This window comes from Somniosus microcephalus, chromosome 22 (genome assembly GCF_052327205.1).
Source record: "Somniosus microcephalus isolate GS21.2 chromosome 22, FLI_Smic_1.0, whole genome shotgun sequence".
Taxonomy (NCBI): Eukaryota; Metazoa; Chordata; class Chondrichthyes; order Squaliformes; family Somniosidae; genus Somniosus; species Somniosus microcephalus.
In genome coordinates this window covers 13,264,098-13,552,455 of record NC_141008.1, presented here as the reverse complement: position 1 = coordinate 13,552,455, position 288,358 = coordinate 13,264,098, and the positions used below count along the sequence as shown (strand labels likewise).

General features: G+C 48.6%; 2 protein-coding genes, 3 non-coding genes and 1 pseudogene across 5 annotated transcripts; 1 reads left to right on the top strand and 5 right to left on the bottom strand.

Annotated features, from left to right (window-relative positions):
- Positions 1-76,989: 76,989 nt before the first annotated feature.
- Positions 76,990-264,284, bottom strand: LOC147102040 (protein spinster homolog 1-like). The gene is made up of 12 exons (XM_085964196.1): positions 263,950-264,284; positions 244,005-244,070; positions 234,842-234,978; positions 233,553-233,704; positions 231,971-232,037; positions 229,085-229,227; positions 160,592-160,735; positions 158,959-159,148; positions 151,311-151,376; positions 133,101-133,199; positions 130,189-130,360; positions 76,990-78,437 (listed from the first exon to the last, which is right to left on the bottom strand). Exons 1-12 carry the CDS (start codon positions 264,158-264,160, stop codon positions 78,364-78,366), a joined length of 1,521 nt encoding a protein of 506 aa, XP_085820322.1. The 5' UTR covers positions 264,161-264,284; the 3' UTR covers positions 76,990-78,363.
- LOC147102044 (5S ribosomal RNA) lies at positions 182,799-182,917 on the bottom strand. The gene has a single exon (XR_015073313.1). It is a non-coding gene; the product is annotated as a 5S ribosomal RNA (ribosomal RNA).
- Positions 193,165-193,283, bottom strand: LOC147102043 (5S ribosomal RNA). Its single transcript, XR_015073307.1, has one exon. It is a non-coding gene; the product is annotated as a 5S ribosomal RNA (ribosomal RNA).
- On the bottom strand, positions 211,220-211,338 carry LOC147102042 (5S ribosomal RNA). The gene has a single exon (XR_015073304.1). It is a non-coding gene; the product is annotated as a 5S ribosomal RNA (ribosomal RNA).
- LOC147102041 (5S ribosomal RNA) lies at positions 222,779-222,897 on the bottom strand (annotated as a pseudogene).
- Positions 264,285-282,045: 17,761 nt separating the features above from the next.
- On the top strand, positions 282,046-285,573 carry LOC147102039 (protein arginine N-methyltransferase 6-like). The gene has a single exon (XM_085964195.1). It carries the CDS (start codon positions 282,228-282,230, stop codon positions 283,938-283,940), a length of 1,713 nt encoding a protein of 570 aa, XP_085820321.1. The 5' UTR covers positions 282,046-282,227; the 3' UTR covers positions 283,941-285,573.
- The last annotated feature ends 2,785 nt before the right edge of the window (positions 285,574-288,358 follow it).

Here is a 288,358-nt window from a genome sequence, read left to right as displayed (position 1 = left end):
AAGATTATGAGGGGGCTTGATCAGGTGGATGCGGGGAGGATGTTTCCACTGATGGGTGAGACTAGAACTAGGGGGCATAATCTTAGAATAAGGGGCTGCCGTTTCAAAACTGAGATGAGGAGAAACTTCTTCACTCAGAGGGTAGTAAATCTATGGAATTTGCTACCCCAGAGAGCTGTGGAAGCTGCGACATTAAATAAATTTATAACGGAGATAGACAGTTTCCTAGCTGATAAGGGAATTAAGGGTTATGGGGAGCGGGCAGGGAAGTGGACGTGAGTCTAGATTCGGATCAGCCATGATCCTATTGAATGGCGGAGCAGGCCCGAGGGGCCGTATGGCCTACTCCTGCTCCTACTTCTTATGTTCTTATGTTCTATCCAATCTTGAATGTTAATATAGTTTCTGCCTCGACCACTAACACTGGAAGTGAATTCCACAGCCTCACAACTCTGTGTGAAGAAGTTTCCCCTGCCCTCTGTTCTAAATCTCGTACAGGAAACTTTTTTTTATCCGGCACGGACGGGACCGACGTGGTGCCGGTTCATCAAAAATTCCAGATAACCGAACGCTATAGTAAAAGATAGGGAGAGCTGACAGCTCCGTATAAAGCAACAAACCCTGTAACTGTAGAACAATGGCCACAAGTTCCAAGCGTCTCTGTAGCTTAGCAACAGCTGCAGCCACACCCTTGCACAGCAACAGATGGAGCAAGGGAAATACAATATGAAGTAAAACTTACTCCTGAATTTTGCCGGTTAACCGAGATTTCCGGTTATTTAGGTGCCGGTAAATCGAATGTTTCCTGTACATTGAATCTTGTATCTATGGCCCCTTGTTCTAGACCCTCAACTATTGGAAACAGTCTGTTTCTATCTACCCTGTCCCATCTTTTCATAATTTTATGCACATCTGTCATATCACCCTGTAATCTGGGTTTTTCTAACAAAAAAGCCCAATTTTTAAGTCTTTCTTCCTATTTGTATTTCCTTATATCAGATAGCATCCCATTGAATCTTAGTAGAGCTGACTGTTTTTCTTCAAATAGCGCCATGGGATTTTTAACACCCCCTTGAACAGTTAAACAAGGCCTCAGTTTAGCATCTCATTTAGAGGATGACACCCTTGACAAAGCAGCAGTACCTCAGTCTCTCGCTGGCGTAGATTCAGAGCTCAAACCCACAACCGTCTGACGCTGAGGCAAGAGCTACCCACTGAGCCAAGCTGACACACTATCTTGGTGTGATGGTTGAGTACTACATTGGTCCTCAGTACTGTACCATACCTTATAGGGTGGGCTTTGACCTTTGGCCGGCCACCTGTTCCAGTGGTGAAGAGGCAGCTACGAGTTTGAGACCCGGCCTCAATTGAATTTGTCAGGCAAGCTACGGACACTAAACAGGGGCTCCGATGTGGCTCGCCATTCTTGGGACTCAGGACCATGTGTCCCTTAAAGTGGCAATCAGGGTCCTAGCTACATCATTAAGACCCCGATTTTGAATGGGAAAGGGGCTGACCGCTTGTTTCAGGCAGGCAGACCAGCGGTAGGCCTCTGTGCAAGTTACGTCAGGCCAATCATAGAAACATAGAAACATAGAAGATAGGAGCAGGAGTAGGCCAGTCGACCCCTCGAGTCTGTTATGCCATTTAATGAGATCATGGCTGATCATCCAAATTCAGTACCCTGTCCCTGCCTTCTCCCCATATCCTTTGATCCCATTAGCCTTAAGAAATATATCTAACTCTTTCTTGAATATATTTAATGAATTGGCCTCAACTGCCTTGTGTGGTAGAGAATTCCACAGGTTCACCACTCTCTGGGTGAAGAAATTCCTCCTCATCTCAGTCCTAAATGGCTTACCCCTTATCTTTAGACTGTGACCCCTGGATCTGGACTCCACCGCCATCGGGAACATCAGGGTTAACAGGGTGCTAAGGCGATTGACCCCATTTTTAGGCACTTACCCAGGCTTTTCCCAAGTCAAAATCAGCCCCACTGAGTCTTAGGGTCAGTACATCACTTAGATTGCATAATGTCTGTCTGTACCCTGAACCCCACCAATTCTCACAAAGGGTCATCGACCTGAAAAGTTAACTCTGTTTCTCTCTCCACAGATGCTGCCTGACCGGCTGAGTATTTCCAGCACTTTCTGTTTCTGTTTTTATTTCAATAGATTACCAGGTAGGTATCTGCTACAATAAATGGTGGCTGCATATTCTCGCAGTCACTCCAGATACGCTCTGTGGGGTGGGGGAGGTCTCCCTCTGGGAGCGGAGTTTGGGTGGGGTGGGGCTTCTGCTCGCCCCTCTATATCTGACTCCAGCCCGGCCCGTTTTCCTAGATTGGGGCATTATTACATCTTCACGCCATCAAGAGGGAGCTGGCCAGTGCAAGGGGCGGAGGCTTCAGGTTCGACTGCAGCACCAAAATATCCGGGAGGGCAGAGGTGCCCCAAAGGTTAGAGGAGGCACCCCGCTGAAGGTCCTGGCTGAGACTGGGGCCAAGAACAGGTAAGTGTTGGGAGTGGAACGGAGGGCGAGGGAGACTGTTACAAGGTACAAGGCCCTGTCCCTCGCTGGGAGTACCACTTCTCTGGGCCGACCAATGCCCTTCCCATGGCAGCCCTGAGAAGCTGCAGCTACACAAAGAAAGAAATTAAAACTTATATTTACAAGTCATAACCTCAGGATGTCCTAAAGCGCTTTACAGCCAATTAAGCACTTTTGAAGTGTTGTGAAATAGGGAAATACGGCAGCCATTTTGGAAACAGCAAAGTCCCACAAACAGCAATGACATAAATAACCAAATGTTGGTTGAGGGATAAATATTGACCAGGACACCGGGGAGAACTCCCCAGCTCTTCTTCAAATAGCACCGTGAGATTTTTTACGTCCACCTGAGAGGGCAGATGGAGCCTCAATCTAATGTCTCATCCAAAAGACGGCATCTCCGACAGTGCAGCACTCCCTCAGTACTGCACTGGAGTGTCAATCTGGATTATGTGCTCAAGTCTCTGGAGTGGGACTTGAACTCTGACTCAGAGACGAGAGTGCTACCAACTGAGACATGGCTGACAACACAAACACAGTTGGCACAAGGGAAATATACCAGCTACCGGGCCCACCCCACCCACCCCCACCCCCACCCCCACCCCCCCGTCATTTGCATGCAGCGTGCAGGGTAGGAGCAGCAGGATGGCGGGGGGGTGGGAGTTCCGGTCAGGGCGGTAAGCTGATGGTATGCCTCACTGCCCAATATTGCCCCTTTTTACTGCTGCAATCTTGTCTAATTTTGGTGGTGGAAAATTTCCCCCAAGTCTCTGGCATAAGCTGGGATGATTCCAACTGTACAAACCCCTCACACCAACGACTCCCTCAGTGACTCCTCTGTTAAGTGCCCTGTTTAGCGTGGCGCTCAAAGATGCCAGGTTTGCTCACTGGTCTGGTACTATAATTGGCCTCAGCTCTTGTGGAGCAGAGAGGAAATGTCTGTCGGGTTTCCTGCTTCCGGTGGAAGGACCCCGGCTGGAAAATGTACGTGTGTTGAGGTCAGCTCAGAACAGAGTCTGGTTCAGCTGTAATGCCAACCACCATTAAATAGCCTTCCAACACTCATGGGCGGAAGACTAATGTGTGTGCAGTTCAACCCCGGTGAGAATTACTTCTGTCAGAAGAAGACAAGAGAAATTTGGAAGGAAAAATAAAACAAACCATAAAAAGACTTAAGCAAGTTACCATATGATTAGCTCGAAGCTATCTCCCACATGAATCACACTTTCACCCAATTTCCTACTTAACTATTGCACCATTTCCTTTCCTTATTCTGCTTTTTCCTTCAATTTGTGCATGGTGCCCCTTTCCAGGTTTGCTGTCTTTCTCTATAATCCTCTTCCGACCTGGCCTTATACTCTTTTTCTCCTTCCCTCCTTATCCTTCGCCACTATGGGCCTGGTTTTGCCCATCTTTAACTCCCCTTACCATACTCCATTTAAGCCTGGTCTCATATTCTAGCTCCAAGTGTCTTTCCTGCTGTAAAATTGTAATTAAAACCCGTTGTTCTTCTCTCCTCATTTTATAGGAACAGGAGTCGGCCATTCAGCCCCTCGAGCCTCTTCTGCCATTCAATGAGATCATGGCTGATCTGCGACCTAACTCCATATACCCACCGTTGCCCCATATCCCTTAATACCTTTGGTTAACAAAAAGCTATCAATCTCAGATTTAAAATTAACAATTGATCTAGCCTCAATTGCCATTTGCAGAAGAGAGTTCCAAACTTCTACCACCCTTTGTGTGTAGAAGTGTTTCCTAATTTCACCCCTGACAGGTCTGCCTCTAATTTTTAGACTCTGCCCCCTAGTCCTAGAATCCCCAACCAGCGGAAATAGTTTCTCTCTCTACCCTATCTGTTCCCCTTAATATCCCGAAAACTTCGATCAGATCACCCCTTAACCTTCTAAATTCCAGGGAACACAACCATAATTTGTGTAATCTCTCTTCAAAATTTAACCCCTCGAGTCCAGGTAACATTCTGGTAAACCTACGCCGCACTCCCTCCAAGGCCAATATATCTTTCCTAAGGTGTGGTGCCCAGAACTGCTCACAGTGCTCCAGGTGTGGTCTAACCAGAGTTTGTATAGCTGCAGCATAACCTCTACCTCCTTGTATTCAAGTCCTCTAGATATAAAGGCCAGCATTCCATTAGCATTTTTGATTATTTTCTGTACCTGTTCATGACATTTTAATGATCTATGTACCTGGACCCCCCAAGTCTCTTTGGACCTCCACTGTTTCTAGATTTTCACCATTTAGAAAGTACTCTTCTATCCTTTTTAGGTCCAAAGTGGATGACGTCACATTTGTTTATTTTGAAACCCACTTGCCACAGTTTTGCCCATTCGCTTAATCTATTAATATCGCTGTAATTTTATGCTTCCGTCTACACTGCTTACTATGCCGCCTATCTTTGTGTAACTGGCAAACTGGGATATGTGGCTTTCTATCCCATCCTCTAAGTCATTAATAAATATGGTGAATAGTTGAGGACCCAACACAGATCCCTGTGGGACACCACTAGTCACATCCTGCCAATTAGAGTACCTGCCCATTATCCCTACTCTCTGTCTCCTGCCGCTCAGCCAATTTCCTAAACCGGGTCAATAATTTGCAGGGCGCCAACAGAGACAGAATGAAGCAATTTACAAAACCCCCACCTCTGCCCAGAAATCATGGCTTGGTGGCGGGCTTGGACAATGGGGGTGGCGGCGGAGTGTGCCTCCCACCACCAACATCATTAATATAGTAAGCAGCATTGGTCAGTCTTCATCTCCCTCCTAATAATGGCTTAGTAGCAGAACTCCCTAGAGGAGGAGCTGTCCAAGCTTGTGGGCCCCATAGGTGCACACCATCGAGCCCGTGGACCAAATACAAAATATAAATTCATATAGTCCCGTTAATTTGCATATATCTAAGCTGCTGATACAACGGATCTTGGGGGAAAAATTGGGTTGCTTTGCATCTCCCATTAGCGCCCCGAAGCGGCAGCGCAAATTAAAGGGCAGGTGCCGGGCGGCCATTATTTATAGGCTGCCTGCCAGTACCTGCCCCCTCTTGCTTCCTCCTGCGGGGTGCCGGCCGTGATCGGTCAGCCCCGCGCTCCTCTTGAGTGCCAGGCTCTTTTGCCGGCACCCCGCTCCCCGGTGGTCCAACAGGGCCCCAGTGCGCACTGCGCTAGGCTCCTCCCCTTTAATCAGGGAAGGGAGACTTGTAATACCGCGGTGCGACGTGCCGCCACGCGTGGCACTGCTGCATGTAGAGCTGCGATATTGAATGGTGGTGCCCCAAGAGGGAGGGGGAGCGCTTCCAGTAGCACCCCGCCTCCTGCTTGGGCCGCTACCATTCATTTCCGGTGCGGGGGGGGCGCTAACCTTTTCAGGGCGCTAAAAGGGGGCGTGACCCCATTTTTCCCCCCTTGTGCTTTCATAGCATTCCTTGGAGAATAGTGTGAAGGAGTGGAAGGATTCCCGGGCTGATTAACAGACTGATAGGCCACGATGTGAAGGCTCCACCCATGGCCTTAACCATCTTTATACCAGCGATAGGCGGGGAGGGGGGTTAGTCGATACGGCTCTCTCCCCATAGCCCTGTATCAATCCAAAACTAATCCCACTCCTGTGAAGCACCTTGGGATGTTTTACTACGTTAAAGGCGCTCTATAAATACAAGTTGTTGTTATTGTTATCGGCCATTTTGTGCTACGGCCCAGGACCAGTTTCACCCCTTATGACTCGAGTATCCTTTCGAGTTGGAACACCTACAGCTGGCAAGTCATCACTGCTGGGTACATGCTCTTGGTGATAGCTGCCAGCCTGTGCCAGGTGCTCTCCAGAAATGAAGGAAACTTGGTGCAGATTCTATTTTTCAGAGACCCACAGCAAGTCACGCCCATAAACTCAGCACTCAGAATTTACTCTGAAGGTCAATCTCATTCCGAGAGTTTACAGGGAGGTTCGTGCGGGGACTGAAAGGCTCACGGGGTGCAGTTAAGAGCTTCCATTTAAGGAAAGAAGTTGCACTTATATAGCTCCCTATCATATCCTCAGGACGTCCCAAAGAGCTTCACAGGCAATGAATTCCTTTTGAAGTGCAGTCACTGTTGCTTTGCAGATGTTCTGAGGTCCATCAATGTTTGCAGGTGAGATGCCTCACCGAGAAAACCAGGCCTAACTGGAAACCCTATTAATACTTTATGATCGCACTTTACTCTTGGAACTTGGAATTCTCCATTTTACGGTGAAATGCTCACTTATAACACATAAATGATTTGGATGAGAATGTAAAAGGGATGATCAGTAAGTTTGCAGATGACACGAAAATTGGTGGGGTGGTAAATTGCAAGGAGGAAAGCCTCAGGCTACAGGACGATATAGACGGGTTGGTCAGTTGGGCGCAAAAGTGGCAAATGGAATTTAACCCTGAAAAGTGCGAGGTGATGCATTTTGGACGGACAAATAAGGCAAGGGAATACACAATGAGTGGTAGGACCCTAGGAAGTACAGAGGGTCAGAGGGACCTTGGTGTACATGTACATAGATCTCTGAAGGCAGCGGAACAGGTAGATAAGGTGGTTAAAAAGGCATATGGGATACTTGCCTTCATTAGCCGAGGCATAGAATATAAGAGCAGGGAGGTTATGATGGAGCTGTACAAAACGCTGGTGAGGCCACAGCTGGAGTACTGTGTGCAGTTCTGGTCGCCTCACTATAGGAAGGATATGATTGCTTTGGAGAGGGTGCAGAGAAGATTCACCAGGATGTTACCTGGGATGGAGCGCCTCAGCTATGAAGAAAGACTAAACAGGCTGGGGTTGTTTTCCTTGGAGCAAAGAAGGCTGAGGGGGGACCTGATTGAGGTGTACAAAATGATGAGGGGCATAGATAGGGTAGACAAAGAGGAACTTTTCCCCTGAGTAGGGGGGTCAATAACAAGGGGGCATAGATTCAGGGTAAGGGGCAGGAGATTTAGAGGGGATTTGAGGAGGAACTTTTTCACCCAGAGGGTGGTTGGAATGTGGAACTCACTGCCTGAAAGGGTGGTAGAGGCAGGAACCCTCACAACATTCAAGAAGCATTTGGATGAGCACTTGAAATGCCATTGCATACAGGGCTATGGACCAAATGCTGGAAAATGGGATTAGACTGGACAGGGGTGGATGGGCGGCGCAGACACGATGGGCCGAAGGGCCTCTTTCTGTGCTGTAAAACTCTATGACTCTATGACTCTATGACATACTGGAGAGAGCACACTAACTACCTTCGGAGTGCACTGACTGTCATTATGTAGACCAACACAGCAGCCATTCTGTGTCTGTAACATTCAACACACAGCAATAAGGCAAATGACCAGGTAATCTGGGTCTGGTTGTTTTTGTATCTTCACATTCTTCCCTAGGAAAACATTGCGAAGTAGTGAAAGGATTCTCAGGCTGATTAACACTCTGACAGACCGTGATGTGAACGCTACTTGCATGGCCATAACCGTCTTTATACCAGCCGATAGGGGGTCTTAGTCCGATATGGCGGGAGGGTTTTATGGGCTCCCACAACCCATACGATGAGGCGGGGGCGAGGGCGCCCACACCCACTGGACAGGAGTTTCCCGCTGGATGTGAACAACAACAACGTGCATTTATATAGCACCTTTAATGAAGTAAAACATCCCAGTGATACCGAGCCACATAAGGAGATATTAGGACAAGTGACCCACGGCTTAGTCAAACAGGTAGGTTTTAAGGAGCGTCTTAAAGGACCCAGAGTTCGGAGCCGGAGCTGCAGTCTCTACTTTGCCAGGACTATCTGGAGTGGGGGTTTGAACTCTGCACCTTCTGACTCAGAGTGGGAAAGAGCTGCCACTAAGCCAAAGGTTGTCTCCGTCTGATTCTGGTGGTGTTGACCAAGGCACAAATGTTGACCTCCCTGCGTGTGCACCTGGAACAGGCAGAGGAGTTGGACTGGATTGTTATCTGGGAGGCTCCCACACACAACACAGGGACAGGGTGAACGGAGTGGGTGAGCCCTTTGCCCTTCCACCATGGTGGAAGGCTCCATCTAGTGGACTGGAGAAAAACTCACCAGCGTCCCCGATGGGCTATTTTCATCTCTCTACCCGCCTTCCCCCACCCCTCCCATTTGTACCTAGACGTGAGGGAAACGGAAGCACCGACATACCGTCGAGCTCCCCCCACACCGTTCTGATTTTTGGCCAGACCTCGAACCTTGGCTGGTCCCACAGGAAACAGGCAGGAGCCTCTTCAATATATGTTAATCATTGTCGGGAGACGTAGTTACAATCCTTGATGCCCGCCAGATAACCTCCAGTTCCTGCACCCGTCAAACCTGAGGGGCCGAAGTTGGAAGGCGGCTGTGCCTTCAGCCATCGAGGTCCAAAGCTCTGGAATTCCCTCCCCAAAACTTTCCACCTCTCCACCGCTCTCGCCACCTTTAAGACCCCCCTTAAAACCCACTACTTTGACCAACCTCCCAATAATATCTCCTTCTTTGGCTCAGCGCCCATTTTTGTCCATTATCTCTGTGAAGCCACTTGGGAGTTAGAACATTCTTCTACCTTGTTCTTGTTCTTGTTGACATTTTGTTCAAATTCTGCTTCAACGGACAATACAGTCTGGCTCCCTGTTGTCTAACAGTTATAACCTTTATTTCATAAAGTTCCAGCAATTGTCCTGTATAACTGCGCCCACATACTCTACGCCTGCTCTATCATCTCAATGAGCTCATTTCATTATGAAATGATTGGAGCGCTAAATCAAGCGCTGCACACCTCTCTTAGGGCACTAATGCTGGGGAGCGAAGCGCTACCTCAGAGCGCTACTGAAGCTCAGGCGGATGTCAATCACTTAGTCCTCAGGCAGACTGGCGCCTTCTAGTTCTTAAAGGGGAGGGTCCATCTTGCTGCACAGCCTCACCCTACTCATTGTAGTGTTTGACCTGCGCCTGCAAGGAGCTGCAATTCTTCACCAAAGATTATCATGGCTGCTCAGAGGCCCAGGGAGAGAGCTCGCCGCTTTAGTGACCAGACATTGGTGGCTCTGGTTGGTGCTGTGGAACAGCGATGGGCAATGCTGTTTCCAGAGACTGGCAGGAGGCCATTGCCCCGTGAGTTTACACGGGTGTGGAGGGAGGTTGCCCAGCACGGTTCATCGAGGAGCCTGGTCCAAAGGACACATACGCAGTGCTGTAAGAAGTTCAACGGCCTCACTCAGGTGGTCAGGGTGAGTAGATGCATGATATACCTCTACATCCCGCCATCTCAACCTCATTTTGTGCACAGATGGTGTAAATACCCAAATGCTCAACACTCACCCAACAACTATGCCCATCTACTAAAAGTCACATGCACGTCCCAAACAATGCACACATTAACGGCTATTCAACGATTATAGACACATCTGCCAAACACATGGCTGCACACTCACTCACACGCTCTCCTTTTTCTTGCAGGCCAAGCTTTCACATAACCGGAGGGAGCAACAATGCATGGGACGGGGTCAGGCAGAGCTGCACGCCCTCACACAGCTGGAGGAGCGAGTTCACAGACTGATTGCCAGTCATGTCGTGGGCGCTGTGACATTTGGAGAGGCCGACCCCCTTGTGGACAGCAACGGTTTCATCATCTCTGTCCTCTCTCATACCACTTCCCCCTCACAACACAAGCCCTTCCCACTTTCCATCTAACGATACTGTCTCCAGTCATTGCTCCCATCCTGCCCTCCTGCCCTCATGTTAAACCCTACCTTCCTGCTTTCAGATAGTGAGGCACCAGCTGAGCAGCCTGTCCCTCAGCTTCCCAGTGACAGCGACGCGGGAGAGGAGGAGGAAGATGAAGCCAGAGCCGCACCGCCTGTGTCTCCCGAGGGCGACACATCCGACACTGGGGCCACGTGTTCACTGGAGGGGAGCAGGGGATTTGGATCTGGTGTGGGTGAAGCTCCGGGACCCAGCAGCCTGCAGCAACGCCATGGGGGAAGGGAAGCTCGGGGGCCGTCTCCCCCGAGGGTGAGTGCGCGCACAAGTTCTGCTTCACAGGACTCGGATGAGGACCTCGATATAGCGGCCATGAATACGCAGGCGATGAGCATGCATACGGAGCTCATGGGTGCAATGGCAAGGGTGCCCGACAGCATGGATGCACTGGCTAGGAGCGTGGAGGAGTCCGCCACCAGCACAGCTGTCACCTGTGCACAAACCCTTGAACCCATCCTTGCCTCGTTGCAGAGGATGGTGGAATTACAGGGAGACCGTGGGGACCCAGAGCCCATGCCGCATGTAATGGGTCAGATGGCAGGATCTACTGCAGCACAGGCTGACGCGACGCAACGCAACGGCTTAGTGCTGCAATCGAGTCATTGGCTGGTGCCATCCAATGTCAGACTGCTCTCATGCAGCCTCAGATTGATGTCATGCAAGTGCTGACTGCTGCCATCATTGCTGGGTCACACACTGTCCACCGGGGATCTCACGGTGCTGCAGCAGGCCAGCAATCTGTGCTCGAGCAGATTGCTCCGGATGCTGAGGTTCTGCCCCGTGGGAGTGGCAGTGTGTCAGTCGAGCAGGAAGGTGCTGTCCTCTCTCTGGATGACAACATTCCTGCTCCCACCACTGTCACTCCACCATTGCACTTGCCACAGCCTGTAACCCAGCCGGCCCAGACTGCTGCCGCCCATGCAGTGTTGGTGCAGTCTGCAGCCGGGCCCTCCAGGCCCAGAGCTGGTCGAGGGCATCCTTCAAGGCCATCTCCAGTCTCTGGATCCAACATTCAGCAGCCTTCCACCAGCCTTGCTGCAGCCACTGGGGCCACATTACGGAGGAGCAGTAGGGTGGGAAGGGGAGAAGTGTGCAAGGGATGGAGATCATTCTCGAAGGGCGAATAACTAAAAATTCTCCAACAAATGGGGGGAATGTTTGTCCCAAAGTTGGATGTGTATGTAAATATATTGTTCACTCTGTTAAGACTTATTTCGATGTGGTCTTCTTATCGTGTCCACGGACAGTCTATACATAGCCCAGCCAGAACTGGGCACATTTTTGCGCCTTGTTGTTGGATTCGGCAAGATCTGCAACAGTGCAGGGTTCCTCTAATGATGGACATTGCAGGAGATGTTGCATAGTCTGTGCCTCAGTTCCACATTCACAAGCTGTCGGGCTGGTTGAATATCCCCATTTGCTTAGTGATACCTTTGAGCAACCTACACCGGTCCTAAGTCTGTTAAGGCACTTCCAGATTGCCCAGTTGCAATTAGCTCCTGGGGGAAGGCTTTCATCAGGTAAAATTTCCATCGCTGGCGGTTGTTCAAGACTGGCGAGCCGGTCTTTCCACAAGGCGATGCGGGCTTCAGATGAGGTTGATTGTAATGGAACAACACTGTTCATGAAGCTCTTCCTTGACTTTAGGCGGCTGGGTGTAGGTGTATGACAATGCAGAGGGTGCCTCTCATCTGATGTTTGACGGAGTCGCTCTTTCTTGCTGGCTACCGTTCTTCTTATATCAGGGGGAGCGATACCCGCCAGGATATATAGGCTGTTGGTGTTTGTTGGTTTTAAGCAACCTGTGATAAATCGGCAGCTTGCATTCAGAACGGCATCCATCTTCTTGGCATGAGTAGACCTTTCCCATGCAGGGCAGGCGTATTTGGCAGTGGAATAGCAAAGAGCAAGTGCAATGGTTTGCAATGTTTTCGGGCTTGCTCCCCATCTTGTGTTAGTGAGCTTATTCAGGATGTTGTTTCGTGCGCTCACTTTTGCCTTTGTCTTCTCGATGTGGTTCTTGAAGGTGAGTCATCGGTCAAGGGTGACTCCTAAGTAGATAGGGTGCTCGCAATGCGTCAGTGTTGCTCCACACCAGATTACTTTCAACTGGTGTTTGGCTTCACGGTTTCTGAATGGAATGCACAAACTTGCGTCTTTGATGGGTTTGCGCGAAGGTGGTTTTCTTCATAGTAGGACTTTAGTCCCTCCAAGGCCTCAGAAAGCGTTTTCTCCATGGTGTTAAAATCAGTGCTTTGGGCAGTGACACATAAGTCATCAGCATATATAAAACGGCGTGTGACACCGTCTATAGGTTGGTCATTCGTGTAGATGTTGTACAGCAGCGGTGCAAGCACGCTTCCCTGAGGAAGACCATTCTTCTGAATACGCCACCTGCTGCGCTTCCCACCTAGTTCAACATAGAACCGGCGATTCTGAAGCATGCTTTCTAACAGCTCTGTTAAGTGAATATCTTTAGTCATCTCTAGAATCTTGCAGAGGAAATGTCTATGGTTCACTGTATCGTATGCTGCTGACAGGTCTACAAAAACAGCACCTGTTACCATCCATTGCTCAAAACCATCTTCGATGTGTTGTGTGAGGTTGAGCAGTTGGCTTGTTGTTGATTTGCCGGGGCGGAAACCTGCTTGCTCTGGAATGATCTTCTCATCTACAGTTGGTGCTATCCTATTGAGTATCAGGTGTTCAAACAGCTTATAGATGTGGTAAGAACCAGTTTTGTTTGTTAATGAATTGTTGTGTTTGTTTGTTATTGTTTGTGCATAATAAGACACAGTTGGTCAGAAAAATAATTTTTTTTTATTGAAGCGTTACAAATTTCCTCATGTTACTCACTGGAGCTTTGCCCGGTAATCGGGGCTGCGGGGTGGCTGTAATGATGTGCATGTTGATCCCAAAAGCCATCTTCTCTGTCATTCTTCAGAAGCAGTGTCTTGTGAGGCATTCACGGACGGCTCTTGCAGAAGCAACATTGAGCGCCCCCCTCCCACGTTGGTGCTGCTCATCCTCCTCTTCAACCTCCTCCTCCGCCTCCCCCTCCTCCTCTCCCTCTACCTCCTCCTGAGGTGGTGCACCAATCCCTGGTGGCAATGGCTGGGTCCTCAGAATGGCGAGTTAGTGAAGCATAAGAACATAAGAAACAGGAGCAGGAGCAGGAGTAGGTCAATTGACCCCCCGAGCCTCAATAAGATCATGGCTGAAGTAGTGTATGTAACTTTAAGGGGAGAACTACTTTTTACAGCTCCTGTATACTGTAGTACCAGCAGTGACCACACCTGTATATAAACCCTGAGTAGGGATCTGTACTGTTAGTTTTAGAGTAACCCTCATCCAGTAAACACCTGTTGATTGTTCCTCTGCAGTCTCTGTCTATCTCTTGAAGGACACCATACATCAAGATTCACGGATTTAACATTGGCGACAAGGCGATTCAAACCTACCTGCAACTCTGCAGAGGAAGGCCGGTTCCAGAGGCACGGGCGTCAACCATCCGGCGGAGGCTCCAGCGAGGCGGGCTGGCAACAGGTACGGCGCAGACCCTTCCCGCACAGCGGCGGCTAGAGCCGACCGACGGCACAGGAAAAGGACGAGCAGCGTCGACGGGAGCAGAGAGAGACAGTAAAGCGCACAGGGCGCAGCCGGGGTTCAGGACCGAGCGGCGTCAACGAGAGAGGCGCGCAGGAAAATGTGCGGCCGGTGTTCAAGGGCTGAGCAGCGTCCGCGGGGGAAGAAAGGAAAGCGCAGGAGATGCCATTTGAGCCGCAGCGAAGAAGAAGGGAGAGCGCGGGAGACGCCATTTTTGAGCCGCAGCAGAGAAGAAGGGAGAGCGTGGGAGATGCCATTTTGAGCCACAGCGGAGAAGAAGGGAGAGCGCGGGAGACGCCATTTTTAGCCAGTCTAACCACACCCAGGGATGCCGAAGAGTGGCAGTGTCACAGCGTTCGACAATGAAGTCGAAGATTGGGCGACATATGTACAACGCATAGAAGTGTACTGCAAGGCGAATGAAGTGCCAGATGCCAGGAAAGCACTGGTATTGTTGAATTCCATGGGTGCAAAAACATATGGCTTACTGCAAAACCTAGTAACCCCAGAGAAGCCAGTGGAAAAGGATTTTGAAAGCATGGTGGCAATCCTACAGGACCACTTAAACCCCGCACCACTGCTGATAGCAGAAAGATTTAAGTTTCACAAAAGGAACCAGCATAAAGATGAAAGTAATGCTGAGTATTTAACAGAACTGCGCAAGCTATCGAAACACTGCCAGTTTGGAACGGGACTAGCAGATACTATAAGGGACAAGTTTGTGTGTGGGCTTCAAAGTGAAGGAACCCAGAAATGGCTTCTATCAGAAAAGGATCTTACGCTGGACAAGGCTTTCAGCATGGCAGTATCACACGAAGCAGCCGCACGGGGCGCTGCAGAGATACAACGGAGACCGCAAGAATATGGCACAAATGAAATGTCATATGGAGCAGTGAAGTGTTATCGCTGCGGCAGAACAACACACGACCATAAGGATTGTTGGTTCAAGGACCAAGCGTGCAGACAGTGTGGAAAAGTAGGACACACAGCAAGAGTCTGCAGGTCGGGAAAGGAAACCAGCAGCAAGAAATCTCCACAGCAGCAGTACAAAAAGGTACATAAGGTGACGGAGAGTAGTTCAGACGAACAGAAAAGTGATACAGACTCCGGAAGCAAGAAGCTGGTTTGTCTGAAACTACATAATGTAATCAATATGGAGGATCACCAAACTATCTGGGTCATGCTCAAGATAGATGGAGTCCAAGTGAAAATGGAATTGGACACAGGATCAGCCCTAACAGTCATAAACCAAAGGGACTACAAGCGGCTATTCTCACATATACACTTGAGAGATACAGAGATTGTCTTGAAGACGTACACGGGGCAAAAAGTCTACCCCAAAGGAAAATTAAGGGTGAACGTTATATATAATGGCAAGGAAACACCAAAAATGGACCTATATGTATTGCCAGATGGAGGACAACCACTACTAGGACGTGCATGGATCCGGAAGATACAGCTAGATTGGCATTCCATACAAGCACTGACTGTAGATGCCAAAAAGGATGACGACGTCACACCTGGACGACTGTCAAAAATGCTAACTGACGCACAAGAAGTGTTCCAGGAGGGACTCGGAACACTAAAAGGCATAACAGCGACGATCAAAATAGAGGAAAATGCAAGCCCAAAGTTTTTTAAGGCCAGACCGGTGCCTTATGCGATCCACCCAGCCGTCGAAGCAGAGCTGGAAGGTTTGGAATGTTCTGGAGTACTGTCCAAAGTGGACTGGAGCGAGTGGGCTACACCCATCATTCCTGTAATGAAGACGTCGTTGAGTAATACGCCTGGGGAACCAAAGAAGGTTCGCATCTGTGGGGACTTTAAGGTGACAGTGAACCCAGTCCTTCACACGGTACAATATCCGCTTCCACGGATTGAAGATATTTTCGCCACGCTATCTGGAGGAAAACGCTTCACTAAGATTGATCTGGCCCAGGCGTACCTGCAAATGGAGGTAGAAGAAGCCTCGAAACAGTACCTCACGATCAACACTCATAAAGGTCTCTACCAATACAACCGGCTGGTGTTCGGGGTAGCATCAGCTCCGGCAATTTGGCAAAGAGCAATGGATCAAGTCCTGCAGGGGATTCCAGGGACCCAGTGTTATTTGGACGACATCCTGGTCACGGGTGAAAATGACGGTGATCACCTCGCCAACCTGGAGCAGGTGCTCACTAGATTGAAGGAATATGAGCTCCGAGCTAATCGCCACAAATGCGAGTTTTTCCAGAAGCAGATCTCGTATTGTGGCCACGTTATTGATGAAAAGGGGTTACATAAGTCCCCTGAAAAGATTGAGGCAGTAGTCAAGGCTCCAGCACTGGAAAATGTGTCACAACTGAGGTCGTTCCTCGAGCTGGTGAACTACTACCATAAGTTCTTGCCGAATTTGTCTACAGTACTACACCCACTGAACACCCTACTGCAAACGGGGGTACCATGGGAGTGGAATGACGAATGTAAACGAGCTTTCCAGAAGTGCAAAGAATTGATCACATCAAAAGAGGTGTTGGCTCATTTCAACCCAGCACTACCAATTCGGTTGGCGTGTGATGCATCACCCTATGGTATTGGAGTGGTGCTGTCGCACAAATTCCCGGACGGCTCAGAGAGGCCAGTAGCCTTTGCGTCTCGGTCACTAACCTCAGCCGAGTGTAACTATGCCCAGATTGACAGGGAGGCCCTCAGCCTAGTGTGGGGAGTGAAAAAGTTCAACCACTATCTGCACGGGCAGAGGTTCACCTTGCTGACTGACCACCAACCACTTGTCTCCATCTTTAATCCAAAGAAGGGTGTTCCGGTGATGACTGCGCAACAGCTACAAAAATGGTCCCTTTTTCTAGGGGCGAACCAATATGAAATAGAGTGTAAGGGCACGAAACAGCATTGAAACGCTGATGGGCTATCACGCCTGCCACTGCCTACTGCGGAGGAAACACCAGCAGTGGACCCTGTTGAAATATTTTATTCGACTATAATTGAACGCTTGCCAGTAACTAACGCGGATATAGAGAAGGAGACCCGAAATGACCCGACACTGTCTCGGGTATATGACTTGACGGTGAAGGGATGGCCAACACATGGCGACTCACTGTTGCCAGCATTCTCATCCAGAAGGGAACAGCTGTCAGTATGCCAGGGGACCTTGATGTGTGGATCCCGAATGGTAATTCCACCCAAGTTAAGGGAGAGAGTGCTGAATGAGCTTCACGAAGGCCATCTGGGAGGGGTGAAAATGAAAAGCCTTGCTAGGGCTTATGTGTGGTGGCCGGGAATCGATCAGCAAATCGAGGACCTGACAAAGAGCTGCTCAGGATGCCAGAAGGTCCAAAATGCACCACCACATGCCCCTCTACACCCATGGGAGTGGCCCTCCTCTCCATGGCAACGGGTGCATATTGATTTTGCTGGTCCATTCATGGACTCAATGTTTTTAATAGCCGTGGATGCGCACTCGAAATGGCCTGAGGTGATCAAAATGTCCTCCACCACCACGGAGAAAACGATTGCAGTCCTACGGACCATTTTGCCAGGAACGGCTTGCCAGAGCAGATTTGCTCTGATAACGGACCACAGTTTGTGTCTGAAGATTTTTGGAAATTTATGAAAAGGAATGGGGTAAGGCATTACACATCCGCCCCGTATCAACCAGCCACAAATGGATTGGCTGAGAGGTTCGTGCAAACCTATAAAAAGGCAGTAAGGGCCATGTGCGATGACAACATTCCACTGCAGCACAAGGTGGACAACTTCCTGTTAGCCTACAGAAATGCGACACATGCAGTCACCAACCAGACCTCGGCCATGATGTTCTTTAACTGAAGGTTGAGATCTCGTCTGGATTTGCTCAGACCAAATGTACGAAGAGATGTTGAGAATAAGCAATTCCAGCACATCAATGAGAAGCTGACAAGGAGCTTCAATGTAGGGCAACCAGTCTTGGCCCGCGACTACTGAACAGAGAAATGGCAACCAGGTACGATATGCACACGGCAGGGGCCACTAATGTACACAGTGGATGTTGGGGAGAACATTGTGAGACGCCATGTCGACCAGATCCTAGAGTCACAGGAACGAGTCAACCCCATGTCTCGCATACCTGGTGATGAACCCGATATACAGGTAGCATCTACCCCAGAAACAGTAGCATCGGAAGCTGATGAACCAACCGACGACAGGGGGCCAGAATCGCCTCCGCACCAAGAGCAAGACACTCAGGAAAGGCGCTATCCAGAAAGGATCAGGAAGCCGCCCCAAGACTGAATTTATAAATGGACTATTTTCAGTTAATGTTGCATGTTAAAAGTGTTAATTGTTAAATGAATGTTATGGTACTGTTAATCTAAAAGGGGAGGAATTGTAGTGTATGTACCTTTAAGGGGAGAACTACTTTTTACAGCTCCTGTATACTGTAGTACCGGCAGTGACCACACCTGTATATAAACCCTGAGTAGGGATCTGTACTGTTAGTTTTAGAGTAACCCTCATCCAGTAAGCACCTGTTGATTGTTCCTCTGCAGTCTCTGTCTATTTCTTGAAGGACACCATACATCAAGATTCACGGATTTAACAGTTGAAGCATGCAGCACACAACAATGAAAACTGATACTCAATCAGGGGAGTACCGCAGGGCTTCTCCAGAGTGGTCAAGACACCGGAACCGTTGCTTCAAGACGCCAATTGTCTGCTCAATGTGGTTCCTGGTGGCGCTATGGCTTTCATTGTATGCGAGCTCAGCAGGAGTGTTGGGGTTACAGAGCGGTGTCATCAGCCAGGTGCAGAGTGGATAACCGTTGTCCCCGAGGAGCCAGACACAAGGTTGACGCAGTGGTTGGAAGAGGTCTGGGACACCAGTCTGGTGCAGGATGAAAGCATCGCGGTTGCTGCCAGGATAACGGGCATTGATGGCGAGGATGCGCTGTCTGTGGCCGCAAAGCAACTGGACGTTGAGAGAGTGAAAGCCTTTGCGGTTGCGGAACACCTCTGCATTTTCATGAGGTGCCCGCAATGCCACATGCGTGCAGTCAATGGTGCCCTGAACCATGGGGAAGCCCGCTAACCTTGCGAAGCCACATGCGCTTTCATGCTGTTTGTCCCGGGTCATGGGTAAAGAGATGTACTCCCTTCTCCTTTTGTAGAGAGCATTGGTAACCTCCCGGATGCAACAATGGACAGCGAACTGGAGATATTCACAATATCCCCTGTTGAAGCCTGGAAGGAGCCGCTGGCATAGAAACTGAGAGCCACTGTGACCTTATCTGCCATCAAGACGTCCTGGTCCTGAGCTGAGGCTGGAGCTCTGGCTGCAGGAGGTGGCAGAGCTCCGTGACCACTTCCTTGCTGAAGCGCAGCCTGCGCAAACACTGCTCCTCAGACAGATGGATTTATGAGAATTGCTCCCAGAACACGCTGGGAGGGTAAGGTCTCCTGTGCAGAGCCCTGTTGGCCCTCCTCCCTCTGGCCACGTTTTCCACTCTCTCTCTCTCTCCTCCTCCGCTGCCTCCGACGGTGAAGCTGGAGGGCGAGGCTCCGTGTTAGTACAGCCCCCATTAACTCTTCTAAATGTGGTAGTAATAAAGCTGACAGAAATGGGAACCTGAAAAGTCTTGCTGAGGAACAAAACTCCTTGTAGGACAGCGTTAATGTCTCCAGAAGCCTCTCTCCCTCTCTCAACCTGCGTATGCAGAATCTTTGCCGACAGGAAAAAGCAGGAAGTGCTCCCCCGTGTCCCAGCTGACTGCAAACCGTCCCCCTCTACCTGTCGTTCCTAGCGCCAGGCGCTGGGGCAGGGGGCGAGAATCAATTTCCGGTCCGGGACGCTACCGGGGGCGATGCGCACTTCGATGACGCCACGATCTCCGGGCACAGCAGAACCTGCCGGTAGTGTTTTGCGTCACCGCAAACTGACACGTCAAGTTCGCGGGCGGCGGTAAAATTGCTGCGCTCGGGCGGTAGGTCATTAGCGCCTCATTAGCGCTCCCCGGAGGCACTAACGGGAGGCGCTAACCAACCGAATTTTTCCCCCTAAAAGTAGCACTTGGAATTTTAACAGGCCTGTGTAATAAATATAGCTAAAGTGATGTGTCAGCTGTGGCTCAGTGGATAGTACTCTGCCTATCTGAGTCAGAAGGTTGTGGGTTCATAGTCCCACTCCAGAGACTTGAGCACAAAATCTAGGCTGACACTCCAGTGCAGTGCTGAGGGAGTGCTGCACTGTCGGAGGTGCCGTCTTACATATCATACGTTAAACCGAGACCCCATCTGCTCTGTCAGGTGGACGTATAAGTTCCCAAGGCATTATTTGAAGAAGATCAAGGGAGTTCTCCTGGCCAATACATATCCCACTAAAACAGATTATCTAATCATTATCTCATTGCTGTTTGTGGGAGCTTGCTGTGCACAAATTGGCTGCTGTCTTTCCTACATTACAACAGTGACTAAGCTTCAAAAGTACTTCATTGGCTGTGAAGAGCTTTGGGACATCCTGAGATCCTGAAAGGTGGTATATACAGGACGATATAAACGGGTTGGTCAGATGGGCGGAAAAGTGGCAAATGGAATTTAACCCTGAAAAGTGCGAGGTGATGCATTTTGGACGGACAAATAAGGCAAGGGAATACAAAATGAGCGGTAGGACCCTAGGAAGTACAGAGGGTCAGAGGGACCTTGGTGTACATGTACATAGATCCCTGAAGGCAGCGGAACAGGTAGATAAGGTGGTTAAAAAGGCATATGGGATACTTGCCTTCATTAGCCGAGGCATAGAATATAAGAGCAGGGAGGTTATGATGGAGCTGTACAAAACGCTGGTGAGGCCACAGCTGGAGTACTATGTGCAGTTCTGGTCGCCTCACTATAGGAAGGATGTGATTGCTTTGGAGAGGGTGCAGAGAAGATTCACCAGGATGTTACCTGGGATGGAGCGCCTCAGCTATGAAGAAAGACTAAACAGGCTGGGGTTGTTTTCCTTGGAGCAAAGAAGGCTGAGGGGGGACCTGATTGAGGTGTACAAAATGATGAGGGGCATAGACAGGGTAGATAAAGAGGAACTTTTCCCCTTAGTAGGGGGGTCAATAACAAGGGGGCATAGATTCAAGGTAAGGGGCAGGAGGTTTAGAGGGGATTTGAGAAGGAACTTTTTCACCCAGAGGGTGGTTGGAATGTGGAACTCACTGCCTGAAAGGGTGGTAGAGGCAGGAACCCTCATAACATTCAAGAAGCATTTGGATGAGCACTTGAAATGCCATTGCATACAAGGCTATGGACCAAATGCTGGAAAATGGGATGAGACTGGACAGGGATTGATGGATGGCGCAGACACGATGGGCCGAAGGGCCTCTTTCTGTGCTGTAAAACTCTATGACTCTATGACTAAGTGAGAGGCGAGATGAATTAAGGTGGGAGGAGGCTCGTGTGGAGCATAAACACCGCATCGACCTGTTGGACCGAATGGCCTGTTTCTGTGCTGTAAATCCAATGGGGGATAAATTGGACCATGAGAGGGAGTGAATTTCTTTTGGCTGCCAATGCAATTGTATGTGTTTTTGGAACTTTGCTATACTTGACTAAAGTTTGAATCGTCTACAAGGAGTGGTCAGGTAGGTGCTGAAGTACTTTTTCTGTCATTTAAGGTCTTGTGCTGAAAGATGTTGTTTCAACAACAACAACTTGTATTTATAGAGCGCCTTTAACATAGTAAATTATATAGCATCTCAAGGCACTTCACTCAAGGAGTGTTATAAGACAAAATATTGACAACGAGCCACATAAGGAGCAATTAGGGCAGGTGACCAAAAGCTTGGTCAAAGAGGTAGGTTTTAAGGAACGTCTTAAAGGAGGAAAGAGAGGTAGTGAGGCAGAGAGATTTAGGGAGGGAATTCCAGAGCGTACAGCCCAGGCAGCTGAAGGCACGGCCACCAATGGTTGAGCGATTATAATCAGGGAAGCTCAAGAGGGCAGAATTAGAGGAGCGCAGATATTTCGGGGATTGTGGGGCTGAAGGAGGTTACAGGGATAGGAAGGGGTGAGGCCATGGAGGGATTTGAAAACAAGGATGAGAATTTTGAAATTGAGGCGTTGCTTAACTGGGAGCCAGTGTAGGTCAGCGAGCACTAGGGTGGTGAGTGATGGGGGAACATGACTTGGTGCGAGTTAGGACACGGGCAGCCGAGTTTTGGATGACCTCAAGTTTACGTAGGGTAGAACGTGGGAGGCCAGCCAGGAGTGCGTTGGAATAGACAAGTCGAGAGGTAACAAAGGCGTGGATGAGGATTTCAGCAGCGGATGAGCTGAGGCAGAGGCGGAGATGGGCGATGGGAAATAGGCGGTCTTAGTTATGCCACGGATGTGTGGTCGGAAGCTCATTTCAGGGTCAAATATGACACCAAGGTTGCGAACAGTGCGGTTCAGCCTCAGACAGATGTTAGGAGAGGGATGGAGTCAGTGGCTAGGATTTGTGGCGGGGCCGAAAACAATGGCTTCGGTCTTCCCAATATTTAATTGGAGAACATTTTTGCTCATCCAGAACTGTATGTCGGACAAGCAGTCTGACAATTTAGAAACCGTGGAGGGGTCGAGAGAAGTGGTGGTGAGGTAGAGCTGTGTGTCGTTAGCGTACATGTGGAAACTGACGCTGTGTTTTCGGATGATGTTGCCTAGGGGCAATATGTAGATGAGAAATAGGAGAGGGCCAAGCGGGAAGAGAAGCCGTTGCAGGTGATTCTCTGGCTACGATTACATAGATAAGAATGGAACCAGGCGAGTGCAGTCCCACCCAGCTAAACAACGGTGGAGAGGCGTTGGAGAAGGATGGAGTGATCAACCGTGTCAAAGGCTGCAGACAAGTCAAGAAGGACGAGGAGGGATAGTTTACCCTCGTCACAGTCACAAAGGATATCATTTGTGACTTTGATGAGAGCCGTTTCAGTACTGTGGCAGGGGCGGAAACCTGATTGGAGGGATTCAAACATGGAGTTGCGGGAGAGATGGGCACGGATTTGGGAAGCGACAACACAGCAGGGACTGGAGTGGAAAGGAAGGTTGGAGATGGGGCGGTAGTTTGCAAGGACGGAGAGGTCAAGGGCTGTTTTTTTTGAGGCGAGGGTTGATGACGGCAGATTTGAGGGAGAGGGGGACAGTATCTGAGGAGAGAGAACCATTAACAATGTCAGCTAACATGGGAGCCAGAAAAGGAAGTTGGGTGGTCAGCAGTTTAGTGGGAATAGGGTCGAGGCAACAGGAGGTGGGTCTCATGGACAAGATGAGCGCGGAGAGGTCATGAGGGGAGATCGGAGAGAAACTGGAGAAAGATGTGAGTTCAGGGCTAGGGCAGGAGGGAACCTTAGAGGGAGTTTGGCCCGGTGGGCTAGGGGAAGGAAGGGAAGAGGCAAAGGCAGCTGATTGGATGGTCTCAATCATAGAGTCATAGGGGGGAAAATTCAGTTGGTAGCGCCACCCGTTAGCGTCTTAAGAGGGCGCTAAGTGGGGCGCAAAACAACTAGTGCCCGGGCGCGGCGATATCTGCGCCTCTTGCAAAATTGACCGGACATTTTGCAGCGGTGCTAAACAATACCGTCCAATCTCGTGCGCACGCAGGTCTTGGCGTCAATCGAGAGTGCAACGCCCTTGGGGCGCCCAGGACCGTAAATTGAGTGACGCCCCCCTCCTTTCCACCTGGCGCAACCAACGACAGGCTGACTGGAACGCTTTCCAGTCACTGTGGGGCTGGGGGGGGCGCTATTTAAAGGGGGCCTCTTCCTGGCTTTTGTGTGGTAGCCATTTTTGCACCACTCGTCCTGAAAGAGAGAGAGAGATTTTGAGAGAGACAAAGAGAGAAAGAGAGACTTCTGCATTGAGTCAATGCTGTCTGAGGTAGTTTTGGCTTCTGACCATAACTTTGCAGGTACTTTGCTTTTTGACCTTCATAACTTTGATTGCCTAGATACTATGGGGGCTGCAATGGATGGGAACGTCGTCCTTCTCCATCACATTCAGAAGGCACAGAGATGCAGAGAGAGAGTGGCAATCATGGCCAGACGGAGGAGGGCCAACAGGCCTCTGTACAGGAGACCTTACCCTCCCAGGGTATTTCGCCAACAATTCTCCTACATTAATTTGTCTGAGGAGCAGTGTTTGTGAAGGCTGCGCTTCAGCAAGGAGGTGGTCACTGAGCTCTGCCACCTGCTTCAGCCAGATCTGCAGCCTCAACTGAGGAGCAGGATGTCTCTGTCAGTGGCAGTGAAGATAACAGTGGCTCTCAATGTTTATGCCACCGGCTCATTTCAATCAGCTACTGGGGACATTGCCAATATCTCCCAGTTCGCGGTGCATTGCTGCATCCTTCAGGTAACAAATGCCCTCTTTAAAAGGAGATGAGAGTACATCTCTTGCCCCATGACCCCGGACAAGCAGCAAGAATGCGCAACGGGCTTTGCGATGATAGCGGGTTTCCCCATGGTGCAGGGCGCCATTGACTGCACCCATGTGGCTTTGCGGGCGCCACAAGAGAATGCCGAGGATTTCCGCAACCGAAAGGGCTTCCATTCCTTGAACGTCCAGTTGGCCTGTGACCACAGACAGCTGATACTCGCTGTCAATGCCCACTTTCCTGGCAGCAGCCACGATGCCTTCATCCTGTGCCAGACTTCTGTGGCAGACCTTTTCCAGGCACCGCATCACCCAGGAGGTTGGCTTCTCGGGGACAAGGGATATCCTCTGTGCACCTGGCTGATGACACCGCTCCGTTCGCCCAGCAGCCCTGCTGAGCTACGATACAACGAGAGCCATCTAGCTACCAGGAACATCGTTGAGCACACAATCGGCGTGCTCAAGCAATGGTTCCGCTGTCTGGACCATTCTGGAGGACCCCTACAGTACTTGCCTGAGCAAGTCTCCCACTTCATTGTTGTGTGCTGCATGCTGCATAACCTGGCAATCCTCAGGACCCAGCCAATGTCACCAGGCATTGGAGCACCAGCAGAGGAGGAGGAGGAGGAGGAGAAGGAGGAGGAGGAAAATGAGGAGGGTGATCATCAGCAGCACCAAGGCGGGAGGGAGGCACAAAGTGGAAGGGCCGTCCGTCAAAGGCTCATAGCAAGTCGCTTCTAGGCCCCCTCTGAGGAAATGGCTTCTGCCATTCAAACAACCTGAATGAAACCATCCCGCAACCCCTAAGCCGGCCAAGGCAACAATGATTGCAAAGACCAAACATGTACATTTTGAATACAGTCACTTCATTATTTCACAAACTGTGTGTGTCTCATTTCTGCATGACAAAGTAATAGAAAGAAACACAAAAAAAAGCAGTCATTCACATAACTGGCTCTCACAACCTGGAGACAATGTCCAAAACAGTAACAAAAATTTGACCACGAACCTCGGCCTTCAATAAAACAATGAAAAACATTTTGCCACATCTCCTACTTCTTGCCCTTCGAGGGTGATCTGCTTCCCTTGCGAAATTCCCCCCTTCCCACCCTGCAGCTCCTCCGCAATGGGACCCCAGTGGCTGGAGCAAGGCTGGGGGAAGGCTGCTGAGTGTCAGAAACTGAGACTGCAGATGCTCTTGAGGGACGGCCTGGACCAGCTCTGGGCCTGGAGGGCCCGGCTGCTGACTGCACCAACTCTGCATGGGCGGCAGCAGTCTGTCCTACAGGTGATGGCAACTGCAGTGGAGAAGTGCCAGTGGTGGCAGCAGGAATGCTGTCATCTTGAGAGAGGACAGCAACTCCCTGCTCGACCGACACACTGGCACTCCGATGGGGCAGCACTTCAGCATCCGGAGCAACCTGATGGAGCACAGATTGCTGGCCTGTTGCGGCGCGGTGAGAGCCCCGGGGAAATGTGCCCGATCCAGCGAGGGTGGCAGCAGTCAGTGCTCGCGTGGCCTCAATCTGCGTCTGCATGAGACCAGCCACTGACTGCACTGCAGCACTAAGCATTTGCGTGGCAGCTGCCTGTGCTACAGCGAAGTGCTCCACACTCCTTGCCAGTGATTCAATGGATTCGGGCAACCTTGCCACTGCAGCCATGAGCTCAGTGTGCCTGTGCTCCACCTGGGCGCTCATTTCAGCGAGGACCTGCTCCTCCTCTGCGTCCAGTGCAGCAGGACTCAAAGCCATACTCTCCCTCCGGGGAGAAGGCCCCCGAGCTTCCCTACCCCCATTACGTTGCCGCAGCCCGCTGGGTCCTGGAGCTTCACCCTCATCAGACCATTCCCCCCCCTGCTCCCCTCCAGGGAAGGCGTGTTCCCAGTGTGGGCATGGGCTGCCTTGGTAGAGGGTGGCACTGATGGTCTGGCTTCCTCTTCCTCCTCGCCTTCAGCTTCACTCCCACTGGCAGCTTGAGGGCCCGTCTCCTCACCTGGTGAATCACCATCTGAAAGCAGGGAGGTACAAGAGTGGCTTTAGCGTGAGGACAGGGTGGCAGCAAGGGAGGAATGAGTGCAGCGATTTAGTGATTTGGATTGAAAGTGTCAAAGGCTGGTGTTGTGAGGAACACGTGGAAGGAGAGAGGACAAAAAGGTGATGACTTTACCATTGCTGTCCAGAACGGGGTTGGCGTCTCCAGTGGCGACGGGACCAATCACCCGGCTTGCCACAATCCTGTGGACGAGCTCCTCAAGATCGTTAAGGGGTTGCAGCTGAGGCTGCCCTCCACCGGTCCGTTGCTGCTGTCTCCTATTATGAGATAGCTTGTCCTGCAAGAAAAAGGATGGCGTCTGAGTAAATATACAGACATGGTCTTGCCTGAAATGCCTCCCATGGTTGAATAGCCCTTACTGTATGCAAAGTGTGGAATGTGCGTGTGTGTTTGATGAAAGGGCCATAGGTGTTGGATGAGTGTTGGGCATTGGGGCTTTCAAGACCCTCTGGCCATAAAGTGAGGTTGAGATGGAGGGATGAAGAGGGTTTGAAAAAAAGGCACTCACCCTGACGACCCGAGTGAGGTCGTTGAACTTTTTCCTACATTGGAGATTGGTCCTAGGCACCATGCTGCTTGAGGAGACTCTCTGAGCCACCTCCCTCCACACTCTTCTGTACTCGCGTGGCAAAGGCCTCCTGCCACTCTCTGGGTACAGAATGGATCTTCTGCGCTCCACCCCACGAACCAGAGCCTCCAAACCCGCTCGCAGAGGTGCTGTGCTCACTCCCTGGCCCTCTCCACAGTGTTTGGCTGCTAGATTTAGCCACAGGTCTGCCCAGGCCGAGATTCAAAGCTCCAATAAGCAGGGTGTGGCTGCAGAGCAAGATCGACCCTCCCCTTTAAGAACTGACCGGCGCCAGTGTGTCTATGTTCAATCGCTAACTGACAGCACCTGCGCTGTGCCCGCCCTCTGAGGTAGTGCCTCGCTCCTCGGACTTAACGCCTTAAGAGAAGTGTGTAGCGCCTGATTTAGCGCTCCAGTCACCTCCAGGGGCGATAAAAGCCAAGTTTGCTGTCGGAGGCGATAATTAGCGCCAGGCGCTAAACTTTGCGCACCGCCAGTAATGGCACCCCATATGGGGCGATACCGAATTTTTTCCCCCATAGAGTCATAATGGCACAGAAGGAGGCCATTCAGCCCATCGAGTCCGCGCCGGCTCTCTGTAGAGCAATCCAGTCAGTCCCATTCCCCCGCTCTATCCCCGTAGCCCTGCAAGTTTATTTCCCTCAAGTGCCTATCCAGTCTCCCCTTGAAAACATTGATTGTCTCCACTTCCACCATTTCCGTCGGCAGCGAGTTCCAGGTCCTCGCCACTTGCTGTGTAAAAAAGTTTTCCCTCACATCCCTCATGTATCTCTTGCCCAAAACCTTAAATCTGTGTCTCCTAGTCCTTGTACCATCATAGAAACATAGAAACATAGAAGATAGGAGCAGGAGTAGGCCATTCGGCCCCTCGAGCCTGCACCGCCATTTAATGAGATCATGGCTGATCATCCAAATTCAGTACCCGGTCCCTGCCTTCTCCCCATATCCCTTGATCCCTTTAGCCTTAAGAAACATATCTAACTCCTTCTTAAATATATTTAATGAATTGGCCTTAACTGCCTTTTGTGGTAGAGAATTCCACAGGTTCACCACTCTCTGGATGAAGAAATTCCTCCTCATCTCTGTCCTAAATGGCTTACCCCTTATCAACTAGTGCGACTAGCCTTTCTCTGTCTAGCCTATCCAAATCCGTCATAATCTTGTACACCTCTATCAAATCACCCCTCAACCTCCTTTGCACTAATGAAAACAAATCCAGCTTCTCCAACCTGTCCTTGTAGCTAAGATCCCCCATCCCCGGAACCATTCTGGTAAATCTCCTCTGCACCCTCTCAAGGACTTTCAAAACATCCTTCCTAAAGTGTGGTGACCAGAACTGGACCGAATACTCCAGTTGTGGCCTAACCAGTGCTTTATAAAGGTTCAGGAGGGCCAAAGGCTGGGCAGTTGGGATTTTGTAAGTGCAGTTGTAAAAGAGAAGGGAGAGAGTTTTTTCCAGGGGCAGATACCGAAGGAAGTAGGGTGGGCAGCTTGGGGGGTGGGGGGGGGGGAGGGAGGGGGATGTGGGAGTAGAGTGATAGGAGGAAGAGGTCAGAGATGGCCTTATCTGCGATTGACACGATGGGAGTAGCGAGGCCACGAGAGATAGCAAGATCGAGGAAATGGCCATGAATATGGTTTGGGGAGTTTACATGGAGGGAAAGATTAAGGGAGGATCGGAGGCTCATGAACTCAGGAGAGAGGACATGATGAATTGAGGTGGAGGTTGAAATCACCGAGGTTGAGAAGTCACTCGGTGCAGAGGTTGAGGGAGGAAAGCAGTGAAGCTATCTCTGTAATAAAGTTTTTATGGTACTTGATATGCTTCCAGAGATCAGTAGACTGATAGGATTTCCTCTGGGAAATGAACATAACTTGGAGAATGAAGAGAGGCCACGCAGAGCCGGACAAGCCTCTAGAAAAGGGAAGAGGGGGAGAAGAGCTATCAGCAAGTGGCCGTATCCACCGAGGGTCTTTAGGGAGAAATTCTCTTACCTCAACTTCATCAAGGACCGATGCATGAGACGTCTTTGCTTCACAAAAGAGGTCATGATTGAAATCTGCCAACTGCTGCAGCACAAGTGCAACCTCATTGCAGGGCAAGGACCGCATTGCCTGTGGCTGTCAAGGTGACAATGGCGCTGAACTTTTATGTGTCTGGCCCCTTTAAGCAACATTGCACAGATTGCTGTGCACTGCTATATACGGGAGGTCACTGAGGCTCTCTATACAAAAAGGAACACTTTCATCTCATTCCTTCTTGCCAAAGACAAGCAGGCAGAGTAAGCACGAGGGTCTGTACGGATTGCAGGCTTCCCCATGGTGCAGGGTGCCATTGACTGCACGCACATTGCCTTGCGAGTGCCTCATCTGAACTCGGCCATTTTCATGAACCAAAAGGGATTCCACTCCCTCAATGTGTAGCTGGTGTGCGACCACAGGCACAGCATCATGCAGATTATCCTGGCAGTAGTCCCGAGTCTTTCATTCTGCGGCAGTCCTCTGTGCCAGCTGTATTTGAACCACCAGGGCAAGGCAAAGGCTGGCTATAGGGCGACAAGGGTTATCCACTCGTGACATGGCTCATGACTCCAGTCTGGAGCCCACGCACACGTGCAGAGCAGGCCAACAATGAGAGCCATGCTGCCACAAGGAACATTATAGAGAACACCATTGGCCTCCTCAAACAATGCTTCCGCTGCCTGGACCGCTCTGGAGGAGCCCTGCAGTCCTCAGCTTAGCAGGTATCAATATTGCGGTAGTACACTGATGCTGCACAACCTGGCCATTATGAGGGAACAGCCCTTGCCACCACCTATCGGGAGAGAAATTGAGGAGCAGGAGCATTAGGAACAGTACGAGGAGGAGGAGGAGGAAGTGAAGGAGGGAGTGCAACAGGAAGTGGAGGAACAGGGAGAGGAAGGGAGGCTACAACATATACAGCCGCTTTCTGCCCAGGCGCTATGTGATCAGATTATTCATGAGCGATACCAGTAACCTCAACCACACCTCCCCATTCACCAACAGTCCCACACTCCTTACCTTTCCTCTATCACTGACCATCACATCGGCCTCTTTCCAACAACACAAAAATAAAAACCACCAGAAAAAGATATTCAAATTCAATTTTATAAATTCACTCATTAAAATAATGCAAACAAAATTAAACTAATAACCCTTGTGCATTCTCTTAGTGCCTGTCTTCCGTGTGCCTTTGCCTCTCCTAGTGCTCCTACGCAGTACTTACCTAGTGGCTGCAACATGGGTGGTGGAAGGCTGCTGACCTTCAGTTGAGGAGACTGCAGATGGCCTTGGAGGACGACCTTGAGCAGCTCAGAGCCTAGATGGCCCGGCTTCAGACTGCACCACCTCGGCCTGGCTGAAACAGTCTGGGCTGGGTGGCCGACAGGCAATAGCAAGGGAGCCAGCAGAGTGGCACGGGTAGGAGCAGGAATACTGTCATCCTGAGAGAGGACAGCAGGTTCGTGCTCCATGGAGCCATTGCTACTCTCCCGGAGCGGCAGCTCAGTAATCCTTCTGCTCTGCTGGAGAACAGATTGATGGACTGCTGTGATGCCCTAGAAGCCCCCTTTGAACAGTGATATGCAGAGCCACGATGGCAGACAGTCTGAGCTTCCACTGCAGCTCCCAGATCTTTGATGGAAGCTGTTTGTGCTGCAATGGAAGCTGTGACAATGACCATCTGACACTGCACCATGGTGGGCTCCACAGGTGTGCTGACGGGGGTGTCCCGCCATTCCATGTTGGAAAGCATGTGTGCCAAGTTGGTGCTGGACCCCTCCATGCTCCTTGACTTTGTGCGCAGGCTTTCTGGCAGGCTTTCCAGTGTACCTAGCATTTGGCTATGTACGCCCATCAGCCTTCTTCTGTAGCCTAGCCTATCAAAGTCCTCATCTGACTCCTCTGCAGTAGAACTGGTGTGCAACCTCGTCCTCCGGTGAGCTGGCACCTGCGCTATCTTTTCCCCCTGCCCTGGCCCCTGTGCACTTGTGCCCAGCGTCTCACCACATGCAGATCCCGCCACTATTCTAGCCTTTAAAATAAGCGCAATGTCAGTCTCTGAGCTGGTGGCTGCAAGTGTAAGATCAAGCATCAGTCCCTCTTCATCTTCACTGTCTTCTTCCTTTTCCTTCCCTGACTGAGGAGGTTCCAGTCCTTGGGTAGCTGAACTGAAAAAGGGACAAGGATTGGGTTGTGGTGAGGGGAGAGGAGAAAGTAAGAAGTAATGCTTACACCATCTGCAGCTTGTGAGTCAGAAGAGATTGAGGGTTGAGGGAGAAGTGGGAAGAGAGAAGGAGGATTAGGATTGCACAGACTCTCATCATCGATCCCTCCAGAGCCGCCAGTGACCACGGCCTTAGCGATGCCCCTTCCCATGATGGCCAGCACTGTCTCCTCTACGGGGGTTAAAACAGGCAGGCGCGCTTGTCCTCCTCCAGTTCTTTCCTGCTGCCGCCTGCTATGCACCACCTTCTCCTGTAAGAATGAGGGAAGTGTGTTAGCGAGTGTCCTGCAACACTGTTGGGTGATGTGGCTGTCATGGTTGAATAGCTACCAGTGTGTGTGAGCTGTGAGTTGTGGGAGCGAGGCTTGAAAAAATGGTAAATGTGTGAGGGTGAGGTAAAGCATATGAATTAAAGGGTTGAGTACTGATTGGTAGAGATTGTTGGTAGGTGGGTGATGGCGGGGGGGGGCGGTAGTGAACTGAGCAGTGGATAAGGCTAGTGGTGCAGTTGGTAGGATATGTCATTTGAAGAGTGAATTCACTCACCTTGACAACTCGTGTCAGATCGTTAAACTTTTTCCTGCACTGGATCTATATTCTTAAAGCTACACCCCTGGCATTGACCTCCGTCACTACTTCTTCCCACTGCCTCCTCAGCATATGTCTGGAGGGCCTCCTGTCCCCCTGCGGATACAGGGCATCTCTCCTTCTCTCCATATCTTGCACTAAGACCTTGGTGCTCGCTCTCTCGCATGTTCAGCCACTCCTCAAAGTATCACAGCCCAGATTCACTTTCCAAACGACTCGCCCCATTTCTTCCAGCCACAATGCACCTCCCCACCTGCAGGCTGCCTTTAAGTAGCAATAGTTGTCATAAATCTCATCATCGAGAAACTGCCTGTGAAGTGACACTGGGCGGTCAGCTGGTGGCGCCGTCCAAGGAGTATAAATACTTGGGCGTCGGCCCCAGCTTCCAGGGATATTTTGTAAAGACAAGGAGCTAGTGAAGTACAACTAGACCTCCATGTTCTGAAACAAGTTGAACTCGGGTCCCCTCCCTCACCTCTTTTTCCGATACATTGATGACTGTATCGGTGCCGTTTCCTGCTCTCGCCCCGAACTTGACAATTTCATTCACTTTGCCTCCAATTTCCACCCTTCCCTCACCTTCACATGGTCCATCTCTGACTCTTCCCTTCCCTTCCTCGACTTCTCCGTCTCCATCTCTGGGGATAGGTTATCGACCAATATTTACTACAAGCCCACTGACTCCCACAGCTACCTGGACTACACTTCCTCCCACCCCGCTTCCTGTAAGGACTCTATTCCATTCTCCCAGTTTCTCCGCCTCCGCCGTATCTGCTCCGACGATGCCACCTTCCACACCAGTGCTTCAGACATGTCTTCCTTTTTCCGCAACCGAGGATTCCCCTCTACCGTGGTTGACACTGCCCTCGACCGTGTCAGTTCTATCTCCCGCACCTCTGCCCTCACCCCTGCCCCTCCCTCCCGGAACCACGATAGGGTTCCCCTTGTCCTCACCTTTCACCCCACCAGCCTCCACATTCAACGGATCATCCTCCGGCATTTCCGCTACCTCCAAAGTGATCCCACCACCAAACGTATCTTCCCCTCCCCTCCCCTTTCAGCATTCCGCAGGGACCGCTCTCTCCGAGACACCCTAGTCCACTCCTCTATCACCCCAAACAGCCCTTCCCCTTCGCCTGGCACCTTCCCGTGCAAGCGGAGGAGATGTAACACCTGCCCCTATACCTCCCCCCTCCCCACTGTCCAGGGCCCCAAACACCCCTTCCAGGTGAAACAGCGATTTACTTGTACTTCTCGCAATCTAGTATACTGTATTCGCTGCTCACGATGCGGTCTCCTCTACATTGGGGAGACCAAACGCAGATTGGGTGACCGCTTTGCGGAACACCTCCGTTCAGTCCGTAAGGGTGACCCCGAGCTTCCGGTCGCCTGTCATTTCAATTCACCGCTCCATTCCCACTCGGACCTCACCGTCCTTGGCCTCTTGTACTGTTCCACGGAAGCTCAACGTAAACTCGAGGAACAGCACCTCATCTTCCGATTAGGCACTCTGCAGCCTTCCGGTCTCAATATCGAGTTCAACAATTTCAGATCATAACCTCGGCCCCCATTTCATTTTCACTTATATTTTTCCACTCCTTTCCTTTCTCCCCCCCCCCTTTCCTTTTGTTTCTCTCTCACACCTGGCAGCTATCTTTTGCCCTGCCAGTACACTTTACACCTAATCCCAGCCTATTACCATCTCGTCTAGCTTCTAATCTCTTTTACTTCTTTTGGTTCTTTTATTCTTTTGTCCGATCGCAGCCCTGCCTTCGATCTAGTTCCTTTTCTCTCCAGTTTTGAAGAAGGGTCAAACCCAAAACGTCAACTCAAATTTCTCTCCACGGATGTTGCCTGACCTGCTGAGTTTTTCCAGCATTTTCTGTGATTAAAGCCTTGCTTTATGCTCAAACCAAGTGTGTAGTGAGTTTTATTACGTCACTAGTCACTCGGGATATCAGGCCTCCTGCTGATGCGAACAGCCAATGAACATCATGGGGTAGCGCAGAATGCACGCAGCAATCATCTAAGGCAGTGGGCAGCATGAATTTAACACGCTGCCTGCAACGCAATGAACGGGCGCGGGTTAATCATGTACCACGATCCCCATGCCCGTTTTCAGGGGTTATCCAATTTAACTATGTAATTCTATGCATGTTAATGCAAGTGCTTCTTTCTTTCTTCTGCTTCAAACAAATATCTTGGACACAGATTAGTGAAGCAACAGCCTGACAGGGATTGGCTAACTAACAGAAAACAGAGAGTCGGGATAAATGGGTCATTTTCCGGTTGGCAAACTGTAACTAGTGGGGTGCCGCAGGGATCAGTGCTGGGGCCTCAACTATTTACAATCTATATTAGTGACTTGGATGAAGGGACCGAGTGTACTGCAGCCAAATTTGCTGATGATACAAAGATAGGTGGGTTAGCAAGTTGTGAGGACGACAGAGTCTGCAAAGGGTTATAGAGAGGTTAAGTGAGTGGGCAAAAATTTGGCAGGTGGAGTATAATGTGGGAAAATGTGAGGTTATCCACTTTGGAAGGAAGAATGAAAAAGCAAATTATTATTTAAATGGGGTGAGACTACAAAATGCTGCAGTACAAAGGGATCTGGGGGTCCTTGTACATGAAACACAAAAAGTTAGCATGCAGGTAGAGCAAGTAATTAGGAAGGCTAATGGAATGTTGACCTTTATTGCAAGGGGTATGGAGTATAAAAGTAGGGAAGTTTTGATGCAACTTTACAGGGCGTTGGTGAGACCGCACCTGGAGTACTTGTGATGAAATATGCCTTCATCAGACCTGCTTGTATTTTACCTGCTTGTATTGTGTGAACCACACCCTTTTGTTCCTATTGTGTGTATTGGCTACGCCCCTGTCTTTTGCCATATAAAGGTCTCAGGAGCTGTATGAGTCATTCACTACCAGTCGAACCCAATGTGGGAAGACCTGCTATGCTGCTATGTTCTTAGTGATTAAAAGCCTTCAGTTGAATCCTTGTCTTTGAGTCATTGATGGCATATCAATTTTAATCACTAAAACACCAAGATGGATCGACTCCTGAAACCAGAGCACTTGGATCTGGACCCCCATGCCTCAGACGCAGCCACACAGTTCGGACACTGGTTCCAATGCTTCGAATTTTTCATTGCAAACTCATCCACTGCCATAGCCGCAGCCGAAACCGCTACCGGAGACATGAAACTGGGAATCCTGTGAAACTGGGTGAGCCATCGGGTCTCCCCTCTCATCCAAGATGCCACCAGCTACGAGGATGCCTGCACCATCCCGAAGGCCCACTACGCGCGGCCAATAAATGTGGTGTACGCCAGGCATCTTCTGACTACTCGCACGCAGCGGCATGGTGAGTCGCTAGAGGACTTTATACTAAACCTAAAAGTACTGGGCAGAGACTGTAACTGTAAGGCCGTGTCTGCCATCGTGTACACGGAGGAGCTGATTCGAGACTCCCTTATTGCGGGCCTCAGTTCAAATTATATTCGGCAGAAACTGTTTGAAAAGGAGGGACTGGACTTAAAACAGGCTATAGATATAGCGCAATCGCTGGATATGGCCCAGAGGAACTCTGAATCCTGTTCCCCAGGCCACGCGGCCCACTCTGCCTCGTGCGCGCCGTGGGGGCCGCCATCTTGGAAGCCATCTTCACCTCCCAGGTCTCAGGCCAGCCCAGCACCATCGGAGCCCCAGCCTCCACCCAAGAGCCCCACTACTGCCGCGATGCATCGGGGCCCGAAATGCTACTTCTGCGGTCAGGACAAACACTCCAGGCATCTGTGCCCAGCGAAGGGCACCACCTGTTTTAAATGCAGGAAGAAAGGACATTTCAGCAAAGTCTGCAGAGGGAACCCCGCCTCCAACTCCACCACCGCCGCGTGCGCGCCGTGGGAGTGGCCATCTTGGAAGCCATCTTGTCCACCCTCATGGAGTCCACCATCTTGCCCTGACTACACAGACCTCCAGGACCCACTGGTGGCCTCGATCACAGTGGATCAATCCAGGCCACATCCGTTGTCTAAATCGATGATGGACATAGAGGTAAACGGGAACAAGGTTAAATGCTTGATTGACTGCGGGAGCACTGAAAGCTTTATTCATCCTAGCCTGGTAAAACGACTTTCTCTAACGATAGTCCCCACACAGGGCAAAATCGCCATGGCCGATAAGACTCATACCTCAAAAATTACAGGTTTCTGCGTGGTTATGTTGTCGGTAAAAGGCAATGATTACAGAGATTTTAAACTATTGATAATGCCAGATCTCTGTGTGAGCGTGATCTTGGGTCTGGACTTCCAGTGCCACCACCAAAGTATCACGCTTACCTACGGTGGGTCCCAGCCGCCCCTCACAGTGTGCGGTCTGGCTACCCTGAAGGTCAAGCCGCCCTCTCTGTTCACCAGCCTCGCACCCAACTGTCGACCCATAGCGACCAAGAGTAGGCGGTACAGCTGGGAGGATAGACGGTTCATTGTGTCGGAAGTAGAAAGACTCAAGCGGGAGGGTATCATCGAATGCAGTACCAGCCCGTGGCGCGCCCAGGTAGTAGTAGTTAAGGGTAGCGAAAAGAAGCGGATGGTGATAGATTATAGCCAGACGGTTAATCTATACACCCAGCCAGACGCCTACCCTCTGCCCCGCATAGCGGATATGGTTAACCAAATCGCGCAATACCGGGTGTTTTCCACCATCGACCTAAAATCGGCATACCACCAGCTCCCCATTAGGCCGGAGGACCGTCCATACACCGCCTTCGAGGCGAACGGACGTCTCTACCACTTCCTCAGAGTCCCCTTTGGGGTAACGAACGGGGTCTCGGTCTTCCAGCGGGAGATGGACCGCATGGTCGATGAGAACCAGTTAACAGCCACCTACCCATACCTAGACAACGTCACCATCTGCGGCCACGACCAGCAAGACCACGACTCGAACCTCGCGAGATTTCTGAAAACCGCCCTCAGGCTCAATCTCACCTACAACGAGGATAAGTGTGTCTTTAGCACCACGCGCCTCTGTATCCTGGGCTGCATGGTGGAAAACGGGGAAATCGGTCTGGACCCCGATCGATTGCGCCCCCTACGGGAGCTACCCCTACCAAACACTCCCAAGGCCCTGAAAAGGTGCCTGGGGTTTTTCTCCTTTTACGCCCAATGGGTCCCCAATTATTCCAACAAGGCCCGTCCCCTCCTGAAATCAACGTCCTTCCCGCTCACAGCCGAGGCCCACGCCGCCTTCAACAGCATTAAACATGACATTGAGAAGGCCGCGCTGCGGGCAGTGGACGAAAACATCCCTTTCCAGGTCGAAAGCGATGCGTCCGACTTCGCTTTAGCAGCCACCCTCAACCAGGATGGGCGGCCCGTAGCCTTTTTCTCAAGAACCCTCCAAGGGCCCGAGATCAGGCACTCCTCGGTAGAGAAGGAGGCCCAGGCCATAGTGGAGGCAGTGCGGCACTGGAGGCACTACCTAGCCAGCAAACGCTTCACCCTGCTTACCGACCAGCGGTCGGTAGCCTTCATGTTTAACAACAAACAGAGGGGGAAGATCAAGAACGACAAAATTCTCAGGTGGCGGATCGAACTCTCCACGTTTGAGTACGACATAATATATAGGCCGGGGGCCCTCAACGAATCCCCCGACGCCCTATCACGAGGGATGTGTGCCAGCATCCAGGGGGATAGGCTACAGGGCCTCCACAATGGCCTCTGCCACCCGGGGGTCACCCGGCTATTCCACTTTATAAAATCCCGTAACCTGCCCTATTCCATCGAGGAGGTCCGGTCTATGACCAGGGACTGCCGCACCTGTGCGGAATGCAAGCCCCGTTTTTTCAGACCCGACCGAGCCCACCTGATCAAAGCTACATGGCCATTCGAGCGCCTGAGCTTAGATTTCAAGGGACCACTCCCCTCCACCGATCGCAATGTGTACTTTCTCAACATTGTGGATGAGTACTCCCGCTTCCCATTCGCCTACCCCTGCCCAGATATGACCAGTGCCACGGTCATCAAGTGCCTCGGCAACCTGTTTTGCACGTTCGGCATGCCTAACTACATCCACACTGACAGGGGGGCATCGTTCATGAGCGATGAACTGCGCCAATACCTGCTTTCGAAGGGGATAGCCACGAGTCGGACCACTAGTTATAACCCCCGGGGTAATGGGCAAGTGGAGAGGGAGAACGCGACAGTGTGGAAGGCGGTCACCTTAGCACTAAGGTCTAAAGGCCTCCCCACCTCCCGCTGGCAGGAGGTCCTCCCAGACGTACTCCACTCGATAAGGTCGCTACTGTGTACTGCTACTAACGCCACTCCTCACGAGAAGATGTTTGTTTTTCCCCGCAAATCAACCTCAGGAGTATCCCTACCCTCGTGGCTCTCCACCCCAGGGACAGTCCTGTTACGGAAGCATGTGAGGGGCCACAAAACGGATGCCCTCGTGGAGGCAGTACACCTACTCCACGCAAACCCACAGTACGCGTACGTCAAGCACGCCGACGGGCGTGAAGACACCGTGTCCATAAAGGACCTCGCCTCGGCAGGAAGCGACGACGACGACCCATCACCACCACCCCCAGAAGAACCTCCACCATCCCCAGAGGTATCCTCACCACCCCCAGAAGTACCTGCAACACCCCCAGCACATGGGTATCCCCAGGAGGGCACCACGGACTCCCGGTCGGAACCCGAGGTACTGTTGCGACATTCAGGAAGGACTATCACACCCCCGGACAGACTAAATCTGTAGAAGGTGAACGTGATGAAATATGCCTTCATCAGACCTGCTTGTATTTTACCTGCTTGTATTGTGTGAACCATACCCTTTTGTTCCTATTGTGTGTATTGGCTACGCCCCTGTCTTTTGCCATATAAAGGTCTCAGGAGCTGTATGAGTCATTCACTACCAGTCGAACCCGATGTGGGAAGACCTGCTATGCTGCTATGTTCTTCGTGATTAAAAGCCTTCAGTTGAATCCTTGTCTTTGAGTCACTGATGGCATATCAGTACTGCGTACAGTTTTGGTCTCCATATTTAAGGAGGGATATACTTGCATTGGAGGCAGTTCAGAGAAGGTTCACGAGGTTGATTCCTGGGATGAAGGGGTTGACGTATGACGAAAGATTAAGCAGGTTGGGCCTATACTCATTGGAGTTTAGAAGAATGAGAGGGGATCTTATTGAAACATATAAAATTCTGAGGGGGATTGACAGGGTGGATGCAGAGAGGATGTTTCCCCTAGTAAGGGTATCTAGAACTAGGGGGCATAGTTTCAGAATAAGGGGTCGTCCACTTAAGACGGAGATGAGAAGGAATTTCTTCTCTCAGAGGGTCATGAACGGAGAGCTGTGGAGGCGGAGTCATTGAATATATACAAGGCGGAGAGAGACAGACATTTGAACTACAGGGGAGTCCAGGGGTAGGGGGAGAGAGCGGGAAAGTGGAGTTGAGGCCAAGATTGGATCAGTCATGATCTTATTGAATGGCGGAGCAGGCTCGAGGAGCCGACTGTCCAACTCCTGCTCCTGTTTCTTATGTTCTTATGTACTCACAGAATCATACCTTTCAGCCAACATCCCAGACTCCTCCATCACCATTCCTGGGTATGTTCTGTCCCACCGGCAGGACAGGCCCACCAGAGGTGGTGGCACAGTGGGCTACAGTCGGGAGGGTTGACTCCAGAGCCCATGAAATCTCACGGCATCAGGTCAAACCTGGGCAAGGAAACCTCCTGCTGATTACCACCTATCTCCCTCCCTTAGCTGATGAATCAGTCCTGTAGGTGGTTTGCTTTGGTGGTTCGAATCACCCCCCCGCTACTTAGTTCTATACGACAGGAATTATGATGAACAGGATTGGGACACAGACAAGCTTTTCAGACTCAACCATACGGTGTTTAATAAGGTTAACACACACACCTGCCTCCAGTACGTAAAATGCTTGGTAGTGTAAAACAAACAGTACAACAATACAACTTGGCCCGTCGAACAGGCCCCTGTCTCGTATTAAGACACCTAAAATCACACTGCGTTGCATACAGAGTATAAAATACACACAGAACTTCCCCACTAAACCCCTCTGGCTTGGTTGGGACACACAACACCCCCTCACACAGTACCGGTGGTCTTAAGGATGCGTGGGCTTGGGCAATGCTCACCCCGATTGTCCGTTTTCTTGCTCGCTGCTCCCCTGTGTAGAACATGTCTCCTGGTTCCATATCGCCGGTGCAGTATCCAAGTCCTAGTTTCGAGGTTTGTTCCTACAGTCGAAGAGCACGACGAGGCTCTTGTCGCTCGTGGTGGTTTCGAGCAAGAGAGAGAGAGATGGCAAAGCTGCCTTCTCTATATCCTTCCAGCCCTGTGTAGCTGCAGTGATGTCTTTTTAATCACCTTTCTTTGTCTTCTTTGTCTGGTTTCCTGGCTTTTTGGGCTATCCCATCTAGGTGCTCGTCTTAATGGCAGATGATGGGCCGCACTTCTCACCTGATCCTGGGTTAAGTGGCTTCCCATTAACTTACAATGGCCCTCTTTTGTCCGTTTCCCGCCTTCGGAGCTATCGCATCTAGGTATGAGTCACCTAGCCCGGGCCCAGTGTCTTCCCAGAGAATTCTGTCCACCCAGAAATTCTCCCATAATTAGTTTGTCGGCCTGGCTGGAATCTCCAGTCCACGAACACCTGGGCCCCTCCCATCTTCTCCAAGCAGGCTGTTGGTAACAATCATTCAAAAAGTCTGAAATGAACTTGGGGTCTGCGTTCGATGCTTACAGTACTTCTCCATGTTGAACACCACTTGGAAGAAGCACTGAGGGTAACAAGGGCACAGAATGTACTCTGGGTGGGGACTTCAATGTCCATCACCAAGAGTGGCTCGGTAGCACCACTACTGACCAAGCTGGCCGAGACCTGAGGGACACAGCAGCCAGACTGGGCCTGCGGCAGGCGGTGAGAGAAACAACACGAGAGAAAAGCCTACTTGACTTCGTCCTCACCAATCGACCTGTCGCAGATCCATCTGTCCATGACAGTATTGGTAGGAATGACCACCACACAGTACTTGTGGAGATGATGTTCGCTGATAATGGCACAGTGTTTAGTTCCATTCGTAGTTCCTCAGATAATGAAGCAGTCCATGCCCGCATGCAGCAAGATCTGAACAACATCCAGGCTTGGGCTGATAAGTGGCAAATAAAATTCGTGCCACACAAGTGCCAGGCAATGCCCATCTCCAACAAGAGAGAATCTAACCATCTTCCCTTGACATTCAATGGCATTACCATCATCGAATCCCCCACAATCAACATCCTGGGGGGTCACCACATAAATACTGTGGCTGCAAGAGCAGGTCAGAGGTTGGGTATTCTGCGGTGAGTGACTCACCTCCTGACTCCCCAAAGCCTTTCCACCATCTACAAGGCACAAGTCAGGAGTGTGATGGAATACTCTCCACTTGCCTGGATGAGTGCAGCTCCAACAACACTCAAGAAGCTCGACACCATCCAGGACAAAGCAGTCCACTTGATTGGCACCCCATCCACCACCTTAAACATTCACTCCCTCCACCACACTGCGGTGTACCGTGGCTGCAGTGTGTACCATCTACAAGATGCACTGCAGCAACTCACCAAGGCTTCTTCGGCAGCACCTCCCAAACCCGCGACCTCTTCCACCTCGAAGGACAAGGGCAGCAGGTGCATGGGAAAATCATCAAGTTCCCCTCCAAGCCACACACCATCCTGACTTGGAAATATATCGCCAATCCTTCATTGTTACTGGGTCAAAGTCCTGGAACTCCCTACCTAACAGCACTGAGGCAGAGATTCTCCACCTGTAGGGACAGGTGAGGAGGAGCCGTCTGCCACAGGCCCAATTCCCGAAGGGGCGGAGCCTGAGGGGAGGGAGCCGAAGCCAGCAGCCGTGGAAGTGCCACGGGCTGTGAGGGCTAAAGTCCCACCCGAAGGTCCGCTCGCCAAGGGAGCCACGCCAAAAGTACCTCTTCGCAGGTCAGCTCGTATGCCTCAGCCGGTAAAACCTTGGCCCAATTCCCCCATTCTCAGTAAACGCCGACTTGGGAAATCCCTGACAAAACGCAGTCCCCGACTGACAGCAGAAGGCTGCGGGGAACCCAAGCCACAGGTCACTGCAGCCCCACCACAGAGAGCGGTGAGCTGCAGTCCAAACAGGGATTAGGCAAGCCGCCCGGGGACGGGCGGCACTGTACATAAGTTTTAAGTTTAAAGTTTAAGGTGCATATACATTAAAGTGTTTAGAGTCATAAGTAGTTTTGAGATCTGCTCAGTATGCGTATTCGTTTGGATCGAGGTCGAAAGACCCGATCATGCCTTCACCTAAGCCAGAATCTCTCGGGAGCCTGGCTATATCATTTAATTTTGTTACAGGACCCAGAGAGATGTGAAGGATTCTCGTCGCATTCACGGTGATCGGGTGGAGCTGGGCCTATCGGGGCCGCACCAAGGACTCCACGATCTATGGGTGCTCAGGGAGCACAGCCCCCATCGGGACTGATGGGACGGGCACCCGGGACGTTGAGGAGACAGCCACCTATTTCCACGAAGGGAGGTGGCCAGGATGGCTGGGATCAAACTCTACGGAATACTCCAGCCAGTCCGGGTTTGCGTACCGAGAGACTTCCTTGTTGTGCCCCCGAGTGAGGGTCATCGCGCCCAGAGTCAGCGTTACCGTCAGGAAGATTTGCCTGGTATGTTTTTGACATGTTCCTTTGGACCGATGGTGGTGGCTGCGCAAGTTGAGCAGAACCATGAAGAACTCTACGGTCGAGTGGGGGAGACTGGGTAACAATACCCATTGGACTATTACGGGAACTCATGGGGAGTTGAGTGTTTGTTGGGACAAATGGTGGGAACCAGATGAGGGGATCTACATCTGCATGTGGGGTTCAGAACGCTCTTGCCCCACAGGCGTCTCCATCGTTTTCCAAAGGCAGTGGCAGGATGCTGGACAAGGAATGAGGTGGGACGTCAGCACACGGGCGTGTGGAGTCCCATACTCTCAGATCCCAGTAAACGCCACTGAGCTCATCACCTGACCCCGCAAGCCCCTGCCCACAATTCTGGCAGCTAAAGCCCTCAAGGAAGGGTGCCCCACCACAACAAAGGGACCCGGGAATGGACTGGTATTGGTACACACAGGTCAGGTGCTGTACCAAGGGGTGCACTATGCGGTGGCTTCGGTGATTTTAAACCTCACCAAGGTGCGGTTGCCAGAGTGGTGCCCTAGGGAAATAGAGCAATTATACCAGGTCCTGTTAACAAACATGTTTAAACAGTTTTACGAATTCGAATTTGCCGATGTCGACAGAGCCGAATTGTACACCACACCACATGAGGTCTTGGACAGAATAGGCAGACAAAGAAGGGGTGCAGTAAATGATATCTTTACAGCCTTTAACACAGGGACTTCCGTCATTAACACTTTGGATGATGTGCAGCTGCAAACTCAAATCAATGGTTTGAAAACACAGCTAAGAAAGATACTGACTGACGAGAATAAGGTAGTGGGTTCTGAGTTACATGAGGACCAGGCCATGACACTACACTTAAAAGAAATTATTGCCTTGCGGTAGAAACACGCCAAAACGGTAAATGCTCTCATCAGGGAGGATCGGAATGCATCAGATCAGGCTGCGCAGAACGAAGCTTGTGTGCTGTACGGGGCATGGTTACTGGGCGAGGGCGGTAGTAACCTGAAGGATTTGAAACAAGGTTTAGTCCCCTCCTGGATCAGCAACAAGCACCTCGCAGCCCTCCACCCTTTGGGGAATGCATTGAGTCCGTGCCAGCTCAGACTAGCTTCAGAGGCCTACCCAGTCCCAGTGGACTGTGGACGGTCTAACTACACCATTATGGGCATAGTGGTAAGAATGCCGGTGATGGGAAAGACAGCTAAACCCGCCCCGGTATACAGGGTGGAGAACATTGGAGTCATTCAGGGGGGTGCGCACATTCGCTACACAGGGGTCCCACCTTACATCATTCGATGGGAGCATGCAATGATGGGTACCGACCTCTCGGGGTGCTGGAGCCGGGGAGCACACATCAGCCTGTGTCCCCAGCACTTGAATGCCCATTCAAAACCACAGTGCGGGTTCAGAACTGCTGGCGCGGAGCCTATAAATTGCACCATGGAGGCAATGGCACAAGGCCATGTGCCCCCACAGGTGGCATATATAGGAGGTGGGACATACTGTGTCACCACTGCAGCGCCCCACTACCAACATGGACAGCGCGGTTGGTGTCCGGTTATTGACAGCAGCTTCTGTTTCAAGCCCAGGGCAGAAGTTCAAGTGGCCCAAGAGCGAATTGTCCCCATTCCTGAACCTTCCACTGTTCACATCACTGTTAAAGAGAATTTCACCAATCAGCAGCGATTCGTTGCACATTTTGGATATATCATTCCCCCTCTCCCTGAACACCTCACCAAGATATTAAAAGCCGTTGTTGTTTCACAGAAACATTTCTATACACTGGAGCAGAAGACTTTAGAGATAGGGGCAGACATATTGGATATAGTGACCCTACCGTGGTGGGACCTGTTCACTAATATAGAAGTCCCTTCTTGGATTAGGGGAGCCTCCCACATTCTTGTAGTGTGCCAGGTTATCATTGTAGTTTATTTACTGTTTGTACACTGTAAAGGGGTCAAACATTTGCAAAAGTACGAGAATAGAGGGGAATGGAGGGAGCATTATGTGCGGGTAGAAGAGACACCCGTTTAGTTCTGCTTCTTTTGTATAAAGTTAAAGTTTTCCCTCCCTCCTCTGTATTTGGTATGTATTCATGTGCATTTAATTTTCGTATGTGTACTTTATTTTTTATTATTGAAGTTTATTAGATGTGTTGTTATTATTAAAAGATAGTGGCCTAGAAATTAGGTTTGCCTCCGCCAGGGCTTTTGCGCCCGAAATTTTGAGCCCGCGATAATTGCCGCTGCGCCCGCCAAAAATTCAGCTGCCCCGCGCCCAGACGGCTGCGGGCGCTAATGGAGGGTTTCAGCGCCTCGCTATGGGCGCTGAATGCAGGTTTGCGGCGCTAATCCCCCGCTGCGGCACCCGATGCGGTGCGGCAGGCTGGGGTACTGCAGGCCTCCTCCTTCTGTTAAGGAGGAGCTGCCTGCAGCCGACCGCTGACCGGTCGATTCGCCCGACAAATGAGCCCGGCACCTCGGAGAAGTGCCGGGCTCGCGGGCCACACGCATCAGTGCCGCGGGGGGGTGGTGGAGGAGTCCAGGGAGGGAGGTGCGGGCAGGCGGCCGCCGGGAAAGCGGCCGGCCGCCGCTCCACCTTAATGCACCGGCGCTACGTGCTGCAACATCCCGTTGAACAATCGTTGGTTGCGGCTGCCACGGGCGAGGTGGCCGCAACTGAATTTGGGCGTCCGGAAGCGTTACCACGGCAACCGGGACGCTGCGCACACCGATGACGTCATCGGTGCCGGCGCAGCGCTACCGGCTAACGCCGATGGTAGGGCCCAACGCAATTTCGATCGCGGCTATAATTCCGGCGCAAGGCCCTTTAACGCCTCTAATTGGGCGCTAACCCCACTGAATTTCTAGGCCAGTGTGTATGCACCAGGTGATGTAAGGGTATTAGGTCCACCCTCCATGCCTGGAAGTGAGTATGTCAAATTTCACATCTGAAGTATTGCCATCTATAGATGCTTAATGTACACTAGGTTTTTCTGAAATGGGAAATGCATGTGTCATGGGGTCATAGATAGGTAAATACTGGGGATGGTTTGACTATGGAAAGTCAGAAAATTTTGCTCACCCAGAATTATGATACTTCAAGCAAGTTACAGTATCATCAGGGGTGAGTGTAGGATTCGCAAAATTGAACTTTATATTATAAAGGGTCGAATGGCAGAAGAGGCCATGATTTTAAAGACTATTTTAAAAGAAGCCTCGGAAAAGGGGGCATTCAAAATGGCCTCCAGACCCCGTGACCAACTTATTGGGACACTTTAAAATGGTTCCTGCAGTCCTCAGACAGCTTTGTGGATTCAGCCCACAGTAAGTTCTGGAAGCCGTTTCTGAGAGAACGAAACCAGACACCCACATATACATATAGATTTATGTGCTAAACCATAAATGTATTTTGATGCTTTGGCAACATAAGATGTAACTTATCATGCCAATAAAGCGATTTAAATTGTAAATTGTAAATTGGATGCAGATCCAGTCAAGATCGGTCTGTAGATAAAGGCCATCTAAATGTTTACCCAGACAAACGGGAAGAGTTTCATATTCATGAGAAGAGCATCAAGGACCCGTTAAGGACATCACCAGGACATTAAAAACAATGAAGGTCATTCCAGACCAGAGATGGCCCGTTACCAGCCATCCAAGAACAGTTTAAAATATAATAACTACCCCGTTGTGCTCCCAGCCCGCCAAAATTAAAACAGAAGACTAACCTGATTTGGTGCGAGATAAGGGCTTCTGATGAGAAGTATATCTGGGAACCCAGGGGTAGAAAGAAAAGCAGCCATCGTGGTGCTACCATCGTATCGGTGGCGTCATCGCTAGAAGAAGGAGAAGAAGACGGTTCGAGCCGGTGTCCCGCCCCGAGGTAAAACATCGGGAGATCATCGACCAACCCCGGGCCGTTGACGAAACGGGAGGCCATCGACCCACTCCGGCTCGGGAGAAGAGACAATAAAAAACTACAGAAGGAAACTATGGGGGCCAATCCGAGGCTCCTCTGACCGGGGTCGAGCAGACGATCCCCGACCCCGCTGACATCCAGGCCAGCCGGTGTCCAGCCGTGCCCGACCCCCATCTCAGGAGAGAGATGTGGCGCAGCTCGCTGGGGCTCCACTAACCACGTGGAGACAGGACGCCTGAAAGGATCAAACGCAGACCTGTTTCAAAACCTTACACTTCCTAGTTGGATTGGTGAGCATGTTTCTGGCCCTTCATAATCAGATCTAGATAGGTTTAAGGGGGTGGACATTTAAGGGTATAATTAACATGAGTTGTTGCCCATCGATGTTCCGTGTGTTTCCCCATTTCATGATGATCTTTGTAGAGTGTAATATGCCTGTATTTGCCTTAGTTAGTATTGTGTCATTATGATTTGTTTGTGTTTTTCCCTCCCATGTACCCTCTTATTTGCTTGCATTTGATTTGTTTTACATTATGCAATAAAATTCCATTTTGTTTCATCAAACTTGGTCTACAAGAGTTTTCTCTACATTGCAGTTCCTGCCCCAAAGTCCAGAGAACAGAATCTAAGGGGCGAGTGGGTCGAACCACTCACGGTTTTACTGTGCAAGAGAGAGAGGCCTCTAGAGAGAGAAACCTCTGCGATCTAAAACCCCTTACAGAAAATGGCGACCATGGCAGGACTCTGGCAGCAGGATTGCAATGTACTAGATCCAAGTTTGAATGGTCGAAATGCAATGGATGAGAGGATAGCGGATTATGTCTTTGGCAAGGTAAATCTCACTAAGCAGTGGATTTCCGATCTCTTACTGGATGGGCGTCCGGCGGACGCAGCCATCAGGTGGACAGAGAGCAAAGAGCGGAGAAGGCAGTGTGGCTGATGTGTTACAAGAAGCAAGTCCAGATCTTGGACCGGGTTGTTGCAGCACAGGCAGCCAGGATCACAACCCAGGCAGCAGAGATAGAGGAAAAGGCCATGGGTGGGGAAAAACTCATCACAGCGCTTCACGCGCTGAATCAGGAACGCCAAGTGGTAGCTAGTCAACATCAGGCTAGGATAGAGTACCTGGGGTGCCAGGTTGTGGAGGCTAGGTTGGTTGAGCAGGTTTTAAGGGAGGAGAACGCTAGGTTAACAGTGAGGGCTGGCAGTTTAGAGAACCAGCTAAGGGTCTGTAAAATGGTTCATGACCAGTGCAAAATGTTTAAGCCAGGTGCAAGAGTACCAGCAACCGAAGCCAGGTCTGAGGGTAAAGATCCTCAGCTTGAGGCGTGCGATGAGTCACAGACCACACAAGCTGGAACAGCAGCCTGCTTGAGGAGAGAAACTGTCCCGCCCACCTGGGAGGTTTCCCCAATGGCCTGGGACTCGGACGAGGAGGAGCCCGAAGATCAAGGCCCTCCCCCTGATCCAAACGCTATCGGAGCCGAGGAGCCCGAACAGCTGGGCCACGCCCTTGATACGATTCTGGAGGAGGTGGAGTCGGAGGACGGAGATCCCGCCCTCGACTCAAGTTTGGGGGAGGTAGGAATTGGGGGCGGAGATCCTCCACCTGTAGGGACAGGTGAGGAGGAGTTGTCTGCCACAGACCCAAATCCCAAAGGGGTGGAGCCTGAGGGAAGGGAGCTGAAGCCGGCAGTCGTGGAGGAGCTACGGGCTGTGAGAGCCAAGGTCCCACCCAAAGGTCCACTTGCTACGGGAGCCTCACCAAAGGCACTCCCTCGCAGGTCGCCTCGGGCGCCCCAGCCAAGGAAGCCCTGGCCCGATTCCCCCACCTTCAGTAAACACAGACTTGGGAAACCCCTGGCAGAACGCAGTCCCCAGTTGACAGCAAAAGGCTGCGAGGAACCCAAGCCACAGGTCACTGCAGCCCCACCAAAGGGAGCGGCAAGCTGCAGTCCAATCAGGGATTAGGCAAGCCGCCCAGGGACGGGCGGCGCTGTACATAAGTTTATGTTTTAAGTTTAAGTTGTGTAAATATTAAAGTGAGTAGTGTTAAGTAGTTTTGGAATCTGCCCAGTATGTGTATTGTTTTGGATCGAGGTCGAAAGACCCGATCATGCCTTCACCTAAGCCAGAATCTCTCGGGAGCCTGCTATATCGTTTAATTTTGTTACAGGAACCAAAAAGATGACGAGAGGAATTCTCGTCACGGTCGTGGTAATCGGGTGGAGCTGGGCCTATCGGGGCCGCACCAAGGACTCCACAATCTATGGGTGCTCTGGCAACAGAGGCCCCATCGCGATCGACGGAAGAGACTGCTGCCTACTTCCATGAAGGAAGATGGCCAGGCTGGCTGGGGTCGAACTCTACTGAATACTCCAGCCAGACGGGGTTTGCATACAGAGAAACATCTCTGATGTGCCCCAGGGTGCGGATCATTGCACCCAGAATAAGCGCCACCGTCGGGAAGAAGATTTGCCTTGTTTGCAATGGACATGTACCTTTGAATCGCTGGTGGTGGCTGCGCAAGTTGAGCAGCACCATGAAGAACTCCACGGTCGAGTGGGAGATATTGGGTAACAATACCCATCGGACTATTACGGGGACTCATGGGGGGTTGAGTGTCTGCTGGGACAAATGGTGGGAACCAGATGAGGGGATCTACATCTGTATGTGGGGTTCAGAACACACTTGCCCCACAGGCGTCTCCATCTTTTTCTAAAGGCAGTGGCAAGATGCTGGGAGAGGAATGAGGTGGGACGTCAGCACACGGGCATGCGGAGTCCCATACTCTCAGATCCCAGTAAACGCCACTGAGCTCATCACCCGCCCCCGCAATCCCCTGCCCACGATTCATGTAGCCAAAGCCCGCAAGGAAGGGTGCCCCACCACTACCAAGGGACCCGGGAACAGATTGGTATTAGTACCCACAGGTCAGGTGCTGTACCAAGGGGTACACTACGCAGTGGCTTCGGTGATTTTAAACATCACCGAGGTGCGCTTGCCTGAGTGGTGCCCCAAGGAAAGGGAACAATTGTACCAGGTCCTGTTAACAAACATGTTTAAACAGTTTTATGAATTCGACTTTGCCGATGTTGACAGAGCCAAATTGTACACCACACCACATGAGGTCTTGGACAGGATAGGGAGGCAAAGAAGGGGTGCAGTAAATGATATTTTCACAGCTTTTAATACACGAATTTCCGTCATCAACACACTGGATGATGTGGAGCTGCAAACCCAGATCAATGGTTTGAAAACACAGTTAAGAAAGATACTGACTGACGAGAACAAGGTAGTGGGTTCTGAGTTACATGAGGACCAGGCCATGACACTACACTTAAAAGAAATTATTGCTGAGCTGGAGAAACACGCCAAAACGGTAAATGCTCTCATCAGGGAGGATCGGAATGCATCCGATCAGGCTGCGCAGAACGAAGCTTGTGTGCTGTATGGGGCGTGGTTACTGGGCGAGGGCCGCAGTAACCTGCACGATTTGAAACAAGGTTTAGTCCCCTCCTGGATCAGCAACAAGCACCTTGCAGCCCTCCACCCTTTTGAGAACGCATTGAGTCTGTGCCAGCTCAGACTAGCTTCAGAAGCCTACCCAGTCCCAGTGGACTGTGGACAGTCTAATCACACCATCATGGGTATAGTGGTAAGAATGCCGGTGATGGGAAAGACAGCTAAACCCGCCCCGGTATACAGGGTGGAGAACATTGGAGTCATTCAGGGGGGTGCGCACATTCGCTACACAGGGGTCCCACCTTACATCATTCGATGGGAGCATGCAATGATGAGTACCGACCTCTCGGGGTGCCGGAGCCGGGGAGCACACATCAGCCTGTGTCCCCAGCACTTGAATGCCCGTTCAAAACCACAGTGCGGGTTCAGAACTGCTGGCGCGGAGCCTATAAATTGCACCATGGAGGCAATGGCACAAGGCCACGTGCCCCCGCAGGTGGCATATATAAGAGGTGGGACATACTGTGTCACCACTGCAGCGCCCCACTACCAACATGGATAGCACGGTTGGTGACAGCAGTTTCTGTTTCAAGCCCAGGGCAGAAGTTCAAGTGGCCCAAGAGCGAATTGTCCCCATTCCTGAACCTTCCACTGTTCACATCACTGTTAAAGAGAATTTCACCGATTTTCAGCGATTCGTTACACATTTTGGATATATCATTCCCCCTCTCCCTGAACACCTCACCAAGATATTAAAAGCTGTTGTTGTTTCACAGAAACATTTCTATACACTGGAGCAGAAGACTTTAGAGATAGGGGCAGGCATATTGGATATAGTGACCCCACCATGATGGGACCTGTTCACCAATATAGAAGTCCCTTCTTGGATTAGGATAGCCTCCCACATTCTTGTAGTGTGCCAGGTTATCATTGTAGTTTATTTACTGTTTGTATACTGTAAAAAGGTCAAACATTTGCAAAAGTATGAGAACAGAGGGGAATGGAGGGAGCATTATGTGCGGGTAGGAGAAGAGACACCCGTTTAGATTTTTGCTGCTCTGTATAAAGTTAAAGTTTTACCTCCCTCCTCTGTATTATTTTGATATATATTCATGTGCATTTGATTTTTGTGTGTGTACTTTATTTTTATTCTTGAAGTTTTTTAGATGTGTTATTATTAAAAGATAGTGTGTATGCACCAGGTGATGTAAGGGTATTAGGCCCCCCCTCCATGCCTGGAAGTGAGTATGTCAAATTTCACATCTGAAGTGTTGCCATCTATAGATGCTTAATGTACACTAAGTTTTTCTGAAATGGGAAATGCATGTGTCGTGGGGTCATAGATAGGTAAATACTGGGGATGGTTTGATAATGGAAAGTCAGAAAATTTTGCTCACCCAGAATTATGATACTTCAAGCAAGTTACAGTATCATCAGGGGTGAGTGTAGGATTCGCAAAATTGAACTTTATATTATAAAGGGTCGAATGGCAGAAGAGGCCATGATTTTAAAGGCTGTTTTAAAAGAAGCCTAGGAAAAAGGGGCATTCAAAATGGCCACCAGACCCCGTGACCAACTTATTGGGGCACTTTAAAATGGTTCCTGCAGTCCTCAGACAGCTTTGTGGATTCAGCCCACAGTAAGTTCTGGAAGCCGTTTCTGAGAGAACAAAACCAGACACCCACATATACATATAGATTGGATGCAGATCCAGTCAAGATCGGCCTGTAGGTACAGGCCATCTAAATGTTTACCCAGACAAACGGGAAGAGTTTCATATTCATGAGAAGAGCATCAAGGACCCGTTAAGGACATCACCAGGACATTAAAAACAATGAAGGTCATTCCAGACCAGAGATGGCCCATTACCGGCCATCCAAGAACAGTTTAAAATATAATAACTACCCCGTTGTGCTCCCAGCCCGCCAAAATTAAAACAGAAGACTAACCTGATTTGGCACGAGATAAGGGCTTCTGATGAGAAGTATATCTGGGAACCCAGGGGTAGAAAGAAAAGCAGCCATCGTGGTGCTACCATCGTATCGGTGGCGTCATCGCTAGAAGAAGGAAAAGAAGATGGTTCGAGCCGGCGTCCCGCCCCGGGGTAAAACATCGGCAGATCATCAACCAACCCCGGGCCGTTGACGAAACGGGAGGCCATCGACCCACTCCGGCTCGGGAGAAGAGACAATAAAAAACTACAGAAGGAAACTATGGGGGCCAGCCCGAGGCTCCTCTGACCGGGGTTGAGCAGACGATCCCTTACCCCGCCAACATCCAGGCCAGCCGTTGTCCAGCTGTCCCCGACCCCCATCTCAGGAGAGAGGTGTGGCGCAGCTCGCTGGGGCTCCACCAACCACGTGGAGACAGGACGCCTGAAAGGATCAAACGCAGACCTGTTTCAAAACCTTACACTTCCTAGTTGGATTGGTGAGCATGTTTCTGGCCCTTCATAATCAGATCTAGATAGGTTTAAGGGGGTGGACATTTAAGGGTATAATTAACATGAGTTGGTGCCCCTCGATGTTCCGTGTGTTTCCCCATTTCATGATGATCTTTGTAGAGTGTAATATGCCTGTATTTGCCTTAGTTAGTATTGTGTCGTTATGATTTGTTTGTGTTTTTCCCTCCCATGTACCCTCTTAGTTGCTTGCATTTGATTTGTTTTACATTATGGAATAAAATTCCATTTCGTTTCATCAAACTTGGTCTCTAAGAGTTTTCTCTACATTGTAGTTCCTGCCCCAAAGTCCAGAGTACAGAATCTAAGGGGCGAGTGGGTCGAACCACTCACGGTTTTACTGTGCAAGAGAGAGAGGCCTCTAGAGAGAGAAACCTCTGCGATCTAAAACCCCTTACACGTTCACCACTACTCTCTGATCCCTGTTTCGCAACTAATTTTGTATCCATGCTGCCACTGTCCCTTTAAACCAATGGGTTTTAATTTTGATAACAAGTCTATTAAGTGACACTTTATTCAAATGCCTTTTGAAAGTCCATACACACATCAACTGCAGTACACTCATCAACTTTCTTTGTTATTTCATCGAAGAACTCAATCAAGTTAGTCAAACATGACTTGCCTTTAACAAATCTATGTTGGCTGTCATTTATTAACCCATGTTCTTCCAAGTGACAATTCATTTTGTCCTGGGTTATGATCTCTAGAAGTTTCCCCACCACCGACATTAGGCTGACTGGCCTGAAGTTACCCGGTGTATCTCTCTCCCCTTTTTTGAACAGGGGTGTAACATTTGCAACCCTCCAGTCCTCTGGCACCACTCCCATATCCAAAGACGATTGGAAGATTGTGGTCAAAACCTACGCTTTTTCCACCCTTGCTTTCCTGAGCTACCTGGGATGGATCCCACCTGGACCAGGTGACTTTTCTACATTGAGCACTGTCAACCTTTTAAGGGCCTCACCTTTATTTTTATCCTATCCAATTTCTCTAACCCCTCCTCCTTTACCGTAACATTGGCAGCCTCCTCTTCTGGTGAGACCACACCTGGAATACTGCGTACAGTTTTGGTGTCCATACTTAAGAAAAGACATACTTGCTCTCGAGTCAGTACAAAGAAGGTTCACTCGGTTAATCCCGGGGATGAGGGGATGGACGTATGAGGAGAGGTTGAGTAGATTGGGACTCTACTCATTGGAGTTCAGAAGAATGAGAGGCGATCTTATTGAAACATATAAGATTGTGAAGGGGTTGGATCGGGTGGATGCGGGGAGGATGTTCCTGATGATGGGTGAAACTAGAACTAGGGGGCATAGTCTTAGAATAAGGGGCTGCTCTTTCAAAACTGAGATGAGGAGGAACTACTTCACTCAGAGGGTGGTAGGTCCATGGAATATGCTGCCCCAAAAAGCTGTAGAAGCTACATCATTACATAAATTTAAAACAGAAATAAACAGTTTCCTGGAAGTAAAGGGAATTAAGGGTTACGGGGAGCGGGCAGGAATTTGGACATGAGTCTAGGTTCGGATCGGTCATGGCCCTGTGGGTAGCGGAGCGGGCCCAGGGGCCGTGTAGCCTGATCCTGCTCCTAGTTCGTGTGTCTAATTCTGTTAGATTCAGGAGATGGTTCTGTGATAGTGGATTGGCGGTTAGGATCAGATCAGCCATGATCTTATTGAATGGCGGAGCAGGCTTGAGGGGCCGATTGGCCTACTCCTGCTCCTATTTCTTATGTTCTTATGTCCTTATGTTCTCTGGTGAAGGCAGATGCAAAGTATTCCTTAAGTACCTCAGCCATGCCCTCTGCCTCTACAAGAAGGTCTCCTTTTAGGTCCTTAATCAGCCCCATCTTTCCTTTGACTATCCTTTTACTCTTTATATTTTATAAAAGACTTTAGGGTTCCCTTTTATGTTACCCACTAATCTTCTCTCATGCATTCTCTTTGCCCCTCTTATTTCCTTTATCAGTTCTCCTCTGCACTTTCTGTATTCAGCTTGATTCTCTCTCCTATATTAAGAACCTGACATTTATCATAAGCCTCCTTTTTCTGTTTTATTTTAATCTCAATTTCTTTAGCCATCCAGAGCTCTAGCTTTCAATGCCCTTCCTTTCCCCCTCCTGGGAATGTGACTATAGTCTGTACGTGAACTATCTCCCCCTTGAAGGCCTCTCATTGTTCATTGACTGTTTTACCCTCCAATCTGTGATTCCACCTGGGCCAGATCCTTTTTCAGCTCTCGGAAATTAGCCCTCCTCCAGTTGAGTATCTTCACCATTGATTGTTCTTTGTCCTTTTCCATAGCTACTCTAAACCTAATGTCAAGCCTGAATACAGTTGTTAAATAGGCAAAAACAGCACCTTCTCGACCACCAGCAACATCCCACAGCCAGCACTGAAAACAGATAGAGTCATAGAGTCATAGAGTTATACAGCACAGAAAGAGGCCCTTCGGCCCATCGTGTCCACACCGGCCATCAAGCCCTGTCTAATCTAATCCCATTTTCCAGCACTTGGTCCGTAGCCTTGTATGCTATGGCATTTCACGTGCTCATCTAAATGCTTCTTGAATGTTGTGAGGGTTCCTGCCTCTACCACCCTTTCAGGCAGTGAGTTCCAGATTCCAACCACCCTCTGGGTGAAAAAGTTCTTCCTCAAATCCCCTCTAAACCTCCTGCTCCTTACCTTGAATCTATGCCCCCTTGTTATTGACCCCTCTACTAAGGGAAAAGTTCCTTTCTATCTACCCTATCTATGCCCCTCATAATTTTGTACACCTCAATCAGGTCCCCCCTCAGCCTTCTCTGCTCCAAGGAAAACAACCCCAGCCTGTCCAGTCTTTCTTCATAGCTGAAACGCTCCAGCCCAAGATGACCAACTCTTTCTTCATAAAACTGGTGAGAGAGCAATATTGGGCAGGACGCTGGTTGGAGAGATGAAGCAACTCTCCATTCGCAACATCCATGCAGTCGTTCAAAACTTGCAGTAAGGACTCTGGGTTTCTGGCCACAGACTTGCCCTCATGTTGGGGAAAAACCAGTGCAATTAGGCAGTGCAAAAATTGCCATACCACCTACATCGCCCTACAGGGCAAAATGGCAGCCTGTGCCATACAGTGCTGGTGGCAGTGCCCATGGACTTGTTCCAGCACTCCTTCAACTGGGCCTCGATACCACAGTGGGTTCAAGCACTGCCTCTTTATATTACATCACTATTACAGGGTACTAGCAACCCATCATTTTATTACAACACTATTACAGGGGTTCCAGTACCCCATCATCCAGGCCCACAACCTGGCCCTTAACATCAAGAAAACCAAAGAAATCATTGTGGACTCCAGGAAGTCTAAAGGCGGAAGTCACCCCCCCATCCACATCAATGGGGCTGTGGTGGAAAGGGTGGACAGCTTTAAGTTCCTCGGAGTCCACATCACGGAAGACCTCTCCTGGTCCCTCAATACCTCCTCTCTGGTGAAGAAGGCCCAGCAGCGCCTATATTTCCTAAGGAGGCTGAAGGGATGTAACCTGTCACCCCTGATCCTCTCTAACTTTTACCGCTGCACAATAGAGAGCATCCTGACGAACTGTATCACAGTATGGTATGGCAGCTGTAGCTACTATGACCGGAAAGGCCTGCAGCGGGTAGTCAAAACTGCCCAACGCATTACCGGCACCCGGCTACCGACCATAGAGCACATATACCAGAAACGCTGTTTACGGAGGTCACGGTCCATCATCAAAGACCCTACCCACCCCAGCCACAGTCTGTTCGCCCTCCTGCCATCTGGGAGACGCTACAGCTGCATTCGCACCCGTACGACCAGATTTAGGAACAGCTTCTTTCCCAGGGCTGTCACCCTACTGAACTCTACAAATAAACACTAAAGCCTGCACATCTGCCAATGCACTTTATTATGGTTATGTTTATGTTAATGTATTACAAGCCAAATGTATGTTGAATGTTTAAATGTCTTAATCTAAATGTACACTCTCGGGAGCCGCAAGCCTACATTTTGTTGTACTGCACTTGTGCACTAACAATGGCAATAAAAAGTTGATTTGATTTGAAAAATTATATTACAGTACTATTTCAGTGTACTAGCAGCACATCATTATATTAAAACACTATAACAGGGTGCGAGCGCTGCATCATTATATTATGGACCAGTTGGCTCCACGCCTCATTACAGCATTGGTCCAAATGTAAAATTCCTGAGGTGAGGTTGCGAATAACTACCCTTGACATCAAGGCAGCATTCGACCCAGTGTGGCACCAAGGATCCCTAGTACAGTAAAACTGAAGTCGATGTGGATCAGGGGAAAAACTCTCCATTGGCTGGAATCACACCTACTACAAAGGAAGATGGTTGCAGTTGTTGGAGGCCAATCATCTCGCTGCAGGAGTTCCTCAGGGCAGTGTCCTAGGCCCAGCCATCTTCAGCTGATTCATCAATGACCTTCCCTCCATCATAAGGTCAGAAGTGGGGATGTTTGCTGATGATTGCACAATGTTCCGCTCCATTCGCAACTTCTCAGATAATGAAGCAGTCCGTGACCGCATGTGGACAACATTCAGGCTTGGGCTGATAAATGGCAAGTAACATTTGTGCTACACAAGTGCCAGGCAATGACCATCTCCAACAAGAGAGAGTCGAACCACCTCCCCTTGACAATCAATGGCATTACCATCACCGAATCCCCCACCATCAATATCCTAGAGGTCACCATTGACCAGAAATTTAACTGGACCAGCCACATAAATACTGTGGCTACAAGAGCAGGTCAGAGGCTGGTTAATGTGTGGCGAGTGTCTCACCTCCTGACTCCCCAAAGCCTTTCCACCACCTAAAAGGAACAAGTAAGGAGTGTGATGGAATACTCTCCACTTGCCTGGATGAGTGCAGCTGCAACAACACTCAAGAAGCTCGACACCATCCAGGACAAAGCAATCCACTTGATTGGCACCCCATCCATCACCTTAAACATTCACTCCCTCCACCACCGGTGTACCGTAGCTGCAGTGTGTACCATCTACAAGATGCACTGCAGCAACTCGCCAAGGCTTCTTCGGCAGCACCTCCCAAACCTGCAACCTCCACCACCTAGAAGGACAAGGGCAGCAGGTGCATGGGAACACCACCACCTCCAAGTTCCCCTCCAAGTCACACACCATCCTGACTTAGAAGTATATCGCCTTTCATTCATCGTTGCTGGGTCAAAATCCTGGAACTCCCTCCCTAACAGCACTGTGGGAGCACCTTCACCACACAGACTGCAGCGGTTTAAGAAGAAGGCTCACCACCACCTTCTCAAGGGCACTAGGGATGGGCAATAAATGCTGGCCTTGCCAGCGACACCCACATTTGAGAATGAATTTTTTTCTAAGTATTAGCACTGCATCATTATATTACAAGACTAGCCCCAGGAACACCACCACCTCCAAGTTCCCCTCCAAGTCACACACCATCCTGACTTAGAAGTATATCGCCTTTCATTCATCGTTGCTGGGTCAAAATCCTGGAACTCCCTCCCTAACAGCACTGTGGGAGCACCTTCACCACACAGACTGCAGCGGTTTAAGAAGAAGGCTCACCACCACCTTCTCAAGGGCACTAGGGATGGGCAATAAATGCTGGCCTTGCCAGCGACACCCACATTTGAGAATGAATTTTTTAAAAAGTATTAGCACTGCATCATTATATTACAAGACTAGCTCCAGGAAATTTGGCTTTGGGTTGCAGTTGTGTGCCTGAGCCTCGTGCGATATAGATGTTAGCTACTGTGAGTCCAGTGCCCTGGTCTCAAACATCCTTCCTGCAGCCCAGTCTAGCTGTTGATCACCTTCTGCGTAAGGAAATGCTTCCTGACATCTGCCCTGCCCCTGCACTTCATACCCTTTCAGCTCAGCCCCGTGTCCTGTGTCTGCACGTATTGTTTTGGGCTTACTTGCGCCGTGTTGTTAAGTATGTTATTTATACCTCAGCAAAGTTCCCCTAAGATGCTTGAAGCTTCCTGCAGAACAAGATCAAAGGCATCCAGAACGAGGATCGCTTTGTACAGACTCCACGTGTGAGGAGAGCAGACTGCAGTAAGGGGACGATTTTCAATGCCACCCCCCCCCCCTTGCCGCTGGGCAGGAATGGGCGGGATTGCATCGAAAATGACAGTGCAGCAGTTACCAGCCTGTTCCCACCGACGTATGGGTCTCCGCCATCTTGGCTGGGGTCTTGTTATGGCAGAGCCAGGCGGAAGCCTCATTAGCCCATGCGACTTGAGGTCCTACGGGCAGCAGAGCACTGATCCAATTTTGATGTACCAGTGGGAGGAGCGTTTGCCGCCGAAGCTTCGCCCGCTTGACGTGCCGTTGAGCGGCCTCACCAACGGTCCTTAAAGGGGCCGCTGCAGACTGCAGGAGCATTAATGGCCCAGGATCACCTCCCATCCTCACCCGCACAACAACAGACGGGAATTTCTGGAGTAAGCAAGTTGTTTTCTGGGACAGGGAATTGAAGGCAGATGATTCTACAAGTAATAGCCTGGAATTTTGTAATTACAGAACCTCAAATAACAACAGTGTGTCAAAGCTGGGTTATTGGCTTGTGTGCTCTATGACTCAAATGATTGATTAACCTGCGGAAAAAATGTACTTAAGCGATACGGACAGAACAGGTTGTAATAAATAATAAAATATAGAATCAGTAGGGCGCCACCTGACCTACATAAGCTGCATGGAGAGCAGTATCAGCAGAACAAATCAGTTACTTCTAGTCAATGCATTCATGTATAGAACTGTAAACGAGGAGTCCTACAACAACACATTGATCAAGGCTTGACTCTATTTTGGACTCACAAGGATAGATTGTCACACAAGTGTGTTCAAAGACTGCAGCATTCAGAATTCTATTGAAGGTCAGCAAGGCGATCTCCGCCTCCCAACCAGAAGACTGACGCCGAGTCAAAGGACTATTAGTCACTCAAAACCACCGGCCGAGATGTTTTCCGCGAAGGTTCGGGTATAAAGGGTGCGAAGCAGCGTGCTTGGCAGAAGTGGGACACTTGGCATCTCCGGAGAGGAAGATTGGTTTCCTGTTGTCATGTGGCAGTGTCGATAGTGATTGGTGGACAATTGCATCCCCTCCCCCCCATCCCACCACAGACGGGGAAGAATGGAGCGTGAAGTTCAGTGACCTTGTGTGGGAACAAAACAGAGGGGAAATTATTAGAATTAATTGAGGTGTATTTTGGCCAGTGCTGCAGCTAAACAACACGCTATGTGAATTGGATTGACCTTTTTATCTGTTTCCTGGGCAGGTTTGTGGTCATTTTTTTAAGCTATGTTTCCCTGATACCATCCATGGCCAAGAGGGTTACCGTCCAATGGGGGTTGTTCTCCTTGGAGCAGAGAAGGTTGAGAGGAGATTTGATCGAGGTGTTCAAAATCATGAGGGATCTGGACAGAGTAGATGGAGAGAAACTGTTCCCATTGGCGGAAGGGTCGAGAACCAGAAGACACAGATTTAAGGTGATTGGCAGAAGAACCAAAGGCGACATGAGGAAAAACATTTTTACTCATCAAGTGGTTAGGATCTGGAATGCACTGCCTGAAAGGGTGGTGGAGGCAGACTCAATCGTGGCTTTCAAAAGGGAATTGGATGAGTACCTGAAAGAAAAAAATTTGCAAGGCTACAGGGAAAGGGAGTGGGACTATCTCAAGTGCTCTTGCAGAGAGCCGGCATGGGCTTGACGGGCCGAATGGCCTTCTTCCGTGCTGTAACCATTCTAAAATTCTATAATTCTACCTTGTCAATGCCATTCTGAAACCATCCACTAGGAGGTGCACAAGAGCAGGCTCAAATCAACTTCTCCCCAATTCCCATCACCATATCCATTTGGGGAAGTACTTGGCTTCTGAAATCAGGAAATCGGTATGTAAAGGATCATGGGTGTAAGGCTATGTCCTACCAGCCTTGGCTCAGTGGTAGCGCTCTTGACTCTGAGTGACAAGGTTATGGGTTCAAGTCCCACTCCAGAGACTTGAGCATATAATCTAGGCTGGCACTCCAGTGCAGTGCTGAGGGAGCGCTGCATTGTCAGAGGAGCTGTCTTTTGATTGAGACGTTAAACTAAGGCCCCGTCTGCCATCTCAGGTGGGTGTAAGAGATCCTACGCACTATTTCGAAGAAAGCAGGGGAATTATCCCCGGTGTCCTGGACAATATTTATCCCTGAACAATCATTACTAAAACTATTTAATTGATCCTTATCACATTGCTGTTTGTGGGAGCTTGCTGTGCATCAATTGGCTGCCGCGTTTCCTACATTACAACAGTGACCACACTTCAAAAAGTACTTCCTTGGCTGTGAAGCACTTTGGGACGTCCTGAGGTTGTGAAAGACGCTGTAGAAATACAAGTTCTTTCCTTCTCTACCAGTGCATGCAGGGCTGCAGTGTGCTTTACCACCTCAGGTAATGGCTTTGATTATAAATGTACCGTCGGGGGGAACACGTGCTCTTCTGAATTAGAAGGAGTGTGCCGAATCCAGCATTTCAGTCACTCACTAAACGAAAGAGAATGATTTGAATTCAATTCTTTTTTACTTCTTGATACAATAGATTTTGATCTAATCCTGTCAAAGGACCAGGCAGTCAAAAGTTGCCATTGGTACCTTGGGAATTGGGCAGATAGGTGGTCGATGAAATTCAATGTAGAGAAATGCAAAGTGCTTCACATGGGGACAAAAGATCCAGGCAGGGGCCATTATTTAAATGGAAAGAGGATAATACGCACGGGAAATGAAAGAGATCTGGGGGTCCTGATTGACAATATACTGAAGCTATCGCAACAATGCCCAGCGACAGTGAGTAAAGCAAATCAGATCCTGGGGATGTAGTGAAAGGTCAATATTTGAGCTGAAATACTGAGGTATTCCTGCCATTTTATAAATCATTAGTGCGACCACACTTAGAATACTGGGCACAGTTCTGGTCACCGTTGATGTTTCCCGTAAGCCGTGCGGCTGCGCGGCTCTCCAGGGAACCCGTGCAGCTGGCTTGCCGGCTTTTCAATGTAAAAACCGCGCATGCGCGGCAATCTGATTGACCCGCGCAGCGCCTTAAAGGGACTGCGCAGAGCCAACAGAAATTACAGGGAACATTGGTCACCGCAGTACAAAAAGGATATTGCAGCTATTGAAAGGATACAGAAAAGGGCAACCGACAGGCCGAGAGATAACACCTGGTATACCATGCAGCATTCTGGGGCAATTGGGGTGAGTACATTACCCCTTTAAGAGCTACACTGTGTTGTAGACCCCACAATTAGACCAAAGGTTTACTGTTACATCTGATATTTACTTGAATTTTAAATCCAAATTTAGAAAAACATATTCATTATAAGCAATTAAATGCCGGATTGTTTTCTTTGAACTTGTTGGGAAGTTACTGGAATCTAACAGCGGAAGCAGAGGGGGGATTTTTAACATTAAAAAAACAGGTGGGTTGGGAGCGTGGAGGCTGTTAAATTATTAAAAATCGGATTCCTGACCTGAACCCGCCTCCAACCCGCCCACATCCGGATTTAACGGAAGCGGGATGGAGGCGGGCAGCCAACCCGCTGCCAGGAGGCAGGACGTCAATTTACATATTCTAATGAGGCTGGAAGCCTCTTTAACCTCCATTTTGTGTTTAACCGGATGGGTTTTACACATCTCATAAAACCCGGCAGTTACAGCAAGGCGAGGACTGCTGCATCCAGGAGGTAAGTGTCTTTATATCTACCTCCTGGATCCAGGGTCCCTGCCTAGCCCACCCTCCGCGATCAGAGACCTCCCCACGAGGCCTCCGCTCGCCTCCCGGACCCCCCACGATCATCCTGAGGCCGGCCACTATCCTCCGGTGGCTGGTCCGACCTTCCTTCCCCCCACCCCCCCACCCCACTATCAGCATCAGGCCAGCCACGATCCTCTGGCCCCGAAGTGATCAATGTCGGCGATTTTCTCTCCCACCGCTTCCCCCACCCACCCAGTCCCTCGATGTCGCCGATCTTCTCTCCTGCCGCCGCGCCACGCCCCCCCCCCCCCACCAACGCCCCGGCCTCACAGGTTTCCCGACCACTTCGGAGCCTCCCCCACCCCCAGGTCTCCAACCTGCCTTCATCCTTCAAATCCAGCCCAGAGTGACAAGCATGAGCTGATCGAGGAGAGTCAGCCTGGCCTTGTGAAGGGTAGGTCATGTCTGACTAATCTGGTTGAATTTTTTGAGGAAGTCACTAGCTTGGTGAATAGGGGAATGTCTGCTGATGTTGTCTACATGGACTTCCAGAAGGCATTTGATAAAGTGTTGCATAAGAGATTATTAGCTAAAGTAAAAGCTGACGGAATTGGAGGTAACCTTGTAACATGGGTTGGTAATTGGTTGGGAAGTAGGAGATAAAGAGTAGGGAATAAAGGGAAGGTATTCTAACTGGCAGGATGTGACCAGGGATCTGGACTGGGGCCTCAGTGTTTCACCATATATATCAATGACTTGGATGAAGGAATACTAGAGAGTTGTATCTCCAAGTTCACAGGTGACCTTTAGTTAGGGGGGACACTAAGTTGTGAGGATGGGAGCAGGAAGTTGCAAATAGACTTAGAAAAACGAGTGGGCAAAACTCTGGCCGATGGAGTTCAATGTGGGGAAGTGTGAGGTCATTCACTTTGGATCTGAACAAGGCAAATTGGAATATTTTCTTAACAGTGAGAGAATAGGAGTTGTGGAGGAGCAAAGAGATTTAGGTATCCATGGAGTCAAATCACTAAAAGCTGGTGAATAGGTACAGAAGGTCATCAAAAAGGCGAATGAAACGTTGGCCTTTATCTCAAGGGGACTGGAATATAAAAGTGAGGAATTTATACTTCAGTTGTACAGAGCCTTGGTCAGACCCCACCTGGAGCATGAGCTAATTTAAGGTAATTGGCCAAAGAACCCGAGGGCAGATGAGGAGAATTTTTTGATGCAGCGAGTTGTTGTGATCAGGAATGCGCTGCCTGAAAGGGCGGTGGAAGCAGATTCAACAGTAACTTTCCAAAGGGAATTGGGTAAATACTTGAAGGGGAAAAATTTGCAGGGCTATGGGGAAAGAGCGGGGGAGTGAGACTAATTGGAGAGCTCTTTCAATGAGCCGGCACAGGCACGATGGGCCAAATGGCCTCCTGTGCTGTATCAATCTACGATTCTGTGATTCTATGGAGTGCCGAGTTCAGTTTTTGGCAGCGAACCTCAGGAAAGATATATTGGCCTTGGTAAGGGTGCAGCGCAGATTCAACCAGAATGATACCAGGAGTTAAATTATGAAGACAGGTTGCATAAACCTGGCTTGCATTCCCCTGAGTTTAGATGATTAAGGGGTGATCCAATCGAGGTATTTAAGATGATTAAAGGATTTGATAGGGTAGACACAGAGGCCTAGAAATTGGGTATAGCCCCGCTTGGGGCGTTAGAATTGGCGCTGCGCAAATTTTATAGCCAGACGCAACTTATCGCCACCTCGCGCGATATTGGGTTGCAGCGCCCCTAAAGGTGATTGAGGCGCAAAATCAGGCATTACACGGGACTCCTAAGGCGCTAACCTGGCCGCGCTACTCAATATCGGGGCGGGCGGGCGCAGCGCAGGTGCTGTCAATTACCGATGACCACGAGACTTTCAGGCGCCGGCCAGCTCTTAAAGGGGTGGGTCAGGAAGGACCAGCAGCCACACTCTGCGCCTTGTAGGCCTCAAAATCGGAGCTGGCCATTCTGTGGCGTTACAAACTTTGAGAAGATGGAGAGGGTGAGGCAGAGAGCGGAGCGCTTTACCAATGGGGCATTGGATGAATTGGTAGGCGCAGTGGAGCGCCGGTGAGATGTGCTGTACCCCGACAATGGCAGGAGGCCTAATCAGAAGGAATACCGAAGAGCTTGGAGGGATGTTTCTCAAAAGGTCAACTCCAACAGCATGGTGACCAGGAGCCCTGTGCAGTGCAGGAAGAAATTCAACGACCTCACTCGGGTCGTGAGGGTGAGTGGTGTTTCGGCAAACTTCTTTATCCCTCCATCTGCACCTGACTTTATGGCCAGAGGGTGCGCGATGCCCCATTGGCCATCTGTCAGCAAGCACCCATGGCCCTTTCTGGGAACGCACATGCACATTAAACTCAGGGCATGATGTAAGGGCTATTCCACCATGGGGGGCATGAGATGACAACTCAGGGCATGATGTAAGGGCTATTCCACCATGGGGGGCATGAGATGAAAACTCAGGGCATGATGTAAGGGCTATTCCACCATGGGGGGCATGAGATGACAACTCAGGGCATCATGTTTCATCACTTCCCGTCCTTTCTCCTGCAGGCCAAGCTGGCGAGGAACCGCAAGGAGCAGCTTCGCACCGGAGGAGGACATCCTCAACTCCAGACTCTCACGGATCTTGAAGAGAGAGTCCACCAGATTGTTGGAGGCCGTATGGTTGGTCCTGTCACCACTGGAGCTGCCGACCCCATTGTGCACAGCGATGGTAAGGTCCTCACCTTTTTGTGCTGTCTCCTTCCACTTGTTCCCCCCACCAGCATGCTTTTTCACTCTGGACCCATGTCATAGCATTGCAGCAATCTTGCATCCCTTGCTGCCACCCTGTCCTTTCGCTAAAGCCACTCTTCAACCTCCCTGCTTTCAGATGCTGCATCACCAGCTCGGGAGCCGGGCCCTCAAGCTGCCAGGGACACTGACTCCGGAGGCGACGAGCAGGAGGAAGCCGGAACATCCGTGCCAGCCTCAGGGGAGCCAGCCCATCTGGAGACTGGGGATAGTAGTTCCCTGGAGGGGAGGGGGGGGGTCTCTGATGAGGAGCCAGTTGCAGGAACCAGTGGGCTGCAGCAACGTGAGGGGGGTAGGGAAGCTCGGGGGCCGTCTCCCCGGAGGGCGAGGCAGGCCACGATGACTGCTGCACAGAGTGCAGAGGGGGTGCGTAGCCTTTCAGAAATGAGCGCCCAGGCTCGGCTCAGGCACACTGAGCTGATGGCTGCAGTGGGGAGGATGCCTGACTCCATCGACACACTGGCAAAGAGTGTGCAGGACTTTGGGGCAGCAATGGAAAGGACTGACCAGGGCTTCGGTGCAGCAATGGAAAGGACTGTCCAGGGCTTCGGGGCAGCAATGGAAGGGACTGTCCAGGGCTTCGGGCCAGCCCTGGAAAGGTCTGTCCAGGGCTTGACCGAAGCAGTGGAAAGGGCTGTCCCGGCCTTGTCCGAAGCAGTGGAAAGGACTGTCCAGGGCTTCTCCGAAGCACTGGCACCTGCCACGCAAGTGCTCAGTGCTGCCACGCAGTCACTTGCTGGCCTCCTGCACACGCAGATTGAGGCCACGTGAACACTGACTGCTGCCACCCTAGCTGGATCAGGCAGGATTACCCGGGGCCCTTGCAGCACCACAGCAGGCCATCAATCTGTGGACCAGCCGATTGGTGCGCATGCTGCGGTGCTGCCCCGTCAGAGTGCCAGTGTGTCGGCCAACCACGGAGCAGATGTCCGCTCTCAGGATGTAAGCATTCCTGATGCCACCGCTGGCACGTCTCCACTGCAGCTGCCACCACCTGCAGGACAGACTGCTCCCAACCATGCACAGTTGGAGCAGTCAGCATCCGGGCCCTCCAAGCCCAGAGGTTGTCCAGGCCGTCCCTCAGGGGCTTCTGCGCTTTCGGACACTCAGCAGGCGTCCCCCAGCCTTGACGCAGCCACTGGGGTCCAATTACAGAGGAGCTGCAGGGAGGGAAGGGGCTGATCTCGTAAGAGAAGTAGATCTCCATCAAGGGGTAAAGAGTAGAGGGAGCTGTTGAGACGTCTCATTTGTAGAATTCAAGGCCGTCTACACCTGCTGTGAATGTTAGTCATGTTTTGGGTAGTGTCGCGGGTTTGCCAGACAGTTATGTGTTAGTTCGTTAGTTATGCTTTCTGTTGCCATTGCTTTGTCATGCTGGAAGGAAGCACTTTTTGGAAAATAAAGAAAATGTTTTATTTACACTGGAACTCTAGACTATTTACAAGCATGGTGGCCTTCATAGGCTTTGGGCGAACTGGAGGACACTGTTCCAATTACACCCAGTATTCCGTCAGAGGGGTCTAGAACCGAGTCCTTATGAGCCTCTGATGGACGGCCCTTCCAGTTTCTAGACCCCTCCTGTCTTCCTCCTGTAGTGTATGTGCTTTAAGTCAGAACTACTTTTTACAGCTCCTGTATACTGTAGTACCGGCAGTAACCACACCGGTATATAAGCTGTGCGCATGCCTCTGTACTCCAGTCTAGAGATGACCCTCCTCCAGTAAAGACCTGTTGTTTGTTTATGTACAGCATCCGTGTAATTCTTTATCCACTGAACCACGGATCTAACAGTGGCGACGAGTGTTGATGCGAATCTACCTGCAACATTAAACAAAGAAAAAAAAATGTTTTTAAATAGTCGAGTCCAGGAACACGGGCGTCGACCGCGAGCAACCGCCCAGCAGTCAGGCAGAGGTCCAACTTCGCTGGGGAGGCTGTGGAGAGCCGGGCTTGGTTCCCCAGCCACAACGAGCAGTAAGAGACTGACGACAGGTCCAGAGCAGACCCTTCCCGAGCAGCGGCGGCTGGAGCCAGCCGATGGCAGAGAGAGAGAGCCGGGCAGCGTCGACGGGGTAAGAAAGAGGGTGAAGAGAGCAGGGCGCAGCCGGGGATTGATCACCGAGTGGCGTTGAGGAAAAATACTGCAAACCGGAGAGAGAGAGGGTAAGAAACAGCCGGGTTCTAGACTGAGCGGCGTCGACAAATATCAAGAGAAGAACGCGCAGAGCACAGCCAGGGATCACGGGCTGATCAGGGTCCGCGGGGCGAAGCAAGGGGAGACGCCATTGAGCCGCGGAGAAGCAGGGAGAGCGCGGGAGGCGCCATTGAGCCGCGGAGAAGAAGGAAGAGCGCGGGAGATGCCATTTTGCGAAGCCGCAGCGGAGAAGACGGGCGAGCGCGGGAAGGAAGGAAAGTGCGGGAGACGCCATTTTGTGCCAGCGGAGAAGAAGGGGAAGCACGGGAGGCGCCATTGGGGATAGTTAACGCACAACCAAGGATGCTGAAGAGTGGCAGTATCTCTAAGTTCGACAATGAAGTCGAAGATTGGGCGACATATGCGGAACGTATTGAGGTGTACTGCAGGGCGAATGAAGTGCCAGAGGCTAATAAAGCACTGCTTCTGTTAAATTCCATGGGTGCAAAAACTTATGGGTTACTGCGAAATCTAATAACCCCAGAGAAGCCGGTAAACAAGGATTTTGGAAGCATAGTAGAAATCCTACAGGACCACTTAAGCCCCACACCGCTGCTGATAGCAGAACGATTTAAGTTCCATAAAAGGAACCAACACAAAGACAAAAGCAATGCTGAGTACCTAACGGAACTGCGCAAGCTATCGAAATACTGCCAGTTTGGAGCGGGACTAGCAGACACGTTAAGGGACAAGTTTGTGTGTGGGCTACAAAGTGAAGGAACCCAGAAATGGCTTCTATCAGAAAAGGACCTTACGCTGGACAAAGCTTTCAATATGGCAGTATCACACGAAGCAGCCGCAAGGGGCGCTGCAGAGATACAACGGAGACCGCAAGAATACGGCACCAACGAAATGACCTATGGAACAGGGAAGTGCTATCGCTGCGGCAGAACAACACATGACCAGAAAGATTGTTGGTTCAAGGACCAAGTGTGCAGACAGTGTGGGAAAGCAGGACACATAGCAAGAGTCTGCAGGTCTGGGAAGAAAACCAACAGTAAGAAATCTCCACAGGAGAAGTACAAAAAGGTACACCAGGTGATGGACAGTGGTTCAGACGAACAGAAAAGTGACACAGACTCCGGAAGCAAGGAGCTGGGTTGTCTGAAACTACATAATGTAACCGAAATAGAGGATCACCAGACTATCTGGGTTACACTCAAGATAGACGGAGTCCAAGTGGAAATGGAATTGGACACAGGGTCAGCTCTAACAGTCATAAATCAAAGAGACTACAAGCGGCTAATTTCACAAAGCTACAGAGATTGTCTTGAAGATGTATACGGGGCAAAAAGTCTACCCCAAAGGAAAGATAAGGGTGAAAGTGACATATAAAGGTCAGGAAATACCTAAAATGGATATATATGTATTGCCAAATGGAAGACCACCACTGCTAGGACGTGAGTGGATCCAGAAGATACATTTAGATTGGCATTCCATACAGGCACTGAAGGTGGAGGCCAAAAAGGATGACGACGTCACACCTGGACGACTGTCAAAAATGCTAACTGATGCAAAAGAAGTGTTCCAGGAGGGACTAGGAACACTAAAAGGAATAACAGCAACAATTAAAATAGAGGATAATGCAAGCCCAAAGTTTCTGAAGGCCAGACCAGTGCCTTATGTGATCAGACCAGCGGTTGAAGCAGAGCTGGAAGGGTTGGAATGTTCAGGAGTACTGTCCAAAGTGGACTGGAGCGAGTGGGCTACACCCATCGTCCCTGTAATGAAGAGGTCATTGAGTAATACGCCTGGGGAACCAAAGAAGGTCCGCATCTGTGGGGATTTTAAGGTGACAGTGAACCCAGTCCTTCACACGGTGCAATATCCGCTTCCACGAATTGAGGATATTTTCGCCTCGCTATCTGGTGGTAAATGCTTCACCAAAATTGATCTAGCCCAGGCGTACTTGCAAATGGAGGTAGAAGAAGCTTCGAAACATTACCTTACGATCAACACCCATAAAGGTCTCTATCAATACAACCGGCTGGTGTTTGGAGTAGCCTCGGCTCCGGCTATCTGGCAAAGGGCGATGGATCAGGCCCTGCAAGGGATTCCAGGGACCCAGTGTTATTTGGACGACATCTTGGTCACGGGCGAAAATGACGGTGATCACCTCGCTAACTTGGAGAAGGTGCTCGCCAGATTAAAGGAATATGGGCTACGAGCTAATCGCCACAAGTGCGAGTTTTTCCAGAAACAGATCTCGTATTGCGGCCACATCATCGATGAAGAGGGGTTACATAAGTCCCCTGACAAGATTGAGGCAGTAGTCAAGGCTCCAGCACCGGAAAATGTGTCACAACTGAGGTCGTTCCTCGGGCTGGTAAACTATTACCACAAGTTCTTACCAAATTTGTCTATGGTACTACACCCGCTGAACACCCTACTGCAAACAGGGGTACCATGGGAGTGGGATGACGAACGTAAACGAGCTTTCCAGAAGTGTAAAGAATTGATCACATCAAAAGAGGTGTTGGCCCATTTCAACCCAGCACTACCAATTCGTTTGGCATGTGATGCATCACCCTACGGCATTGGAGCGGTGCTGTCGCACAAATTCCCAGACGGGTTGGAGAGGCCAGTGGCCTTTGCGTCTCGGTCACTAACCTCAGCCGAGCGCAACTACGCCCAGATTGACAGGGAGGCCCTCAGCCTAGTATGGGGAGTAAAAAACATTCAACCATTATCTGCATGGGCAGAAGTTCACCTTGCTGACTGACCACTAACCACTTGTCTCCATCTTTAATCCTAAGAAGGGCGTGCCAGTAATGACTGCACAGCGGTTACAAAGCTGGTCCCTGTTTCTAGGGGCGAATCAATATGAAATAGAATATAAAGGCACGAAACAGCATGGGAACGCTGATGGGCTATCGCGCCTGCCACTGCCTACGGTGGAGGAAGCACCAGCAGTGGACCCTATCAAGATATTTTATTCATCGATAATTGAACGATTGCCAGTAACAAACGCGGATATAGAGAAGGAGACCCGCAATGATCCGACGCTGTCACGGGTATATGAATTGACGGTGAGGGGATGGCCAACACATGGCGACTCACTGTTGCCAGCATTCTCATCCAGAAGAGAACAGCTGTCAGTATGCCAGAGACAGTGATGTGTGGATCCAGAGTGGTGATTCCACCCAAGTTAAGGGAGAGAGTGCTAAAGGAGCTACATGAAGGTCATCTGGGGGGAGTGAAAATGAAAAGCCTTGCTAGGGCTTATGTGTGGTGGCCGGGAATCGATCAACAAATCGAAGACCTAACTAAGAGCTGCTTAGGATGCCAGAAGGTCCAAAATGCACCACCACATGCCCCTCTACACCCATGGGAGTGGCCCTCCTCTCCATGGCAATGGGTGCACATTGATTTCGCTGGTCCATTCATGAACTCAATGTTCTTAATAGCAGTGGATGCTCATTCAAAGTGGCCTGAGGTGATAAAGATGTCTTCAACCACTACAGAGAAAACGATTGCAGTCCTACGGACCATATTTGCCAGAAATGGTTTGCCAGAGCAGATCTGCTCTGATAATGGACCACAGTTTGTGTCCGACGAGTTCCAAAAATTCATGAAAAGGAATGGGGTAAGGCATTACACATCCGCCCCGTATCATCCAGCCACCAATGGATTGGCTGAGAGGTTCGTACAAACCTTTAAGAAGGCGATAAAGGCCATGTGCGACGAGGAAATTCCACTACAGCATAAGATGGACAATTTCTTATTAGCCTACCGAAACGCGACACATGCAGTTACCAACCAGACCCCGGCCATGATGTTCTTTAACCGAAGGTTGAGATCTCGTCTGGACTTGCTCAGACCAAATGTGCGAAGAAATGTTGAGGACAAACAATTCCAGCACATCAACAAGAAGCCGACAAGGAGCTTCAATGTAGGGCAACCAGTCTTGGCCCGTGACTATCGAACAGAGAAGTGGCAACCCGGAACGATATGTACAAGGCAGGGGCCATTAATGTACACAGTGGATGTCGGGGAGAACATTGTGAAACGCCACATCGATCAGATCTTAGCGTCACAGGAAGGCGTCAACCCCATGTCTCGAGTATCTGGGGATGAACCCGACATACCGGTAGCATTTACTTCAGACCCAGTAGCAGTGGAACCCGATGAACTACCCGATGAAAAGGGGTCAGAATCGCCTCTGCACCAAGAACAAGAACCTCCGGAGAGGCGCTATCCCGAAAGGGTCAGGAGGCCGCCCCAAAGACTGAATCTATAAATGGACTTTTTGTTATTGAATGTACATGTAAAAATGTAATTGTTATTTGAATATTAAGAGGGTATTAATCTAAAAAGGGAGGAATTGTAGTGTATGTGCTTTAAGTCAGAACTACTTTTTACAGCTCCTGTATACTGTAGTACTGGCAGTAACCACACCGGTATATAAGCTGTGCGCATGCCTCTGTACTCCAGTCTAGAGATGACCCTCCTCCAGTAAAGACCTGTTGTTTGTTTATGTACAGCATCCGTGTAATTCTTTATCCACTGAACCACGGATCTAACACATCCTCTTCCTCCTCCTCCTCTTCCTCCTCCTCCTCCTCCTCCTCCTCGTCCGCCTGCTCTGCTGGACCTTCAAGGTCGGCTGGCATTGGCTGGGTGCGTCGGATGGCCAGGTTGTGGAGCATGCAGCAGACCACGACGATGTGCGACACTTGCTCCGGCGAGTACTGCAGGGCGCCCCCCGAATGGTAGAGAGAACGGAACCGCTGCTTCAGCACACCGATTGTGTGCTCCACAATGTTCCTGGTCGCCTGATGGCTGATGTTGTAATGCTCTTCTGCCGGGGTGCTGGGCAAACGGAGCGGGGTCATGAGCCATGGGCAGAGAGGATAGCCCTTGTCACCAAGAAGCCAGCCTCGTGGGTGAGCCGGGGCCTCGAAAAGGCCAGCCACTGAGGTCTGCCGCAGGATGAACGCGTCGTGGCTGCTGCCAGGGAATTGGGCGTTGACCATGATGATCATCTGCCGGTGGTCACAGACCAGCTGCACATTGAGGGAGTGGAACCCCTTGCGGTTGCGGAACTCTTCGGGATTCTGTAATGGCGCCCGCAAAGCCACGTGTGTGCAATCAATGGCGCCCTGCACCATGGGGAAGTCCGCTATAGCCGCGAAGCCCTGTGCGCGCTCCCCTTGCTTCTCCAGGGCCAAAGGGAAGGTGATTAATTCCCGCCTCCTATATAGGGCAGCTGTAACTTGCCGGATGCAGCAATGCACCGCAAGTTGAGAAATATTTGCAATGTCCCCAGTTGCTGCCTGAAACGAGCCGCTGGCGAAAAAGTTTAGGGCAACAGTGACTTTGATGGCCACCGACAGAGAGGTCCTGCACCGTAACCGCGGCTGCAGATCTTCAGCAAGCAGGTGGCACAGCTCAGTCACCACATCCTTTCCGAATCGGAGCCTTCACATACACTGCTCCTCCGACATGGTAATGTATGACACCTGCTGCCTGAAAACCCTGGCAGCGTACGGTTGCATTTGGCGACGTCCATTGCCCCTCCTCCTTCTGGCCATTCCCAGCCCTCTCTCCCTCCGCCTCTGTGCCCTTGCCATATGTTCAGCCAGCAGGATGTTCCCCTCCAAAGCAGCTCCCATTATAATGTGAAAGAAGTAAGACGCAGTAATATCTCACCAGCAAACTGTTGTGGACTGGGCTGAAGGTCCAAAGGCACCGCTGGCTCAATGAAAAGTATGCTCTCCCACTGAAGGCCAGCAACTCTCTCCAACAACCAGCAAGATGCCCACCCAAAATGGCTGCTGCTTTTATACTAGTGCAGTCCCCTTTAAATAGTGCCCCCCTAGCCTGAGAAGGACTTGGGAACATTCCAGCAAGCTGTCACTATTAGCGCCAGGCGGAACGGAGGCGGGCGCCACTCAATTTCTGGTCCGGGGCGCCAAAAATGCGTTGCACACTGAAATGATGTCATGATCTGCCTGCGCCCGCGAGCGGGCACTAAGATTTAGCACCGGCGCTAAAACCCACTCAATCTAGCAAGAGGTGCTGGGTTCACTGTGCACGGGCGAAAATTGGCTAACGCCCCACTTCTCAGCCTCTTTAGGCGCTAACCGCTGGCGCAACCAACCGAATTTCTCCCCCAGAGAAACTATTTGCTCTTGTGGAAGTCCAGAACAAAGGGGTGCAATCTTAAATGTCTTAAATTTAGAGCCAGGCCGTTCAGGCGTGAAATCAGGAAGCAGTTTTTCACAGAAAGGTAGTCTGGATCTAGATTTTTCTCTCCCAAAATACTGTGGATGCTGGGGGTCAACGGAACTGTTCAAGGCTGAGAGCAATTGATTCTTGTTAGGTAAGGGGATCAAGGGAATATGGAGCAAAGGTGGATAAAAGAAGGTGAGTCGCTGATCAGCCATGATCTAATAGAATGGCAGAACAGGCTCGAAGGACTGATATAAAATATGCACCAGCATAACTTTAATAATATTTTATTAAATGTATACTCCAAGTTTTCATTAAATACTACATACCATGAGTAAGGGAAGTCTCCTTATTCATCCGTGTTTCATTTTTAGATGTGGCTGTGTTGGGTGCACTCTGTGTTAATCGTTTATTGGGCCTTACCCTTATTGCATCAACAAAAACAACAACTTGCCTTTATATAGCACCTTTAATGTCGTAAAACATCCCAAGGTGCTTCACAGAAGCAATACCGATCTACATAAGGAGATATTAGGACAAGTGACCAAAAGCTTGGTCAAAGAGATAGGTTTTAAGGAGCGTCTTAAAGGAGGACAGCGAGAGGTTTGGGGAGCGTATTCCAGAGCTTAGATCCAAGGCAGCTGTAGGCACGGTCACCAATGGTGGAGCGATTCAAATAGGGCTTGCGCATGAGGCCTGAATTGAAGGAGCGCAGAGATCTCGGAGGGTTATCGGGCTGGAGGAGGTTACAGAGCTAGAGAGGGGCGAGGGATTTGAAAACAAGGATGAGAATTTTAACATTGTTCAAAATGGCAGCTCCGGGAGGTGCCAGGACTTTGAGGTTGCTTGCCATGGCTCTAATTAGCAGGGAGGTGATGGCACTGCGCTGCCACGTCATGTGACTACCAAGTAGAGGGAGATGATCCAGGTGAAGGTAGAAGAGTAGGCCACACCCATTGCAAACACACCGTGTGCGAGATACGTTCGTTTTAATACATTTGCAGTGGACTTTGAAGACTACTTAACATTAATACTCTAAATAGTATTAAAGAGAGCACAGAAATTGTTAAAAAGGGATTTATTTTCTATTGGGCACATTCACTTCCATAATTTATGAATCCACTGTACATATAAATGTACTTTCATATACACGCACATATGCGCAAGGCAATTGTACATTAAAGTGTACATTTACACCTGTATTTTATATTTATATTCACACATCTATTTTATGAAGCCTTTATATACTTAAGTATACATTCACATATCCATGTTATGAAAGTGTAGATTCTTATACATATTACATGATGAAGTCATTGTGTATGTTGGTTGTACAGTGTTTGCAGTGGGACTAAAACGATATTCACAGGTCTCTTTGCCACTGCTGAAGTACAGTAAAGTTTGTGGAATGCGGGGCTGTGCTCCGAATTATGGAATATATTGCAGCAGGTTACAAAAAATATACTGCAAACATTTCGTCACATTTGATACGTTGAAAGGGTTAGAAGTCGTCGGGTGGGAGGAGGCTGGTTTGGCACAAAGACTGACACAGACCCGTTGGGCCGAATGGCCTGTTTCCGTGCTGTAAAATTCGATCTAAATCTGTTATTTAATTTGGCAAAATGAAGCTGTTTACTGGTTTTACGGTGACATTTTTTGGCGCACTCAGGAAAATAAACTCGGCGATTTTTATGATCATCTAAAAAAAGGATTTGCGGGTTTCTTTTAAAAATAATTCACCTTTTGTCGTACGTTTTGTGCTCATTAAAGTGAGTGATGTCGCTATTGGGGAAAGGCAACACGTCTGAACCTTTGGTATCCACCGTTTGTACCAAGCACTCCCAGGTCAGGTTCAGCACAGTTTAGATGTAGAAAAAACAAACTCCCTCTTCCTCTGCCCCAACACTATCCCTCAACCCAATCTCCGAAGACCAGAGCCCGCCGTACATTCTCCATTTCCCACACCAGCCTCACTCAGTGAGGTTGTGTTGAATCATGGACAGTATTGCTGTGCTCCCATGAGAGAGCAGGCTGGGACTGAGAAACTCATTTCACACACAGCCAGCAGCGAGCGGAGACACGAAACCCGTCACACTGAGCTGGATTTTAAACTCGGGTTCCAAAGTGGTGTTCGAATTAATCGCACCACCTCGTTTCCCAAGGAGCTGCTTCTTTACGAAATGCTGCAGATCCGCATTCCTGATTGGAATAATCCTGGATTTCCCTTTCCTTTGTCTGGATATACATTCCCAACACCGTTCCTTAAAATAGTTGGCAGCTGTGTTGGATATGGATTCAAACAATGGTCTGAATATTAAAATATCATAAACAACATGAATTTCACGGGAGTAAAGAGCCCCATTGAACTTGGCTACAAACAAGTGATATTAGTAACAAACCCCAAGGTGAAGGCAATTATAAAATTATGATGAAGACTTACAGGTTAACCTGAAATTGTTGAGGCAGGTATGAAATCCTACTCACTGGCACAGTGGGTAAATCCACTCCCTGGAGTCGCAATGACAGCCGCAGGTTTAATGTCTGGGGCACAGTGGGTAAATCCACTCCCTGGAGACACAATGACTGAGCTGCAGGTTTAATGTCTGGGGCACAGTGGGTAAATCCACTCCCTGGAGACACAATGACAGCCGCAGGTTTAATGTCTGGGGCACAGTGGGTAAATCCACTCCCTGGAGTCGCAATGACAGCCGCAGGTTTAATGTCTGGGGCACAGTGGGTAAATCCACTCCCTGGAGACACAATGACAGCCGCAGGTTTAATGTCTGGGGCACAGTGGGTAAATCCACTCCCTGGAGACACAATGACTGAGCCGTAGGTTTAATGTCTGGGGCACAGTGGGTAAATCCACTCCCTGGAGTCGCAATGACTGAGCCGCAGGTTTAATGCCTGGGGCACAGTGGGTAAATCCACTCCCTGGAGACACAATGACTGAGCCGCAGGTTTAATGTCTGGGGCACAGTGGGTAAATCCACTCCCTGGAGTCGCAATGACTGAGCCGCAGGTTTAATGTCTGGGGCACAGTGGGTAAATCCACTCCCTGGAGACACAATGACTGAGCCGCAGGTTTAATGTCTGGGGCACAGTGGGTAAATCCACTCCCTGGAGACACAATGACTGAGCCGCAGGTTTAATGTCTGGGGCACAGTGGGTAAATCCACTCCCTGGAGTCGCAATGACAGCCGCAGGTTTAATGTCTGGGGCACAGTGGGTAAATCCACTCCCTGGAGACACAATGACAGCCGCAGGTTTAATGTCTGGGGCACAGTGGGTAAATCCACTCCCTGGAGACACAATGACTGAGCCGTAGGTTTAATGTCTGGGGCACAGTGGGTAAATCCACTCCCTGGAGTCGCAATGACTGAGCCGCAGGTTTAATGCCTGGGGCACAGTGGGTAAATCCACTCCCTGGAGACACAATGACTGAGCCGCAGGTTTAATGTCTGGGGCACAGTGGGTAAATCCACTCCCTGGAGTCGCAATGACTGAGCCGCAGGTTTAATGTCTGGGGCACAGTGGGTAAATCCACTCCCTGGAGACACAATGACTGAGCCGCAGGTTTAATGTCTGGGGCACAGTGGGTAAATCCACTCCCTGGAGACACAATGACTGAGCCGCAGGTTTAATGTCTGGGGCACAGTGGGTAAATCCACTCCCTGGAGTCGCAATGACTGAGCCGCAGGTTTAATGTCTGGGGCACAGTGGGTAAATCCACTCCCTGGAGACACAATGACTGAGCCGCAGGTTTAATGTCTGGGGCACAGTGGGTAAATCCACTCCCTGGAGTCGCAATGACTGAGCCGCAGGTTTAATGTCTGGGGCACAGTGGGTAAATCCACTCCCTGGAGACACAATGACTGAGCCGCAGGTTTAATGTCTGGTTTGTGCAGAATTCGCTGATTTACCTGGGGGCTGCTAGAGGCAGCTTCAGGCGCCCTCAGGGCCCTTGGAGGGTTCATAAAAACCAGAGGTGGGGGTTCCTGTTTCTGATCCACTGACCCCCCTATTAGAAAGTGCAAGTGTTTGTACATCAGGCAATGGCAAGAGTTGGCTCTACTATGATGCCCACAGCGGTCAAATAGCATGCTGCTACTGACCATCCAGGTCCACACATGGAGAACGGACACTTGGGGGAGGTACTGGAATGTGGATGGTGCCTGCGAAATGTATCAGCACCTCTTGTGGAGAGGGGTGGGGGGCAGGGGGAGCTTTCAGCTTCGAGGTATTTGATTTGGCGGGGATTCAGTCAACGCTGGATGGCTAAATTCCAAAGTTAAACTACTACAGCCTGTTCTGGCCGAGACGTTAAACCGAGGCCCCGTCTGCCCTCTCAGGTGAATGTAAAAGATCCCATGGCACTATTTCGAAGAAGAGCAGGAAAGTTATCCCCGGTGTCCTGGCCAATATTTATCCCTCAACCAACATCACTAAAAATAAATTATCTGGTCATTATCACCTTGTTGTTTGTGGGAGCTTGCTGTGCGCAAATTGGCTACCGCGTTTCCTACATTACAACAGTGACTTCACTTCAAAAGTACTTCATTGGCTGTAAATGCTTTGGGACGTCCTGAGGTCATGAAAGGCGCTATATAAATGCAAGTTCTTTCTTTCCTTATGTTCATTCAGGGTAATGCTTTTTGTTAAAGGGCCTTTCTGAGTAAGGAGACAGTAAACAATCCTTTAGTGATGTCCATGGCTGAACATTTAGCACACTGTGCTGTGTTCAAAAGGCTTTTCTTCATAAGACAGCAGAAGAACTTGTTGCCATTGGAAACAACTATCAGAAGCAGAGGCAAGTGGCTGCACACTAGCCTGACTTGCGATGTGTAAAAGAAAGGTGAAGAGTGAGGAATGGAGACGTGAAGGACGCCTTCATGAAACCCCTGCGGAAGGTGTTGCTTTCTCTTGTGTAGGAAACAGCCGCTGCCAGTGTTTTTATTTAATTAGAAACTTATTGTTTGATAGTCCAGCCATTCAGACAATTGTCCCCTTCGGACCAGCAGCCAGAGTGGCTACATTAACTCAAGACTTCAGCCACAGGCACGGCAGTGGACACTTGGCCTCTCGGGACGGTGATCGTGTTTGCTGAATCTGCAAAACAGGTGACAACAATCACAGTAACGTAACAGCAACCATATCAAACACACCAGCCTGACCGTTCCGCGATACTCACTTTGCATGCCGCGCATACTTCTGAGGGGCAGGATATGTCTGCCTAAAAAAGGTCTGAGCTTCATCAGACAATTAAACTGAGGCTTTGAACATCCTGTACGCCATTTCCCGACATTCATGCTGGACGTTCTATCATAAATAATGGGTGGCGAGAGTTGCAAGCTGTGTTGAAAAACACGGTTTGTAAACTGAGTCAGTTACAAAGCCATTTCTGGGCTGCTTTTCTGTACTTTTTGGTTTTTTCTGTTGGCAAATTATTTTTTGCCCCCTGCACTATTTCTTGTACTCGGGGGTTTCCCAATGGGAATTCCCCAATGGCAGGCCTTTTGAAAAGCCAAGTATATGGCATCTACTACATTACCCTTGTCTACTCTTTCTGTTACCTCTTCCAAGAATTCTATCAGGTTAGTTAACCATGACTTAGCCTTTTGGAATCCATGCTGACTATTTGTTAATTATAACTTCTGTCTCTAGATGCTCTCCTATCACTTCTTTTAGTCTAGATTCCAGAATCTTTTCTATCAGACGCTAAGTTGACTGGTCCATAGTTCCCAGGTTTTGTTCTATCTCCATTTGTGTGCAGAGGATCAATGGCCCTCTGGTTCTACCCCCTCTTTGATGGAATTTTCGTATCTATAAACCGGTGCCTCAGCTATCTCCTCCCTAGTTTCCTTAAGTATTTGTGGGTGCATACTATCTGGACCTGGGGTTTTATCCTCTTAGTTTTGCTAGTTTGCCATTTATTTTCTCCCTTTCTACCCAAACTGTATTAATATTCTTTTAAGTTCATCCTCTAGTGGTGCCTATTTTGTTATCCTCTTTAGTAAAAACTGAGGTGAAGTAGTTATTCAATACTTCTGCCATTTCTCTGTCATTACCTGTGAGTTTATCTTGTTCATCCTTTACTGGCCCTATCCCTAATTTCATTTTCTTTTTCTTATTTATGTGTCACCTTCCACTCTCCGTAAACTTCAGCTTATCCAAAACTCTGCTGCCCATATCCTAACTCGCACCAATCCCGTTCACCCATCATCCTTTTTCTCGCTGACCTACATTGGCTCCCGGACTGGAAACACATCGATTTTGAAATTCTCATCCTCATGTTCAAATCCCTCCATGACCTCGCCCCTCCCTATCTCTGTAAACTCCTCCAGCCCTACAACCCTCCGAGATCTCTGTGCTCTGTGCTCCTCCAATTCTGGCCTCTTGCGCATCCCCGATTTTAATCGCTCTCCCGTGCTTTCAGCTGCCTGGGCCCTAAACTCGCTCCTCCTTTAAGACGCTCCTTAAAACCTCCCTCTTTGACCGAGCTTTTGGTCATCTGTCCTAATATCTCCTGATGTGGCTCAGTGTCAAATTTTATTTGATAACGCTCCTGTGAAGCACCTTGGGACATTTCACTACGTTAAAGGTGCTGTATAAATGCAAGCTGTTGTTGTAGGAGACTTTATTATTTCTTTTTATATTCCTTGATAATTTGATTTTGTAATTTCTCTTTGCCTGCCTCATGGTTTTTCTAACTTCTCTCCGAAGCTCTTCGTATTGTCCTCCTCTCCTTTAGTATCTTAGTACTTCTTATATGTCATTTCCCTTAGATTCAATTTTCCCTTTAGTTCTTTATTTATCCACGATGCCCTATAATTAGTTTGCTTGTTTTTGGCTTTTAGTGGAATAAATTTCTCTCGATTACACATAAAGATTTCTCACTGTCCCTTTGTTTTTCAAGATTTTCTCCCAGTTTACCTTAAGTTCCACCCTCGTTTCCTCATAATTTGCTCTTTTCTAATCTATTACCTAATCTTTGTCCTACTGATGTCACTCTCGATCCTAATCTTGAACCTTACTATGTTGTGATCGCTACGACTAAGATGCTCTCCTACTCTTACTTCTCCTATCTGTTCTGATTAATTACAAGATTCAGCAATGATTCTTTTCTTGTTGGACTTGTTACGTACTGATTGAGGAAGGAGTCCTGTATACACTGTAACAGCTCGATTCCCTTTTCTCCTTGCGCTACTTCTTCCTGCCAGTTTATTTGGGGGGTAGTTGAAATCTCCCATGATTATTATTCCATTCCTGCTACTCGCCTCGTAGACTCGCCTACATATTTCTTGCTCCAATTCCCTTCCACTATTTGGTGGTCTACAGTATACCCCAATAGGGTGACAGATCCATTCTTATCCTTTAATTCAATCCATTTGGATTCTGTATCTATCTTACTGCTCGTTAAATCCTTCTCCTCCTCTGCCATTATGTTTTCGTTAACTAGTGCAGCTGCACCGCCTCCCCGCCTTCCTTCCCTTTCCTTTCTAAATGTGTTATATTCTGCAATATTTAATTGCCAATCCTGTTCTCTATGTAGCCATGTTTTAGTCACCCCGACTATATCCAGATCCTCTCGACAAATTATTGCCTCCAGTTCATCCATTTTGCTTTGAATACTACGTACATTCATGTAGCAACAGTTTAAATTGTTTTTATTTATTATTCCGCTCTCTTTGCTTTTAGTAGTCATTTTACCTTTATGCGCTGTAATTTTAGACAACTTCTGGCCATTCCTGTTATCTTTATTCCTTCCTTTAGTTTATCATTTGCTCTCTTTTCCTGATTCTTCTATTGTTAGGTTTCTGTAATTTCTAGCAGTTCCCTCCCGCTATGTTAGTAGTTTAAAGTTTACTTACAGCCCTAGTTATCCTTTCCGCTAGGACCTTGCTCCCAGCCCGGTTCAAATGGAGCCCATCCCATCGGTACAGCTCCTTCCTGTCCCAGTACTGGTGCCAGTGTCCTATGACAAGAAACCCCTCTTTCCCACATCACTTCTTTAGCCACGTGTTGACTCTCCTAATCTGTTTGTCCCTATGCCAATTTGCACGTGGCTTGGGTAATAATCCTGAGATTATTAGCCGTTTGGTCCTGCTTTTCAATTTAGCTCCTAACTCCTGATACTCCCATAGCAGGACCACTTCCTTTATCTTTCCCATGTCATTGGTTCCAACATGGAGCATAACTGGATCCTCCCCCTCCTTTTCCAGATTCTTTTCCAGCGGTTTTGAGATGTTCCTTACCCATCAAGACTTTCGATCCTGACTGCAAAGAATACCATCTATTCTCCTAATTATAGAATCCCCTATAACTACAACCCTTCTACTCTGCACCTCCTGCCCTTGGGCAGCCTCCTAACTCCACAGGCATCAAACGCAAGGAGCGCACATCAACCCAAGCACCTCACCCACCCGCCCCTTCAACCACCGTCTGCCCCACCTGTGACAGAGACTGTAGGTCCCGCATTGGACTAATCAGTCACCTGCGAACTCATTTTTAATGTGGAAGCAAGTCATCCTCGGTTCCGAGGGACTGCCTAAGAAGAGAAGAGACTCCATGGTCGACATTCTGGCTGTCCTTCCCACAGTCTTTCTCCTTCTCGAGTACATAGGAGTTAAAGTAGTTAAGTGGGGGCAACCACAGAAAAGAAGTCTTGAAACAAGAAACACGAGATAAGGTAACCCTAAGTAAAACATATGAGATGGGGCCTCCTGACTAATGGTTTTGCATCAAGACTAACTAAGTGATATACTGCAGAGCTGGACAAATCTGGTTTGAGTCAGTCTACGGACAAAGCAATGGCACATGATGGTCGGGTTATATCATATCCTGTGATCAAAAGTCAGTGTGTTATAGAAAAGATATAAATGTGGAATACCATGTATCTTTAGGGGGCACTGCTGATCAAGTACTGGCCTGGATTGGTGCTGCTCTTGATCCCCGATAGATAATCTACTTGTAAGCTTGCTTGTAATCACGTATATGCTCAATAAATCTTGAAGGCTAACTTGCCTCTAGAGTCCGAACCTTTTTTAGGATGGGACTGGGAGTCCTACACAGTATCAGTTCAACACTTTCCTTTAATTGCCCCCCATCGTTTTACATTTCCCTTACAATCACTTTTCCGCCCCCAGCACTTGCGTGTTCCCTGCACTCAGCGCTATGCCTGATTGCTCTCTCAGGTGGACGTAAAAGATCCCATGGCACTATTTCGAAGAAGTGCAGGGGCGTTCTCCCCGGTGTCCTGGCCAATATTTATCCCTCAATCAATATCACTAAAACTGATTATCTGGTCATTATCACATTGCTGTTTGTGGGAGCTTGCTGTGCGCAAATTGGCTGCCACGTTTCTTACATTACAACAGTGACTACCCTTCAAAAAGTACTTCATTGGCTGTAAAGTACTTTGGGACGTCCAGTGGTCGTGAAAGGCGCTATATAAATGCAAGTCTTTCTTTCTTTATAAGATGGCTGTAGAAAATTGGGTCCCCGCTTCCATTCAAGTTAGTGCATAACCTGACCCGAATCTCCACGGGATTCTCCCGATCTCTGCTCATATCTTTGGCAGGAGATTATCAGAACCTCCTGGGGAAACAGAGTAAATGGCTGTTTGTAACTGGTTGTTCTGTGTGTCTGCGGGAATTCCAGGTGCCTTTTTCTAACCAGTCGAGTGTAAACAGCACCATATGGGAAAGTGTGGCTTCAAGTGTCAATGCTGACCTTTCCTTGCGTGACTCCAACCCACGGTTAACAGTCGTGCCTCAGAACAACGACACCTCCCTTCTGACAGCCAACAAGCGCCTACCCGGCCACCTCAGCTAGAGAGAGCCCGGGAGTTTGGCAGATCTCTATGTAGAAGGAAAATTGCTGGGAGGTATTTCTGGCTTGCAAACCATTAACTCCATCATGTAAATACACAGCTCATTTGGGAAGCAGACAGTGTTCAGGTGGTTTGGCCATTCGACGCTACTGAACGTTCTCGAAGGTGCAAGGAATAATATTTTTAAATATTTAAATAATATTCTTAAATAATATTATTAAATAACATTATTAAATAATTTAAATAATATTTAAATTATATTTTTACATGATCCTAAACCAATAGATGCAGGTACAAGAACAGAAAGTGCTGGAAACACAGAGCGGGTCGGCCAGTCTCTGGGGAGAGAACGGAAAATTTCACGTTTTGGGTGTGGACCCAGAAGGGGGAGGAGAAACCTACGTACAAAACACAGACAAACCCAGAGAGGAATCGCGAGCGGGAGAATGTAACAGATTAGCTCAGTCGAATAACGGGCAAAAATATTTAGGAGTAAAATAGGAGATGGAACACCTGGGACGGTGGGGGGGTGGGAGGGGAGGTGGTGTTGGGGGAGGCGGGGGGAGTCAGGTATGGAATTAAAAGCCTTTTGCCAGATTGGAGGTGAATTTCCTCAGGGCTTCCTCCCCCACCTCATTTCCATCGTAACTTCGGCGTAAGTGCGTCGTAAACAGGGGTGTGCGTCACACGCCCGGCGAAGTTACGAGGAAATTCATGACATTTTTGTGCAGGGACAGAGTTTTCACTGCAGACCCAGGGGATGGTGGTCTGTAACATCCGATCGCCCTGTCTCCTTTGAATAACAGGCAGAAACATTAAGGCGTTAAAGAGACAGAGCGCGTGTAAATAGCCAAGGAATTGGGAGACCAGCGGAAATGGAGAAAATGGGAGATGGAAAACCTGGAAAAGAGAGGGGGGTGGGGGGAGTCAGGCATGAGATTAAAAGCAGACTCGCCTACCCCACTTTCATTTTAAAGAACCCTGATTGGCTTGAAGGCAATTCCCCTTTAACAAACAAACCTAACCTCTTCCTTTTGCCATGCACAACCGGCACCACCACGCCTCTCCTGCTGGCTTTACCTCCTCCTGAAGCATATGACTACTTGCTTGCGTACCTGTCCAACCGCTCAGCCCTTGCCTTACCCGCTGTTCTTCAGGTGTGAGGCTAGCTGGCTATTCAACACCAGGAGGCATCACAGCTGAACCCAGTCCTCGCCGCGCTTTCTTGATAGCGGTCGAGACAGAGGGGTCCTGGCTGATTTTACCATCCTGAGCTCAGGGGCCTGATGCTAACTGTCGCCCATAGCTGTCCCAGTTGTCTCAGCACGATTTGGATGAGGTGACCAAATGTAATATATCCAAGTTTGCTGATGATACAAAGCTGGGTGGGAATGTAAGTTGTGAGGAAGATGCAAGGAGGCTTCAAGGGGATAAAGACAGGCTAAGTGAGTGGGCAAGAACATGGCAAATGGAATATAATGTGGAGAAATGTGAAGTTATCCACTTCGGTAGGAAAAATAGAAAAGCAGAGTATTTTTTAAATGGTGCGAGATTGGGAAATGTTGCTGTTCAGAGGGACCTGGGTGTCCTTGTACACGAATCACTGAAAGTTAACATGCAGGTACAGCAAGCAATTAGGAAAGAAAATGGTATGTTGGCCTTTATTACAAGAGGATTTGAGTAAAGACTACAATTATATCGGGCCCTGGTGAGATCACACCTGGAGTATTGTGTACTGTTTTGGTCTCCTTACTTAAGGAAGGATATATTTGCCATAGAGGGAGTGCAACGAAGTTTCACCAGATTGATTCCTGGGATGGAGGGATTGTCCTATGAGGAGAGATTGAGTAGACTAGGCCTATATTCGCTAGAGTTTAGAAGAATGAGAGGTGATCGCATTGAAACATACAAAATTCTAACAGGGATTGACAGGGTAGATGCAGGGAGGATGTTTCCCCTGGCTGGGGAGTCTAGAACCAGGGGTCACAGTCTCAGAATAAGGGGTCGGCCATTTAGGACCGAGATGAGGAGAACTTTCTTCACTCAGAGGGTGGTGAATCTTTGGAATTCTCTACCCCAGCGGCTGTGGCGGCTCAGTCATTGAGTATATTCAAGACAGAGAGCGATAAATTTTTGGATAGTAAGGGAATTGAGGGATAGTTCAGGGAAGTGGAGATGAGGTAGAAGATCAGCCATGACCTTACTGAATGGCGGAGCAGGATCGAAAGGCCGAATGGCCTCCTCCTGCTCCTATTTCTTATGTTCACAAACCTGGGGCCTTTTTGCTGCGTACGGCTTAGCCAGTCAAGAAATAAACTGCTGAGGCCTTGGCGATACGGCTAGAATTCTAACCGTCCGTTTCCCCCCCCACAATTGCATTCTTCAAGGCAACAGTCCAAAACGCCCCAGGAACTGAAGCAGTCCCACCCCCCCTCAAAAAACAAAACTCCAAGAGTTCTTTGTTTATACTTGAAACGTTTGCTACCTCCACTTGCTGTTTATATTAATTACACTTACATCAATTTAATTGCTCAGAAACTATGTGGCCTTAATTCTGGGTTCAGCTGGGGCCTGTGAAGGAATCAACTGAAATCAACATGGAGACTTAGACACTGCTAATAACAGGCCTCGCTGTAAATTACATGTAACCAAGTATAGCCCACAAATCAATGCTGACACAGTAGGTGCAGTGGATATTTCAGAAGCAGAGAGAGAGGGCGTTAGACAGAAGGGTAGAATGTGAGTGTTCATGGTGACGAGCAGTGTGGCACTGCTGTAGGAGTTGGTTTTGGGCAAGGTTCCCACGTCCTTAGTCTCCAGTCTCAATTGAGTTGCCATGGGGAGGTGGTGAGCAGAGGTCAGAGGCTTCACCACAAGGAGAGAGGGGGAGCGATTTGTTTCCTGGAAGTTGGTGTCAGTCGTGGCTCAGTGGGTAGCACTCTCGCCTCTGAGTCAGTAGTGGTTGTGGGTTCAAACCCCATTCCATGAGACTTGAGCACATAATCAAGGTTGAGTCTGCAGTGCAGTGCTGAGGGAGTGCTGCACTGTCGGAGGGGCCGTCTTTTGGATGAGAAATTAAATCGAGGCTCTCTCAGGTGGACATAAAAGATCCCATGACACTAGGCCTGTATTCTCTTGAATCTCATTGAAGCATACAAAATTATTACAGGGCTTGATAGGATGGATGCTGGGAGAATGTTTCCCTTGGCTGGGGAGTCTAGAACCAGGGGCCACAGCCTCGAGATAAAGGGCTGAGATGAGAAGAAATTTCTTCACACAGAGGGTGGTGAATCTTTGGAATTCTCTACCCCAGAGGGCTGTGGAGGCTCAGTCATTGGGTATATTCAAACAGAAGTCGATAGATTTTTGACTAGTAAGTGCATCAAGGGATATGGCGATAGGGCCGGTGAATGGAGTTGAGGCAGAAGATCGGCCATGATCTCATTGAATGGCGGAGCAGGCTCGAAGGGCTGAATGGCCTACTCCTGCTCCTATTTCTTATGTTCTTATTCAAAGATGAGCAGGGGAGTCCTCCCCGGTGTCCTGGCCAACATTTATCCCACAACCAACATCACTAAAACAGATTATCTGGTCATTATCACATTGCTGGTGTGTGGGAGCTTGCTGTGTGCAATTTGGCTGTCACATTTCCTACATTACAACAGTGACTACACATTAAAAAGGTACTTCATTTCAAAGGTATAGCGCTTGAGGTTCTTTCCTCCTTTTAGCCGGGCCAGTTACCTCAGGGCACCTTTACATTTGGGCTAATTTTTCTCCTTTTTTCTCTAGCAATGCGAGATGTGTGGGGTAATTCCATGAATGGATTGAGGCAGAAGATCAGCCATGACTGGCGGAGCAGGCTCGAACGGCCGACTCCTGCTCCTATCTTCTATGTTCTATATTTTCTTATATGTTCTTATGACCTTGAACTTCCACTCCAGGGAACGTAGTAGCTCCAATTCTTTATCTCGCACTTCACGTGAGATCCCGGAATTACCCAGGTTGTCCCCTTGGTGTTGGTTGCCTCCCAGTAAGTTGCCCAGGGACCTCTTTTCACCTGCGGACCTAGTCAGCACACTGGGGCTGCGGAGTGGACCAGCTTGCCCCTGAGGTAACAGCTGGTCGAAAATGCCTGCACCTTGCAAATGGAAGCCGGGATGTACGATTGTGCATCTGCTTGTTGTTGGGAATGGTGAATAAAGTGGATAATGGGCTGTCAACTCAGGTGGCAATTGTTCAATTGTAAGGGCCTGCAGCTGGAAGTCAAGTGTATAATTAAGTGAAATGGGCTGTATTTTTATGGGGGAACACAACATTTTTGTCACTGAATTTATTCTCCTCTCTATTCATTTGCAAACCCAAAAGCCGTGCCTTGGCGAGGAGGCCGTTCCTGCAGCGTTTTGCTTCACTCTGGAATGTGGTTGCCAGGCGCTGAGCGTACAGTCCGCGTCGCCCGTCCTGTTCCCCCCTCAACGGGAGACGGAGTGATCGGAGGTTACAGACAACCGCTTACGCCAATGTTACGATGGAAGTGAGGTGGGGGAGGAAGCTCCGAGTAAATTCACCCCCCACCCCCCGTCACAAAAGGCTTTTCATTGCATACTTGACTCCAATGATGTCATTGGGACCCGGCTGCTATCTTAACTCTGGCCTGAGGGGAAGCCGTTGTGACTTTCCCGCCCAATGACGACGGCAGGAAGAGGATCTGGGACCAGGAGAGGCCAAAACTGATCATTTTGTTTACTTGCCTGGTGGGCCCAAGAGGAGGAGTGATCCTCCAGACCCCACAAGGAACGTTTAGGCCTCCCCCTGCCCCGGGGCCTCCCCCTGCCCCGGGGCCCCCCCCAAATTCCCACCTGTGAGACACCTCCGCCCGCCCCACAAAAACACCCTCCCCGCGACGTACACTGTTTACTGGCAACCGTTCCTTTAGTGCCCGCCACCCAAAATTCCGCTCCCACCCGTCAACCAGCAGCTGGTCGACCTCCCATCTTCCACCCTCCGTGAGCTTCAGCTCATCCAAAACTCGTGTCCTAACTCGCACCAAGTCCCGTTCACCCATCACCCCGGTGCTCGCTGACCTACATTGGCTCCCGGTCCAGCAACGCCTCAATTTTTAAATTCTCATCCTCGTGTTCAAATCCCTCCATGGCTTCGCCCTTCCCTATCTCTGTAGCTTCCCCCAGCCCCACAACCCTCCGAGATCTCTGGGCTCCTCCAATTCTGGCCTCTTGCGCATCCCCAATTTTCAGCACTCTACCATAGGCTGTTGTGCCTTCAGCTGTCTAGGCCCCAAGCTCTGGAATTCCCTCTGGTAACCTCTTTGCCTCTCTACTTCTCGCTCCTCGTTTAAGACGCTCCTTGCTGGAGCTGAACTAACTAATCAACTTCTCATTGTTGTGAATTTTATGTTGAAATTTACAATGGCAATTTTCCTATGTAATCAGACGCCTGTCACAGTGTAGTGGCACACTTTGGACACTAGGTGGCGTGGTGGCAAGCCTCCCGATTTTACCAATTCCATCTGTCCGCCATTTTCCTTTTCACAGGTAAGTTTTTTCTTTCACTTTTATTCCTTTTATTTTTTTATTTTCTCATTTATTTTGATTTATTCCCCTGCTGTCCTGTTCTTCCTTCCCCTTCGCTCTCTCAGGTCCTCCCCTCTGGGCCCATCCTGGAGCCTGCAGCCATTTCCTTCTGCCATAATGGCCTTGCCCTATAGTCTCCCTCGAGTGGCCATGCCTGTTCCTCCCGCTCCCAGTGCATGACCTCCCTCCTCTTTTCCTCACAGCCTTGCCATTCAGTGTGTACCCCCGCCCGCCCCATTCTTTCAGCTTCGTTCCCAGTCCATGACCTCCCTCTTCTCCATGGTCTCACCTTTAACCTCTGCCTTCGACTCCAATCCCACCCCAGCCCCGCTCCATTTCGGCCGGTCCCAACAATTAGCTCCTCACCTCCCACCCCAAATAACGTCCTGCCCCTCACCCTTTCCCTCTCCCTCCTGCTGTTCCCATTCCAACCCGCATCACACATCCACCACCAGAAAATGGGTCCCGTGCCGTGGATCCATCCCGACAACTGTGCCCCGCTACCTGAAAGGTGCTCGCCGCCTGCCAGCTCAGGGTAGTAGCGAGCTCCCTTTCTTGCCCACGGCCTGGCAAACAAACCAAAATGCTGCCGACTGCGCCAATCAATTGGTCACCGTCCAATCGAAAAGACGAAAGAGAAACAGAAGCCAGAAGATGACGGGGAGGGAGTATAAAGCGATCAACAGATAATACACCAGAGGCCAAGAAATGACCAAGAACTAAGGGGTAAAGAGAGAAAAACGGAAGGTCACACAAAGAGAGGTGAAAGATGAGAGGACGTATCCCACGAGCCGCAATGCCACGGGAGATCTGCTCAGGTCTGTAGAAAGCTGCAAGGCGTTGTTTGCACTGTGCTGACATATCACGGAAACCAGTCGCTAAGCTAAAATCAACGGATTACATTTGTGGTGTACAGATGATGTCAGGGAATCTAAGCCCCAGTCATTACTTCTACATCTGTCAACACCTGTCTAGCAAACCACTGGCCTCTCAAGGTGAGTCAATAAACCATCAGCTACATGTAAATGAGGTTGGAATAGCTTTGTCGAATTTTGTTGACAAGCCTCAAATTCACTGACAAAGAAATGAATATTATCGGCTTTGCGTAAATAGGGATCTGCTGGGGTGCAGTTTGATTTGAGCTGTTTAAACAATGTCTTTCTGAATGCTTGTTCACTAATACCCTAGCTCAAATGTTCCTTTCCAGTGCTCTATAATTTTGCTCCATTTTCTCAAATTTTCCTTTCACTGTGTCCAAGTGCTGTTGCCTTGACAGCAAGGGCCCAGAATGTGCTGCAACAATCACGGTGTGTGAATGACCCATGTTATTAATGCACAAATCGAACAGCAACTTGTGGTGAGTAAGAGATACCCTGTGAACTGCGAACCGCCACAAGTTATGGCTCCACTGTTAGCCTCGTGAAAACAACATCTCACCCTCAACCTCCCAGTGAATTTCATGGAGTTGCTGCATTTGCACATTAATTGCCCATTAAACTCGCCGCAGAAAGTTAAGTCTAGTAATTAACAGCGCACGTACTTTTTTAACAACGTGTTAATTGCTAATGACTGCCAATTAATCTCTCTGGCCCAGAAAGTGAACGATTAAATATGTGGAGTCTCATTCCTTCAGATAGTGAATTGTTGTTGGAGATTTGAAAAATGTCAAATTATAAATTTTAAAAAAAATTACTTTTCCTTCTGTCTCTTTATTCTCCCTCAATCCAATCTTTGTTCTCCCTTTATCATTTTTCTTTCTGTACCTGGGCTGGAGCGCTTCAGCTATGAAGAGAGACTGGACAGGCTGGGGTTATTTTCCTTAGAGCAGAGAAGGCTGAGGGAGGACCTGATTGAGGTGTACAAAATTATGAGGGGCATAGATAGGGTAGATAGAAAGGAACTTTTCCCCTTAGTAGAGGGACCAATAACCAGGGGGCATAGTTTCAAGGTAAGGGGCAAGAGGTTTAGAGGGGATTTGAGGAGGTCTGGAACTCACTGCCTGAAAGGGTGGTAGAGGCAGGAACCCTCAACATTCAAGAAGCAGTTAGATGAGCACTTGAAACGCTTCAGCATACAAGGCTACGGACTAAGTGCTGGAAAATTGGATTAGAATAGACAGGGCTTGATGGTCGGCGCGGACACGATGGGCCGAAGGGCCTCTTTCTGTGCTGTATAACTCTCTGACTCTATGTTTATTTCTCAATCATTAAAATCTCATTGGTTAAGGAGATACACTGTTGGTGCAGTCGCTCACCAAGGTCCCAGATGCCCCGCTGTCCTCGCTGCACTATTATCAGCTCGCACTTGCAGCAACTCTGCGGGCAAAACATTTTTGTGCTGAAGGGTGCAGGAACAACTCTAACAGGGCACGCCGCGAGATTCCTCACTCCAGCAATTTCTGGGCCAAGGAAGGCAGACAGCCTGCTGCTAGGCCTCAGCCACTGTTGTGACAGCCCTCACCACTAGAAGGTGCTCCTGTGTGGCTAGGATGTTTACTTGCCCCCCTCCCCCCGCTATGGCTGGCTCCGTGGCGTGCGCTGTTGGATCATTGGGGGCGAATTTCCACAATGCCGGAGAGGCCTCAACGACATTCACCTTCTCCCCCCATTTGTGTCTTTCTTTTTTAAATGTGCGTGTCTTTTCCCCAGGACAAAGAAAGTGGAGGCCCTCTCCCCCACTTGCAGCATTGGGAGCCATTCCTTCTGCTGCCTCAGTCCTACCACAGTGGACTCAGGGAGAGGCAGGAACGTGCAGACGGGGTAGGAAATGGGCCAGGAACCTGAGTCCTGCCAACAGTAGCAGCATGGATACAAGATTGGCTAAGGGATAGATAACTGAGAGTTGTGGTGACTGGTTGTTCTTCGGACGGGAGGGGGGTTTAGAGTGGAGTTCCCCAAGGTTCAGTTGTTTTTGACATACATTAATGACTTGGACTTGGCGGTACAGGGCACAATTCCGAAATTTTCAGATGACACAAAACTTGAAGTGTAGTAAACAGTGAGGAAGATAGTAATGGACTTCAAGAGGACATAGACAGGCTGGTGGAATGGGCAGACACGTGGCAGATGAAATTCAATGCAGAAAAGTGAGAGGTGATACATTTTGGTAGGAAGATTGAGGAGAGACAACACACACTAAATGGTACAGTTTTGAAGGGGGTGCAAGAACAGAGAGACCTGGGGGTGTTTGTGTACAAATTTTTGAAGCTGGCAGGACAGGTTAGCAAAGCAGTTAATAAAGCACATGGGATCCTGGGCTTTATAAATAGAGGCATAGGGCTCGATTTTGCCAGGCCCGAGGAGGCGGGATTGGAGGCGTGTGAGGTGTTAAAATCGCAAAAACTGGTGGGCGGGCCTGATCCCGCCTCCAAGCAATTTTCCCAAATGCATGTTTTCTGACCCTGTTTCTATCCTGCCTCCAAGAGGCGGGATGGACCCTTAAGGCCCTTAACAATCAGTTAAGTGCCTCTATAATCCCATTTTGAGGGTCCTTTGTGATTTTAACAGTTATCCCACGTGCTACATGCCTCCTCTGAAACACGCCAGTGAAACCTGGTGGCAGCACAAGTGGATTGCTTACTACCAGCTGCAGCTCCACCATTAAATTTTTTTTCAACAATCTTCATTTGCAGGTGGCAGAACTTTGTTGTCTCAGGTCTGGGGTAACTTTTAGCAGGCCTACTCATTGTTGTGGAAGTTTGGAGCCTGGCACCCATCTCCAGTGTGACCTCCTGGGAAATCCCTCTCCCCACCTTGACTGACCGCTTCCTCAACTGAGGCATATACCAGAAGCATGGGAACCATTTATTTCCTTTCCTCCTGGACATCAGATTCGGACGAAGACCAGCCGCAGCAGCAGCAGAACCATGAACAACAGCAACACCAACTGCAGGAGCAACAGCAGGAGCGCCAAGCTGCTGCTCACCCACCTGAAACTGCACAGGCCAGAAGGTGCCAGCGCATGGAAGCCCGTCGGCGCAGGAGATACCCCTCAAACAGGGTCTACAGACAGAGGATCAGCTACCTCAACATGACTGAGCAGCAGTGCCAAAGGAGGCTCAGACTTTTGCGAGAGGTAGTGGGTGACATCTGCGCAATGCTGCAGCAAGACCTGGAGCCCAGAGGAGCAGGTGGACACCCCTTACCAGTGGCCGTCAAAGTCACAACCACACTCAACTTTTTTGCTTCAGGCTCATTCCAGGGATCAGCAGCAGACATCAGTGGCGTCTCCCAGGCGGCCGCACACTTGCATTACGCAGGTAACCGATGCCCTCTTTGCCATCGCGCACAATCACACCCATTTCTCCAAGGATCAAGCCAGTGTAACCACGCGTGCGGTTGGGTTTGACAATCTGGCAGGCTTTCCAAGGGTGCATGGTGTCGTTGACTGCACACATGTGGCCCTTAAGGCACCCCATCACAATCCAAGTATTTTTGTCAACTCCCTCAACGTACAGCTGCTGTGTGACTACAAGAAGGAAATTTTGCATGTTTGTGGCAATTACCCTGGCAGTTGCCATGACTCCTTCATCCGGCGGCAGTCTAGTGTGCCTCCGCTCTTCAGTCCGCCAGACCAACTTAACGGATGGCTACTTGGAGACAAGGGCTATCCCCTGAAGACGTGGCTAATGACGCCGTTGAGGAGCCCATCCAACGAAGCTGAGGAGCGCTACAACTCCAGCCACATGTCCAACAGAGCCATAATCGAGCAAACCATCGGCTTGCTGAAGATGCGCTTCAGATGCCTGGATAGATCAGGTGGAGCCCTGCAATACTCAGCAGCCAGGGTCTCCAGAATCGTCGTGGTTTGCTGTGCACTTCACAACATGGCACAGCATCGTGGCTTGTAGATTCCTGAAGACCAAGTAGCTCATCACATAGCCTCCTCAGATGAGGAGGAGGAGAGCGACCATGACCAGCTTGCAGAGGCGCATCAAGCAGCGCCAGCAGCACGCGATCACATTGCTGGCCGGGATGCAAGGCACGCACTCATCTTGGCCAGATTTGCTTAGCCTGGCCAATCAAAAACTTTTGTCTCGCACCTTCTTACCAGAGCATTGACAATGGCCAAGAACCTGCGGATTCCTATCACCCTGACCACCATACTGACAATTGCAAGTTGCCCTAAGCCCTCATTGTGGAAGTCCCATTTGCGAAATGACACAGGCCACAACTGCAAGTTTGCCATCAGAATTTTTTTATCAAAAAAAGCAACTGATGGCTTTTCAAAAATAAACACATGACACCCAAGTGAACACCCTTGTGACTACTTGTGCATTATCTTCCTCTTACACGTGCTTCTGCGTGGTGCTTCCCCTGTGGCTTCAGCAGATGTGGAGGCCCCATGCTCACTTTCTTGCTGCTCCTGTCTCGACACCTTTGGCGGCCATCCTCTGGGGTTGCGAACCTGTGAGGGCTCGGCATCAGTCTGCTACTCCTGCGGCTGTGCAGGGGTTGAGACGCCGATCTCAGTTGGGTGGGGACTCTGGTGGGGCTCTGACTGAGGACTTTGCAGTGGCATTGTCGTGTGAGTGCTTGGAGAGGAGCCCCCACTTCCTTGTTGTCTGCCACCAACATCCCTCTCATGGGTCAGCCCCACTTCAGAGCTAGCAAGTGGCTTGACAGCACCTTGCTGCACTTCAGGGGGGGCCATGAGGACCCGTTTCTGTACTGGAAGTCCTACTCCCGAGGACTTGCCTGAAGGTCTGGTTTGTTTGCTCAAGAGCTGACCATCACTCCTCAAGAGATGAAAGTCTATTCTGAACAAAGACCATGTTTTCCATACCCTGGCGACTAAGCTCCTCCATGGACGTAGCCATCCTCTCCTCTACCATAGCCAGCCTTACCATGGAGGTAGCCATCCTTTCCACGGAGGTTGCCATCCTTTCCGTGGTGATGCGTTCTTGCGCCAACGCCTCCACAAAGGCTCTGCTCATGTTCGCGATGGACTCCTCCATTCGCTCCACACTCGCAGCGACCCTGGAGACAAAACCTGCCAGAGCCTCCTGCACCTCTTCCTGGAGTTCCAACACCGCTCTTCTTCTGGATGGACCCGGAGGCAGAGGGTCGACATGCAGCTGAGCCGAGCTGGCAGGGTCCTGCGCCCTCTGACTAGGACTCTCCACTGCTGTCCGTCTCCACAATTTGCTGATGCTCACTTGTGAGCTGTGATACACCAGGTGACAACTCTACTCTATCTCGCGAAGGTACCACCGAGGTGTGAGTGTCTGCGCTGGTGCTGGGTGCGCTGAATTCTGCTGACGCTGCGCCCTCGGAGGTTGCAGCTTCCTCTGAGGAGTCTGGAGGCTCAGGCTGTTCCTCCTGGACAGTGGGGATGGGGGCTCTCGATGGTCCTGTGGGGGAGTAAAGGAAAAAGTTAGAGATGTGAGGTCAAGGTTACATGCACATTGAATATTGCAGATGATCAAAAGTCAATCTGTTAGAGCATCAGAATCATTATCAGTGACTCATGCAATGTCAATGAGAGAGATGATAAACTATTCTGTCACCAGCTTGCTCTGATGCACCTGTCTGTCCGTCCCCCACTTGCGCATCCTCCTCCACTCCCACAATCTCCAGGGCCGCCTCCTCCCAGGGGGTGAGCTGGGCTACTGAGGGTGGCCCTCCTCCTGTCCTCACTCTTTCCCTCTTATTGTGGGCTCTCTTTTCCTGCAATGAGGGAGACAAGTGGGGTTTGAGTGAGAATGAAGGAGTGAGTGTAGAGAATCCATATCATTGATGGCTAGAAGGAGACAACGATGGAGTGAGGTAGCAAGACCAAGGGCCCTCCCTGTGTGTTGTAAGTTGTTTTCATAGCATCACAGCGATAGGGAGTGTGAGGGCTGCATAGTCGAATAGTTAGGTGAATGTGACCATAGAGAGAGAGGGAATGGGTAAGGGTGCAGGGATGTCATTGTCAAGTGGGATGTGGAGGAAGAGGTTGTCAAAGCTGAGTGCTGGTGAGGAGAGGCAATGGGGATCAGATTGAGGGTGATGGGAAAGTCATACTCACTTTTCCAGTGCGCAGAAGGTCATGAAACCTCTTCCTGCACTGCAGCCAGGTTCTGCGGCACATAGGCAGCGAGTTGACCTCCTGGGCCACTTGCATCCACACAGCTTTTGTCTGCTGAGGAAGGGAAGAGCACCTCCTTATTTCCTCTTGCTCCCTCCACCAGAGCTTGCAGGGCTGCTTCATCGAATCTTGGTGCAGACTTTGGCCTACTGCTGGACATATTGGCTGAATGAATCGATCACACCACTGGCCATAAAGTTTAAAGTCTGCAGAAGAAGCAAGGCTGCTTGCAGGCCTTAAATCCAGCAGCATTGATGACGTCATCGGAGGCGACTTTCAGAATGGAAAGACTCATTGGGCCAGGGGTTCCCACACGCTGGGAATCAATTGGCCAATTAGGTGAAAATCGCATTTTTCCCCCACATCAAAGTGGAGTCGGGTGGATAACACGAAAAGCGGCTGACAAGCCCCCAGCCCGCCCCAATGGCAAAATCGAGCCCATAGAGTACAAAAGCCAGGAAGTTATGCTAAACCTTTATAAAACACTGATTAGGCCCCAGCTGGAGTATTGTGTCCAATTCTGAGTACCACACTTTAGGAAGAATGTGAAGGCTTTGGACAGGGTACAGAGGAGATTTACTAGAATGGTTCCAGGGATGGAGGATTACAGTTATGTGGAGAGACTGGTGAAGCTGGGGTTGTTCTCCTTGGAGCAGAGAAGGCTAAGAGGAGATTTGATAGAGGTGTTTAAAATCATGAAGGGTTTAGATAGAGTAAATAAAGAGAAACTGTTTCCAATGGCTGAAGGGTCAATAACCAGAGGGCACAGATTTAAGATGAGTGGCAAAGAACTAGAGGCAAAAAACTTTTTTACACAACGAGTGGTTAGGATTTGGAATGCAAGGGTGGTGGAGGCAGATTCAATATAAACTTTCAAAAGGGAATTGGATCAATACTTGAAGGAGAAAAAATTGCAGGGGGTTTGGGGAAACAGCGGGGGAGTGAGACTAACTGGATTGACCTTCGAAAGAGCCAGCGCACTCGATGGGCCGAATGGCCTTCTGTGCTGTACTACTCTGTGATTCTATGATTCATTCGCATGCAGCAGGCAGGAAAGGGGCAATCACCAGCAGTCCCTAAAGAGGCGGGGGAATGGGGAAGGGGTGGTGGGGGGAAGGGACATTCAGGTTTAGGTCAGGGGGGGGCAGCAGGAGGCCTCACTGTCCAATTTCTACCTCCATTTCGCACCATCCTGCTCGATTTCGGGCACAGCAGAGCAAATTAATTTGAGATAAAAACAAAAAATGGTGGAAACACTCAGCCGGTCAGGCAGCATGTGTGGAGAGAGAAACAGAGTTAACATTTCAGCTCGATGACCTTCCATAGACCTGAAACGTTAACTCTGTTTTGCTCTCCACAAATGCTGCCTGACCTGCCAAGTGTTTCCAGCATTTTCTGTTTTTCAGCGGCCGTAGTATTTTGCTTTTGTATAAATGAGTTTGAGCTCCACATGTAGTGGGTGCGCTTTAATGGGCCACTGGGAGTGACAACAGCTTGTCGCTGGACAGCTAAAGACTATTCAGGCTGTTTTCTGGCCAGATTTCAAAGTTTACATTCACTATTCATTCGGTTTGTCTCTTTTAAAAAAAAATCTCATCATCATGTATAAAAATACTGGCACACAACACCAGGTTACAGTCCAACAGTTTTATTTGAAATCACAAGCTTTCGCAGCGCTGCTCCTTCATCAGGTGAAGTGGAGAGATGCATAAAGACACAGCTTATATAGTTAGCGAATAATGCCAGGTGATTACAGGTAATCTTTCTAACTGCCATTTATCACACCTCGGCAGAGATAATCACAGCAATCAAAGGTGTGAATGGTATCCAAACGCGATAGACACCTACAGACGCAGAAAGACGCCCTCGTAAGAACGGGATATGACGCTCGACTCGTCGATCGACAGTTCCGACGGGCCACAGCAAAAAATCGCATAGACCTCCTCAGAAGACAAACACGGGACACAACCAACAGAGTACCCTTCGTCGTCCAGTACTTCCCCGGAGCGGAGAAACTACGCCATGTTCTTCGCAGCCTTCAACATGTCATCGATGACGATGAACACCTCGCTAAGGCCATCCCCACGCCTCCACTACTCGCCTTCAAACAGCCGCCTAACCTCAAACAGACCATCGTTCGCAGAAAATTACCCAGCTTTCAGAACAGCGACCACGACACCACACAACCCTGCCACGGCAACCTCTGCAAGACATGCCAGATCATCAACACAGATACCATCATCACACGTGAGGACACCACCCACCAGGTACATGGTACATACTCATGTGACTCTGCCAATGTTGTCTACCTCATACGTTGCAGGAGAGGATGCCCCGGAGCATGGTACATCGGCGAGACCATGCAGACACTGCGACAACGGATGAATGGACACCGCGCAACAATCGCCAGGCAGGAGTGTTCCCTCCCAGTCGGGGAACACTTCAGCAGTCAAGGACATTCAGCCTCCGATCTTTGGGTAAGCATTCTCCAAGGCGGCCTTCGAGACACACAACAACGCAAAATCATAGAGCAGAAACTGATAGCCAAGTTCCGCACTCATGAGGACGGCCTCAACCGGGATCTTGGGTTCATGTCACGCTACATGTAACCCCACCTGACGTAGGGTCATCCAGACTCGAGTCGTCATTGGCTTGTTCTCTCTACACAGATGCGGCCGGACCTGCTGTGATTTCCAGCAAAAAAAATGTTTTTTTGTCTGTTTTTTGTTTTTCATACAGACCCCAGCATCTGCAACATTTGACCCCTTGTGACCCCACCTCATTGTTCTTTGATGTAATGTTTTCCTGACTGACCTGTTTGGACACCATTCACACCTTTGATTGCTGTGATTATCTCTGCCGAGGTGTGATAAATGGCAGTTAGAAAGATTACCTGTAATCATCTGGCATTATTCTCTGACTATATAAGCTGTGTCTTTATGCATCTCTCCACTTCACCTGACGAAGGAGCAGCGCTCCGAAAGCTTGTGATTTCAAATAAAACTGTTGGACTATAACCTGGTGTTGTGTGACTTCTTACATTTGTCCACCCCAGTCCAACACCGGCATCTCCACACCAAAAATACTGGCAACATTACAAAGTGCTAAGCACGTGGAAACCTGACTGTCAGAATTCAGTTAATAGTCACCTTCTGACGATATACTAGTTTAGACAAGCTCTGTTTAAAGAGCCATGCTGGGTCCTAAAATGGCTTGTTTTGAATGCCATTCGCATCCAAGTCAGCCATTTCTAGGGGCTTATTAGTATAATTCTTTCCTCATCACTTCAACAAGGACAGAATTTTTCCCTCGGGTGCAGTGAATCACGCCATCATTTCACTCAACATCGAAGCTCTTCCAATTTACTATCATTTGTGTCTTGTGTTGCTGCGGTTTGGCAGAGCTCTCCTGATGGGTAAATGTGCAGCCTGGTTTTCCTGAGCCACCCAGATTAGCAAGGTCCCAGTTTCCTTTCCCAGGCCTGTGCTGAGTTAGTTGCTCACAGCCGAGACCGGTAATTGGGGCCTGGTTGACTGATTAGTTCGATCGAGTCTCCTGTGCCTGGTGACACATGCGGCAACCCATTTCTTCCACTGCTGTCTGTCCACAGAAAGATACTTGGCTCTGATTGGAGTGTCACCCTGCCTTACCTCCAGCATTTCACGGTTCTCCACAGTTAAAGTAAAGACTTGCATTTATATAGCGATTTTCACGACCGCAGGACATCCCAAAGCGCTTTACAGAAGTACTTTAGAAACACGGCCGCCAATTTGCGCACAGTAAGCTCGCACAAATAGCAATGAACAGATTGGCCCAGAAATTCGGGTTGGGGGCTTCCCGCGGGTGCAAGCCCCCGACCTACATTTACCTTGCGCGCCAGCAGTTGACCTCTTGGCCTGCGTGGAATTCCTCTCCGAGGCCTGTCCCAGAGGCCGGCGCGCTATGCTGGCGGGTCCCAGGGGCGTAGTTAGTGCGATGCGTCCCCTGGGATCACGTGAGCAACAGGTAGCCAATCGGAGCAGGGAATGCTCCATTCATAAGTCTTGACAGATAGACCTGTCAAAACGTATAAATGCTGAGGCTGTAAAACTGTACTTTACCTTCAAATAAATTTTTTAAAAAACATCACACTTTGTAAATAAACTATAAATGACATTAAATAACTATTTTAAACAAAAATGTAAATTTTTGAAAAAAATAATTTTATAAAAAAACAGGGCTAAAAATAAACTTACCTTGCTTTAAAGTATTTAAAAGTAAAAAACCTGTGGAAAAAATGTTTTAATTTTAAATAATTGACCACTTACCTTTCAAAATGAAGTCCTTACGGCTGCTTTTTACATTTCTAAAATGTACAGACTTACCCGCACGTTAAAACCTGTAAAAAAAAAGGAAGTTCAACGCGCACGCGCAGACTCCCGCGCGCACGCGTTGGACCTCTGAACCCCTTGTTTCAGAGGATCGGAAGTGCCGGTTTCCCGCGCATGCAAGATTCCGGCACTTCCATCGGGTCCACGCATGAGTACTCCGTCCGTACTCACGCGTTGGGACCCGAATTTCTGGGCCATTATGTTTTAGTGATGTTGGTTGAGGAATAAATATTGGCCAGGACACCGGGAAGAACTCCCCTGCTCTTTTTCGAATACTGCCACGGGATCTTTTACGTCCACCATTGTCTCATCCGAAAGGCAGCACCTCCAACAGTGCAGCACTCCCTCAGCACTGCACTGAAGTGTCAGCCTGGATTATGTGCTCCAGTCCCTGGAGCGGGACTTGAACCCACAACCTTCTGACTCAATGGGGAGCGTGCTACCCACTGAGCCACAGCTGACACAGATGTTTATGTTTCTAGTTGATGTTTATATTTGTCGGTCTGTAACAGGCTCGTCGTGCCTCTGGGTTGTTTCTGTACAAAAGGCTTTTCTACGTGGACAGGTCATTAGCCTGACTCACAAGCCCCTTGCAGGAGGGTGGTGCACGGCCTTTAGTCTGACTCCCATCTTCCAACCTGTCTGACCTTGTGTCCCTACCAAGAATTATACTCCCACCAGCATAGCTCCCCAGGTCATAGCCGCACGCAAGCCCTCCCATTACGTCTACAATCGGCCGGGGAGGGCGGAGGTCGTCCTGCATTCCTGTTGCTAAGCGTTATCCTGTCATCCCTGCCGTATGACTGGGTTTGACTGTGATGCCCCCACAGCTGTATCACCATCTAGGCTCCCACATTAAGTAAGGTTGTTTGGCAAGAAGCTGGAATGGCCACCAGCCACATCCCAGCAGAAGTACAGGACCACGAGGGCCCGAGGAGACAAAGCAAAGAAACTGGCGGGAAAAGGGCCTCTGGTGTCCAATATGACCTCACAACATTGGAGGTGGTCAGCACGACATGACATCCGCTGCAGTGCAGGACAACTGGTTCCAGAGCTGTGGGGAGATGAGGGGTACAGGTAGGGGTGTGTGATTGGGGAGGTGAGGGGTACAGGTAGGAGTGTGAGTGGGGTGGTGAGGGGTACAGGTAGGTGTGTGTGTGTGGGGAGGTGAGGGGTACAGGTAGGGGTGTGTGTGGAGAGGGGAGGGGTACAGGTAGGGGTGTGTGTGGGGAGGTGAGGGGTACAGGTAGGGGTGTGAGTGTGGGGAGGGGAGGGGTACAGGTAGGGGTGTGTGAATGGGGTGGGGAGGGGTACAGGTAGGGGTGTGTGTGGGGAGGGGAGGGGTACAGGTAGGGGTGTGTGTGGGGAGGGGAGGGGTACAGGTAGGTGTGTGTGTAGGGAGGTGAGGGGTAGAGGTAGGGGTGTGTGTGGGGAGGGGAGGGGAGGGGTACAGGTAGGGGTGTGTGTGGGGAGGTGAGGGGTACAGGTAGGGGTGTGTGTGGGGAGGTGAGGGGTACAGGTAGGGGTGTGTGTGGGGAGGGGAGGGGTACAGGTAGGTGTGTGTGTGGGGAGGTGAGGGGTAGAGGTAGGGGTGTGTGTGGGGAGGGGAGGGGAGGGGTACAGGTAGGGGTGTGTGTGGGGTGGTGAGGGGTACAGGTAGGTGTGTGTGTGTGGGGAGGTGAGGGGTACAGGTAGGGGTGTGTGTGGGGTGGGGAGGGGTACAGGTAGGGGTGTGTGTGGAGAGGGGAGGGGTACAGGTAGGGGTGTGTGTGGGGAGGTGAGGGGTACAGGTAGGGGTGTGAGTGTGGGGAGGGGAGGGGAGGGGTACAGGTAGGGGTGTGTGAATGGGGTGGGGAGGGGTACAGGTAGGGGTGTGTGTGGGGAGGGGAGGGGTACAGGTAGGGGTGTGTGTGTGGGGAGGGGAGGGGTACAGGTAGGGGTGTGTGTGGGGAGGGGAGGGGTAGAGGTAGGTGTGTGTGTGGGGAGGTGAGGGGTAGAGGTAGGGGTGTGTGTGGGGAGGGGAGGGGAGGGGTACAGGTAGGGGTGTGTGTGGGGAGGTGAGGGGTACAGGTAGGGGTGTGTGTGGGGAGGTGAGGGGTACAGGTAGGGGTGTGTGTGGGGAGGGGAGGGGTACAGGTAGGGGTGTGTGTGGGGAGGTGAGGGGCACAGGTAGGGGTGTGTGTGGGGAGGTGAGGGGTACAGGTAGGGGTGTGTGTGGGGAGGGGAGGGGTACAGGTAGGTGTGTGTGTGGGGAGGTGAGGGGTACAGGTAGGTGTGTGTGTGTGTGGGGAGGTGAGGGGTACAGGTAGGGGTGTGTGTGGGGAGGGGAGGGGTACAGGTAGGTGTGTGTGTGGGGAGGTGAGGGGTACAGGTAGGTGTGTGTGTGGGGAGGAGAGGGGTACAGGTAGGGGTGTGTGTGGGGAGGGGAGGGGAGGGGTACAGGTAGGTGTGTGTGTGGGGAGGTGAGGGGTACAGGTAGGGGTGTGTGTGGGGAGGTGAGGGGTACAGGTAGGGGTGTGTGTGGGGAGGGGTACAGGTAGGTGTGTGTGTGGGGAGGAGAGGGGTACAGGTAGGGGTGTGTGTGGGGAGGTGAGGGGTACAGGTAGGGGTGTGTGTGGGGAGGGGAGGGGTACAGGTAGGGGTGTGTGTGGGGAGGTGAGGGGTACAGGTAGGGGTGTGTGTGTGGGGAGGGGAGGGGTACAGGTAGGGGTGTGTGTGGGGAGGTGAGGGGTACAGGTAGGGGTGTGTGTGGGGAGGGGAGGGGTACAGGTAGGTGTGTGTGTGGGGAGGTGAGGGGTACAGGTAGGGGTGTGTGTGGGGAGGTGAGGGGTACAGGTAGGGGTGTGTGTGTGGGGAGGTGAGGGGTACAGGTAGGGGTGTGTGTGTGGGGAGGTGAGGGGTACAGGTAGGGGTGTGTGTGTGGGGAGGTGAGGTGTACAGGTAGGTGTGTGCGTGGGGAGGGGAGGGGTACAGGTAGGGGTGTGCGTGGGGAGGTGAGGGGTACAGGTAGGGGTGTGTGTGGGGTGGTGAGGGGTACAGGTAGGGGTGTGTGTGAGGAGGGGAGGGGTACAGGTAGGGGTGTGTGTGAGGAGGGGAGGGGTACAGGTAGGTGTGTGCGTGGGGAGGGGAGGGGTACAGGTAGGGGTGTGTGTGGGGTGGTGAGGGGTACAGGTAGGGGTGTGTGTGGGGTGGTGAGGGGTACAGGTAGGGGTGTGTGTGTGTAGGGTGGGTGAGATAATGGGGAGTTACAACTAGTTTTGCCTTTGGTTAGACGTGGACTCACTGCATTATCCTACTTTGAGACATGTATTGGCAAAAACCACTTTCAGAACCTATTGGCCAAGTTGCCTATGCAGCCACGTGTCCTGTATGTTGTGTACTGACATCTCCCTCCCTCTCTCTCTTTCAAACATCTTGCAGCTGCTGGACAGACCTAATGTCCAGGGGGACATAATCCAGGTTTTTAATGCTGAGAGATGTAGATTCTGTGAGGTAGTTGATTTGGACCCGTGAGTGCAGGACTAGTGTACAGAGGTTGAACAGGAGCAAACCTCAAGCACAGCTAAGGTGCTAGTGACAATCTCTACAGACACAGGAGCAGTGCATGTGGAGCAGGTTCCTGCTGCCAGCAGCTGAGGCTGCGTCAACTTACTCCTTCAACAGGCCTCGATAAATATTGGGCTGGGAACGGCATCACTGACTATGGACAAATGCGCCACAGAACATGATGGCCCAGTAATTCCGGGCCCAACGCGTGAGTACGGACGGGGTACTCACGCGTGGGCCCGATGGAAGTGCCGGTTTTCAGCATGCACAGCGCATGCACGGAAAACCGGCATTTCCTGTCCTCTGAACCAAGGGGTTCAGCGGACGAACGCGTGTGCGCAGGAGTCTGCGCGTGCGCGCTGAAATTCCTTTTTTTCCCCACAGGTTTGCGCGTGTGTAAGGGCCTCTCCTTGTTACGAATGTAAAAAGGAGACGTAAGGACTTCATTCTTTAAGGTAAGTGGTCTATTACTTAAAATTATAACATTTTTTCCACAGCTTTATTGTTTTTAAGGACTTTACAGTAAGGTAAGTGTAGTTTTAGACCCGATTTTTTTAAAATTATTTTTTTCAAAAATTTGATTAATTGTTTAAAATAGTTTTTTAAAGTTATTTATAGTTTATTTAATTATTGGGATGTTTTTTAAAATTTTATTTAAACTTAAACTAGTCTTTTGGGCGCCCGTACTTTTCATGAGTTTGACAGTTCTTACTATCAAACTCATGAATGAAGTTTCCCCTCCCCTGATTGGCTGCACCGTGCTCACCTGATCCCAGCCGGCACATCGCACTAACTACGCCGCTGGATCAGGCAAGCACAGTGCGCCGACATCTGAACCGGGCCAGTGACAGGAATTACAAGCAGGCCCAGGCTTCAGATGTCGGCGCGCCGGGTGAGTGCACATCGGGGGCTTGCACGCGGGGCAAGCCCCCGAACCTAATTTCAGGGCCGATGATTCTTATTCGCGGCAGAGGACAAATGTTGCCAGTGGAGTACGGCAACCAGGGTGGAATATTGGAGATGTGAAGACAGATAAATATTCACTTTATTAACTTTGGAGATCAGGGAGTATTTGGACAAACCTTTCCCTCAGGAGATTAACTGGGTGGGTAGAACCAATGATACAGTAGATTGTACATAAGAAGTAGGAGCAGGAGTAGGCCATACGGCCCCTCGGGCCTGCTCCGCCATTCAATAGGATCATGGCTGATCCGAACCTAGACTCACGTCCACTTCCCTGCCCGCTCCCCGTAACCCCTAATTCCCTTAAATGGGTGGGTAGAACCAATGATACAGTAGATTGTACCTGGGCAGCGAGTTAAATGGGTGGGTGGAGTCAATGATACAGTAGATTGTACCTGGGCAGCGAGTTAAATGGGTGGGTGGAGTCAATGATACAGTAGATTGTACCTGGGCAGCGAGTTAAATGGGTGGGTGGAGTCAATGATCGAGCAGATTGTACCTGGGCAGTGAGTTAAATGGGTGGGTGGAGTCAATGATACAGTAGATTGTATCTGGGCAGTGAGTTAAATGGGTGGGTGGAGTCAATGATACAGTAGATTGTATCTGGGCAGTGAGTTAAATGGGTGGGTGGAGTCAATGATACAGTAGATTGTACCTGGGCAGTGAGTTAAATGGGTGGGTGGAGTCAATGATAGAGCAGATTGTATCTGGGCAGAGAGTTAAATGGGTGGGTGGAGTCAATGATACAGTAGATTGTACCTGGGCAGCGAGTTAAATGGGTGGGTGGAGTCAATGATAGAGCAGATTGTATCTGGGCAGAGAGTTAAATGGGTGGGTGGAGTCAATGATACAGTAGATTGTACCTGGGTAGTGAGTTAAATGGGTGGGTGGAGTCAATGATACAGTAGATTGTACCTGGGCAGTGAGTTAAATGGGTGGGTGGAGTCAATGATAGAGCAGATTGTACCTAGACTGTGGGAGGAATGAGCTTGGTGAACTGCGAGACTTGGTCCATGTTGTAAGATTTGTAAACACTTTAAGGTTAGAGAAGTGAAATGTATTTTTTTTTACATAAATGAGCATCTACTGCATCCTCAATCCTCTGGAAAGTACCTTTTATAATTTTTGGTTATTTTTTTCCACAATGACGATGATAATACCCTATCCCAGCCACTGTAATCGGTGTCTGAGGTGACGGGTATGACCGAGTTGCTCATTAGCTGCTGGTACCCAGACTTGGGGGCTCAGGTTGGTGGGGGCCCGGGGTTGGAAGGGGGGCTGATTACCATTCTGAAGTAATGTGAATTTATTTCTTCTGTTGTAGAGCTCTATATTTTTCAAGTGATTTCCTGCCTCTTCCTCACCAATGCACTACCTGCATTGGCCACTAGAGGCTGAGGGGGCTGCTCCCAAGCCTCTCGGTGCTGCTCCAGCATTGGCCACTGGGGGCAGGACTGCAGTCCCATTCCAATGAGCAGATCTCATGTCCACTGGCAATAGCACACCCCACAAAACAGAGGGGGGGGGAAGCAAGAAAAGCGCCATTAGCACCGACCCTCAGTGCCCACACTGCCCCAAAGACCCTAGTGTCAACCATTCGAGTTTTGTGGGAACAGCTTAGCAACTCCCCAAGGTAACACAACTGAGGTCAGCCATTCAGCAGAGAGAGTTTTCTATTCCTTCTCAGGATGTTGGCATCACTGGCAAGGCCGGCATTTAGCGCCCATCCCTAGTTGTCCTGAACTGAGCGGCTTTCTAGGCCGCTTCACAGGGCAGTTGTCAACCACGTTGATATGTGACTGGAATCACATATCGGCCAGACCGGATAAGGACAGCAGGTTTGCTTCCCTAAAGGACATTATTAAGCCTAACCCCCTTCCCCCGAACCTCTCTCAGTGCAGGAACACTGTCAGAGTCAGCAATGTACATGCTCCAGCGCGGTCGCCATCGGAAAGTAATAAAGAACTTGCACTTTTATAGCGCCTCTCACGACCTCGGGGCTTCACAGCCAATGAAGTACTTCTGAAGGTTAGTCACTGTTGTAACGTAAGGAAACGCAGCAGCCAATTGTCACACAGCAAGATCCCACAAACAGCAATCAGATAATGACCAAACAATCTGTTCTGTGATGTTGGTTGAGGGATAAAAGTTGGTCAGGAAGAACTCCCTTGCTCTTCTTCAAATAGTGCCATGGAATCTTTTACGTCTGCCTGAGAGGGCAGACAGGGCTTCGGTATAACGTCTCATCTGAAAGATGGCACCTTTGATAGTGCAGCACTCCCTCGGTTATGCACTGAGATGTCATGCTGGATGATGTGCTCAAGTCTCTGGAGAGGGACCCAAACCCACAAACTTGTGGCTTCGAGGTGAGAGTGTTACCCACTGAGCCACGCCTGACACTCAGAGACAAAAAGCCCTTCGTCAAGTGAGGGTTTCATACTTTGCCTCCCAACGAAAGTGCTGCCGGCAGCAAAGCTAAGCAGGTCCAGCCAGCAGTGGTTGCCTCGTTAGTTTGGTCATGGCAACGGGTAGGCCGAACTTTCAACTGGCCAGTCTGCCAACAATGTGGGTTTAGCATGGCTGGTCTGTACGGTCCTGGGCAAAGCCAAACTCCACATTGAATCAGAGTTGCACGCGTGCCGTTGCTTTGAGGTTGTGTTTGTTACTTCCGTTATGTCTTGCGCCTGCAGAGTTTTCCTGTCGCTGGAAGCAATTTGACAATGTGAAAGGGACATTAATGGGACAATTCGCCAACTGTGAGACAAAATGTTCTTCATTTGGTCGTTTCTATCAAGTAAACGCTTCACATTCTACAGAATGTGTGAGGAATTAATTGATGCCAATGTTCCACTTAATTGAATGTGCCCATCAACCAATGTCTCTCTGTCCAGCCTGCAAAGCATTTGGATGCTCGCCTTCTACACAACAAAGAAAGATGCCGCCAAGGACCGGTCATTTGCTAAACTATTATTAGCCACGGCTGTTTAAAGCAGTTAATCAGTGCACAATACCAGATTAACAGCACCGAGCTTGTAGCTATTAATAAGTAGGGACCAGTTTCTAATGAGGAGGTGTCACAGCAGCCATCAATAATGGCAGAATCGATCAGCAAGTGTCAATGATAAATGAGATGGCAAGCGGCTCAGGTTCAGCTCAATGTTCTGTTGAATCCCTTTCGAAAGAATCAAAAGGCTGGCCAAACGCTTTTAACTTTAAAAAGAGTGTTGTGTTCATCAAGGTGAGGGATGTTAGCACATGGGGGATGTGATCCTGAGCGCCCAGTGTCAGCAGGGAAGACTCCCGACTCAGGGATCCCACGGGGTAGATCCAGATTCAAGCTTTGTCCAATCACAGTGAAAGGAACGTATAACTATAATGTTGGACTTTCATCCAACAGCTAACGGGGAGAGGGGCCTTTCATCCAACTGGTTTCAGCTGTGTGCGGATCGCAGAGGTGAATCCCTGCACCACCTATAGGGGCTTTTATACTGTCCCTTTGGGGCAGTGAAATAATCCCCTGGGCTGAGTGACAGGAGGAATATTGGATCAAAGCAGCTAGTTTCTGCATTATTTTCTGTGTTTATGCTCCCAGTGTTCAGCTTCACATGTAAGGACTGTACACCATAATATTGGGTAGGGGGTATAAAGCAGCCCACCCAGATTTCAGTCCAACAATTTTAAAGTATCTAATTCTAATGGCTCTTAGACTACAGGAGGACACATGCTCGTGGGAAGGACAGGTAGGGGACAGATGCAGTTCAATGTAGAGAAATGTGAAGTAAGAATAGGGGAAGCAAGTAGACCTTAAATGATCAGATTTTAACTGGAATAGAGGAGCAGAGGGTCCCCTTGCTGTGCAGATATACGGGTCTTTAAAAGTGACACTGCAAGTAGGCAAGGCCAGAAAAAAGACCTTTTGTACCTAGAGCTGTAGAGATAATGTTGGACTTCAAAACCTTGGTTAGGCTGCAGCTGGAGTATTGTGTGCAGGTCTGGCCATCCCATTATAGGAAGGAGATAAAAGCAATGGGAAAGGGTCAGCGTAGACTCACTGGGCCGTTACCAGGGTTGAGGGGGTTACAGTTACGAAGAGAGACTTGAGAAGTTAGGGCTTTTCACTGGAGCTGAGAAGTTAAGGGGTGACCTGATAGAGGTTTTCAAAATTGTGAAGGGTTATACTAAGGGAAATAGTGAGAGGTTATTTTCACTGGCGAGATAATATGAAAGGGCACAAATTTGATATAATCACAAAAAGAATTAAAGGGGAGATTCAGAAAAATGTATTTACAGAGTGTGGTTTGAATGTGGTGTTCTCTGCCACAAACAGCTTTCGAAACAAAGTCCACAGCCTAGATTTTCTGATTAGGTTTATTTTAATGGCAGCTCCTTTAAATGGATTAATACCACCATTAAAATACCACTGATTGGTACATCTAGGCCCATTAATTCTTTTATAAAGCCCTTGACATCAAGGCACCAAGGAGCCTGAGTAAAATTGACGTCAATGGGGATCAGAGGTAAACTCTCCACTGGCTGGAGTCATACCTAGCACAAAGGAAGATGGTTGTGGATGTTGGAGGCCAATCGTCTCAGCCCCAAGATAACATCGCTGCAGGAGTTCCTCAAGGCAGTGTCTTAGGCCCAACCATCTTCAGCTGCTTCATCAATGACCTTCCCTCCATCATAAGGTCAGAAGTGGGGATGTTCGCTGATGACTGCACAGTGTTCAGTTCCATTCACAACTCCTCAGGTAATGAACCAGTCTGTGCCCCCATGCAGCAAGACGTGGACAACATCCAGGCTTGGGCTGATAAGTGGCAAGTAACATTTGCGCCACACAAGTGCCAGGCAATGACTAACTCCAACAAGAGAGAGTCTAACCACCTCCCCTTGACATTAAACGGCATTACCATCGCCGAATCCCCCACCATCAATATCCTGGGGGTCACCATTGTCCAGAAACTTAACTGGACCAGCCACATAAATGCTGTGGCTACTAGAGCAGGTCAGAGGCTGGGTATTCTGTGGCGAGGGGCTCGCCTTCTGACTTCCACCACCTACAAGACATAAGTCAGGAGTGTGATGGAATACTCTCCACTTGCCTGGATGGATGCAGCTGCAACAACACTCAAGAAGCTCGACAGGACAAAGCAGTCAGCTTGATAGGCAACCTGTCCACTGGCTTAAACATCCACTCCCTCCATCACTGGTGCATCGTGGCTGCAGTGTGTACTATCTACAGAATGCACTGCAGAAACTCACCAAGGCTTCTTCGACAGCACCTCCCAAACCCGCGTGCATGGCAACGCCATCACCTCCAAGTCATGCACCACACCGGCTTAGACGTACATTGGCATTCCTTCATCAACAACAACAACTTGTATTTATAAAGCGCCTTTAACGTAGTAAAACATCCCAAGGCGCTTCACAGGAGTATTAAAAGACAAAAAAATTTGACACCGAGCCACATAAGGAGAAATTAGGGGCAGGTGACCAAAAGCTTGGTCAAAGAGGTCGGTTTTAAGGAGCGTCTTAAAGGAGGAAAGAGAGGTAGCGAGGCGGAGAGGTTTAGGCAGGGAATTCCAGAGCTTAGGGCCCAGGCAACAGAAGGCACGGCCACCAATGGTTGAGCGATTATAATCAGTGATGCTTGATGCGCTATTAATTACTCATAAAAGACGGGAGTTAGGAGAGTAACTAAAAGGCTTTTATTAACAAAGAACAGAGCATGCCTCTCGTGGTTGACTGGTTTCCAAGAAGGCAGGGGGCAGCAGAGCAGTCACCTTTATACCTGGGCATGTGGGTGGAGCCAGGGGCGGAGCCAGCTGAGGCATGCATAGATACAACAGTGTGCAACAACAACAACAACGGTGAACAACAATAACAGTGGTTTACCACAATGCTCAAGAGGCCAGAATTTGAGGGGCGCAGATATCTCGGGGGGTTGTGGGGCTGAAGGAGATTGCAGAGATGGGGGGGGGGGTGAGGCCATGGAGGGATTTGAAAACAAGGATGAGAATTTTGAAATCGAGGCATTGCTTAACCGGGAGCCATTGGGTTAAAATCCTGGAACTCCCTCCCCAACAGCACTGTGGGAGTACCTTTACGACATGGACTGCAGCAGTTCAAGGCGGCTCACCACCAACTTCTCAAGGGCAACTAGGGATGGGCACTAAATGTCGGCCTCACCAGCGGCACCACATCTTGAGAATAAATCCAAAAAAAATTGGATAGTTGCTTCAAAAGAGGATGGGAGAGGGCGGGAGAGTGGGTCAGACTGGAGGCTTGTGTATACCATTTAAAATGCACTTCCTTCCCCTACTCTCACTCTAAAATATATTACTTCACATTGCTCTACATTGAACTGCATTTGCCACCTATCTGCCCAGTCTATTTATGTCCTGCTGTATTCACAGTCTTTATGGGCCAAATGGCCTGTTTTGGTGTTGGCCACTTTGTGATTCAAAACACAACCTTGTAGAAACTCAGCTTTCCACCTGACCTGTCGGCATGTTACAATTTGAAACTCCCATGACCCTACTGTTTTTGATGACTGTGTGTTAGGTTATTTATGTTGACTGAACTTACCGGAAATAGAATTTTTAATTTCTCTGGAGAGGGAGAAGCATGTTTCTATATACAGTACATGTAACTCCGTATAGATGTACATCACCAGGGTATAACAGGAGTGCTTTAAAAGTATGAAATCTAGAAGCACATCTTATGCGCACTGCACATGCTGCCCATTAGAAAATTAGAATTTACTTCTTTGTTTCTACTGGCAGGAGGGTCAGTAACCAGAGGACATAGATTTCAGATAATTGGCAAAAGAACCAGAGGGGAGATGAGCAATGTTCCCTTTAAGCTGTGCACCCGTGAGCCAGCTTATAAATTGGAAAAAAACGCGCATGCACGGACTTCTGAATGAGCTGCGCGGCCCAGAAAAATTATAGGGAACACTGGAGAGGAGGAGAATTTATTTTACACAGCGAGTTATAGAGTCATAACGGCACAGAAGGAGGCCATTTGGCCCACTGAGTCCGTGCCGGCTCTCTGCAGAGCAATCCAGTCAGTCCCATTCCCCCGCTCTATCCCCGTAGCCCTGCAGGTTTATTTCCCTCAAGTGTCTATCCAGTCTCCCCTTGAAAACACTAAGTGTCTCCGCTTCCACCATTTCCGTCGGCAGAGAGTTCCAAGTCCTCACCACTTGCTGCGTAAAAAAGTTTTTCCTCACATCCTCCCTGAATCTCTTGCCCAAAACATTAAATCGGTGTCCCCTAGTCCTTGTACCATCAACTAGTGGGAACAGCCTTTCCCCAACTAGTCTATGCAAACCTGTCATAATCTCGTACACCTCTATCAAATCACCCCTCAACCTCCTTTGCTCTAATGAAAACAAATCCAGCTTCTCCAACCTGTCCTTGTAGCTAAGATCCCCATCCCCAGAACCATTCTGGTAAATCTCCTCTGCACCCTCTCAAGGGCCTTCACATCCTTCCTAAAGTGTGCTGGAATGCACCGCCTGAAAGGGCGGAGGAAGCAGATTCAATAGTAATTTTCAAAAGGGAATTGGATAAATACTTGAAAAGGAAAAATTTGCAGGGCTATGGGGAAAAAGCAGGGTGGTGCAACTAATTGGAGAGCTCCGACAAAGAGCCGGCACAGACATGTTGGGCTGAATGGCCTCCTTCTGTAGTGTAAGATTCTCTCCTACTTATCTCAGTACAGCCTCGGGCCCTCCTATACTCCACTGTGTTGGTATCTCTGAAAACAGACTGGCTCTGAAACCTCAGCGTAATCGACGCAAGTTGTTTCAAGACGGCAGCAACCTGCTTAACTGAGGCCAAGGAAAATAAACCTGAAGCCAGTGTTTCTTGCTGGTTTCTCTTCTGTTTACCCAAAAGCTAATTCTGTTATATAGGTGTCAGCCGTGGCTCAGCGGTAGCTCTCTGGCCTCCGAGTCTTTTTAAGCGCCTTTGGATATTTTACTAAATAAATGCAAGTTGTTGCTGCTGCTGTTGAATCAGAAGGCCGTGGGTTCAAGTCCCACTCCAGAGACTTGAGCACATAAATCCAGGCTGACACTCCCAGTGCAGCACTGAGGGAGCGCCGCACTGTCGGAGGTGCCGTCTTTCGGATGAGACATTAAATCGAGGCCCCGTCCGCACTCTCAGGTGGACGTAAAAGATCCCATGGGCACTATTTCGGAGAAGAGCAGGAGCGTTCTCCCCGGTGTCCTGGTCAATAACTGTCCCTCGACCGACATCACTGAAACATCTGGGTCCGGAGTTTCCGCTCGATTGTGCTCGTTTCTTTCGGCAGAATTCGCTCGATGTTGCCGTAAACAGCGCAAAAAGATCGCGGAATTTTAAGTGCAAATTGTGTTCACCGCAACTCGAGTCCCTCAATCTTTTCTGCTAGTTTTGAACATCACACTAGAAGCAGGCCCCGCCTGCAATACTGGCCACGGCCCCCAGGGTGAATTACTCACCACTGGGAGTTTCCGCGAACTGCACTCGTTTACAGACCTTCGAGGAGGCTCCAAAAATTAAGCTGGATCTTTTGGGTGCAGGGACACTAATAGGCAAGTTTTACAAGGTTTTCAATGAATTTTTTAAAAGAATTTACTAAGGAACTGACAATTGTCCCCAATCTAACTAGAAAATAGTTTTGTATATTTTCTAAAAGTCATTTTCAGTCATTTAAAAGGTGGGTTACTCTCAGGTGATGATTGACACTGATTTTAAACACTTATTTTTTGTGATTAAACCCATTTTCAGTTGTATTAGTAAAACTTTTCCCAAGTTACAACTCTTAATTAAATCAAGGAATATTTTTTAAAGCAAATGTTATTTTTTTAAAAACGATGTTGTAAAACGTTGCTCGATCGCGCCGGTTCATGGCAGATTTTTGCATTCAGCGATATGCAAATGAGTTTGAGCGGGAACTCAGGGTGGGGGGGAAACACTTTACAAAAACGGGTGCAATTTTGGGCTCAAGTTGTGCCGGAATCACCGATTGCGCCCAAAGCGGAAACGCTACCCCCTGGCCATTATCACATTGCTGTTTGTGGGAGCTTGCTGTGCATAAATTGACTGCTGCATTTCCTACATCACAACAGTGACTTCATTTCAAAAGTAGTTCATTGCTGTAAATTACTTTGGATGCTCTGAAAGGCACTGTAAGTTCTTTCTATATCAGTAAGCAAAATGCATTGCGGTATGTGCTGACATCATCACATGTCGTGATCTTATTCAATGAGTTTGGGAATGCTGGACTCTATGGGTGCTTTTGCTGGGGTTGAAAATGAACAGAGACTGTGCCAGTTTCCAGTACCAGGCGGCAGTATAACTATGATCTGTGGTGTCAACCGTCTGGCTTCATGCAGAACTGGAACTGAGGCAGCTCTGCGCTGTAGCTAGACCAGGGCTGCCCAAATCCAATTCACTGCTTTGTCGTTCCAATCTACCTACTCTTCTCTTCGCTAAATCCAGGGGGTACAGCAGCCTGTGAGGAAGAACGCAAGAGGTTGCAGGAGGATAGAGCCAGGCTGGGGGACGTTAGATGCAATTCAACGGAGAGACATATGAAATTGCAGGGAAAAGATTGGTGAAAGGAAATATACCTTAAATGGTCAGACTCAGTAGAATGGAGGAACCGAGAGATCTAGTGGAGCAGAGATATAGATCATTAAAGACGGGAGTGAAATTTGTAAAGCCCAGAAGAAGACAAATGGGTTTCTGAGATGTATACATAGTGGCATGGTATATAATAGCAAAGAAGTGATATTGAATTTGTACAAGATACTGGTTAGGCCGAGCCCAGAGAGTGAGGTGCAGTTCCAAGCACTTCATTATAAGAATATCAGAAAAAGAAAGAACTTGCATTTATATAGCGCCTTCCAGGACCTCAGGTCATCCCAAAGCACTTCACAGCCAACTAAGCACTTTTGAAGTGGAGTCACTGTTGTAATGTAGGAAACACAGCAGCCAATTTGCGCACAGCAAGCTCCCACAAATGAGATAAATGGCCAGATTATCTGTTTTTAGTGGGTGTTGTTCGAGGGATATATACTGGCCAGGACACCGGGGACAACTCCCCTGCTCTTCTTCGAATAGTGCCCCAGGATCTTTTATGTCCCCCTGAGGGGGCAGACAGGGGCCTCGGTTTAACGTCTCATCCGAAAGACGGCACCTCCAACAGTGCAGCACCCCCTCAGCGCTGCACTAGAGCGTCAGCCTGGATTTTGTGCTCGAGTTTCTGGAGTGGGTCTTGAACCCACAACCTTCTGAGGTAAGCACGCTACCAACCGAGCCACAGCTGACCCCTAAATGACATTTCATGATCAGGAATCGAAACTGGGACGCGGCAGTGAGAATGCTGAACCGAACCACTAAACCACCAGAGCAGTGGAAAGGAAAAAGGAAAGATTCAGCAGAATTATACCCCGAAGAAGAGGTTATAATCGCGTAGAATTACATAGCAATTACAACACGGGAATGGCCCGCTGCGGCCCCGCCAGTTCACGAGCAGTATCCTAATCCCATGTGCCAGGACACCGGGGATAACTCGCCTGCTCTTCTTCGAAAATTGCCACGGGATCTTTTATGTCCACCTGAGGGGGCAGACAGGGTCCTGCTGCCATATCCCTTTATCTCCATTTACTGCAACCACCTATCTAATCTACCCTTAAAGGTTGACATGGGCTTGGAAATGTAGGTCAGCGAGCACAGAGGTGATGGCTGAACAGGACTTAGTGAGAGTTAGGATATGGTCAGCAGAGTTTACAAAGAGTGCAAAGTAGGAGGCCGGCCAAGAAAGCATTGGAATAGTTGAGTCTGGAGGTGACAAAAGCATGGATGAGGGTTTCAGCAGCAGATGGACTGAGGCAAGGGCGGTGACGGGCACTATTACGGAAGTGGAAGTAGGTGGTCTTGGCGAGTTTATAAGTAAGGGGCTCAGGTCCAGAGTGCAGCCAAAATGTACATGTGCATGAACACAGGGGAAATTCAGGTTACATAGGTCTGCAAAATATAGGGATAGATATGTCCTGGTTGTAAACAGAGAGCAGGGAGTAGACAACAACAGAGAGCCCAATGTCCATGGTGGGATGAAGTTGACTTGTTGATAGGGTGGAGTCAGCTTGGCACACCGGCGAACTAATGGCCAGGTTTGCAGACAGGTATGGAGGGCGAGTGAGTCCAGGGGCTGTTTGAGGGACAGAGTATCAGTGGGTGCACTGCTAGAGGTTTACCTCTGGAAAATGGAGAGGCGAGGAGGTGTGGAGAATCGACCATGAGCCAGCATTTGGTCGATCAAGGAGTCCAGCAGAGGTGAGAGCTGGCCTCGGTGATAAGTAGTGCGCACCAACGAATCCAGTGTACCAGCAGAGGGGTGAATGGAGTCAGCGACAATGGGAAGCAGGCAGAAATTGGCAGGGCAAAGGTCAGTCGGCAGCAGTGGAGCAGAGTCCAGAGCAGTGTAGAGCGAAACATTCTCAGCAGAGGAGCAGAAAACTGAGGACGCAGCAGCAGGCCAGATACTAGAATCATAGGAACAGAGGAATTATTAGATGAATAAAGACCACGGTCCATCTAGTTCGTCTTCTACCATCCTGGTAGTTCATGATACAACATTAATGGAGTTGTTGACTAATCACAGCGATCAATCTTTATCAATGAGTCTACAGCAGACCCAGACATGAGGCGAGGAAACCCCCAGTGGGGGAGAGCTTTGGGAACCACAGGTCCAAAGTCACCCTGTTCCTCCCGAGCCTGCTACACTCACCACGTCATCAAGACGACCCAGCAGAGAATATAGAGTCTGTAGAAAACAGCGACAAAGTTGGAGGTCATTATAAGGTTCATAAAGCAGTGGAGAAATGGATTTCAGCCCAGGAGAAAGTGGATTTCTGGCCAGGACCCAGATAGCAGCAACATAAAGCTGAGAAACCAGCAGTGCACTGAAAGCCAGTCATAAGCTCAGCAAGTAACAGCAGCAGGTGTGGGGATAGGCTGTAGTCTAGGAATAGTCACTTTAAAACTGAACTGACAGGACATAGAAGGTTATTGGAAAAGAGGTTAAGGGGATCTAAGAGATTTGTACAACTATGAACAATAGTTTCTGCTGGTTAGTGAATCAGTATCACAGGGACAGACTGAGGATTGTCAATCAAATAAATGGGAGAAGAAATGTTTTCATACAGAGGGTTATTAGAACAGGGAACTCTTTACCACAAGTAGTTACTGCAGCACAGACTATAACATCACTTAAAAGGGAATTGGCTAAGGATTTGAAGAGGAAGAATATAAAATGAATTGGTGCAAAGGTAAGAAATGGGATTAGAGTGGACAGCTCCTGTTGAAGTGCTAGCACTGGCACAAACACAATGGGCCGAATGGTCTCCGTAACTACTAAGACTCAAAGCACCTCGAAGCCGATTTGTTCCCTTCTCAATATCATAAAAGGGAACAGCACTACTGTAATGTATGTACCTTTAAGGGGGAGAACTACTTTTTACAGCTCCTGTATCCTGTCGTACCGGCAGTGACCACACCTGTATATAAACCCTGAGTAGTGCTCTGTACAGTTAGTTGCAGTTTGAACCCTCATTCAGTAAACACCTGTTGATCGTTCCCTGCAGTCTTTGTCTGATTATTGAAGGACACAACATTAAGATACACGGATATAACATTGGCGACGACGCAGATTCGAACCTACCTGCAACTCTGCATCACCTCCCAGGGATTCGCTCCTGGAGGACTGTGGAAGGAGGTCGAGTCCAGAAGCACGGGCGTTGACCACGTGCAACCGCCCAGTCATCCAGCGGAGATTTGAGCATCGCAGGGGAGGCTGTCGAGAGCCAGGCTTGGCTTTCCAGTCACAGTGGTCCAGCGAAACGGGCTGGCAACAGGTACTGCGCAGACCCTTCCCGGACAGCGGTGGCTAGAGCCGACCGAGCGGCACAGAAAAAGGCCAAGCAGCGTCGACGGGGGAGAGAGAGAGGGCAGAGCGCACAGGGCGCAGCCGGTGTTCAGGACCGAGCGGCGTCAACGATGAGAGAGACGCAAGAGAGCAGAGCGCAGCCAGTGTTAAAGGGGCGAGCAGCGTCAACGGGGGAGAGAGGCGCGCAGGAAAACACGAGGCGCTGCCATTGCCACGAGGACCGCAGAGAGCGGCATTGGCAGCAGCGCAGGAGCAGCGCACGAAACCCACAGGGCGTCGCCATTTGCCACGAGGACCGCCGAGAGCGGCGTTGGTAGCAGCGCGGGAGACGCCATTTTAAGCCACAGCGGGGAAGAAAGGAAAGCGTGGGAGACGCCATTTTAAGCCAGTCTAACCACACCCAAAAATGTCAAAAAGTGGCAGTATCACGGCGTTCGACAATGAAGTCGAAGATTGGACGACATATGTCGAACGCATAGAAGTATACTGCAAGGCGAATGAAGTGCCAGATGACAAGAAAGCGCTGGTATTGTTGAATTCAATGGGTGCAAAAACGTATGGCTTACTACGAAACCTAGTAACCCCAGTGAAGCCAGTAGAAAAGGATTTTGAAAACATAGTGTCAATCCTACAGGACCACTTAAACCCCACACCGCTGCTGATAGCAGAAAGATTTAAGTTTCACAAAAGGAACCAGCACAAAGATGAAAGTAATGCTGAGTATTTAACGGAACTGCGCAAGCTATCGAAACACTGCCAGTTTGGAACGGGACTAGCAGATACTTTAAGGGACAAGTTTGTGTGTGGGCTTCAAAGTGAAGGAACCCAGAAATGGCTTCTATCAGAAAAGGATCTTACGCTGGACAAGGCTTTCAGCATTGCAGTATCACACGAAGCAGCTGCACGGGGCACTGCAGAGATACAACGGAGACCGCAAGAATATGGCACAAATGAAATGTCATACCGAACAGTGAAGTGCTATTGCTGCAGCAGAACAACACATGACCATAATGATTGCTGGTTCAAGGACAAATTGTGCAGACAGTGTGGAAAAGTAGGACACATAGCAAGAGTCTGCAGGTCGGGAAAGAAAACCAGCAGCAAGAAATCTCCACAGGAGAAGTACAAGAAGGTACATAAGGTGACGGAGAGTAGTTCAGACGAACAGAAGAGTGATACAGACTCTGGAAGCAAGGAGCTGGGTTGTCTGAAACTACATAATGTGATCAAAACGGAGGATCACCAAACTATCTGGGTCACGCTCAAGATAGCAGGAGTCCAAGTGAAAATGGAATTGGACACAGGATCAGCCCTAACAGTCATAAACCGAAGGGACTACAAGCGGCTATTCTCACATATACCCTTGAGAGATACAAAGATTGTCAGGCAGACCAGGCTGCCAAGAGAAGACAGGATATGCTCTCACTGCAGTCAGGGAGTAGTTGAGACAGAGATGCACTTCCTCACAGCCTGTGGAAAATATCAGGGCATCAGAGAGAATTTCTATCAAAAATTCTCACAAATATGCCCTGAATTCAGAAATCTGACTGACAACCAAAAACTCCCATTCCTACTGGGGGAGGAGAGAAGCTGTGTAACACTGGCGGCACACTATGTTACAGCTTGCCATGAACAGAGGGACAACCAGTAAACTAAGACAAGAGTATATATAAACAAGGCGAAAATATATTTATAAACTCAGGGATATACCTGTTTATACACTGTATGAATGGAACCGCGTTTATGTGTTCAACCATAAATGTATTTTGATGCTTTGGCAACATAAGATGTACCTTATCATGCCAATAAAGCGATTTGTATTGTATTGTATTGTATTGTCTTGAAGACGTACACGGGGCAAAAAGTCTACCCCAAAGGAAAAATAAGGGTGAACGTTATATATAACGGCAAGGAAACACCAAAAATGGACCTATCTGTATTGCCAGATGGAGGACCACCACTACTAGGACGTGAATGGATCCGGAAGATACAGCTAGATTGGCATTCCATACAAGCACTGACTGTAGATGCCAAAAAGGATGACGACGTCACACCTGGACGACTGTCAAAAATGCTAACTGACGCACAAGAAGTGTTCCAGCAAGGACTCGGAACACTAAAAGGCGTAACAGCGATAATCAAAATAGAGGAAAATGCAAGCCCAAAGTCTTTTAAGGCCAGACCGGTACCTTATGCGATCCGCCCAGCCGTCGAAGTAGAGCTGGAAGGTTTGGAACGTTCAGGAGTACTGTCCAAAGTGGACTGGAGTGAGTGGGCTACACCCATCGTTCCTGTAATGAAGAGGTCGTTGAGTAATACGCCTGGGGAACCAAAGAAGGTTCGCATCTGTGGGGACTTTAAGGTGACAGTGAACCCAGTCCTTCACACTGTACAATATCCGCTTCCGCGGATTGAAGATATTTTCGCCTCGCTATCTGGAGGGAAACGCATCACTAAGATTGATCTGGCCCAGGCGTACCTGCAAATGGACGTAGAAGAAGCCTCGAAACAGTACCTCACGATCAACACTCATAAAGGTCTCTACCAATACAACCGGCTGGTGTTCGGGGTAGCATCAGCTCCGGCTATTTGGCAAAGGGCAATGGAACAAGTCCTGCAAGGGATTCCAGGGACCTAGTGTTATTTAGACGACATCCTGGTCATGGGCGAAAATGACAGTGATCACCTCGCCAACCTGAAGCAGGTGCTCACTAGATTGAAGGAATATGGGCTCTGAGCTAATCGCCACAAATGCGAGTTTTTCCAGAAGCAGATCTCGTATTGTGGCCACGTTATTGATAAAGAGGGGTTACATAAGTCCCCTGAAAAGATTGAGGCAGCAGTCAAGGCTCCAGCACCGGAAAATGTGTCACAACTGAGGTCGTTCCTCGGGCTGGTGAACTACTACCATAAGTTCTTGCCGAATTTGTCTACCGTACTACACCCACTGAACACCCTACTGCAAACGGGGGTACCATGGAAGTGGAGTGACGAATGTAAATGAGCTTTCCAGAAGAGCAAAGCATTGATCACATCAAAAGAGGTGTTGGCTCATTTCAACCCAGCACTACCAATTCAGTTGGCGTGTGATGCATCACCCTATGGCATTGGAGCGGTGCTGTCGCACAAATTCCCGGACGGCTCGGAGAGGCCAGTAGCCTTTGCGTCTCGGTCACTAACCTCAGCCGAGCGTAACTACGCCCAGATTGACAGGGAGGCCCTCAGCCTAGTGTGGGGAGTGAAAAAGTTCAATCACTATCTGCACGGGCAGAAGTTCACCTTGCTGACTGACCACCAACCACTTGTCTCCATCTTTAATCCAAAGAAGGGCGTTCCGGTGATGACTGCGCAACGGCTACAAAGATGGTCCCTTTTTCTAGGGGCGCACCAATATGAAATCGAGTATAAGGGCACGAAACAGCATGGAAACGCTGATGGGCTATCACGCCTGCCACTGCCTACTGCGGAGGAAGCACCAGCAGTGGATCCTGTCGAAATATTTAATTCGACTATAATTGAATGCTTGCCAGTAACTAACGCTGGTATAGAGAAGGAGACCCGAAATGACCCGACACTGTCTCGGGTATATGATTTGACGGTGAAGGGATGGCCAGCACATGGCGACTCACTGTTGCCAGCATTCTCATCCAGAAGAGAACAGCTGTCAGTATGCCAGGGGACCTTGATGTGTGGATCCCGAGTGGTAACTCCACCCAAGATTGATTAAGAAAGGGAAGATAGATTATGAAAGTAAATTAGCAAAAAATATAAAAACAGATAGTAAGAGTTTTTATACTTATATAAAAAGAAAAAGGGTGCCTAAAGTAAATGTTGGTCCCTTAGAGGATGAAACCGGGAAATTAATGGTGGGAAATATGGAGATGGCAAAAACACTGAATGAATATTTTGTATCAGTCTTTACAGTAGAAGACACTAAGAATATCCCAACACTGGACAAACAGGGGGCTATGGGGGGGGGGGGAGGAGCTAAACACGATCAAAATCACTAAGGAAGTGGTACTCGGTAAAATAATGGGACTCAAGGCGGATAAATCACCTGGACCTGATGGCTTACATCCTAGGGTTTTGAGGGAAGTGGCGGTAGGGATTGTGGATGCATTGGTAATAATTTTCCAAAACTCCCTGGACTCAGCAAAGGTCCCGGCAGACTGGAAAACTGCTAATGTAACGCCCTTATTTAAAAAGGGCAGTAGACAGAAGGCTGGAAACTATAGACCAGTTAGCCTAACATCTGTGGTAGGTAAAATATTGGAGTCCATTATTAAGGAGACAGTAACAGGACATTTGGATAATCATAACTTAATAGGACAAAGTCAGCATGGTTTTATGAAGGGGAAGTCATGTTTGACAAATTTGCTGGAGTTCTTTGAGGAAGTAACATATAGGGTGGATAAAGGGGAACCAGTGGACGTAGTGTATTTAGACTTCCAAAAGGCATTTGACAAGGTGTCATACAAAAGGTTATTGCTTAAGATAAAAAATCACGGGATTGGGGGTAATATTCTGGCATGGATAGAGGATTGGCTATCTAACAGAAGGCAGAGAGTTGGGATAAATGGTTCATTCTCAGACTGGCAATCAGTAATTAGTGGTGTTCCGCAGGGGTCAGTGCTGGGTCCCCAACTCTTTACAATCTATATTAACGATTTGGAGGAGGGGACCGAGTGTAACATATCAAAGTTTGCAGATGATACTAAGATGGGAGGGAAAGTAGTGAGTGAGGAGGACATAAAAAACCTGCAAGGGGACATAGACAGGCTAAGTAAGTGGGCAGAGATTTGGCAGATGGAATACAATACTGGAAAGTGTGAGGTTATGCACTTTGGCAGGAAAAATCGTAGAGCAAGTTATTATCTTAATGGCAAGAAACTGGAAAGTACTGAAGTACAAAGGGATCTGGGGGTCCTGGTGCACGAAACTCAAAAGGTTAGTATGCAGGTGCAGCAAGTGATTAAGAAGGCCAATGGAATGTTGGCTTTCATTGCTAGGGGGTTAGAATATAAAAATAGGGAGGTATTGCTTCAGTTGTACAAGGTATTGGTGAGACTGCACCTGGAATACTGCATACAGTTTTGGTGTCCATATTTAAGAAAAGACATACTTGCTCTCGAGTCAGTACAAAGAAGGTTCACTCGGTTAATCCCGGGGATGAGGGGATGGACATATGAGGAGAGGTTGAGTAGATTGGGACTCTACTCATTGGAGTTCAGAAGAATGAGAGGCGATCTTATTGAAACATATAAGATTGTGAAGGGGTTGGATCGGGTGGATGCGGGGAGGATGTTCCCGATGATGGGTGAAACTAGAACTAGGGGGCTGAAATGAAGAGTAGATTGCCTTTCTAAAGCTAGGCTTTATTAACCTTAGAAACCAGCAGCACATCTTAAGCACCCAGTCTCAATCAAAGCTGTGGAGAACTGAATTTAAGATGGCCACCACAGATCACATGACACCAACTACCAATGAGTTTACAGCATATATCTCAAGGCAGGAAAACAGGCAACCAATTACAATGCTTCTTATAAAACAAGAATAATCACCACATTCACCCCTCCTTTTAAAATATACTTCAACCTAGGTAGCCTTTACAATTTACAATTAATTATTTATGACTAAAACAATACATGTATAATGTTTCAACAATTTTAAAATTTTACTATCAAATTATTTTAAAAGTCCATTTTTAATCGGTCAACCGGATATCTTGTTCGTGTCGACCTTCTTAACCTTGGTGAAATTCCTTGCCCTCCCACACCAGGAGACACAGAAATATCTTCTGCAGGGAGGCTATCAATATCCCGATTATCAACGGTTTCCGGATTGGAAGTCCCATTAGAAGGTAAACTGGGAGGGTCATGAACATCCATCGGGGGCAGACTAAGGGGATTGTAAGTGTCTGCAATAGGATTGGAAACATTCGTAGTATCTGTGACGCCATCAACATTATCTGAATTATGGCTATTGTTAATATCCTCAAAAGAGGGCTGGCCACCACAAGGAGCTAAGTCTTTAACTGAAACCGTACTTTCTTTCCCATCTTGGAATCGAATGTGAGCATATTGGGAATTTGCCTCCAATAGCTCCACCTCCTCCACTAAAGGATCACACTTTGACAGTCTAACATGGCGTCGGAGCAGCACAGGTCCCTGCATAGTAAGCCATGAAGGTACCGAATATCCCGTAGTGGATCTCCGCAGATAGTTGAAGAGACTTTCATGGGGAGTCACATTAGTAGCCATTGAAAGCAATGATCTAATGGAATGCAGGGCATCAGGCAATACCATTTCCCACTGTGTATTCTTAAGGTTCCGGGATGTCAGAGCCAACATAACTGCCTTCCAGATCACCCCATTGTATCGTTCGCACTGTCCATTACCCTGGGGATTATACGGGGTAGTTCTGCTAGTAGAAATTCCCCGACTCTGGAGGTATTCCTTCAACTGGGAAGACATAAAAGAACTTCCCTGATCCAAATTGATATTCGCAGGCATCCCAAAGATGACAAAAAGTTGAGTCAGACATTTGATAACTGTAGCAGCTGATACATCTGCACAAGGAAAGCCAAAAGGAAACCTTGAAAACTCATCCACAACAGTAAATATATATCGATTCTGAGTCGTTGAAGGAAGAGGCCCCTTAAAATCAACGCTCAGACGTTCAAAGGGAGAAGTAGCCTTTATAAGATGAGCTCGTTGAGGCTTAAAGAAATTCGGTTTACACCGAGCACAGACAGAGCATGACGAAGTCATCCGCTTGACGTCTTCAACTGAAAAGGGCAAATTCTTACTGCGTACGAAGTGTATCATCCTCGTAACACCAGGATGGCACAAAGCATTATGAAGATTAATAAGCGTATCTCCGTGAATCACAGAACAATAAGCCCTCGACAGTGCATCAGCGGCAACATTATCCTTCCCCGGACGATAGACTATATCAAAATGGTAGCATGCCAACTCAATCCTCCACCTCATTATTTTATCATTCTTAATCTTTCCAAAATGTTTGACATCAAACATGAAGGACACAGATTTTTGGTCAGTTACTAACGTAAAATGTCGCCCAGATAAATAATGTCTCCATTTACGCAGTGCTTCTACTATTGCGTACGCCTCTTTCTCTATTGATGAATGTCTCTTCTCACTATTGTTCAGAGTACGTGAGAAAAAGGCCACAGGTCTTCCATTTTGGTTCAGAGTAGCCCCAATTGCAAAATCGGAAGCGTCCGTCTCAATCACAAAGGGAACCTGCTCATCAATAGAATGCACAACTGCTCCAAGGATATCCTTTTTAAGATTATCAAAACACATCCTGGCCTCCCATGATAGAGGATATGTCGTAACCCGAATAAGGGGCCGGATCTTCTGCGAGAAGTTTGCAATCCAATTAAAATAATAAGAAAACAGTCCAACAACTCGTTGCAAAGCCTTAGAATTAGTAGGACAAGGTAAATCAATCAGTGGTCGCAGCCGTTCTGGATCTGGTTTAATCTTGTTTCCCGAGATAATATACCCCAGTAAATTTACCTCGGTGGTCGAAAAGATACACTTCTCTATTAAAAGTTAAGCCAACTTTTTCCGCAGCTTGAAGGAATCTTTCTAAATTAAAATCATGCTCCACCCTTGATTTGCCACACACCGTAATGTCATCTAAATATGAAAAGGTGTCACAAAGAGAGTTATCACTTATAAAAGCATCCATTGCCCGTTGAAAACAGGCGACACCGTTGGTAACACCAAATGGTACTCGGCAAAACTGATACAGCTTTCCGCCAGCCTCAAAGGCCGTATATGGTTGGTCCCTCTTAACGATAGGAATCTGATGATAAGCACTCTTTAGGTCAATAGTGCTAAAAACCTTATATTGAGATACTTTATTGATAAGCTCATCAATCTTAGGCAGGGGGTACGCATCTAATTGAGTATACCTGTTAATAGTTTGAGAGTAGTCTATCACCATTCGCTTCTTATGTCTCTCATTAGTGGTGACAACTACCTGTGCCCGCCAGGGCGAGAAACTAGGTTCAATGATTCCTTCCGATAAAAGACGTTGAACTTCAGAATTAATAAATTCTTTATCCTGACTGCTATACCTTCTTGACTTGGTAGCAATTGGCTTACAATCCGGCATCAAATTGGAAAAAAGTGATAATGGAGAAATGGATCAAGAAGTTAATCCACAAATAGACAAAGGTGGCTTAGTTCCTCCAAAAGAAAGACTGAGAGACTCATGTAATTGAAGCACATCATGACCAATCAAAATATCCGCACAGAGATTAGGCAGAACAGATAGGCGTATATCAGTATATGTATTACCTAGGAGAATTAATTTCACAAGGCAACAACCAGCTACTTGTGAGGTGAGAGTCGTCTGAGCCATACACACCTGATAAGTAACAGGCGAAATTTTCAAACGCTTCTCCCTCACAAACTGAAGACTTATAAAGCTCTCAGTACTGCCCGTATCTATAAGGGCCTTCACTTCTAACCCATTAACTTGGGCCATAACTATAGCTTTGTTTAGGCCATGGGCAAAGGCGGCAGAAACTGATGCAATAAACGTCCTATCTAAAGGCTGACTAGTCGCAGAGGAGGCAACCGATTTGCAAACACGTGCGTAATGACCTCCCTTGCCGCATTTACTACACACAGCCTCCCGGGCAGGGCACTTCAGACGGGGGTGCCGGGCGTTCCCGCAAAAATAACACTTCTGAATCCTAGAGGCAACAGCTGCCGAAGTAGAAACTGTTTTGGAATCTGGTAAACCACTCCTATTAATTCCACATAATTCCTTTTCATCCGGAACTGCCGAAACCACGGTCACAGGCCGATCAAAAAGAGCATAAGAATCCGAACTTCTCTGAGCCAAATCCAATGTAGAGGCTTGCTCAAAAGCACTCGAGATCCAAGGTTTTATTTTCTAATAACCGCTGACGAATTGATCTAGACAGTAATCCATTAATGAATGCATCCCGTACCGACTCTTTCTTATATTCTTCTGCAGACACAGCCTTATAATTACAGTTAGCACCAAGGCGCCGGAGTGCTTGTAAATAAGCATCCAAGGATTCTCCCGCCTGCTGCCTACGGGCAGATAAAAGGTGACGTGCAAATACCTCATTCTTGGGTTTAACAAAAAAAATTTCCAACGTAGAAATAGCCAGTTCATAAGTTTCACAGTCCAAAATATACTTGTACACATCCGGAGCAATATAGTTGATTAGTATATCCAACTTTAGAGATTGCTGATCCAACACACCCAAAAAAAATTTTAATGTACGATACCAATGTTTCCATTTATCATCCACTCCTGCAGAATTAGGGTCAGCATTAAATCGTTCCGGTTGAAGATATCGTTCCATTATAGCAAAAGGTTAATAAATTGAAATGAAGAGTAGATTGCCTTTCTAAAGCTAGGCTTTATTAACCTTAAAAACCAGCAGCACATCTTAAGCACCCAGTCTCAACCAAAGCTGTGGAGAACTGAATTTAAGATGGCCACCACAGATCACATGACATCAACTACCAATGAGTTTACAGCATATATCTCAAGGCAGGAAAACAGGCAACCAATTACAATGCTTTTTATAAAACAAGAATAATCACCACAGGGGCATAGTCTTAGAATAAGGGGCTGCTCTTTCAAAACTGAGATGAGGAGGAACTACTTCACTCAGAGGGTGGTAGGTCCATGGAATATGCTGCCCCAAAAAGCTGTTGAAGCTACATCATTACATCAATTTAAAACAGAAATAGACAGTTTCCTAGAAGTAAAGGGAAGAAAGGGTTATGGGGAGCGGGCAGGAATTTGGACATGAGTCTAGGTTCGGATCGATCATGACCCTGTGGGTAGCGGAGCGGGCCCAGGGACCGTGTAGCCTGATCCTGCTCCTATTTCCTGTGTCTAATTCTGTTAGATTCAGGAGATGGTTCTGTGATAGTAGATTGGCGGTTAGGATCAGATCAGCCATGATCTTATTGAATGGCGGAGCAGGCTCGAGGGCCGATTGGCCTACTCCTGCTCCTATTTCTTATGTTCTTATGTTCTTAAGGGAGAGAGTGCTCAATGAGCTTCACGACGGTCATCTGGGAGGGGTGAAAATGAAAAGCCTTGCTAGGGCTTATGTGTGGTGGCCGGGTATCGATCAGCAAATTGAGGACCTGACAAAGAGCTGCTCAGGATGCCAGAAGGTCCAAAATGCACCACCACATGCCCCTCTACACCCATGGGAGTGGCCCTCATCTCCATAGCAACGGGTGCATATTGATTTTGCTGGTCCATTCATGGACTCAATGTTTTTAATAGCCATGGATGCGCACTCGAAATGGCCTGAGGTGATCAAAATGTCCTCCACCACCACGGAGAAAACTATTGCAGTCCTACGGACCATGTTTGCCAGGAACGGCTTGCCAGAGCAGATTTGCTCTGATAACGGACCACAGTTTGTGTCCGAAGAGTTTCGAAGATTTATGAAAAGGAATGGGGTAAGGCATTACACATCCGCCCTGTATCATCCAGCCACAAATGGATTGGCTAAGAGGTTCGTACAAACCTTTAAAAAAGCAGTAAAGGCCACGTGCGATGACGACATTCCACTGCAGCATAAGGTGGACAATTTCCTGTTAGCCTACAGAAATGCGACACATGCAGTCACCAACCAGGCCCCGGCCATGATGTTCTTTAACCAAAGGTTGAGATCTTGTCTGGATTTGCTCAGACCAAATGTACGAAGAGATGTTGAGAGTAAGCAATTCCAGCACATCAATGAGAAGCTGACAAGGAGCTTCAATGTAGGGCAACCAGTCTTGGCCCACGACGACCGAACAGAGAAATGGCAACCAGGAACGATATGCACACGGCAGGGGCCACTAATATACACAGTGGATGTTGGGGAGAACATTGTGAGACACCATGCTGACCAGATCCTAGAGTCACAGAAACGAGTCAACCCCATGTCTCGGCCATACGTACCTGGTGAGGAACCCGACGTACAGGTCGCATCTACCTCAGAAACAATAGCATTTGAAGCTGATGAATCAACTGACGACAGGGTGTTAGAATCGCCTCCGCACCAAGAGCGAGACACTCGGGAAAGGCGTTATTCGGAAAGAATCAGGAAGCCTCCCCAAAGACTGAATGTATAAATAGACTATTTTCAGTTAATGTTGCATGTTAAAAGTGTTAATTGTAATTAGTTTGATATTTAATTGTTAAATGAGTGTTATGGTACTGTTAATCTAAAAGGGGAGGAATTGTAATGTATGTACCTTTAAGGGGGAGAACTACTTTTTACAGCTCCTGTATCCTGTAGTACCGGCAGTGACCACACCTGTATATAAACCCTGAGTAGTGATCTGTACAGTCAGTCGCAGTTTGAACCCTCATTCAGTAAACACCTGTTGATCGTTCCCTGCAGTCTGTTGTCTGATTATTGAAGGGCACAACATTAAGATACACGGATATAACAACTACCCCCACCCCCACCTCCATTCATAAGAACATAAGAAATAGGAGCAGGAGGAGGCCATTCGGCCCCTCGAGCCTGCTCCGCCATTCAATAAGAACATGACTGATCTTCTACCTCATCTCCACCTTCCCGCACTATCCCCATATCCTTTAATTCCCTTCGTTCCCAAAAATGCATCGCTCTCGGTCATGAATATACTCAACGACTGAGCCTCCACAGCCCTCTGGGGCAGAGAATCCCAAAGATTCACCACCTTCTGAGTGAAGAAATTTCTCCTCATCTCAGTCCTAAATGGCTGACCCCTTACTCTGGGACTGTGACCCCTGGTTCTAGACTCCTCAGCCAGGGGAAACATCTCCTTGCATCTACCCTGTCAAGCCCTGTAAGAATTTTATATGTTTCAATGGGATCACCTCTCATTCTTCTAAACTCTAGAGAATATAGGCCTAGTCGACTCAATCTCTCCTCATAGGACAATCCCCTCATCCCAGGTCCCAGGAATCAGTCTAGTAAACCTACGTTGCACTCCCTCTAAAGGCAATGGTATCCTCCCTTAGTTAAGGAGACCATGTATAAACCAGAGTAAGGATACTAGGGAACATAGGAACAGGATTAGGCCATTCAGCCCCTTGAGCCTGTTCCACCATTCAATTAGATCACGGCTGATCGGTATCTTAACACCCGCCTTCATTCTGTAACCCTTAATACCCTTGTCTAACAAAGGTCTATGAATCGCAGTTTTGAAATTTTCAACTGACCCCCCAGCATCAACAGCTTTTTGGGGGAAGAGAGTTCCAGATTTCCACCGCCCTTTGTGCAAAGAAGTGCTTCCTGACATCACCCCTGAACGGCCTGGCTCTAATTTTAGGGTTACGCCCCCTTTTTCTGGACTCCCCGACCAGAGGAAATAGTTCCGATCTACCCTACCAAATCCTTCAATCATCTTAAACACCTCAATGAGATCACCCCGTAATCTTCTATATTCAAGGGAATACAAGCCGAGTCTGTGCAACCTGTCCTCGTCATTTAACCCTTTTAGTCCCGGGAGGACCATTACCTTGAAGTTGCTGCGTTGCTTTCTTTCGGTCCTTCTCTATATGGTGAGCAGTCCAAAGGAAGAAGCCTCCTCCGACAATGGCAATAAAAGGGCACAGCAGGAAAGCATACTCCAAGCTTACAAAATCCGAATAGTTTGATTTCGGTCGTCCCTTCCGGACGGAGTCGGAAATCTGCATACAGGCAAATCACAAAATGAATCATTTTATACCCCAGTGTTCCTGGAAGGGCTCGCTGCTGCCCCCTCTGTCTGGAGGTCACAACTTTTTTCCAGCTGTGTCACCTCACCCTACACTTAAGAAGTGTGAGGCGTCTCTCCTCGGAGAGGCTGACTGTTTTGTTTTTAAATCTGTTCTCGGGGTGTGGGCTACACTGGCAAGGCAGGCATTAAATGCCCCTCCCTCGCTGCCCCGAGAAGATGGTGGTTGGTGGGCCTTCCCCTTGAACCCGCGGCAGGCTCGGTGGCGACGGCGCTCCCACGATGGTGTCAGGGTAGGGCTCCTGCTAGGGCACAGCTCCATAGCTACCTGCACCTTGTCCATGTGTTGGCTGACACAGAAAGGCCTGGATTTTCCAATCAGTTATGCCCATGGGCATAACCAACTGGGAGAAGGAGAAGAGGTGGGGCTTTCATTTCAATATGTTGATGCTGTTCTGAAGAGGTCATTTAGAGGTCCACGCAATTTCTGTGCATACCCACCCAAATGGAATTGGCATCCCAGGGTTGCCAGGGACAGAGTGGTATTCAAATTTTTGTTAAAGAATCTGGTAAGAATGATGGGAAACTAGAACTGTGGAGGAGCAAAGAGATTTGGGAATCCAATTACACAAATCATTAAAAGCTAGTAGACAGGTGTAAAAAGCAATCAAAAGGCTAATGAAATGTTAGTCGTTATCTCAGAGGGGCTGGAATACCAAGGGAATGAAGTCATGCTTCAGCTGTACAGAGCTCTGGTTAGACTCTATCTGGAGTGACTGTGTTCAGTTCTGGGCCCCGCACCTCAGGAAGGATATCCTGGCCTTGGCGGGGGAGCAGCGCAGATTCACCAGAATGGTACCGGGGCCTAGAGGGTTAAATTATGAGGACAGGTTGAATAAACTTGGCGTGTATTCCTTTGCGTATAGGAAATTGAGGGGAGATCTGACTGAGGTATTCAAAGTGTAAAAAGGATTTGATAGGGTCGATATTTCCTCTGGTGCGGGAATAGAAACATAGAAGCTAGGAGCAGGAGTAGGCCATTCGGCCCCTCGAGCCTGCTCCGCCATTCAATGAGATCATGGCTGATCATCCAAATTCAGTACCCGGTCCCTGCTTTCTCCCCATATCCCTTGATCCCTTTAGCCTTATCATACAGGGCCTTGGTGAGACCACACCCTGAGTATTGTGTGCAGTTTTGGTCGCCTTATCTGAGGAAGGATGTTCTTGCCATGGAAGGAGTGCAGCGAAGATTCACCAGACTGATACCTGGGATGGCAGGAATGACGTATGAGGAGAGATTGGGTTGTGTCAGCAGGATATTTGACCAAGAGGACAAGGGGGCATAATTTTAAAATTAGAGCCAGGCCATTCAGGAGGGAAATCAGGAAGCAATTTTTCACACAAAGGGTAGTAGAAATATAGAACTCTCTTCCCCAAAAGGCTCCGGGTGCTGGGGGACAATTGGAGCTTTCATGACTGAGAGCGATAGAATTTTGTTGGGTCAGGGTGTCAAGGGATATGGAGTAAAGGTGGGTGAATGGAGTTGAGGTACAGATCGCAGCCGATTGAATTGCGGGCTCGAGGGGCTGAAAGGCCTATTCCTGTTCCTAACGTTCCTTTGCAGTCAACCACGTTTCTTGTGTTTGTGTTTAGATGTTCATTAATTATTGCCAACTGTTGTGGCAAAGCCATTCCTTCCCCCTACAGCAGGAAGGCGAGAAGCTCTGCAGCCACCTGCACTCTCGGACCGAGATGTGCGGAGCCCCGTCTTGTCAAAGGAGCAGTGTTTGTGCAGGCTGCGATTCACAAGAAAGGCTGTGATTGAATGCGGCGCATGCTTCAAACCCAACCAAAGACACGGTGGCTGCGACGGTCTTTGCCTTCCATGTCTCCGGATTATTCCGAGGTGCCACTGGCAACCTCAGGCAAAAGTCAAAAGGACTGAGGTACATAATAAATCTTATGTTGTGTCAGCAGGATATTGGACCAAGGGGGGGGGAAGGGGGGAGCGGGGGCTGAGCATCAGAGTTGAGCATTATCCCATGCACACTCCCACGTTCCAGCCGGAATGACCGTCAGCCATTAGGAGTGGGAATCTGCTCCCGGTCACTGGAGTTAATTGGAGCTCTTCAACGGCTCAGCACAGACTGGGACCCTCTCGTGTACGCCTCATCATCAGCATTCAAGCCATAACTCAACCCCCTACTCCAGGTCCTGTTTGGCTTATAAAATTTAAATGATTCGAAAGAAAGAAGTTGCATTTATATTGCACTTTTCTCGACCTCAGGACGTCCCAAAGCGCTTTACAGCCAGTGAAGCACTTTTGAAACGTGGCAGCCAATTTGCGCACAGCAAGGTCCCACAAACAGCCATGAAATAATGACCAGATGTTTGAGTAATGTTGGTTGAGGGATATATATTGGCCAGGACACCGGGTTGAAGTCCCCTGCTCTTCTTCAAATAGTGTCATTGGATCTTTTACCCCCCACCTGAGAGGGCAGACGGGGCCTCGGTTTAACCTCTTATCCTAAAGGTGGCACCTCCGACAATGCAGCGCTCCCTGGCTGTAAAGCACGTTAGGACGTCCTGAGGTTGTGAAAAGTGCTAAATAAATACATCTTTTGTTTTCTCCTGACCACCAGCCACATAGGCCACTGAATTCCATGTTGTACTCACTAGAACTGAGGCCCTGGTGAGAGGCGGATGGTACTTACAATTCCGACGATGTAGGGGCTGCTGGCGTCTCCAAGAACGTGGCAGATGGTTATCTGTACTGCCTCGGCCATTGAGCGACGGGTCGGAATAACAACATACTGGGGAAAAATATAAAAACGTGAAACATGAGCTGTACTTCGCAACTGCCAGGCTGAATAGGTACATTTACAGGGTGCTGGACACAAGCAATCCTCCAATCCAGGAAGGTTTCTTCTGACACCAAGGGCGACTCTCTGAGTTTGCCCTACCAGAAGGACTTTCTCATCGGCTGCACATATTGGGAAATTGCGAGCACACGGCCCTGAATTTTCTGTCTGACTGAAATTCCTGAGCAGGGGGCTGTACAGGGACATTAGAGGATCCAGCAATCACAGAATCTTACAGCACACAAGGAGGCCATTCGGCCCATCGTGCCTGTGCCGGCTCTTTGAAAGAGCTCTCCAATCAATCCCACTCCCCCCTGCTCTTTCCCCATAACTCTGCAAATTTTTCCTTTTCAAGTATTTATCCAATTCCCTTTTGAAAGTTACTGTTGAATCTGCTTCCTCCGCTCTTTCAGGCAGCGCATTCCAGATCACAACAACTCGCTGCGTAAAAAAATTCTCATTTGCCCTCTGGTTCTTTTGCCAATTATTTTCAATCTGTGTCCACTGGTTACCGCCCCTCGGGCCAGCGGAAACAGTTTCTCCTTAGTTACTCTTATCAAAATCCCTCATCATTTTGAACACCTCTATTAAATCTCCCTTAACCTTCTCTGCTCTAAGGAGAACAATCCCAGCTTCTCTAGTCGACACCACAGTGACATCTTGCCCAATGAAACTCTGACCTCTGATTGGTCTATACTTGGGCAGTTCCACACTCAGTGGCAGAAGATACTGAAATCCACTTGCCCATCCATGGGAAGGAGGGATCCATGCAGATGACTGTCTACAGAGAAGGCAGGGTCCATAGGGACATATAAGGAATGAGGAGTGAAGGAACAAATGCGTAAGAAGAGATCCATCGAAGCCCGCGTTAACGAATACCATTACGGAGGTGTTTTTTGTAGACAGTCCGCCAAATCCCAAGCACTCAAGAGATGAGCGAGAAGTGACCATTTAATGATCGGGCTGCTGATTGAAGACTGCTCATCAAAAAAATCCCTGTTTACAAACACAGGAACTATCAGCAATGATCAAAGAGGCTGGTGGTTTGGAATGGAATGCAAGTCTGGCAAATCTTACGGAGTTGAAGTAAGTATTTTGAAAGAAACAGAAACACTTTGAACGCCTTTACTGCGATGACTGCACTTCTATCAAAATGGTTCCCCTGACCCGACTCAGATTTTCCCACAGTGCAATGCAACGCCAATTACTCTTTTTAAAGTAGTTTCCTCGCCTGAGTTCTGGTTCTGACCTGTAGAACTGCAGCCCCTCTTGCTCGGTGAGACCTTGTACGGACATCGGTTTATTTGCACGTGAATTCGCGGTCTCTCGCCAGTCAGCAGGTGCAAAAGAACGTGGCTGCCCAAATCCAAGAGGTCAAAGTTGGTTTCCATGGACTCACAAACATTCAACCAATGGTGGACGGGTAAAGACCCTCTGGCCCATCGAGTCTGTCCCACACAATTGTGATGCCTTGTGCATCACGATATATACACTCCCCACCCCACCCGAAGCCATGTGATCTCCTGGGAGAGGCGAAAAAACAGATTACAAACCCGAGCTAATTTGGGCAACAGCAAAAAAAAATCTGGAAAATAGCAGAGGGGTCAAGAACCAGGGGGCACAGATTTAAAGTAACTGGGGGAAGGTTTAGAGGGGATTTGAGGGGAAATGTCTTCACCCAGAGGGTTGTGGGGGTCTGGAACTCACTGCCTGAAAGGGTGGTAGAGGCAGGAACCCGAACCACATTTAAAAAGTACTTGGATGTGCACTTGAGATGCTCTAACCTGCAGGGCTACGGACCAAGAGCTGGGAAGTGGGATTAGGCTGGATAGCTCTTTGTTGGCCGGCGCGGACACGATGGGTCGAAATGACTTCCTTCCGTGCTGTAACTTTCTATGATCTCTCTGAGTCCCTCAGGCGATCAAAACTAGTCGAGGAGATCACTCTGACCCTGATCATGCAATGCAGTCCTTATATTTTGTACACGTGATTTCCACCCTGTTAAGTCCGTGAATGATTTAGACACGGACCAGCAGGAGTGAAAACAAACTGATCTTTACTGGTGGAAGTCCATAACGAAACTAAACAGAGGCTCTCTAGCGCCTTTAATACAGGGGTGGTCACTGCCGGTACTGCAGTCTGAGACCAGTTATTCTCTTAAAGGTACATACACAACAATTCCTCCCCTTTTAGATAAACAGTACATAACATTCATTTAACAACTAAATGATAACGAATTACAATCACAATTACTGTTACTAGATACAGTGGTTAAGTTTAAGCAATTATAAGTTCAGTCTTTGAGGAGGCTTCCTGATTCTGTCTGGATAACGCCTCTTTGGGGTAACAGGTTCTTCTGGCAATGTTGAGTCGGAATCAATGTCGTTGTTTGGTTCATCTGCTTCCAATATTACCGGTTCTGCGGTAGCTGCAATTGGAACGTCGATTTCATTACCAGGTGTATCAGATCGTGGTGTGGAGATGACGTTTTCCAGTGACTCTAGAATCTGGTCAGCATGGCGTCTTACAATGCTCTCCCCAACGTCCATGGTATACATGAGAGGTCGTTGTCGTGTACAAATCGTTCCTGGCTGCCATTTCTCGGTGCGGTAGTCCCGGGCCAAAACTGGTTGACCTATCTTAAAACTCCTGGTCGGCCTTTCATTCATATTCTGAAACTGCCTGTTCTCCACATCTCTTCGGACGTTTGGCTTAACCAAATCCAAGCGGCATCGTAGTCTTCGATTGAAGAACATCATGGCTGGAGTTTGGTTGGTAACCGCATGTGTCGCATTCCGGTAGGCAAACAAGAAGTTGTCCACCTTGTGTTGTAGGGGTATATCTTCATTACACATTGCCTTGATAGCCTTCTTGAATGTTTGGACAAACCTCTCGGCCAATCCATTAGTGGCTGGATGATATGGGGCAGATGTGTAATGCTTAACACCATTGTTCTTTAAGAACCTCCGGAACTCTTCAGACACAAACTGTGGTCCATTGTCAGAGCAAATCTGTTCAGGCAGCCCATTCCTGGCGAATATGGTTCGTAAAACTGTGATAGTTTTTTCCGTGGTGGTTGAGGACACTTTTATTACCTCTGGCCACTTTGAATGTGCTTCCACCGCAATTAAAAACATCGAGTCCATGAAGGGACCAGCAAAATCAACGTGCACCCTTTGCCATGGAGATGAGCGCCACTCCCATGGATGTAGAGGGGCTTGTGGTGGGGCGTTTTGGACCTTCTGGCATCCTGTACAGCTCTTGGTCATCTCTTCGATTTCTCTATCGATTCCCGGCCACCACACAAACGCTCTGGCTAAGCTCTTCATTTTTACCCCACCCAGATGACCCTCATGAAGCTCATTGAGCACTCTATCCGTCAACTTAGATGGAATTACTACTCTGGATCCACACATCAAGGTTCCTCTGCACACTGACAGCTGTTCTCTTCTCGGCGAGAATGCTGGCAGCAGTGGTTCGCCATGTGCTGGCCATCCCTTCACCGTTAAATCATAGACCCGTGATAGTGTCGGGTCATTCCGTGTTTCCTTTTCTATGTTTGCATTCGTCACAGGGAGACATTCAACTATGGTCGAGTGGAATAACTCCATTGGATCCACTGCAAGGTCGTCTTCTTCCACCGTCGGCAACGGTAGACGTGACAATCCATCAGCATTTCCATGCTGTTTAGTTCCTTTGTACTCGATGTCATATTGGTGTGCCCCTAGGAAAAGGGACCATCTCTGCAGCCGTTGTGCTGTCATTATCGGTACGCCCTTCTGAGGGTTGAAAATGGAGACAAGAGGTTGATGATCGGTTAGTAGAGTAAATTTTTGACCGTGCAGATAGTGATTGAACTTCTTCACCCCCCACACTAGGCTGAGGGCCTCTCTGTCAATCTGGGCGTAGTTACGCTCGGCAGAAGTTAACGAGCGTGACGCAAAAGCTATCGGCCTCTCCAAACCATCAAGGAATTTATGTGACAGTACCGCCCCAATGCCGTAGGGAGACGCATCACACGCCAGCCTGATTGGCAGTGCTGGGTTGTAGTGAGCCAATACTTCCTTCGAAGTGATTAAGTCCTTACTCTTCTGAAAAGCACGTTTACAATCATCGCTCCATTTCCATGCTACCCCCGTTCGTAGCAGGGCGTTCAGTGGGTGCAGAATTGTCGACAAATTTGGCAAAAACTTATGATAGTAATTCACCAACCCGAGGAATGACCTCAGTTGCGACACATTTTCAGGCGCTGGGGCCTTAACAACCGCTTCAATTTTGTCAGGGGAATTATGTAACCCCTCTTCATCAATCACGTGGCCACAATACGATATCTGTTTCTTAAAAAATTCGCACTTGGGGCGGTTGGCTCGCAGCCCATGTTCCCGTAGTCTAGTGAGCACCTGTTCTAGGTTGTTAAGGTGTTCACTGTCATCTTCACCTGTTACAAGGATGTCGTCCAAGTAACACTGAGTCCCCGGAATCCTTTGCAGGACTTGTTCCATCGCTCTTTGCCATATCGCCGGAGCCGATGCTACTCTGAATACCAATCGATGATACTGGTAAAGACCTTTGTGAGTGTTTATCGTGAGATACTTCCTAGAGGACTCTTCAACCTCCATCTGCAAATATGCTTGTGCTAGGTCAATTTTTGTAAAACGCTTCCCTCCAGACAGTGAGGCGAAGATGTCTTCTATCCTTGGAAGAGGATATTGCACTGTGTGAAGGACAGGGTTCACCATCACCTTGAAATCCCCACAGGTGCGAATCTTCCTTGGCTCTCCGGACTTATTGCTTAACGTTTTCTTCATGACAGGAACGATGGGTGTCGCCCACTCGCTCCAGTCGACCTTAGACAACACGCCCGCCTTCTCCAGATTCTCCAGCTCTGCCTCGACGGCTGGGCGAATTGCATATGGTACCGGTCTTGCTTTGAAAAACTTGGGAACTGCATTCTCTTCTATATTTAACGAGGCGGTTACGCCTTTAAGCGTGCCCAGTTCTTGTTGAAATACCTCTTTGGCGTTCGCTAAGATTGTTGACAATCGTCCAGGAGTGACGTCTTCATCTTTTTTACCGTCCACCGTCATTGCATGAATGGAATGCCAATCTAAGTTTATCTTCCTGATCCATTCCCGTCCCAATAACGGTGGTCCACCATTTGGCAGTATGTAGAGATACAATTTCCGTATTTTCTTGCCATTGTATTCGACAGGCACCCTTATTTTTCCTCTGGGGTATACTTTTTGCCCTGTATACATCGTCAAGACGATGGATGTCTCTCTCAAGGGTATGTGTGAAAATAGCCGCTCGTAGTCTCGTCGATTCATGATGGTTAGCGCTGATCCTGTATCCAATTCCATTTTAACTTGGGACCCTGCTATCGCGAGGGTGACCCAAATGGTTCGGTGATCCTCTTTTTGTAAGAATTCGCAATAATTTACAGTTCTGAAGATTCATGTTTTTTTGATTAAAGTATCCCTGGGCAATGTGCTTTTTAAATTTCCAGGAATAAAATGGCTGTCACACCACATGGCCGAATGACAAAAGAGGTTTGGAATGCAGCTTTCTGTGTCTGGAAGTAAGGGTCAATGAAGACAAAGGACATTGCTTTGTTTATAAAGCAATTGAATGCTATTAGCATTTGTTTGTACATCGAGTGGATACACCTAAACTGCAGAAGAGACTCTTTGTATCTTGAATGGGTTTCCAATCACACAGTACTGGACTATAGAGCAGGGTATCTCCCTTTTGTTTTCAGCACAAGGAGCTCTGAAAATCACATTAACTCAATCTAACCACTTTGAGTTAGCCTATCACAGGGGAATTTTGCACACAGCCTGCAAGGCAGGACGGGAGGGGCTCACCAGATATATAAAGATCGATGCTGAAGCTATCTGGCCTCTTGACTTCCTGGGACATAGGTGAGCTCTCTCTCTCTCTCTCTCTTCGCTGGACCATGTGAGCAGAGATTTTCTGACTCTCAACAAGGCAACCTAGCAGGAGTTAAGGGGGGATGGTGATTTAAGGGAATTGCTAAGATTGTTTAAATAACATTGTAGCCATTGTGTCCCTCGTTTTTGCCGTGTGTACCCCCTTGTTATATAGTTTTACAATTTTACTGTGTTCGTGTGGGATAGTTTGATATTGTGATTGTAGTTTCTTTTAGTTAATAAAGCTTGATTTTTTTCTCTCATCCAAACCACGTGTTCCGTTTTAATATTATTAATTATAAGTTCCTCCACTCAGAACTAAAGGAGGAGTAGCGATTCGAAACCGCTGTTTGTAAATTGGTTTAGAGTGCAGCAGCAAAAAGACTGCTGGCCAGGTAGATTACCTTAAACCAGTTTAAACGAAGCCCCCGGAATCCTTACATTTTGCGATTACATTGTGAAGTTTGAGACAGCTTAATCTCCTGTTCTCGGATTCACTATCGCTCATCTGGTCTTCGGAACTACTGTCCGTCATCTTTTGTACTTTCTTGTACGGTTCCTTAGTAGCCTTTTTGTTGTCGCTGGTCTTCTTCCCAGACCTACAAACTCGTGCAATGTGTCCAATCTTCCCGCATTGTCTGCATATTTTGTCTTTGGACCAGCAGTCCTTCTGGTCATGGTTAGTTCTGCCGCAGCGATAACATTTTGCAAATCCCCGTGTCATTTCGTGGGTGCCGTATTCCTGTGGTTTTTGTTGAATTTCTGCAGCTCCCCTGGCTGCTGCTTCATACGATACTGCCACGCTGAAAGCCTTATCTAGCGTCAGCTCTTTTTCTGCGAGTAACTTCTCTGTGTTCCTTCACTCAGGAGTCCACAGACAAATTTGTCCCGTAGGGTATCTGCCAGTCCTGCTCTGAACTGGCAGTGCTTTGATAGCTTGCGTAGTTCCGTAAGATACTCAGCATTGCTCTCATCTTTGTGCTGAGTTCTCCTGTGGAATTTAAATCTTTCTGCTATCAACAGCGGTGCAGGGGTTAAGTGCTCCTGTAGAACAGCAACAATTTCGTTAAAACTCTTCGCCTTCGGTTTGGCTGGAGTAATCAGATCCCGCAATAGGCCGTACGTTCTAGCGCCCATTAAGTTTAGCAATATTGATGCCTTTTTCCCCTCCGCTATTTCATTTGCCTCGAAATATACCTCGACTCTTTCCACATACGTGGTCCAGTCCTCTAATGTATTATCAAAAGCAGTGATACAGCCAGTCTTCGGCATCTTGCAAATCTAAAATGGCGCCTCCCGCGCTTTGCCTTCTTCCCCGATTTAACAAAATGGCGCCTCCCGCGCTTTGTCTTCTTCCCCGCTGTTGTTAGCGCTGCTTTCCACGGTTTCTTGCGCGTATTCTTTTTCTTAATATTTTCCCGTCGTGGAGCGGACCCTCTGGGACACTTCCCTCCCTCTTCTTAGGTCCGAACGCTGCCCGGCTTCGAAACACCAGCCGCGCCCTGTGTGCTCCAACCTCTCTCTCTCTCCTTGCTTCCCGACTCGCTGCCCAGCCCCGTTGAAAGGCCACCCGATCGAGCTTCAGCCCGCCGCAGCCCAGGAAGGATCAGAGCACTACCCGCCACCAGCCCGATTAGCTGGGAAACCACAGACCGAGGAACCCAGCCTGGCTCTGGAAAGTCGCTCCTGCAAAGCCTTGAACCCGATGATTGATGGTCGACGCCCGTTTCTCGAGTTTCAATGGACTCTTTTTTTTTCTTTCTTCTGGCTCCGACCTTCAACAACGTCGTCGGAGCTGCTGCTGAGTTGCAGGTAAGTTCGTTTCTTACTCGTCGCCAGTGTTAAGTCCGTGAATGATTTAGACACGGACCAGCAGGAGTGAAAACAAACTGATCTTTACTGGTGGAAGTCCATAACGAAACTAAACAACAGAGGCTCTCTAGCGCCTTTTATACAGGGATGGTCACTGCCGGTACTGCAGTCTGAGACCAGTTATTCTCTTATACATACACAACACACCCCAGCAACTATAGCCATTGCTTAGCTACCAGTGGCTGAAATGTCAACAGAAAAACAATAATATTTGAAACATCTCTACTACATTTGAATATCCTTCCCTTCACCCTTGAAAAAGAAAAAAAAATTAACCATCCGGATCCAGGCAGCAAATAAAACAGCTGAGAAACGGTAACATGGGAGAATGAGCTGGCTGCAAGGCGATGAGATTAGTTGGGGTACTGACAGTCGCGTTCTTGAATGGGTGGGGTTGGCAAGAGGAAGCCATGACACAATTTACTGTCCATGTCTCAAACTTGGTTTAACCCAAACAAAAGGATTGAAGTGGGTTTGGGCCAATTTGGAAGTCGGTCATTGTATTCCGTCGAGTATAGAAGATTAAAGGGTGATCTAATTGTGGCGTTTAAGATGATTAGAGGATTTGATAGGGTAGAGAGAGAAATGATTTCCTCTGGTAGGAGAGTCCAGAACAAGGGAGCAGCGGCAGCAGCGGACCTGCGAGGGAGCAGCGGCAGCAGCGGGAGCGGCGGACCTGCGAGGGAGCAGTGGCAGCAGCGGGAGCGGCGGACCTGCGAGGGAACAGCGGCAGCAGCGGCAGCAGCGGGAGCGGCGGACCTGCGAGGGAACAGCGGCAGCAGCGGGAGCGGCGGACCGGCGAGCGAGCAGCGGCAGCAGCGGGAGCGGCGGACCGGCGAGGGAACAGCGGCTGTGGGAGAAAATAAAGGTCGGTGGTTTTCAGGCCCAGTCGAGCAGCGGCAGAATTCGAGGGTGACGTCACAGTACAGAAAGTGACGCCGGCGCAGGGGAAGAAGCTGATTGGTGAGTAGTGGGTGAGTGCTTTTTTTTCTTCAATTTTAAGTTTATTTCTTTTAAGGTAGTTCATAGTTAAGTTAGTTTGGGAGAGCGAGAATCCGAGAGTTTAAATTTGAGGTAAGAGTTTTTTAATTAAAAGTATGGCAGGGGACCTCAGTCCCATGCATTGCACGGCCTGCAGCATGTGGGAATTCCTAGACGCTTCTTGCAGTCAGGATGACCACATGTGCAGTAAGTACCAACGGTTTGGCCAAATTGAGATCCGGTTTTCGGAGCTTGAGCATCAGCTGGAGGCACTGCGGTGTATCCGCGACGCTGAGAGTTACGTGGATAGCGCGTTTTTAGACGTGGTCACCCCGCAGCTTAAGAAAGTGCAGTCAAAGAGGGAATAGGAGACCACCAGTCAGAAGGGGGCAGGCAGGTAGTCAGGAAAGGCCCAGAGTGCATCTCTTTCAACATCTGTCTTTCTGTGTTGGAAAACAGTGAAAGTGACAGTTTTGCAGCCGCAGATGTGATTCCAGGATGGTATGTTGCCTCCTTCAGGGTCAAGGATGTCACTGAACAGCTGCAGGGCATTCTGAAGGGGGAGGGCGAACAGTCAGAGGTCGTGTTTCACATTGGTACGAACGACATAGGTAGAAAGAGGGATGAGGTCCTGCAACAAGAATTTAGGGAGCTAGGTAGTGTAGTGTATGTGCCTTTAAGAGCCCCATGTGTACTGTAATGCAGGTAATGGCCACTCGGGCTATATAAGCCTGTATATTGTGTTGTATCAGTTAGTTCCCCTCCAGACTTTGTTTAGTAAACACCTATGAAACCAACTCCTGTCTTCAGTGTCTCTATCAACACACAGACACAACAGTGGCGACGAATTGGAAACGGACTTACCTGCAATTCGGCAGCACCTCAAGGACATCGATTCCTCTGGCGTCCAAAGTTGAAGAAAAATCAAGAAAAAGAAAAAGCTGTGGTTTCACCAGCTAGCCAAGCTGGTGGCAGGTACTGCAATAATCCTTCCTGGGCGTTGGGCTGGGGCTCCAGTGGCTGGCTCTACAGCTGGGCCAAGCAGCGAAAGCGGAGGCAAGCAGTAACAGATGGGGAGGGAGCACTCGGGAGACGGCCGGCGCTGCAAGCAGGTCGGCGTTCAGACATAGAGAGAGAGTCCGGCGGGAACAAGTCTCCAACTGTAAATAAATAAATAGAAAGAACGGAAACCGCGGTGTCATTGGCAGCAGCGGCGGGGAAAGAGCGGGAAGCGCCATTTTATTTCTAGGATGCCTAAGTCTGGCAATATTGATGCTTTTGATAACGAGATAGAGGATTGGACCACATATTTGGAAAGAGTGGAGGTATATTGCACCGCAAATGGAATAGAAGATGAAAAAAAAGCTTCAGTACTGCTAAATCTAATGGGCGCAAAGACATACGGGCTGTTACGAAATTTAATCACTCCAGCCAAACCAAAGGACAAGAATTTTAAAGAAATTGTTGATACCCTACAGGAGCACTTAAACCCAACACCGCTGCTGATGGCGGAACGATTCAAATTCTTCAAGAGAAATCAACACAAGAATGAAAGTAACGCTGATTACCTCACCGAATTGAGAAAGCTATCAAAACACTGCCAATTCGGGGCAGGACTAGCAGATTATCTTCGAGACAAATTCGTCTGCGGTCTCTTAAGTGAAGGAACACAGAAAAGGCTGCTTTCTGAAAAAGATTTAACACTGGACAAGGCTTTCAGTATGGCTGTATCATACGAAGCAGCCACAAGAGGAGCTGCAGAGATACAACAAAAGATGCAGGACTTCGGCACCCATGAAATGACACAGGGTTTCGAGAGATGTTATCGCTGCAGCAGATCCACCCATGACCAGAGGTACTGCTGGTTCAAGGACAAAGCATGCAGGCAATGCAGAAAGATTGGACACATTGCACGGGTATGCCGATCTGGACAAAAAAAATCTACAGACAGGAAAAAAAAAAATCAATAAAGAAAAGTACAGAAAGGTACAAATGATGACGGACAGTAGCTCCGAAGACCAGAAGAGCGATAGCGACTCCGAAAACAAGAGACTAAGCTGTCTCAAATTACATAATGTAATTGCCAAAGATGATTACCAGACCATTTGGGTTACCCTCACGATAGCAGGGTTCCCAGTTAAAATGGAGCGAGATACAGGGTCAGCTCTGACCATCATAAATCGACGGGATTACGAGCGGCTATTTCCGCATATACCATTAAAAGACACATCCATTATCTTGAAAACATATATGGGGCAGAAAGTATACCCCAAAGGAAAAAGAAGGGTGCCTGTTGTATACAACGGCAAGGAAATACAAAAGTTGTATTTATACATTCTACAAGATGGTGGTCCACCGCTGTTGGGACGTGAATGGATCAGGAAAATACGTTTAGACTGGCACTCCATTCAGGCACTGACGGTGACCAGTAAGAAAAAAAACGATGATGACGTCATACCTGAATGATTAAAAGACATCTTGGCCAACGCCAAAGAAGTGTTTCAAGAGAAACTAGGAACCTTGAAAGGCATCACCGCCTCAATAAAAGTGGAAGATGCAGCAATTCCCAAGTTTTTTAAGGCAATTCGTCCAGCAGTCGAGGCAGAGCTGGAGAATTTGGAAAAGGCAGGCGTATTATCGAAAATAGATTGGAGCGAGTGGGCAACACCCATCGTTCCAGTCATGAAGAAAGCATTGAATAATGATAAATCTGAAGAACAGAGAAAAATTCGCATCTGTGGAGACTTCGAGGTGCCTGTAAACCCGGTCCTTCACACGGTACAGTATCCTCTTCCGAGGATAGAAGATATTTTCGCCTCACTATCCGGAGGGAAACGTTTCACCAAAATTGACTTGGCACAGGCATATCTACAGATGGAGGTTGAAGAGGCCTCTAAAAAATATCTCACGATAAATACACACAAAGGTCTGTACCAGTACAATCAACTGGTTTTCGGAGTAACATCCGCTCCAGCTATCTGGCAAAGAGCTATGGAGCAAGTCCTCCAAGGGATTCCGGGGACTCAATGCTACCTAGACGACATCCTTGTAACAGGAGAAAACGACAACGAGCACCTTGCCAATTTGGAGCAGGTGCTCACTAGGCTGAGAGAACGGGGCCTACGAGCAAATCGCCCCAAGTGCGAATTTTTCCAAAATCAAATATCATATTGTGGCCACATAATTAATAAGGAAGGGTTGCATAAGTCACCTGAAAAAATTGAAGCGGTCATAAAAGCCCCAGCACCTGAAAATGTTTCACAATTAAGGTCGTTCCTGGGATTAATAAATTACTATCATAAATTTTTACCGAACTTATCAACTCTTCTACACCCTCTTAATGAACTGCTACAAACAGGAGTAATTTGGAAATGGAGCGAAGACTGTAAACGTGCCTTCCATAAATGCAAAGACTTAATCACGTCCAAAGAAGTTTTGGCTCATTACAACCCATCACTGCCAATCAGACTGGCGTGCGATGCATCCCCTTACGGCGTAGGAGCAGTATTATCGCATAGATTCCCTGATGGCTCGGAACGGCCGATAGCTTTTGCGTCACGCTCATTGAACTCAGCTGAGCGTAACTATGCCCAAATCGACAGGGAAGCACTCAGCCTGGTATGGGGAGTGAAGAAATTCAACCATTACCTACACGGACAAAAATTTACCTTGTTGACTGACCATCAACCCCTCATCTCCATATTCAACCCTAAAAAGGGTGTTCCCATTATGACAGCGCAAAGGCTACAGAGGTGGTCCCTTTTTCTAGGGGCACACCAATACAACATAGAATACAAAGGATCAAAACAGCATGGGAATGCTGACAGGTTATCGCGCCTACCGTTGCCAACGGTAGAAGAAGCACCTACCGTAGACCCAGTGGAGATTTTCCACTCTACCATAGTCGAATGTCTACCAGTAACAAATTCTGCCATTGAAAGGGAAACTAGAAATGACCCGACTCTCTCACAAGTCTACGATTTAACAGTGAAGGGATGGCCAGCACATGGCGAACCACTGTTGCCAGCATTCTCGCAAAGAAGAGAACAGCTGTCAGTGTGCCGAGGAACCTTGATGTGTGGATCCAGAGTGGTGATTCCACCCAAACTCCAGGATAAAGTTCTAAAGGAGCTTCACGAGGGGCATCTGGGTGGAGTGAAAATGAAGAACCTAGCCAGGGTGTTTGTATGGTGGCCAGGTATCAATGGAGACATCGAAGAAATGACCAAGAGCTGCCTAAGATGCCAGAAGGTCCAAAACGCTCCACCCCAAGCCCCTCGACATCCATGGGAGTGGCCCTCATCTCCCTGGCAAAGGGTACACATCGACTTTGCTGGTCCATTTATGGACTCAATGTTCTTAATCGCGGTTGATGCACACTCCAAGTGGCCGGAGGTAATAAAGATGTCCTCCACCACCACGGAAAAAACCATCACAGTATTAAGGACCATATTTGCCAGGAATGGGCTGCCGGAACAGATCCGTCTGATAATGGACCGCAATTTGTGTCTGAAGAATTCAGGAAGTTCTTAAAAAACAATGGGGTTAAGCACTACACGTCCGCCCCATACCATCCCACCACCAATGGATTGGCTGAAAGGTTTGTCCAGACCTTCAAGAAGGCCATAAAGGCCATGGGTAATGAAGACATAAAACTTCAGCACAAGGTGGATAACTTGTTGTTCGCATACAGGAATGCAACACATATGGTTTCAAACCAAACTCCCGCCATGATGTTCTTCAATAGAAGCCTAAGATGCCGGCTGGATTTGATCAAGCCCAACATCAGAAGGGACGTGGAGAACCGGCAATTTCATGGCATGAATGAAAGGCCAACTAGAACCTTCCAGATAGGTCAACAAGTTTTGGCCCGGGACTACCGTACCAAGAAATGGCAGCCTGGAACTATCTGCACACGACTAGGACCGCTGATGTATACCGTGGACATCGGAGAAAGCATAATAAGGCGCCATGCTGACCAAATCATAGAGTCATCCGAAAAGGGACAACCTACATCACAACTCTATACGCCTAACGATGAAGTAGAGATACCCATATCTACCTCCGATACGGTGATACTGGAACCCGATGAACCCGACACTGGCATTCAAGCCGAATCAGCCTTGCCAAAAGAACCTACTACACCACCAGAAACTACTACACCACCGAGGCGTTATCCGGACCGAGTCAGGAAGCCTCCAGAGAGACTGACTTATAATTAATTAAATGCAGCAATGTGTAGATTATTTTTCTTGTAACATGTAATTAATAATTACTTAAAATATTATGTACTGGTTGGCTAAAAGGGGAGGAATTGTAGTGTATGTGCCTTTAAGAGCCCCATGTGTACTGTAATGCCGGTAATGGCCACTCAGGCTATATAAGCCTGTATATTGTGTTGTATCAGTTAGTTCCCCTCCAGACTTTGTTTAGTAAACACCTATGAAACCAACTCCTGTCTTCAGTGTCTCTATCAACACACAGACACAACAGGTAGCAGATTAAAAAGCAGGACCTCAAAGGTTGTAATCTCTGGATTACTCCCGGTACCACGTGCTAGTGAGTGTAGGAATAGGAGGATAGAGCAGATGAATGCGTGGCTAAAGATTTGGTGCAGGAGGGAGGGCTTTAGTTTCCTGGATCACTGGGTCTGTTTCTGGGGAAGGTGGGACCTGTACGTCGGACGGGTTGCACCTGAACCGGAACGGGAGCAACATCCTTGCGGGGAGGTTTGCTAATGCTGTTGGGGGGGGTTTAAACTAACTTGGCAGGGGGATGGGATGTGGAGTGGAGTTATAGTAGGGGGTGATGCACAGCCAAATATAGAGGAAAAAACAAGTCAGTCTGGAAGGCAGAGCAAATATGTAACGGCAGAAGGGAGTATGGCAAGGCTGGATGGCATTTATTTTAATGCAAGGAGTCTTGCGAGTAAGGCAGATGAATTGAAGGTGTTGATGAACACATGGGAGTATGATATTGTTGCTATCACAGACACATGGTTGAGGGAGGGGCAGGACTGGCAGCTCAATATTCCAGGGTATAGAATCTTCAGGCGAGACAGAGTGGGGTGTAAAAGAGGAGGGGATGTCGCAATATTAATCAAGGAGTCAATTACTGCAGTAAGGAGGGATGATATCTTAGCAGGTTCCTCTAATGAGGCCATATGGGTAGAGCTTAAAAACAAAAAGGGGGCAAGCACTTTGCTGGGAGTGTACTATAGGCCTCCAAACAGTCAGGGAGATAGAGGAACAGATATGTAGGCAAATATCGGAGAAGTGTAGAAATAATAGGGTAATAATAGTAGGGGATTTCAACTTCCCCAATATTAACTGAGATAGTCATAGTGTGAAAGGCTTAGAGGGTGCGGAATTCTTAAAGTGCACCCAGGAGAGCTTTTTGAGCCAGCATGTAGAAAGTCCTACAAGAGAGGGGGCGGTACTGGACCTAATTCTAGGGAATGTAGCTGGACAAGTGGTAGAAGTGTCAGTAGGAGAGCATTTTGGTGACAGTGACCATAATTTGGTGAGATTTAAGGTAGTCATGGAAAAGAACAACGATGGACCGGAAATAAAGGTTCTAAATTGGGGGAAGGCCGATTTTAATATGATAAGGCAGGATCTGGCCAAAGTGGACTGGGATCAGCTACTTGAAGGAAAATTCACATCAGAGCAGTGGGAGTCATTCAGAAAGGAAATAGAGAGAGTACAGCCCCAACATGTTCCCGTAAAGGTCAAGGGTGGGACCAACTAGTCCAGGGAACCCTGGATGTCAAGGGATATACAAGAACGGATTAGGAAAAAAAGGGAGGCTTTTAGCAGATACAAAGGACTAAAAACAGTGGAAGCCCTAGAGGAGTATAGAAAGTGCAGGGGGTTACTTAAAAAAAGAAATTAGGAGAGCAAAGAGTGGGCATGAAAAAACACTGGCGGGCAAAATAAAGGAAAATCCCAAGGTGTTTTAGAAGTATATTAAGGGCAAGAGGATAACCAGGGAAAGAGAAGGGCCCATTAGGGACCAAAGTGGCAATCTGCGTGTAGAGCCGGAAGATGTAGGTGAGGTTTTAAATGAATATTTTGCATCTGTGTTCACGATGGAGAAGGACGATGCAGGCATAGAAATCTGGCAGGGGGATTGTGATATACTTAGCGGGCTTAAAAGTGGATAAATCCCCAGGCCAGACGAGATGTATCCCAGGCTGCTGTGTGAGGCAAGGGAGGAGATTGCAGGGGATCTGACACAAATTTTCAGAACCTCTCTGGCCACAGGGGAGGTGCCAGAGGACTGCTAACATAGTACCATTATTCAAGAAGGGTAGTAGGGATAAACCAGGGAATTACAGGCCAGTGAGCCTAACATCAGTGGTAGGGAAATTATTAGAAAAAATTCTGAGGGACAGAATTAGTCTCCACTTGGAGAGGCAAGGATTAATCAAGGATAGTCAGCATGGCTTTGTCAGGGGGAGATCATGTCTAACCAATTTGATTGAATTTTTCGAGGGGGTGACTAGGTGTGTGGATGAGGGTAGTGCAGTTGATGTAGTCTACATGGACTTCAGTAAGGCTTTTGACAAAGTCCAGCATGGGAGACTGGTCAAGAAGGTAAGAGCCCATGGGATCCAGGGCAATTTGGCACATTGGATCCAAAATTGGCTTCGTGGCAGGAGGCAGAGGATGATGATCGCCATTTTTGTGACTGGAAGCCTGTGTCCAGTGGTGTACCGCAGGGATCGGTGCTGGGTCCTTTGCTGTTTGTCGTGTACATTAATGATTTAGATATGAATGTAGGAGGTATGATCAGCAAGTTCGCAGATGACACGAAAATTGCTGGAGTGGTAAATAGCGAGGAGGGAAGCCTCAGGCTACAGGACGATATAGATGGGTTGGTCAGATGGGCAGAACAGTGGCAAATGGAATTTAACCCTGAAAAGTGTGAGGTGATGCATTTTGGGAGGACTAACAAGGTAAAGGAATACACAATGAATGGTCGGACCCTAGGAAGAACAGAGGATCAGAGGGACCTTGGTGTTCATGTACATAGATCCCTGAAGGCAGCAGGACAGGTAGATAAGGTGGTTAAGAAGGCATATGGGATACTTGCCTTCATTAGCCGAGGCATAGAATATAAGAGCAGGGAGGTTATGATGGAGCTGCACAAAACGCTAGTTAGGCCACAGTTTGAATACTGTGTGCAGTTCTGGTCGCCACACTATAGGAAGGATGTGATTGCATTAGAGGGTGCAGAGGAGATTCACCAGGCTGTTACCTGGGCTGGAGCGTTTCAGCTGTGAAGATAGACTGGACAGGCTGGGGTTGTTTTCCTTAGAGCAGAGAAGGCTAAGGGGGGACCTGATTGAGGTGTACAAAATTATGAGGGGCATAGATAGGGTAGATAGAAAGGAACTTTTCCCCTTAGTAGAGGGGTCAATAACCAGGGGGCATAGTTTCAGGGTAAGGGGCAGGAGGTTTAGAGGGGATTTAAGGAAAAACTTTTTCACCCAGAGGGTGGTTGGAATCTGGAACTCACTGCCTGAAAGGGTGGTAGAGGCAGGAATCCTCACAACATTCAAGAAGCATTTAGATGAGCACTTGAAACGCCACAGCATACAAGGCTACGGACCAAGTGCTGGAAAATGGGACTAGAATAGACAGGGCTTGATGGCCGGCGTGGACACGATGGGCCGAAGGGCCTCTTTCTGTGCTGTATAACTCTATGACTTATTATATTTCAAATTAGAGCCAGGCCATTCAGGGGTGATGTCAGGAAGTACTTCTTCATACAAAGGGTAGTGGAAATCTGGAACTCTCTCCCCGCAAAAAGCTGTTGAGCCCAGGGGGTCAATTAAAACTTTCAAAACTGAGATTGATAGTTTTTTTGTTAAATAAGGGTATTAAGGGTTAAAGAACCAAGGTGGGTAAATGAAGTTCAGCCCTGATCTAATTGAATGTTTGAACAGGCTCAAGGGGCTGAATGACCTACGCCTGCTCTTGTGTTCCCATTGATCAAGTTGAATTGTAAAAAAAAATGGGCATGTGACAATCGGGATTCCTTCGGAATCTGAAGACCTTTCTATGGCTGACAGACTCTTCAACAAAATAAGAAAAAATTGATTTCATAATTCCCATCTCATGAGCGTTTGGAGATTGCAAAATTGAAAGTTCTTCTCACACATTCAGCTCCACAAGTAGAAATACCTTGTCCAAACAACATGAGGCATTAAAAAATATGTTATTAGTCTAGAATTGGTTGATGGAGCAGCAGTGAGCTAGTGGCTGGTACTCACCAAGAGAATGTCTGCGACAATTGCCCAATTCAAAGCGAGGAAGATCTCACCCACGAAGATGAAGAACTTTGGAAAAAGAAGAAGAACTTTACTCAGTGTGTCATTTTGTACTACCATCAGGCACTAGGCAAGGAGAAGACATGCAGTCACCATGGGGTTGCCGGGGCGATGGCAATGATTGCTATCGGCTATCCCTAAATTACATGCCTAATCTTCAGCATGGTCGCCAGTTTTTGAATGTAGCCACTAAGTGATGGGGGAAGGCGCAGGGTGGTTGCACTACGAGCTAAGCTGGTGGGTCGTGAGCTGGTTGCAGATTAGTCGTGCGAATGCACTTCAGTATAAAAAGATTCAGTAGTACACATAGGCAGGAGAGTGGTTAACAAGCCCGTGATAAAGACAGGTCAGAGGACATGATTACACAAAGCCACTTCATTGCTGGAAAAGGATAAAAAGAAAGAAAAGAATGACCTCAAGATGTCCCAAAGCACTTTACTGCCAATTAAGTTCTTTTGAAGTGTAGTCACTGTTGTAATGTAGGAAACATGGTGCCCCATTTGTGCACAGCAAGGTCCCACAAACAGCAATGTGATAAATGACTAGATAATCTATTTTAGCGATGTTGGTTGAGGGATAAATATTGGCCAGAACACTGGGGATAACTCCCCCTGCTCTTCTTCAAATGGTGCCGTGGGATCTTTTACGTCCACCTGAGGGAGCAGACGGGGACTCGGTTTAACGTCTTATCCGAAAGATCCAACAGTGCAGCACTCCCTCAGCACTGCACTGGAGTGTCAGGCTGGATTTTTATGCTCAAGTCTCTGGAGTGGGACTTGAACCCAAACCTTCTGACTCCGAGGCAAGAGTGCTACCCACTGAGCCACAGCTGACACACAACAGCTCTGGAATAGAGCAGAGGCTCCGTGCACTGAATGCAGGGTGGAGAACCATCTGGGGCACACTGCATGTGGGACGGCACATTGCCTGGGCCAGTTGTATACGGGACGGCACATTGCCTGGGCCAGTTGTATACGGGACGGCACATTGCCTGGGCCAGTTGTATACGGGACGGCACATTGCCTGGGCCAGTTGTATATGGGACGGCACATTGCCTGGGCCAGTTGTATACGGGACGGCACACTTTCTTGTCATCCTGGTGAAAGTACGCTCCAAGTTCTCTACAGCTTTAACACCCTTTCTATAATGTGCTGCAAGTGTGTTATATAGGGTGTGTATTATATAGGGTGTGTATTATATAAAGCTGTGTATTATACAAGGCTGGGACATTTTACTACATTAATGGCGCTATATAAATGCAAGTTGTTGTTGATATCGGGCAGTGTATTTTATGCGGCTGTGCATCATACAGCGGACTTACAATATTGGTTTCTCATATATAGAATGATAGAATTTTCCAGCACAGGAGGTGGTCATTCGGCCCATCGTGCCTGTGCTGATCATGGATATCTGTCAGTGAGCTACAAAGCACATGCTCACTGGGCGTGTGTGTGAGTGTGTGTGTATCTGTGTGTGTCTGTGTGTGTATCAGTGTGAGTGTGAGTGTGAGTGTGTGTGTGTGAGTGTGTGTGTGTGTATCAGTGTGAGTGTGAGTGTGAGTGTGTGTGTGTGTGTGTGTGTGTGTGTGTGTGGAGGGATGGAATGGGGAATTTAGACAACATGGTTGGAAGAGGAGCAGAGGAGTTCTCCCCGGTGTCCTGGCCAATATTTATCCCTCGACCAACAACCTCTAAAACAGATTATCTGGCCATTTATCCTGTTGTTGTTTGCGGGAGCTTGCTGTGCATAGATTGGCTGCTGTGTTTCCTACATTACAACAGTGACAACACAACAGTGTGGGAACTGGCTAGTATAAGAACTTGGGTAATGAACTTAAGGAGATCGGAGATGAATTTCTTAAAGGGAAAGGTAAGCCTAGGGATAAATCACATGAATTACAGGAAGTACATCATCTCTGAAAGTGCCTGGCTCTTTAAATGATGCATTTTTCTTGTCAGTAAATGTTCAGATGGGATCTTTGAGGGCCTTTAATGTACAAGGCAACTCCTGACAGGGCCTGTAACCTGTACTGATGTCCTGTTATACCCAGTATTTTATCATGCAGTGCCCATTCTCTGAACCTGCCACGAGAGCTCAGTCTTCACCGTGTTTCTCTGCGAGTATTCTGGATTTGTTTGGGGTTTTTTCCAGATACAGTGCTGCCATCTACTAGCTGGAAGATATAGCGCTGCCTTCACCGGCCGCTCAGCCTCTGCAGAGCATCCGTCACTCCGCGTTTTCAATCGCGGCGTCGACCAACTAGTTACCTAGTCAGCCTGTTGCAGTCCTTCCCTCAATACCCGGACCGTGGCCTTTGTAAAATTATATACCTGGGCGTTGACCACAATCGTGGGCAGGGCCGAATCCCAAATCTTAGCAAAATGAATCATGGTATGGTCGCAGTCACTCGGAGGTGGTTTGACTTCCACTTGCCCTTTGCTATTGGGGGCCAGCTACCATTAGAGATTGGAGGTGAGCACGGCCTCATCGGGTCAGTGAGCAATCGCACCTTATATTTACCAACTCTGACCCCAAGCCTCTTCGGCTATCCCAATTTCTATTTTCGGCTGACTGAAATGCCCTATGAATATAACCTTCCGGTTTCCACATCTCCTCCTCATCTCCTCACAATGCATTCTGTCCTCCCTCTTTCTCCGAGCTCTGTGGCCTGTAGCAAACCCCGAGGGTTATTTCATCGCTCTGTCTTAGGAAAGGTCCAGACAGAGTATTTCACTGGGTACACCTGCCCTTCTGTGATGTGGGCCGGCGAAGTTGACGCGTTGCCGGTGATTTTTCACTAGGTATCACCGGCAGGTAAATTCCCCATCACCTGCGTGCACTTAGAAATCTAAACCGCAGGGCTTACGTCCTTTACCTCCTAAGGGTCTCTGATTGATAGACCTGTACCCTGTCCTTTCCTATCCAATCTACCCTTCCTTAACATCCTATCCCACACGGTGTTGTCTTCCTGTCCAACTACTGCCGTAAGCCATTCTTCAGCTAGTCCGAACACATCTTAGTTCCTGCTGCTACAACGGTCCCTAGTTCGGCCATTATGTCTGAATGATTCACGTAGATGCCCCAGAATAAAGCTTTCCTCCACCTTCTGCCTCCGGTACCCGACTGAATCCAGGATTTCTCGCATCTTTTGGGATCCTGATGGTATGTCGGCCAAATTTCATTCTTCAATCAGACTCACTCATCCCCCCCCCCGCCATTTCCGTTTCTGCTAGCGGCCTCTGTGTCTCGCTTGTCTCCTGGCTCCTGCTGTTATGGTGCACTCTATCTTTCCTACAACATTCCTTTCACTCTAACAATCCCAGTTACTTCGGTGTCAGTCATGGCTCAGTTGGGAGCACTCTCGCCTCCGAGTCAAAAGAGTCGTGGGTTCAAGTTCCACTCCAGAGACCTGAGCACATAATCTCGGCTGCCACTCCAGTACAGTACTGAGGGAGCTTCCGCTGCACTGTCGGAGGTGCTGCCTTTCAGAAATGGGGATGCTCGCTGATGACTGCACAGTGTTCAGTGCCATTCACAACTCCTCAGACAATGAAGCAGTCCATGCCCGCATGCAACAAGACCTGGACGACGTTCAGGCTTGGGCCGATAAGTGGCAGGTAACATTCACGCCACACAAGTGCCAAGCAATGACTATCTCTAACGAGCGAGAGTCTAACCACCGCCCCTTGACATTACCATCGCCGAATCCCCCACCATCAACATCCTAGGGGTCACCATTGTCCAGAAACTTAACTGGACCAGCCACATAAATACTGTGGCAACAAGAGCAGGTCAGAGGCTAGATATTCTGCAGCGAGTGTCTCATCTCCTGACTCCCCAAAGCCTTTCCACCATCTACAAGGCACAAGTAAGGAGTGTGATGGAATACTCTCCACTTGCCTGGATGAGTGCAGCTCCAACAACACTCAAGAAGCTCGACGCCATCCAGGACAAAGCAGCCCGCTTGATTGGCACCCCCTCTACCACCTTAAACATTCACTCCCTCCACCACCGGCGTACCATGGCTGCAGTGTGTACCATCTACAAGATACACTGCAGCAACTCGCCAAGGCTTCTTTGGCAGCACCTCCCAAACCCGTGACCTCTTCCACCTAGAAGGACAAGGGCAGCAGGCGCATGGGAACACCACCACCTCCAAGTTCCCCTCCAAGTCACACACCACCCTGACTTCGAAGTATATCACCATTCCTTCATCGTCGCTGGGTCAAAATCCTGGAACTCACTCCCTAACAGCACTGTGGGAGCACCTTCACCACACGGACTGCAGCGGTTCAAGAAGGCGGCTCACCACCACCTTCTCAAGGGCAATTAGGGATGGGCAATAAATGCTGGCCTTGCCAGCGGCGCCCACATCCCATAAAACATTTTTAAAAACCCAAGACTCTGTCTGCCCTCTCAGGTGGATGTAAAAGAGCTCATGGCACTATTTGAAAAAGAGTTGGGGAGTCCTCCCCAGTGTCCTGTTTTTATCCTTTAACTATCATTAAAACAGATTATCTGGCCATTATCACATTGCTGTTTATGGGAGTTTGCAGTACGTAACTTGACTGCCGTGTTTCATACATTACAACAGTGACTGTACTTTAATAAAAGTACTTAATTGGCTGCAAAGTGCTTTGGGACATCCTAAGGTTGTGAAAAGTACGATATATCACAGAAATCACAGAAATCACAGAAACCCCACAGTGCAGATAGAGGCCATTTCGGCCCATCGAGCCTGCACCGACACATATCCCACCCGATCCCCGTAACCCCTACACCAACACATATCCCACCCTATCCCCATAACCCCACGTATTTAATCCCCCTAACACTAAGGGTCAATTTATCATAGCCAATCAACCTAACCCGCACATCTTTGGACTGTGGGAGGAAACCGGAGCACCCGGAGAAAACCCACGCAAACACGGGGAGAATGTGCAAACTCCACACAGACAGTCACCCGAGGCCGGATTTGAACCCGGGTCCCTGGCGCTGTGAGGCAACAGTGCTAACCACTATATATGCAAGTACTTCATGAAAAATGACAATTATTCTTATACAATTCTTATTTGGACTTCCAAAAGGCATTTGACAAGGTTCCACACAAAAGATTACTGATCAAGTTAAAAAATCACGGGATTGGGGGTAATATACTGGCATGGGTGGAAGATTGGAGGAGGGGACCGAGTGTAACACATCAAAGTTTGCAGATGATACTAAGATGGGAGGGAAAGTAGTGTGAGGAGGACATAAAAAACCTGCAAGGGGACATAGACAGGCTAAGTAAGTGGGCAGAGATTTGGCAGATGGAATACAATACTGGAAAGTGTGAGGTTATGCACTTTGGCAGGAAAAATCGTAGAGCAAGTTATTATCTTAATGGCAAGAAACTTGAAAGTACTGAAGTACAAAGGGATCTGGGGGTCCTGGTGCACGAAACTCAAAAGGTTAGTATGCAGGTGCAGCAAGTGATTAAGAAGGCCAATGGAATGTTGGCTTTCATTGCTAGGGGGATAGAATATAAAAATAGGGAGGTATTGCTTCAGTTGTACAAGGTATTGGTGAGACCGCACCTGGAATACTGCATACAGTTTTGGTGTCCATACTTAAGAAAGGACATACTTGCTCTCGAGTCAGTACAAAGAAGGTTCACTCGATTAATCCCGGGGATGGACATATGAGGAGAGGCTGAGTAGATTGGGACTCTACTCATTGGAGTTCAGAAGAATGAGAGGCGATCTTATTGAAACATATAAGATTATGAAGGGGTTGGATCGGGTGGATGCAGGGAGGATGTTCCAGATGATGGGTGAAACTAGGGCTAGGGGGCATAGTCTTAGAATAAGGGGCTGCTCTTTCAAAACTGAGAGGAGGAGGAACTACTTCACTCAGAGGGTGGTAGGTCCATGGAATATGCTGCCCCAAAAAGCTGTCGAAGCTACATCATTACATAAATTTAAAACAGAAATAGACAGTTTCCTAGAAGAAAAGGGAATTAAGGGTTACGGGGAGCGGGCAGGAATTTGGACATGAGTCTAGGTTCGGATAGGTCATGGCCCTGTGGGTAGCGGAGCGGGCCCAGGGGCCGTGTAGCCTGATCCTGCTCCTGTTTCGTGTGTCTAATTCTGTTAGATTCAGGAGATAGTCCTGTCATAGTGGATTGGCGGTTAGGATCAGATCAGCCATGATCTTATTGAATGGCGGAGCAGGCTCGAGGGGCCAATTGGCCTACTCCTGCTCCTATTTCTTATGTTCTTATTGGCTATCTAACAGAAAACAAAGAGTTGGGATAAATGGTTCGTTCTCAGGCTGGCAATCAGTAACTAGTGGTGTTCCGCAGGGGTCAGTGCTGGGACCCCAACTCTTTACAATTTATATATTAATGATTTGGAGGAAGGGACCGAGTGCAACATATCCAAGTTTGCCGATGATACAAAGATGGGGGGGAAAGCAGTGAGTGAGGAGGACATAAAAAACCTGCAAAAGGACATAGACAGGCTAAGTGAGTGGGCAGAGATTTGGCAGATGCAATATAATGTTGGAAAGTGTGAGGTTATGCACTTTGGCAGAAAAAATCAAAGAGCAAGTTATTATCTAAATGGAGAGAAACTGCAAAGTGCTACAGTACAAAGGGATCTGGGGGTCCTGGTGCATGAAACACAAAAAGTTAGTATGCAGGTGCAGCAGGTGATCAGGAAGGCCAATGGAATCTTGGCTTTTATTGCAAGGGGGATGGAGTATAAAAACAGGGAAGTCTTGCTGCAGTTATACAGGGTATTGGTGAGGCCACACCTGGAATACTGCGTGCAGTTTTGGTTTCCATATTTAAGAAAAGATATACTTGCTCTCGAGGCAGTTCAGAGAAGGTTCACTCGGTTGATTCCAGAGACGAGGGGGTTGACGTATGAGGAAAGGTTGAGTAGGTTGGGCCTCTACTCATTGGAATTCAGAAGAATGAGAGGCGATCTTATTGAAACATATAAGATTGTGAGGGGGCTTGATCGGGTGGATGCGGTGAAGATGTTTCCACTGATGGGTGAGACTAGAACTAGGGGGCATAATCTTAGAATAAGGGGCTGCCCTTTCAAAACTGAGATGAGGAGAAACTTCTTCACTCAGAGGGTAGTAAATCTATGGAATTTGCTACCCCAGAGAGCTGTGGAAGCTGCAACATTAAATAAATTTAAAATGGAGATAGACAGTTTCCTAGCAGATAAGGGAATTAGGGGTTACGGGGAGAGGGCAGGAAAGTGGACGTGAGTCTAGATTCAGATCAGCCATGATCCTATTGAATGGCGGAGCAGGCCCGAGGGGCCGTATGGCCTACTCCTGCTCCTATTTCTTATGTTCTTATAAATATTTTCTTCACATCCTAATTAACTTGTTCTTAACCAAACAGCGAAAGTATATCTGAGCAGCACCCTGGGATGTGTGTCCATGTTAAAGGTGCTATAGAGATGCAAGGTGCTGAGAGCATTACTTTACAATCCCCGTAGCTACGTTTCAATGTGATCCTCACTTACATCTCCCTGAGCACCTCGTACATCAGTACAAAGTCAGAGTACTGTAGGGTAACATCAGTACTTACATACGCCATTGCAGCGCTGTGTTTGGCCAGCACGATAGCAAAGAAGAGGCAGGGGCTGCAGCTCAACATGCCGACTGCACAAATAAGAGGGTCTGCTTGAGGATTCTTCTTCTTCAAGTGTTTCGAAATCACTGCCCCGATCCCTATTCCGATGACTCCTGTCACGCAGGTTATGGCTCCGAATATTAAGCTGTGCAAAACAGGAGTGAGTGTGGAAAGTACAGTGACTGCGGTGAGCAAGGAACACAAGGAAGCATCAGCGACAAAGGCCAATGAAACATCATCAGATCCAACCTGCCTGTTAATGCTCAGGGTGTACGGCGATAGACAGCATCAGATTCCGGCTGTCCGTTACGTGCGCTGTATCTGCACCATTTTAAAGAATGACTCTTTACCTGCCTCCGTCTTCCTCCCCTGCACGTCAAAAAATATTGGCCCAGACTTTGCTGGCAAAATAACGCGAGTTAAAGGTACCCCCTCCTATTATTAGTGTGTAATAAAAACAGCAATTTGTGGTGAGGAAGAGCTACGCCGTGACAACCTCCCTGTGAGTTTCAAGAAATTGCTGGACTTGCGCTGTTACAACGAATTAAACTCATTGCGAGATGCCCCACTCCAGCAATTTCTGGGCCATTGTCTGGACTTATCGCAGAGCCATGAGGAGAAGGGGCCAACGACAAAGACAGCAGATGAACCTCCAATTCCTTTTGTAAATAAAGGCTCGGTGTGAGCTTAAGGGATCTTTGTGAAGGTTCGAGGTGTTGAAGAAATGGGGTACACGGGTGCAGTGGTTACATCACGAGATGCCTGGACAAATAATCCAGAGAATGGAAGTCCAAATCCCACCATGCCAGGTTGAGAATTTGAATTTAGTTTTTTTTAAATCTGGGAATAAAAAGCTGGTCTCAGTAAAGGTGACCATGAAGCTGTCGGATTATCGTAAAAACCCAACTGGTTCACTGACGTCCTTTAGGGAAGGAAACCTGCCATCCTTACCTACATGTAACTCTAGTCCCACAACAATGTGGTTGACTATTAACTGCCCTCTGGCCTAGCAAATCTCTCAGATGTATCAAAACTCAGGGTAACTAGAGGCAATAAATGTGGGAAAAAAAGAAGAGGGAGAGGGCAAGAGGGCCACCCCCAGAGCCTCTCCCTTCAACAGGGCCACCATCGGTGTGACTGCCACTCATCCGCCAAGTACTGCCACCCCAATCCTGGTGGTCCCAGGGGTCGGTAGTACTCGAGGCAGTGGGGTCAGGAAATTAAGTGACCAAATGGCGGGTGATTGACCTTCCCACTTGGAATGGGCATTGCTGGCAAGGGCAACATTTATTGCTCATCTTCAATTGCCCTGCTGGGCGGTCGTCTTGAACCACTACGTTTGGATGCATCTGAGCGGCTTGCTAGACCACTTCAGGGAGCAGTTAAGAGTCAACCACATTGGTGTGGGACTGGAGTCACACGTAGGCCACGCCAGATAAGGACGACAGGCTCCTTCCCTAAAGGACATTCGTGAACCAGTTGGGTTTTTAGTCCAGGCCTCTGGATTACGAGTCCAGTAAGATAACCACTACATTACCAGACCCTCTTAGTTATGGTTAACTTAATGAGAAGTGGTGACCAGCCTTACCTGTCCTGAGAGGTGCTGTTACTATTCAGTGAAGACCCGTGTGTGGCCTGCGCACGGAGCAGGTACAGGGGAGCCCAAAATCCTAGGGCGCCAGTGGTGAAGGAGACAGCTGCGGTGCCCAAAGACGACAATATGAAACTCCAGCTGAAAGCCAAGATCAGAAGGATTTAATGAGCGTTATTGCCAAGCAACACTGTAAAGACATTCCCACATCTCCTTGACCATCCACTGGCCCAGCCATCACAGAACTCTGCGGGTCGCAATCCTGCCTGTTACGCCGACACCAGGTCCACCGGTGCCCTCCAACGCCAACCAGCACTAAAGTTGCCTAAGTCAGTGAGCGGGCACCTCATTTGCACGGGGCAGGCGGGTGTGAGATAGACTGCCCCATGTGGACGGAAGCTCCGACACCCGCCATTATGGGGGTTGTAGCCCAGGCCTCCCACCCCTGACCACGTCCTTCTCTGCACACCCCACCACCATCTAGGGGGTCCACCTTCACCCATCTGGAGGCCGGAGTCCCTGGCCTCACCGGGTGTCTCTCGCCTCACCGGGTGTCTCTCGCCTCACCGGGTGTCCCGGCCTCACCGGGTGTCTCTGGCCTCACCGGGTGTCTCTCGCCTCACCGGGTGTCTCTCGCCTCACCGGGTGTCTCTCGCCTCACCGGGTGTCTCTCGCCTCACCGGGTGTCTCTCGCCTCACTGGGTGTCCCGGCCTCCACAGATACGGCAGTGGTGTGGGTCCAGGCTCCGCCCCCTGATGATATTTGCCTGGTAAGGATCGGCTGGAGGATCCACAGAATAAGCTGGAAACTCCCCTGAGACGGCGGAGGCCTGACACAACCAGGTGGGCGAGGGAGGGGGGTTTCCCGCTGGTCTCCCGCCAGAGAGTTACGGGATTTCGGGGTCCAGTTGTTCGATGAGCGATTTAATTTAAATATTTTTGCCAGAAGTCCAGTGCCATTGCTCATGATGTTAGTGGATAGAGTTTCACATGGATGGGAGGGTGGTATCGAGTGAGGCCCAAAGTATTATTCTGCTGATAAGGTGCAGTTGTGTTTAAGCAGGTCGACCCCTTCAGGCCACAAAGTCTCATTGCTGGAAATGAGAGGTCCTGAGGTCAATTAGAGGTCAGTTGCTGCTGTTGAGGGAAGGTTGCCAATTGGCTGTTGCTTACAAACCTCTGGCTCTTGCTCAAAATTCAATTTTATTTGTCATATATGCAGCAGACATATGTATTGCACAATGAAATGTTGATTTTTATGAGTCCTCCCAACATTGGAATAAATATGGCATAGCAATGATAGAAATACTAATAGAAATACAGTAATAATAAATAAGACAACAGTAATAAATAATAATAAATTATTCGGTCAGGAGTGTTATGGCCTGGGGGTAGAAGCTGTTTCGAAACCTGCTGGTACGAGACCGTATGCTTCGGTATCTCTTACCAGACGGGAGCAGGGCAAAGAGGTTATGGCTGGGGTGGCTCGCGTCTTTGATGATTCTCAGGGCCTTCCCCCGGCACCTCTCGGGGTAGATATCCTGCACAGCAGGTAGTTTAATTCCTATAGTATGTTGTGCAGCTTTCACTACCATCTGTAGAGCCTTGCGGTCTGTGGCGGTGCAGTTGCCATACCAGGTAGTGATGCAGCTGGACAGGATACTCTCGATGGTGCACCGGTAGAATTTGGTGAGAATCTGGGGGGCCATTCCAAATGTCTTCAGTTTCCTGAGGAAGAACAGGCATTGGCATGCCTTCTTGGTTACGACATCGATGTGATGGGACCACGTTAAGTCCTCCGTAATGAATACACCCAGGAATCTGAAGCTGCTGACCCTCTCCACCTCATCCCCTTCGAAGTAGATTGGGGTGTGTCCCTCCCCCTGCCACTTCCTGTAGTCCACGATCATCTCCTTTGTTTTGCTGATGTTGAGGTAGAGGTTGTTGTACTTGCACCATTCTGCTAGGGCTCTTACCTCCTCCCTGTAGCCTGTCTCATCGCCATCTGTGATCAGGCCCACAACGGTAGTGTCATCAGCAAACTTGATGATGGAGTTGGAGTTGTGCGTAGCCACGCAATCGTGAGTAAACAGGGAGTACAGAAGGGGGCTGAGCACACAACCCTGGGGAGCTCCCGTGTTCAGGATCAGTGTGGAGGAGGTATTACTGCCAATTTTCACCACCTGGGGTCTAACAATTTGTGATTTATAGAGCAGTGATGAGGGTTTCCGCAGCAGATGGGCTAAGGCAATAGAGAAGATGCTGACTCTCACTGAGGTACAGTTCCACAGACACTGACTCTCAATGGGGTACAGTTCCACAGACACTGACTCTCACTGGGGTAAAGTTCCACAGACACTGACTCTCACTGGGGTACAGTTCCACAGACACTGACTCTCACTGGGGTACAGTTCCACAGGCACTGACTCTCACTGCGGTACAGTTCCACAGACACTGACTCTCACTGGTGTACATTTCCACAGACACTGACTCACTGGGGTACAGTTCCACAGACACTGACTCTCACTGGAGTACAGTTCCACAGACACTGATTCTCACTGGGGTACAGTTCCACAGACACTGACTCTCACTGGGGTACATTTCAACAGACACTGACTCCCACTGGGTTACAGTTCCACAGACACTGACTCTCACTGCGGTACAGTTCCACAGGCACTGACGCTCACTGGGGTACAGTTCCACAGGCACTGACTCTCACCGGGGTACAGTTCCACAGACACTGACTCACACTGGGGTACAGTTCCACAGACACTGAGTCTCACTGGGGTACAATTCCACAGACACTGACTCATTGGGGTACAGTTCCACAGACACTGACTCTCACTGGGGTACAGTTCCACAGACACTGACGCTCACTGGGGTACAGTTCCACAGACACTGACTCTCACTGAGGTGCAGTTCGACAGACACTGACTCTCACTGGGGTACAGCTCCACGGCACTCACTCCCACTGGGGTACAGTTCCACAGGCACTGACTCCCACTGGGGTACAGTTCCACAGACACTGACTCCCACTGGGGTACAGTTCCACAGGCACTGACTCTCACTGGGGTACAGTTTCACAGACACTGGCTCCTACTGGGGTACAGTTTCTCAGGGACTGGCTCCCACTGGGGTACAGTTCCTCAGGGACTGACTCCCACTGGGGTACAGTTCCTCAGGGACTGACTCCCACTGGGGTACAGTTCCACAGGCACTGACTCTCACTGGGGTACAGTTCCACAGACACTGACTCCCACTGGGGTACAGTTCCACAGGCACTGACTCCCACTGGGGTACAGTTCCACAGGCACTGACTCCCACTGGGGTACAGTTCCACAGGCACTGACTCCCACTGGGGTACAGTTCCACAGGCACTGACTCCCACTGGGGTACAGTTCCACAGGCACTGACTCTCACTGGGGTACAGTTCCACAGGCACTGACTCTCACTGGGGTACAGTTCCACAGACACTGACTCCCACTGGGATACAGTTCCACAGGCACTGACTCCCACTGGGGTACAGTTCTACAGACACTGACTCCCACTGGTGTACAGTTCCACAGACACGGACTCCCACTGGGGTACAGTTCCACAGACACTGACTCCCACTGGGGTACAGTTCCACAGACACTGACTTCCACTGGGATACAGTTCCACAGACACTGACTCCCACTGGGGTACAGTTCCACAGACACTGACTCCCACTAGGGTACAGTTCCACAGGCACTGACTCTCAATGGGGTACAGTTACACAGGCACTGACTCTCACTGGGGTACAGTTCCACAGACACTGACTCCCACTGGGGTACAGTTCCAGAGGCACTGACTCTCACTGGGGTACAGCTCCACGGCACTGACTCCCACTGGGGTACAGTTCCACAGACACTGACTCTCAATGGGGTACAGTTACACAGACACTGACTCTCACTGGGGTACAGTTCCACGGACACTGACTCCCACTGGGGTACAGTTCCACAGACACTGACTCCCACTGGGGTACAGTTCCACAGACACTGACTCCCAGTGGGGTACAGTTCCACAGGCACTGATTCTCACTGGGGTACAGTTCCACAGGCACTGACTCTCACTGGGGTACAGTTCCACAGACACTGACTCCCACTGGGGTACAGTTCCACAGACACTGACTCTCAATGGGGTACAGTTACACAGACACTGACTCCCACTGGGGTACAGTTCCACAAACACTAACTCTCACTGGGGTACAGTTCCACAGACACTGACTCCCACTGGGGTACAGTTCCACAGACACTGACTCCCACTGGGGTACAGTTCCACAGACACTGACTCTCACTGGGGTACAGTTCCACAGACACTGACTCTCAATGGGGTACAGTTCCACAGGCACTGACTCCCACTGGGGTACAGTTCCACAGACACTGACTCCCACTGGGGTACAGTTCCACAGACACTGACTCTCACTGGGGTACAGTTCCACAGACATTGACTCTCAATGGGGTACAGTTTCACAGGCACTGACTCTCACTGGGGTACAGTTACACAGGCACTAACTCCCACTGGGGTACAGTTCCACAGACACTGACTCCCACTGGGGTACAGTTCCACAGACACTGACTCTCACTGGGGTACAGTTCCACAGACACTGACTCTCAATGGGGTACAGTTCCACAGACACTGACTCCCACTGGGGTACAGTTCCACAGACACTGACTCCCACTGGGGTACAGTTCCACAGGCACTGACTCTCACTGGGGTACAGTTACACAGGCACTAACTCCCACTGGGGTACAGTTCCACAGACACTGACTCCCACTGGGGTACAGTTCCACAGACACTGACTCTCACTGGGGTACAGTTCCACAGACACTGACTCTCAATGGGGTACAGTTCCACAGACACTGACTCTCACTGGGGTACAGTTCCACAGACACTGACTCTCAATGGGGTACAGTTCCACAGACACTGACTCCCACTGGGGTACAGTTCCACAGACACTGACTCCCACTGGGGTACAGTTCCACAGACACTGACTCGCACTGGGGTACAGTTCCACAGACACTGACTCCCACTGGGGTACAGTTCCACAGACACTGACTCTCACTGGGGTACAATTCCACAGACACTGACTCCCACTGGGGTACAATTCCACAGACACTGACTCTCACTGGGGTACAGTTCCACAGACACTGACTCTCACTGGGGTACAGTTCCACAGACACTGACTCTCACTGGGGTACAGTTCCACAGACACTGACTCTCAATGGGGTACAGTTCCACAGACACTGACTCCCACTGGGGTACAGTTCCACAGACACTGACTCTCACTGGGGTACAGTTCCACAGACACTGACTCTCACTGGGGTACAGTTACACAGACACTGACTCCCACTGGGGTACAGTTCCAAAGACACTGACTCTCACTGGGGTACAGTTCCACAGACACTGACTCTCAATGAGGTACAGTTCCAGACACTGACTCTCACTGGGGTGCAGTTCCACAGACACTGACTCTCACTGGGGTACAGTTCCACAGACACTGACTCTCACTGGGGTACAGTTCCACAGACACTGACTCTCAATGAGTCCCACTCCCTTGCTCTTGCCCTGTAGAGCTGAAAATGTTACCGGTTCAAGTATTTATCCAATTCCCTTTTGAAAGTCACGACTGAATCTGCTTCCACCGCCCTGACAGGCAGCGCATTCCAGATCATAACAACTCGCTGCAAAGAACAATTCCTCATCTCCTGTCTGGTTCTTTTGTCGATTGTCTGAAATCTGTGCCCTCTGGTTACAGGCCCCTCTGCCAGTGGAAACAGTTTCTCCTGTTCTACTTTATCAAAACCCTTTTACTGCCCCGAATTTACAGCAGGGACTACACTTCAAAAGTGCTTCACTGGCTGTAAAGCACTTTGGGGCATCCTGAGGTCGGGAAAGCTTCTATATAAATGGAAAGCTCTCTTTCTGTCGCTCTGCTTGACTAATGCTTTGATTACTTTCATTGTTCAAATAAAATGCTGGCTTTTTAAGCTTTTAAATGAAATGAAAAATAATGGTGATATTAGCAAGCAGTCTGCCGTCCCATTACCCAGCAAGACATCAGATATCACTCAGGAACCAGCATGTTTCCTGTCTCCAGGAATCTTTGCGTGGAATTGCAGTACTTGGACGGCAAGTATACGCAGATGGAAGTTTGTAAATCGGCAGGGTTTGTCTAAGGATGTGACGCTGTACCGAATCTCAACCCCAATGGAGGAGGCCAACCCTGGCTGAACCTGTGATTCCTTCACACAAAGATGCCGGCCAGCAGATGGATCTACCCGTCAGCTGTGGCTCAGTGGGCAGCACTCTCGCCTCTGAGTCAGAAGATTGTGGGTTCAAGTTCCACTCCAGGGACTTGAGCACACAATCCAGGCTGACACTCCAGTGCAGTGGTGAGGGAGTGCTGCACGGTCGGCGGTGCCGTCTTTCGGATGAGACGTTAAACCGAGGCCCTCCAAGGTGGATGTAAAAGGTCCCATGGCAGTATTTCGAAGAAGAGCAAGGGACTTCTCTCTGGTGTCCTGGGTCAATATTTATCCCTCAACCAACTGCACTCAAACAGATTATCTGATCATTATCACATTGCTGTCTGTGGGAGCTTGCTGTGTGCAGATTGGCTGCCGTGTTTCCTACATTACAACAGTGACCACATTTCAAAAGGACCTCACTGGCTGTAAAGCACTTTGGGATGTCCTGAGGTTATAAAAAGCGTTATAAAAATGCAAATCTTTCTTTCTTTTCACCACAGTACTCTCCCACACGGTCCATGTAGGACAGTGGCTGTCAACGTCGGGGAGTAGCCCTACTCATCCTCCAAAGGACATTAATGAGGAGGTCGAACAGCAAAATTGCTATAAATATCGGGGCCTTGGTGTCCAGATGGGGAAATGAAAATCTACTCCAACCTTTGGTAAAGCTGTGAGCAGCAGAGGGCACATGTCAGCTGTAATTTGTACTCTTAAAACTTCTGCCTTGCTTACTTCCTCCCACCCTGCTTCCTGTAAGGACTCTATTCCATTCTCCCAGTTTCTCCATTGCATCTGTTCTGACGATGCCACCTTCCATACTATTGCTTCCGATGTGTCTTCCTTTTTCCTCAACCGAGGATTCAACTCTACCGTGGTTGACATGGCCCACGACCGTGTCCATCCCATTTCCCGCACTTCTGCTCTCACCCCTTCCCCTCCCTACCAGAACCACGGTAGGGTTCCCCTTGTCCTCACCTTTCACCCCACCGGCCTCCACATTCAACGGATCATCCTCCGCCATTTCCACTACCTCCAGCGTGATCCCACCACTAAACACATCTTCCCCGCCCCTTTGAGCATTCCGAAGGGACCGCTCCCTCCGCGACACCCTGGTCCACTCCTCAATTACCCCCAACACCCCCTCCCCTTCCCACAGCACCTTCCTGTGCAAGCGCAGGAGATGCAACACCTGCCCTTTTACCTCCTCCCTTCCCACCGTCCAGGGCCCCAAACACTCCTTCCAGGTGAAACAGCGACTTACTTGTACTTCTTGCAATTTAATATATTGTATTCACTGCTCACAATGCAGTCTCCTCTACATTGGGGAGACCAAACGCAGATTGGGTGACCGCTTTGCAGAACACTTCCGTTCAGTCCGCAAGCGTGACCCCGAGCTTCTGGTCGCCTGTCACTTTAATTCTCTGCTCCACTCCCACTCTGACCTCTCTGTCCTCGGCCTCTTTCCATGTTCCAACGAAGCTCAACGTAAGCTTGAGAATCAGCATCTCATCTTTCGATAAGGCATGTTACAGCCTTCTGGACTCAACATTGAGTTCAGCAATTTCAGATCACAACCTCTGACCCATTTTTTCGGACGGCAGCTGTTGATGATTCTGCTATTCCCATTTACACCTCCTCTAGACCCATCTTTTGTTTCTTTACTTGTCCCATTACCATCTCCTTTTGCCTTGTACAATCAAATGGCAGAGGAAGATCCACTGAATTCAGAAGAAACTTGTTTACCCAGAGAGTGGTGAGAATGTGGAACTTGCTACCACAGGGAGTGGTTGAGGCGAATAGTACAGATGCATTTAATGGGAGGATAGAGTAGCACATGAGGGAGAAGGGAATAGAGGGTTATGCTGATCGAGTTAGATGAGGAAAGACGGGAGGAGGCTCGAGTGGAGCATAAACGCTGTCATGGACTGGTTGGGCTGAATGGCCTGTTTCTGTGCCGTATATCTTATGTAACAATCATACCTTTCGTCATTTAATCTCTCCTGCCTTCCACCCTATCACGGACCTTCACTTTTGTTCTTTCCTCCTCTCCCCTCATTTCCACGCCCCACACTTGCTTAATACCTGTCATATCTCTAACTTTTTCCAGTTCTGACGAAGGGTCATTGACCTGAAACATTAACTCTGTTTCTCTCTCCACAGATGCTGCCTGACCTGCTGAGTATTTCCAACATTTTCTGTATTTATTTCAGATTTCCAGCAGTTGTTAGTAATCCTATAACCCGCTGATGTACACCCTGAAACTGTAGCCAGAATCTCCAGCACTGCACCAGGTGCTGTCAGGCCCCCCAGTCCATGCACTTTTAACAGGTCCGATCTCTCCCCCGATCTCCTTGGTCTCGGTTCCGTGTGAAGGTGACAGCTCTGAACTGGGAGCCTCAGTCAGAGCTGATCTGTACTGAGACCTCACACGTCAAAACCGGCCGGCATAAACCGACCTGGGCCTGCCGACTGCACTCCACACGCTCGCGGCTCCCTGCGGTGATGGTCGGATGTCACCGAGCCGGGGGCTTCTCTAACAGCAGCCGGTGACCTCACCAAGCGAGGGGCGGGGGGGGAATCCCCTGATTCCGGGAAACTCCCGGTCTTTCCGGGAGGGTTGGGAACCCCAGGCCCAGCAGCCTTTGAAAGGTTGAAGCCCAGCACCCAATCCTCGTCACCTTTGCCCACTTCAGACCAGAAGACGATGTGGGCCTTTCCACGGATGGATAAAAACAGCCGATGGGCCGGCCCGGCGGGAGAACGGGCTGTAAGGAAATGAGCCAAGGAAAGTGAGCAAGAGAGAGCGAGAGCGCTAGAAAGCGAACGAGCAATCAGCAAAAAGACTGCCGGATGAAGGCAGCGACAACCTGCAGAACAGCGAGCAGCTCCGCTGACAAGAAAAGCCGACTGCACCTGGTGTTCCCAGGCGGACTCTCCAAGTACTAACCGGGCCTGACTCTGCTGAGTTCCAGAGATCAGACTGGATGGGGTACTTTCAGAGTAGTGCATCAGTTGGGGAGATACAGCTTTGGTTCTCTTTACTCAAAGACTTGCTGCTTTGTATCTGTTTCTTTACTGTCTAATTTACTTCTGCTTTTTTCCCCTCTGTGTTGACCCCCTTGCATTTGTGTAGCAGCAGGAGAATGTGCAGCAAAGGATTGGTCAAAGGAAAGAGAGAGACTGTGCAGGAGTGAGCAGCAAAAAGGTTGTTGATTGATTAACGGCAGTGTGAGTGTGCAGAGCTGTGAGCAGCCTCTGGTGGTCGCAAAAGCCTACTGCACCAGATAATCCCAGGCGGTCTCCCATCCAAGTACTAACCAGGCCTGACTCTGCTTAGATCAGACAAGATCAGGTGTTTTGTTTTTTTTTAATATACTTTACTGAACATTAAGAACATTTACAACATCGTGATCATTACATCGTATGATACAAATCAATTCCACCACCCTGCACCGCCATTCCGCCACCACATTTTAACATCAAAACCTGAAGTTTAATTTGTCACCTGCAACATATATTAATCGATTGTACTTTAAAAATTGGTTGTAAAATACTGTCCTTAAATTCCTTTCTGAATAAAACATCCACAGAGCCTTATAATGGTCTTTTAGCTTATATTTAAAATACTCTTTTAGATTGATTCTCCGCCCCTTAAAAAACAGACCATTCCTTCTTTGCACAATCACGAATCTAGCCAAACTGAACATTAAATTAATTGCCGCTCCGCTAGACTCTGGCAGACTCTCCTGCAATCCCCATCTCAAAATTGAGTCCCACGGGATTCCCATTCTCGCCGTTCGGTCCCCACCCAGCAAAAAAGCTTCACACAACTGTCGAACATAGTACTTAAAGTCAGTTAACTGCGGACGTAACACCAGTAAATGGGACAGAGTCTCATCCTGTGTCCCACACATTGGGCAAGTTGCCCCCTCCACTTGTCCAATCTTGCACAAGACCGTCATGGTAAAAATCTGGTTATGAGCCAATTTGAAATCCAGCTCAATCCATTCTGGGCATTTAAAATTCGCCCACACTCCCTTCCAAATCCTGTTGAAGTCCAGCAGTGGGTATATACTCTGCCAAAACTCCTGACCAGCAGGTGTCTTGAATCTCCATTCTCTAAATACCTCATAGAAATCTCGAGTATTACAGTTGTCAAATTGGACTAACTCTCCCCCTTTCTCCAGTACAAAGCTTGGAAAAGCAGGACGCATTTTACTTCCTTTGGAGATTTCCGCATTTATTTCTTCCACCCAATCCTGTGGCATTGCCCTCACAATCTTCTCATACATGATTCCTATTGCTTTTCCTTCTACCTCCTGATCCTCCTCCCACACCATGTCCCTCACTATCGCTTCCGGCAACCAACCTGGAATCACCTCGTATAATACATCTTTCACCGATATAATCCCAGCTTTTATAAAAGCTTGACTAAATAAAACCTCTCCTTCGATGTTGACCCACCTGTTCAAAAATAAGGGCTGCTCTAAAAATTCCTCAGCCCCCTTGGGCATAAACTGCACACTTTTTAAAAATTGAGCCCAAGTCTCTACAACCCCCTTATAAAACCTAGGGAGAAGCTTAATCTATTTCAAAAACATATTATTGTATTCCACATACAATATCCCCTGCCCTCCTATCCCACTTTGTTTTAAAAAATGCTCAAAACAACTCTTCCAAAAACTTGAATTTGACTTCTGAAGAAATCTCTTCACCCATTTGATTCTAAAGGATTTTTTCTTCAAATCAGTATCTGGGAAGTTGAGTCCTCCCTGATTTCTCCGTCCAATGATGGTATTGTAGGCCACCAAGGCTGGTTTCCCTTCCCATAAAAACCTCACACAAGCCTCTCAGATGGACTTTTCTGCCCACTCAGGAATATCCTCCACCGTCAATAAGTACCATCGTTTAGACAGCAGGAGAGCAGACACCACTGTCGCTCTTCCTTGCACTTTCAACCACCTTCTTTCCCATCTTCCCAAAATCTTTTTAATTTCCATAACCTTCGGTTCCCAATTTAATCGCTCCACTTCTTCCCTGTCTTTCTTGCACCCCATATGCACCCCCAGCACTTCCACAACCTCCACCACCTTAAAGGGACATTCCCCCAACCATTCTCCCCTTCCCCTCCCTGCAACCAGGCATTGGGACTTACTATAATTCACTCTGGCACCTGAAGCTCTACAATATTCCTCCACTACCTCCATAGCTTTCCTCACTGACTCCCCATTTCTCAATGTTAAGGTTGTGTCATCTGCATATTGGTGTATCACCAAAACCAGCCCGGAACTGGGTACCACAATCCCAACTACTCCTTGTTTCTTTCGCATCATATAACCTAATGGTTCTGCTACCAATGTGTACAGCAGTGGGGACAGGGGACAACCCTGTCTCACTGATCTCTGTATTGGAAAATACTTGGATAAAAAACCATTACATTTAACACAGCTAAATATGTTTGAATAAAAAATCCTTATCCACTGAATGAAATTTTCCTTGAAACCAAATGCTTCCAAAACCTTCAATAAAAACTCATGAGAGACCCTATCAAAGGCTTTCTCTTGATCTATCTTTAATACATAAGCCTCCCTCCCACTCTCTTCCATGAGTTCTATTGCATCTCGGATTGAGACCACAGAATCTGCGATGTCCCGGCCTATGACTCCATAGGACTGAGAGGGCCAAACTATCTCCGGTAACACCTCCTTCAAATGGTTTGTCATAACCCTCGCCAAGATCTTATAATCCACATTTAATAGTGTGATGGGCCTCCAATTCTTCAGATCCCGTCTATCCCCTTTATTTTTATAAGCTAAGCTTATGATACCTCTCCTCATAGATGGGGCCAGGCTTCCCTCAATTTCAATTTCCTTAAAAACTCCGAAGAGCAATGGACTTAAAATCTCGAAAAATTCCTTATAAAATTCTGCACTTAGTCCATCGGACCCTGGGCTTTCCCCCCCCCCCCTTCATTCCACTTATTGCTACTTTTATTTCCGCTAATCCTACTTCTTTATCACACATGCTTCTCTCATCCTCCTTTAAACCCTTTTCAATAAAAGCAATAACCCTCTCCATCTCCAAATTGGAAATGTCTTCCTTTGTATATAGCTCTTGATAAAAGCTGCTAGCTGCCTCCAAAATCTCCCCACTTTCATGAATGATCCTCTCCCCAACCCTCAACTCCTCAATTAACGATACTCTCTGTCGCAGCTTTTCTTGCTCTAGAAAATATCTAGTGCATCTTTCGCCCTCCAATGCATCTCTAGCTTTTGCACGGAGAATGGCCCCCTTGCATTTTTCCGCTTGCAGTAATTCCCACTCTTCCTTAAGCACCCGTAACTTAGTCTCAGCTCCCTTATTCCCTCTGTCAACTGCTTTACAGACATCCATAAACCTTTTGTTTATATTCTCTTCTCGATGCCGGTTAGCTGCCGCCCTCTTTTTCCCATAACGCACCGAAATTTTTTTAACCTCGTATTTAAAATTGTCCCACCAAACTCTTCTTTCTTTCAAGAACAAAAGTTCCCGAGCATTCTTTATTATACTTAAAATCCCTTCTTTATAAGCACTTTCCTTCAGGTATTGATTGTTTAAAATCCACACCCCTGAACCGATCTTAACTCTGCTGTTCCTAATTCTAAGAACCAAAGCCGAGTGATCACTAAAAAATACTTTTTTTATAAAAAATCTCCATCACCTCCGAACTTAACCCTTCCCGCATTAGCACAAAATCTATTCGGCTCTGTTTTAAAACATCACCCACCCAACCTGCTCTGGAGAACTCCCTTTTTATGGGGTTCCGGTCCCTCCATAAGTCTCTCAAATTTAAATTTGCCATCATTTTTGTAATCATCCCTCTGGAGTTATCCTCTTTAAAAGTAATCTGGGCTGAAATGTCCATCCAAGATAAAAAAACATTAAAATCCCCCACAATACAAGGATTTTCCACCTCTGCCACTTTAGTGAATAACCCCCGAAAAAACTCGCGACGCTTCCAACGGTCGTTCGGAGCATAGATATTAAAAAGATCACAATTAAAACCTTCCAATTTTACCCTTAGCCGTAAAAATCTCCCCTCAGTGTCCTTGTCCACCAAGGCAACATTCTCTTCTATGGACGGACTCACCAAAACAGCCACCCCTCTACGGTTGTTGTTCGCACAACTTGCAAACACCTCTCCCTTCCAAACCTTCTGAACTCTTTCCAGAATATCCTCATCCCAAAAGGTTTCTTGCAGACACAACAAGTCCGTACCTTTAAAACCCTGCAACAACTGCTGCAATTTCTTCTCACCCCTCAGTCCGTTCACATTGATCGAGACCAATGTAATCATGGCTCCAAAGAAGGGAAGTATGCCCAATAATCTCCCCATCATTTAATCTCTGGCTCTTCCCTCCTCTCATGCTCCTTCTCAACTTTTCGCCCAGCTGTTGCTTTTTCCTGCAGCCTCCGGCTCTTTTTCCCCTCCTGTTTAACCCCTCCCTGCTGTTTCAGCCTCTTTTTTGCCTTAACTTTGGGCCCAGGGGCTGCCCTTTCTCCCTCCTTCTGCCCCTCACTAACCTTTCCCTTTCCACAAGATGCCACCCCATCCCCGACTTCCATGTCTGTGTCCCCCTCTAATTCCTCACACTCAAGCTCTTCTGCAACCCCCTGTGCCTGCTCCCCGTCAGATACATAATCCTGCTCCCCGTCAGATACTTCGTCTCCCAGTGAGAGTCTTCCTGCTATCGCAGTTTCTCCCACTGTGCCGCCCCCTTCGACCACGTCTCCACCTCTGACCCTTGCACCTTGTTCCCTCACTCCATGGGAAAATGGCGCACCTAGATTGTTCCCTTCAGGTGTCTCTATCTCGCCGATCCCATTCTGCTGTCCCTTTAAGGCTCCCGCCTGCTGCACCCTCTCCCCACCCTGCCCCCTCCCACACACCAAAATATCCAACTCCGCGCCTTTCCCCGGAGCACCCACATCCACCACACACCCCACTCCCGCCTCCTCTCCCCCCGCCGACCCCAGACTCCCCAGGGGGAGCCGAACTACACAAAGGCTCGAGTCTGCACTCGACCCTCGCTGCCCGCTGCTGTCTTTGTTCCCCTCCATAGCACTCGCCGTGTTTTCCGCCAACTCCATCTCCATCTCCGCTCCGCCAACCTCTGCCTCTTCCTGTGCTCCTTTTTCCTCCATTTTACCGGCTGTGTCCTCCGACTGCACCGCACCTCCGGCCATTCCACACTCCTCTCCTGCTCCTTCTCCCATCTCATCACCCATTTCGCCCCCTTCTGCCACACACTCACAGTGGGCGGGGCCTTTACGACACACCCCACAGCTTACTGCCTTGCAGCTCCGCGCGATATGTCCCGACTCCCCGCAATTGTAACAATATAAATCAGGGCAATGTCTCACGAGATGGTCATGTCCCAAACAATAGTAACACACTTTTACTTGATTGTCGTGAAGCACCCGAAAGTATTGTACTCCCTCCAGAGTCTCGAACTTCATACTGTAAGGCAAAGACCTTACCCCCTCTGGGAATCGCACCTTGACATACCGGGTTCCGTCTGCCACCCTTGTTCCCGGATAGTACCTCCTCTTTATTTCGGAACAGATTTTAACGTCCCACGACTCCAGCTTCTTGCTCAGCACTTCGTCCTCGATGTACACAGGCAAGTTCAAAAATGAAACCACCACCTCCTCTGAGTACAGCAGGGTCACCTCCAAAAATTTCTCCCCAACTTTCAGACTGAGCAGCAGTTTTTCGACCTCCTCACGTCCACTCACCGTCACCTCAAATCCCACATTTGGTTTCGGTCGGCATGCAAAACAGCTTCCCTCACCACAGTCCACATGAACCGCCTGGATTATATCCCAGGCTCGAATCTTCCTGTCTTCACATTGCACCACCACCATATTTTCTTTACCGAACCTTCTGAGGTCCCGGCCCAAATCTTTGGGCCTCTTTGTTCCCCTTCCCACCATCTGGCTGTTCTTTGTGGGCCAAAAAGGCCCTAAAACCTGAAAACAACAGCCCAAAACCCTCCACCAACTTTTTACAAAACTCCCTCGAACACCCAGCTGCAATTAGGCAACCAGTCACACCTGGCTCACTCCTAGCTCCTCCCACCTGGAGAGTGGGCGTTTTCAGACTAGTGTGGCTGTCGGCATTTGCTGCCTGGCTTTCACTTTACTTAAAGTAACTCATTCTTTTTTGCTCGTCTATCTATTGGAAGCCTTTCTTGTTCACTTCTGCTAATTTTCTCTCCCCGCTCCAGTCCTGCTGTCCCTTTACACCTCCTGCCTCTTGCACCCTCTCCCTGTCTTGTCCCCTCCTGCTCCCCGAGATGTCACACCCTCGTCTTTCTTTCGAGTACTTACACTCACCCCGCAACCTGCTCCCGGCTCCGCCCCGCCGACACTAGAATCTTTGGCTCCAGCGCCCGACTCTACCCTCCACCCGCGCTCCCCTCCGCTGTCTTTATCCTTTTCCACCGTACTCAAGTGTCTTTCCCACCATCTCCATTCTGTTCTCCACTCACAACTCTTCTGCCTCTTCCTGCGCTCTTTTCTCCTTCCGTTCTCCAGCTGTGTCCTGCGCCTGTTCAGCTCCACTCACACCTTTCCACCTCCTCTCGCCCACTGACGATCACCTTGAAACCAACTCTCGGCTTTTCTCAGCAGGCAAAGCAGCTCCCTTCTCCGCAGTCCTCGTGCACAGCCTAGATAACAACCCAAGCTCCTGTCCCCTCGTCATCGCAATGAACCACCACCGTGCTTTCCTTCCCAAACCTCCTAGAGTCCCGACACCAATCCTTGGGCCTTTCTTTCACCCTTCCCCCAACATTTTCTCCCCTGATTAAATTCATCCTGGGCACATTTAACTCTGAGAGGCCCGGCACACCGAACCCATTCCTGCCCATGTTTAAGCCAGGTCTCCATTATAGCCACTGTATCTTAACCCCATGTGGCAACTTGCGCCTGCAGCTCGTCAACCTTATTGGTAACACTCAGTGCATTAACACACATGCATTCCAACACCATGCTAGTTGCATTTTCTTTTTATATAAATAACTTGTATTTATATAGCGCCTTTAACGTAGTAAAACGTCCCAAAACGCTTCATAGAAACGTTATAAAACAAAATTTGTCATCAAGCCACATAAGAAGAAATTAGGGCAGGTGACCAAAACCTTGGTCAAAGAGGTAGGTTTTAAGGAGCGTCTAATGAAGAAGGAGAGGCAGAGAGTCGGAGAGGTTCAGGCAGGGAATTCCGCAGCTTAGGGCCTCGGCAACAGGAGGCACGGCCACCAATGGCTGAGCGATTCTAATCAGGGATGTTCAAGAGGGCAAAATTAGAGGAGCGCAGATATCTCGGGGGGTTTTGAGGCTGAAATTACAGAGATAGGAAGGGGGAGAAGAGAGAGAGCGACTGGGGGGAAGAGAGAGAGCGACTGGGGGGAAGAGAGAGAGCGACTGGGGGGAAGAGAGAGAGCGACTGGGGGGAGGGAGGGGGGGAGGGGAAGGGAGGGGGGAGGGGAAGGGTGGGGGAAGGGAGGGGAAGGGAGGGGGGAGGGTGGGGGAAGGGAGGGGAAGGGGGGGGAGGGAGGGGGAGGGGAAGGGGGGAGGGAGGGGGAGGGAAGGAGGGCGGGGGGGGGAGGGGAAGGGGGAGGGAGGGGAAGGGGGTGGGGGAGGGAGGGGAGGGGGGTGGGGGAGGGAGGGGGGGTGGGGGGAGGTAGGGGAGGGGAGGGCAGAGGGAGGAGGGGGGATGGAGGGGGAGGGGAAGGGAGAGGAAGGGGAGGGGAGAGGGGAGGGGGGAGGGGGAGAGGAGGAGTCCCCGAGCCCCACCCCCCGATCTCCCGATGTCCCGCCCCGCGATCTCCCGATGTGCCGCCCCCCGATCTCCCGCCCCCCCGATCTCCCGATGTCCCGCCCCCGCGATCTCCCAATGTCCCCGCCCGAGCCAGCTTCAAGACCAGAGAGACGCCGCCGCCCAACCTACCGCGTGAGGCCCGGCCGGACTCAAGTCGCGCTCCGGGCAGAAGATGACGCGGACGCTGACTCCTGTCCCGCCCGCCTTTACTAAGATGGCGGCGGTGGCGACGCGCGGCGGTGGCGACGCTCGGCTCAGGCCCGCCCCCTCCAGCCTTCACAAAGATCGCGACAGGAGGTGCCTAGCTCGGGCGTAGCTGGTCAACAGACGCCCAGGCTTTGAGGCCTGGAAAAACGGTGAAAGGTAGGAAAATTATAGAGGTTAGACAAAAGATTTACAAATTAATTAACTTTTTTAAAAAAACAATTTGTCTTTTAAAAGCAACTTTTTTTTTGCTGGAAGTGTAGATTTGAAAAGAAACACGCACAAAGCGGGAAAAAGAAAGGAAAAGTTTGGAATCAAGATGGCGGCGACTCACCTCGGTTCAGAACGATAAGGCCCGCCCACACATGCACCGATTGGTGGACCGTCAGGTCACCGAAGCGTAGGATTGGTCAATCGTCCCGTCACTCGACCGTAGGAGGGCCCGGCCGCACGTGCCAGGAACCCGCCGTAAGATTGGTCGACCTCGACGTCTCTCGATGCTAATGAGCGGATAATGAGCGGAATGTTGAACGTTTTTTGGATACCGCGGGCGCAATTTTTGTCCGGCCGAAACGTAAATATGCATAGGACGGTTCTGGAATCGTCAGCTTTCTTTCGACGTAACACACGTGTAGGTACGCTCTATAACTTTCGAGTTAATTCAATACAGACAGACAGACGGAATGACAGACAGACAGATGTATCCTTTTTTATATACAGATCGATAGATATAGAGATAGATGACTGAGCCTCCACAGCCCGCTGGGGTAGATAATTCCAAAGATTCACCACCGTCTGAGTGAAGAAATTTCTCCTCACCTCAGTCCTAAATGGCTGACCCCTTATTCTGAGACTGTGACCCCTGGTTCTAGACTCCTCAGCCAGGGGAAACATCTCCCTGCATCTACCCTGTCAAACCCTGTAAGAATTTTGTATGTTTCAATGAGATCACTTCTCATTCTTCTAAACTCTAGAGAATATAGGCCTAGTCTAATCAATCTCTCCTCATAGGACAATCTCCCCATCCCAGGAATCAGTCTGGTGAATCTTTGTTCCACTCACTTTATGACAAGTGTATCCTTCCTTAGGTAAGGCGACAAAAACTGTACACAATACTCCAAGTGTGGTCTTCCCAGGGCCCTATATAATTGCAGTAAGATGTCTTTACTCCTATACTCAAATCCCCTTGTAATAAAGGCTTTCCTAATTGCTTGCTGTACCTTCATGTTAACTTTCAGTGATTCGTGTACAAGGACACCCAGGTCCCTCTGAACAGCAACATTTCCCAATCTCTCACCATTTAAAAAAATACTCTGCTTTTCTATTTTTCCTACCAAAGTGGATAACTTCACATTTCTCCACATTATATTCCATTTGTCATGTTCTTGCCCATTCACTTAGCCTGTCTTTATCCCCTTGAAGCCTCTTTGCAGCCTCCTCACAACTTACAGTCCCACCTAGCTTTGTATCATCAGCAAACTTGGATATATTACATTTGGTCGCCTCATCCAAATCATTGATATAGATTGTGAATAGCTGAGGCCCTAGCACTGGTCCTTACGGTACCCCACTAGTTACAGCCTACCAACCCAAAAATTACCCGTTTATTCCTACTCTCTGTTTTCTGACCAATCCTCAATCCGTGCCAGTATATTACCCCCAATCCCATGAGCCCTAATTTTGTAGAATAACCTCTTGTGTGGCACCTTATCGAATGCCTTCTGAAAATCCAAATACACCACATCCACTGGTTCCCCCTTATCTATTCTGCTTGTTCCAACCTCAAAAAATTCTAATAGATTTGTCAAATATGATTTCCCTTTCATAAACCCGTGTTGACTCTGCCCAATCCTATTACTTTCTAAGTGCTCTGTTACCACGTCCCTATTAATAGATTCTAGCATCTTCCCTACTACTGATGTCAGGCTAACTGGTCTGTAGTTCCCCGTTTTCTCTCTTCCTCCTTTCTTAAATATTGGGGTTATATTTTCTACCTTCTAATCCGCAGGAATCGTTCTAGAATCTGGAATTTTGGAAGATGACAACCAATGCATCCACTATCTCTACAGTCACCTCTTCTAAAACCCTAGGATGTAGGCCATCAGGTCCAGGGAATTTATCGGCTTTCAGTCCCATTAATTTCTCCAGTACTTTTTTTATTAATACTAATTTCTTTCAGATCCTCAATCTCGCTAGACCCTTGGTTCTCCAGGAAGTTATTTCTGGGTCTTCTTCTGTGAAGACAGACACAAAGTATTTGTTTAATTTCTCTGCCATTTCCTTATTCCCCATTATAATTTCCCCTGTCTCAGCCTGTAAGGGACCCACGTTTACTTTCGCTAATCTTTTCCTTTTAACATAGCTATAGAAGCTTTTACACTCTGTTTTTAGGTCTCTCGCTAGTTTACTCTCATTCTATTTTCCCTTCCTTTATCAAATTCTTGGTCCTCCTTTGCTGAATTAAATTCCTTTAATCTAATACTATCTTTAATTTCTCTTCTTAGCCACAGTTGGATCATTTTTCCCGTGGGATTTTTATTCCTTAAGGGAATGTATATTTGTTGCGAATTATGAATGTTATTAATTAACCCTGTTTCATTGCACAGTACTAGATCTAAAATAGCCAATTCCCTCATAGGTTCCTTGACATACTAATCTAGAAAACTATCTTGAATGCATTCCATGAACTTTTCCTCTGCACTATTTCTGCAAATTTGATTTGCCCAGTCTATAAGAAAGTTAAAGTCCCCCATGATTACTGTATTACCCTTGTTAAATGCATCTCTTATTTCCTGATTTATACTCTGCCTGACACTACAACCACTGTTAGGGGGCCTATAACTACTCCCACGAGTGTTTTCTGCCCCTCGTTGTTTCTTAGCTCCACCCAAAGTGATTCTAAATCTTGTCTTTACGAGGCAAGATCCTTTCTCTCGACTGTCTTTATTCCTTCTTTATTACCAGTGCTACCCCTCCTCCATTTCCATTCTGCCTGTCTCTTCTAAAAGTTGAAAATCCTGAAATATTTATTTCCCAACCTTGGTAACTCTGCAACCATGTCTCTGTAATGACTATTAAATCAAACCCATTTATTTCTATCTGCGCTATTAATTCATCTATTTTGTTATGAATGTTTCGTGCATTCAGATATAGTACTTTTAGCTTTAACTGTTTTCTATTTTTCCCTGACGTAACTTTAGTCACTAATGCCCTATTACATTGATTAATCTTTAGGTCTCTTCCTGACCCACTCTGCTCATCTTTGCCCAGATCACTCCTCTGCTCGACAGCCTTGACATTTCTCTTACTGCTTCTGAATTTACCCTTTCCTGAATCCTCCCACCCCCCTTCATCATTGGTATAAAGCCCTATCTACCGCACTAGTTATTTGATTCGCCAGGACATTGGTCCCAGCCCAGATTAAGGAGCCAGTCCCCACGGAACAGCTCTTTCCCCAGTACTGGTGCCAGTGCCCCATGAATTGAAAGCCTGCCCCCCACACCACTCTTTGAGCCACGCATTTGACCTTCTAATATGGTTGTCACTCTGCCAATTTGCGCGTGGCTCAGGTAACAATCCAGAGATTATTACCTGTGAGGTTCTGCGGTTTAATTTCGACCCTAGCTTCTCAAACTCTCTCAGCAGAACCTCATTCCTAGTTCTACCTATGCTGTTGGTTCCTAAATGGAGGACAACAACTGGATCCTCCCCATCCCACTCCAAGTTCTTCTCCAGCCACGAGGAGACATCCTTTAAACCGGGCAGGCAACACAACCTTCCGAACTCCCGGTCGCGGCTGCAGTGAACAGCATCTATCCTTCTGACTATACTGTCCCCAACCAGTGGTTAAAAAGGCATATACGATACTTGCCTTCATTAGCCGAGGCATAGAATATAAGAGCAGGGAGGTTATGATGGAGCTGTACAAAACGCTAGTTAGGCCACAGCTGGAATACTGTGTGCAGTTCTGGTCGCCACACTATAGGAAGAATGTGATTGCATTGGAGAGGGTGCAGAGGAGATTCACCAGGATGTTACCTGGGCTGGAGCGTTTCAGCTATGAAGAGAGACTGGACAGGCTGGGGTTGTTTCCCTTAGAGCAGAGAAGGCTGAGGGGGAACCTGATTGAGGTGTACAAAATTATGAGGGGCATAGATAGGATAGAAAGAAAGAAACTTTTCACCTTAGTAGAGGGGTCAATAACCAGGGGGCATAGTTTCAAGGTAAGGGGCAGGAGGTTTAGAGGGGATTTGAGGAAAAACTTATTCACCCAGAGAGTGGTTGAATGTGGAACTCACTGCCTGAAAGGGTGGTAGAGGCAGTAACCCTCACAACATTCAAGAAGCATTTAAATGAGCACTTGAAACACCATAGCATACAAGGCTACGGACCAAATGCTGGAATATGGGATTAGAATAGATAGGGCTTGATGGCCGGCGCAGACAAGATGGGCCGAAGGGCCTCTTTCTGTGCTGTATAACTCTATGACTCTATGACCACTACCACATTCCTTTTCACTTTGTGACTTTGAGAAGAGCCATCTAATTGCTGCTCTTTCTACATTATTCTCTGCTCTGTTGCAGTTTCTCCCTCCTAGTTTTCTCTGCACCTTGTCTCTCCTCTCTGCTGCTGAGCCCTGCTGCCCCTCTGCCAGTGTGTGTTTCATGGTTAGCTTATTCTCTTCTTCTCCTTTTTTCCCCTCTGTCTCAACTCCCTTGCCTTTGTGAAGCAGCAAGAGAATGTGCAGTATAGAAATGGTTAAATGAAAGCGCGAGAGAGTGTGCAGAAACGAGCAGGAAAAAGATTGTTGATTGATTAACGCCAGCGTGAGTGTGCAGAGCTGTGAGCAGCCTCTGGCGGGCGCAAAAGCCTACTGCACCTGGTATTCCCAGGCGGTCTCCCATCCAAGTACTAACCAGGCCTGACTCTGCTTAGCTTCCAAGATCAGACGAGATCGGGCGCTTTCAGACTAGTGTGGCCGTAGGCATTTGCTGCCTGGCTTTCACTTTACTTAAAGGCACGCTGTCTGTTTTGCTTGTCTATGCTTTCAGAGCATTTCCTGCTCACTTCTGGCAATTTCCCTTCCCCCCCCCTCCAGTCCTGCTGTCCCTTTACACCTCCTGCCTCTTGCACCCTCTCCCTGTCTTGTCCCCTCCTGCTCCCAAGATGTCAAACACCCATCTTTCCTTGCCATCCATGAGCTTATCGTGGATGATAGGAGGCGAGTGAACTCACAGGAGAGAGCATAAGAATATAAGAATATCACCTCGCATTTAAAATTCTTGTTCTCTACCGCCCACCCAAGTACCATAAAAGCTTTATTACAGAGATATCTTCACTGTCTCCTTCCTCAGCCTCTGCACTGAACGACTTCTCAGCCTCGGTGATTTCAACCTACATCTCAATTCATCATACTCTCTCTGCTCTGAGTTCACTCGCCTCCTATCCTCCCTTAATCTCTCCCTCCATGTAAACTCCTGGAAAAAAAACTCTCTCCCAACTCTCTTACAACTGCACTTACGAGATCCCAACTGTCCAGCCTTTAGCCCTCCATTCACCATGACATTTCTGCAGCTACCGTTCTGCTCAACCACACCCTCACCACCACCTTTGATGCCCTAGTCCCTATTAAAACAATTACTCTCTCTCACCCTGGCTGTTCCCCCGGTACAGCCAACATCTTGCTCCCTTCAGTCCAAGAGAGGCAGACTTGAACGGATATGGAGGACAACTGGTTTAGCCATTCATCGCCAGATCTGGCTGGACCACATACAGCATTATCACGTCCTGCTCTCGTCTGCTAAAATTACTCACTATTCCAGAATCATTCTGGAGTGCAAAGATAAACCCCGGCTTCTAATCTCTATTGCTGACCATCTTCTTAAACCCCTCTCCCCCGTCCCCTCCACCCTCACCGCCGACAAAAAGTGCGAGGAGATTGAGACCATTCGTTCAGCTGCCTCTGTCACTTCCCTTCCTTCCCCTAGCCCACCGGGCCAAACTCCCTCGAAGGTTCCCTCCTGCCCTAGCCCTGAACTCGCATCTTTCTCCAGTTTCTCTCCGATCTCCCCTCATGACCTCTCTGCGCTCAACATGTCCATGAGACCCACCTCCTGCTCCCTCGACCCTATTCCCACTAAACTGCTGACCACCCAACTTCCTTTTCTGGTTCCCATGTTGGCTGACATTGTTAACAGTTCTCCCCCTCTCCCTCAAATCTGCCGTCATCGCTCCTCTCCTCAAAAAAACCCTTGCCCCTCCGTCCTTGCAAATTACCGCCCCATCTCCAACCTCCCTTTCCTCTCCAAAATATCGGCACGTGTTGTTGCCTCCCAAATCCGTGCCCATCTTTCCCGCAACTCCATGTTTGAATCCCTCCAATCCGGTTTCCGCCCTTGCCACAGTACCGAAACGGCTGTCAAAGTTACAAATGACATCCTTTGTGACTGTGACAAAGGTAAACTGTCCCTCCTCGTCCTTCTTGACCTGTCTGCAGCCTTTGACACGGTTGACCACTCAATCCTTCTCCAACGCCTCTCCACCATTGTCCAGCTGGGTGGGACTGCACTCGCCTGGTTCCATTCTTATCTATCTAATCGTAGCCAGAGAATCACCTGCAATGGCTCCTCTTCCCGCTCCCACATCGTTACCTCTGGGGTCTCCCAATGATCTATCCTTGGCCCCTCCTATTTCTCATCTACATGTTGCACCTCGACGACATCATCCGAAAACACAGCGTCAGTTTCCACATGTACGCTGCTGACACCCGGCTCTAGCTCACCACCACTTCTCTCGACCCCTCCACCATCTCTAAATTGTCAGACTGCTTGTCCGACATCCAGTTCTGGAGGAGCAGAAATTTTCTCCAATTAAATACTGGGAAGACCCCGAAGCCATTGTTTTCGGCCCCGCCACAAACTCCGTACCCAAGACCCCGCTACAAACTCCGTACTACATCCTTCTCCCTAACATCTGTCGGAGCTGAACCACACTGTTTGCAACCTTGGGGTCATATTTGACCCTGAAATGAGCTTCCGACCACAAAACCGCAGGATAACCAAGACCTTTTTTTCACCTCCGTAACATTGCTCGTCTCCACCCCTGCCTCAGCTCAACTGCTGCTGAAACCTTCATCCATGCCTTTGTTACCTCTCGACTTGACTATTCCAACTCACTCCTGGCTGGCCTCCCACGATCTACCCTACGTAAATTTGAGGTCATCCAAAACTCGGCTGCCCGTGTCCGAACTCACACCAAGTCCTTATCGCCCATCACCCCTATTATGTCCGTGTATAATTGAGACACGGACTGCAGGAGTTGATTATAACAAGTCTTTACTGAATGGAGACAACCTGGAAACTGAAAACTACAGAAGCCTGCTCGGGCCTTTTATACAGGGGTGGTCACTGCCGGTACTGCAGTCTGAGACCAGTTATTCCCTTAAAGGTACATACACAACAATTCCTCCCCTTTTAGATAAACAGTACATAACATTCATTTAACAACTAAATAATAACTAATTACAATTACAATTACGGTTGCTAGATACATTGGTTGAAGTTAAGCAATTATAAGTTCAGTCTTTGAGGAGGCTGCCTGATTCTGTCTGGATAACGCCTCTTTGGGATATCAGGTTCTTCTGGCAAGGTTGAGTCGGGATCAATGTCGTTATTTGGTTCGTCTGCTTCCAATATCACCGATTCTGCGGTAGATGCAATTGGTACTTCGGTTTCATCGCCAGGTGTATCAGATTGTGGTGTGGAGTTGACGTTTTCCAGTGACTCTAGAATCTGGTCAGCATGGCGTCTTACAATGCTCTCTCCAACGTCCACGGTATACATTAGAGGTCCTTGCCGTGTACAGATCGTTCCTGGCTGCCATTTCTCTGTGCGGTAGTCCCGGGCCAAAACTGGTTGACCTATCTTAAAACTCCTGGTCGGCCTTTCATTCATATTCTGAAACTGCCTGTTCTCCACATCTCTTCTGACGTTTAGCTTAACCAAATCCAAGCGGCATCGTAGTCTTCGATTGAAGAACATCATGGCTGGAGTTTGGTTGGTAACCTCATGTGTCGCATTCCGGTAGGCAAACAAGAAGTTATCCACCTTGTGTTGTAGGGGTATATCTTCATTACACATTGCCCTGATAGCCTTCTTGAATGTTTGGACAAACCTCTCGGCCAATCCATTAGTGGCTGGATGATATGGGGCGGCTGTGTAATGCTTAACACCATTGTTCTTTAAGAACCTCCGGAACTCTTCAGACACAAACTGTGGTCCATTGTCAGAGCAAATCTGTTCAGGCAGCCCATTCCTGGCGAATATGGTTCGTAAGACTGTGATAGTTTTTTCTGTGGTAGTTGAGGACATTTTTATTACCTCTGGCCACTTTGAATGTGCATCCACTGCAATTAAAAACATCGAGTCCATAAAGGGACCAGCAAGATCAATGTGCACCCTTTGCCATGGAGATGAGGGCCACTCCCATGGATGTAGAGGGGCTTGTGGTGGGGCATTTTGGACCTTCTGGCATCCTGTACAGCTCTTGGTCATCTCTTCGATTTCTCTATCGATTCCCGGCCACCACACAAACGCTCTGGCTAAGTTCTTCATTTTTACCCCTCCCAGATGACCCTCATGAAGCTCATTGAGCACTCTATCCTTCAATTTGGGTGGAATTACTACTCTGGATCCACACATCAAGGTTCCTCTGCACACTGACAGCTGTTCTCTTCTCGGCGAGAATGCTGGCAGCAGTGGTTCGCCATGTGCTGGCCAGCCCTTCACCATTAAATCATAGACCCAGGAGAGTGTTGGGTCATTTCGTGTTTCCTTTTCTATGTTTGCATTCATCACAGGGAGACATTCGACTATAGTCGAATGGAATAACTCCACTGGATCCACTGCCAGTTCTTCTTCCACCGTCGGCAATGGTCGGCGCGACAATCCATCAGCATTCCCATGCTGTTTAGTTCCTTTGTACTCGATGTCATATTGGTGTGCCCCTAGGAAAAGGGACCACCTCTGTAGCCGTTGTGCCGTCATTATCGGTACGCCCTTCTGAGGGTTGAAAATAGAGACGAGAGGTTGATGATCAGTTAGTAGAGTAAATTTCTGACCGTGCAGGTAGTGATTGAACTTCTTCACCCCCCACACCAGGCTGAGGGCCTCTCTGTCAATCTGGACGTAGTTACGCTCGGCTGAAGTTAACGAGCGTGATGCAAAAGCTATCGGCCTCTCTGAACCATCAAGGAATTTATGTGACAATACCGCCTCAATGCCGTAGGGAGACGCATCACACGCCAGTCTTATCGGTGGTGATGGGTTGTAGTGAGCCAATACTTCTCTTGAAGTGATTAGGTCCTTACTCTTCTGAAAGGCCCGCTTACATTCATCGCTCCATTTCCATGCTACTCCCGTTCGTAGTAGGGCGTTCAGTGGATGCAGAATTGTGGACAAATTCGGCAAAAACTTATGGTAGTAATTCACGAATCCGAGGAATGACCTCAGTTGCGACACATTTTCAGGCGCTGGAGCCTTAACTACCGCTTCAATTTTGTCAGGGGACTTATGCAACCCCTCTTCATCAATCACGTGGCCACAATACGCTATCTGTTTCTTAAAAAACTCGCACTTGGGGCGATTGGCTCGTAGCCCATGTTCACGTAGTCTAGTGAGCACCTGCTCTAGGTTGGCAAGGTGTTCACTGTCATCTTCACCTGTCACTAGGGTGTCGTCCAAGTAACACTGAGTCCCCGGAATCCCTTGCAGGACTTGTTCCATCGCTCTTTGCCATATCGCCGGAGCTGATGCTACTCCGAATATCAGTCGATTATACTGGTAAAGACCTTTGTGAGTGTTTATCGTGAGATACTTCCTAGAGGATTCTTCAACCTCCATCTGCAAATATGCTTGTGCTAGGTCAATTTTTGTAAAACGCTTCCCTCCAGATAGTGAGGCGAAGATATCTTCTATCTTTGGAAGAGGATATTGTACTGTGTGAAGGACTGGGTTCGCCGTCACCTTGAAGTCCCCACAGATGCGAACCTTCCTTGGCTCCTCAGACTTATTGTTTAACGTTTTCTTCATGACAGGAACGATGGGTGTCGCCCACTCGCTCCAGTCTACCTTAGATAACACACCTGCATTCTCCAGCTCTGCCTCGACGGCTGGGCGAATTGCATATGGTACCGGTCTTGCTTTGAAAAACTTGGGAATTGCATTCTCCTCTATTTTTATCGAGGCGGTTACGCCTTTAAGAGTGCCCAGTTCCTGTTGAAATACCTCTTTGGCGTCAGCTAAGATTGTTGACAATCGTCCAGGAGTGACGTCGTCATCCTTTTTACCAGCCACCGTCAGTGCCTGAATGGAGTGCCAGTCTAAACTTATCTTTCTGATCCATTCACGTCCCAATAACGGTGGTCCACCATCTTGCAGAACGTAGAGATACAATTTCCGTATTTTCTTGCCGTTGTATTCGACAGGCACCCTTATTTTTCCTCTGGGGTATACTTTTTGCCCCGTATACGTCCTCAAAACAATGGATGTCTCTCTCAAAGGTATGTGTGAGAATAGCCGCTCGTAGTCTCGTCGATTCATGACGGTTAGAGCTGATCCTGTATCCAATTCCATTTTGACTTGGGACCCTGCTATCGTGAGGGTGACCCAAATGGTTCGGTGATCCTCTTTTGCGACTACATTGTGAAGTTTGAGACAGCTTAGTCTCTTGTTCCCGGATTCACTATCGCTCATCTGATCTTCGGAGCTACTGTCAGTCATCTTTTGTACTTTCCTGTACGGTTCTTTAGTAGCCTTTTTGTTGTCGTTGGTCTTCTTCCCAGACCTGCAAACTCGTGCAATGTGTCCCATCTTTCCGCATTGCCTGCATATTTTGTCCTTGGACCAGCAGTCCTTCTGGTCATGGTTTGTTCTGCCGCAGCGATAGCATTTTGCAAATCCCCGTGTCATTTCGTGGGTGCCGTATTCCTGTGGCTTTTGTTGTATTTCCGCAGCTCCCCTTGCTGCTGCTTCGTACGATACTGCCACGCTGAAGGCCTTATCTAGCGTCAGTTCTTTCTCTGAGAGTAACCTCTTCTGGGTTCCTTCACTCAGGAGTCCACAGACAAATTTGTCCCGTAAGGTATCTGCCAGTCCTGCTCCGAACTGGCAGTGCTTTGATAGCTTGCGTAGTTCCGTAAGGTAATCAGCATTGCTCTCATTTTTATGCTGATTTCTCCTGTGGAATTTAAATCTTTCTGCTATCAGCAGCGGTGTGGGATTTAGGTGTTCCTGCAGGATAGCAACAATTTCGTTAAAACTCTTTGCCTTCGGTTTGGCTGGAGTAATCAGGTCCCGCAATAGGCCGTACGTTCTTGCGCCCATTAAATTTAGCAATACCGATGCCTTTTTCTCATCGGCTATTTCGTTTGCCTCGCAATATACCTCGACTCTTTCCACATACGTGGTCCAGTCTTCTATTGCATTATCGAAGGCAGTGATATCGCCAGTCTTTGGCATCTTGAAAATCTAAGATGGCGCCTCCCGCGCTTTGCCTTCGTTCCCGATGGATCAAAATGGCGCCTCCCACGCTTTTCCTTCTTCCCCGCCGAGTTAAGATGGCGCCTCTAGCGCTTTCCCGCCGCTGCCGCAACTGCCAACGCTGTTGCTGGCGATTATATTTATTATTCTATCGCGCTTCAATATTTGCTCCGTTAATTGAACAACCGTTCCCGTCGTGGAGCGGACCCTCTGGGACAATTCCCTCCCTCTTCTTAGGTCCGAACGCTGCCCAGCTTCGAAGCACCGGACGCGCCCTGTGTGCTCCACCCTCTCTCTCTCCCTTTGCTTCCCGACTCGCTGCCCGGCCCCGTTGCAGAGCCACCCGATCGAGCTCTAGCCCGCCGCAGCCCAGGAAGGATCAGTGCACTACCTGCCACCAGCCCGATTAGCTGGGAAACCACAGACTGGAGAATCAAGCCAGGCTCTCGACAGTCTCTCCTGCACTTTTCAACTCGATGATTTGGATTATTTTTTTTCTTTCTTCTGGCTTCGACCTTCAATAACGTCGTCTGAGGTGCTGCCGAGTTGCAGGTAAGTTCGTTTCTTACTCGTCGCCAGTATTATGTCCGTGTATAATTGAGACACGGACTGCAGGAGTTGATTATAACAAGTCTTTACTGAATGGAGACAACCTGGAAACTGAAAACTACAGAAGCCTGCTAGGGCCTTTTATACAGGGGTGGTCACTGCCGGTACTGCAGTCTGAGACCAGTTATTCCCTTAAAGGTACATACACAACAACCCGTGCTCGCTGACCTAGATTGGCTCCCGGTTAAGCAGCGCCTCGATTTCAATACCCTCCATGGCCTCGCCCCTCCCTATCGCTGTAATCTCCTCCAGGCCCACAACAGCGCCCCCACCTGCCCCCCGCCCCGAGATATCTGCGCTCCTCTAATTCTACCCTCTTGAGCATCTCTGATTATAATCGCACAATCATTGGTGGCCGTGCCTTCTGTTGCCTGGGCCCTAAGCTCTGGAACTCCCTCCCTAAACCTCTCCGCCTCGCTACCTCTCTTTCCTCCTTTAAGACACTCCTTAAAACCTACTTCTTTGACCAAGCTTTTGGTCACCTGTCCTAATTTATCCTTATGTGGCTCGCTGTAAAATTTTGTGTCATATAATATTCCTGTGAAGCGCCTTGGGATGTTTTACTACGTAAAAAGGCGCTATATAAATAAAAGTGGTTGCTGTTGTTTGGAGTACTTACACTTACCCGGCAGCCCGCTCCCGCCTCTGCTCGTCCCGCGGACACCAGAATCTTTGGGTGAACCGAGCCATATTGTGGCTCCACTCTGGTCTCGATCTGCGCTCCCGTCCGCTGTCTCTGTCCTTTTCCACTGTGCTATTTCCCACCGTCTCCATTCTGTTCCCCACTCCAAAATCTTCTGCCTCTTCCTGCGCTATTCTCCTTCCGTTTATCGGCTGTGTCCTCCGCCTGCTCCGCGCCTCCGACTGCTCCACTCACACCTCCTGCTCCTTCTCCAACCTCCTCATACCTGAAGGGGCTTCCTTCTACCTCACACACACAGTGGGCAGGGCCTTTGTGACACACCCCACAGCTCTCCGTCCTGCAGCTCCGAGCGATGCATCCAGACTCACCGCAGTTAGAACAGTACAGGTCTGGACAGCTGTTTAAAGGATGGTCGTATCCAAGACAATAACATCCCTTCACCTGCTTATCGTGCAGTGCCCGGAAGTACTGAACTCCTTCCATTATCTCGAATTTCATGCTCTCCGGCAGCCACCTCACCCGCTCTGTGAACCGCACCTTCATATAACAGCTTCTATCTGCTACCCGTGTTCCTGGATAATATCTCCTCCTTATTACCAAGCAGGTTTTAATGTACCACGACTCCAATTTTTTCATTAGCACATTTTCCGCGATATTAAATTCATCCTGGGCACATTTTCCTCTGAGGGGCCCGGCACTCCGAGCCCATTGCTGCCCATGTTTAAGCCAGGTCTCCGTTGTAGCCACTTTATCATAACCCCATGTGGCAACTTGCTCCTGCAACTCATCGACCTTATTGGTAACACTCGGTGCATTAACACACATACATTCCAACACCATGCTAGTTGGCTTTGCTTTTTCCCCCCAACAATAACTTTTATTTATATAGCGCCTTTACCGTAGTAACATGTTCCAAGGCATTTCATAAAAGCGTTATAAAACAAAATTTGACACCGAGCCACGTAAGAAATTCGGGCAGATGACCAAAAGCTTGGTCAAAGAGGTAGGTTTTAAGGAGCATCTTCAAGGATGAAAGCGAATTAGAGAGGCGGACAGGTTTAAGGAGGGCGTTCCAGAGCTTAGGGCCTAGGCAACAGAATTCACGGCCACCAAAGGTTGAGTGATTATAATCAGGGATGCTCAAGAGGGCAGAATTTGAGGAGCGCAGATATCTCGGGGGTTGTGTTGCAGAAGGAAATTACAGAGATAGGGAGGTGCGAGGCCATGGAAGGATTTGAAAACAAGAATGAGAATTTTGAAATCAAGGCGATGCTTAACCGGGAGCCAATGTAGGTCATTAAGCACAGGGTGATGGGTGAATGGGACTTGGTGCGAGTTAGGACTCGGGCAGCTGGGTTTTAGATGCCCTCAAGTTTACGTCGGGTGGAATGTGGGAGGCCAGCCACGAGTGTGATGGAATTGTCAAGTCTAGCGGTAACAAAGGCATGGATGAGGGTTTCAGCAGCGGATGAGCTGAGGCGGGGACGGAGACGGGCAATGTTACGGAAGTGGAAATAGGCGGCCTTGGTTATGCTGTGGATATGTGGTCGGAAGCTCATTTCAGGGTCAAATATGACACCAAGGTTGCGAACAGTGTGATTCAGCCTCAGACACACGTGAGGGAGAGGGATGAAGTCAGTGGCTAGGGAACGGAGTTTATGGCAGGGCCTGAAGACAATGGCTTTGGTCTTCCCAATATTTAATTGGTGAAAATTTCTGCTCATCCAGTACTGGATGTCTGACAAGCAGTCTGACAATTTAGAGACCGTGGAGGGGTCGAGCTGGGTGTCGTCAGCATACATGATGTTGCCAAGGGGAAACATGTAGATGAGAAATAGGAGGGTGCCAAGGATAGATCCTTGGGGGACCCCAGAGGTAACGATGCGGGAGCTGGAAGAGAAGCCGTTGCAGGTGATTCTCTGGCTACGATTAGATAGTTAAGAATGGAGCCAAGCGAGTGCAGTCCCACCCAGCTGGACAATGGTGGAGAGGCGTTGGAGAAGGTTGGAGTAGTCAACCGTGTCAAAGGCTGCAGACAAGTCAAGAAGGACAAGGGGTGATATTTGCCTTAGTCACAGTCACTAAGTATGTCCTTTGTGACTTTGATAAGAGCCATCTAATTGCTGCTCTTTCTACATTATTCTCTGCTCTGTTGCAGTTTGTCCCTCCTAGGTTTCTCTGCACCTTCTCTCCTCTCTGCTGCTGTGTCCTGATGCCCCTCTGCCAGTGTGTGTTTCTTTGCTGTTATATTTTCTTCTTCTGCTTTCCCCCCCCCTCTGTCACGAACCCCTTTGCCTTTGTGTTGCAACAGAAGAATGTGAAGAAAACAATGGTCAAACTCGATCGAGAGAGAGAGAGAGAGAGAGTGTGCAGGAAAAAGGTTGTTGATTGATTAACAGCAGCGTGAGTGTGCAGGGATGTGAGCAGCCTCTGGCGGCCGCAAAAGCCTACTGCACCTGGTATTCCCAGGTGGTCTCCCATCCAAGTACTAACCAGGCCTGACTCTGCTTAGCTTCCGAGATCAGACGAGATCGGGCGTTTTCAGACTAGTGTGGCCGTAGGCATTTGCTGCCTGGCTTTCACTTTACTTAAAGGCACGCTGTCTGTTTTGCTTGTCTATGCTTTCAGAGCATTTCCTGCTCAGTTATGGCAATTTTCTCTCCCCGCTCCAGTCCTGCTGTCCTTTTACACCTCCTGCCTCTTGCACCCTCTCCCTGTCTTGTCCCCTCCTGCTCCCCCAGATGTCACACCCTCGTCTTTCTTTCCAGTACTTACACTCACCCCGCAACTCGCTCCCGGCTCCGCCCCATCAACACCAGAATCTTTGGGTCCAGCGCCCAACTCTGCCCTCGACCCACGCTCCCCTCCGCTGTCTTTATCCTTTTCCACCGTACTCAGTGTCTTTCCCACCATCTCCATTTTGTTCCCCACTCACAACTCTTCTGCCTCTTCCTACACTCTTTTCTCCTTCCGTTCTCCAGCTGTGTCCTCCGCCTGTTCAGCTCCACTCACACACCTACTCCTTCTCCCACCTCCTCATCCCTCAAGGGGCTCCTTCGGCCACACAGTCACAGCAGGCAGGGCCTTTGTGACACACCCAACAGCTCGCCGTCCTGCAGCTCCGAGCGATGTGTCCAGAGTCACCGCAGTTATAACAGTACAGGTCTAGACAGCTTCATAAAAGATGGTCATGTCCAAGACAATAACACCCCTTCACCTGGTTATCGTGCAGTGCCCGGAAGTACTGAACTCCTTCCATTGTCTCGAATTTCATACTATACGGCAGCGACCTCACCCGCTCTGGGAACCGCACCTTCGCGTAACGGCTTCTATCTGCTACCCGTGTTCCTGGATAACATCTTCTCCTTATTGCCGAGCAGATTTTAACGTCCCACGACTCCAGTTTTTTCATTAGCACATCCCCCTCAATATAAACCGCAGGTTTAAAAATGAGACCACCATCCTTCAGAATACAGCAGAGATACATCCAACAGCTTATCTGCAACCTTCAAACTCAGTAAAAGTCTTTCCACCTCCTCTCGGTCACTGACCATCACCTCGAACCCAACGTTCAGCTTTGGTCGGCAGGCAAAGCAGCTTCCTTCACCGCAGTACTCATGCACAGTCTGGATAATATCCCAAGCTCGTATCTGATCCGCAATGTTTTCCTTCCCAACCTTCCTGGAGTCCTGGGCTGAATGCTTGGGCCTTTCATTCTCCCTTCCCCCAATATTTTCTCCCCTGATTAAATCCATCCTGGGAACATTATCCTCTGAGGGGCCTGACACTCCGAGCCCCTCTGCTGTTTATGGACCGAAAAGGCCCTAAAACCCAAAAAGCAACCCCAGAACCCACCACCAACTTTTCCCAAACTCCCTCCAGTCATCAAACACCAAGCAGCACCTGCTCACTCCAGCCCCTCCCACAGCCCTCTGAGCGTGCTCAGACTAGTGTGGCCGCAGCTATTTGCTGACTGGCTTTCTCTTTACTTAAAGGCACACAGTCCCGTCACTCATTCTTTTTTACCAGCCTGTACATTCATAGAATCTTACAGCACTACAGTAATCTCGGATGTAATGCTTAAGTTATCCACCAGAGGGAGACAAATGCAAAAGGGATTATAATTACTAGTCTTAAGGTAAAATTGCATTATGCGTAGAATGACATCATAGCATCATCCATCTTTGCATCGTGCAGTAAGAAATAGGAGTGCGTGCCTGTAGCTTGTAAGAGCTCTGTTCGCTCCTTGTTCTGTGTAAATTAAAAGTAAAGTTTTGAGTTCCTGAAGTCTCACTTATATCAATTAATTGGACCTTACTACTCGGTTATAACAAGCACAGAAGGATTTGTTTTTTCTCCTTTCCCACCACCTTACTCCTCCTCTCGCGGTGCTCTGCCTCCCACAGAAACAAACTACAAGCCCTACCCTTCATTGCCTTGCCTCAAGCTTCAAAAGTACCTTAGTTTCACCAATTACTCACTGCCCCCAATCACTCCCTCACTCTCCCCCAATCACTCACTCACTCCCCCCAATCACTCCCTCACCCTCCCCCAATCACTCACTCACTCCCCCAATCACTCCCTCACTCCCCCAATCACTCACTCACTCCCCCCAATCACTCACTCACTCTCCCCAATCACTCCCTCACTCTCCCCCAATCACTCACTCACTCCCAATTACTCGCTCACTCTCACCACCCCACACCCCCGCTGACATCACTCACTTGTGCAAAAACGCTGCTCCCTGATGCCTCAAAATACAGACAATCGGGGATCAGCCTGTAATGATATCAGCAAATAGTGATGATATTTGTCTGTGTTTGATTACTTATGCCTTACAGCATACTTGTCTGTGTTTGATTGCTTGTGCCTGAGCAGCAGAGGTCATGTGACACAGACAAGCAGGCTGAGAGAGTTTGAGTTTCATTTTAGCTGCAGCCAGAAGCATGGTCTCCTGAAAAGCTGTATGAATTCTTGAACAAACCTTAGATTAAAAGTTATACTCCTTTGATAAATGTCTCATCATTGAACCCACAAGGAAATCAATACATGGTGTCAGAAGTGGCTCGATTGAAAGAAATGAAGCTAGATAAAATAATGGAACAGTTTGAGGCCTACTGCATACCTAAACGCAACGTGACCTTTGAGAGGCACAAATTTTTCACATGTGTACAGAAAATCGGCGAGACTATTGATCAGTATGTGACTGAACTGAGAAACCGAAGCAAATCGTGTGAATTTGGGGGACTCACAGACTCGCTGATAAAAGACAGACTGGTGTGTGGTATTCCAGATAATGGTCTAAGGGAAAGACTGCTACGAGAGCAAGATCTAGACCTGGGAAAAGCCATAGCACTGTGTAGGGCTACAGAGACTGTGAAGTTGCAGGCAAAGGAGCTGTTCAGTGACAGTAGCTGCAATGTGGATGCAGTGAGAAAGAACGGATACAAACCGTTTAACAAAGAGAGCGCCAATGTGAAAAAAGAGACGTGGCCAGCAAACGAAAATGAAAGGGACAATCGGAAGTCATGTAGTCGATGCGGTACACAGCATCCACCAAGAAAGTGTCCAGCATATGGTAAAACATGCAATAGATGCAACAAAAACAACCATTATGCCCGTTGCTGTAAGAACCAAGCGCAACAAAGCAAGGTCCATACAGTAGATGAAAGCGAGATAGAGGAATTCAATGTAGATGTTGTGTCTGAAAACAAAAAAGAAGAAAGAGACTGGATGTTGACACTAAAAGTGAATGACATACACATTCCATTTAAATTGGATACTGGAGCACAAGTTAATGTGATATCAGTGACCGATTTTAAGAGAATTAGACCCAGACCAAAGTTACATGGAATACAAGTGAAAGTGACCGGATACTCAGGTACTGATATACCAGTGAAAGGAAAATGCATTGTCAAAGTAACACACAAGGACAGAGAGCACACGCTAGCATTAATCGTGGTGCCAAAGGATGTGCAAGCCATACTAGGGTTAAAAGCCTGTGAGAGACTGAACCTGGTAAAGAGAGTCCTCGTTGTGGAAAGCGAAGGAGAGACAGTCTATGATGAACTCATGAAAGAGTACAAAGACCTATTTAAGGGTCTAGGCTGCATTCCAGGAGAACACACGATCAGAGTAGATAAAAGTATGACACCGGTCATACATCCATGCAGAAAAGTTCCGTTTGCTCTTCAAAAGCAACTGAAGGCAGAGTTGGACAGGATGGAAAGCCTGAACGTGATTCAGAAGATAGATGAGCCAACTGAGTGGGTGAGTTCCCTCCTCGTAGTGGACAAAAAGAATGGAAAGCTCAGAATTTGCCTGGATCCAAGAGATCTAAACAGAGCAATAAAGAGAGAGCACTTCAAGCTTCCTACACGTGAGGAAATCATGGCACAGTTTGCAAATGCAAAATATTTCAGCAAGTTAGATGCATCCTCAGGATTTTGGCAGATGAAGCTGGACGAAGCAAGTTCAAGACTGTGCACGTTCAACACTCTATATGGCAGATACAGATTCCTAAGGTTACCATTTGGCATTGCCTCAGCTCCTGAAGTGTATCACAAGACTATCCATATGATCTATGAGCACCTGGAGGGAGTTGATAAATCAATGGATGACATCATAGTATGGGGAACCACGAGAACTGAGCATGACGAGAGACTGAGAAAAGTGCTGGAAACAATAAGGAAAACAAACCTGAAGCTGAATAGAGAGAAATGCCAGCTCGGGGTGACAGAACTGACATTCGTGGGAGATATCCTTAGCAGTGAGGGCATCAGACCAGATCCCAGAAAGGTGTCCGCCATTGAGAATATGCCAAGGCCACAATGCAAAAAGGACGTGCAGAGGTTTAATGGAATGATCAACTACATAGGTAAATTCATATCCAACCTCTCAGAAAAAATAGCGCCACTGAGAAGACTAACTGAAAAGAACATAGAATGGGAATGGAATCATGAGCATGAGAAGTCATGGAGCGATCTAAAGAAACTGCTCACAGAGGAACCAGTTCTGAGGTTTTATGACCCAGCGAGACCCATCAAGATATCATCAGATGCATCACAGAGTGGGCTCGGTGCCGTTCTTCTGCAACAATATGACTACTGGCAAACTATTGCATATGCATCGCGCTCAATGACAGACGCGGAGACGCGGTATGCTCAAATAGAAAAGGAGCTGCTCAGCATCACATACGCCTGTGAAAGATTTCACCAGTTTGTGGCAGGACAAGCAATCAGTGTAGAGACTGACCATAAGCCCTTGATTGCATTGTTCCAAAAGCCACTAAATAGCTGTCTGCTTAGAATACAAAGAATGATGATCAAGCTGCAACGCTATACACTGAATGTGGCGTACACACCGGGTAAGCTGATGTATACAGCAGACACGTTGTCCAGAGCTGTTGACCCAAGTGATCCCGCAAACACCACAATGGATGAAAAAGTGAACGCCTACGTGGACATGATCACAAGTGCACTGCCCATAGCAGATGCAAAAATGGAGCTCATAAAGACTGAGACAAACAAAGATGAAACGATGAGACGACTGAAGAAAAGCACCTTGGATGGATGGCCCAACATGAAGCAAGACTGCTCACCTGACATAGCAGAGTACTGGAACTGCAGGGCGGAACTATCAGTGGTCGAAGACATCATCTACAAAGGAAGTAAAATAGTTATCCCAAAGAGTCTGAGAAAAGAGATGCTAAAAAAGATCCATGGAGGACATCTGGGAATCGAAAAGTGTAAGAAAAGAGCACGAGAGGTGATGTACTGGCCACGAATGAACCAAGATGTGACAAATGAGGTGTCAAACTGCACAATATGCCTGAAATATCGAGCAAGCAATCCGGTAGAACCACTAAAGCCACACCCAGCACCAGACAGACCTTACCAGAAGGTAGGCGCTGACCTATTCGTATGTCAAGGGAAGGACTATCTTGTCGTCACAGACTATTACTCCCTGTATCCAGAGGTTTGTAGACTGTACACCACCACAGCAGAAGCTGTGATAAGAAGTATGAAAGCCATATTCTCCAGACATGGCGTGGCAAGCGAGGTCTTCACAGACAACGGACCCCAGTTTAACAATGCAAATTTCCGACACTTTGCCAAAGAGTGGGACTTTGTCCACACAACGTCAAGTCCTCACTATCCACAGTCCAATGGACTAGTGGAAAAATCGGTCCAGACAGTGAAAAGACTGATGTACAAGGCAAAAGACAGTGGAACTGACTTCTACCAAAGCATGCTTGTATACCGCACAACGCCGCTCGAGTGTGGTATGTCACCAGCCCAACTCCTGATGGGACGTCGGCTAAGGTCAAACCTACCCATCCCGGAGAACCTCCTGAAAACAAAAGAGGGGGAGAAAGTGAGGAAGTTCAAAGAACAACAGAAAGAAAAGCAAAAGTACTATTATGACAGAGGAACACAAAACCTACCTGAACTCCACACTGGTGACCAAGTAAGGTTCAAAGATAAAACAAACACATGGACGGAGAAGGGAACTGTCCTGAGTGAAGTTCAACCAAGATCATACACCATTCAGACAGATGAGGGTGCTGTTCTGAGAAGAAATCGTCGAGATCTTCTCATGGAACCAGCCACAGCAGGTCAAAAGACTGATACTGTTGAACAACCTGATCACACAGCAGGTCAAGAGACTGATACTGTTGAACAACCGGATCACACAGCTGAGAACCAATCATCTGAGGCAACAACTCAGATTCAAGGACAATCAATCAGAAAATCCTCAAGACACGTGAAGCCTCCTGAGAGACTCATTGAGCAAATTTAAGGACTATTGTTATAGAAGGAAGTAATGTTATCTTATTCTTTCTTCAAGTTCTAGTGTATTGACATATTTCATGTGAACACACAAAGCAAGGGTAAAAAACCTTGATCATGATAATGATAATGTAAGTTCATTAAATGTTACAGTTAAAATGCAGATTAATACAAAGAAAACATGTTGTTAGTTAAAAGTAAAATACTTTTGTTTTAAGAAAGGGAGATGTAATGATATCAGCAAATAGTGATGATATTTGTCTGTGTTTGATCACTTATGCCTTACAGCATACTTGTCTGTGTTTGATTGCTTGTGCCTGAGCAGCAGAGGTCATGTGACACAGACAAGCAGGCTGAGAGAGTTTGAGTTTCATTTTAGCTGCAGCCAGAAGCATGGTCTCCTGAAAAGCTGTATGAATTCTTGAACAAACCTTAGATTAAAAGTTATACTCCTTTGATAAATGTCTCATCATTGAACCCACAAGGAAATCAATACACAGCCTTTTTTTTTTTTAACTCGTTTTTATGGGATATGGGCGTCGCTGGCAAAGCCAGCATTTATTGCCCATCCCTAATTGCCCTCGAGAAGGTGGTGGTGAGCCGCCTTCTTGAACCGCTGCAGTCCGTGTGGTGAAGGTACTCCCACAGCGCTGTTAGGGAGGGAGTTCCAGGAGGTTGACCCAGCGACGATGCGCGATATATTTCTAAGTCAGGATGATGTGTGACTTTTCTCCCAGGCAGTGTTGCCAACTCTGGTTGGAGCCATTCCTGGAGGTATGGTCATGTGACCATCTCACCACATGACATCTGACCATGTGCTGCCTGATCACGTGACATCTGATCAGACGACTCCTACAAATACAACAACTTGTATTTATATAGCACCTTTAACGTAGTAAAACATCCCAAGGCACTTCACAGGAGTGTTATAAGACAAAAATTTGACTCCCAGCCACGTAGGAAATTAGGGCAGATGACCAAAAGCTTGGTCAAAGAGGTAGGTTTTAAGGAGTGACTTAAAGGATGAAAGAGAGGTAGAGAGATGGAGAGGTTTAGGCAGGTGTAGTGTATGTGCCTTTAAGAGCCCCATGTGTGCTGTAATGCCGGTAATGGCCACTCGGGCTATATAAGCCTGTATATTGTGTTATATCCGTTAGTACCCCTCCAGACTTTGCTTAGTAAACACCTATGAACCAACTCCTGTCTTCAGTGTCTCTATCAACACACGGACACTACAGTGGCGATGAAGTGGAAACAGACTTACCTGCAATTCGGCAGCACCTCAAGGACATCGATTCCTCGGGCGTCCAGAAAACTCAAGGAAGTGAAAGAAGCTGTGGTTTCACCAGCTGGCCAAGCTGGTGGCAGGTACTGCGCTAATCCTTCCTGGGAGTCAGGCTGGGGCTCCAGCGGCTGGCTCTACAGCTGGGACAAGCAGCGAAATCGGAGGCAAGCAATAACAAACGGGGAGGGAGCACTCGGGAGACAGCCGGCACTGCAAGCAGGTCGGCGTTCAGACCTAGAGAGAAAGTCCGGCGGGAACAAGTCTCCAAATGTAAATAAATAAATAAAAAAAGAACGGAAACCACGGGAAACAGCGTTGTCATCGGCAGCAATGGCGGGAAAGCGCGGGAAGTGCCATATCTTTTCTGCAGAAAAGAAAGAAAAGCGCGGGAAGCGCCATATCTTTTCTAAGATGCCTAAGTCTGGCAATATTGATGCTTTTGATAGCGAAATAGAGGATTGGACCACATATGTGGAAAGAGTAGAGGTATATTGCACTGCAAATGGAATAGAAGATGAAAAAAAAGCTTCAGTACTGCTGAATTTAATGGGCGCAAAGGCATACGGGCTGTTACGAAATTTAATCACTCCAGCCAAACCAAAAGACAAGGATTTTAAAGAAATTGTTGATACCCTGCAGGAGCACTTAAGCCCAACACCGCTGCTGATAGTGGAACGATTCAAATTCTTCAAGAGAAATCAACACCAGAATGAAAGTAACACTGATTACCTCACCGAATTAAGAAAGCTATCAAAACACTGCCAATTCGGGGCAGGACTAGCAGATTAGGGCAGCACAGTGGCATAATGGTTAGCACTGTTGCCTCACAGTGCCAGGGACCCGGGTTCGAATCTGGCCTCGGGTGACTGTCTGTGTGGGGTTTGCACATTCTCCCCGTGTTTGCGTGGGTTTTCTCCGGGTGCTCCGGTTTCCTCCCACAGTCCAAAGATGTGCGGGTTAGGTTGATTGGCTATGATAAATTGACCCTTAGTGTTTAGGGGGATTAAATACGTGGGGTTACGGGGATAGGGTGGGATATGTGTTGGTGTTGGTGTAGGGGTTACGGGGATCGGGTGGGATATGTGTCGGTGCAGGCTCGATGGGCCGAAATGGCCTCTATCTGCATTGTGGGGTTTCTGTGATTTACTGTGAATCTGTGATTATCTTCGAGACAAATTCGTCTGCGGTCTCTTAAGTGAAGGAACACAGAAAAGGCTGCTTTCTGAAAAAGATTTAACACTGGACAAGGCTTTCAGTATGGCTGTATCATACGAAGCAGCAGCAAGAGGAGCTGCAGAGATACAAAAGACACAGGACTTCGGCACCCATGAAATGACACAGGGTTTCGAAAGATGTTATCACTGCGGCAGATCCAACCATAACCAGAGGGACTGCTGGTTCAAGGACAAAGCATGCAGGCAATGCGGAAAGATTGGACACATTACACGGGTATGCCGATCTGGACAAAATAAATCCACAGACAGGAAAAAAAAATCAATAAAGAAAAGTACAGAAAGGTACAAATGATGACGGACAGTAGCTCCGAAGACCAGAAGAGCAATAGCGACTTCGAAAACAAGAGACTAAGCTGTCTCAAATTACATAATGTACTTGCCAAAGATGATTACCAGACCATTTGGGTTACCCTCACGATAGCAGGGTCCCCAGTTAAAATGGAGCTAGATACAGGATCAGCTCTGACCGTAATAAATCGACGGGATTACGAGAGGCTATTTCCGCATATACCTTTAAAAGACACATCCATTATCTTAATAACATATACGGGGCAGAAAGTATACCCCAAAGGAAAAATAAAGGTGCCTGTTGTATACAACGGCAAGGAAATACAAAAGTTGTGTTTATTCATTCTACAAGATGGTGGCCCACCGCTGTTAGGACGTGAATGGATCAGGAAAATACGTTTAGACTGGCACTCCATTCAGGCACTGACGGTGACCAGTAAGAAAAAAAACGATGACGACATCATACCTGAACGATTAAAAGACATCTTGGCCAACGCCAAAGAAGTGTTTCAAGAGAAACTAGGAACCTTGAAAGGCATCACCGCCTCAATAAAAGTGGAAGATGCAGCAATTCCCAAGTTTTTTAAAGCAAGACCAGTGCCATACGCAATTCGTCCAGCAGTCGAGGCAGAGCTGGAGAATTTGGAAAATGCAGGCGTATTATCCAAAATAGATTGGAGCGAGTGGGCAACACCCATCGTTCCAGTCATGAAGAAAGCATTGAATAATAATAAATCTGAAGGACAGAGAAAAATTCGCATCTGTGGAGACTTCAAGTTGACGGTAAACCCGGTCCTTCACACGGTACAGTATCCTCTTCCGAGGATAGAAGATATTTTCGCCTCACTCTCCGGAGGGAAACGTTTCACCAAAATTGACTTGGCACAGGCATATCTACAGATGGAGGTTGAAGAGGCCTCTAAAAAATATCTCATGATAAATACACACAAAGGTCTGTACCAGTACAATCGACTAGTTTTCGGAGTAGCATCCGCTCCAGCTATCTGGCAAAGAGCTATGGAGCAAGTCCTCCAAGGGATTCCGGATACTCAATGCTACCTGGACGACATCCTTGTAACAGGAAAAAACGACAACGAGCACCTTGCCACTTTGGAGCAGGTGCTCACTAGGCTGAGAGAACGGGGCCTATGAGCAAATCGCCCCAAGTGCGAATTTTTCCGAAATCAAATATCATATTGTGGCCACATAATTAATAAGGAAGGGTTGCATAAGCCATCTGAAAAAATTGAAGCGGTCATAAAAGCCCCAGCACCTGAAAATGTTTCACAATTAAGGTCGTTCCTGGGATTAATAAATTACTATCATAAATTTTTACCGAACTTATCAACTCTTCTACACCCTCTTAATGAACTGCTACAAACAGGAGTAATTTGGAAATGGAACGAAGACTGTAAACGTGCCTTCCATAAATGCAAAGACTTAATCACATCCGAAGAAGTTTTGGCTCATTACAACCCATCACTGCCAATCAGACTGGCGTGCGATGCATCCCCTTACGGCATAGGAGCACTATTATCGCATAAATTCCCTGATGGCTCGGAACGGCCGATAGCTTTTGCGTCACGCTCATTGAACTCAGCTGAGCGTAACTATGCCCAAATCGACAGGGAAGCACTCAGCCTGGTATGGGGAGTGAAGAAATTTAACCATTACCTACACGGACAAAAATTTACCTTGTTGACTGACCATCAACCCCTCATCTCCATATTCAACCCTAAAAAGGGTGTTTCCATTATGACAGCGCAAAGGCTACAGAGGTGGTCCCTTTTTCTAGGGGCATACCAATACAACATAGAGTACAAAGGATCAAAACAGCATGGGAATGTTGACGGTTTATCGCGCCTACCGTTGCCAACGGTAGAAGAGGCACCTACAGTAGACCCAGTGGAGATGTTCCACTCTACCATAGTGGAATGTCTACCAGTAACAAATTCTGCCATTGAAAGGGAGACGAGAAATGACCCGACTCTCTCACGGGTCTACGATTTAACAGTGAAGGGATGGCCAGCACATGGCGAACCACTGTTGCCAGCATTCTCGCAAAGAAGAGAACAGCTGTCAGTGTGCCGAGGAACCTTGATGTGTGGATCCAGAGTGGTGATTCCACCCAAACTCCAGGATAAAGTGCTAAAGGAGCTTCACGAGGGGCATCTGGGTGGAGTGAAAATGAAGAACCTAGCCAGGGCGTTTGTATGGTGGCCAGGTATCGATGGAGACATCGAAGAAATGACCAAGACCTGCCTAGGCTGCCAGAAGGTCCAAAACGCTCCACCACAAGCCCCTCTACATCCATGGGAGTGGCCCTCATCTCCCTGGCAAAGGGTACACATCGACTTTGCTGGTCCATTTATGGACTCAATGTTCTTAATCGCGGTTGATGCACACTCCAAGTGGCCGGAGATAATAAAGATGTCCTCCACCACCACGGAAAAAACCATCACAGTATTAAGAACCATATTTGCCAGGAATGGGCTGCCGGAACAGATCTGTTCTGATAATGGACCGCAATTTGTGTCCGAAGAATTCAGGAAGTTCTTAAAAAACAATGGGGTTAAGCACTACATGTCCGCCCCATACCATCCCGCCACCAATGGATTGGCTGAAAGGTTTGTCCAGACCTTCAAAAAGGCCATAAAAGCCATGGGTAATGAAGACATAAAACTTCAGCACAAGGTGGATAACTTCTTGTTCGCATACAGGAATGCAACACATATGGTTACCAACCAAACTCCCGCCATGATGTTCTTCAATAGAAACCTAAGATGCTGGCTGGATTTGGTCAAGCCCAACATCAGAAGGGACGTGGAGAACCGGCAGTTTCAAGGCATGAATGAAAGGCCAACTAGAACCTTCCAGATAGGTCAACAAGTTTTGGCCCGGGACTACCGTACCGAGAAATGGCAGCCTGGAACTGTCTGCACACGACTAGGACCACTGATGTATACCGTGGACATCGGAGAAAGCATAATAAGGCGCCATGCTGACCAAATCATAGTCATCCGAAAAGGGACAACCTACACCACAACTCTATACGCCTAACGATGAAGTAGATATACCCATATCTACCTCCGATCCGGTGATACTGGAACCCGATGAACCCGACACTGGCATTCAAGCCGAATCAGCCTTGCCAGAAGAACCTACTACACCACCAGAAACTACTACACCACCGAGGCGTTATCCGGACCGAGTCAGGAAGCCTCCAGAGAGACTGACTTATAATTAATTAACTACAGCAATGTGTATATTATTTTTCTTATAATATGTAATTCATAATTACTTAAAATATGATGTACTGGTTAGCTAAAAGGGGAGGAATTGTAGTGTATGTGCCTTTAAGAGCCCCATGTGTGCTGTAATGCTGGTAATGGCCACTCGGTCTATATAAGCCTGTATAGTGTGTTATATCCGTTAGTACCCCTCCAGACTTTGCTTAGTAAACACCTATGAACCAACTCCTGTCTTCAGTGTCTCTATCAACACACGGACACTACAGCAGGGAATCCAGAGCATACGGCCCAGGCAGCTGAAGGCACGGCCACCAATGGTTGAGCGATTAAAATCAGGGATGCTCAAGAGGCCAGAATTCGAGGAGCGCAGATATCTCCGGGGTTGTGTTGCTGAAGGAAATTACAGAGATAGGGAGGAGCGAGGCCATGGAAGGATTGAAAACAAGGATGAGAATTTTGAAATCAAAGCGTTGCTTAACCGGGAGCCAATGTAGGTCAGCGAGCACTGGGGTGATGGGTGAACGGGACTTGGTGCGAGTTAGGACACGGACAGCCGAGTTTGGGATGACCACAAGTTTACGTAGGGTAGAATGTGGGAGGCCAGCCAGGAGTGCATTGCGATTGTCAAGTCTAGAGGTAACAAAGGCATGGATGAGGGTTTCAGCAGCAGATGAGTTGAGGCAGAGGCGGAGATGGGCGATGTTACGGTGGTGGAAATAGGCGGTCTTAATTATACTGCGGATATGTGGTCGGAAGCTCATTTCAGGGTCAAATATGGCACCAAGGTTGCGAACAGTCTAGTTCAGCCTCAGACAAATTGTAGGGAAAGGGATGAAGTCGGTGGCGAGGGAACGGAGTTTGTGGCGGGGACCGAAGACAATGGCTTCAGTCTTCTCAATATTTGGTTGGAGGAAATTTCTGCTCATCCAGTACTGGGTGTTGGCCAAGCAATGTGGCAATTTAGACACTGTGGAGGGGTCGACAGAGGTGGTGGTGAGGTAGAGCTGGGTGTCGTTAACGCACATGTGGAAACTGACGCTGTGTTTTCGGATGATGTCGCCGAGGGACAGCGTTTAGATGCAAAATAGGAGGGGGCCAAGGACAAATCCTTGGGGGATTCCAGAGGTAATGATATGGGAGCAGGAAGAGAAGCCATTGCAGGTGATTCTCTGGCCACGATTAGTTAGATAAGAATGGAACCAGGTGAGTGCAGTCCCACCCAGCTGGACGATGGTGGAGAGGCATTGGAGGAGGATGGAGTGCTCAACCGTGTCAAAGGTTGCAGACATGTCGAGAAGGACAAAGAGGGATAGTTTTCCTTAGTCACAGTCACATCTTGTGTTCTCAAAGGACATACTAACATAAGAAATAGGAGCAGGAGTAGACAATTCGGCCCCTTGAACCTGCTCCGCCATTCACTAACATCATGGCTGATCTTCTACCTCAACTCCACTTTCCTGCACTATCCACAAATCCCTTGATTCCCTTAACATCCAAAAATCTAGTGATCTCCGTCTTGAATATACTCAATGACTGAGCCTCCACAGCCCGCTGGGATAGAGAATTCCAAAGATTCACCACCCTCTGATGAAGAAGTTTGTCCTCGTCTCAGTCCTAAATGGCTGACCCCTTATTCTGAGACTGTGACCCCTGGTTCTAGACTCCTCAGCCAGGGGAAACATCTCCCTGCATCTACCCTGTCAAACCCTTCAAGAATTTTGTATGTTTCAATGAGATCACTTCTCATTCTTCTAAATACTAGGGAATATAGGCCTAGTCTAATCAATCTCTCCTCATAGGGCAATCTCCCCATCCCAGGAATCAGTCTGGTGAATCTTTGTTTCACTCACTCTATGACAAGTATATCCTTCCTTAGGTAAGGCGACCAAAACTGTACACAATACTCCAAGTGTGGTCTTCCCAGGGCCCTATATAATTGCAGTAAGATGTCCTTACTCCTATACTCAAATCCTCTTGTAATAAAGGCCAACATACCATTTGCTTTCCTAATTACTTGCTGTACCTTCATGTTAACTTTCAGTGATTCGTGTACAAGGACACCCAGGTCCCTCTGAACAGCAACATTTCCCAATCTCTCACCATTTAAAAAATACTCTGCTTTTCTATTTTTCCTACCAAAGTGGATAACTTCACATTTCTCCATTATATTCCATTTGCCATGTTCTTGCCCATTCACTTAGCCTGTCTTTATCCCCTTGAAGTCTCTTTGCATCCTCCTCACAACTTACATTCCCACCTAGCTTTGTATCATCAGCAAACTTGGATATATTACATTTGGTCGCCTCATCCAAATCGTTGATATAGATTGTGAATAGCTGAGGCCCTAGCACTGGTCCTTACGGTACTCCACTAGTTACAGCCTACCAACCCAAAAATTACCCGTTTATTCCTACTCTCTGTTTTCTGACCAATCCTCAATCCATGCTAGTATATTACCCCCAATCCCATGAGCCCTAATTTTGTATAATAACCTCTTGTGTGGCACCTTATCGAGTGCCTTCTGAAAATCCAAATACACCACATCCACTGGTTCCCCCTTATCTATTCTGCTTGTTCCAACCTCAAAAAATTCTAATAGGTTTGTCAAATATGATTTCCCTTTCATAAACCCGTGTTGACTCTGCCCAATCCTATTACTTTCTAAGTGCCCTGTTACCACGTCCCTATTAATAGATTCTAGCATTTTCCCTACTACTGATGTCAGGCTAACTGGTCTGTAGTTCCCCGTTTTCTCTCTTCCTCCTTTCTTAAATATTGGGGTTATATTTTCTACCTTCTAATCCGCAGGAATCGTTCTAGAATCTGGAATTTTGGAAGATGACAACCAATGCATCCACTATCTCTACAGTCACCTCTTCTAAAACCCTAGGATGTAGGCCATCAGGTCCAGGGAATTTATCGGCTTTCAGTCCCATTAATTTCTCCAGTACTTTTTTTATTAATACTAATTTCTTTCAGTTCCTCAATCTCGCTAGACCCTTGGTTCTCCAGGAAGTTATTTCTGGGTCTTCTTCTGTGAAGACAGACACAAAGTATTTGTTTAATTTCTCTGCCATTTCCTTATTCCCCATTATAATTTCCCCTGTCTCAGCCTGTAAGGGACCCACGTTTACTTTCGCGAATCTTTTCCTTTTAACATAGCTATAGAAGCTTTTACAGTCTGTTTTTAGGTCTCTCGCTAGTTTACTCTCATTCTATTTTCCCTTTCTTTATCAAATTCTTGGTCCTCCTTTGCTGAATTAAATTCCTTTAATCTAATACTATCTTTAATTTCTCTTCTTAGCCACAGTTGGATCATTTTTCCCGTGGGATTTTTATTCCTTAAGGGAATGTATATTTGTTGCGAATTATGAATGTTATTAATTAACCCTGTTTCATTGCACAGTACTAGATCTAAAATAGCCAATTCCCTCATAGGTTCCTTGACATACTAATCTAGAAAACTATCTTGAATGCATTCCATGAACTTTTCCTCTGCACTATTTCTGCAAATTTGGTTTGCCCAGTCTATAAGAAAGTTAAAGTCCCCCATGATTACTGTATTACCCTTGTTAAATGCATCTCTCATTTCCTGATTTATACTCTGCCTGACACTACAACCACTGTTAGGGGGCCTATAACTACTCCCACGAGTGTTTTCTGCCCCTCGTTGTTTCTTAGCTCCACCCAAAGTGATTCTAAATCTTGTCTTTACGAGGCAAGATCCTTTCTCGCCACTGTCTTTATTCCCTTCTTTATTACCAGTGCTACCCCTCCTCCTTTTCCATTCTGCCTGTCTCTTCTAAAAGTTGAAAATCCTGGAATATTTAGTTCCCAAACTTGGTCACTTTGCAACCATGTCTCTGTAATGGCTATTAAATCAAACCCATTTATTTCTATCTGCGCTATTAATTCATCTATTTTGTTATGAATGTTTCGTGCATTCAGATATAGTACCTTTAGCTTTAACTGTTTTCTATTTTTCCCTGACGTAACTTTAGTCACTAATGCCCTATTACATTTATTAATCTTTAGGTCTCCTCCTGACCCACACTGCTCATCTTTACCCAGATCACTCCTCTGCTCGACAGCCTTGACATTTCTCTTACTGCTTCTCAATTTACCCTTTCCTGAATCCTCCCACCCCCCTTCATCATTAGTATAAAGCCCTATCTACCGCACTAGTTATTCGATTCGCCAGGACATTGGTCCCAGCCCAGATTAAGGAGCCCGTCCCCACGGAACAGCTCTTTCCCCAGTACTGGTGCCAGTGCCCCATGAATTGAAAGCCTGCCCCCCACACCAATCTTTGAGCCACGCATTTGACCTTCTAATATGTTTGTCACTATGCCAATTTGCGCGTGGCTCAGGTAACAATCCAGAGATTATTACCTGTGAGGTTCTGCGGTTTAATTTCGACCCTAGCTTCTCAAACTCTCTCAGCAGAACCTCATTCCTAGTTCTACCTATGCTATTGGTTCCTAAATGGACGACAACAACTGGATCCTCCCCTTCCCACTCCAAGTTCTTCTCCAGCCACGAGGAGACATCCTTTAACCTGGCACCGGGCAGGCAACACAACCTTCCGAACTCCCGGTCGCGGTTGCAGTGAACAGCATCTATCCTTCTGACTATACTGTCCCCAACCAGTGGTTAAGAAGGCATATGGGATACTTGCCTTCATTAGCCGAGGCATAGAATATAAGAGCAGGGAGGTTATGATGGAGCTGTACAAAACGCTAGTTAGGCCACAGCTGGAATACTGTGTGCAGTTCTGGTCGCCACACTATAGGAAGAATGTGATTGCATTGGATGTTACCTGGGCTGGAGCGTTTCAGCTATGAAGAGAGACTGGACAGGCTGGGGTTGTTTCCCTTAGAGCAGAGAAGGCTGAGGGGGAACCTGATTGAGGTGTACAAAATTATGAGGGGCATAGATAGGATAGATAGAAAGGAACTTTTCACCTTAGTAGAGGGGTCAATAACCAGGGGGCATAGATTCAAGGTAAGGGGCAGGAGGTTTAGAGGGGATTTGAGGAAAAACTTTTTCACCCAGAGGGTGGTTGAATGTGGAACTCACTGCCTGAAAGGGTGGTAGAGGCAGGAACCCTCACAACATTCAAGAAGCATTTAAATGAGCACTTGAAACACCATAGCATACAAGGCTACGGACCAAATGCTGAAAAATGGGATTAGAATAGATAGGGCTTGATGGCCGGCGCAGACAAGATGGGCCGAAGGGCCTCTTTCTGTGCTGTATAACTCTATGACTCTATGACCACTACCACATTCCTTTTCACTTTGTGACTTTGATAAGAGCCATCTAATTGCTGCTCTTTCTACATTATTCTCTGCTCTGTTGCAGTTTCTCCCTCCTAGTTTTCTCTGCACCTTGTCTCTCCTCTCTGCTGCTGAGTCCTGCTGCCCCTCCGCCAGTGTGTGTTTCATGGTTAGCTTATTCTCTTCTTCTGCTTTTTTCCCCTCTGTCTCAACTCCCTTGCCTTTGTGAAGCAGCAAGAGAATGTGCAGTATAGAAATGGTTAAATGAAAGCGCGAGAGAGTGTGCAGAAACGAGCAGGAAAAAGGTTGTTGATTGATTAACGGCAGCGTGAGTGTGCAGAGCTGTGAGCAGCCTCTGGCGGGCGCAAAAGCCTACTGCACCTGGTATTCCCAGGCGGTCTCCCATCCAAGTACTAACCAGGCCTGACTCTGCTTAGCTTCCGAGATCAGACGAGATCGGGCGCTTTCAGACTAGTGTGGCCGTAGGCATTTGCTGCCTGGCTTTCACTTTACTTAAAGGCACGCTGTCTGTTTTGCTTGTCTATGCTTTCAGAGCATTTCCTGCTCAGTTATGGCAATTTTCTCTCCCCACTCCAGTCCTGCTGTCCCTTTACACCTCCTGCCTCTTGCACCCTCTCCCTGTCTTGTCCCCTCCTGCTCCCAAGATGTCAAACACCCATCTTTCCTTGCCATCCATGAGCTTATTGTGGATGATAGGAGGCGAGTGAACTCAGAGGAGAGAGCATAAGAATATAAGAATATCACCTCGCATTTAAAATTCTTCTTCTCTGCCGCCCACCCAAGTACCATAAAAGCTTTATTACAGAGATATCCACTGCTTTCCTTCCTCAGCCTCTGCACTGAACGACTTCTCAGCCTCGGTGATTTCAACCTACATCTCAATTCATCATACTCTCTCTGCTCTGAGTTCACTCGCCTCCTATCCTCCCTTAATCTCTCCCTCCATGTAAACTCCTGGAAAAAAAACTCTCTCCCAACTCTCTTACAACTGCACTTACGAGATCCCAACTGTCCAGCCTTTAGCCCTCCATTCACCATGACATTTCTGCAGCTACCGTTCTGCTCAACCACACCCTCACCACCACCTTTGATGCCCTAGTCCCTATTAAAACAATTACTCTCTCTCACCCTGGCTGTTCCCCCGGTACAGCCAACATCTTGCTCCCTTCAGTCCAAGAGAGGCAGACTTGAACGGATATGGAGGACAACTGGTTTAGCCATTCACCGCCAGATCTGGCTGGACCACATAAAGCATTATCGGGTCCTGCTCTCGTCTGCTAAAATTACTCACTATTCCAGAATCATTCTGGAGTGCAAAGATAAACCCCGGCTTCTAATCTCTATTGCTGACCATCTTCTTAAACCCCTCTCCCCCGTCTCCTCCACCCTCACCGCCGACAAAAAGTGCGAGGAGATCGAGACCATTCGTTCAGCTGCCTCTGTCACTTCCCTTCCTTCCCCTAGCCCACCGGGCCAGACTCCCTCTAAGGTTCCCTCCTGCCCTAGCCCTGAACTCGCATCTTTCTCCAGTTTCTCTCCGATCTCCCCTCATGACCTCTCTGCGCTCAACATGTCCATGAGACCCACCTCCTGCTCCCTCGACCCTATTCCCACTAAACTGCTGACCACCCAACTTCCTTTTCTGGTTCCCATGTTAGCTGACATTGTTAACAGTTCTCCCCCTCTCCCTCAAATCTGCCGTCATCACTCCTCTCCTCAAAAAACCCTTGCCCCTCCGTCCTTGCAAATTACCGCCCCATCTCCAACCTCCCTTTCCTCTCCAACATACCGGCACATGTTGTTACCTCCCAAATCCGTGCCCATCCTTCCCGCAACTCCATGTTTGAATCCCTCCAATCCGGTTTCCGCCCTTGCCACAGAACCGAAACGGCTGTCAAAGTTACAAATGACATCCTTTGTGACTGTGACAAACGTAAACTATCTCTCCTCGTCCTTCTTGACCTGTCTGCAGCCTTTGACACGGTTGACCACTTAATCCTTCTCCAACGCCTCTCCACCATTGTCCAGATGGGTGGGACTGCACTCGCCTGGTTCCATTCTTATCTATCTAATCGTAGCCAGAGAATCACCTGCAATGGCTCCTCTTCCCACTCCCACATCGTTACCTCTGGGGTCCCCCAACGATCTATCCTTGGCCCCTCCTATTTCTCATCTACATGTTGCACCTCGACGACATCATCCGAAAACACAGCGTCAGTTTCCACATGTACGCTGCTGACACCCGGCTCTAGCTCACCACCACTTCTCTCGACCCCTCCACCATCTCTAAATTGTCAGACTGCTTGTCCGACATCCAGTTCTGGAGGAGCAGAAATTTCCTCCAATTAAATACTGGGAAGACCCCGAAGCCATTGTTTTCGGCCCCGCCACAAACTCCGTACCCAAGACCCCGCTACAAACTCCGTACTACATCCTTCTCCCTAACATCTGTCAGAGCTGAACCACACTGTTTGCAACCTTGGGGTCATATTTGACCCTGAAATGAGCTTCCGACCACAAAACCACAGGATAACCAAGACCTTTTTTTCATCTCCGTAACATTGCTCGTCTCCACCCCTGCCTCAGCTCAACTGCTGCTGAAACCTTCATCCATGCCTTTGTTACCTCTCGACTTGACTATTCTAACTCACTCCTGGCTGGCCGCCCACGATCTACCCTACGTAAATTTGAGGTCATCCAAAACTCGGCTGCCCGTGTCCTAACTCACACCAAGTCCCGTTCACCCATCACCCCTGTGCTCGCTGACCTAGATTGGCTCCCGGTTAAGCAGCGCCTCGATTTCAAAATTCTCATCCTTGTTTTCAAATCTCTCCATGGCCTCGCCCCTCCCTATCTTTGGTTCTGTCTTCACAAAGGAGGACACAAATAACCTTCCAGAGATGTCGAGGAACATAGGGTCTAATGAGAGGGAGGAACTGAATGAAATCAGTATTTGTAGAGAAATGGTGTTAGGGAAATTGACGGGATTGAAGGCCGATAATCTACATCCTAGGGTACTTAAGGAAGTGGTCCTAGAAATAGTAGATGCATTGCTGGTCATCTTCCAAAATTCAATAGACTCTGGAACAGTTCCTATGGATTGGAGGGTAGCTAATGTTACCCCACTATTCAAAAAAGGTGGTAGAGAGAAAACGGGGAATTATACACCGGTAAGCCTGACATCGGTAGTGGGGAAAATGCTAGAGTTCATTATAAAAGATGTAATAGCAGAGCACTTGGAAAACAGTGACAGGATTGGACAAAGTCAACATGGATTTCCAAAAGGTAAATCGTGCTTGACTAATCTACTGGAATTTTTTGAGGATGTAACTGGTAGAATAGATAAGGGAGAACCAGTGGATGTGGTGTATTTGGACTTTCAGAAGGCTTTTGATAAGGTCCCGCATAAGAGATTAGCATGTAAAGTTAAGGCACATGGGATTGGGGGCAAGGTACTGACTTGGATAGAGAACTGGTTGTCAGACAGGAAGCAAAGAGTTGGAATAAACGGGTCTTTTTCCGAGTAGCAGGCAGTGACTAGTGGGGTACCGCAGGGATCAGTCCTAGGACCCCAGCTATTCACAATTTCTATAAATGATCTAGACAAGGGAACTAGATGTAATATCTCCAAGTTTGCAGACGACACAAAGCTGGGTGGGCGTGTGTGCTGTGAGGAGGATGCAGAGAAACTCCAGGATGATTTGGACAGGTTGGGTGATTGGGCAGAAGCATGGCAGATGCAGTATAATGTGGATAAATGTGAGGTTATCCACTTTTGTGGCAAAAACAGGAAGGCAGATTATTATCTGAACGGCAATAGATTGGGAGAAGGGGAAGTGCAACGAGACCTGGGTGTCCTTGTGCACCAGTTGCTGAAGGTAAGCATGCAGGTGCAGCAGGCGGTTAAGGAGGCAAATGGCATGTTGGCCTTCGTAGCGAGAGGGTTCGAGTACAGGAACAAAGATGTCTTGCTGCAGTTGTACAGGGCCTTGGTGAGACCACATCTTGAGTATTGTGTGCATGTGGTAAACCACTGTTATTGTTGTTCACCATTGTTGTTGTTGTTGCACACTGTTGTACCTATGCATGCCTCAGCATGTCTCTGCTGGCTCCGCCCCTGGCTCCACCCACAGGCCCAAGTATAAAGGTGATTGACCTGCAGCCCCCTGCCTTCTTGGAACCCAGTCAACCACGAGAGGCATGCTCTGTTCTTTGCTAATAAAAGCCTTCAGTTACTCTCCTAACTCTCCGTCTTTTATGAGTAATTGATAGCGCATCAATTTTATTAGCAAAAACAAAATGTCGACAACAAATGCTGAGCAGCAGGCTGCTGCACCAAACGCTGAGCAGCAGGAGCTGCTGCGAGCCCTCAGACCAACATGCCTGGACCTAGACCCCCAAGAAGCGGGTTCGGCTACCAAATTCGCGCATTGGCTGCGTTGCTTCGAGGCCTACCTGCAAGCCTCAACTGTGACCCTGGACGAAAACAAGTTGGAAATCCTGGCCTCAAAGGTGAGCCACCAAGTTTATACAATAATCCAGGACGCGACGACCTACGCGGCAGCTATCGGTCTGCTAAAAGGGCAATACGCACGCCCGGTAAATACGGTCTATGCCCGGCACCTCTTAAGATCCCGCAGACAGCAGCCCGGGGAATCGGTGGAGGCCTTCCTACGGGCACTACGGATACTCGGCCGAGACTGCGATTGCAAAGAAGTATCAGCCGCAGCACACACGGAGGGACTGATCCGAGATGCTTTCGTTGCGGGTCTAAGGTCCGACTACTCCTGGCAGAGACTGTTGGAAAAGGGAGAAATGGACCTGAGAAAGGCAGTGTCCCTCGCGCTCTCGCTCGACACGGCCCACAGGAATATGGACGCCTTCTCCCCTAACCACCCCGCAACGTGGACGCCACAACCTTGGGTCATGGGACCGCCACCTTCAACTGCTGCTGCGATGTCCAAGGCACAGAAATGTTATTTTTGTGGCCAGGCAAAACACCCCAGAGCACGCTGCCCGGCGAGAAACGCTACCTGCTCCGGCTGCGGGAAGAAAGGACACTATGTCAGCGCCTGCAAAGGTAAAACCGCTAACGCCAGCAGCGCCGCGTGTGAACCGTGGGGGCAGCCATCTTGTCCGCCATCTTGGGCTCCCCCAGCCGCGTGGGGATCGGGATCATGGGCGCCGCCATTTTGTCCGCTATCTTGGACGTCTCCAACTTCAACCACGGGGGACCCGGACTCAACCACCGCCCCATCTGACGACCACATCGACTCGCTCGACCATACGCTGGCCTCTGTGACGCTGGACCAATCTCTCCCTCATCAACTGTCCAGGTCCATGATGGACATTACGGTAAACGGCCGCGCCACTACCTGCCTTTTTGACAGCGGGAGCACGGAGAGCTTTATCCACCCCGACACGGTGCGCAGTTACTCTCTCCCGGTGCTGCCGACGCGCCATCGGATCTCTTTGGCTTCCAAAGCCCAGTCAGCGGACGTCGGTGGCTACTGTGTAGTGACCCTTTCAGTAAGGGGCACAGAATACAAAAATTTTAAACTCCTGGTCCTGCCCCATCTCTGCGCTGCCGTTCTACTGGGGTTGGATTTTCAGTGCCACCTCAAGAGTGTCACATTAACGTACGACGGACCCCTCCCCCCACTCACAGTCTGCAGCCAGCAGCTTTTAAATCGCCCGCCGCGCACCATTTGCAGCCTCTCCACCCTTAAAGTCCCCCCCCCCTCCTTGTTCGCTAACCTCACCCGCGACTGTAAGCCCATCGCTACCAAAAGCAGGCGTTACAGTGCCGGGGATAGGAGCTTCATTAAATCCGAGGTAGCGAGACTCCTGAAGGAAGGGATTATTGAAAGTAGCACCAGCCCATGGCGAGCACAAGTGGTGGTAGTGAAGACTGGCGAAAAACAGCGCCTAGTTATTGACTACAGCCAGACGATCAATCGCTACACCCAGCTAGATGCATACCCGCTCCCCCGCATATCTGACATGGTCAATCAGATAGCACAATACCGGGTGTTCTCGACAATTGATCTAAAGTCGGCATACCACCAGCTCCCCATCAGGGCTGAGGACCGCCAGTACACAGCGTTTGAAGCCGACGGTCGTCTCTACCACTTCCTCAGAGTTCCCTTCGGCGTCACCAACGGGGTTTCAGTCTTCCAACGGGAGATGGACCGGGTGGTTGACCAGAACGCGCTCCAGGCCACTTTCCCCTATCTAGACAACGTCACCATCTGCGGCCACGACCAGCAGGACCATGATGTTAACCTAGAGAAATTCCTCCGTACGGCCCAGCGGCTGAACCTAACATACAACAAGGACAAATGTACGTTTCGTACCAAGCGCCTTGCCATTCTTGGCTGTGTAGTGGAGAACGGAGTCATCGGCCCCGACCCCGACAGGATGCGCCCCCTTATGGAGCTCCCCCTCCCCCACTGCCAAAAAGCACTGAAGAGATGCCTAGGGTTTTTCTCGTACTATGCTCAGTGGGTGCCCAACTATGCGGACAAAGCCAGACCCCTCATCAAGTCCACCTCCTTCCCCCTGGCAGCAGAGGCCTGTGCAGCCTTCACTCTCATAAAAAGAGGTATTGCGAGGGCCACGATGCACGCAGTGGATGAGTCCATCCCTTTCCAAGTGGAGAGCGACGCATCCGACTTTGCCCTAGCTGCAACCCTTAACCAGGCGGGGAGACCCGTGGCCTTTTTCTCAAGGACCCTCCAGGGCCCCGAGATTCGACACTCCTCTGTCGAAAAGGAGGCCCAGGCCATTGTGGAAGCTGTGCGACATTGGAGGCATTACCTGGCCGGAAAACGATTTACCCTGCTCACTGACCAGCGTTCAGTAGCTTTTATGTTTAATAATAAGCAGAGGGGCAAAATCAAGAACGACAAGATCTTGAGGTGGAGAATCGAACTCTCCACCTACAATTACGATATCTTGTACCGGCCCGGGAAACTCAATGAGCCCCCAGATGCCCTATCACGTGGTACATGCGCCAACGCGCAGGTCGATAGACTGAAGACCCTCCACAATGACCTCTGCCACCCGGGGGTCACCAGGTTTTTTCACTTCATCAAATCCCGTAACCTGCCCTACTCCATCGAGGAGGTCAGGACCATGACCAGGAACTGCCAAATCTGTGCCGAGTGCAAACTGCATTTTTATAGGCCAGACAGAGCAAGCCTGATCAAAGCCACGCGCCCCTTTGAACGGCTGAGCGTCGATTTTAAAGGGCCCCTCCCCTCCTCCGACCGCAATGTGTACTTCCTCAACATAATTGACGAGTACTCCCGTTTCCCGTTTGCCATCCCTTGCTCAGACATGACCAGTACCACGGTCATTAAATGTCTGAATGACCTCTTCGCCTTGTTCGGTTTCCCTAGCTATATTCATAGCGACAGGGGCTCATCCTTTATGAGCGACGAACTTCGGCAGTACCTGCTCTCGAGAGGTATTGCTACAAGCAGGACCACCAGCTACAACCCCCGGGGTAATGGCCAGGTGGAAAGGGAGAATGCGACGGTCTGGAAGGCAGTCCTTTTAAACTTGAAATCTAAGGGCCTCCCGACCTCTCGCTGGCAGGAAGTCCTCCCTGCGGCGCTCCATTCCATTCGGTCACTGCTCTGTACAGCCACCAATGCTACCCCTCACGAGAGAATGTTCTCCTTCCCCAGGAAGTCCACATCGGGGATCTCGTTACCGACATGGCTGACTTCTCCAGGACCCGTCCTACTGCGGAAGCACGTGAGGTCCCATAAGACGGACCCCCTGGTCGAGAGGGTGAGCCTCCTCCATGCCAACCCTCAGTATGCTTACGTGGTGTACCCGGACGGGCGGGAGGACACAGTCTCCATACGAGACCTCGCACCTTCGGGTGCTCCCGAAACACCTCCCTCGCCACCCACCACTACCCACGCCTACCCCCAGTACGCTTACGTAGCGTACCCGGACGGGCGGGAGGACACAGCCCCCACACGAGATCGCGCACCTTCGGGCGCCCCTGAAACACTACCATTGCCATCCACCACTACCCACAACCCAACCCCGCTAGGCGGCATGCCGCAGCCCCAGGACCCGTCATTGACCACCCAACCACTCAATGAGACGCCAGATTCAACGTTGGATGCTGCACCATCACCGCCGCCACCACGACGATCAGGACGGCATACAAGGCCACCTGATAGACTTACTTACACGAACCTTTAGTACACTTCACCCCGCCGGACTCAATTTTAAACAAGGGGTGAATGTGGTAAACCACTGTTATTGTTGTTCACCATTGTTGTTGTTGTTGCACACTGTTGTACCTATGCATGCCTCAGCATGTCTCTGCTGGCTCCGCCCCTGGCTCCACCCACAGGCCCAAGTATAAAGGTGATTGCTCTGCAGCCCCCTGCCTTCTTGGAACCCAGTCAACCACGAGAGGCATGCTCTGTTCTTTGCTAATAAAAGCCTTTAGTTACTCTCCTAACTCTCCGTCTTTTATGAGTAATTGATAGCGCATCAGTGCAGTTTTGGTCGCCTTATCTGAGGAAGGATGTTCTTGCCATGGAGGGAGTGCAGCGAAGATTCACCAGACTGATACCTGGGATGGCAGGAATGATGTATGAGGAGAGTTTGGGTCGATTGGGCTTATACACGCTGGAGTTAAGAAGAATGAGAGGCGATCTCATTGAAACTTATAAAATTCTAACAGGACTAGACAGACTAGATGCAGGAAGGATGTTCCCAATGGCCGGGGATTCCAGAACCAGTGGTCACAGTCTAAGGATAAGGGGTAAGCCATTTAGGACATGGATGAGGAGGAATTTCTTCACCCAGAGAATGGTGAACCTGTGGAATTCTCTACCACAGAAAGCAGTGGAGGCCAATTCATTAAATATATTCAAGAAGGAGTTAGATATATTTCTTAAGGCTAAAGAGATCATGGGATATGGGGAGAAAGCAGGGACAGGGTACTGAATTTGGATGATCAGCCATGATCTCATTGAATGGCGGAGCAGGCTCGAGGGGCCGAATGGCCTACTCCTGCTCCTATCTTCTATGTTTCTATCGCTGTAATCTCCTCCAGGCCCACAACTGCGCCCCCCGCCCCGAGATATCTGCACTCCTCTAATTCTGCCCTCTTGAGCATCCCTGATTATAATCGCTCAATCATTGGTGGCCGTGCCTTCTGTTGCTTAGGCCCGAAGCTCTGGAATTCCCTCCCTAAACCTCTCTGCCTCGCTCTCTCTTTCCTCCATTAAGATGCTCCTTAAAACCGACTTCTTTGACCAAGCTTTTGGTCACCTGTCCTAATTTCTCCTTATGTGGCTCGCTGTAAAATTTTGTGTCATATAATATTCCTGTGAAGCGCCTTGGGATGTTTTACTACATTAAAAGGCGCTATATAAATACAAGTGGTTGCTGTTGTTTGGAGTACTTACACTTACCCGGCAGCCCGCTCCCGCCTCTGCTCGTCCCGCGGACACCAGAATCTTTGGGTGAACCGAGCCATATTGTGGCTCCACTCTGGTCTCGATCTGCGCTCCCGTCCGCTGTCTCTGCCCTTTTCCACTGTGCTATTTCCCACCGTCTCCATTCTGTTCCCCACTCCAAACTCTTCTGCCTCTTCCTGCGCTTTTCTCCTTCCGTTTATCGGCTGTGTCCTCCGCCTGCTCCGCGCCTCCGACTGCTCCACTCACACCTCCTGCTCCTTCTCCAACCTCCTCATACCTGAAGGGGCTTCCTTCTACCTCACACACACAGTGGGCAGGGCCTTTGTGACACACCCCACAGCTCTCCGTCCTGCAGCTCCGAGCAATGCATCCAGACTCACCGCAGTTAGAACAGTGCAGGTCTGGACAGCTGTTTAAAGGATGGTCGTGTCCAAGACAATAACACCCCTTCACCTGGTTATCGTGCAGTGCCCGCAAGTACTGAACTCCTTCCGTTGTCTCAAATTTCATACTATACGGCAGCGACCTCACCCGCTCTGGGAACCGCACCTTCGCGTAACGGCTTCTATCTGCTACCCGTGTTCCTGGATAATATCTCCTCCTTATTACCAAGCAGATTTTAATGTACCACGACTCCAATTTTTTCATTAGCACATTTTCCTCGATATTAAATTCATCCTGGGCACATTTTGCTCTGAGGGGCCCGGCACTCCGAGCCCATTGCTGCCCATGTTTAAGCCAGGTCTCCGTTATAGCCACTGAATCATAACCCCATGTGGCAACTTGTGCCTGCAACTCATCGAACTTATTGGTAACACTCGGTGCATTAACACACATGCATTCCAACAGCATGCTAGTTGGCTTTGCTTTTTCCCCAACAATAACATTTATTTATATAGCACCTTTAACGTATTAACACGTCCCAAGGCGTTTCATAGAAGTTATAAAACAAAATTTGACACCGAGCCACGTAAGAAGAAATTCGGGCAGATGACCAAAAGCTTGGTCAAAGAGGTAGGTTTTAAGGAGCGTCTTAAAGGATGAAAGTGAGGTAGAGTGGCGGACAGGTTTAAGGAGGGAACTTCAGAGCTTAGGGCCGAGGCAACAGAAGTCACGGCCACCAAAGGTTGAGTGATTATAATCAGGGATGCTCAAGAGGACAGAATTAGAGGAGTGCAGATATCTCGGGGGGTTGTAGAGCAGGAGGAGATTACAGAGAAAGGGAGGAGTGAGATCATGGAGAGATTTGAAAACAAGAATAAGAATTTTGAAATCGAGGCGTTGCTTAACCAGGAGCCAATGTAGGTTAGCGAGCACAGCGGGTGATGGGTGAACGGGACTTGGTGTGAGTTAGGACACAGGAAGCAGAGTTTTGGATGACCTGAAGTTTACGTAGGGTAGAACATGGGAGGCCAACCAGGAGTGCGTTGGAATAGTCAAGTCCAGAGGTAACAAAGGCATTGATGAAGGTTTCAGCAGCGGATGAGCTGAGGCAGGGCGGAAACCGGCGATGTTACGGAAGTGGGAATAGGCGGTCTTAGTTATGCTGTGGATATGTGGTCAGAGGCTCATTTCAGGGTCAAATATGACACCAAGGTTGCGAAGAGTGTGGTTCAGCCTCAGACACGTTAGGGAGCGGGATGGAGTCGGTGGCTAGGATACAGAGTTTATGGCGGGGACCGAAGACAATGGCATCGGTCTTCCCAATATTTAGTTGGAGGAAATTTCTGCTCATCCTCTGACAAGCAGTCTGACAATTTAGACACCGTGGAAGGGTCGAGAGAAGTGGTGCTGAGGTAGAGCTGGGTGTCAGCAGCGTACATGTGGAAACTGACGCTGTGTTTTCGGATGATGTCGTCGAGGTGCAACATGTAGATGAGAAATAGGAGGGGCCAAGGATAGCTCCTTGGGGGACCCCAGAGGTAACGATGCGGGAGCTGGAAGAGAAGCCGTTGCAGGTGATTCTCTGGCTATGATTAGATAGTTAAGGATGGAACCAGGCGAGTGCAGTCCCACCCTGCTAGACAATGGTGGAGCGGCATTGGAGGAGGATGGAGAGGTCAACTGTGTCAAAGGCTGCAGACAAGTCAAGAAGGACAAGGGGTGATATTTGCCTTAGTCACAGTCACAAAGTATGTCCTTTGTGACTTTGATAAGAGCCATCTAATTGCTGCTCTTTCTACATTATTCTCTGCTCTGTTGCAGTTTGTCTCTCCTCTCTGCTGCTGCGTCCTGATGCCCCTCTGCCAGTGTGTGTTTCTTTGTTATTTTATTTTCTTCTTCTGCTTTCCCCCCCCTGTCTCGAACCCCTTGCCTTTGTGTTGCAACAGGAGAATGTGAAGAAAAAAATGGTCAAACGAGAGAGAAAGAGTGTGCAGCAAAAAGGTTGTTGATTGATTAACGGCAGTGTGAGTGTGCAGAGCTGTGAGCAGCCTCTGGCGGCCGCAAAAGCCTACTGCACCTGGTATTCCCAGGCAGTCTCCCATCCAAGTACTAACCAGGCCTGACTCTGCTTAGCTTCCGAGATCAGACGAGATCGGGCGTTTTCAGACTAGTGTGGCCATAGGCATTTACTGCCTGGCTTTCACTTTACTTAAAGGCACGCTGTCTGTTTTGCTTGTGTATGCATTCAGAGCATTTCCTGCTCACTTCTGGCAATTTTCTCTCCCCGCTCCCGTCCTGCTGTCCCTTTACACCTCCTGCCTCTTGCACCCTCTCCCTGTCTTGTCCCCTCCTGCTCCCCGAGATGTCACACCCTCGTCTTTCTTTCGAGTACTTAAACCGACCCCGCAACTCGCTCCCGGCTCCGCCCCACTGACACCAGAATCGTTGGCTCCAGCGCCCGACTCTACCCTCCACCCGCGCTCCCCTCCGCTGTCTTTATCCTTTTCCACTGTACTCAGTGTCTTTCCCACCATCTCCATTTTGTTCCCCACTCACAACTCTTCTGCCTCTTCCTACACTCTTTTCTCCTTCCGTTCTCCAGCTGTGTCCTCTGCCTCTTCAGCTCCACTCACACACCTACTCCTTCTCCCACCTTCTCATCCCTCAAGGGGCTCCTTCGGCCGCACAGTCACAGCAGGCAGGGTCTTTGTGACACACCCCACAACTCTCCATTCTGCAGCTCCGAGCGATGTGTCCAGACTCGCCGCAGTTATAACAGTACAGGTCTGGACAGCTTCATAAAAGATGGTCGTGTCCAAGACAACAACACCCCTTCACCTGGTTATCGTGCAGTGCCCGGAAGTACTGAACTCCTTCCGTCGTCTCAAATTTCATACTATACGGCAGCGACCTCACCCGCTCTGGGAACCGCACCTTCGCGTAACGGCTTCTATCTGCTACACGTGTTCTGCCTCCAACAGAAACAAATTACAAGCCCTACCCTTCATAGCCTTGCCTCAAGCTTCAAAAGTACCTTAGTTTCATCATTTACTCCCTCACTGCCCCAATCACTCCCTCAATCCCCATCACTCACTCATTCCATCACTCACTCAATCCCCCATAACTCCCTCAGTCTCCCCCATCACTCCCCCACTCTCCCCATCACTCACTCACTCCATCACTCCCCCCAATCGCTCCCTCACTCCCCCCCAATCGCTCCCTCACTCCCCCATCACTCCCCCCCAATCGCTCCCTCACTCCCCCCCAATCACTCCCTCCATTCACTCCCCCCAATCACTCCCTCCATTCACTCCCCCCCCATCACTCCCTCACTCCCTCCATTCACTCCCTCACTCCCCCCAATCACTCCCTCCATTCACTCCCTCACTCCCTCCATTCACTCCCCCCCATCACTCCCTCCATTCACTCACTCCCTCCATTCACTCACTCCCCCCCAATCACTCCCCCCATTCACTCCCTTGCCTTGTCCATTCTGGGTCCGCTGTGGTTGAATGTTTTTTGCTGGAGGCGGGCGCACTGTGGCGGGAAGTTTAAACCGCTGATGTCGCGGGAGCGGTTGGTAGCGCTCGGGGAGGAACGCGGCCAGCGAGGCGGGAATCCCGGGACACGGCCACCCTGCCTCATTATCATTCTTTTACTCGGTTTCCTGCCCGCAGGTGGAAGGTTGTTCGGCGGGGAAGCCTGTGGTGGTAGGCCGCGGCCGGTCTGTTGGAGACAATCCCCGGAGGGGCTGGGGTCGGATTTCGCATATTTGCTGATTTAACCACCCGCCGATTTAAAATTCCACCCAAGTGTCTCCCGGGCTGAGGGCGCACCGTCTACAGAAGCCGCTGGGATTTCCTTTCTTTAAAAAATTCCCCAGTGGGTTCTGTCGCCAGCTTCTGACTCTCCCGCCAGCTTTACCGCCCCGGGCTGCGCTCAGGAGATGTTTAAACACCCGGGCAGTAAAGGGTGAAACTTTACCCCACTGCATCGGGTGGAGGGAACAGAAGCCCCGCGTTTAGCTGATCTGAGATGGAGCAACAGTCGGCGCGTGACAACTGGCCTTAGGTTAGCGATAGAAAAACGCAAGAGTCAAGTCTCCTGCTCCTCATCACTATCCCTGACCCCATCCCACTGGAAATCGTGAGTGTGTGAGAGACTGAGTGTATGTGACTGTGTGTATGTGTGCCTGAGTGTGACTGTTCAGGACCAAGCTCCTCTGCGATGCCCTCCACAGTCAAATAGCCTGCTGTCTAGATTCGTACCTGAAGACCGATCACTTGGGTAGGGTGCCAGAGGGCAGCCAGCATTCATGGGACTTTACCGCAGCAACAATCAATGGTTTCAGAAGTAGAGGGGCGATAGATAATGGGGGAAATAAATTGGCAGTTGTCTCTGTGTCCACAGGCTGGTGCTGTCCGGTTGCTATTGAAACCTGCCTGCTAAAAGCTGAGTTCTCGTTGCAGCAGATTTTTTACGTTTCCTTTATCCACTGTCGGTTATTTTTGATTGATTCTCTAAGTGTACTCGTTGGAAGTGACTAGCTTGGCTGCTTTGGGAGCTTTATATCTGACGAATTAAACGTCAGCCCTAGCTCAGTTGGCAGCTCTCTCACCTCTGAGTCGTGGGTTAAATCTCCACTCCAGTCCCAAAGCGCTTCACAGCCACTGAAGTACTTTTTGACGTGTAGTCGCTGTCGTAATGTGGGAAACGCGGCAGCCAGTATTTGCGCACAACAAGATCCCACAAACAGCCATGAGACAGTCGCCAGATAATATGTTTTAGGTGTTAAAGGATAAATATTGGCCCAGGACACTGGGGATAACTCCCCTGCTCATCTTCAAAACAGTGCCATGGGATCTTTTACATCAACCTGAGAGAGCAGACGGGGCCTCGGTTTAACATCTCATCCGAGAGACGGCACCTCCGACAGTGCAGCGCTCCCTCAGCACTGCACTGGAGTGTCAGCCTAGATTTTTGTGCTCAAATCTGAAATGGGGCTTGAACCCACAACCTTCTGATTCCGAGGCTACCCACTAGGCACAGCTGACACGTAGTTCCCCCTTCGTACTTCAATTCAGTCCTTCAATATAGTCCTCCCAACTCTGGAGCCTACAGCCTCGGCGGGCTCAATTCTGCAGTGACCATTCTCAGCTCAGATCAGCATGCCCCTAACTGTGGTGACTATGGTCTGTGTTTATACTCATCGTTGCAAAGATCCCTTTCAAACTGTGCATGAGTGCTCTCCGAGTCAGTTGCTGCCAAGAAGCTACTTGTTTGTGGCTTAAGTTAGAAAAGTCTAGGCCTGTTAGTCTCGCTTTGGTTATTGGTAAACTACTAGACTCTAATACAGGGTGAAATATCCAGCACTTGTAGTCCTTCGGGTCCAGTCAACACTAGATTTCTAAAGGTCATACTTGATCAATCTTATAGAGTTCTTTGAAGAAACAGAGAGGGTAGATAAAGGAAATGTAGCGGATGTGGTTTAAATCAATTTTCAGAAAGCATTTGATCAGGTACTAAGAGGCTTAAGGCAAAGGTCATTGTTCACGGAACTAAGAGGAATGTGGTCACATGGATGGAGAGATAGTTGGAGCAAAGGGTAGGGATAAAAGGCAGTTTCTCCGACTGGAAATATGTGAATGGAATTTTCAACAAACATCAAGTAGCTCTGTCTTGTTTTGGTCTGGTAGCTGCCCCATTAAATTAGACATTGTTCCCGAGAGTGAGCCTACACAGGCTCGGTCTGTATCATTACATATGTTGTGAGGTTTGTTATTGTTGTCTCCCCAATAACAGGCTTGCGATTAAGTCAAACTTATATAGACTTCATTACTGGTACATTTGGGCCTGTTGTTCTTTGAATGAGGCTGAGCGGCAGTTACTAATTTCTAACGAGCTGTGGCAGCCTGTCGAGGAGGATAAAAAGGGACACATTTGAGAAGAGTACTTTGAGTGGAGCTAAATCAAACAAACTGAAATCTTCCTAAAAAGGCAGGCAGATTTTAACTGGCCTCCACAGCGTGTAAGGAAATAAGAAAGAGGCAAAATGTAACATAGAAACATAGAAGATAGGAGCAGGAGTAGGCCATTCGGCCCTTCGAGCCTGCTCCGCCATTCAATGAGATCATGGCTGATCATCCAAATTCAGTACCCTGTCCCTGCCTTCTCCCCATATCCCTTGATCCCTTTAGCCTTAAGAAATATATCCAACTCTTTTTTGAATATATTTAATGAACTGGCCTCCACCGCCCTCTGTGGCAGAGAATTCCACAGGTTCACCACTCTCTGGGTGAAGAAATTCCTCCTCATTTTAGTCCTAAATGGCTTACCCCTTATCCTTAGACTATGACCCCTGGTTCTGGACTCCCCGGCCATCATAAACATCCTTCCTGCATCTAGTCTGTCCAGGCCTGACAGAATTTTATAGGTTTCGATGAGATCCCCTCTCAATCTTCTAAACTCCAGTGAGTATAAGCCCAATCGACACAATCTCTCCTCATACGTCATTCCTGCCATCCCAGGTATCAGCCTGGTGAATCTTCGCTGCACTCCTTCCATGGCAAGAACGTCCTTCCTCAGGTAAGGTGACCAAAACTGCACACAATACTCAAGGTGCGGTCTCACCAAGGCCCTGTACAACCGTAGCAAGACATCCTTGTTCCTGTACTTGAACCCTCTTGCTACGAAGGCCAACATACCATTTGCCTTCTTAACCGCCTGCTGCACCTGCATGCTTACCTTCAGCGACTGGTGCACAAGAACACCCAGGTCTCTTTGCACTTCCCCTTCTCCCAATCTATTGCCACTCAAATAATCTGCCTTCCTGTTTTTGCCACCAAAGTGGATAACCTCACATTTATCCACATTATAGTGCATTTGCCATGTTTCTGCCCAATCACCCAACCTGTCCAAATCGTACTGGAGTTTCACGACATCCTCCTCACAGCTTACCCTCCCACCCAGCTTTGTGTCGTCTGCAAATTTGGAGATATTACATCCAATTCCCTCGTCCAGATCATATATATATATTGTGAACAGCTGGGGTCCTGGGACCGATGCTTGCGGTACCCCACTAGTCACTGCCTGCCACTCGGAAAACGACCCGTTTATTCCAACTCTTTGCTTTCTGTCCGCCAACCAGTTCTCTATCCAAGTCAATACCTTGCCCCCAATCCCATGTGCCTTAATTTTGCACGCTAATCTCTTATGCGGGACCTTATCAAAAGCCTTCTGAAAGTCCAAATACACCACATCCACTGGTTCTCCCTTATCTATTTTACCAGTTACATCCTCAAAAAATTCCAGTAGATTAGTTGCTAACTGCAGAATGGAGTTAGGCTGGTAGGATGGGCAGACAGGTGGCAGGCGCAGTTCAATTGAGAAAAAATGTAAAGTAAGAAGAGTTCATTGTAAGTGATAACATTTCTAATGGAGTAGAGGAGCAGATAGCCCTTGTTGAATTAATGCACAGGTCAGTGCAAGTGGATAAGGCCATAAAAAAGGAAAATTGAATCCTTTGATTTTGTACCTAGAGTTGTAGTAATGCTCAACTTGCAGATGACCTTGGTTAGGCTGCAGTTGGAGTATTGTGTGCAGTTTAGGGCATCCTGTTATAGGAAGGAGATAAAAGCAATGGGAAAGGGTCAGCGTACTCTCACTGGGCTGTTACCGGAGATGAGGGGTTACAGTTACGAAGAGAGACTTGAGAAGTTAGGGCTTTTCACTGGAGCTGAGAAGGTTAAGGGGTGACCTGATAGAGGTCTTCAAAATTATGAAGTGTTACAATAAGGTAAATAGTGAGAGGTTGCTTCCACTGGCAAGATAATATGAAATTTAAGATAATCTCAAAAACGAAAGAAGAGATTAGAAAATGTCTTTACACAAAGAGTGGCTGCATTGTAGAATTCCCTGCCATGAACTGTTGAAGCAGAGTTCATAACTACTTGTAAAGGAATTAGACACCTGAGAAAGAGGAGTATTAAAGGGTACGGGGGAGAGCAGGAGAGTGGGATTAAAGAGTATTAAAAGGAGTGGGTTTAAAGAGGAGTTTTACAGGATGCAGGGGGAGCGAGCAGGAGAGTGATATTAGACTAGGTGGCTCGTGGAACAAGCATGAACTTGGCGGGGTGGGATAGCCTGTTTCTGTGCTGGAACATTCTACGATTCCAAGTTTGGCACTGGGCTGGGTGTCACATGACTCCTGATCTAACAAGAGCAGCAGCTGACCCCACCCGTTCAGATTATTTTTCCGATTTCTATTCACTCCCAGCGGCAGCAGCAACAACAACAACTTGCATTTGTATAGCGCCTTTGACGTAGTAAAAACGTCCCAAGGCCCCGATTAAACCAGAGGTCAAGAACCTACTTCTTAAACAGGTACACGAGATCCTGCTGCCAGGAGGTCCTGGAGAGTGGTGAGTCCTTGTGATCTTCTGAGGCTCCACGTGGAGGGTTCGGGACCAGGAACACGAGGAAGAATAAGACCAGGAGCCCAATACACGGGGTCACCTGTGAAAGCAAGCAAATCAAGCATGCTGCTAAGTGAAATATTTAACGCATAATCAGAAACTGGCCGCAATAGTTGTTTTCCTACATTTACAGAAAGGGTAAGATGCTCCTGTGAAAGTACTTTAAATCTAAAGGTATCCCCGATGGTTAAATATTGTTAAAATATTCCAAGGAGCGGTCTCAAATTTTCCACCCAGCTGGTGACTTGGTACAGCCCAGCTGGTGACTTGGTACAGCCCAGCTGGTGGAGTTGGTACAGCCCAGCTGGTGGAGTTGGTACAGCCCAGCTGGTGGAGTTGGTACAGCCCAGCTGGTGACTTGGTACAGCCCTGCTGGTGGAGTTGGTACAGCCCTGCTGGTGGAGTTGGTACAGCCCTGCTGGTGGAGTAGGTACAGCCCTGCTGGTGGAGTCGGTACAGCCCAGCTGGTGGAGTCGGTACAGCCCAGCTGGTGGAGTCGGTACAGCCCTGCTGGTGGAGTCGGTACAGCCCAGCTGGTGGAGTCGGTACAGCCCAGCTGGTGGAGTCGGTACAGCCCAGCTGGTGGAGTCGGTACAGCCCAGCTGGTGGAGTCGGTACAGCCCAGCTGGTGGAGTCGGTACAGCCCAGCTGGTGGAGTCGGTACAGCCCAGCTGGTGGAGTCGGTACAGCCCAGCTGGTGGAGTCGGTACAGCCCAGCTGGTGGAGTCGGTACAGCCCAGCTGGTGGAGTCGGTACAGCCCAGCTGGTGGAGTCGGTACAGCCCAGCTGGTGGAGTCGGTACAGCCCAGCTGGTGGAGTCGGTACAGCCCAGCTGGTGGAGTCGGTACAGCCCAGCTGGTGGAGTCGGTACAGCCCAGCTGGTGGAGTCGGTACAGCCCAGCTGGTGGAGTCGGTACAGCCCAGCTGGTGGAGTCGGTACAGCCCAGCTGGTGGAGTCGGTACAGCCCAGCTGGTGGAGTCGGTACAGCCCAGCTGGTGGAGTCGGTACAGCCCAGCTGGTGGAGTCGGTACAGCCCAGCTGGTGGAGTCGGTACAGCCCAGCTGGTGGAGTCGGTACAGCCCAGCTGGTGGAGTCGGTACAGCCCAGCTGGTGGAGTCGGTACAGCCCAGCTGGTGGAGTCGGTACAGCCCAGCTGGTGGAGTCGGTACAGCCCAGCTGGTGGAGTCGGTACAGCCCAGCTGGTGGAGTCGGTACAGCCCAGCTGGTGGAGTCGGTACAGCCCAGCTGGTGAACTTGGTACAGCCCAGCTGGTGACTTGGTACAGCCCAGCTGGTGGAGTCGGTACAGCCCAGCTGGTGAACTTGGTACAGCCCAGCTGGTGACTTGGTACAGCCCAGCTGGTGGACTTGGTACAGCCCAGCTGGTGGACTTGATACAGCCCAGCTGGTGGACTTGGTACAGCCCAGCTGGTGACTTGGTACAGCCCAGCTGGTGACTTGGTACAGCCCAGCTGGTGGAGTTGGTACAGCCCAGCTGGTGGAGTTGCTACAGCCCAGCTGGTGACTTGGTACAGCCCAGCTGGTGACTTGGTACAGCCCAGCTGGTGGAGTTTGTGCAGCCCAGCTGGTGGAGTTGGCGCAGCCCAGCTGGTGGAGTTGGCGCAGCCCAGCTGGTGGAGTTGTCGCAGCCCAGCTGGTGGAGTTGGCGCAGCCCAGCTGGTGGAGTTGGCGCAGCCCAGCTGGTGGAGTTGGCGCAGCCCAGCTGGTGGAGTTGGCGCAGCCCAGCTGGTGGAGTTGGCGCAGCCCAGCTGGTGGAGTAGGCGCAGCTCAGCTCCGCCTTGGGCAGCTCTCATTAGACGGGCCAGGAATCAGCATACTCCTGGGGCTTGGATACTGATACTTATGTTCCCACAAACCTAAAAGAGGAATGGAACCCCTGATATAATGTATTTTCTAAGTGCACTGGAATGCCAAGGTCCGGGTATAATTGTTCCCGGATGAGCCATCTGCAACACACAAGACCCCACAGTGGGGGGGCTGTTGGAAAATTTTGCGCATAGCCTCACCTTTGAGAAGACAGTGTGTGAGACGTTACTCAGACCACGTACAGCACGCTCCATGACACCTTCACAAAAACATGTCGATGGCTACCTGTGGTGTTTGACACGTGCTGACTGTGTGAGGATTAGATTACACCATTGAGTAACGGCTCGGTGTTAAACTGTTTCTAACACCTGGATCGACTGCGAGTTTGCTGAACAAAAGGCAGGCAAAGCTTCTACTCTACCTGTGTGTGGGGGCATTTGTGAGATTACAGTCTCTAATTCACATAACAAGGGATTTCATTATTAATGTCCCCAGGTCACACTATCACAGAATGAGATAGTCGGTGCACTCCCAGTTGTAGAGGACACAGGGTCCACTTACAGCAGAGTCCCGTGACACTAACCTGAGGGAACTGATTGGGGGTCATTTTGACTGTGCAATAGTGTTAAACAGGTGACAGCGAATCAGCCACCTGTTTTACATCACTCCCGATTTCCATTTCAATTGACAAGTGGAAATAACAATCGGGAGAGATATAATGTAGGCTGACGATTTGCAATCACCTGATTTTAAACTATTGCACAAAGTCAGTATTACCCCCATTGATTTCCCCTCCTCACTGATGAGCATCTGCAAGAGGGTGTGGGTCTGAATTTAGGATTTCCCCCTTGTGCCGGGGGAACTTTGTTGTATTTCACTGAGTAGTGACAGAACTCCCCACGACGATTACACCACACTAAACAGGCCTGTATTCATCGCACAACAATCGTTCTTACCCTCATTGCCCAGTGCCAATCGCCAGTCAGTTTCATTACTCCAGACCCAAGGATGTAACCCAGGCCACTGCAACAGAACAAATAAGACATGTTTAACTCCTAATATTCCAACAGCAAAGTTCTTTCTGTATTATAGACCCTTGTCTGCCCAACTCTCAATTCTTCTACTTTAAACCTCCCAGCTGTACTGATCAGTTCCAACGTCAGAGAACTGGACTTATCCTAAATCAGTTCTTAGTTAATTGAAGGAAACCTGATGTGAAATCTGAGGTGATTAACTGATGTGCGTTTTTAAATTTATATGCCCATCAACAGATGGAGCCTCTTGGCCAATGATGCCAGCCATGATGAATGTCGCCATTACCCTCCAAAAGTCACTTACTGTGGAGAACATTCATCAACCGATGGAGCCGACATTAGGAAAAGCATCAACGAGTCTTGTCGTAGAGTGTCCCACTGCAGGTGGAAAAATGGAGCTGGCCGTAGGTTTGGTTCATACCTACCGAGCGGGACGCTTGACTTCTAAAGAGGACAACTGACGCCTACATTTACCTGTGCTCTTGGTCGACATCAGTTTGTGGAGTGATTCATTGCTGTGTGTTTTACTGAACAGGGTAGTTTGTTAACTAAAGTCGACTGAAACTATAACACATTAATTCATTTGTACATCTTCCCATCTGCTTTTGCTTAAAATTGTAAAATGTTGACTTCTGCTGAAATGGAGAACAATATTCTAATTGTCGAGGTGTGCAAAAGTTTTCTATTTACTATCACATCCGACCGGAGAGCTGAAGACTGGGTCAACGTCCCATTGGGGTACTTGTATCCAAAGGGAGTGGGTGGTCCCCCCACACTTTAAAGGGTAAGTGGGGCTCTTTAGCCTTGGTTGCAGCCCACCTAGGAGACAGTCCTCCAAAGATAAAAACTGTAGGGCTGGCAATGGGAAACCATCTCAGCTACTCTTCCCCAGTAAGTGGCTGAAGAATCTCACGTGTGAGACTTGAGTTAGGACCTGCCCTGGAACAGAACACAGTGGGCGGATGGACTATCATAACTGGTGGTTAGAAGCACCCAGCAATCTAAGATTGTTTCACATCTGTAACATAACGTATGTGGGGGTGAGGGTTGGAGATCAAGACCCCCCCCCCCCACCTCCAAAGAAAATTACAAAGTTACATAGAGAGAACGGCCCCCTTATAAAGCGTGGGGGGTGGTGGGGTGGAGATTGCTGCTTGACCAGGGCTGCCAACTAAAGAACGAGTGACTGTCCGGTACCACATTACCTGTCCCCACCTGCTCTAGTGGGTGTGGTGGTGGCACAGGTGCCCACCAGCAACATTCTCATTTGTGGAAACTCCACCCTCCCCTGCCCTGCCCACCACCTCCGGTTACTCTGGCTGGGTCAGAAGTGCAGGTTTGCAGTGGGCACACTCCAGAAGATTCTATGGCTCCATGTGTTGGGAGTTCGAGCCAACGGGGTTACTCCCAAAGGGACGGACATGCCTAGTTCCCCATCCACCCCGTAATTTCATCAGCGTTACAGAGCGCAGAAAGAAGGCAAGGCCATCAGTAAAGCACGTACCTTCCCACTGGGATCGCAATGTAGAAGATGGAGAGCATCCATGTCCTTTTATCATCCACAAAGAGGTCTGCAATGATGGTGGGTGCGATCGTAGAGTAACTGGCTTCTCCGATGCCAACAAACGCCCGGCACACAAGCAGCAGCCAAAAGTGCTGAGGAGAAAAATAAGTTGGAAAAATAAATGATGAGTGGAAAGTCAACGACATACCAGTGAACATTTCTCAGTCGGGAGGGTTATTGAGAACTGCATCCGGCAGGAGCGGTGGATAAATACACCGTCCTTTCTCCTCAGCTCCTCGGTTCAAAGACAGCCCAATCCGTAGGGTCCGCTGTGAAATGAGTTGAGCAGTTTCAATGGGCATCAATTCACTGGACCAAATAGCGTGTAAATTGGCACTAATCTGGCGATCACATTTAGTTTCTGTGGCATGGGAATTGGAACGTGTCATTTTGGTGCAACTGGAGTTGTTTTCAGATGGTCTTTGAGGCCCCTTTAATGGGTCATATAGCACCATCAAACTTGTGACCTCCACCACCTATAGCAGCAGCTGCATGGGAACACCACCACCTCCAAGTTCCCCTCCAATTCACACACCATTCTGACTTGGAAGTATATCACCGTTCCTTCGTCGTCGCTGGTTCTCTCCTACGAATCAGCATTACTGGTGCATATAAATAATCAGAGTGCCGATTGACACCGCTGTGTCAACCAATGAGTTGGAGGTGGGCCGGTATCTACGGCAGGACTCACAGCAAACAGTCTATTTTACAGCAAACAATCTATTTTACATCAAACAAAGTCTATTTACTCAGCAAACAGTCTATTTTACAGCAAACAAAGTCTGTTTATTTACTCAGCAAATAGTCTACAGAGTCTATTTTTAAAAAGTGTCTCTGCAAGCTACAGCAAACCGAACTCATGACCGAGACTACAGCAAGGTCTCCCAATAAAAGCGGGGTGATTTCTCCCGCAAAATGCAGTGAGTGGAGGATAGTTACATACAAATGATGTGTGTAAATCAATCCCAGTCACTGACAGCAGTGCAGTCTCTAGGCGTGATTGACGGGGGAGTTAACCAATCATCTCCACTCAGGCCGGGAATAGCGGTGTCACTCTGTGCAGCCATTTATATGTGTAATAAGCAGCCAGCTTCTGCAGTGAAAACTGGCCTAGACACAGACCATGGGCACTTGCACATAGGAATACAGAAGACTAGAGTAGGAAGAATTGTATTCTCTAGCCCCAACTTTGACAACTACATCATTAACATTAAAATAAATCCGCCTACAGACTGAGTGACGAACGATCCTGCCAGTGTCACGCCACACCATATGAATATTCCGATGCACATGAGAATCTTCCTGTTGTACCGATCACCCAGGTAACCAAACAAAGGAGCCAGCACCATGTAGCTGCAGATAAAGGCTGAACAAAACAGGCAAGTCAGTGATTAAACAGTCGTCTCAACATCGAGCCAGCAAATTCTAGATGAGCAGGGCCACAGCATTACAGCATGTGTAAAGTTCTCCTAACTGCATTTAAAGGTCAGCCGTGGCTCAGTGGGCAGCACTCACACCTCTGAGTTAGAACGGTTGTGGGTTCAAGTCCCATGTCCAGAGACTTGAGCACAAAAATCCAGGCTGGCATTCCAGTGCAGTGCTGAGGGGGGCACTGCATTGTCGGGAGGTGCCAGCTTTCGGATGAGACGTTAAACCGAGGCCCCATCTGCTCTCTTATCTGGACGTAAAACATCCCGCGGCACTATTTAAAGAAAAGCAGCGGAGTTCTCGTTCAACCAACATCACCAAAACAGATGATCTCATTGCTGTTCGTGGGACCTTGCTGCCACGTTTCCCTTCATTACAACAGTGACTACACTTCAAAAAGTACTTCACTGGCTGTACAGTGCTCTGGGCCAGCCTGAGGTGGTGCAACACAACTGCAAGTTTTTCTTTCATTCAGTGGGGTCCCCCCATAGCAGCATATGTCGCGGAAGGAGGCCGTTCAGCCCATTCTCTCTTTGCTGGAACAGTCTAAAACTAATCCCACGTTCTCCCCTTAGCCCTATATTTTATCTCCGCTTTCAATGTTTATCCAAGTTTCCCTTAAAAGATGCAATGGTCTCTGCTTCAACCACTTCCAGCCTCCAACAGCTGTCAGATAAAGATCGGGAGGCAGTGAAGCTTGCTGTGCCATTGGTTTTGCTTCACTGTTGTTTCCTGCCTACTTTCAAAATGTCCGCCAAGGGTCTCAGCAGTCACAGGCATTCGGAGGCCTAAAGGTGGGTGGGCAGAGGGACGCTGGGGGAGAAAAACAACTGGGAGAGAATTGGAGAGGGGGGGAAGTGGCAGCAAGAGAGACAGCGGAAGAGACATTCCAGTCAGACATCAAGAGGAAATCAAAACCAAGAGAAAAAAGACGAGATGAAGTACCAACAAGAGAGAAAAGCATCATAGGCGTGAATCAGTGTGCTAACTCTCCAAGGCAGCTGCGTCCAATGCACAGTGCCACTGCCACCACCAGATGGGATCCTGGTGTAACAGAGCAGCAGAACCAACAGAAGCTGAAAAGTACAGCAGATAATATACCCTCCCTACAACACAAATGGGAAAGTATGGTGATATATACACTGCTAGCAGCTCCTTTATAGAGAAACCACATAAAATGCTCTCCTATTACATGTGCATTAATTCAACAGACTTTATGATTCACAGGGATGTTATGGCGGAATTAAAGGAGCAGTGTATCTAGGGCAGAAGCCACTGGTAGAATCAGCCCAATCAACAGGGCCCAGGACAATGGGCTCACTGTCGAGTCCACCGGTGACAGATCCTAGCAGATCTCCCGTGGCATTGCTCCCGGTCTGCAGTGCTTTATAAAGACAGGAGCATTGTAGTAGGCAATGCGCCGTGTATTATTCTGCTGCTAAAACACTGCGGTGTTTAACCTAGACTTATCCTTTAAGACCCAATCACTGTAAATCCTAAGGCCAGATGGCAGTTGATTGTTGTCGGCGGGGTAAGTTTTCAGGTTGTAAATTCCTGGCTCTGGGTCAGAAGAAACCAGCATGAAATGAGTGTTTTTCTTTGAAATACCCTTGACACTCAGAAGTGTGACAGATATGCACTTGTGAAATGCGAGACTTTACATATAAAGAGAGAGAGTGTAAATGTTCGACATATTAGTCCTTCAAACAGTAATGCAGCTTACCATGGGGATGGAAGGCTGTAATAGGAGCTGTTGGGCAAGAATGTTCAACTCTGGCCCTGGCAAATCATGCTATGGGTGAAGGTCCATATTATATTCATTGTATCTACCATACAGGTTTGTCTTAAGTAAATACACTGGATATCATATTTCCTCTTGCTTTCAGTTTTTCATTCTCTTTCGTCTGGTGCTTTTCCACATGATAACCGTGGATGTTCAGGATTGGATCTGTTTTTTAAATTTTGGATGCCCAGTTCCAGGTCAAAGCCAAATGCAAGGAAATTACCCTGTAAACATCCTCCCTCCGCATTACCCTGTAAACATCCTTCCTCCGCATTACCCTGTAAACATCCTCCCTCCGCATTACCCTGTAAACATCCTCCCTCCGCATTACCCTGTAAACATCCTCCCTCCGCATTACCCTGTAAACATCCTTCCTCCGCATTACCCTGTAAACATCCTCCCTCCGCATTACCCTGTAAACATCCTCCCTCCGCATTACCCTGTAAACATCCTCCCTCCGCATTACCCTGTAAACATCCTCCCCCCGCATTACCCTGTAAACATCCTTCCTCCGCATTACCCTGTAAACATCCTCCCTCCGCATTACCCTGTAAACATCCTTCCTCCGCATTACCCTGTAAACATCCTCCCTCCGCATTACCCTGTAAACATCCTCCCCCCGCATTACCCTGTAAACATCCTCCCTCCGCATTACCCTGTAAACATCCTCCCTCCGCATTACCCTGTAAACATCCTCCCTCCGCATTACCCTGTAAACATCCTCCCTCCGCATTACCCTGTAAACATCCTCCCTCCGCATTACCCTGTAAACATCCTTCCTCCGCATTACCCTGTAAACATCCTCCCTCTGCATTACCCTGTAAACATCCTCCCTCCGCATTACCCTGTAAACATCCTCCCCCCGCATTACCCTGTAAACATCCTTCCTCCGCATTACCCTGTAAACATCCTTCCTCCTCATTACCCTGTAAACATCCTCCCTCCGCATTACCCTGTAAACATCCTTCCTCCGCATTACCCTGTAAACATCCTTCCTCCGCATTACCCTGTAAACATCCTCCCTCCGCATTACCCTGTAAACATCCTCCCTCCGCATTACCCTGTAAACATCCTCCCTCCGCATTACCCTGTAAACATCCTCCCTCCGCATTACCCTGTAAACATCCTTCCTCCGCATTACCCTGTAAACATCCTCCCTCTGCATTACCCTGTAAACATCCTCCCTCCGCATTACCCTGTAAACATCCTCCCCCCGCATTACCCTGTAAACATCCTTCCTCCGCATTACCCTGTAAACATCCTTCCTCCTCATTACCCTGTAAACATCCTCCCTCCGCATTACCCTGTAAACATCCTTCCTCCGCATTACCCTGTAAACATCCTTCCTCCGCATTACCCTGTAAACATCCTCCCTCCGCATTACCCTGTAAACATCCTCCCTCCGCATTACCCTGTAAACATCCTCCCTCCGCATTACCCTGTAAACATCCTCCCTCCGCATTACCCTGTAAACATCCTCCCTCCGCATTACCCTGTAAACATCCTTCCTCCGCATTACCCTGTAAACATCCTCCCTCCGCATTACCCTGTAAACATCCTCCCTCCGCATTACCCTGTAAACATCCTTCCTCCGCATTACCCTGTAAACATCCTCCCTCTGCATTACCCTGTAAACATCCTCCCTCCGCATTACCCTGTAAACATCCTCCCCCCGCATTACCCTGTAAACATCCTTCCTCCGCATTACCCTGTAAACATCCTTCCTCCTCATTACCCTGTAAACATCCTCCCTCCGCATTACCCTGTAAACATCCTTCCTCCGCATTACCCTGTAAACATCCTTCCTCCGCATTACCCTGTAAACATCCTCCCTCCGCATTACCCTGTAAACATCCTCCCTCCGCATTACCCTGTAAACATCCTCCCTCCGCATTACCCTGTAAACATCCTCCCTCCGCATTACCCTGTAAACATCCTTCCTCCGCATTACCCTGTAAACATCCTCCCTCTGCATTACCCTGTAAACATCCTCCCTCCGCATTACCCTGTAAACATCCTCCCCCCGCATTACCCTGTAAACATCCTTCCTCCGCATTACCCTGTAAACATCCTTCCTCCTCATTACCCTGTAAACATCCTCCCTCCGCATTACCCTGTAAACATCCTTCCTCCGCATTACCCTGTAAACATCCTTCCTCCGCATTACCCTGTAAACATCCTCCCTCCGCATTACCCTGTAAACATCCTCCCTCCGCATTACCCTGTAAACATCCTCCCTCCGCATTACCCTGTAAACATCCTCCCTCCGCATTACCCTGTAAACATCCTCCCTCCGCATTACCCTGTAAACATCCTTCCTCCGCATTACCCTGTAAACATCCTCCCTCCGCATTACCCTGTAAACATCCTCCCTCCGCATTACCCTGTAAACATCCTCCCTCCGCATTACCCTGTAAACATCCTCCCTCCGCATTACCCTGTAAACATCCTTCCTCCGCATTACCCTGTAAACATCCTCCCTCCGCATTACCCTGTAAACATCCTCCCTCCGCATTACCCTGTAAACATCCTCCCTCCGCATTACCCTGTAAACATCCTTCCTCCGCATTACCCTGTAAACATCCTCCCTCCGCATTACCCTGTAAACATCCTCCCTCCTCATTACCCTGTAAACATCCTTCCTCCGCATTACCCTGTAAACATCCTCCCTCCGCATTACCCTGTAAACATCCTCCCCCCGCATTACCCTGTAAACATCCTCCCTCCGCATTACCCTGTAAACATCCTCCCTCCGCATTACCCTGTAAACATCCTTCCTCCGCATTACCCTGTAAACATCCTCCCTCCGCATTACCCTGTAAACATCCTCCCTCCGCATTACCCTGTAAACATCCTTCCTCCGCATTACCCTGTAAACATCCTCCCTCCGCATTACCCTGTAAACATCCTCCCCCCGCATTACCCTGTAAACATCCTCCCTCCTCATTACCCTGTAAACATCCTCCCTCCTCATTACCCTGTAAACATCCTCCCTCCGCATTACCCTGTAAACATCCTCCCTCCGCATTACCCTGTAAACATCCTCCCTCCGCATTACCCTGTAAACATCCTCCCTCCGCATTACCCTGTAAACATCCTCCCCCCGCATTACCCTGTAAACATCCTTCCTCCGCATTACCCTGTAAACATCCTTCCTCCGCATTACCCTGTAAACATCCTCCCCCCGCATTACCCTGTAAACATCCTCCCTCCGCATTACCCTGTAAACATCCTTCCTCCGCATTACCCTGTAAACATCCTCCCTCCGCATTACCCTGTAAACATCCTCCCCCCGCATTACCCTGTAAACATCCTCCCTCCGCATTACCCTGTAAACATCCTCCCTCCGCATTACCCTGTAAACATCCTCCCCCCGCATTACCCTGTAAACATCCTACCTCCGCATTACCCTGTAAACATCCTTCCTCCGCATTACCCTGTAAACATCCTTCCTCCGCATTACCCTGTAAACATCCTCCCTCCGCATTACCCTGTAAACATCCTCCCTCCGCATTACCCTGTAAACATCCTTCCTCCGCATTACCCTGTAAACATCCTCCCTCCGCATTACCCTGTAAACATCCTTCCTCCGCATTACCCTGTAAACATCCTCCCTCCGCATTACCCTGTAAACATCCTCCCTCCGCATTACCCTGTAAACATCCTTCCTCCGCATTACCCTGTAAACATCCTCCCCCCGCATTACCCTGTAAACATCCTCCCTCCGCATTACCCTGTAAACATCCTCCCTCCGCATTACCCTGTAAACATCCTCCCTCCGCATTACCCTGTAAACATCCTCCCTCCGCATTACCCTGTAAACATCCTCCCTCCGCATTACCCTGTAAACATCCTCCCTCCGCATTACCCTGTAAACATCCTCCCTCCGCATTACCCTGTAAACATCCTCCCTCCGCATTACCCTGTAAACATCCTTCCTCCGCATTACCCTGTAAACATCCTCCCTCCGCATTACCCTGTAAACATCCTTCCTCCGCATTACCCTGTAAACATCCTCCCTCCGCATTACCCTGTAAACATCCTTCCTCCGCATTACCCTGTAAACATCCTCCCTCCGCATTACCCTGTAAACATCCTCCCCCCGCATTACCCTGTAAACATCCTCCCTCCGCATTACCCTGTAAACATCCTCCCTCCGCATTACCCTGTAAACATCCTCCCTCCGCATTACCCTGTAAACATCCTCCCTCCGCATTACCCTGTAAACATCCTTCCTCCGCATTACCCTGTAAACATCCTTCCTCCGCATTACCCTGTAAACATCCTTCCTCCGCATTACCCTGTAAACATCCTCCCTCCGCATTACCCTGTAAACATCCTTCCTCCGCATTACCCTGTAAACATCCTCCCTCCGCATTACCCTGTAAACATCCTTCCTCCGCATTACCCTGTAAACATCCTCCCTCCGCATTACCCTGTAAACATCCTTCCTCCGCATTACCCTGTAAACATCCTCCCTCCGCATTACCCTGTAAACATCCTCCCTCCGCATTACCCTGTAAACATCCTTCCTCCGCATTACCCTGTAAACATCCTCCCTCCGCATTACCCTGTAAACATCCTCCCTCCGCATTACCCTGTAAACATCCTTCCTCCGCATTACCCTGTAAACATCCTCCCTCCGCATTACCCTGTAAACATCCTTCCTCCGCATTACCCTGTAAACATCCTCCCTCCGCATTACCCTGTAAACATCCTCCCTCCGCATTACCCTGTAAACATCCTTCCTCCGCATTACCCTGTAAACATCCTCCCTCCGCATTACCCTGTAAACATCCTCCCTCCGCATTACCCTGTAAACATCCTTCCTCCGCATTACCCTGTAAACATCCTTCCTCCGCATTACCCTGTAAACATCCTCCCTCCGCATTACCCTGTAAACATCCTTCCTCCGCATTACCCTGTAAACATCCTCCCTCCGCATTACCCTGTAAACATCCTCCCTCCGCATTACCCTGTAAACATCCTCCCTCCGCATTACCCTGTAAACATCCTCCCTCCGCATTACCCTGTAAACATCCTTCCTCCGCATTACCCTGTAAACATCCTCCCTCCGCATTACCCTGTAAACATCCTTCCTCCGCATTACCCTGTAAACATCCTTCCTCCGCATTACCCTGTAAACATCCTCCCCCCGCATTACCCTGTAAACATCCTCCCTCCGCATTACCCTGTAAACATCCTCCCTCCGCATTACCCTGTAAACATCCTCCCTCCGCATTACCCTGTAAACATCCTCCCTCCGCATTACCCTGTAAACATCCTCCCCCCGCATTACCCTGTAAACATCCTTCCTCCGCATTACCCTGTAAACATCCTTCCTCCGCATTACCCTGTAAACATCCTTCCTCCGCATTACCCTGTAAACATCCTTCCTCCGCATTACCCTGTAAACATCCTCCCCCCGCATTACCCTGTAAACATCCTCCCTCCGCATTACCCTGTAAACATCCTTCCTCCGCATTACCCTGTAAACATCCTCCCTCCGCATTACCCTGTAAACATCCTCCCTCCGCATTACCCTGTAAACATCCTTCCTCCTCATGCCCCAAGCATCTCTCTGCCTAATTCCCATGGGGTTGTGATACACATCAGCTATGATCTAAGAGAATGGCAGAACAGGCTGGAGGGGCTGAATGGCCTACTCCTGTTCCTATATTCCCATTCCAAAACATTCCTCCTCCTCGTTCCCCCAGCATCCTTCCTCCCCATTACCCTAGTCCCGCACCTCCCCATTACACTAGCCCCTCTCCTCCCCATTCCCCTAGTCCCTCTCCTTCCCATTCCCCTAGTCCCTCTCCTCCCCATTCCCCTAGTCCCTCTCCTCCCCATTCCCCTAGTCCCTCTCCTTCCCATTCCCCTAGTCCCTCTCCTTCCCATTCCCCTAGTCCCTCTCCCCATTCCCCTAGCCCCTCTCCTTCCCATTCCCTTAGTCCCTCTCCTCCCCATTCCCCTAGTCCCTCTCCTCCCCATTCCCCTAGTCCCTCTCCTTCCCATTCCCGCAGCAACCTTCCTCCATTTTCCTAGCAACCTTCCTCCTCATTCCCCTAGTCCCTCTCCTTCCCATTCCCTGAGTCCCTCTCCTTCCCATTCCCCTAGTCCCTCTCCTTCCCATTCCCCTAGTCCCTCTCCTTCCCATTCCCCTAGTCCCTCTCCTTCCCATTCCCCTAGTCCCTCTCCTTCCCATTCCCCTAGTCCCTCTCCTCCCCATTCCCCTAGTCCCTCTCCTTCCCATTCCCCTAGTCCCTCTCCTTCCCATTCCCCTAGTCCCTCTCCTTCCCATTCCCCTAGTCCCTCTCCTTCCCATTCCCCTAGTCCCGCTCCTTCCCATTCCCCTAGTCCCTCTCCTCCCCATTCCCCTAGTCCCTCTCCTCCCCATTCCCCTAGCCCATCTCCTCCCCATTCCCCTAGTCCCTCTCCTCCCCATTCCCCTAGTCCCTCTCCTCCCCATTCCCCTAGTCCCTCTCCTTCCCATTTCCCTAGTCCCTCTCCTTCCCATTCCCCTAGTCCCTCTCCTTCCCATTCACCTAGTCCCTCTCCTTCCCATTCCCCTAGTCCCTCTCCTCCCCATTCCCCTAGTCCCTCTCCTTCCCATTCCCCCAGCAACCTTCCTCCATTTTCCTAGCAACCTTCCTCCTCATTCCCCTAGTCCCTCTCCTTCCCATTCCCCAGTCCCTCTCCTCCCCATTCCCCCAGCAACCTTCCTCCATTTCTCTAGCAACATTCCTTCCCATTCACCTAGTCCATCTCCTCCCCATTCCCCTAGTCCCTCTCCTCCCCATTCCCCTAGTCCCTCTCCTCCCCATTCCCCTAGTCCATCTCCTCCCCATTCCCCCAGCATCCTTCCTCCCCATTCCCTCAACAATCCCTCTTCCCCATTCCAAAAACAGACCTCCTCCCCATTCCCCAAATCACCCCTCCTCATTCCCCCAATAATCCTCCAATATTTATATTTATTTTAAATGCAAACTCACACTATTGTTTGAAGGATTATTGTGGATGAACTCAACACTGCCTGCAAATATCACTGAATTCATGACATTTCCATTTTACAGGTCTCCAGAAGCTCTGCAAATAGACACCAACGAGGAGACCGGGGGGAAGGGGCAAACACGGGGGGATTGGAAGGAAAAATAGAAAACTCTTATTGTCACTCTTACCTGTCTGCAATAAACCCGCTAAACTGTCGTTTATTTTAAAGTAGTCCTGAATACCGTCCAACACACCTGCAAGAGAACAGCACAAGAAGCATGACTCAACAGTGCAAAGATTAGAATTCTTACATCCAAGGACAGTGACATAGCCATCATTAGGGGGCTTGTGCTTAGTCCCATTGCAATAAGAGCATCTCCTGCAATGGCTTCTCTTCCCACACCCACACCGTTACCTCTGGAGACCCCCAAGGATCTGTCCTTGGCCCCCTCCATTTCCTCATCTACACTCTGCGGATGGTGTCTCTGAGGGGCAGACACGGACTCAGTTTCCACATGTACGCTGACGACACCCAGCGCTAGCTCTCCACCACCGTTATCGATCCCTGCACTGCCTCCGTGCTGTCGGACTGCTTGCTTGACATCCAGCCTTGGATGAGTCATCAGCTTTGGCCCTTCCACAATCTCCATTCCCTCGCTAATGACTCCATTCCCCACTCTCTCAGGCCAAACCAGACTGCAACCTTGGCCTCCTGTTCTGCCCCGAGCCGAGTTTTCAACTCCATATCTTCTCCATCACGAGGGGTTTTGATAGCTTACATAGGAAGAAACTGTTTCCACTGGCAGAAGGGGCAATAACCAGAGGACACGATTTAAGGTAATTGCCAAAAGAGCCAGCGATGAGATGAGGAGACATTATTTTTCCGCAGTGAGTTGTATGATCTGGAATGCACTGCCTGAAAGGGCGGTGGAAGCAGATTCAATAGTAACTTTCAAAAGTGAATTGGATAAATACTCGAAGGGGAGAAAATTGTGGGGCTCTGGGGAAGAAGCAGAGGAGTGCGACTCACTGAACGGCTCTTTCAAAGGGCTGGCACAGGCACAATGGGCCGAATGGCCTCCTTCTGTGCTGTGAGATTCTACAATTCTATGACTGTATCACAAAGACTGCCTACTTCCACCTCCGTAACATTCCTGACCTCCAACCCAGCCTCAGCCATCCCTGTTGAAAATCTCACCCCTGCCCTTTTCACCCTCAGACTCAACGCGGGGTATTTTTGACTTTGGGTAATAGTGTAAAGCCGGCTCCTGTTCGGCATCTCTCCCCATTTTCATTTCAATTGAAGTCAATTTTCCCCAGGCAGCCTTCAGAAAAGGTGAAATATTAATTTTTAAAAATATTTATTCAACGGCCAACAAATCTTTTGCCCCCGTAATGTGCTCACATCCCTTTCATTTCCCCAGTAGCACTGGAAGTGCTTGTCTGAGATGTTTAAGGCTTCCCAGGCGAGCTCTCAGCACCAGGCTACAGCTCTCAGATCAGATGCACGGCCTTCAGCCTGTATTACTGCTAACTGTCCAACATTGGCTGTCAGGTGACAGTACACAGAGTGCTGAGACAGCAGCCACGTGATAACTGAATTTTACTTACGCACGACTAACTTTTTCTAATTGCATAAGTATTACACAGATGGTTACATTTCTGACATCCAGAAAACCACAGCGGTATGTATGGGCTGATCACCAGCTGCAGTCAGGCTGCTCAAGAAAGTGATTCGGAACCTCGTGTCGAACTTGTACATTGGGGAATGCAATCTCTAGCTGGACAGTCTTGGAGGTTTCATCACATGACCTCAAACAGCCTTTTTTCCCCATCTCCAATATTTTTATCACAAATAAATGAAAGTGTTCAAAGAACATGAAAAAAACAGTTGTTTTTTAATGCTGCTATGATTTTTCACCAGGGTTGCTCGCACCAGTGTCCGGGAGATTAATCTTTAATTCCTGGAGACTCCAGGACAACCCTAGATGGTTCCAACCCTACTTGTATGTCCATTGACCCGTGAGAAACTCCAAGCTCTTTCCCACCCCATTCTCACCCTGTACTCTAACTCGCAAAAGGTTGTGTGAAGCTGCAGGATTCAAATATTTATTGTTTTGCCATCAAAGTAATTCACGCCGATGGAAGCAGATGAGATCTTTGCCACAGCAGCAGGCTGCGAGGGCCTCACACGTGAGGCAGGCAGCTGCTTGAAGGCCTTAGCCAGGAAGGGAGTGGGACCTGTGAAGGGCTCACGTGGGGACGTCAAGTGTGGCAAGGGAAGGACATGAGGAATACATCACCCAGTTTAAAGAATATTTTCGAAACACAAAATGTCATGGTTTAGGCATCTGGCAAGTAATCCAGGCAATGGACTCAACTTGTGAGTGCGGTACATGGTAGCACAGTGATTATGAGTTCCAATCACATTATAGCAAGTTGTGAAATGTAATTAGTTTGGGATGTCCTCAGGTTGTGAAAGACACAATATAAATTTTCTTAAATTTATGAGGGAAAAAAAATGACCATGACATCCCAGCTGGGTCACTAATGTCCGTCAGCGAGGGGAATCTGCCGCTCCTAGCCAGTCTGGCCTCTAGGTGACTCTCTGGTTGACGGTTAGTGGTTGACTTTCCATGAGGGCTCTCCTGATTGGCCAGCTGAAGATCCACAGACACGGCGTAAACGCGGTTCCTCCAGGGATTCTGCAGATCTTCCGCTGGAATTATGACGACAATCGGAACTCCCGGGGAAATTCAACCCACTTGTGTCCCGAGTGATGGCAAACAACTGAGGCCTTGACAGCATCATCCACATCCTGAGAACAATAAAAATGACCAACCGTGGCTCCTCTATCTAAAGGAGATGTGAGAGCGAGAGATGCCAAATAGAATCCAGTAACCATTTAATAATTGTGTAAGTAGCTAGTCATACTTCATAAAGGCAGAACAAAGCTAAACATGTATGCCATGATTTAACTTAATGCGGATTCAATGTGAAGTAAAATCAGGCAGTGTAAAACGTGTGCCCGGTCCGTACCCGCCATTGGGTTAGGTTACAATTGGAGCTTTAGTGTTAGGGTTGGATTCCGACCTGCTCTAAACTCTGGTGCATTGGTCACAATTGTGACTTTTACAATGCGAACATACAAAATTGACAGGCTGGCAAAGACCAGCTGGTCCATCAAAGCCGTCCCACACCATGATGGCCGGAGTATCATGGACACTCTTCCTCCCTTCTCCGCAGCAATGCAATCCCCTGGGAGAGGCATAAAACCAGAGAGAAAACCCAAACCCAGGGCCAATAAGGGAAAAATTCGTCTTCGACTCCCTCAGGCAATCAAAAGCAGTCCAGGAGATCACACGGCCCAAATGACAGATAAAGGATTGTTCATATTGGTTTATAAATCCCCAAATACACAGATGATAAATATCTACACAAAAGTGCAACTTATGCACTAGTTATTTTGCTTTGATAATTTGCTTATTTCTTCCTTCTCAAATTGATCCACTGCCCAGTCAGACCCCCTCCACCACGTGTCATTCTCCAGCTACGAGCAGGTGACCCGCTCCTGGGCCTGTGCCAATGTCACTCTCTGCTCGGGAACCAGCAGATTGGAGAGAATCGTGTGGGTTGGCACCGCAGCTGATATCGGAGGGCAACTGTGGGAGTAATTGCAGGTTTTTGATGTTTTCATATCTTCGCACTCTTCCCGTGGAGAACGGTGTGAAGTAGTGGAAGGGTTCTCGGACTGATTTAAACTCCGACAGGCCACGACGTGAACACACAAACACTGCTTCCATGGCCGTAACTGCAGATTAATACTATAGCAAAATACTGCGGATACTGGAAATCTGAAATAACAACAGAAAAAGCTGGAAAAACTCAGCAGGCCAGGCAACATCCGTGGAGAGAGAAACAGAGTTAACGTTTCAGGGTCCTGAAACATTAACTCTGTTTCTCTCTCCACGGATGTTGCCTGGCCTGCTGAGTTTTTCCAGCTTTTTCTGTTGTTATTGCAGATTAAAACTGCTGGGAAGATAAGCTTGGAGCTGTTGCCAGAATTTGAAATTCTAAACGCAGAGTCTTGGCTTATAGGATTTATTTGAGGGAGATACACAGGATGATGCAAAGGCTGCGGGAGACCTCTGATTACAGTTGCCGAGTTTGGTCGCAGCGTGATTAGCCTGCCGGGTCTTCCCTCACTTCCTTCCAATGATATCGCGTTCTAACCTCAGCCAAAAGGCCATTACATCACTTCCTCCATGATGGTCACTCTTGGTTTTGCATTAACACAGCATTCCAGAGGGTGGGTCTCGTAACTGAGTGGTGCTCAGTACTGGGAAAGGTCGCTGCAACTGGCCCGAGAGTGCTCGGTACTGGAAAAGGAGGGTCACTGTGCCTGGCTTGAGAGAGCTCAGTACTGGGCTGAGGAGGGGGAAACAAAGGATGATTTAGTCCATCTAGCCTATTCTTTCCAGAGATTTAACTACATAACAATAGTACGATAGCAAAATACTGCAGATGCTGGAAATCCGAAATAACAACAGAAAATGCTGGAAAAACTCAGCAGGCCAAGCAACATCCATGGAGAGAAATTAGAGTCGACGTTTTGGGTCAAACCCTTTTTCAAAACTGGAAAGGAAATAAAATAGATCGAAGGCAGGGCTGCGATAGAACAAAAGAAGTAAAAGAGACATTAAGAGGTATTCAAAACCAGACGAGATGGTAATAGGACAGTGGAGACAAAAGACGGCTCGGATTAGGTGTGAAGTGTACTGGCAGGATGGGAGACAGCTGCCATGTGGGAGAGAGGAAAAAAAAGGAAAGGGGGGGGGAAAGGGAAGACCCAAAACAAAGGGGTGAAAAAAATATATAAGTAAAAATGTAATGGGGCCGAGGTTATGATCTGAAATTGTTGAACTCGATATTGAGTCCGGAAGGCTGCAAAGTGCCTAATCGGAAGATGAGGTGCTGTTCCTCGAGTTTACGTTGAGCTTCCGTGGAACAATACAAGAGGCCAAGGACGGTGAGGTCTGAGTGGGAATGGGGCGGTGAATTAAAGTGACAGGCGACCGGAAGCTCGGGGTCACCCTTACGGACTGAACGGAGGTGTTCCGCAAAGCGGTCACCCAATCTGCGTTTGGTCTCCCCAATGTAGAGGAGACAACAATAGTGATTGCATTTCAAAACTAATCCATTGGTTGTCAAGCGCTTTGGGATGTCTTGATGACATGAAAAGGTGCAGTAGAAACACAGCTTTTATCAGAAACCATACAGGTCTTTTTCTGACTTTGCACTCCCAACGGGGAGTCTCACCTGCCGGGAGCACATATCAGAGACTCAGCAATGGCGTGCACTCATAGAATCATAGACTGGTTACAGCGCGGAAGAAGGCCATTCGGCCCGTCGAGCCCATGCCGGCTCTCTGCAAGGGCACTTCAGCTAGTCCCACTGTGCATTTTTTTCTGACCATTTTAAAGTGTTGGTCATAAAACCGTGTGCCGTTTGCTATCAAATTTCCAACACGTGCTCCCAGCGGGTAGAGCTCCACTGCTGGGGTGCAAATTCCGAAAATTTACCCATTCACAATCTTGTCTATCTTGGACTCTACCAGCCCTGAGGAAAAGATCTATAAAGTTCCTGAATTGCCCCTTTCCCTTGTCCCTTCCCCCAGATAATAAGCAAAACTTTGGGATACCTGTCAAACCTTACATTTACACTTCATATCTCTGGCAGGCTGGGTTGCTTAGTCTGACAGTTCCAGATCACAAACCATTGTGTTCCACCCAGCATACGATCTTCCCTGAATGTACTCTCTCTTCTAACTCTCAATCCAGTACTTAAACAGATATTCATTCAGCCCTTTCATTCAAGGTGTTAATCAGCACAGCTAGAACTCCTTCACACCTATTTTCTAACCCAGGTGTGGGGTTCTAATCTCAAACCTATTTAACACTAGTTAATTCCTTCCAGTGCTGCACTCACTGTACTAGTTGAATAGTCTGCTTAAATTCATTCCTCCGAGCATCCTAAGGACCAGGATCAGGCCTCCGCTCAATTCTCTAATGGAAACACGTTCAGTTCTGTGAGTCTCCTTTCATAACTTAGACCCAAGTCACAGAATCAATCTTATCATTGTTTTCTTTACATAGAAACATAGAAGATAGGAGCAGGAGTAGGCCATTCGGCCCCTCGAGCCTGCTCCGCCATTCAATGCGATCATGGCTGATCATACAATTTCAGTACCCGGTCCCTACTTTCTCCCCATGCCCCTTGATCCCTTTAGCCTTAAGAAATATATCCAACTCCTTCTTGAATATATTTAATGAATTGGCCTCTACTGCCTTCTGTGATAGAGAATTCCACAGGTTCACCACTCTCTGGGTGAAGAAATTCCTCCTCATTTCTGTCCTAAATGGCCTACCCCTTATCCTTAGACTGTGACCCCTGGTTCTGGACTCCCCGACCATCGGGAACATCCTTCCTGCATCTAGTCTGTCTAGTCCTGTCAGAATTTTATAAGTTTCAATAAGATCCCCTCTCATTCTTCTAAACTCCAGTGAGTACAAGCCCAATCATCCCAATCTCTCCTCATACGTCATTCCTGCCATCCCAGGTATCAGCCTGGTGAATCTTCGCTGAACTCCTTCCATGGCAAGAACATCCTTCCTCAGATAAGGCGACCAAAACTGCACACAATACTCAAGATGTGGTCTCACCAAGGCCCTGTACAACTGCAGCAAGACATCCTTGTTCCTGTACTCAAACCCTCTCGCTACGAAGGCCAACATACCATTTGCCTTCTTAACCGCCTGCTGCACCTGCATGCTTACCTTCAGCGACTGGTGCACAAGGACACCCAGGTCTCATTGCACTTCCCCTTCTCCCAATCTATTGCCATTCAGATAATAATCTGCCTTCCACTTTTTGCCACCAAAGTGGATAACCTCACATTTATCCACGTTATATTGCATCTGCCATGCTTTTGCCCAATCACCCAACCTATCCAAATCATCCTGGAGTTTCTCGGCACCCTCCTCACAGCACACACGCCCACCCAGCTTTGTGTCGTCTGCAAATTTGGAGATATTACATCTAGTTCCCTTGTCTAGATCATTAATATATATTGTGAATAGCTGGGGTCCAAGGACCGATCCCTGCGGTACCCCACTAGTCACTGCCTGCCACTCGGAAAAAGACCCGTTTATTCCAACTCTTTGCTTTCTGTCTGCCAACCAGTTCTCTATCCAAGTCAATACCTTGCCCCCAATCCCATGTGCCTTAACTTTACACGCTAATCTCTTATGCGGGACCTTATCAAAAGCCTTCTGAAAGTCCAAATACACCACATCCACTGGCTCTCCCTTATCTATTTCACTAGTTACATCCTCAAAAAATTCCAGTAGATTAGTCAAGCACGATTTACCTTTTGTAAATCCATGTTGACTTTGTCCGATCCTGTTACTGTTTTCCAAGTGCTCTGCTATTACATCTTTTATAAAGGACTCTAGCATTTTCCCCACTACCGATGTCAGGCTTACCGGTCTGTAATTCCCCGTTTTCTCTCTACCACCTTTTTTGAATAGTGGGGTAACATTAGTCTTTGAATAATGTCCTTTTGAATGGAGTGCACTCAAAACTGAATACAATTTTCCACACATGGCCTCACCAATAGATAAGAGTCATTTGTTTCGACTTACAGTCAAACATTATTGAGATTTTTCTCTTCCCTGCCTCTTTGGGAAGCTCATTTCTCAGATGCAACCAAGAGGTAAAAGATGTGGAGGCCAGTCATGCCTGCTCCCTGCCCCCATGGCACCATGCCGGGATTTTCTGGGTTTTCCCAGATGAGGGGCACTAGGCCTGCAGCTTTCATATAATCGCTCAGAGGAGGCGGGAAGGTCATTCCTGGTCTCTTACCCCCACTCTGCTCATGAGGGGGCCGCCCAAAGAAACCAGGCGATGAGGCTTGCGCCAGCACCCCTGTGGACCGGAGGGTCAGCAGGACTCCTGCTAGCCCCCAGGCAAGTGGAAACCCTTCACTTCAACCCACTCCCCAGGGTGATCTTAAAGCCCCGATTACTGGCTGACCGGCAACTGCACTCCTGGTTCCGCCCCCTGGAGCCCAGCGCAAGGCCCAGCCAGGGGTCAGGGGTACTGAAGAGAGATTGGGTCGATTGGGCTTATACACGCTGGAGTTTAGAAGAATGAGAGGGGATCTCATTGAAACTTATAAAATTCTAACAGGATTAGACAGACTAGATGCAGGAAGGATGTTCCCGATGGCGGGAGAGTCCAGAACCAGGGGTCACAGTCTAAGGATAAGGGGTAAACCATTTAGGACTGAGATGAGGAGGAATTTCTTCACCCAGAGAGTGGTGAACCTGTGGAATTCTCTACCACAGAAGGCAGTTGAGGCCAACTCATTAAATATATTCAAGAAGGAGTTAGATATATTTCTTAAGGCTAAAGGGATCAAGGGATAGGGGGAGAAGGCAGGGACAGGGTACTGAATTTGGATAATCAGCCATGATCTCATTGAATGGCGGAGCAGGCTCGAGGGGCCGAATGGCCTACTCCTGCTCCTATCTTCTATATTTCTATGTTTCTAGGCCTGTGCCGGGAGTGAGCTTGTGCTATGCAAATGTCCCAGGCCACAAAAAATCAAGGGCATCTCTTTCCTCATAGAAGGCATGCAGCTCAGATACACTGCAGGACACCGACTGGGGAAGGGGAGGGGGAAACTACATTCTTACCTCTCGTCCTGTAACTATTGCTGCTTCTTCCGCCGCCAACCTAAGGGTTGTGACTCTTTGGAATTCCCTACCCCAGAGGGCTGTGGATGCTCAGTCGTTGAGTATATTCAAGAAAGAGATCGATGGATGTTTGGTATTAAGAGAACCCAGGGATATGGGGATAGTGCAGGAAGGTGGAGTTGCGGTCGAAGATCAGCCATGGTCTTATTGAATGGCACAGCAGGCTCGAAGGGCCGAATGGCCTACTCCTGCTCCTATTTCTTATCTTCTTATGTTCCCCTTTCTCGCTGTGGCTGTTACACACATTGTGGTGCTCAGACTGCAGGGTCACTTTTTATTCGTTCCTGGGATGTGGGCGTCACTGGCAAGGCCAGCGTTTATTGCCCATCCCTAATTGCCCTTGAGAAGCTCCCTCCTTGAACCGCTTCAGTCCGTGTGGTGAAGGTACTCCCACAGTGCTGTTAGGGAGGGAGTTCCAGGATTTTGACCCAGTGACGATGAAGGAATGATGATATATTTCCAAGTCAGGATGGTGTGTGACTTGGAGGGGTACTTGGAGGTGGCGGTGTTCCCGTGCGCCTGCTGCCCTTGTCCTTCTAGGCTGTAGAGGTCGCGGGTTTGGGAGGTGAGAGAGGTCTGCCTTTATTTAGCAGTCACAGCTCTGAGCGAAAATATCAAAGGCTATTAGGGCAGCCAGAAGTTGTGAATTAAAAGCAGTAATGAAGGTATTAAAGACACAACTTTGTGGTTGCTTAATCACACTGTTGCAAAATATGTAATTTGAAAATGTCCTTTTTTACAAACATTTTGAACATTAAAAATTACAGTTATTAAGAAAACAATTACTTCTTTTTCTAAAGTGCTTTTGGTAATTTGATTGGTTCACCTTCTTCTCTCTTTTACTAGTAGGTGCGCCTGATTGGTCATTCGGGATTGGTTGTTTTCATAACCCTTCGTTCATTGGTAGATTTCTGGCCACTCTCTTCATGTTTAATTGTGCGTTCACTACCTCTTAACTTCTGATTTTCTGCTATTTTATTTTGGGCTAATCAACCGTGGTGTTAAAAAAAAAAGAGAAAGAAAAGTATGGTTATTTTTAGACGTCAGAGTGGGAATGGAAGAGGAAAGTCAAGATAAGTTGGCAATATTAGGAGTAAGACGAAGGGAGCACCTCCACCTCACGGACTGCAGTGGTGAGAAGAGTGTGACCACAAAAGTGTGACAATCTGACGGTAAAATTGTGACTTATAGGAAGTAAGTATTACACAACAGGAAGTGTGCACAGATACAAGACATTTCATAGAGAATAACATTTAATATATAATTGGTTGGTGTCACGTGTCATTGCTCACAGTGAGTCAGAGGTTTTGTTTTAAGAAGAGGTGTCGTATTCTCTGGGACATTGATTTATCAGCATTGGGGTGTCCCTAGGACCTGGGAAGGGGCCCCAGAATCTGACAATATTGGATGTGAGTTACAAGATGAGGGGGGTCCTGGGGTCTTGGATCACTGCAAGGGGGTCACGACACCTAGCAATACAGCAGATAGGAGTTCTGGGAGTATTGGAGCAGGTCTGGGGATCTGGGTTGACTGGGAGAGGGGCCCTGAGACCTTGGAGCTTTGGGGAGGGAAGGGAGCACAGGGAGAGGAGTCCAGGGGTCTTGCACCATGGGGTTTTGGGGGTCTAGACACTAGTCAGCACCAGAAGGAGGGTCCCAGGATCTGGTAGTAGGGGGAAGAAGACCTGGGAAGAAGGTTTCTAAGGTCTAGGATGACAGGGGAGAGTGGTTCAAAAGGATGAGTGGAGGGGATGGGCCGCGTCCGGCAGTATTGGGTGGTTAGGGTCTGGTAGCATTGACCGAGAGGAGACAGAGGGAAATGGGACTCAAACTGCTCTTTGCCCACTTTGTACTACCAGAAAACCCCACCAGGATCCTGCCTGCCAGCCTCTTTTGGGCAGTCAGGCACAAGTCAGGAGTGTGATGGAATACTTGGATGAGTGCAACTGCAACAACACTCAAGAAGCTCAACACTATCCAGGACAAAGCAGCTCCTTATTCAGCAACCCATCCACCACCTTAAACATCTACTCCTGTCACCACCGGCGCACCGTGGCTGCAGTGTGTACCATCTACAAGATGCAGCAACTCGCCAAGGCTTCTTCGACAGCACCTCCCAAACTCGGATCTCTATCACCCAGAAGGACAAGGGCAGCAGGTGCCTGGGAACACCACCACCTCCAAGTTCCCCTCCAAGTCACACACCATCCTGACTTGGAAATATATCGGCTGTTCCTTCATCGTCACTGGGTCAAAATCCTGGAACTCCCCTCCCTAACAGCACTGTGGGAGCACCTTCACCGCACGGACTGCAGCGGTTCAAGAAGAAGGCGGCTCACCACCACCTTCTCGAGGGCAACTAGCGATAGGCAATAAATGCTGGCCTTGCCAGCGATGCTCATACACCAAGAATGATTTTTTTTTTTTTGAAAAGGCACTTCCCAGCACTTTCCCTGAGGTCAGCCAGTTCCTGCCTTAAAACAAAGTCAGTGCTTTTGCCAACTTATGCAACTTTTAACAGAATGTTAATGATTTATATGTAAAACAGAAGAAAAGAAAAGTATGCTTATTTTTAGACGTCAGAGTGGGAATGGAAGGGGGCAGTCGTGATAAGTTGACAATATTAGGAGGAAGTAGGAGTACTGACGACAGGTTCCCACACCACACATCCAACACACCATGGCTGGGGTTTTCTCTTCGTAGGTGCTGACTGACCTGCTGTGTATTCCCAGCATTCTCCATTTTAATTGCAGACCTTCCATCTGGTGCATGCAGTTTGGGTGATGAGTATTGACTCCAAAACAAAAACAAAAATGAGGATATGCACTTCCGTTTTAAAATTTATTTTATAAGCAAAGATTTTGGCCAGAAGTCGAAGGGAAAAGTAATTCCCACGTGGAGTGTTCCTCGTGTACATGCATGACCCTTCATCCATCAGACGCTTCACTCTGCACCAGTGTTGTCCAATAGAAAGCACTGACAGGCCACAGCTATTGCTACGGCGACACCGTTTTAGCCACATGCACTAACTTTAGTAGAAAACACCTCGCACACTCGCAGTCGACAGGCAAAACGTACTTTTCACACATATATTTACTTAACAAATACCTACCACCATCAGTAACCAAGGCAGTGATCCAGATGTGGCCAATTGCATTTCTGATTAGCAAATAAAAATGAGTAATAGACGCTGTCGTTGGTCATGTGGTCGTATTTGCACGTGATCAAACACACTCGCACTCTCTGCTTTTCGTCTCACCATTGTTACCAACAAATGCACAAAAAGGTTAAAGTTCACGCCATACGGCCCCTCGAGCCTGCTCCGCCATTCAATAAGATCATGGCTGATCATCGACCTCAACTCCACTTTCCCGCCCAATCTCCATATCCCTTGATTCCCCTGGAGTCCAAAAATCTATCGATCTCAGTCTTGAATATCCTCAAAGACTCAGCATGCACGGCCCTCTGGGGCAGAGAATTCCAAAGGTTCACAACCCTCTGAGTGAAGAAATTCCTCCTCATCTCGGTCTTAAATGGTCTACCTGTTATCCTGAGACTATGCCCCCTAGTTCTACACACTCCGCGCCAGGGGAAACAACCTCTCAGCATCTGCCTTTTTTTAAATTCGTTTATGGGATGTGGGCGTCGCTGGCAAGGCCAGCATTTATTGCCCATCCCTAATTGCCCTTGAGAAGGTGGTGGTGAGCTGCCTTCTTGAACCACTGCAGTCCTTGTGGTGAAGGTACTCCCACAGTGCTGTCAGGGAGGGAGTTCCAGGATTTTGACCCAGCGACGATGTACTTTGGTCAATAATGGAGGAAGCGTGAGCCGCAGATTCACCAGTGCTGAAGTAGTAACTGAAAGAAAGACTTCCATTTATATACAGCATATTTCAACAACAACAACAACTTGCATTTATATAGCACCTTTAACATAGTAAAACGTCCCACGGCGCTGCACAGGAGCATCGGCAAACAAAATTTGACACCGAGCCACATAAGGAGATATTAGGGCAGATGACCAAAAGCTTGGTCACAACCTTAGGACATCCTAAAACACTTTAAAGCCAGTGAAATATTTTGAAATGTAGTCACTGTTGTAAGGTATGAAATGCAGCAGTGAATTTGCACACAGCAAGCTCCCACAAACAGCAATGATTGATAAATGACCAAATAATCTGTTTTTATTGATACTGTTAGAAGGATAAATATTAGCCATGACTCCATGAAGAACTAACCTGCTCTTCTTCGAAATATTGCCACGGGATCTTTTACATCCACCTGAGAGAGCAGACGGGGCCTCGGTTTAACGTCTCATCTGAAAGACGGCACCTCTGACAGTGCAGCACTGCCTCAGTATTGCACTGGAGTGTCAACCTAGCTTTATGTGCTCAAGTCCCTGGAGTGGGACTTGAACCCACAGACTCAGAGGCGAGGGTGCTACCAACTGAGCCACAGAGGCTACAATCTGAAAAGAAACTCCTTCAAGGAGAGGCGTGTGCCGACTTTGCTTGGCGCTGATATCTCTTCATAGGTGGAGAACTAAAGAGCGCTCCCAGCTCTAGCCTTGGTCTAAGGATGTGTCATGACACTGCCTGCCAGGACGGCTCACTTACTATTTGAGAAGTGCTTCTTGTAGTGATCAATAGCATGTCAATCTTTGGTGTTCCATTAGCCGAGGCTGCTGAGAGGACTATGCTGTATGATGGGATCCAGCTGCCAGCAGTTTTTCGAGAGTGCATTGACTACATTGAGAGTTATGGCATGAAGAGTGAAGGAAACACTGAAACCCTCTCCAAGCAAAGATCGCAAGGAGACCTCGATCTATACAAGAGCAGATTGATGACAATGCCGCAACTGCATCTTGTCATTCACCGCCAGGACAATCTCATGAAGACACATCAGACTTACCCGTGTTGAGAAGATCCACACGTGAAGTAAAAGAGCCTGATAGACTTAATCTTTGAGTACAATGTAAAGCTTTGAAAATGTGTTGACTGTTTTGAAAATGTTTATGTTTATAGAGCACTAACAAAAGTGTTACTGATATTATCTTTATTGTTTTCTTGAAAGTTGATTGATATTGATTTTGTTAAACATCAAAGAAAGGGGGATGTAGTGATCAATAGCATGTCATTCTGTGGTGGACACTAGGTGGAGCAGTAGAGCTGTGTAGAGCTGTATGTATAAGACTACACTACCCAGCTGTATATATAGTAAGACTACATTACCCATGAGGCGAGGCTACCCACAAGGCAGCAGTCAAGATGGAAGCCTCTACAAGATACAGTACCTAGTCCACATGGGCTCAATAAAGTAACTAGCAAAAGCTAGCTGTGTTCATAATAAGAATGTCTATTTATTAATGAACATAACACTTTTCTCAGGGTAAACCCGGGCACTAGCATGGAGCCCATAGGAGCCAGGAGGAAAACTTCATCAAATTCTGACTGAGGCAGATTGAAGGTGGCAAAGACGGTCTTTGTAGATGTGACTGAAAATGAGAGGCAAACGTCACTCTGCCATGTTATAGCTGGCAGTGAGTCACTGCAAGCATCTATCATGCATATCGGCAAACAAGAAGGAATAATTAGTGGGCATTTAGAAATGCATGGGTTTTTAAAGGCAATGGGTTTGTAAAAGGCACTTCATGTTTGACCAATTTTATAGAGAATTTTGGATAAAGGGAATTCAATGGGCCGAATGGCCTGGTTCTCTGCTGTATGGTTCTACATGCATTGATTATATTGCTTGAAACCTTCTGTAAAGTTCAAAACACTGAAGACAAACAAACCAATTGACAAATAACTAGATGAACTAACAGACGGTTTCTGAGGTAAATATTAAAATAAAATGAATTTTTTTTTTGAAACAATGAGCGCTGGCTGGACGTTTTGCCCGAGGCTGAGAGATAAAATAATCCAAAGCTTCCGAGAAGGAGCTTGCTACATACAGAATGTGAGAGCAGGAAGAGGTCACTTCTCTAATGTCTGTCACAGTGCCGTGAGGTCACAGGCCTCGAGGGGAGCTTCTGGTTTTTGTTTCGCCACGTCCCCATGAACCTGACCCAATACCAGCTCACTCCAGCGGTGTGTACAGGAAGCTTACCGGTTCACAGAGTTTTAACAGCATCAAAGGAGGTCGTTCGGCCCATCGTGCCTGTGCCGGCTCTCTGAAAAAGCGATCACATAGCTTCCCTTCCACTGCCATTTCCCCATACCCGTTTCAGTTTGTCTTTTTCCAAATAGTTCACATATCACATCACATAAACCCCACAGTGCAGATAGAGGCCATTTCGGCCCATCGAGCCTGCGCCGACACATATCCCACCAAATCCCCGTAACCCCTACACCAACACATATCCCACCCTATCCCTGTAACCCCACGTATTTAATCCCCCTAACACTAAGGGTCAATTTATCATAGCCAATCAACCTAACCTGCACATCTTTGGACTGTGGGAGGAAACCGGAGCACCCGGAGGAAACCCACGCAAACACGGGGAGAATGTGCAAACTCCACACAGACAGTCGCCCGAGGCCGGATTCGAACCCGGGTCCCTGGCGCTGTGAGGCAACAGTGCTAACCACTATGCCACCGTGCTGCCCACTATTGTCCACTATTTCCGCATTTTGCCGTGTATATTAAAAAGTGCAGTGTAGCCGGGAGTGTCACTCGGATCAGGCCTTGCTGTGCCTGAACTGGGTTCTAAAACTGAGAACCTGTTCCATTCCCCTCACGCTACTCCAAAAAATATAGCATTACATAGAATGTACAGCACAGAAACAGGCCATTTGGCCCAACCGGTGCTTATGCTCCACATGAGCCTCCTCCCACTCTGCTTCATCTACTGTAGAAATCTTCTACCCCATTAAAGTTCATTTAAATTGAACAAAATCTCCTATCTCTCTCTTTGGCTCAGCGTTCATTTCTCCTCAAGCCTTTGCGAACTACCTTGGAATGTTTTTCTACATTAAAGGCATTATGTAAATCCAATTATTGTTGTTGTAATTGCTCTTCCTCGCAGTCACCACAGCTCTGCTCACCAGGGCCACTCATCCCAGGACAGCTATGGGCCCTGTCAGTAAGCAGTGCCAAAGCCAACACAACTGATTGGTGTCTGTTTTTGGTCCTGCCAATCAGAACGTGCCAAACCCGAGACCTGGTAGCACACTGTGGCAACAGATTAGTCTCAGATACCCATCCACAAACACTATTTTTTTTAATTATTCATTCTGGGATGTGGGCGTCGCTGGCAAAGCCAGCATTTTTTTCCCATTCCTAGTTGCCCTTGAGAATGTGGTGGTGAGCCACCTTCTTGAACCGCTGCAGTCCGTGTGGTGAAGGTACTCCCACAGTGCTGTTGGGGAGGGAGTTCCAGGATTTTGACCCAGCGACGATGAAGGATCGGCGATATATTTCCAAGTCAGGATGGTGTGTGACTTGGAGGGGAACTTGGAGGTGGTGGTGTTCCCATGCGCCTGCTGCCCTTGTCCTTCTAGGTGGTAGAAGTCTCGGGTTTGGGAGGTTCTGCCGAAGAAGCCTTGGCGAGTTGCTGCAGTGCGTCTTGTAGATGGTACACACTGCAGCCACGGTAAGCCGGTGGTGGAGGGAGTGAATGTTTAAGGTGGTGGATGGGGTGCCAATCAAGTGGGCTGCTTTGTCCTGGATAGTGTTGAACTTCTTGAGTTTGTTGGAGCTGCAGTTATCTAGGCAAGTGGAGAGTATTCCATCACACTCCTTACTTGTCCCTTGTGGATGGTGGAAAGCATTTGGGGAGTCAGGAGGTGAGACACTCACTGCAGAATACCTAGCCTCTGACCCGCTCTTGTGGCTACAGTATTTATGTGGCTGGCCCAGTTAAGTTTCTGGTCAATGGTGACCCCCAGGATGTTGATGGTGGGGGATTTGGCGATAGTAATGCCATTGAATGTCAAGGGGAGATGGTTAGACTCTCGCTTGTTGGAGATAGTCATTGCCTGGCACTTGTGTGACGTGAATACTACCTGCCACTTATCAGCCCAAGCCTGAATGTCGTCCAGGTCTTGCTGTATCCGGGCATGGACTGCTTCATTATCTGAGGAGTTGCGAATGGTACTGAATACTGTGCAGTCATCAGCGAACGTCCCCATTTCTGACCTTATGTTGGAGGGAAGGTCATTGAAGAAGCAGCTGAAGATGGTTGGGCCTAGGACACTGCCCTGAGAAACTCCTGCAGTGATGTCCTGAGGCTGATATGATTGACCTGCAACAACCGCAACCATCTTTCTTTGTGCTAGGTATGACTCCAGCCAGTGGAGAGTTTTCCCTCTGATTCCCATTGACTTCAATTTTACTAGGGCTCCTTGATGCCAGACTCGGTCAAATGCTGCCTTGATGTCAAGGGCTGAATGTCCTCCAAATGGGAGGACAGACAGAACCATTGTTCAGCTGTGTTAGCACTCTCGCCACTGAGTCAGAAGGTCGTGGGTTCAAGCCCCACTCCAGAGACTTGAGCACATTGGCTGACACTCCCAGTGCAGTACTGAGGGAGCGTTGAACTATTGAAGGTGCCGTCTTTCAGATGAGACATTAAACCGAGGCCCATGTTTCCTCTCAGGTGGACGTAAAAGATCCCACTTCGCTATTTGAAGAGGAGCAGGGTGTTTTTCCCAGTGTCCTGGCCAACATTGATCTCTCAAGTTAACCAAAATCACTAGTCATTGATCTTATTGCTGTTTGTGGGACCTTGCTGTGCACAAATTGGCTGCCGCGTTTCCTATATTACAACAGTGACTACGCTCCAAAAGTGCTTTGGGACGTCCTGAGGTCGTGAAAAGCGCTGAAAAAATGCAAGTTCTTTCTTTCTGATGGTTGAGTGTTTCCACTCACCTGCAATTCATCAGCACCTGACAGAGGGACAGACACCACAGACTCACCATTGCCAGATTCCTACTGCGGCAAATGCCAAAATGGGTGGGAGGAAGGTGGGACAGGCTGGTCGAGGGTGAAACCCTCAGAGGTCAGGAGGAGCACAACCTTCATGAAAACAGTGTCTTATAAAAATACTTTCAAATACACAATGCAATGACAAGGTCCCACATAGCAGGCTGGTCAGAAAAGTCCATGGGATCCAAGGGAAAGTGGCAAGTTGGATCCAAAATTGGCTCAGTGGCAGGAAGCAAAGGGTAATGGTCGATGGGTGTTTTTGTGACTGGAAGGCTGTTTCCAGTGGGATTCCGCAGGGCTCAGTACTAGGTCCCTTGTGGTATATATCAATGATTTAGACTTCAATGTAGGGGGCATGATTAAGAAGTTTACAGATTATACAAAAAATTGGTCGTGTGGTTGATCGTGAGGAAGAAAGCTGCAGACTGTAGGAAGATATCAATGGACTGGTCAGGTGGGCAGAAAAGTGGGAAATGGAATTCAATCTGGAGAAGTGTGAGCTAATGCATTTGTGGAGGGCAAACAAGGCAAGGGAATGCAGAGTAAATGGTAGGATACTGAGAGATGTAGAGGAACAGAGGGACCTTGGAGTGCATGTTCACAGACCCCTGAAGGTAGGAGGGCAGGTAGATAAGGTGGTTAAGAAGGCATACGGGATACTTTCCTTTATTAGCCGAGGCATAGAATATAAGAGCAGGGAGGTTATGCTAGAACTGTATAAAACACTAGTTAGGTTACAGCTAGAATACTGCGTACAGTTCTGGTCACCACATTACAGGAAGGATGTGACTGCACTAGAGAGGGTGCAGAGGAGATTTATGAGGATGTTGCCAGGGCTGGCTGGGTGGGGGTTGGGGGGGAGGTGGGACAGGCTGGTCGAGGGTGAAACCCTCAGAAGTCAGGTAGAAGGATTAGAGGGGAGTTGAGGGGAACGTTTTTCACCCAGAGGGTGGTGGGGGTCTGGAACTCACTGCCTGAAAGGGTGGTAGAGGCAGAAACCCTCATCACATTTAAAAAGTATTTGGATATACACCTGAAGTGTTGTAACCTACGGCCCAAGAGCTGAAAGTGGGATTAGGGTGGATCGCTCTTTGTCGGCCGGCACAGACATAATGGGCCAAATGGCCTCCTTCTGTGCCGTCAATTTCGATGATTCTATGATATAAATGGCATCAAAAATCACCATCGCCTCCTGTAATGTCATTAAAATGGCATTTGCTTCTTCTTCCTACCCAGTAAAATAATGTTTGCTAAACAGTTTCAGAAAGCCCCTGTAATAGTTCATCTTAAAATAACAATCACTGGCAAAATCCCAGTAGCTGCTAACTTGAAATATTCAGAAGCAGTATAGCTGCGCCATTAAACCATTGTTAAAACAAAACACAATCTTTTTTGACAATACCCCCCGGTTAACAATCTATAGAAGATTTCAAAGTATATTCTGACAGCAGCTTCCTCCCCCCTTGAAGGACAAGAGCAGCAATGCTGCGGGAACGCCACCACCTCCACGTTCCTCTCCAAGTCACACACCATCCTGACTTGGAAACATGTCGGCGTTCCTTCATTATCGCTGGGTCAAAATCCTGGCATTTCACACCTCTGTGGGAGCACCTTGACCACAAGGACTGCAGCGATTCAAGGAGAATCCCACCACCACCTTCTCAAGGCAACTAGGGATAAATGTGGTCTTATCCGCGTTGCCCACATTCCGGGAATTAATTTTTAAAGATTTAAAAGTGTCTTGGGCCCGTTCTGAGAGATGTGATCAAGCCTTGTAAAAATGCACGTTATTCCTTTCAAGATTTTATTTTCTTAAGCCCCCCCTGCCCTTGAACAGGGGGAGGGGGAGGTGGGGGTGAACTAAGAGATTTGATCGAGGTGTTTAAAATCGTGCAGGGTTTAGATAGCATAAATAAAGAGAAACTGTTTCCAATGGCTGAAGGGTCGATAACCAGAGGGCACAGGTTTAAGGTGATTGGCAAAAGAACCAGAGGCGACCGGAGGTAAAACATTTTAACGTAACGAGTGGTTAGGATTTGGAGTGCGCTGCCTGATAGGGTGGTGGATACAGATTCAATAGCAGCCTTCAAAGGGGAATTGGATAAATACTTGAAGGAGAAAAAATTGCAGGGGGTTTGGGGAAAGAGCGGGGGAGTGGGACTAACTGGATTGCTCCTGGGCATAGACTCGACGGGCCGAACGGCCTCTTTTTGTGCTGATTCTACGATTCTAACTTGGGACAGCAGATCCTGCCCATCACTTCTGGGAAATGATAAGCCAGTCCTTGTGAAGGTCTGGCCCCGGTTTGGGGGGTATGGCTTGAAGGGGAGGTGAGAGCTGGGAAGCGGAGGAGGGCGGCTGAGCAGGAACATGGGCGAGCTCTCTCACCTGCAATGATAAAGCGATCCATGTAGTTCAGCAGGTTGATGAGGAACAGGATGGCGATGACGGTGTAGGACTTGCCCGGGGATATCTGGAAGTGCCCGCTGCCGCTGAACTGCACACTGCCGGGCTCGGGCTCGGCCCCCGGGGTCCCCGGGGTCCCGGTGGAGCCGTCGTTGGCCGGGGCAGAGCGCTCCCTGCCGCTGTCACCCTCCATCAGCCCTGCTGCACAGACACAGCTCGGTCCGGGAGCTCTCGGCCTGGAAAGTTTTTTTTGTACTTCTGGTGAAGTAACGGAAGGAATCCCCCTAGCGACAAGTCAAACAACTCCCTGTTCCGACTTTGTGCTTGTCTTGTAAACCAGTAGTTTGCCCTGCTCAACAGTTCAGCCCTACTCTCAACCGTCATCTGAAGATTGCATCAAGCACCTTTCTTTAAAAAAAAAGTCTGTTCTCACTAAAGGCAGAAAAAAAGAAAATCCTGCAAATGCTGGAAATCTGAACCAAAGTAACAGCAACCGTTGGAACGAGCCATCAGGCCAGTCAGTATCTGTGCAGAAAACAGTTCAGTTCACATATTACCCAGAATTTCCTGGGAAAATCTTCTTCTTCTTCTAAGGCAGTCCCTCGGAACCGAGGATGACTTGCTTCCACATTAAAAATGAGTTCGCAGGTGACTGATGAGTCCAATGCGGGACCTACAGTCTCTGTCACAGGTGGGGCAGACAGTGGTTGAAGGGGCGGGTGGGTGGGGTGCTTGGGTTGACGTGCGCTCCTTGCGCTGCCTGTGCTTGGCTTCTGCTTGCTCCCGGTGAAGAGACTCGAGGTGTTCGGCGCCTTCCCGGATGCTTCTCCTCCACTTTGTGCGGTCTTGGGCCAGGGATTCCCAGGTGTCGGTGGGGATGTTACACTTTTTCAAGGAGGCTTTGAGGGTGTCCTTGAAGCGTTTCCTCTGCCCACCTGGGGCTCTCTTGCCATGCCGGAGCTCCGAGTAGAGCGCTTGTTTTGGGAGTCTCGTATCGGGCATGCGGACAATGTGACCCGTCCATCGGCGCTGATTGAGTGTGGTCAGAGCTTCGATGCTGGGGATGTTGGCCTGAGCAAGAACACTGACATTGGTGCGCCTATCCTGCCAATGGATTTGCAGGATCTTGCAGAGGCAGCGTTGGTGGTACCTCTCCAGTGCTTTGAGGTGCCTGCTGTACATGGTCCATGTCTCTGAGGCATACAGCAGGGCGGGTATCACTGCTGCCCTGTAGACCATGAGCTTAGTGTCGGGTTTGAGGTCCTGGTCTTCAAACACTCTCTTCCTCAGGCGACCGAAGGCTGCACTGGCACACTGAAGGCGGTGTTGGACTTCGTCGTCGACGTCTGCCCTTGTTGACAGTAGGCTCCCGAGGTATGGAAAGTGGTCCATGTTGTCCAAGGCCTTGTCGTGGATTTTGATAATCGGGGGGCAGCACTGTGTGGCGGGGGCAGGTTGGTAGAGGACCTTTGTCTTACGGATGTTTAGTGTAAGGCCCATGCTCTCGTATGCTTCGGTGAAGGTGTTTACGATGGTTTGGAGTTCGACCTCCGAGTAAGCGCAGACGCAAGCATCGTCTGCATACTGTAATTCGACGACAGAGGATGGGACGACCTTGGATCTGGACTGGAGGCGACGGAGGTTGAACAGTTTCCCGTTTGTTCTGTAAATTAGCTCCACTCCAGTGGGGAACTTACTGAGGGTGAGATGGAGCATTGCAGCACGGAAGATTGAGAAGAGCGTTGGTGCGATGACACAACCTTGCTTGACCCTGGTTCGTACGTGAATTGGGTCTGTGGTGGAACCGTTGGTCAGGATCACGGCTTGCATGTCATCGTGAAGCAGGCGGAGGATTGTGACAAACTTTTGAGGGCATCCGAATTTGAGGAAAATAGAGTTTAATGCACTCGCCATTATTAGTGAGCAACCCCCACCCCCAGCAATTTGTGGGGAGGAAGAGATACACCGTGAGTTGCGAATCGCCACAAAATGCTGGACGATTTGCATCGCTCCTCCATTAGCCTGGTGAAAACGGCAGCTCGCCATCAACCTCCGCGTGAGTTTTATGAAATTGCCTGACTTGTGCTGTTAAAACAAATTAAACTCGCCGCAGAAAGTTAGGGCAGGTACTTAGCAGCATAAGAACCCTTTTAATGAGATTTATGTCCCTGCAATGGCACTCAACCTTCATGGCCCAGAAAGGGAACAATTGAAACTGTGACATCTCATTCCTACAGGTAGTAAATTATTCTTAGAGGTTTAAAACATTTTTTTACATTTTTAAATTTTTCTCTTACTTTACCTTTCTTTTTTCTCTCTTAAATCAATCATTCTTTCCTGCTCTTTATTTCTCTTTCTGTATCTAATTCACCCTAATTCCTTCTCCATTGTTGCCTCTGTTTCTTTCTCTATCCTTTAATCTCACTGGTTAAGGAGATAGAGTGTTGGTCCCGTCAGGCTTCTGACGAAGGGTCATCGACCTGAAACATTAACTCTGTTTCTCTCTCCACAGATGCTGCCTGACCTGCTGAATATTTCCAGCATTTTCTGTTTTTCTTTCAGATTTCCAGCATCCGCAGTATTTTGCTTTTGCATTAGCAGGATGCCTGGCTCCAGCAAATCCTGGGCCACTGGGTGTAGACCCTTGGTCAGTAGTCAGAGGCATTCAAAAGATCCACACAAATGCTGACACACAAGGGGTCACTGAACACAAATCAGGAGCAGAAACCCTGACTGATTTCTTCCACCATTTCTACTCCAGACAGAGATGAGGAAGGCCATTCAGCCCATCTTAATTCAGCCATTGAGGACAGCCCCACATTCCCTCTATTGCTGGTTTCTTACATAACTCCAGGTATTTATCCTCCATCACACTGCCTGGAATCCATTTCAAGTGTTGGTCACTCTCTGCGCGAAGAACCTGATATCAAACATAAAGTTACCATTTATTAATTTCAACTTGTGTCCTCTTGTCCTACTCCCACTGTTTAATTTAAAGTAATATTCCAGATAAACCTTTTCCATTTCATTTACTATCTTACATACCTCTTTAAGATCATCTCTCACACTGAGAAGCCCTAATCTCTCCAAACATTCCTCCAAACTCAGACCCCCAACACTAGGAATTAGCCTCTTAGCTCTTCTCTGCACCACCTCCAACACTTGAATGTCTCATTTCTCAGTGACCAGAACAGCAGACCATGGGTCTATAATGGAAACGTCAACTTATCTGTTCTTGTCACTGTTGCTGATTGACCACCTGTGTTCACTATCGTTGCCTTCCTTCCTGGTAGCCACTTTGGGCTTCCTCAACACTACCCCATAGGCCTGGACAAAAGAGGCCACATACTGGTAAATCCAACTTCATTCTTCCTTTAACAGCTGTAAGGGTGTATTTCTGATACTCCTGTGGCACCAGTGGGTCTGAATAAGACCAAAGCACTGAGACAATGATTGAGCCTGTATGGGTTGTCCATTTCAAGGTATTTTTGGTTTGACGTTCTCCAGTGTTGGCTGATAAACTTCCATCACTATTGCATCTGACCCTATGACTGGGAACTTTCCCAAACTGAGAACTGAGCATAATCTTTATATGGCCCGATTAGAGTCCATTAATAGAAACTTCAACCTATCCATTGGATATTTAAGCATTGAGGTCCCATAATGGATCCTAAGCTCTGTCCTGTATTATCTGATATCAGCCAGGACAATGGCAGCAGCACTAAATAGACCTCTGTGTACATGTGTTTCGTGTGGACAATAAGTGAGGGCAGGATCTGGCTGAGCTTGATTCTATCCAACCTTGAATAGCCCACCAACCCTTGCTCTTTTGTCTTACATATCAGGAACAGGAGGAGGCTATCATTTAAGATGTGCACCTGCTACCTAATAATGTGCTAAACACAAGTTATTTCCATGCTTTTAAGATGGCTGACACTCCTGTGCAGTACTGTCGGAGATGCTATCCTTCAAATTAAATATTTAACTGTGATTTCAGTGGGTCACTATTCATGATGAGCAGGGAGTTAGCCTGATGTTCTGATCAATATTCCTTGCTGATGCTATCAAACTAGGAGGAGCAGTAGAATCAGAAGAGGGAGCTCAGAAATGATGTAATGATTTGGACAATATTTTTGTTTTATTCATTCTCAGGATGTGGGTATCACTGACAAGGCCGATATTTATTGCCCATCCTTAGTTGCCCTGAGAAGGTGGTGGTGGGCTTTCTCCTTGAACTGCTGCAGTCTGTGTGGTGTAGATACTCCCACTGTTAGGTAGGGAGTTCCAGGATTTTGACCCAGCAGTGATGAAGGAACAGCAATATATATCTAAGTCAGGATGGTGTGTGACTTGGGGGAGAACGTCGAGGTACTGGTGAATCCAGGCACCTGCTGCCCTTGTCCTTCTAGCTGTTGGAGGTCGTGAGTTTGGGAGGTGCTATCGAAGAAGTCTTGGAGAGTTTACTGCATTGCATTCTGTAAACAGTACACGCTGCAGCTACATTGCGCCGGTGATGGAGGGAGTGGATATTTAAGCCTATGGATGGGTGCTGAGCAAGCGGACTACTTTGTCCTGGAGCGTATGGAGCTTCTTGAGTGTTGTTGCAGCTGCACCCATCCAGGCAACTGGAGAGTATTCCATCACACTCCTGATTTGTGCCTTGTAGATGGTGGAGAACTTTGGGTAGTCAGGAGGTGAGCCACTCGCCACAGAATACCCAGCCTCTGACCTGTTCTAGTAGCCATTTATGTGGTTGGTTCAGTTAAGTTTATGGTCAGTGGTGAACTCCCAAGGATGTTGATGGTCGGGGACGCGGCAATGGTAATGCCATTGAATGTCAAGATATGAAAGTAGCAGAACAGCGGTGGATGAAATTTAATGCGGATATAAGTGTAAAGAGCAACACATAAGAAGGAAAGATAGATGACTTGCATGCTTTGTGAATGGTGTTAAAATAGCCATGGATGAAGCTGGAAGGGACCTAGGAGTCTCAGTAGACTCAAAGCTAAACATTTCCAACCAAGGCAGGGCAGCAGTCAAAAAAGCTAATATAATGTTGAACCATGTACCCAAAACAGTAAAACACGTGAGAGGAAGTGATGATTGAAATCTTCAGGCCGCACCTTGAATACTAGGTTCAGTTCTGGTTACCAGGAAGCGTTCAAGCACTGGGACAGTGCAGAGAAAAGCCATGAGGCTGAACCCCAGTGTCAGGGATCTGAGTTGTGAGGAAAGACTGGAGAGACTTGGGTTTTTACACCTAGTAAGGAGGCGTCTGAGAGGTCATCTTATAGAGGTACACAAGATTGTTGAGGATATAGAAAAATATGACTTTAAATTAGACTGTTGCATTACCAACGATAGGTTCACACTTGTAAATGGTAATTTTATACTGGTATCAGAAAGATCTTCCTACAGAGAATGATCAACCTGTGGAATAAACTTTCAAGTAGAGGAGACAAAACCCTGGAATTATTTAAGAAAAGGATGCTACAATGGGACATTAGAGGCACAGAGGGATCTGGGGGGCCTTGTACATGAAACACAAAAAGTTAGCATGCAGGTACAGCAAGTAATTAGGAAGGCAAATGGAATGTTTGCCTTTATTGCAAGGGGGAATGGAGTATAAAAGTAGGGAAGTCTTGCTACAACTGTACAGGGCACTGGTGAGACCACACCTGGAGTACTGCGTGCAGTTTTGGTCTCCTTATTTAAGGAGGGATATTCTTGCATTGGAGGCAGTTCAGAGAAGGTTCATGAGATTAACTCCTGAGATGAAGGGTTGTCTTATGAAGAAAGGTTGAGCAGGTTGGGCCTATACTCATTGGAGTTTAGAAGAATGAGAGGTGACCTTATTGAAACATATAAGATTCTGAGGGGGCTTGACAGGGTAGATGCAGGGAGGATGTTTCCCCTCGTGGGGGAATCTAGAACTAGGGGGCACAGTTTCAGGATAAGGGGTCGCCCATTGAAAACAGAGATGAGGAGGAATTTCTTCTCCTAGAAGGTCGTAAATCGTTGGAATTCTCTACCCCAGAGAGCTGCAGAAGCGGAGTCATTGAATATATTCAAGGCGGAGATAGACATATATTTGAGCTATAGGGGAGTCAAAGGTTATGGGGAGCGGGCAGGAAAATGGAGTTGAGGCCAAGATCAGATCAGCCATAATCTTATTGAATGACAGGGCAGGCTCAAAGGGCCGAATGGCCTACTCCTGCTCCAATTCTTATGTTCTTATGTTAGGCTCTCTATCGAGGGATAAAATAAGATGGGCCAAATGGCTTTCCTTATCCATAATTACCTTGTGAACTGACAGTATCAAACCCTGATTAACTGGTCATCCGTCTCATTGCTGATTGCTGGATCTTGCTATGCACAAATTTACTGTTATATTTGCATTGTTGGGGTAACTGTCTCTGTATTCTCTTCCCCAAAAAGCTGCTGATGCTGAGTCACTTGAAAATTTCAAAACTAAGATTGATAGATTTTTGTTAGGTAATGATATTAAGGGATATGGAACCAAGGCGGGTAGATGGAGTTAAGCTACAGATCAGCCATGATCTAATTGAATGGCGGAGCAGGCTCGAGGGGCTGAATGGCCGACTCCTGCTGCTATGTAAGGGTAGGCTCTCTGCTCTCACACACCTGCCATGGAGCTTTGCCTGCTGGAAGTTTGTATCAAAAAATCGTACGTGTACAGCCCACGATTCTTCGTCCATTAATTTTAATAGAAACCATGGGCCTCACAGAGATTTCCCGATACGTGCTCCTAGCCGGGCAAGACTCCTGGATCTACCCTCCACTGTTTTTAAAGTAAGATTCTGGCAGTACAGCAGGCTGCCTTTCAGTTTCTAAGAGATGACTGTCGTGTCAGCTCTCCTCAATCGGAATCGGCCGAAGTTCCAGTGGAGGGCTGTTGAGCAAAGGCCCATTGATCAGTTTCAATGTGCAAGTGTGGTGTCCCACATCCTCCTCCTCTCACAAGCTGGAACAGTGCAGGCATACCAACCAAACCGCTGATAGTGTTAAAGATTAAGATTGAGAAACAGTTAAGATATCTATTTTACGCAAAAGAATACTTGCATTGGAGGCAGTTCAGAGAAGGTTCACGAGGTTGATTCCTGGGATGAAGGGGTTGACTTATGAAGAAAGGTTGAGCCTATACTCATTGGAGTTTAGAAGAATGAGAGGTGATCTTATTGAAACATATAAGATACTCGACAAGGTAGGTGCAGAGAGGATATTTCCCCTCATGGGGGAATCTAGAACTAGGGGGCATAATTTCAGAATAATGGGTCACCCATTTAAAACTAAGATGAGGAGGAATTTCTTCTCAGAGGGTCGTAAATCGTTGGAATTCTCTGCCCCAGAGTTGTGGAGGCTGGGTCATTGAATATATTTAAGGTGGAGATAGACAGATTTTTGAACAATAAGGGAGTGAAGGGTTATGGGGAGTGGGCAGGGAAATGGAGCTGAGCCCAAGATCAGATCAGCCATGATCTCATTAAATGGCGGAGCAGGCTCGAGGGGCCAAATGGTCTACTCCTATTTCTTATGTTCTTATGAATCACTTATATTAAGTTCCATTTCATATTAAGTTCCGTAATTAAACCTTAGAATTGAAAAAAAAAACTGCAAATGTAGCTGACAGGCAATATCTATAAGGCTGTAACTGTCGTTATAGAAAACAGCCTTGGAGAGTTCGAATCTTCGCATGAATACATCTACATGTTTGTTCTTTTCCGTATAATAAGGTCGTTTACGTTCTGTCCCGAGATCGTGCTGTGAAGCCTTGAGTCTTGGTGTGTTGAGCCAATAAAACCTACTGTAAAACCACGAGTGAAGGTCATGGAGGAGGTGATGCAATGGCCTTTTAGCTAAGCTTAGAAGCGAGAACATTGTACTGTGAGGTGGGAGATAGAGAGACCTCTGGAGGGTTGAGCTCATCCAACTATAACGTGTGTATCATCTGTGACCGCATCTTATATTATTTCTCTGTTGGTTTTGAGAGTATTTGTAACATTTAATCTTTAATAAGACTTCAAATGTTTGACTGCACGTTGAATTCACCCAGGCATATAGGCACAGGAGTGCAGGCTTTGGCTATAATATTACAAAACTCACATTCCCAACGGTAGCATGCTGTTGGGAAATGCAGCAAGAGGTGCATTATAAAGACACCAGTAGATTATTTTACTTAGGCCATGTTTCAAATTCCTTATCTTAACCCCACTAATGTTTTAAATAAATGCTTTCTGAGCCTCTTGTAACCCTCCCTGTCCGTATGAGCACTGAAAGTAACATCTGGTTTGTTTACTCTCTCAAAGAGGAACCAGTTTGCATTTATACAGCACCTTTCACCTCCTCAGGATGTCCCAAAGCACTTTACAACCACTGAAGAACTTACATTTTAAACGTGTTGCAGGGAAATGCAGCAGCCAATTTGCAAAACAGCAAAACAGCAACAGTCCCACAAACGCAAAGAGATAAATGACGAGATAATCTCTTTCAGTGATGCTGGTTGAGTGATAAATATTGGCCAGGACTCCCATTCTTTTTTGAATAGTGCCATGGGATCTTTTACATCCGCCTGAGAAGGTAGTGCCTCGGTTTAACATCTCATATGAAAGACGGCACCATCGACAGTGCAACAGTCCCTCAAGTACTGCACTGGAGCGTCAGCCTAGATTTTGTGCTCAAGTCTCTGGAGTGGGGTTTGAACCCACAACCTTCTGATTCAGAAGTGAGAGCGCTACCACTGAGCCACAGCTGACACTTGGATCTGCAGCACAATTTCCTGCTTCCTGCAAACGACTCATTCCCCCCCCACCTCCAATTTTTCTGAAGGTTGGCTCCTGCTGCAGGATTTTTGCACAGGTCCCTGCTAGCAATGAAACATTAACAATTGAACAAATTATACTTTTTTTGCCCAACATTTCTGCACTACAACAAAAAGCAAACTATGGCAGATGCTGGAATTTTGAAATGAAAGCAGAAAATGCCAGAAAACACTTGGCACCTGTGGAGAGAAGGAAACGTGGGGTTAATGTATCAGGTCAATGACCTTTTGTCAGTAACATCAACCCTCTGTTTCTCTTTCCACAAATGCTGCCTGACCTGCTGAGTATTTACTAGCGTTTTTGGATTTTACTCCTGCATTAGAGCTTCCCTTTTGGTCACAGTGACAGCAGTATTGTGTATACATTGACTGTTACCTACAATACTCGTTTATTGCTTCCTTCTTGTTCTGGGGTCAGTGTGCAGAGGTCACAGTGCTCATGTTCCCTGCCATTCATTAGATGTTGATTTAATGTGTGAAAAATATCAACTTGTTTTCATCCTTCAGTTTCTGCCTCCCAAAGGCTGACTCGTAATTCTGTGTGGCACCCAGTAGTTCACGTAAGTGCCCATGTAAGGCAAGACAGTGTCATTAGACAATACGACCATGAGCTGCATCACAGCCAAGCCCCAATCCTAGCCTCACCCAGCACATTTTCCAACAGGGATCACTGGGTTAGGAGCAGATTACAGGCCTTTTTATCACCTTACCTAGCTCAGTTGTTTTCTTTGGAACAGAGCAGGCTGAGGGGGAGATTTAATTGAGGTGTATAACATTATGAGGGGCCTAGATGGAGTGGATAGGAAGGACCGATTTCCCTTAGCAGAGAGGTCAATAACCAGGGGGCACAGATTTAAAGTAATTGGTAGAAGGATTAGAGGGGAGTTGACGAGAACTTTTTTCACCCAGAGGGTGGTGGGGGTCTGGAACTCACTGCCTGACAGAGTGGTCGAGGCAGAAACCCTCATCACATTTAAAAAGTACTTGGATATGCACTTGAGGTGCCGTAGCCTACAGGGCTACGGACCAAGAGCTGGAAAGTGGGATTGGGCTGGCTAGCTTTTTTCCGGCCAGCACGTACACGATGGGCCGAATGGCCTCCGTCTGTGCTGTAAATCTCTATGATTCAGTGATACTAAGACCAATTTTCCAATAGTTACTGTGCCCAGGCACTGGGAAATTTTCCCCTTGATGTCCAGTAATAAAGGCAGGGAGAAGGCATTCGTGAGGAAAGTGGTCTGCGCACCCATAGCAACGAAACTATGTTAACTTATTCAATTTGACAGAAAAGATCAGGGACCAGAGCAGCATAAGAAGCCAGTGAGAGGTACAGTAAGTGAAGTCAGGTGAGTAACCTCATGCTCCTGGGGTAGGAGGAAAAGACAAGACAGAGAACCACCTCTTTAAGAGGTTTGTTAAGGGCACTATGATATCACGTAACCAAGGTGACCACTTATCGCTCTCACACCCTGCATAAGTCCCACTCCAGAGACTTGAGCTGGAGTGGGGCTTTAACCCACGACCTTGTCTCAGAAAGCAAGAGTGCTACCAAGGCTGCCACCCTGAGCTAAAACCATAGAGCTGGGCTTGCCTTATCCAGGGTGTCAGAGCGGGAATCTGTTACAGTGCCTTGACATGAAAAAAAGCAATTAAAAGGGAAGTTGCCCCTCAGGTCATTCTTTCCCCACCCCCCAGGAGATGTGATTTACTCACTCGTGCACTTTGCAGAAAATACTTTCCTGGAAGAAAGCCATGGATTTTACCAGGGAGGGATGTTAGGTAATCTTTGTTATCCATATTTACATGTGCAGAACCTCCAGAAGATGGAAAAATGCCACAAAGATGAGCACTTGGCCAGGTGTCAAAGATATAAGAAATAAAAGGCATTGCTATTCCACCTTTCACGACCTCAGGATGTCCCCAAGCGCTTTACAGTCAATGAAGGAATTTTGCAGTGGAGTCACTGTTGTAATGTAGGAAACACAGCAGCCAACTTGTACACAGCAAGGTCCCACAAACAGCTATGTGATAAATGACCAATTTTTTAATTGATGTTAGTTGAGGGATAAATATTGGCCAGGACACACTAAATATTGCAATGGGATCTTCTACCACCGGAGGACAGACAGGGACTCGGTTCAACATCTGATCAAAAGGCGGCACATCTGACAGTGCAGCTCTCCCTCAGCCTAGATTTTGTGCTCAGGTCTTTGGAGTGGGACTTGAACCCACAACCTCCTGACTCGGAGACGAAGTGCTATCACTGATCCATGGCTGACACACGTGACGTGCAGACTTTGGGGCTCGAACTAACCCTCGATTTGTTTGGCTGGGAAGTCTTGATCCGAAAGGTTAGCTTCTGGGTACAGGGGGGGTGGTGGCGTGAATTTCCAAATGTATGAGTAATTTGTGAGATGACATGTCATAAGTGTAACATACTTAGGAGCAACAAGTGACTTTGGATGCATGGTCCCCAAAATTTTCCAACACTCGGATTTTCCTTACATTGTGTCTGGGTCTGTTGGAGACTAATTGATAGAGATGGATTGCTATAATTAATCAACAACTTCATTATCGTTCTGATTACAGGGATGGTAGAAGGTGAACTAAATGGACCGTGATCCAGTTCCTAAATAGGTGCCGGCTCCGGGAAACCTTGCCCGCTGCCACCGCCCATCACTAAGCTGCTGGCACTGAGGGAGGTTTCAGGCTGGGCTGGGTGCTGAGCTCAGACCCTGTGTGCCTGCACTGGGGGAGGTTTCAGGCTGGGCTGGGTGCTGAGCTCAGACCCTGTGTGCCTGCACTGGGGGAGGTTTCATAGAAACATAGAAGATAGGAGCGGGAGTAGGCCATTCAGCCCCTCGAGCCTGCTCCGCCATTCAATGAGATCATGGCTGATCATCCAAATTCAGTACCCTGTCCCTGCCTTCTCCCCATATCCCTTGATCCCTTTAGCCTTATGAAATATATCTAACTCCTTCTTGAATATATTTAATGAATTGGCCTCCACTGCCTTCTGTGGTAGAGAATTCCACAGGTTCACCACTCTCTGGGTGAAGAAATTCCTCCTCATCTCTGTCCTAAATGGCTTACCCCTTATCCTTAGACTGTGACCCCTGGTTCTGGACTCCCCCGCCATCGGGAACATCCTTCCTGCATCTAGTCTGTCGAGTCCTGTTAGAATTTTATAAGTTTCAATGAGATCCCCTCTCATTCTTCTAAACTCCAGCGAGTATAAGTCCAATCGACCCAATCTCTCCTCATACGTCATTCCTGCCATCCCAGGTATCAGTCTGGTGAATCTTCGCTGCACTCCCTCCATGGCAAGAACATCCTTCCTCAGATAAGGCGACCAAAACTGCACACAATACTCAAGATGTGGGCTCACCAAGGCCCTGTACAACTGCAGCAAGACATCCTTGTTCCTGTACTCGAACCCTCTCGCTCCGAAGGCCAACATACCATTTGCCTTCTTAACCGCCTGCTGCACCTGCATGCTTACCTTCAGTGACTGGTGCACAAGGACACCCAGGTCTAGTTGCACTTCCCCTTCTCCCAATTTATTGCCGTTCAGATAATAATCTGCCTTCCTGTTTTTGCCACCAAAGTGGATAACCTCGCATTTATCCACATTATACTGCATCTGCCATGCATCTGCCCAATCACCCCACCTGTCCAAATCATACTGGAGTTTCTCGGCATCCTCCTCACAGCACACACGCCCACCCAGCTTTGTGTCGTCTGCAAACTTGGAGATATTACATCTAGTTCCCTCGTCTAGATCATTAATATATATTGTGAATAGCTAGGGTCCTAGCACCGATCCCTGCGGTACCCCACTAGTCACTGCCTGCCACTTGGAAAAAGAACCGTTTATTCCAACTCTTTGCTTCCTGTCTGCCAACCAGTTCTCTATCCAAGTCAATACCTTGCCCCCAATCCCATGTGCCTTAACTTTACACGCTAATCTCTTATGCGGGACCTTATCGAAAGCCTTCTGAAAGTCCAAATGCACCACATCCACTGGTTCTCCCTTAGCTATTCTACCAGTTACATCCTCAAAAAATTCCAATAGATTTGTCAAGCACGATTTACCTTTTGTAAATCCATGTTGACTTTGTCCAAAATAACAACAGAAAATGCTGGAAATACTCAGCAGGCCAGGCAGCATCCGTGGAGAGAGAAACAGAATTAACGTTTCAGGTCTGCGACCCTTCATCAGAACTTTGACTTTGTCCGATCCTGTCACTGTTTTTCAAATGCTCTGCTATTACATCTTTTATAATGGACTCCAGCATTTTCCCCACTACCGATGTCAGGCTTACCTGTCTATAATTCCCCGTTTTCTCTCTACCAACTTTTTTGAATCGTGGGGTAACATTAGCTACCCTCCAATCCATGGGAACTGTTCCAGAGTCTATAGAATTTTGGAAGATGACCAGCAATGCATCTACTATTTCTAGGGCCACTTCCTTAAGTACCCTAGGATGTAAATTATCAGGCCCTGGGGATTTATCGGCCTTCCATCCCGTCAATTTCCCTAACACCATTTCCCTACAAATACTGATTTCATTCAGTTCCTCCCTCTCATTAGACCCTATGTTCCCCGACATCTCTGGGAGGTTATTTGTGTCCTCCTTTCTGAAGACAGAACCAAAGTATGTATTTAATTGGTCCGCCATTTCTTTGTTCCCCATTATAAGTTCCCCTGATTCTGACTGCAAGGGACCTATGCTTGACTTCACCAATCTTTTTCTCTTCACATATCTATAGTAGCTTTTACAGTCAGTTTTTATGTTCCCTGAAAGCTTACTCTCATACTCTATTTCCCTCCTCTTAATTAATCCCTTTGTCCTCCTTTGCTGAATCCTAAACTGCTCCCAATCCTCAGGTTTACTGCTTTTTCTGGCCAATTTATATGTCCTCTCCTTGGATCTTATGCTATCCCTAATTTCCCTCGTTAGCCACGGTTGAGTCACCTTTTCTGTTTTATTTTTATGCCAAACAGGGATGAACAAATTCTGTAGTTCATCCATGCGATCTTTAAATGTTTGCCATTGCCTATCCACCATCAACCCTTTGAGTAACATTCCCCACTCAATCCTACCCAGCTCGCGCCTCATACCATCGTAGTTTCCTTTATTTAAATTCAGGACCCTAGTCTCTGAGTCAACTACTTCACTCTCCATCTTAATGAAGAATTCTATCATATTATGATCGCTCCGCCCCAAGGGACCTCGCACAACAAGATTGCTAATTATTCCTTTCTCATTACATAATACCCAGTCTAAGATGGCCTGATCTCTAGTTGGTTCCTCGACATATTGGTCCAGGAAACCATCCTGTATACATTCCAGGAATTCCTCCTCCACAGTATTGTTACTAATTTGGTTAGCCCAATCTATATGTAGATTAAAGTCACCCATGATAACTGCTGTGCCCTTATTGCACGCGTCTCTAATTTCCCGTTTAATGCCATCCCCAACCTCCACATTACTGTTTGGGGGTCTGTATACAACTCCCACTAACGTTTTCTGCCCCTTGGTATTTCTCAGCTCTACCCATACAGACTCCACATCATCAGAGCTAATATCCTTCCTTACAATTGTGTTAATCTCCTCTTTAACCAGCAATGCTACCCCACCTCCTTTTCCTTTTTGCCTGTCTTTCCTGAATATTGAATACCCCTGGATGTTGAGTTCCCAGCCTTGGTCACCCTGGAGCCATGTTTCCATAATCCCAATCATATCATATCCGTTTACATCTATTTGCGCAGCTAATTCATCCACCTTATTACGAATGCTCCTCGCATTAAGACACAAAGCCTTCAGGCTTGTTTTATTTAACCTTTTAGAATTATTATTTACTGTGGCCATGTTTGATTTAAACCCTTGATTTCTCTGACTGACACTTTTGCTTTTCTCCTTCGTGTCTTTTGCTTCTATCCTTGTTTCCCTTTCCTCTGTCTCCCTGCACAGGTTCCCAACCCCCTGCCATTTTAGTTTAAACCCTCCCCCACAGCACCAGCAAACACTCCCCCTAGGGCATCGGTCCCGGTCCTGCCCAGGTGCAAACCGTCCAGTTTGTACTGGTCCCACCTCCCCCAGAACAGGTTCCAATGTCTCAAGAATTTGAATCCCTCCCCCTTGCACCATTCCTCTAGCCACGTATTCATCTGAAATATCCTTCTATTTATACTCTGACTAGCACGTGGCACTGGTAGCAATCCTGAGATTACTACCTTTGAGGTCCTATTTTTTAATTTACCTCCTAACTCCCTATATTCAGCTTTTAGGACCTCATCCCGGTTTTTACCTATATCGTTGGTACCTATATGCACCACGACAACTGGCTGTTCACCCTCCCCTTCCAAAATGCTCTGCAGCCACTCCGAGACATTCTTGACCCTTGCACCAGGGAGGCAACATACCATCCTGGAGTCTCGTTTGCGGCCACAGAAACGCCTATCTATTCCCCTTACAATAGAATCCCCTATCACTATAGCTCTCCCACTCTTTTTCCTCCCATCCTGTGCAGCAGAACCACCCACGGTGCCAGGAAGTTGGCTGCTGCTGTCTTCCCCGGATAAGCCATCTCCCTCAACAATATCCAAAGCGGTACATCTGTTTGAGAGGGGGATGGCCACAGGGGACCCCTGCACTACCTGCCTGCACCTGCTACTCTGCCTGGCGGTCACCCATTCTCTTCCTGCCTGTGCCGCCTTTACCCGCGGTGTGACCAAATCATTAAACGTGCTATCCACGACGTCCTCAGCATCGCGAATGCTCCAGTATGTATCCATTCGTAGCTCCAGTGCCACAATGCGGTCTGCCAGTAGCTGCAGCTGGATACACATCCTGCACACATGGTCGTCAGGGACACAGGAAGTGTCCCTGGTTTCCCACATAGTGCAGGAGGAGCATTCCACGGCGCCGAGCTGTACTGCCATGACTTACCCTTTAATTAATTCACATTAAATTAAATCTAATCAATCCCACCAATTACACTACAATTAAATGATATACTCAAGGGCCCTTGTTTACCAGCAGTCCCTGCTACACAACAGACCTTAGCAACTATAAACCACAAAATTTAAGTATGGAAAAAAGTGAGAAAGAGAGCTCAGACCCTGTGTGCCTGCACTGGGGGAGGTTTCAGGCTGGGCTGGGCTGGGCTCAGAAGCTGTGTACCTGCACTGGGGGAGGTTTCAGGCTGGGCTGGGCTCAGGCCCTGTGTGCCTGCGCTGGGCTCAGACCCTGTGTGCCTGCACTGGGGGAGGTTTCAGGCTGAGGCTGAGACCCAGTGTGCCTGCTCTGGGGGAGGTTTCAAGCTGGGCTGGGCTGAGACCCGGTGTGCCTGCACTGGGGGAGGTTTCAGGCTGGGCTGGGCTCAGACCCTGTGTGCCTGCACTGGGGGAGGTTTCAGGCTGGGCTGGGCTCAGACCCTGTGTGCCTTCACTGGGGGAGGTTTCAGGCTGGGCTCAGACCCGGTGTGCCTGCACTGGGGGAGGTTTCAGGCTGGGTTCAGATCCTGTGTCCCTGCACTGGGGAAGGTTTCAGGTTGGGCTGGGCTGAGACCCGGTGTGCCTGCACTGGGGGAGGTTTCAGGCTGGGCTGGGTTCAGACCCGGTGTGCCTGCTCTGGGGGAGGTTTCAGGCTGGGCTGAGCTCAGACCCTGTGTGCCTGCTCTGGGGGAGGTTTCAGGCTGGGCTGGGCTCAGACCCTGTGTGCCTGCACTGGGGGAGGTTTCAGGCTGGGCTGAGCTCAGACCCGGTGTGCCTGCACTGGGGGAGGTTTCAGGCTGGGCTGAGCTCAGACCCTGTGTGCCTGCTCTGGGGGAGGTTTCAGGCTGGGCTCAGACCCGGTGTGCCAGCTCTGGGGGAGGTTTCAGGCTGAGCTCAGACCCTGTGTGCCTGCTCTGGGGGAGGTTTCAGGCTGGGCTCAGACCCGGTGTGCCAGCTCTGGGGGAGGTTTCAGGCTGGGCTGGGCACAGACCCGGTGTGCCAGCTCTGGGGGAGGTTTCAGGCTGGGTTCAGATCCTGTGTCCCTGCACTGGGGAAGGTTTCAGGCTGGGCTGGGCTGAGACCCGGTGTGCCTGCACTGGGGGAGGTTTCAGTCTAGGCTGAGCTCAGACCCGGTGTGCCTGCACTGGGGGAGGTTTCAGGCTGGGCTGGGTTCAGACCCTGTGTGCCTGCACTGGGGGAGGTTTCAGGCTGGGCTGGGTGCAGACCCTGTGTGCCTGCTCTGGGGGAGGTTTCAGGCTGGGCTGGGCTCAGACCCTGTGTGCCTGCACTGGGGGAGGTTTCAGGCTGGGCTGGGCGCAGACCCTGTGTGCCTGCTCTGGGGGAGGTTTCAGGCTGGGCTGGGCTGAGCTCAGACCCTGTGTGCCTGCTCTGGGGGAGGTTTCAGGCTGGGTTCAGACCCTGTGTGCCTGCACTGGGGGAGGTTTCAGGCTGGGCTGGGCTCAGACCCTGTGTGCCTGCACTGGGGGAGGTTTCAGGCTGGGTTCAGACCCTGTGTGCCTGCACTGGGGGAGGTTTCAGGCTGGGCTGGGCTCAGACCCTGTGTGCCTGCACTGGGGGAGGTTTCAGGCTGAGCTCAGACCCTGTGTGCCTGCACTGGGGGAGGTTTCAGGCTGGGCTCAGACCCGGTGTGCCAGCTCTGGGGGAGGTTTCAGGCTGGGCTGGGCACAGACCCGGTGTGCCTGCACTGGGGGAGGTTTCAGGCTGGGTTCAGACCCTGTGTGCCTGCTCTGGGGGAGGTTTCAGGCTGGGCTGAGCTCAGACCCTGTGTACCTGCTCTGGGGGAGGTTTCAGGCTGGGCTGGGCTGAGCTCAGACCCTGTGTGCCTGCTCTGGGGGAGGTTTCAGGCTGGGCTCAGACCCGGTGTGCCTGCACTGGGGGAGGTTTCAGGCTGGGCTGAGCTCAGACCCTGTGTACCTGCTCTGGGGGAGGTTTCAGGCTGGGCTGGGCGCAGACCCTGTGTGCCTGCTCTGGGGGAGGTTTCAGGCTGGGCTGAGCTCAGACCCTGTGTGCCTGCTCTGGGGGAGGTTTCAGGCTGGGCTGAGCTCAGACCCTGTGTACCTGCTCTGGGGGAGGTTTCAGGCTGGGCTGGGCTCAGACCCGGTGTACCTGCACTGGGGGAGGTTTCAGGCTGGGCTGGGCTGAGCTCAGACCCGGTGTGCCTGCAGTCAGTGTGTGAGTGTGAGCCGGGCCCAGCGGCTGGGGGCAGGGCTCTGAGAGCCGGAGCTGCCGCCGGCAGCAGAGGGCGGGGCAAAGCCTGGCCCTCCCCCCGCCCCCACCCACACACACTTCAGGCACCCGGGCGGGCCGGGCCGGCGGCAGGACAGGCCGAGGCTCGCGGACAGGCAGGGCCTCGGGGGCACCGAGAGACCGAATGAGCGCCGAGCCCAGCAGCAAATAATGGAGCCGGACACGGGGAAGAGGCGGCGGCTGGAGGCCCGGGAGCGGGATGAGCGTGAGGCGGAGGCCGAGGCCCGGGAGCGGCAGGACGGCGCCTACTTCCACTCGTACTCGGACGTGTCCATCCACGAGGAGATGATCGCGGACGCGGCGCGGACCGGCTCGTACCGCCGGGCGCTGCAGCGGGGCTGGCGGGCGGGTAGGCCCGAGACGGGGCCGGGGACTGGGGCCGGGCTGCTGCGGGGCCTGACGGTGCTGGAGGTGGGCGCGGGCACGGGCATCCTCAGCGTTTTCTGCGCGCAGGCGGGCGCGGCGCGCGTGTACGCGGCGGAGGCGAGCGTGGTGATGGCGGAGCGCGCGCGCGAGGTGGTGGCGGCCAACGGGCTGAGCGGCCGCGTCCGCATCGTGCGGGGCCGGGTGGAGGAGGCCCGCCTGCCCGAGCGGGTGGACGCCATCGTCAGCGAGTGGATGGGCTACGGCCTGATGTACGAGGCCATGCTGCGCAGCGTGCTGCACGCCCGCGACCGCTGGCTCAAGCCGGGCGGCCTGCTCTTCCCCTGCCGGGCCGAGCTCTACCTGGCCCCGGTCACCGACCCGGGCCTGCAGGAGCGCCTGTCCTTCTGGGCCGGCGTGAGGCAGCGGCACGGGGTGGACATGGCCTGCATGGCCGCCTTCGCCCGCCGCTGCCTCATGAACGACGAGGTGGCGGTGGGCGCCCTGCACGGCGAGGACGTCCTGGCCCGGCCCTGCCAGTTCGCCACCATCGACCTCTACACGGTCACCGAGCAGCAGCTCGGGCGGCTGGGCGGCCCCTTCACCGCCTCTTCCTTCGGCATCGCCACCATGCACGCCTTCGCCGTCTGGTTTTCCGTCATCTTCCCCGCTACCGCCCGCACAGCCGGTGCCAGTGACGCTGCAGGTGGGCCCCGTGCCACCGGTGCCAATGCCGATGGTCGCTGTGCAACTGGTGCCAATGCAGATGGTCGCCGTGCAGCCGGTGCCAATGCCGATGTCCGCCATGCAACTGGTGCCAATGCAGATGGTCAACATGCAGCCAGTGCCAATGCAGATGGCCAACATGCAGTCAATGTCAATGCAGATGGTCGCCATGCAGCCGGTGCCAATGCCGATGTCCGCCATGCAACTGGTGCCAATGCAGATGGTCAACATGCAGCCAGTGCCAATGCAGATGGTCAACATGCAGCCAATGTCAATGCAGATGGTCAACATGCAGCCAATGCAGATGGTCAACCTGCAACCAGTGCCAATGCAGATGGCCCCCATGCAACCGGTGCCAATGCAGATGATCAACGTGCAGCCGGTGCCAATGACGATGGTCCCCGTGTAGCCAATGCCCGTATCGTCAGTGCCAACGCTGACAACGACTATGCAGTCACAGCCAACGGTGACGGCCTCCACGCGTTTGATGCCTGTGCTGATGACCACATGGCATTTGATGCTAATGCCGATGACCTCGAGCCAGTTGTCTTGTCCACTTCGCCCTTCGCAGAGGAAACACATTGGAAACAGTCCCTACTCTACCTGGATGAACCTGTCCAAGTCTTCCAGGACACTGTGATAAAAGGAAAAATAACTTTAACTCCAGCAGAAGATAACCCAAGACATCTCCGCGTATCCTTGACTTATGAAATTGGAGATAGTGGGAAGAAAACAAAAATATTCAAAATGGGGGAGGATTTCTCTTTTGAATGACGAGAGGTTTTTGGTGCGTGTGTGTGGACACTCCAGTGCCTGAACATTTTCCACTGGGCACCTTTTCACTGTTTGATTTCCAGTCGATTTCCCAACTGATGCTGCTGACCCAGTCGTCCTTTGAAAGACTCGATGTGAGAATACTTGCCTTAACTCAGCGAACACATCCAGGGAGCTAAAGGAAGAAATAGCCAAATCAGAAGAAGAAGCTTATAAACTCTTAAGTGTCATTGACTTGCAGGATTGGAGATTGTGGGGCGAAAACAAAATAATTTAGAGTGACGGGAGGATTCCTGCTTTTGAATGAGTTGCTGTTTATGCATGTGTATTTTTGTTAATTTACTAACTTAATGGACGGACTTGTTTTCGTTTGACAGTCCAATGTATCACATATTTTGATCTGTGAATTTTTACTCTGTTTTCCATATTGCTTCTAGCACTGAACTGCTAGTTACTCAAATCCTGGCGCTAGTGTTCATATGAAGTAAATTGGCTGTTGGTTGAAACAGAGTCTGGTTACGTCCATACAGGCCAAGAGGTAACTCATTTCAATTCCTGGTCAGTGCTGCTGTAGCTAATCTCAATCAAAGAGTTGACCTCAGTACCCTTGGGAAGGGGAAAACTGAGCCAGGTTCTTTCTGGAAAGAGGAAAGACAGACGAGTCACTGTTTTGGATAAAGACCGTATGTACATCAATTGTGACACTTGAAACATCAACCTGTCCTTTTTCTATTTTCAAGTGCTGACTGACCTGTTGTGTATTTGCAGTTTCTTTACTGGTTCATTACAAAGTGCTACTGTGACATTCTAGCCTTGCCTGCAATTGGTTTTGAGAGAAATCAGCAGATCTTCAGTTAAATACCGTTTCATGCTTCTCTCAACTAACTATCCTTCTCCGGGCTTTCTCGACCTGGCTTCCGGACAGCATACCAACAGCAACATCAAAATAAAACAAAACTTCTCCGCTCCGCATGCTGTGGATATGCTACGATGGCAGAGATTGATGAATCGAGGTCTAAACCCGCAATAGTAGTGCTGTTGCAGAGTCAACTCGTCATATCCAAAAGTATTCTATGTGTAATTGATGTATAAAGCAGGTCAAAGCAGTGTTTGTCACTGCCAGTGTTTTGCATTGTACCAAATTAGATCATAACTTGTATTTTGTTAATTCTTTGCATGAACACATACTATTTATTTCTAAAACATAATAAGTTCCTGTTTATTTTTCTTCATGGGTATGTTTATTTGTGTGTGTGTAGAATATATATTTCACATAAAAAATCCATGGCACTATTCAAAGAGGGGCAGGAACTTTCCGTATCCCGCCCAGTGTTCCTTCTTCAACCAACACTACCAAAAAAAATTATTTACTTGTTCACCGTGATTTTCTGTCTGTGGGAACTACTGTGCAGAAATTAGATGCTGTGTTTGCCTAAATAACAGTGACTACACTTTAAAAGTAATTCTTTAAGTGCCAGTATTGGCTCAGTGGTAGCACTCCTGCCTCTGACTCAAATGGTTGTATGCTTAAGCCCCACTCCAGAGACTTAAGCACATAATCTAGGCTGTCATTTCAGTGCTGCACTGTACAATTTTCTTTAAACAACATCATTAAAAACAGATATTCTGGTAATTTATCTCTTTGCTGTTTCCGGGACCTTGCTGTGCGCAAATTGGCTGCTGCATTTTCCTACTTTACAACAGTGACTACACTTCAAAAAGTACTTAATTGGCTGTAAAGCGTTTTGAGAATCTGAGATTGTAAAAGACGCTGTATAAATGCAAGTTTGTTATTTTTTCTTGGAAGTGCTTTGAGATATGCTAAGGACATGAGAAGGTGCTTTATAAATGTCAGTGCAGTTTTGTGTATGTTAGCCAATGCCTTGATTTGCACTATGGGTTATAATGCTGCTCCCAATATGGTAATGTTCAGCTGTCTTTGGCACCTTTTGATTCCCATTTAATGTGCAGGAGGCTGCCTCACATGATGTAATGGCTTTTTAAGAACTGAGATAGAGTAAGCGTCGTAAGACACAGCACCGGTACACCAATAAGATGGTTGAGAGAGGGCACGCACGCATTGCCTTGACGTTTCAAACACTGGCCAGGCTAGAAGAGTCTCTAGGAATGTATGAACATAATGAGAAGCTGATAGATCAATCTGATTCTCCATTCAATATTCATTTTGAAAATTCCCGATGATTTTTCTCCCGAGTTGCTGGTAGCGGTATCCGGAAGATGAACATTCAATTCTTGGAAACTAGGACAACCCAGGAGGGTTGGCAACACTACTTATCAGGGCACTTGGTCATCCCAAAGATATATGTGGTGACATCTATTGTAAATCCCTGGCTGCTTCCTCAGAATCAACTACCCCCTCCCCCTTAACCCTTCTTAATTTAGTATCATCTGCAAAATTCACCAATTTCCATTGAGTTTCTGAATCCAAGCTGTGGTTGTAGATTAGAAACAACAGACACCCAACAGCAAGCCCTGAAGAACTCCATCCAATATTTTGCCCCATTGCAGCACCCACCTGCCAACAAGTAGCCCCTCCTTCCTTTCCTTCGGCCAATTTCTTACCAACTTTCAAATTTTACATTGAATTTTCTGCCGCTTTCAACTTCTATAGCCCCTCTTTTTGGTCAGGCAGGATCTGTCAATCTGAAGCCATGTTGCCTACTATTTACCAGACTGTCCCTGAACCATACAGCTGACACTATTCATTTTGCAGAACCCATTTTTTATTGATAAGAGCAATGTTTTAATTGGAGCTGGACAATTTTCCCTGAGTGAACAGACCACTTGTCTGCAGCAGAGGTGATAAAGTTACAAATGTACAGCAGAGTTATAGGATATCAAGTAATATACAGTAGTGCCTGTGTTCTTGCCACATACAATTAAATCACTGAAGAAACCTGATGCTAACTTCACTGATTAGTGCTTTAACGTACCAGCACAGAATGTAACTCCACCCATGTACAGCTTACATAGGATATACGGCACATCAACAGGCCATCTGGCCCAACCAGGCCATGCCGGCATTTATGCGCCACTCGAGCCTCCGCCAGTCTTTCCTCATCTAACTATCAGCATAACCCTCTATTCCCTTCTCCCTCATATGCTTGTCCAGCCTCCCCTTAAATGCATCTCTGCTATTCGCCTCAACCACTCCCTGTGGTAGCGAATTCCACATTCTCACCACTCTCTGGGTAAAGAAGTTTTTTCTGAATTCCCTATTTGATTTCTTGGTAACTACCTTATATTGATGGCCTCTAGTTTTGCTCTTCCCCACAAGTGGAAACACTTTTTCTGTATCGACTATCAAAACCTTTCATGATTTTAAAGACCTCTATTCGGTCACCCCTCAGCCTTCTATTTTCAAGAGAAAAGAGACCCAGCCTGTTCATCCTTTCCTGAAAGGTATACCCTCACATTTCTGGTTTCATCCTTGTAAATCTCTGCACCCTCTCCAGTGCCTCTATATCCTTTTTATAATAGGGTGACCAGAATTGTGCGCAGTACTCCAAGTGTGGTCTAACCAAGGTTCGATACAAGTTTAGCATAGCTTCACTACTTTTCAATTCTATCCCTCCAAAAATAAACCCTAGTGCTTGGTTTGCATTTTTTATGGCCTGCGTCGCTACTTTGGGTGATTTGTGTATTTGTACTAGATCCCTTTGCTCCTTTACCCCACCTAGACTTGAACCCTCCAAGTAATAAGTGACCTCCCTATTCCTACCAAAATGTAATACCTCACATTTATCTGTGTTGAAATTCATTTGCAAATTATATGCCCATTCTGAAAGTTTATTAATGTCTTCCTGTAATTTGTTGCAGTCCTCCTTAGTATTGACTAGCCCCCCAATTTGGTGTCATCTGCAAACTTAGAAATTGTGTTTTTGATTCCAAAGTCTAAGTTAATATAAATTGTGAACAACACTGATCCCAGCACTGATCCTTGTGGGACCCCACTACCTACCTTCTGCCACTGTGAATAGCTACCCTTTACCCCTACTCTCTGCTTTCTGTCTTGAAGCCAGCTAGTTATCCATTCTGCTACTTGTCCCTTGACTGCATTCTCTGACCTTATTCATTAGTCTATTATGTGGTACCTTATCGAAGGCCATTTGAAAATCTAGATAAATTACATCTACTGCATTACCCTTGTCTACTCTGTTACCTCTTAAAAAAAATTCAATTAGGTTGGTCAAGCAAGACTTTCTCTTTTGAAATCCATGCTGACTATTCATTATATTTTTGGTTTCTAGATGTTCTATTTTCTCCTTTAGTAGGGATTCAATTATTTTTCCTAGCACCGATGTTAAGCTGACTGGTCTATAGTTTCCTGGACATGTTCTAGCTCCCTTCTTAAATATAGGTATTACGTTAGCTATCCGCCAGTCCTCTGGCACCAC

Coding starts and splice junctions, on each gene's coding strand:
- LOC147102040 (XM_085964196.1), bottom strand. CDS start 264,160: ATGGAGGGTGACAGCGGCAGGGAGCGCTCTGCCCCGGCCAACGACGGC. Junction 233,705..234,841: donor GATCGTTCGTCACTCAGTCT/GTAGGCGGATTT, acceptor TTTTCTCCTCAG/CACTTTTGGCTGCTGCTTGT. Junction 151,377..158,958: donor ACAGCGCTGCAATGGCGTAT/GTAAGTACTGAT, acceptor CTTTTTCCAAAG/TTCTTCATCTTCGTGGGTGA.
- LOC147102039 (XM_085964195.1), top strand. CDS start 282,228: ATGGAGCCGGACACGGGGAAGAGGCGGCGGCTGGAGGCCCGGGAGCGG.